Source organism: Mus musculus, chromosome 4 (genome assembly GCF_000001635.26).
Source record: "Mus musculus strain C57BL/6J chromosome 4, GRCm38.p6 C57BL/6J".
Classification (NCBI taxonomy): Eukaryota; Metazoa; Chordata; class Mammalia; order Rodentia; family Muridae; genus Mus; species Mus musculus.
This window is the reverse complement of record NC_000070.6, coordinates 5,604,684-5,893,041: the sequence shown is the minus strand read 5'-3', so window position 1 is coordinate 5,893,041 and position 288,358 is coordinate 5,604,684. Positions and strand designations below refer to the sequence as shown.

The following is a 288,358-nucleotide window of genomic DNA, read 5'->3' as shown; positions in this document are numbered from 1 at the left end:
CTATAGGAAGAACAACAATATCAACCAACCAGACCCTCCAGAGTTCCCAGGGTCTAAAGCACCAACCAAAGAGTACATATGGAGGGACCCACAGCTCCACCCTCAGAGAATGACATTGTCTGGCATCAGTAAGAGAGGTCCTTGGTGAAGGGCCTGTGAAAGCTCAATTTCCCAGTTTAAGGGAATGCCAGAGCAGTGAATTGGGAGTGGTTGGATGAGAGGGGGAGTACCCACATAGAAGCATGGGGGGGAGGCATGGGATAATCGGTCGTTCCAGAGGGGAACCTGGGAAAGGGGATAACATTTGAAATGTAAATACATAAAATATCCAATAAAAAATAAATACAAAAAGAAAGGTTATGGGCATGAGACATATTTTTGATAAAAGAAGATTAAAGAAAAGAAAAATGCTTTTAGATGAACAAGGACTTTGTATAGTAAGATAAAGATCATTACAAACGGAAATAAATAAAAATAATGTTATATTAAATTATATTGTAGGAAGATTGCAAAACTTGACATTTAATAAGCATATGCAGATACAAATAAGATGATTGTAATATAGAGGTTACTAACTTTTTAAAATTAGTTTTTATTGATTACCTGGGAATCTTACACCATGCATGATTATGATCCTGCTCACCAATCTTCTCTTGTCTGATCCTCCTCCACAGTGATGTCCCCTGGGGGGAAAATGAAGAAAAGGGAAAAGGGAAAAATGAAAAACAAACAAACAAACAAACAAACAACTCCCCCCACACACAAAGAATTAAGTCCATTTCGTGTTGTCCAAATACTGGAGCATGGTTAAATTCATAGCGGCTTGATTCTCATGGGAGGATGAGTCTTTTTCTGCCTGTGACCAATTCAGAAGCCACCAACCAAGGCGAGCTGTGGCTGGAGAGGGGTGGAGCCAGCGCTTAGGTGCTCAGGGACATTAACATGGCCTTAGACAGCAACCCAGAGCATCAACACATCTGCATTGTCTTTGGCTGAACAGGACTGCAGACATCAACATGGCCCTGTCTGTATCAGGACCACCAACCTACTCATGATTCTCAGCATCTTCACAGGCCACAGGCCTCACCATGGCTCTCTCCATCTCCAGCTCTGCCTCTCTCCATAGCACACTCACCAGTCCATTTTTTTTTTCTAGCTTTCCCACCTCTCAATCGTTTGTTCATAGTAGTGGTTCTTGGGTGTCTTCCACTGTCTTCCTGAAGGAATATTCCCTATATTTAAACATCGACTTCGCCTAAGTATCGGTGTCTTTTACATTGTCACATTTTCCTTAGCATTTGCATTGCTTGTGCTCCTTTTCTTGACATTTCAGTGGATGTAAAGCAGCATCTTGTTTTGTCTTAGGTGAGCATCTTTTAAGTGTACTTTTTAGTCATTTGTAAATTGTTGCAAGAAGTGTTAACATTCTTATTGCATTTAAAAGTTCTATTTTTTATTATTGAGTTAGTTAGTGCTTAAATGCACTATATACAAATCTCTAGTTGGACATACAAGTTGCAAGCACTTACTCCCTTTCTATGAATTTCTTCACACATTCAACTGAAGCACCAATTTTGAAGGTTTTAATAAAGTGAAAATCATCTGAATTTCTTCCCAGTACTTTTGGGTCATACCTAGGAAACGATTGCCAATACAGAAGTCTCAACGACTCATACCTATTCTTTTCTAATGATTTGTACTTTTACCTTATATATTTAGATATTTGATAAATTTTAAATTAATTTTCTATTGGTATAAAGCTTCAGCTACAACCACATGGATATGAGTAACTAGCAAAATTTCTCACGTTAAATTCTGGAAACTCTCCTCTTGGGGATAAATATTTCATGTTCACATGAATTTAATTCTAGATTGCAAATGATAGTCCATTGATCTTTGTCTGGTAGTACTGTATCACATCCATGACTATAACTTTGTAGGTTTCAATGTATAAAGAGTAAGCATTCTAATTTCTTTCCTGTCTGGATTATTTCTGCTTTTCTTTGACTACTGTTGCTTTCATGTGGCTTTTGAGAGAAACTCCAGAATTTTTGTCTTAAGGAAAGAGAAAGCATCCTTCTCAGATTTATGTAGGGATGTACTAGTTTTCTCAACCGGTCATATGAACAATACTTATTTTTCTGATCCTTTGATAACAATCCATTTCTATTTAAGACTTTTTGAGTAGGGGAATCAGTAGCAAAAAGCAATAAGGTGAGTGTGACTATAATACTTTAAATAGCATGTATAAAAATGTGATAATAAAAGCCAGGCAGTGTTAGCACACACCTTTAATCCCAGCACTAAGTAGGCAGAGGCAGGAGGATCTCTGTGAGTTCAAGGCCAACATGGGCTACAGAGTAAGTTCCAGTACAGCCAAGGCTACACAGAGAAACCTTGTCTTGAAAAAAAAGGTAGTAAAACTCATTATCTTGTGAAATTAATATATGATAAGTAAAAGATTTTTAAAACATGTTAAATTTCTTTGAATAACATTTTCTGATTTTAATGAAAAATCTACTTTTTCTTAAATTAATTCCTATTTTATTCTTTGGATGCTATTATAAATACACAAATGAAACTGTTCTGTATTTTCATATATGTAATTATATGTATATGTACATACAGACATATACATATATACATATGCATATGTATGTATAATTTAAATATGTAATATATGCACATATTTGTATATGTATGTATATATGTTTATACACACACACACACATGCGTGTGTGTGTGTGTATCTTGAAGGTGTGTTGAAATCTTATTAGTTCTAAGAGATTTGGAACATGTGAAGATTTTCTAAATACAGTCAAGTTTTCTTTTGCTTCTTCCTTCATAACCTGATACCCCCTTCTCCCTTTTTTTCCCCCTGAATTCCCCAGCTAGAAAGTCTAGTACACCCAGAAAAGACATAAAGATTAGGGGAATCTTGCCTTATTTCTGATCTTGGAAAGCTTTCAGCCTTTCCTGGGTGAGTCTGGTGTTAGCTGTGCTGTTTATAGGGGTCCTTACCATGCTGATGAATTTGTGTATGTGTGTGTGTGTGTATGTGTGTGTGTGTGTGTGTGTGTGTGTGTGTGCATGCATGTTGGGGTATGTGTGTGTGTGTATGTATGCATGTATGTATGTTGTAGTTCTTATTGGGGTGTGTGTGTGTGTGTGTGTGTGTGTGTGTGTCACCTTTAAGGCTAAACATTCTGGAGTTTCTAATTCTGTGCACCTTGACTAGTTGTGAGTCACTGTGTCTACTGCAATTAGAAGCATCTCAGATGAGAGATGAGAGATGCATTGATCTATGGGTATAAGGATAAATCATTAGCAACTGGTTTATGCTGTGTCCTTTTAGTAGCAAAACAGGAGTGGGTTCTCCCCTAGAGCCCATGACCTGTCTAGCCAGAGACTCTTAGCTTAATAATGGTGCCAGATATGGGTTTCATCCTATGAAGTGGTACTTAGAGCCAATCAGAAAGCAGATTATTACTCCCATGATGTTTATACTTCATTACACTAGTGGTTATGTCTAGTCATTATTGTAGCTTCAAGGGATCATAGCTGTATATGATCAATAATCCTCTCTTTCAAGATATTTTGTTCATAGAAGGCTCTGTGTTTTGTTTTATGTATTTTTCACTATCTATTGATATAATAGTGGGGTTTTTATCTATTTTTTTCTTTTATTCTGATGAGATGAAATATTATAACAAATGACTCAACCTTACATTCCAGGAGTATATCTTAGTTTTGTTGTGTCATCATTCAAAGATATAATATTAGTTTGTTCTATTTTGTTCAAGATTCCTGTAGTCATTGGAATGAAATTGACTATCATTTTCCTCCATTTATGTTGTCTGTGCTGTTGTTATCAGAATTATGTTGGCTCCGTGGAATGAAATGGGGGAATGTAGCTGCCAGTGGCCATGAAGAACTTGGTTCCTGAAAAGAAAGCTGGGGATGTATGGGAAGAACTGTCAAGAGAGGAATGAGACCAAGACAAAGTTTCTGATCAAGGCCTGATGTTTAATTCTTAAGACTAAGTATAAGGGGGGAACCCACCTCCTTTGCCAGGATCTCATCACTTTGCCCAGATCTCATCAAGAAGACAAGCTCAGCTGCTCAGCAGGTAGTGGCTTCTTATAGGAAGCTGCCGATGTGGCAGGACAATACACTTCCTCTAGGTCAGAAGACTCCACCCTAGGCTGAAGGTCTGAAGTTCTGTCAATCATGTATTAATCTTTCCAGAGCTTTTCTTGGAGATTCCTAAGGATTTTGGAGCCAGTGATTTCCAGCCTCACTGACGACTGCCCTATATTGGTATTGGCTGTTTCCTTGAGTCCTCAGCAAGTCAGCTTCTACTTCACTCTACGTTTCACTTCTTGTTTGTACAGTCTTAAGGTAGACTCAAGCTGAGCTCTCAGAAGCTGTTCTCTTCTGGTCACCTACAGGACTTCAAGAAGTCCAGTGTTACAGATTTCCAAATTCTTGTGTAGAAACTTTTCTCATGCCAAAATGTTCTTTAATATCCAATTGCCTATTACAGTTTTCAGAATGCGTCTATCAGGAAAAGGTGGTTTGTGCTGAGGGAGCTCTGTGTCATGTCAAATACCTGCACTTTCTATGGAAAATTCCAAGGAATTCCTGTGAAAATGTGGCTGTTCAATGGGTTAGAGCTCACGAACCCCAGCGGATCCTGCTATTACAGCTTTGTCTCCAGGCACGGTGAGCCTGCTGGCTTTCCCCAGGATCTCTGGCTGTTGTTACTGTTGTAAGATTGCTTCAGGCTCATCAGGAAGAAGTGTTGACACTGAACTTTTGGAACCACAGAGAAACTACTTGCTAAAATTTACTGGAATACATGTTCTCCAGGTTGCTATAAAATTTGGCTAACTTTCAGAGTTCAAAAAAAAAAAAGTCCAGAAAAGGTCGTTTCTGGCTAATTTTTCAAGTTTTCATTATTTTCACAGTGCAAGGAATTGGAGGTGAGAGTCGTCTTTAACTGGCCATTTCCACTCTTTGCCCAAACTGTTTCAATTCTGATTGAAATAATAGTGGATATGACCTTTCCCTGTTAGTGTACCAGGAAAAACTCCATCCTCAACTTTCTATGCTTCCCTTTATGTCATTGCAGGAGCCTTTTACATCTCACAACTCTGTTTCGAAGTGATCGTTCCACCCACTCCTTATTTTCTCTGTTAGGAAAAACAGGAGCACAGGGACATTGCCCAGGACAGCAATGTGTCTCCTAACACCCTTGCAGCTCCAGTTCCAGCTTTGCATCTGTTCTCTTTAGCCTCTGGTCTTCAGGGCTCTGGCCTGGCTGGAATTCTCCAAGCCTAGACAGAAAGTCTTTGCAGACTGTGTGTCTCTACAGTCCCACTGGTCCTTGCAGGGTGTAAGCTTGATTTCATATCTCCTGTTCCTTGTTTATCTTGGTTGCTACTCAATAAAGGCAAAGGCTTTCAAACTGAAACCCATAGAGCTTTGGATAGAGTATAGAGAGACAGGATTCTGGGAAAGGCTGCAGGGGTGAAGCTCCACAGTGCAGTCACTGATCAGATCTGTTCTGTTGATATCTACTTTATTAAATCTCCCAGTAAGACTTTTAAATAAAGTGCTTTTAAATAAAAGAAGTTTGACAATTACCTTTACAAAAAAAACCAATAGTAATTAAAAACCTCCATTGTTACCAATGACAGGGCAGATAGAATAAAAGGAGCCATAAAACCCGAGGACATAGATGACAGCCCACCAGTAGACTATCACTTCTTCATGTAGTCAGTTTAAAGCTTCAGGATTCTCTAGCAATCCCAAAACACAAACCTTTCATATGGTTAAGGAAACTAAAACACAGATAAGTATTTGCCTGAGGTCAGATAATAGTATGGCTTGGGTCTGATGAAGTGTTAGTAAGCAATGGAGGTATTTGCCTTTGAGAATAGCATAGTTCTCTGCCATGGGAGAGCTTAATAGAGAAAAGTAGTCCATTTTCAGTTGAACATAACCACATAATAGAATAGGTCTTAAGGGAAGTAAATTTAGGTTTCATGATTCTGCCTAAGATAAAGGATGCTGTGCTGGATAGTTTGGTGTCTATTTGACACAAGTCAATGTCATCTGAGAAGAGAGAACCTCAGATGAGAAAATGCCTTCATAGGATCAGGCTGTAGACAAGCATGTAGGACATTTTCTTAATTAGTGATTGATAGGGGAGGGCCCAGCCCATTGTAGGTGATGTAATCTCTGGGCTAGAAATCCTGGGCTCTATTAAAACATAGGCTGAGAAAAACTGGGGAACAATCCAGTAAGAGGCACCCCTCCATGGTATCTGCATCAGCTCCTGTCTCCAGGTTTCTGCTCTGACTTTCTTCAGTGATGAATGGTGATATGGAAGTATAAGCTAAATGAATCTTTTCCTCCCCAAAGTACTTTTGGTAATGGCATTTCATCACAGTGATAGAAAACCAAGACAAGGCAACATCTGCAGATGGCCTAGAAGATGCAATACGTGATGTGCAAGAAATTGGGACAGTGCATATGTGTGTGTCCTCTCTCTCTTTTTATGAAGCTACTGACGTTGATTCAGGATGCCTTACCTCATGGAGTTTATCTGTTTTACTCTTTAAAGGCTCAAATTCTGAACCACATTGGGTGATATTAAGCTTCCATCTCGATATTCACAACAGAGATGCAACATAAGCATAGACAAACTGTGTTTAAACCACAGCACACAAAAACAAATAATATCTTCCCAGCCCCAAGTCTTATGAAAGACATCTCACCACAGGCACACACCAATCTTCTTTATTCCTCCTACTGAATGTTTTCTTGTATTGGGCTGAGAGTTTAAAAGCTGTTACCAAATCTTCGCATGAGTACTTGTTTTGGTCAGTGTGTGTTTGTATCTTAGCTATGATCTTTAAAACTAAGTGCTATTTGGCTTAGCTTAGACTACCAATGAACTCTTCTCCAATCTTCCTAGTCAGCAATTTATCTCTAGTCCAGTAACCTGCAGTCAAAGGTGTGTGGTTACCAAGTATTATCATGGCTGCCTAGCTCTGCCCTTTTTGTGAAAAAAAAATTGTGGTAATTAAGCCAAAGTGTGATGAAAACACATCCGCCCAAACAGTCATTCTTTGGAGCCATCTTTGAGACTAGTTCATAGTTGAATCAGTAGGATCCTGTTTCTCCCTCTTCTTTCTTTCTCCCTCTCTGCCCCCTCCCTCTGTCTGTCTGTCTGAAATACACCCTGGTAGGCCTAAAATTCACTTGCTTGTTTCACTTTAGAAATTGAAATATTTTTTTAATAGACTTGGTTACTAAGAAGACAATTGTAGCTATCCCACTGTTACTCTATGTCAGGTTATGTCTATATGTTTGGTTGTTCTTTTTATAGTAGATGCCATTATTATCATGTTTTTACTGTGGCTAGTTTTCTCATATAAGTCTTGCTTCATAATTATATTATTATATCATTTGTTTTTATTATAATTTCTTACTCAGTCATTATTCTAAGATATGCCAACATTCATGCAAATGTAATAAGCACTGTGGGTACAATAAATTGCTACACTAAAAATATATTATCTGGTTAAGCTAGTTTTTCACATCTTAAAGAATTTTCTTGGACAGGCGAGAGCCACAGAGCTTCTGAGGCGGTGCCATTTTCGGCTCCAGACAACAAGCCACCTTCCTGGCCAGAGGACAGGTGTCTGCCCGGCCCGGGAGGCTTCTGCCTCAGGTTCCGCGGGAGTCACCTTTGTTCCAGGACTCCGCGATGGGCAGTCTGCAGGTGAGAATGTGGACTACAGAGGCTAGCAGCTTCCGGGACAGGCAAGAGCCACAGAGCTCCTGAGGCGGCGCCATTTTTGGCTCCAGACAACCAGCCACCTTCGGGGCCAAAAGACAGGTGTCCGCCTGGCCTGGGAGGTTCTGCCTCAGGTTCCTCGGGAGCCACCTTTGTTCCGGGATTCCGCAGCAGGCAGTCTGCAGGCCAAAGCAACACAGCTTCTGGGAAAGATCCTGCTTTGGGCCTTCATCTTCGGCCAGGAGGAGGTCCAAACGCCAGAAAACTGTGCACCTTCCCTGGAAGAGGAGAGCTTGCCTGCAGAGACTGCTCTGACCACTGAAACTCAGAGGAGAGAGCTAGTCTCCCAGGTCTGCTGATAGAGGGTAACAAAATCACCAGAGGAACAATCTCTAAACAGAGACAACTATAACAACTAACGCCAGAGATTACCAGATAGCGAAAGGTAAAGGTAAGAATCTTACTAACAGAAACCAGGACCACTCACCATCATCAGAACCCAGCACTCCCACTTCGCCCAGTCCAGGGCACCCCAACACACCTGAAAAGCTAGACCTGGATTTAAAAGCATATCTCATGATGATGGTAGAGGACATCAAGAAGGACTTAAATAAATCACTTAAAGAAATACAGGAGAACACTGATAAACAGGTAGAAGACATTAAAGAGGAAGCACAAAAATCCCTTAAAGAATTGCAAGAAAACACAACCAAACAGGTGATGGAATTGAATAAAACCATCCAAGACCTAAAAAGGAAAGTAGACACAATAAAGAAAATCCAAAGTAAGTTAACGCTGGAGATAGAAACCCTAGGAAAGAAATCTGGAAACATAGATGTGAGCATCAGCAATAGAATACAAGAGATGGAAGAGAGAATCTCAGGTGCAGAAGATTCCATAGAGAACATCGGCACAACAATCAAAGAAAATGGAAAATGCAAAAAGATCCTAACTCAAAACATCTAGGAAATCCAGGACACAATGAGAAGACCAAACCTACGGAAAATAGGAGTGGATGAGAATGAAGATTTTCAACTCAAAGGACCAGCAAATATCTTCAACAAAACTAGAGAAGAAAACTTCCCAAATCTAAAGAAAGAGATGCCCATGAACATACAAGAAGCCTACAGAACTCCAAATAGACTGGACCAGAAAAGAAACTCCTCCCAACACATAATAATCAGAACAACAAATGCACTAAATAAAGATAGAATACTAAAAGCAGTAAAGGAAAAAGGTCAAGTAACATATAAAGGCAAGCCTATCAGAATTACACCAGATTTTTCACCAGAGACTATGAAAGCCAGAAGAGCCTGAACAGATGTTATACAGACACTAAGAGAACACAAATTCCAGCCCAGGCTACTATACCCAGCCAAACTCTCAATTACCATAGATGGAGAAACCAAAGTATTCCACGACAAAACCAAATTCACACATTATCTCTCCACAAATCCAGCCCTTCAAAGGATAATAACAGAAAAAAAAAACAGTATAAGGACAGAAACCACGCCCTAGAAAAAGCAAGAAGATAATCCTTCAACAAACCTAAAAGAAGACAGCCACAAGAACAGAATGCCAACTTTAATGACAAAAATAACAGGAAGCAACAAGTACTTTTCTTTAATATCTCTGAATATCAATGGACTGAACTCCCCAATAAAAAGATATAGACTAACAAACAGGCTACACAAACAAGACCCAACATTTTGCTGCCTACAGGAAACTCATATCAGGGAAAAAGACAGACACTACCTCAGAGTAAAAGGCTGGAAAACCATTTTCCAAGCAAATGGTGTGAAGAAACAAGCTGGAGTAGCCATTCTAATATCTAACAAAATTGACTTCCAACCCAAAGTAATCAAAAAAGACAAGGAGGGGCACTTCATACTCATCAAAGGTAAAATCTTCCAAGAGGAACTCTCAATTCTGAATATCTATGCTCCAAATACAAGGGCAGCCACATTCATTAAAGAAACTTTAGTAAAGCTCAAAGCACACATTGCACCTCACACAATAATAGTGGAAGACTTCAACACACCACTTTCACCAATGGACAGATCATGGAAACAGAAACTAAACAGGGACACAGTGAAACTAACAGAAGTGATGAAACAAATGGACTTAACAGATAACTACAGAACATTTTATCCTAAAACAAAAGGATATACCTTCTTCTCAGCACCTCATGGTACCTTCTCCAAAATTGACCACATAATTGGTCACAAAACAAGCCTCAACATATACAAAAATATTGAAATACTCCCATGCATCCTATCAGATCACCATGGACTAAGGCTGATCTTCAATAACAAAATAAATAATAGCAAGTCGACATTCACGTGGAAACTGAACAACACTCTTCTCAATGATACCTCGGTCAAGGAAGGAATAAAGAAAGAAATTAAGGACTTTTTGGAGTTTAATGAAAATGAAGCCACAACATACCCAAACTTATGGGACACAATGAAAGCATTTCTAAGAGAAAAACTCATAGCTCTGAGTGCCTCCAAAAAGAAACTAGAGAGAGCACACATTAGCAGCCTGACAATACACCTAAAAGCTCTAGAACAAAAGGAAGCAGATTCACCCAAGAGGAGTAGAAGGCAGCAAATAATCAAACTCAGGGGTGAAATCAACCAAGTGGAAACAAGAAGAGCTATTCAAAGAATCAACCAAAGGAGGAGCTGGTTCTTGGAGAAAATCAACAAGATAGATAAACCCTTGGCCAGACTCACTAGAGGACACAGGGAAAGCATCCTGATTGACAAAATCAGAGATAAAAGGGAAAACGTGACAGTGGATCCTGAGGCAATCCATGACACCATCAGATCCTTCTACAGGGGGCTGTGCTCAGCAAGGCTGGAAAGCCTGGATGGGGTGGGCGGCTTTCTAGACAGATACCAGGTACCAAAGTTAAATCAAGATCAGGTTAATGATCTAAACAGTCCTATGCCCCCTAAGGAAGTAGAGGCAGTCATTAGTAGTCTCCCAACCGGAGAAAGCTCAGGACCAGATGGGTTTAGTGAGGAGTTCTATCAGACCTTCAAAGAAGATCTAATCCCAGTTCTTCACAAACTTTTCCACAAAATAGAAACAGAAGGTACTCTACCCAACTCATTCTATGAAGCCACAATTACTCTGATACCTAAACCACAAAAAGACCCAACAAAGATAGAGAACTTCAGAACAATTTCCCTTATGAATATTGATGCAAAAATCCTCAATAAGGTTCTTGCTGACCGAATCCAAGAACACATCAAAACAATCATCCATCCTGACCAAGTGGGTTTCATCCCAGGGATGCAGGGATGGTTCAATATATGGACATCCATCAACGTAATCCAGTATATAAATGAGCTCAAAGACAAAAACCACATGATCATCTCGTTGGATGCAGAGCGGGCATTTGACAAAATCCAACACCCATTCATGATAGAAGTCTTGGAGGGATCGGGAGTTCAAGGCCCATACCTAAACATGATGGAAGCAGTCTATAGCAGGCCAGTAGCCAACATCAAAGTAAATGGTGAGAAGCTGGAAGCAATCCCACTGAAATCGCTAACTGGACAAGGCGGTCCACTCTCTCCTTACCTATTCAACATTGTACTTGAGGTCCTAGCCAGAGCAATTGGACAACAAGAGGAGATCAAGGGAATACAGGTTGGAAAGGAAGAAGTCAAAATATCACTTTTTGCAGATGATATGATAGTGTATATAGGTGACCCTGGAGGTTCCGCCGGGGAGCTCCTAAGCTTGATAAACAGCTTCAATCAAGTGGCTGGATGTAAAATTAACTCAAAAAAGTCAATAGCCTTTCTGTACACAAAGGATGAACAGTCTGAGAAAGAGATTGAGGAAACAACACCCTTCTCAATAGTCACAAATAATATAGAATAACTTGGCGTGACTCTAACAAAGGAAGTGAAAGATCTGTATGATAAGAACTTCAAGTCTCTGAAGAAAGAAATTAAAGAAGATCTCAGAAGATGGAAAGATCTCCCATGCTCATGGATTGGCAGGATCAACATTGTAAAAATGGCTATCTTGCCAAAAGCAATCTACAGATTCAATGTAATCCCCATCAAAATTCCAACTCAATTCTTCAACGAATTAGAAAGAGTAATCTGCAAATTCACCTGGATTAACAAAAAAACTAGGATAGCAAAAACTCTTCTCAAGGATAAAAGAACCTCTGGTGGAATCACCATACCTGACCTAAAGCTGTACTACAGAGCAATTGTGATCAAAACTGCATGGTACTGGTATAGTGACAGACAAGTAGACCAATGGAACAGAATTGAAGACCCAGAGATGAACCCACACACCTATGGTCACTTGATCTTTGACAAGGGAGCTAAAACCATCCAGTGGAAAAAAGACAGCATTTTCAACAAATGGTGCTGGCACAACTGGCGGTTCTCATGGAGAAGAATGAGAATTGATCCATTTCTATCTCCTTGTACTAAGGTCAAATCTAAGTGGATTGAGGAACTCCACATAAAACCAGAGACACTGAAACTTCTAGAGGAGAAAGTAGGGAAAAGCCTCGAAGATATGGGTACAGGGGGAAAATTCCTGAGTAGAACAGCAATGGCTTGTGCTGTAAAATCGAGAATCGATAAATGGGACCTCATAAAATTGCAAAGCTTCTGCAAGGCAAAAGACACGGTCAATAAGACAAAAAGGCCACCAACAAATTGGGAAAGGATCTTTACCTATCCCAAATCAGATAGGGGACTAATATCCAATATATATAAAGAACTCAAGAAGGTGGGCTCCAGAAAATCGAATAACCCCATTAAAAAATGGGGCTTAGAGCTGAACAAAGAATTCTCACCTGAGGAATACAGAATGGCAGAGAAGCATCTGAAAAAATGTTCAACATCCTTAATCATCAGGGAAATGCAAATCAAAACAACCCTGAGATTCTACCTCACACCAGTCAGAATGGCTAAGATTAAAAATTCAGGTGACAGCAGATGCTGGCGAGGATGTGGAGAAAGAGGAACACTGTGGAGAGCCGTGCCACAAGCAATCGCGTGCGTGCCGTGAGCAATTGCCATTATAAGATGGCGCTGGCTTCCACTGCGCCTAACTAGTAAACAAGCCTTATGCACAAGTGCAAGAGTGAACTCATGCCTAGTCACTGCCCATCTCACGGAGTAGTAATGGGGTGATGGGCGAGCAATGAATCAGGAGCTGTCATGCCACATCAGGTGCTGAAAAGTCATGCTGTGGGCTATATAAGCAGCGCCATTTTCCCGGTTCGGGGTCTTCCCTCCTGCTAAGTAAGCAATAAAATCTTTGCCGCAGAAGATTCTGGTTGTCCTGAGTGTGTTCTTGCCGGTGGGGACAAAAGCTTGGGCAATAAGTGGCGCCGAGAAACCTGGGAACTACCATCACACTGGTGCAAGAGAGATTCCTCGTTCGTGAGGTGGAACCAGAACTGCAGGACACGTTACAGCTTTATGAGGTATTTCTGGACTTGAACTTTCTCCAGTGTTAGAAGCCTTTTTGTTCCTTTTCACATGTCAACAAGTGATTAAGGCAGGGCAGAGAATTCTGGACGAAATTCAAGACAGTCTATCAGAGGTAAAGCGGGGAGAGAGAGTAGGAACAAACAGGAAACATGGTGCACCAATTAAGCATACAGGCCTTTCCACGGGTCTTGAACTCGAGGAAAAGTTAATGTCAGGGAAGAATACCTGGGGATAGATTGGAAGGAAGGAGAAGGAAAAAGAAAAGAAAAAAGATCAATCAGCAGAGGTTTCTAGGAGAAGGAACTTATACCTGCCACTAGATGAGTTTAAGAGGCTAGCTCTTAGTAGCTCAGAATTGGATGAAGGACTTAGCTCCTCTGAAGAAACGGACTTGGAGGAGGAAGCAGTTCATTATAAGGGAGAAAGGTACCAGCAAGATAAAAAGCGAGCTACTCAGTCCAGAAAAAGGCAAAAAGCGGCTGGCACTGTTGGCTTCAGGGTCCTAGTGCACCTCCGCCCTATGTGCAGAGGTTCCATTCAGAATCGTATGTGCAGAGGTACCATTCAGAGCCTTATGTGCAGAGGTATCATTCAGATTCATTCATTCCAAAAGAGGAACAGAGGAAAATACAACAGGCATTTCCAGTTTTAGAAGGAGCTGAGGGAGGGCATGTTCACGCTCCAGTAGAGTATATACAGATTAAGGAGCTCGCAGAAGCAGTTCGCAATTATGGAGTCAGCGCTAATTTCACTATAGCAAAAGTCGAAAAGCTTGCGAATCACGCTATGACTCCTGGTGATTGGCAGACTGTAGTAAAAGCTTCAGCCCCCAGTATGGGAATGTATCTTGAATGGAAAGCCTTGTGGCAGGACTCCTGCCAGACGCAGGCAAGGGCCAATGCCACCATGGAAGGGGACCAAAGAACGTGGATGTTTGAATTACTTACAGGTCAGGGACAGCATGCTGCTAACCAAACAGATTATCATTGAAGAGCATACGCTCAGATCTCAGCTGCCGCTGTTAAGGCATGGAAGGCACTCTCTAAGAAGGGAGAGGCAAGTGGGCATTTGACCAAGATTACTCAAGGTGCACAGGAGTCCTTCTCAGACTTTGTGGCCAGAATGACGGAGGCAGCAGGGAGGATATTTGGAGACCCAGAAGCAGCTATGCCTTTAATTGAACAATTGGTTTATGAACAAGCTACGGAGGAATGCAGATCAACAATTACACCTAGAAAGAGTAAGGGGTTACAGGACTGGTTAAAGGTTTGCCATGAGCTTGGAGGGATGCTTACTAATGCTGGATTGGCAGCAACCATTCTGCAGGGGAGGAGGCGCTCGGATTCAACTGAGCTCAAACTTTGCTTTAATTGTGGCAAACCAGGACATTTAAAAAAGGACTGCAGAGCCCCTATAAAAAGGACAGCACCAGGATTGTGTACTAAATGTGGATAAGGATATCATTGGGCTAAGGACTGTCGTTCAATTAGAGATATATGAGACAGGCTCTTGCAGCCTACAAGGTCTTATTGTCCACCCTGGAGTTGTAGATCAGGATTATAAAGGGGAACTTCAGGTTCTCTGTTCTTGTCCTCAAGGTGTCTTTTCTATTTCACAAGGAGATAGAATAGCTCAACTAATAATTTTGCCAAGCGCACATGGCTGTTTTCCTTCCTCTGGTATTCCTTGAGCTGCCAGAGGGATTGGTTCTACTGGAAATGATTCTGCTTACTTAATAATACCTTTAGATTCCAGGCCATCCTTGGAGTTATTAATAGAAGGGAAAATATTTAAGGGAATTTTCGATACAGGAGCAGACAAAAGTATTATTTCTTCTCACTGGTGGCCAAAAACCTGGCCCGTAACTCAGTCATCACACTTTTTACAAGGGCTAGGCTATCAGTCCTGCTCCACTATTAGCTCCTGTTCTTTGAGCTGGCAAATGGATGTCATGCATATTTCCTCCTTTGGGAAAAATCAATATTTACATGTTTGCTAATCTGTCTAGGCAGATTTCTTTGTATCTTGCAGGAAATTGGTCTAAAAGATTCAATGAGACCCTTGAGGTCCTGAGAGCGGCTGTTCTCAGTATCAACTCGACACGAGTGGACCTGTCATTGACAGAGGGTCTCTCCTCCTGGATTTCAGATTTCCAGAGATGGGCAACTTTCCTCATGCACAGACCAACCTAAGACACAGGACCCGGTGGCGATAGGGTTACCCTATGACAAGAAAGGCTGTGACATTGGAGGAATGACCTAAGACAGGAGCCACAGCAGATGGACATGACTGCAGAGGCCTAGGCCAGCCTCAAATTTTAATAAAATAATTTTAATAAAATAAAAAGGGGGAGATGTGGAGAGCCATGCCACGAGCAATTGTGTGCATGCTGTGAGAAATCACCATTATAAGATGGTGCTGGCTTCCACTGTGCCTAACTAGTAAACAAGCCTTATGCGCAAGTGCAAGAGTGAACTAATGCCTAGTCACTGCCCATCTCGCGGCGTAGTAATGGGGTGATGGGCGAGCAATGAATCAGGAGCTGTCACGCCACATCAGGTGCTGAAACATCACGCTTTGGGCTATATAAGCAGTGACATTTTCCCGGTTCGGGGTCTTCCGTCCTGATAAGTAAGCAATAAAAGCTTTGCCACAGAAGATTCCGGTTGTCCTGAGTGTGTTCTTGCCGGCGGGGACAAAAGCTCGGGATAGAACACTCCTCCATTGTTGGTGGGAATGCAAGCTTGTACAACCACTCTGGAAATCAGTCTGGTGGTTCCTCAGATAATTGGACATAGTACTACCGGAGGATCCCGCAATACCTCTCCTGGGCATATATCCAGAAGAGGTCCCAACCGGTAAGAAGGACACATGCTCCACTATGTTCATAGCAGCCTTATTTAAAATAGCCAGAAGATGGAAAGAACTCAGATGCCCCTCAACAGAGGAATGGATACAGAAAATGTGGTACATTTACACAATGGAGTACTACTCAGCTATTAAAAAGAATTAATTTATGAAATTCCTAGGCAAATGGATGGACCTGGAGGGCATCATCCTGAGTGAGGTAACCCACTCAAAAAGGAACTCGCACAATATGTACTCATTGATAAGTGGATATTAGCCCAGAAACTTAGGATACACAAGATATAAGATACAATTTGCTAAAAGCATAAAACTCAAGAAGAATGAAGACCAAAGTGTGGACACTTTGCCCCTTCCTAGAAATGGGAACAAAACACCCATGGAAGGAGTTACAGAGACAAAATATGGAGCTGTGACGAAAGGATGGACCATCTAGTGATTGCCATATCCAGGGATCCATCCCATAATCAGCTTCCAAACACTGACACCATTGCATACATTAGCAAGATTTTGCTGAAAGGACCCAGATATAGCTGTCTCTTGTGAGACTATGCCGGGGCCTAGCAAAACACAGAAGTGGATGCTCACAGTCAGCTATTGGATGGGTCACACGGCCCCCAATGGAGGAGCTAGAGAAAGTACCCAAGGAGCTAAAGGGAACTGCAACCCTATAGGTGGAACAACATTATGAACTAACCAGTACCCCGGAGCTCTTGTCTCTAGCTGCAAATGTATCAAAAGTTGGCCTAGTCAGCCATCACTGGAAAGAGAGGCCCTTTGGACTTGCAAACTTTATATGCCCCAGTACAGGGAACGCCAGGGCCAAAAAGAGGGAGTGGGTGGGTAGGAGATTGGGGGGGGGGTATGGGGGACTTTTGGGATAGCATTGGAAATGTAAACGAGGAAAATACCTAATTAAAAAAAAAGAATTTTCTTTTATGGGGGAAATTATTAGGTGACTTTTGTGAAATGTATTGTTTCCATATAGGTATTAACGAGGAGTGTTAATAAAATTAAACTCAAAGCCACAATCATTCTGTCCCAAAGATAGCATCATTTGTCATTATTAACCTTTGTTTGAGATCTCCTTAGATAAAGAATAATTGAGCATTATTTCTATGGACAATGTCAGTTTTATTAGTTGCATGGAAGTTTCTGGATTCCCAGCCCATAAGAAAAGCAAAGTAGGCCCAAAGGTAAAAGACTTTTTCCTTTTTCATGTTACCTTGCTTTTCCGTTTTTCTGATAGGTGGATATTAGCCCAGAAACTTAGGATACACAAGATATAAGATACAATTTGCTAAACACACGAAACTCTAGAAGACTTGCCAGGGACCAAACCCAGAGTCAAAACAAGAAAATCCTCTCCCTGAGCTGCCCCTCTTTGCCTGTGTTTTGTTGCTGTTACTGCATCTTTCCATCAGTCTCTCTTGCTTCCTGGTTGGCCTCCTCACCATCTTTACTGCTGCGCCTGGATTCATCTTCTCCCAACTCTTAGCTCGAGAGGGCTTCTCTTCAGGTAATCCTCATGTGGTCTGCCACCTTACAAGTGTAACAGTCATTTGGTTTTTAGGTGTAACAGACACTTAGAAGCCACCTTTGCAAAGAGAACATTAAGTCCTCACTTGGGTCCATAAACTGGCTAAAGGCACGCAGGTATCTGTCTGCATTGCTCATTTCCTCTGTCTTCACGGCTGAAGCAAGAAAGATAAGTCATTCTCTTTAACTTGCATTCACTTTGGATGTCAAGATAAGCAATGTGTTCATTTTATATCCAGCTACTTTGCTGAAAGTGTTAATCAGCTGTAGTAGTTTCCTGGTAGAGTTTTTGTGGTCACATATGTATACTACCGTATTATATGCAAATAGCAGTACATTTACTTCATCCTTTCCAATTTGTATCCCCTTGATTGCTTTTAGCTGACTTATTACTCTAGCTAAAACTTTAAGTACTATACTGAATAGATATGGGAACAGTACGGAATATGGAATGTTGCAGGAAATATTAAAAATGAACTAGCACATTCCTGCGCTTGTGCCAGCAACTCTCTGCCCTGCTAGCCTAGCCAGTTATGCACTGGCAGGCAATGGCCAGCCTGTTTTATCTAGTGGAGACTCTGACTCAGAACTCCAAAATCACTCCACCTAACTCACTAGGTTCCTTCACTGGCAGATCGATACCACGCCAGCACCATGTTTCAAAGCCCCCATGGCCTTTGTGGTGCACATCAAGCAAACCCACACTTTGCCACTATACCTTTCTCTCTGGAACCCAGTAAAGTAGCTGTGAGAAGAAAACTACCACACAAACTTACCTCAGAAACAGTGGTAACTCAGTCTCTGGACTCAACAAATAAAATCAAATCCTGTAAGCCTTATTAAATCTGGTTCCTCCATTGGCAAATCTTGGTGGATCCGCCATGATTTCGAGGAACTCTAGCAGCTACATCTTGCCCTTACACTATCCCAGTTCCCTGTTCCAAAAGGCCCTAGCTCTCTCCTCTTTTTCTTCCTCCATCCAACCCCCAAGTCCCACCTACTTGCCCAGTGATTGGTTCCTTTATTCATTAGGTGATTGGTTCACAAGTAGTCACCTTAGTATGTGACTCACTCTTTGTCTGAAGCCCCTTCCAGGAAAGCAGGATTAGAATCAAAATATAAATAGCACCAGGTCCATCCACAACAATGGAGAGTGTCTTCTCCCTGATTTTAGTAGAGTTCCCTTTAGTTTCTCCCCATTTAACTTGATGTTGGCATAATGCCTTTATTTGTGTTTGGGTATGTTCCTTATATTGCTGATCTCTCCAAGACTTTTATTATAAAGGGGTGTTGGATTTTAGCAAAGGCTTTTTCACTTTGTTTACTAGGTGAATTATTGTCTTAGTCAGGGTTTCTATTCCTGGACAAAACATCATGATCAAGAAGCACGTTGGGGAGGAAAGGGTTTATTCAGCTTACATTTCAACATTGCTGTTCATCACTGAAGGAAGTCAGGACTGGAACTCAAGCAGGTCAGGAAGCAGGAGATGATGCAGAGGTCATGAAGGGATGTTTTTACTTGCTTGCTTCCCCTGGCTTGCTCAGCCTGTTCTCTTATAGGTCCAAGACTACCAACCCAGAGATGGTCCCACCCACAAGGGCATGCCCCCCCACCCTCATCACTAATTGAGAAAATGCCTTACAGCTGGATCTCCTGGAGGCATTTCCCCAACTGAAGCTCCTTTCTCTGTGATAACTCCAGTTGTGTCAAGTTTACACAAAACTAGCCAGTACAATTATGTTGATGTATTTTCCTACTTTGAACCATCCCTGTCTCTCTGGGATAAAGTCTACTTGATCAGGATTGATGATGCTTTTGTTCTGTTCTTGGATTCAGTTTGTGAGTATTTTATTGAGTATATTTCCATTAATGTTCATAAGGGAGACTGATCTAAAGTTATCTTTCTTGGTTGAGTCTTTGTGTAGTTTAGGTATCAGAGTGACTACAGCCTCATAAAATGAATTTTGCAGAGTAATTTTTCTGTTTCTATTTTGTGGAATAATTTGAGGAGTATTAGTATTACCTCTTCTTTGAAAGGCTGGTAGAATTCTGCTCTGGACTTTTAATGATTGCTTCTAGTTCTTTGAGGGGTTATATGTCTATTTAGATTATTTTTAACCTGATCTTGATTTAACTGTGGCAAGTAGAATCTGTCATAAAAATTGTCCATTTCATTTAGATTTTCCAATTTTTTGGTGTACAGAATTTTGAAGTATGATTTAGTCTTTGGATTTTGTCAGTGTCTATTGTTATGTCCCCTTTTTTATTATTGATTTTGTTAATTTGGATATTCTCTCTCTTCCTTTTAGTTAGTTTGGCTAAGGGTTTGTCTGTCTAGTTTATTTTCTCAAAAAAAAAAAAAAACCCCAACTCTTTGTTTCATTGATTTTTTTTATTGGTCTCTTTGTTTCTATTTTATTTATTTCATCCCCAAGTTTTCAGGCAAATGGATGAACTAGAAAAGATCATCCCGAATGAGGTCACACAGAACCAGAAAGACAAGTGAGGGATTCCACCCCGACACTATTAGTGATATTTTGCTACACTTGAAGACATGAGCCTAATATAACTGTCATCAAAGAGACTTCACCCAGAAACTGATGGAAACTGATGCAGAGACTCACAGCAAAACATTAAGTGGCTTTTGGGGAAATCCTGTGGGAGAGGGGGGAGAAGGATTGAAGGGGCCAAAGGGGTCAAGTATACCACAAGAAAGCCTACAGAATCAACTAACCTGGGCCCAGAGGGGTTTATGGAAACTGAACTGCCAACCAGAAAGCATGCATAGGATGGAACTAGGCCCTCTACACATATGTAACAATTATGGAACTACATCCTCACATGTGACTCCTAGAGCAGCAGCAGGGACCGTCTCTGACTATATTATCTACCTTTGCATCTCTTTTCCCTAACGGAACTGCCTTGTCTAACCTCAATAAAGGAAGATGTACCGGGTCATACTGCCACTTGATACGGCCAAGGCTGGCTGATATCCATAGGAGATCTCCCTTTTTCTGAGGAGAACGGGAGGAGGGGTGGATTGGAAAGAGGGGAGGTGAGAGGGAGGGACTAGGAGTAGAGAAGAGAGAGGAAGCTATGATTGGGATGTAAAGTAAATAAATAACACGCGCGCACACACACACACACACACACACACACACACACACACACACGACTGGAAAAAGGATAAGCAATGTGGGTAAGGACACCCTTCCTGCTCCTCCTAGCTTAGGGTACTTATCCTTGAGGGAGAGCCCATATCCTGCAGCAGAAGTGATTATCTTGTAGAAATCTAATAGACTTCTGTCAGCTGATGAAAGCTATTTTCATTTAAAGTTATTAGTATACAAATCTCTTCTGGTCAGTGCCAGAACCGGGTCTCCTTGGGTGCAGAGTTGGTGGACACCCCCCAAGGTCCCCTAGAGGACTCTCCATGTGATCTTTGGACCATGGGTGACTAAAACACAACTTCTGTTCCAATCCAATCTTGCTCGGGACCCGAGACAGCATTAGGGAGCAGAAAAGCCAGCCTGACCGGGGTCACAGATCCCTTCCAGTTGGGGGCCAGCATCAGGTAACCTTGGACGCAAAGTCGGCAGACAACCCCAAGGTCTCTAGAGGACAGCTTCTGGCTCCTATCAGGCTCCAGACATCCTGGCACCTTCCCTGCCAGAGAAAAGGTGTCCACCCCGCCCAGGAGGGCATTGCTGGAGCACCTGGGAGAGCCATCTTGGTTCCCTGATCCCTCTGAGACTAGTGTGCACAGGTGAGAGTGTGTACTACAGAAGCTAACAACTTCTGGAACAGGCAGAAGCCACAGAGCTTCTGGGACAGGCCCTGTTTCAGGCCTTCATCATCTTCCAGGAGGTAGGTCTGAATGACAGATATCTGTGCACCTTCCCTGTAAGAGGAGAGCTTGCCTGCAGAGAGTGCTCTGACCACTGAAACTCAAAGGAGAGATATAGTCTTCAAGGTCTGCTGATAGAGGCTGACAGAATCACGAGAAGAATAAGCTCTAACCAGAGATAACTATAACAACTAACTCCAGAGATTACCAGATGGCAAAAGGCAAACACAAGAATCTTATTAACAAAAACCAAGACCACTCACCATCATCAGAACGCAGCACTCCCACCTCGCCCAGTCCTGGGCACCCCAACACACCTGAAAAGCTAGACCCAAATTAAAAGCATATCTCATGATGATGGTAGAGGACATCAAGAAGGACTTTAATAACTCACTTGAAGAAATACAGGAGACCACTGCTAAAGAGTTACAAGTCCTTAAAGAAAAACAGGAAAACACATCCAAACAGGTGATGGAAATGAACAAAACCATACTAGACCTAAAAAGGGAAGTAGACATAATAAAGAAAACCCAAAGTGAGGCAACGCTGGAGAAAGAAACCGTAGGAAAGAAATATGGAACCATAGATGCAAGCATCAGCAACAGAATGCAAGAGATGGAAGAGAGAATCTCAGGTGAAGATTCCATAGAGAATATCTGCACAACAATCAAAGAAAATGCAAAATGCAAAAAGATCCTAACTCAAAACATCCAGGAAATCCAGGACACAATGAGAAGACCAAACCTACAGATAATGGGAGTAGATGAGAATGAAGATTTTCAACGTAAAGGGCCTGCAAATATCTTCAACAAAATTTTAGAAGAAAACTTCCCAAACTTAAAGAAAGAGATGCCCATGAACATACAAGAAGCCTACAGACTTCCAAATAGACTAGAACAGAAAAGAAATTACTCCCGACACATAATAATCAGAACAACAAGTGCACTAAATAAAGATAGAATATTAAAAGCAGTAAAGGAAAAGGGTCAAGTAACATATAAAGGCAGGCCTATCAGAATTACTCCAGATTTCTCACCAGAGATTATGAAAGCCAGAAGAGCCTGGACAGATGTTATACAGACACTAAGAGAACACAAATGCCAGTCCAGGCTACTATACCCAGCCAAACTTTCAATTACCATACTTGGAGAAACCAAAGTATTCTATGAGAAAAACAAATTCACACCTTATCGTTCCATAAATCCTGCCCTTCAAAGAATAATGACAGAAAAAAACAAAACAAAACAAAACAAACAAACAAACAAACACAAAACAATACAGGGATGGAAACCATGTCCTAGAAAAAGCAAGAAAGTAATCCTTCAACAAACCAAAAAGAAGACAGCCACAAGAACAGAATGCCAACTCTAACAACAAAAATAAAAGGAAGGAACATTTACTTTTCCTTAATATCTGATAATATCAATGGACTCAATTCCCCAATAAAAAGACATAGACTAACAGACTGGCTACACACACAGGACCCAACATTTTGCTGCTTACAGGAAACCCATCCCAGGAAAAAAGACAGACACTACCTCAGAAGGAAAGGCTGGAAAACAATTTTCCAAGCAAATGGTCTGAAGAAACAAGCAGGAGTAGCCATTCAAATATCTAATAAAATGGACTTCCAACCCAAAGTTATCAAAAAAGACAAGGAGGGACACTTCATACTCATCAAAGGTAAAATCTTCCAAGAGGAACTCTCAATTCTGAATATCTATGCTACAAATGCAAGGGCAGCCACATTCATTAAAGAAACTTTAGTAAAGTTCAAAGCATACATTGCCCCTCACACAATAATAGTGGGAGACTTCAACACACCACTTTCATCAATGGACAGATCATGGAAGCAGAAACTAAACAGGGACACAGTAAAAATAATAGAAGTTATGAAACAAATGAATTTAACAGATATCTAAAGAACATTTTATCCTAAAAAAAAAGGATATACCTTCTCAGCAGCTCATGGTACCTTTTCCAAAATTGACCATATAATTGGTCACAAAACAAGCCTCAAGAATTACAAAAATATTGAAATTGTCCCATGCAGCCTATCTGATCACCATGGACCAAGGCTGACCTTCAATAACAACATAAATAATAGAAAGCTAACAGTTATGTGGAAACTGAACAACATTCTTCTCAATGATACCTTGGTCAAGGAAAGAAGAAAGAAAGAAATTAAAGACTTTTTAGAGTTTAATAAAAATGAAGCCACAACATACCCAAACTTATGGGACACAATGAAAGCATTTCTAAGAGGGAATCTCAGAGCTCTGAATGCCTCCAAAAAGAAACTAGATAGAGCACACACTAGCAGCTTGACTACACATCCTAAAGCTCTAGAACAAAAGGAAGCAAATTCACCCAAGAGGAGTAGATGACAGGAAATATTCAAACTCAGGGGCAAAATCAACCAAGTGGCAACAAGAAGAACTATTCAAAGAATCAACCAAAGGAGGAGCTGGTTCTTTGAGAAAATCAACAAGATAGATAAACCCTTAGCTGGACTCACTAGAAGGCACAGTGTCAGCACCCTAATTAACAAAATCAGAAATGAAAAGGAAGACATAACAACAGATCCTGAAGAAATCCAAAATACCATCAGATCCTTCTAAAAAATGCTATACTCAACAAAACTGGAAAACCTGGATGAAATGGACAAATTTCTAGACAGATACCAGGTAACAAAGTTAAATCAGGATCAGGTTAATGATCTAAACAGTCCTATATCCCCTAAAGAAATAGAAGCAGTCATTAATAGTCTCCCTACCAAAAAAAAAAAAAAAAATCCCAGGACCAGATGAGTTTAGTGCAGAGTTCTATCAGACCTTCAAAGAAGATTTAATTCCAGTTCTTCACAAACTATTCCACAAAATAGAAGCAGAAGGTACTCTACCCAATTCATTCTGTGAAGCCACAATTACTCTGATACCTAAACCAGATTCAGACCAATTTCCCTTATGAATATCAATGCAAAAAAAAACTCAATAAAATTCTCGCTAACTGAATCCAAGAACACATCAAAACAATCATCCTTCCTGACCAAGTAGGTTTCATTCCAGGGATGCACGGATGGTTAAATACACGAAAATCCATCAACGTAATCCATTATGTAAAAAACCCAAAGACAAAAACCACATGATCACCTTGTTAGATGCTGAGAAAGCATTTGACAATATCCAACACCCATTCATGATAAAAGTCTTGGAAAGATCAGGAATTCAAGGCCCATACCTAACCATGATAAAAGCAATCTATAGCAAACCAGTAGCCTACTTCAAAGTAAATAGTGAGAATCTGGAAGCAATCCCACTAAAATCAGGAACTAGACAAGGCTGCCCACTTTCTCCCTACCTATTCAACATTGTACTTGAAGTCCTAGCCAGAGCAATTCGACAACAAAAGGAGATCAAGGGGATACAAATTGGAAAGGAAGAAGTCAAAATATCACTATTTCTAACAGAGAACTCCTAAACCTGATAAACAGCTACAATGAAGTAGCTGGATATAAAATTAACTCAAACAAGTCAATGGCCTTTCTGTACACAAAGGATAAACAGGATGAGAAAGAAATTAGGGAAACAACACCCTTCTTAATAGTCACAAATAATATAAAATACCTTGGCATGACTCTAACTAAGGACGTGAAAGATCTGTATGATAAGAACTTCAAGTCTCTGAAGAAAGAAATTCAAGAAGATCTCAGAAGATGGAAAGATCTCCCATGCTCATGGATTGGCAGGATCAATATAGTAAAAATGGTTATCATGTCAAAAGCTTTCTACAAATTCAATGCAATCCCCATCAAAATTCCAACTCAATTCTTCAACGAATTAAAAAGAGCAATCTGCAAATTCATCTGGAATAACAAAAAAATCTAGGATAGCAAAAATTCTTCTCAAGGATAAAAGAACCTCTGGTGAAATCACCATGCCTTACCTAAAGCTTTACTACAAAGCAATTGTGATAAAAACCGCATGGTACTGGTATAGCAACAGACAAGTAGACCAATGGAATAGAATTGAAGACCCAGAAATGAAAGAACAGACCTATGGTCACTTAATCTTTGACAAGGGAGCTAAAACCATCCAGTGGAAAAAAGACAGCATTTTCAACAAATGGTGATGGCACAACTGACAGTTATTATGTCGAAGAATGTGAATTAATCCATTCCTTTATCCTTTTACTAAGGTCAAATCTATGTGGATCAAGGAACTCCACATAAAACCAGAGACACTGAAACTTATAGAGGAGAATGTGGGAAAAAGCCCCGAAGATATGGGCACAGGGGAAAAATTCCTGAATAAAACAGCAATGGCTTGTGCTGTAAGATTGAGAATCGACAAATGGGACCTCATAAAATTACAAAGCTTCTGTAAAGCAAAAGACACCGTCAATAAGACAAAAAGGCCACCAGCAGATAGGGAAAGCATCTTTACCTATCCTAAATCAGGTAGGCGACTAATATCCAATATATATAAAGAACTCAAGAAGGTGGACTCCAGAAAATCAAATAACCCCATTAAAAAATGGGGCTCAGAGCTAGACAAAGAATTCTCACCTGAGGAATACTGAATGGTTGAGAAGCACCTGAAAAAATGTCCAGCATCTTTAATCTTCAGAGAAATGCAAATCAAAACATCCTTTGAGATTCCACCTCACACCAGTCAGAATGTCCAAGATCAAAAATTCAGGTGACAGCAGATGCTTGCAAGGATGTGGGGAAAGAGGAACACTCTTCCATTGTTGGTAGAATTGCAAGCTTGTTCAACCACTCTGGAAATCATTCTGGCAGTTCCTCAGAAAATTGGACATAGTATTACTGTAGGGTCCAGCAATACCTCTCCTGGGCATATATCCAGAAGATGTTCCAACTGGTAAGAAGGACACATGCTCCACTACGTTCATAGCAACCTTATTTATAATAACCAGAAGATGAAAAGAACCCAGATAACTCTCAACAGAGGAATGGATACAGAAAATGTGGTACTTTTACGCAATGGAGTACTACTCAGCTATTAAAAACAAGGAATTGTATTACATTCCAAATGGATGGACCTGGAGGGCATCATCCTGAATAAGGTAACCCAATCACAAAAGAACTCACATGATATGTACTCACTGATAATTGAATATTAGCCCAGAAACTTAGAACACCCAAGACATAAGATATGATTTGTAAAACACATGAAACTCAAGAAGAACGAATACCAAAGTGTGAACACTTTGCCCCGTCTTAGAATTGGGAACAAAACACCCATGGAAGGAGTTACATAGACACAGTTTGGAACTGAGACAAAAGGATGGACCATCTAGTGACTGCCATACTCGGGGATCCATCCCATAATCAGCCTCCAAATGCTGACACCATTGCATACACTAGCAAGATTTTGCTGAAAGGACCCTGACATAGCTCTCCCTTGTGAGGCTATTCTTGTGCCTAGCAAACACAGAAATGGATGCTCACAGTCAGCTATTGGATGGAACACAGGGCCCCCAATGGGGGAACTAGAGAAAGTACCCAAGGAGCTAAAGAGGTCTGCAACCCTATAGGTGGAATAACAATATGAACTAACCAGTAACCCCCGGAGTTCGTTTCTCTAGCTGCATATGTATCAGAATATTGCCTAGTTGGCCATCAGTGGAAAGAGAGGCCCATTGGTCTTGCAAACTTTATATGCCTAAGTATAGGGGAATGCCAGGGCTAAGAAGTGTGTATGGCGGGGGGAGTAGAGTGGGGGGGGCGATGGGGGACTTTTGGGATAGCATTGGAAATGTAAATGAAGAAAATACCTAATAAAAAACCAAGACCAAAACAAAAAAGTTATTAATATAATAGCAACTTATCAAGATAGATGCAGGACTGGGGCTAAGACAAGCATAGCAGAAATCTCATCTTAGCCAAGAGGCTCCCAAAACAGGGAAGTTATTGCCATTGATTTTGGTTGGCCACCAGACCTAGATGGTGAAGACATGCCACATTTTTGCTTAAGTACACAGATAAAAAAAGCTGGACAAAAGTTGAACGTATCCATCCCACTCGGTAGCAGTCATAGTGCTTGAATGAATAATGCAGGCTACTAGAACAAAAAAAGCATCAATCATATTACCAACTGCAGATTCTAAGTACATATTACTGACTTTTTGGCAAAATGGTCTTAATTGTTGGAGGTCAAAAATCTTTTGATTGGATTTGAGATCAGTATATCTATTACATAAACCTGGGAATAAACCCTAGCCCTAGATATGTCACAGGCCCTAAAGCAAAATGTATTAATAATATTAAGCTAAATAGGTATGTAACCAACTGCCCACTAAATATTTGTATTTATACCCATAGACTCGCACTGCTATCCTCCTTGGCTGGAGAAGCTTCTTTTTGTAGGCTAGCAGTTAATACAGACTTTTAACTGGTCAACATGCCTATAATTTCTGACTTTTGAGTATTTATCTCTACATGGATGTATTAGTCAGTGTTCTCTAGAGTAACAGTACTTATTGAATTAATCTCTCTCTCTCTGTCTCTATCTCTCTCTCCCCCTCTCCTTCCATCTCCCCCCTTCCCATCCTCCACTCCCCCTCTCTCTTCACATACACATCATATCATGTACCCAACATTGGTTGACTATGAATGGTCATAGAATACAGGAATTGTTCAGTCCATGAGGCTGGATATCTCAGCTGGTCTTTGGCATACAGTGGAGTCCTGAAGAAATAGTCTTTAATGCCAGAGAAAGTATAGACTTGCTAATGAATGTGAGAATAGGCAGTCGAAGAGAGCAACTTCCTTCTTTCACATCCTATATACAATATACGTTCCCAGAAGATGATGTGGTTCAAATTAGAGGTAGATCTTCTTACCTCAAAGATCCAGATTAGAAGTGGGCCTGCACACTTCAAATGATCCAATTTAAAAAAAATCCCTCACAGGTGTACCTATGCATTTTGGAGTTTTAGTAGTAATTTAGATGTAGTCAAGTTGACAAGCAAGAAAAGCCATCACAAGTGTTGTTATATTTCAGACTAATAAGTCATCTTTTAATTGGCAGTTGGCCTCATAGTTCTGATACACAAATGATATTTCTGCTCCTATACTTACTGTGTTAGAGATATCTAGCATAAACCTAACAGGAAATGAACTACAGTCCTGTTGTTACCCAACAGGAATGAAAATGTGTTTATAATTTCCCCATCAGGAATCAAATTTTTCTTGCCATTTAGGTTGGCAGGATGATGACAGACCTTTTTTCTATCTATTAAGGTATTGTCAAAATAATGGAAATGAAGAGTTAAATAAACAAGAACACAATTTCAAGTCAATCAAAATAGAGAGCAAACTCATCCCTATTGTTAGTTGCATGAAACTCAAGTTAATTACTAAAAGTATTTAATTTATTTTCTTCATTGTGAAATCAGAGTAAAAATTCTGGGCTATAATTTTAATATATCATTTTATTTTAAGAGAGTTACATTCTCATTACTTCCCATTTACTCACTTTTAGCTTGAAATTTACGCATGAAAAAGAAGTGATATAATGCTTCTATTATCTAAAAATGTGAGCTTAAATCTATTTAGGCAAAAATGAATTCCTTCAATTTAGTTTTCAGACTCAGAAACTTCTTACTCTCATTTGCATAGATAGCTCATTTGCATAGGTAACTTCGTATTAATTATGCTCAGAGACACATTGTGTTGCTTTTTCTGTTGAAAAATGTATTCTAGATGACTAATGACCCATATCCACTTTTCCCTGTAGGAACATAAACTGGACTTAATAGCAGAAGGGGGCTATCTAATAACAACATCCTCTTCAGTGGGAGACCTTCCTAAGTGTATCCATATGTGCTATGTTTGAGACTCTTATGGGAAGCATTTATCAAAGCCGCCACCCCATAAGAGGATTGCAATATGAAGATTCAACAAGAAATTCATACCCTTGACTGTGCCAAGGAAATCATGGATTCTTTAGCTGAAAACTGTGCTCTCTGAAGAGGTGCCAATATTGTCATTGGGTTCTTTCTCTAGACCTCCATCATCTTCCTAAATCTATGGTCTCCATCAAGAGAGTTCAGAAGAGACAAAGGGGGTAGCAGTAAACTTGGAGTTTAGCAGAATGTAGCACACTCTCAAGGGATGAAGACAAACAATGGCCAAAGGAACCATTGTTTCAATCTACATTTGAGGCAGATATTATACTAACTCTGTGGAAAGTTTTTCTAAAGAAAGCTTTCTTCTCCAGGTGTTGACACATCTGTTTCAAGTAACTCTCACAGAAAAGGGCAATGGTATTTCCTTGTTTTATTTGTTTGCTTTTTTTTTTCTTTTTATCAGAAAGTCTCCTCCAGAAAGTAAATTTTTAGGATTTAGAGATCCTAGAACCAAGTTTACTCAGTTATCCAGAGGGTTTCAGGATTTTACATCTACTCTCAGGGCAGAGATATGACTCAGGTTGACTTCTCTAACCCAGTAGACGAGTCCTGAAGTTTCAGGCCTTGGTTTTATAAGTTGCTGACTATGAGGAAGTGATTCAGCCCTAAAGGCCTCTAATTCCATTATTACCTAACTAGTTAATTAACAATATGGCTTGTCACATGGAATTGAAATTAATAAATGTAGGGGGTAAAAGACCTTGGCTGGTTAGTTGCTTGCATTACACCTTGCACTTTCATTCAGTGAACACAGAAAGCATTGGTTGACAAATCCCATGCTAGGTTCTATAGGTACTATCAATGTGTGAATGATGAAAGATAGTGCCAGCCACATGGATTGATATAGATCTATCAGTACTATCTATCTATCTATCTATCTATCTATCTATCTATCTATCTATCTATCTATCTATCCATCCTCCTATTTTTCATTTTGGACCCTGAGAAAAGGGACCAAGATGCATATTTTACACATCAAAGCAGAACTGGCAACCAAGTTCTCCCAGCATCCCTCAGTCTATACCTGATATACCCTGCCACCAATCCTGAACTTTCCTGTCCAGAGGCTGAGCTACCATTCTCCAGAGATTCTTCCTTATATAATCCAGATCTCCTCCTCTTCCTCCCCCTCCTCCTCCTCTTCTTTCTCCTCCTCTTCCTCCTCCTCCTCCCTCTCTTCCTGCTCCTTTTCTCCTCCTCTTCCTCCTCCTCCTCTTCCTCCTCCTTCTCTTCCTTCTTCCTCTCCTCCTCCTTCTCCCTCTCTTCCTCCTTCCCCCCTCCTCCTCCTTCTCCCACTCCTCCTCCTTCTCCTCCTTCTTCCTGCTTCTCCACCTCATTCTGTCCCTTCTCATTCTTTTCCTGGGTTGTGCATGTGCCCTTTCTCTTTCTCTCCCCACCTCATCCCTCCCCCTTCCCCCATGGAAACTTCTCTGGCCTCTTTCTTTGGGGCCAGTATACTTGCTGGAGAGCAGCTTCCCCCCACCATTTGTCTTTAATAAAACTCTAATCTGGCTTGAATTAGTTCATTTCAATGGTAGTAGAGAAATAAGCTATCACTATCTATCTATCATCTGCCTATATTTCATTTATTATCTATCACTATCATCTTCATGTCTAGGCACCATTTATCTATTAAAATATTAGATATTCATAAATTCTATTAATGGTCAAGATGACTTTGGAGAACATACTATCTAGAAAATATTTTCTCCACCCACAGTGTATATGCTTTCATTATATAACTACTTATTGGTCAGATGAATATTGTGGGTTAAAGCACAGTAAAACACTTTAGCTTTCACTAAAGTCCTACTTTTGAAAAAGAAAGAAAAGATTTTCATCCAATTTGTTCTGCTCCACAGTGTTCTTACAGTTTACCTTTGCTTCCTCAAACTTAACCCCTGAGTGGGCTTAAGAGAGGTCTACATGTTTTCATCCATGGAACCATTGTGTCACTGGTGAGGTGTATCAAGGACTTGCATTAACTAATACATCAAGGAAAGCACAATGAAACAGGGGAAGGAATCAAACAAAACCATCTAGGATCTAAAACTGGAAATAGAAACAAAAAAGAAATGACAAAGGGAGACAGCTCTGGAGATAGAAAACCTAAAAAGGAGATCAGGAGTCATAGACACAAGTATTACCAACATAATACAAGAGATAGAAGAGAGAATCCCAGGTACAGAAGATAACATAGAAAACATTGACACAGCAGTCAAAGAAAATGCAAAATGCAAAAAGCTCTTAAACCAAAACATCCAGGAAATCCAGGACACAATGAGAAGACCAAACCTAAGGATAATAGTGTATTAGTCACTGTTCTCTAGAGTCACAGAACTTATAGGTAGTCTCTATATAGGAAGGGGATTTGTGGATGACTTACAGTCTGTAGTCCAACTCCCCAACAATGGTCAGCAGCAGTTGTGAATGGAAGTCCAAGGATCTAGCAGTAGCTCATTCCCACAAGGCAAGAAGGCAAAGAAGAGGAAGTTAATATTCCTTCTTCCAACGTCCTTTTGTAGGTCTCCAGCAGAAGGTATGACCAGATTAAAGGTGCGTGCCACCATGCCTGAATCTGGGATAAATAGGTATAGAAGAAAGCAAAGATTCCCAACTTAAAGGGACAGTAAATATATTCAACAAAATTATAAAAGAAAATGTACCTAACTGTAGGGAACAAAATAAAGGAGGGCCCTGGGGAAAAGTGGGGAGGAAAGGGGGCCTAATGTCCGGCCAGAGTTCCTGTACTCTGGGCGGTGGATGCAGGCAGAGCTCCCGGAAGCTTTTCCACTCAGGCCAGAGAGAGAGGGAGAAAGGAGAAGGCTAGAGAGAAAGAGGGAGAGAGGAGAGGAAAGAAGAAGACAAAGAGAAAGGGAAGAGGAATGAGAAGTGAGAGAAGTAAGAGGTAAGAGGTAAGAGGACAAAGGATTGAGAGTAAGAGATCAAGGTGGAGGCCTAACAGCCCCTTTTATGGTCTTTACTGTTGCTAGGTAAGTGCGGAGAAGTTTAGCCTGAAGGTCAGAAGCTTGGGCCATTGCTTATGTGATTACTGACCATGCTTCTCTTGTGGGGAGCTGTGGGAGGTGGCACCTTAGGCAGGGGCCAGAGTTCCAGGAGCATGAGGGAACGCCTACTGTATCATGTAGGTGAATTATGACCATCGAGGTTCAGACCTCAGCTCGACTGGATACCAGCCTGTAATTCTCCACACCTAACCTAAAGAAAGTGATACCCATAAACAGACAAAAAAGCCTACAGAACTCCGAATAGATTGGACAAGAAAATAAATACTTCCACATAATAGTCAAAACACCAAATGCACAAAAATGAAAGAATACTAAACACAGTAAGGGAAAAAGATCAAAAAGCATATAAGGCAGACCTATCATAATTACACCAGACTTCTCAACAGAGACTATGAAATCTAGAAGATCCTGGACAGATGTCAAACAGACCTTAAAAAAACAATAATGGCAGCCCAGGCTACTATACCCAGCAAAACACTCAATTACCATAGATGGAGAAACCAAGATCGTCCGTGAAAAAAAGAAATTTATACAATATCTTTCCACAAATCTGTCCCTACAGATGATAATAGATAGAAAACACCAACAAAAGGAAGGAAAGTACATCATAGAAAAAGCAAGAAAGTAATTATTTTTAACAAACCCAAATAGTCACACAAACAAAAAATAATGTTAAAAATAACAGGATGCAACAACCACTATTCCTTAATATCTCTTAACATCAATGGACTCAATTACCCAATATAAATACTTATACTAACAAAATGGATATATAAAGAGGATTCTGCATTTTGCTGCACACAGGAAATACACCTTAGTGTCAAAGACAAATACTACCTCAGAGTAAAGGGCTGGAAAACAATTATCCAAGCAAATGGTTCCAAGAAAAAAGGTGGAGTAGCCATTCTAATAACTAATAAAATTGACTTTCAACCAAAAGTTATTTTAAAAGATAAGTAAGGAGACTTCAGACTCAAAGGAAAAATCTACCAAGATGAACTCTCAATTCTAAATACCTATGCTCCAAATACAAGAGCACCCACATTCATAAACAAAACTTTTCTAAAGCTCAAAGCACACATTGCACCACACACAATAATAGTGGGAGACTTCAATACCCTCCTTTCTTCAGTGGTTAGGGAAACAGAAACTAAACAGAGATACAGTGAAACTAACAGAAATTATAGACCAAATGGTTTTAACAGATAACTATAGAACATTTCATCCTAAAACAAAAGAATATACATTCTTCATTGCACCTCATGGTACCTTCTCCAAAATTGAACAGATAATTGGTCACAAAACAGGCCTCAACAGATACAAGAAGACTGAAATAATTCCATGCATCCTATCGAATCGCCATGAACTAAGGCTAGTCTTCAATAACAACAAAAACAACAGAAACCCACCTACACATGGAAGCTGAACGAAGCCCTACTCAATGCTAACATGTTCAAAAAAAGAAAGAAAGAAAAAAATTAAAGACTTTTTAGATCTTAATGTAAATGAAGGTACAACATACCCAAACCTATGGGACACAATGAAAAGAGTGCTAAGAAAACACATAGGTCTGAGTGCCTCCAAAAAGAAACTGGAGAAAGCATACACTAGCAGCTTAACAGCACACCTGAAAGTTTTGGGGAAAAAAAAAAAAAGCAAATACAGCCAAAAGAAGTAGACAGAAGAAAATAATCAAACTTAGGGCTGAAATCAACCAAGTAGAAACAAAAAGAATTACACAAAGAATCAACAAAACCAGGAGTTGGTTCTCTGAAAAAAAAAAAAAGAACAATATGAATAAACACTTAACAAGAATAACCAGAGGGGAAAGAGACAGTATTCAAATTAGGAAAATCAGAAATGAAAAGGGAGATATAACAACAGAATCTGAGGAAGTTCAAAAATTCACCAGATCCTCCTAAAAAAGTCTATACTCAACAAAACTGGAAAATCTGGGTAAAAATGGACAATTTTCTAGACAGATACCAGGTACCAAAGTTAAATCAGGATCAAATAAACCATCTAAACTGTCCCATAACACCTAAAGAAATGGAGCAGTCATTAAAAGCCTGCCAACAGAAAAAGGCCCAGGACCAGATGGATTTAGTGCAGAATTCTATCAGACCTTCAAAGAAGACCTAATGCCAGTAATCTCCTACCTATTCCACAAAATAGACAGAGAAGAAACACTACCTAATTCATTCTATAAAGCCACAGTTATGCTGATACCAAAACCACACAAAGACCCAACAGAGAAAGAGAACTTTAGACCAATTTCCCTTATGAATATTGATGCAAAAATACTCAATAAAATAAAAACTCAATCCAAGAACACATCAAAACAATCATTCACCATGATCAAGTAGGTTTCATCCGAGGGATGCAGGGATGGTTCAATATGTGGAAATCCATCAACATAATCCACAATATTAACAAACTCAAAGAAAAAAAAAGCACATGATCATTTCATTAGATGCTGAAAAAAGCATTTGACAAAATTCAACATCCCTTCATGGAAAAAGTCTAAGAAAAACCAGGAATTCAAGGCCCATACCTAAACATAGTAGAAGCAATATACCAAGAACCAGTAGCCAACATCAAACTAAATGGAGAGGAACTTAAAGCAATCCCACTAAATTCAGGGACTAGAAAAGGCTGCCCTCTCTCCCAATCTATTAAATATAGTACCTGAAGCTCTAGATACAGCAATTAGACAACATGAGGAAATCAAAGGGATACAAATTGGAAAGGAAGAATTCAAAATATCACCATTTGCAGATGATATGATAGTATACTTAAGTGACCCCAAAAATTCTATGAGAGAACTCCTACAGCTGATAAACAACCTCAGCAAGATGGCTGATAAAGCATTAACTCAAACAAATCAGAAGCCTTCCTTTACTAAAAGAATAAATGGGCTGGGAAAGAAATTAGGGAAACAACACACTTCACAATAGTCACAAACAATATAAAATATCTTGGTGTGACTCTAACCAAGCAAGTGAAAGATCTGTATGACAAGCACTTTAAGCCTGTGAAGAAAGAAATTGAAGAATACCTCAGAAGATGGAAAGGTCTCTCATGTTCATGTATTGGCAGGATTAATATAGTAAAAATGACCATATTGCCATAAGCAATCTACAGATTCAGTGTAATCCCCATCAAATTCCCAACTCAATTCTTCATAGAGTTATAAAGAACAATTCTCAAATTCATTTGGAATAAGATACAAAACAAAACAAAACGAGATAGCGAAAACTATTCTCAACAATAAAAGAACTTGTGGGGGAATCACCATTCCTGACCTCAAGCTGTACTACAAAGCAATAGTGATTTAAAACAAACAAACAAACAAACAAAACAAACAAACAAACAAACAAAACCCTGGTATTGGTACAGAGACAAGTAGGTAGATCAATGGACTAGAATTGAAGACCCAGAAATGAATGCACACACATATGGTCACGTGATCTTTCACAAGTACCTTATAGCTAAATTTAATGCCATCTTAACTCATATCACTTTTACAACTAGATTATAAATGCCACCCAATTGGCAATTCATTTTTTTTCTTTTGCCCTTCTGCATATTGATGCATGAACTAATTTTGAAGACATTGGTTAAAAAAGAAAGTATCCATTACTGCATGGATAAGTCTTATGAACCTTTTATGGCTGGTAAAAGAAAGGCAATATTGATACGGTCTGTTTCAGCTCTTGCTAGATTATCAGCACTGATAAAGGCATCTCAGTGAAACCTTCATGAACAAGAAAAGCCTACAAACAATGGGGCTCTGTAAAGTTAACATCCAGACCAGCATAGTAGCAATTCCTTGAGATTGAAGCAATGCCACCAGTACTGGCTTTTCTCTCCTGGGAGGAATGTTACCTGGGCCACAGTTATTCAAATTTGGCCCACATCCATTCATTTAAAGAAAAGAAAATAATAAGAAGTGCATTTAATTCTGGCACATGTACATATCATGGAAAAACTACTCTGGTGGGAAACAGGTAGATTTGGATTTTAGAAGCAAGCTTGATCTGCAAGCTTTCTTTTCTTTTCTCTTTTCTTTTTTCTTTTCTTTTCTCTTTTCTTCTGTCTTTTCTTTTCTTTCCTTCTTTTCTTTCTTTCATTTGTTCATTCATTCATTCATTCTTTCTTTCTTTCTTTTTTTTTTTATTTTTATTTTGGTTTTGGTTTCGTTTGTTTTTACCAGTAAAGGACCTACCAAAGTAACAAAGAAGTCAGCATAAGTGTAAAAATGTAACATGGATTATTCAATGGCACAATAAATCTGTGGTATGTAGCTAATTTTGGAAAATACCAGTTCTTAGAAAATTGAAAGGTTATTGCCTAGAATCTGGGAATAAAGAATAAATGTCATACCCATTAACATATTAACATAATAGTATTCACACTACAACTGTTTTTCAAACCTGAATATATAATTGCCAAAGAACATTTTTTTTCTCAGAGAAATACTGACTTTAAGATGCTCTCAGCACTGGGAATATGAATGATAGGTAAAGCACAAAGAAAGCCCTAGGCTCATTCCATTGTCCCAAGGGGGAAGGTAGAGGATTGAAAACAAATGCTTTCCACCTTCTAAGTGAGATTCAAGTGTTGTCACTTGGGCCTTCCTTATAAAATAGTCATAGAAGGCAGATGGAGGGAGGGAGCTGAGTGAGAGGGGAAATGGGGGGTTCAGAACGAGGTGTGGGGAAAGACAGGAGAGATGGTCAGATAGCCATGAGAATGAGTGAAAATGTGCAGCTGACAGATGTAAGGGATGTGATGCGGCATCTTTAGGACCTGCCAGAGACCTGGGATAGTAGAGGCTTCCAAGAATCAATGGGTGTGATCTTAGCTGAGACTCTAAGCATGGGGGATATGGAAACTGAAGAGGCCACCTCTTACAGACAGGGAAGAATCCCAGGGGATCAATAGGGACACCAACCCACTCTGAAAACTTTTGATTCCTCTCTGTTCCTTCATGTTCCAGAGACAGCCACATCTTTTCATGCAGTACCAGCTTCATCCTGTAGATAGTGAAGGTTAGTGTGAACAAATTTGGCCTTATTGGGTGCCTGGTTACCAGGGCTGCCTACTGCTCTGCACTTGGCAAAGTAAAGATTGTTGCCATCAATGACCCCATCCTTGACCTCAATTACTTGGTCTACATGTTCCAGTCTGACTCCACCCATAGCAAATTCAATGGCACAATCTAGGCAACGGGAATGCTTGTCACCAACAGGAAGCCCATCACCATCTTTCAGGAGTGGGATCCTGCTAAACATGAAATGGGGTGATGCTAGTGCTGAGTATGTGGTGGAGTCTGCAGGATCTTCACTACCATAAAGAAGGCTGGGGCCCACTTGAAGGGTGGGGCCAAACAGGTCATCATCTCTGTCCCTTCTTCCAATGCCCCCCAATGTTTGTGATGGGTGTGAACCACGAGAAATATGACAACTCACTCAAGATTGTTGGCAATGTATCCTGCACCAACAACTGCTTAGCCCCCTGTCCAAGGTCATCTATGAAGGGCTCATAATCACAGTCCATGCTATCACTGCCATTCAAAAAATTGTGGATGGTCCCTTTGGATAGCGGTGTTATAATGGCCATGGGGCTGCCCAAAACACCATCCCTGAATCCACTGATGCTGCCAAGTCTGTGGACAAGGTCATCCCAGAGCTAAACAGGAATCTCACTGACATGGCCTTCCATGTTCCTATTGTGGATCTAACATGCCACCTGGAAAAACCTGCAAAGTATGATGACATCAAGAAGGTGATGATGCAGGCATCTAAGGACCCACTAAGGGCATCCTGGACTAGACTAAGTACCACATTGTCTCCTGTGACTTCAACAGCAACTCCCACTCTTCCACCGTTGATGCTGGGCCTGGCATCACTCTCAATGACAACTTTGTGAAACTCATGTTCTGGTATGACAATGAATATGGCTACAGAAACAGGGTGGTGGATCTCATGGTCTACATGGCCTCCACGGAGTAAAAAACCCTGGACCACCCACCCCAGCAAGGACACTGAGGGCAAAAGAGAGGCCCTTGGCTACTGAGGAGATCCTGTCCCAACTCAGCCCCCAATACTGAGCATCTCCCTCACAATTTCCATCCCAGAACCCCATAATAGCAGGAGAGGTCTACGGAACCCCCCTATTCTCTTGACTACTATCAATAAAAGTTTGCTGCACTCTCCCTCCCCTCAAAAAAAATCTCAACAACTTTCAACCCAAAATGTATCCTGCCTATAAGAAATGCAGGCACAGGGATGGAGCAGAGACTGGGCAAATGGCCAAGCAATAGCCAACCCAACTAGATACCCATCCTATGGGCAAGCACCAATCCCTGACACTTTTAATGATACTTTGTTATTCTTACAGACAAGAGCTTAGCAAAGTTGTCCTCTGAAAGGCACCATCCAGCATCTGACTCAGACAGATGCAGAGACCCACAGCCAAACATTGGTTGGAGCTTGGGTACTCTTATGGAAGAGTTGGGGGAAGGATTGAGTGCCCTGAAGGGATAGGGACTCCATAGGAAGACCAACAAAATCAACTAACGTGGACCCTTGGAGCCTCTCAGAGACTGAACCACCAACCAAAGAGCAGGTACTAGCTGGACCTAGCTACCACCACCACCACCACACCCTACGAATATATGTAGCAGATGTGCAATTCTATCCTCCTATGGATCCTGAACAACTAGAGCGGTTGCCTGCCTGTGGAATCCATTCCCCTAACTGGGCTGCCTTTTCTGGTCTCAGTGGGAGAAGAAGCACCTAGCCCTGTAGAGACTGAATGTGCTAGGGTTGGGGGACCCCCAGACGGACTCCCCACTCTCTCAGAGGAGAAGGGGAGGTGGGATGGGGGATGGATTGTAGGAGGGGAACAGGAAGGGGGACAGTGATCTGGATGTAAAGTGAATAAAAATAATAACAACAAAAACCAAACCAAAAGAACAAATGTTTTCAGTTAAAGTGGATGGCTAGGCACTTCCTTGCTTTTTTACAGTGGATACTGCATGGAGCCTTCACTCTCAAGACTCATTTTTAACAAGGAGCACTGTAAAAAAATTATCAGTCTGTCTACTGCCACTATTATAAAATATGAAAATAAAGAGTGCTATAGTTCAAATGTGGAAAATTCCTAACAGGCTTGTGATTTTAAACTACCCATCTGGTGATAATGTTTTAGAAAGCCTTATAATCTTTGTCACTGTGGGATAGCTAGCAACAGTGACTTGTTGAGACCTGGTCTTGCTGAGGATCATGAACTTCTGAGACTGGCTGAGTTCTTTGTGTCCTTCTGTGCTACAACCATTTGCAAGCTCCGAGGGCTACAAAATATCCTCCTCAGGACCATTACAAGACTTTCCTGCCATGATAGATTGCCAGCTGTGAGCTGTGAGTCAAAGCAAGTCCTTCCTCCTTCAGATTTCTTCCTTCAGGTATGTGCTTTGACAAAAGTTATCAACAGGAGGAGATAGAATTAATTAAATAAGAAAAGCCACCATTTAGGGTTGGAGGAGTCATGCTGTCATCAGCTCCAATGTTACCCACAGCCTTAGTGAAATAGTTATCATGGCCATGTCAAACTCAGCCTGCTGTGACAGACTGCAGAAAACAGCAACATGGAGGCAAGGGAAAGCAAAGAAGCTGTCTAGTATAGGTCATATACACTACATAAACTACAATAGTACTGTTAGGAAGTATTGAGTTTAAGCATTTATGCCTTTTTATATATTTTCACAATGCTATTTTGATGTTGTATAATTATATGTCTTTTATAATTTTGAATAATGTCTTTTTTTTAATCACTTAAAATTTCTGAAAATTGCCGGGCGGTGGTGGCGCACACCTTTAATCCCAGCACTTGGGAGGCAGAGGCAGGTGGATTTCTGAGTTCGAGGCCAGTCTGGTCTACAAAGTGAGTTCTAGGACAGCCGGGCTACACAGAGAAACCCTGTCTCAAAACAAAACAAAACAAAACAAAACAAAACAAACAAACAAACAAACAAAATTCTGAAAATTGATTAGCAAATAACAGTTGATGTTAGTGATTTTGTGTGGTTCAATTATAGCATGTAATGGTAAAGACCTTCCAAACTAATTCACATATTCCCAAAGGAAATATTTCATTTCTAAAGCATGGGAATTTGAAAGGCCTTTAGTTAGCATGCATTGTTGTGAATGCATCCTGCTTTCTAGACATACTTACAGTGCAACCCATTCAGCACTTCCTTTGTGGTTCTTAACATATCTTCTAACATACATCTTTAACAAATGAGAGACATTGAAGAAACAAAAAGTTCCTGGGAACACACATGTTCTTTTTCTTTTTCATTACTTTTTTCATTAGTTTACAAAGAACTTCATTTGCATGTTTTATATGCACCATAGTTTTTTATCATAGTAATCCCCTAATGCCCTTTCTTGTCACCTATCCCCTCCTGTTGATCCCCTTTCCTACCCAATGTGTTCCTTTTGCTTTCATGCCTCATGTGTGTGTTTAATATTTGTGTATATTTACTATGTAAATTCTGCCTATTAGAGAAAATGTATTATCATTGAGAGTTTGCCTTATTTCAGCTAATGTGATAACCTTTAGTTCCAGTGTTCTTGTAAATACATAATTCTATTTCTTTGTTATTGCTATATGACACTTCATTTCAAATATTTCATTATTGATTTTTATTCTTAATCTTTTTTTACAGTCCAGTCATTATCCCCCTCCCAGTCCACTCTCTGAATGTTCCTTATCCGATTCTTCCTCTTCCATCTCCAAGAGGATGTCCCCACTCTCCCACCCTCATCCCACCAGACCTTCCCACTCCTTGGGGCCTCATCTCTAGAGGGTTAGGTGCATTTTCTCTCACTGGCATTTGACCAGGCAGTCCTCTGCTGTATATGTGTTGGGAGCCTCATATCAGCTAATGTATGTTGTCTGGTTGGTGGCTCAGTGTCTGAGAGTTCTCAGGGAGTCAGGTGCGTTGAGAGTGCTGGTCTTCCTATGGGGTCATGCTCCTCCTCAGCTTGTCCAGCCTTTCCCTAATTCAACCACAGGGGTCCCAGTCTTCTGTCTATTGGTTGGGTGTATCTGCATCTGACTCTTTCAGCTGCTTCTTGGACCTCTCAGTGGGAAGCCATGCTAGGCTCCTGTCTGTAAGCACATCATAGCATCAGTAATAGTGTCAGGCCTTGGAGCCTCCCCTTGAAATGGATCTCAATTTCGGCTGGTCACTGAAACTCCTCTATTTTTGTCCCTGCAGTTATTTTAGAAAGGAACGATTCTGGGTCAGAATTTTTAACTGTGGTATGGCAACCCCATCCCTCCACTTGATGCCCTGTCTTTCTACTAGAGATGGACTCTACAAGTTTCCCCTCCCCACTGTTGGGCATTTTATCTAAGGTCCCTCCCTTTGAGTCCTGAGAGTCTTGTACTTGCAAGATCTCTGGTACATTCTAGAGGGTCCCACCACTTCTTACCTCCCAAGGTGGCCTGTTTCCATTCTTTCTGCCCTCAGGGCTTCACTCCTCTTCCCTCTCTCCAATATCTGATCATGTTCCTCTTTTCCCCTCCATGTCCCCTTTCTCACCTAGGTTCTTCCACCCCATGATTGCTTTCTTCTCCCTTTCAAGTGGGATTAATGCATCCTCACTTGGGCCATTTGTCTTGTTAACCTTCTTGATTGTATCCTGGGTACTCTGTACTTTTTTGGCTAATATCCACTTATTTTTTTTTATTATTAGTGAATACATAATTTGCTTGCCTTTTGGGTCTGAGTTACCTCACTCAGATGATATTTTCTAGTTCCATCCATTTGCATGAAAAACTCATGATGCCCTCATTCATAATAGCTAAGTAGTATTCCATTGTGTAAATGAACTACATTTTCTGTATCCATTCTTCCTTTGTGGGACATCTAGGTTGTTTTCCAGTTTCTGACTATCACAAATAAGGCTGCTATCAATGTAGTAGAACATGTGCCCCCATGGAATGATGAGGCATCTTTTGAGTACATGTCCAAGAGTGGTATAGCTTGGGACCTCATGAAATGGAAAAGCTTCTGTAAGGTAAAGAATATAGCCACTAGGACAAATCGGCAACCTGCAGATTGGGGGGGGGGGGGGTCTTCACTAATCTGACATCAAAAATATATAAAGAACTAAAGAAGCTAACCTCCAAAAAACTAAAAAACCAATAAAAAATGTGATATAAAACTAAACAGAGAATTCACAACAGGGAATCTCGAATGGCTGAGAAACACTTAAAGAAATGTTCAATGTCCTTGAGTAATAAAATTTGGCTCTAAGTAGCCTCTGTGCAAACCTACTATAACCTAACCCAAGGCTGTATCCCTGTAAGTAACTGAGCCTCTGCCAAGCACATGCCAAAGGCTACCAAATTATGCTCAATAAAACAAATACCAAACTGTATCAAGGAGATAAACGTCATATGTCATTCCCTGTCTTTCTTTTTTTTTTTTCTTTTCCATTTTTTATTAGGTATTTAGCTCATTTACATTTCCAATGCTATACCAAAAATCCCCCATAGCCACCCACCCCCACTCCCCTACCCACCCACTCCCCTTTTTTGGCCCTGGCGTTCCCCTGTACTGGGGCATATAAAGTTTGCGTGTCCAATGGGCCTCTCTTTACAGTGATGGCCGACTAGGCCATCTTTTGATACATATGCAGCTAGAGTCAAGAGCTCCGGGGTACTGGTTAGTTCATAATGTTGTTCCACCTATAGGGTTGCAGATCCCTTTAGCTCCTTGGGTACTTTCTCTAGCTCCTCCATTGGGAGCCCTGTGATCCATCCATTAGCTGACTGTGAGCATCCACTTCTGTGTTTGCTAGGCCCCGGCATAGTCTCACAAGAGACAGCTACATCTGGGTCATTCCCTGTCTTTCTAGTAATTGAAAGACATAGATCATTCTATTTTAAGTGGGGGTATATGCTAAACCATCTTTGGTCTGAAATGCTGGTGAGTCCTAATACTTCCTACCCTGGTAAGGTTAGTTAAATTTGAGTAGGTTCAGTGTCTTCTTTAATATTTAGGATCCACAGCATCATGTCTACTGTCTCTATTCCTGGACCCTCAGACCATCAGATCTCTTGGAAACGCTCAGTACATAGCTGTAAAAGTAAAGAAGCTTTCTTTATGCCCGCCCTAGCTCTGAAATAATGATGTGGAGCCCTGTCATGTTTGTTAATAAGCTTCTTGCACTGTAGCTGAGCTACTCTAACCCAGTTTCCCAGCCACAGGGTATTTATTACCTGGCATCTTACCTTGCGCTAGCAGCTCCTGTTCCATCCGTCCTCTCCTGAAAACACTCTCATCATAACCCTATGGTGAATCCCCATGACCAATTGAAATGGAAGTTTCTAGTCATGTCATGTGATGCAGACTCACATGGTATTTGGCAGAGGCAAGACCCACGGGAGGACACATGATTTTTAGAGGGAGTATAAATCGGACTCAACTGACCCTGACAGTGTGCTTGCATGGTTAGCCTCACTCACAATGCTTTGTCTTTGCTGATCTTCACATCACTGAGAGAACTTTTCATGGCTGAGAACTTTTCATGGCCTCCTGGCTGTTCCTGATTGCTCCTTGCTGATTTGGCGAAGGCCTGGTTGTTCCTGCTGGATCATACCACTGCTACTTACTCATGTTTGGTATTCTGACACTACTGAACTGGGCTGCTGCTATCCTGACAATGGAGATTGGAATTCCCCCAAAGAACTACTTCTAAACAGGACCACATCCCCTTGTCCTGTTTGCCTGTCTTTTCTCCTGTACCTTTGGACAGTAGGCTAGAAGGGGGCTAAGTCTAAGGATTTGAGAACTCTTATTAAAAATTGGTTTTAAGAAGTTTAAGCCTATATATAGCCAATTGCCTCCTCTCTCTCTTTCTCTCTCTGTCTCCGTCTCTGTCTCTCTCTCTTTCTCTCTCTGTCTCTGTCTCTCTCTCTTTCTCTCTCTCTTCCCCCCTCTATCTGTCCCTTCTTTCCTCTCTCCATCCCTCCCTTCCTGCCTTGCTCTATCATATCTACAGGAGACCCTTTAACTAGAATCCGGAGTCTCACCTTATTCTCTCCTACTTAGATGTTGGCTGATCAGTTCTTTATTACAATCAGAGGTGACAGAAAATGATTTTTACACAATGTTGAGACAGGAGATGCTTGACAATGCCAGTTCCCAGGCTGCAACCAGATCTCTGGGCACAGTAATCAGCGCCTGAACACACAGTGCACAAAACCACCCTCCAGTATCTAATCTCCCTGCAGTGTGGTCCTGTGCTCTGCTCTTCTGCCTTCATGTACCTGTCCTGATAGTACCTGGACACAGAGCCCCTTCTTTTTCTTCACCTTCTTACCTCACCTTCCAAGAGTGCCTCAGTAAACAAATGAAAAGGAGTTACTATAGTATGATGGTACAAAAGCTTCACAATACTAAAAACTGATAGAAATCACTGTTCACTCCTAAGGGTTGTTTAAAAGTATATTTTTTATTGTTTCTAAAAAACCTTACATTTCCGGGGGTAGAGCACTTATGCAAATAATATACCTCATGTTTCTAAAATAAAGCTAGATTAAACATATGACACACCAAAGGTAGCTTATGTTACCTCAGGATAACCCACTTTGCAGTAGTGTTTAATCTTGGGGAAATTGATATGACACCTGCTATTATCTTCCTGTTCTAGATAAGAACCATCTCTTGAGCCAGGCAAATGCCCCACCCCTATCCAGAATCACACTAAGTTGTTCCTGGACTTAACTCTGTACCTCAGGCAAGCCTTGAATTTTCCATCCTCCTGCCTCTGCCTCCTGAGGAGCTGAAATTATAGGCTGTACCAACTGACTTTGTTAGGAGACAATTCTTATTACCAATAATTTTCTTTTGTAATTTTCTTTCAATAAATAGGAATTTTAATAATTTTTGTAGTAAGTATATACCTGAACTTTGAAGGGGTCAACTGTAGTTCAGGATTTGGAAAATCAAATATTTAAATGAGCCTTGAGCTTGGACTAACACATGGACTTCTCCCACTTTTTTTAGACTAATCCCTCACATCATAGAGAAACAGCTGTGCAAATGAAAATGTCAAATTATATACTCATAACAGCCACTAACCCAAAGACTCTAGTCACAAATCCACCCCTTTCCTTCTGTTGCTGAATGCAAATCAGCTGCCTCTGAATCTCACAAGTGCCTCAAGTCAGAACGCTTCCAATTATAAACAAAAACCTTCATGTCAGAAAAATTCTCTGCAAGGTCTAAACTATACCAGAAGAAAATAAGATGGTATACATACATACATGCATACATACATACATACATGCATACATACATACATGCATGCATACATACATACAGATGTGTATATGTATATAGATGAGCTATGAAGGATGAGCTTGTCACCTTATAAAGGGTATCTTGAGGAACCTATAACTTCTTTAGAATAAAAACACAAATTATGTCTGTACCAATATACATGTATGTGGTTTATGTTAATAGTTTATGTTTTTATGGAGTGTGTGTGTGTGTGTGTGTGTGTGTGTGTGTGTGTGTGTTACATGCTCTTGGGAGGTCAGAGGAGAACATCATGTATCCTAATAAAGATACTGTGCTTTTTACCTTGCTTTTTTGAGATAGGATCTCTTATTGACTATGAAGCTGACTCATCTATGCTGTCTTGTGAGCTCCTGAGACGCAACTGTCTCTGTCTCTAAATGCTGGGATTACAATTTCATGTGATCATGTCCAGCTTTTATGTAAATGCTAAGGGATTTGAATTTGTGCCTTCTCACTTTCACAGCAAGAACTTTTACACACTGAACGATTTTTCCTACCTCTGGGAGGATGACTTTTGAAACAGTATTTGGTCAGATAGAAATCAGCTTGTTATACCTGATACAGGTATTTGTTTATCCTCTCTCAAGAAATAAGGTGGAGAGTGGTTGAGAAAGACACCCAATATCAACTTAAGTCCTCTACATGCACAGGAACACATGTACAAATATGTCTGCATATATACATATACATGCATATACTTCAATACACATAAATACATGTGTATACACCACACTCATACACAAAGTCAAAATACATACAGAATTTTAAATAAATACATAATAGTCTATCATATTGTTTATAGCATCTCTTAAACTATTATACAATTCTTGACACTTAGGTTAATTGATTGGTTGGTTGTCCTCTGTTTATATAAAAGTGATAATGGATGAACACGGAAAGCAATGTGACATGTGCACAATGTAGATTTTTTATTATGCCACAACGAATAAAATTATGTAACTTAAAGAGAAGTGGATGGAACTAGAGGTCATCATATTATAAAAAATAAGCCAGTTTTATAAACAAATGTATTATATTTCCTTTGTATGTGGGATTTATGAGGGATATAAAGTACTTTAAAAAGTGAAGGGAAGTGGGGAGAGGAGAAGTAGAGAGCATTGTGGATATAGAAAGAGACTTGGTAGTCATGTCAAGGAAGTGTAGAAAATATGATCATCCTATGCTGCAGTTCATGTATGAGGAAAAGTTATTATAACAAAGCTTCTTACTAAGAAGTTCATTGATAACAATAAAAAGTGATGGTAAGCTTTTTTTAAAATCTTTTTATTAGATATTGTCTTCATTTACATTTCAAATGCTATCCCAAAAGTCCCCTATACCCTCTCCCTGCCTGCTCCTCTACCCACTCACTCCCACTTCTTGGCCATGACATTCCCCTGTACTGGAGCATATAAAGTTTGCTAGACCAAGGAGCCGCTCTTTCCATTGATGGCCAACTAGGCCATCTTCTGCTACATATGCAGCTAGAGACATAAGCTCTGGGGGTACTGATTACTTCATATTGTTGTTCCACCTATATGGTTGCAGACCGCTTCAGCTCCTTGGGTACTTTCTCTAGCTCCTCCATTGGAGGCCCTATGTTCCATCCTATAGATGACTGTAAGCATCCACTTCTGTATTTGCCAGGCACTGGCAAAGCCTCACAGGAGACAGCCATATCAGGGTCCTTTCAGCAAAATCTTGCTGGCATATACAATAGTGTCTGTGTTTGGTGGCTAATTATGGGTTGGACCCCTGGGTCGGAAGTCTCTGGATGGTCCACCCTTTCATCTAAGCTCCAAACTTTGTCTCTGAAACTCCTTCCATGTATATTTTATTCCCTATTCTAGGGAGGAATGAAGTATGCATGAGTTGGTCTTCCTTCTTGATTTTCTTGTGTTTTGGAAATTGTATCTTGAGTATTCTAGGTTTCTGGGTTAATTTCCACTTATCAGTGAGTGCATATCAGGTGACTTATTTTGTGATTGGGTTACCTCACTCAGGATGATATCGTCCTGATACATCCAATTGCCCAAGATTTCATAAATTCATTCTTTTTAATAGCTAAGTAGTACTCCATTGTGTAAATGTACCACATTTTCTGTATCCATTCCTCTGTTGAGGGACATCTGGGTTCTTTCCAGCTTCTGGCTACTACAAATAGGGCTGCTATGAACATAGTGGAGCATGTGTCCTTATTACCAGTTGGAACATCATCTGGGTATATGCCCAGGAGAGGTATTGCTGGATTTGCCAGTAGTATTATGTCCAGTTTTCTGAGGAACCACCAGACTGATTTCCAGAGTGGTTGTACAAGCTTGCAACCCCACCAGCAATGGAGGAGTGTTCCTCTTTCTCCACATCCTCACCAGCATCTGCTGTCACCTGAAAATTTGATCTTAGCCATTCTGACTGGTGTGAGGTGGAATCTCAGGGTTGTTTTGATTTGCATTTCCCTGATGATTAAGGATGTTGAACATTTTTTTCAGTGCTTCTCAGCCCTTTGGTATTCCTCAGTTGAGAATTCTTTGTTTAGCTTTGTACCCCATTTTTAATGGGATTATTTGAATTTCTGGAGTTCAGCTTCTTGGGCTCTTTGTATATATTGGATATTAGTCCCCTATCAGATTTAGGATCGGTAAAGATCCTTTCCCAATCTGTTGGTGGCCTTTTTGTCTTATTGACAGTGTCTTTTGCCCTACAGAAGTTTTGCACTTTTATGAAGTTCCATATGTCAATTCTTGATCTTATAGCACAAGCCATTGCTGTTCTGTTTAGGAATTTTTCCCCTGTGCCAATATTTTCTAGGCTTTTCCCTATTTTCTCCTCTATTAATTTCAGTGTCTCTGGTTTTATGTGGAGTTCTTTGATCCACTAAGACTTGAGCTTTGTAAAAGGAGATAAGAATGGATCAATTCACATTCTTCTACATGATAACCACCAGTTGTGCCAGCACCATTTTTTGAAAATGCTGTCTTTTTTCCACTGGATGGTTTTAGCACCCTTGTCAAAGATCAAGTGACCATAGGTGTGTGGGTTCATTTCTGGCTCCTCAATTCTATTCCATTGGTCTACTTGTCTGTCATTTTACCAGTACCATGCAGTTTTTATCACAACTGCTCTGTAGTGCAGCTTAATGTCAGGCATGGTGATTCCACCAGAGGTTCTTTTATTGTTGAGAATAGTTTTTGCTCTCCTAGGTTTTGTATTATTCCAGATGAATTTGCAAATTGCCCTTTCTAACTCAGTAAAGAATTGAGTTGGAATTTTGATGGGGATTGCATTGAATCTGTAGATTGCTTTTGGCAAGATAGCCACTTTTACTATATTGATCTTGCCAATCCATGAGCATGGGAGATCATTCCATCTTCTGAGATCTTCTTCAATTTCTTTCTTCAGAGACTTGAAGTTCTTATCATACAAATCTTTCACTTCCTTAGTTAGAGTCACACCAAGGTATTTTATATCATTTGTGGCTATTGTGAAAGGTGCTGCTTCCCTAATTTCTTTCTCAGCCCATTTATCCTTTGTATAGAGAAAGGCCATTGACTTGTTTGAGTTAATTTTATATCCAGCTACTGCACTGAAGCTGTTTATCAGGTTTAGGAGTTCTCTGGTGAAATTTTTGGGGTCACTTAAATATATATAATCATATCATCTGCAAATAGTGATATTTTGACTTCTTCCTTTCTAATTTGTATCCCCTTGATCTCCTTTTGTTGTCGAGTTGCTCTGGCTAGAGCTTCAAAGACTATATTAAAAAGGTAGGGACAAAGTGGGCTGGCTTGTCTAGTCCCTGATTTTAGTGGGACTGCTTGGAGTTTCCCTCCATTTATTTTGATGTTGGCTACTAGTTTGCTGTATATCGCTCTTATTATGATTAGGTATGGGCCTTGAATTCCTGATATTTCCAACACTTTTATTATGAAGGTGTGTTGAATTTTGTCAAATGCTTTCACAGCATCTAGTGAAATGATCATGTGGCTTTTGTCTTTGAGTTTGTTCATATAGTGGATTACGTTGATGGATTTCCATATATTGAACCATTCCTGCATTCCTGGGATGAAGCCTACTTGGTCATGAGGGGTGCTTGTTTTGATGTGTTCTTGGATTCGATTTGCGAGGATTTTATTGAGTATTTTTGCATCAATATTCATAAGGAAAATTGGTCTGAAGTTCTCTTTCTTTGTTGGATCTTTCTGTGGTTTAGTATCAGAGTAATTGTGGCTTCATAGAATGAGCTGGGTAGTGTACCTTTTGTTTCTATTTTGTGGAATAGTTTGAAAAGAGTTGTAATTAGGTCTTCTTTGAAGGTCTGATAGAACTCTGCCCTAAACCCATCTGGTCCTGGGCTTTTTTTTTGTTGGGAGACTATTGATGACTACTTCAATTTCTTTAGACTGTTTAGATCGTTAATCTGATCCTGATTTAACTTTGGTACCCAGTATCTGTCTAGGAAGTTGTCCATTTTATCCAGGTTTTCTAGTTTTGTTGAGTATAGCCTTTTGTGGTAGGATCTGATGATGTTTTGGATTTCCTCAGGTAATTCTTTGAATAGTTCTTTTTGTTTCCACTTGATTGATTTCAGCCCTGAGTTTGATTATTTCCTGCTGTCTACTCCTTTTGGGTGAATTTGCTTCCTTTAGTTCTAGAGCTTCTAGGTGTGCTGTCAGGCTGCTAGTGTATCGTTTCTGTAGTTTCTTTTTGGAGGCACTCAGGGCTATGAGTTTTCCTCTTAGGACTGCCTTCACTGTGTCCCATAAGTTTGGGTATGTTGTGGCTTCATTTTCATTAAACTCTAAAACGTCTTTAATTTCTTTCTTTATTTAAGGAATCATTGAGCAGGGTGCTGTTCAGTTTCCACATGAATGTTGGCTTTCAATTATTTATGTTGTTATTGAAAATCAGCCTTAGTCCATGGTGATCAGATAGGATGCATCGGATAATTTCAATATTTTTGTATCTATTGAGGCCTGTTTTGTGACCAATTATATGGTCAGTTTTGGAGGTTGCACCATGTGGCACTGAGAAGAAGGTATATCCTTTTGTTTTAAGACAAAATGTTCTGTAGATATCTATTAAATCCATTTGTTTCATAACTTCTGTTAGTGTCCATGTGTCTTTGTTTAGTTTCTGTTTCCAGGATCTGTCCATTGGTGAGAGTGGAATGTTGTAGTCTCCCACTATTATTGTGTGAGGTGCAATGTGTACTTTGAGCTTTACTAAAGTTTCTTTAATGAATATGGTTGTTTTTGTATTTGGAGCATAAATATTCAGAATTGAGAGTTCATCTTGGTAGATTTTACCTTTGATGAGTATAAAGTGCCCCTCCTTGTCTTTTTTGATAACTTTGGGTTGGAAGTCAATTATATTCGATATTAGTATGGCTACTCCAGTTTGTTTCTTTGGACCATTTGCTTGGAAAAATGTTTTCCAGCCTTTTACTCTGAGGTAGTGTCTGTCTTTATCCCTGAGGTGGGTTTCCTGTAAGCAGCAAAATGTTGAGTCCTCTTTGTGTAGCCAGTCTGGTAGTCTATGTCTTTTTATTGGGGAATTGAACCCATTGACGTTAAGAGAAATCACAGAAAAGTAATTATTGCTTCCTGTCATTTTTGTTGTTATAGTTGGGAATCTGTTTTTGTGGCTGTCTTCTTTTAGTTTTGTTAAAGGATTATTTTCTTGCTTTTTCTAGGGTGTAGTTTCCATCTTTGTGTTGGTGTTTTCCCTTTATTATCCTTTGAAGGGCTGGATTCGTGGAAAGATATTGTGTGAATTTGGTTTTATCATGGAATACTTTGGTTTCTCTATCTATGGTAATTGAAAGTTTTGCTGGGTATAGTAGCCTGGGCTGGTATTTGTCTTCTCTTCGTGTCTGTATAACATCTGTCCAGAATCTTCTGGCTTTCATAATCTCTGGTGAGAAGTCTGGAGTAATTCTAATAGGCCTGCCTTTATCTGTTACTAGAACTTTTTCCCTACTGCTTTTAATATTCTATCTTTATTTAGTGCATTTGTTGTTCTGATTATTATGTGTTAGGGGATGTTTCTTTTCTGGTCCAGTCTATTTGGAGTTCTATAGGCTTCTTGTATGTTCATGGGCATCTCTTGCTTTAGGTATGGGAAATTTTCTTCTATAATTTTGTTGAAAATGTTTGCTGGCCCTTTAAGTTGAAAATCTTCATTCTCATCTACTCCTATTATCTGCAGGTTTGGTCTTCTCATTGTGTCCTGGATTTCCTGGATGTTTTGAGTTAGGATCTTTTTGCCTTTTGCATTTTCTTTGATTGTCATGCCCATGTTCTCTATGGAATCTTCTGCACCTGAGATTCTCTCTTCCATCTCTTGTATTCTGTTGCTGATGCTCACATCTATGGTTCCTGATTTCTTTCCTAGGGTTTCTATCTCCATAGTTGTCTCCCTTTGGGTTTTCTTCATTGTTTCTACTTCCATTTTTAGATCTTGGATGGTTTTGTTTCATTCCATTACCTGTTTGGTTGTGTTTTCCTGTAATTCTTTAAGGGGTTTTTGTGTTTTTTCTATGTGTTTAGCAGTGTTTTCCTGTAGTTCTTTGAGGACTTCTACCTGTACAGCAGTGTTCTCCTGTAATTCCTTGAGAAATTTTTGTGCTTCCTCTTTAAAGGCTTCTACCTGTTTAGCAATGTTTTTCCTGTATTTTTTTAAGTGAGCTATTAATGCCCTTCTTAAAATTTTCTACCGCCATCATGACATATGGTTTTAAATCCGTGTCTTGCTTTTTGGGTATGTTGGAGTATCCAGGACTCATTGTGGTGGGCATACTGGGTTCTGATAATGCCCAGTGTTCTTGGTTTCTGTTAGTAAGAGTCTTATGTTTTCCTTTTGCCATCTGGAAATCTCTGGTGTTAATGTTCAAGCTGTCTCTGGCTGGAGTGTGATCCTCCTATGATTCTGTTAGCCTTTGTCAGCACTCCTGGGAATCCAACTCTCACCTGTGTTCCAGTGGTCAGAGCACTCTCTGCAGGCAAGCTCTCCTCTTGCAGGGCAGGTGTCCAGCAGTCTGGTGCTCTGATCTACCTCCTAAGTCCTGGGGTCAGAGCCCTCCTCGTAGGCCGACTCTCCTCTGCCAAGGAAGGTGCCCAGGGATCTGGGTCTCAGCTCTGCCTCCTGGCTGAGGATGAAAGCCCAATGGGATCCTGACCAAGAAGCTCATTTGCTTCTATAGCCCACATGCTCTCTGGTGATCAGGAGGTCCTGGGTGTGCTAGGGGTCCTACAGCATGGAGAGTCCTCTGGTGCCCTAGACGCCCTCAGCTGGGTTCACGCAGATGATGCTGGGCTGGCCCCGACCTGAATTGATTTTAGCCTCAGGTCAGGCAGGGTTCCTTTGTCCCTTTTCCTGCTGGTACAAGACTGTCCTCGATTCTTTGGAGCTGATGTTGAGTTCTACTCACCTATGATCCCGAGGTCCTGTGGTATGGAGAGCACTCTGGAGCCCTTAGCAGCCTCTGCTGGGCTTAGAAGGAAGATGGTGGTAAGCTTTTTATTCATGCTCCAACTGCCATCTCAGTTTCCTTTATACTTTACATTTCTACACACAATTTTTTTTAACTAATATACACATATGTTTAAAGTTTGGATTTTGCCTTTGTTAGGATTTCTAGTGCTGTTATAAAACACCAAGACCCAAAGCATCTCTGGAAAGGAAAGGGTTAATTTCAGTTTACAAATCTCAGGTCTGACTGCTTCAGTGAGGAAAATCAGAGCCACAATTCAAGCCAGAACCCTGGAGGCAGAGACTAAACCAGAGCCATGAAGACATGCTCCTTATTGGGTTGCTACTTGTGGCTCGCTCAGACTACTTTCTTATACCACCGCCTGGTGTTATGGGATCTAGTTTTGTCTTGTTGGGCTGTCCTCTTTTGGAGGCCTGCTGAAACAAAATACCCATGGAAGGAGTTACAAAGACAAAGCTTGGAGCTAAGATGAAAGGATGGACCATCCAGAGACTGCCCCACCCAGGAATCCATCCCATAATCAGCCTCCAAACGCTGACACCATTGCATACACTAGCAAGATTTTGCTGAAAGGACCCAGATATAGCTGTCTCTCATGAGGCTATGCCAGTGCCTGGCAAACACAGAAGTGGATGTTCACATTCAGCTATTGGATGGATCACAGGGCCCCCAATGGAGGAGCTAGAGAAATTACCCAAGGAGCTGAAGAGGTCTGCAACCCCATAGGTGGAACAACATTATGAACTAACCAGTACCCCCGGAGCTCGTGTCTCTAGCTGCATATGTATCAGAAGATGACCTAGTCGGCCATCACTGGAAAGAGAGGCCCATTGGTCTTGCAAACTTTATATGCCCCAGTACAGGGGAACACCAGCGCGAAGAAGTGGGAGTGGGTGGGTAGGGGAGCAGGGCTGGGGGAGGGTATGGGGGACTTTCAGGATAGCATTGGAAATGTAAATAAAGAAATGAGAGACAGCTATATCTCTATCTATTTTAACTAATATACACATATGTTTAAAGTTTGGATTTTGTATTTGTTAGGATTTCTAGTGCTGTGATAAAACACCAAGAAGTGAAAATAGCTTGACTCTCTAGCTCGAGGTGAGGAGTATTGGTTAGGGACAACATGAGGTTAATAACAGTAATGTCTACCATAACAAGCCAAAGAAATATGGAGTTATATGTCAATGGTCTTCATGAATTTTCCTGGATTTAGAAGAACCCAAGAGACAGATTCTAGGTGTGTCTGTGAGGGCATCCCCAGAGAGATCAACTAAGGAGGACTAGCCACTCTGAGTGTGGGTGGTACTGACCCAAGAATTAATGTTCTAGGCTATATTCCACCTCACACCAGTCAGAATGGCTAAGATCAAAAATTCAGGTGACAGCAGATGCTGGAGAGGATGTGGAGAAAGAGGAACACCCCTCCATTGTTGGTGGGAATGCAAGCTTGTACAACCACTCTGGAAATCAGTCTGGCAGTTCCTCAGAAAATTGGACATAGTACTACCGGAGGATCCCGTAATACCTCTCCTGGGCATATATCCAGACGATGTCCCAACTGGTAAGAAGGACACATGCTCCACTATGTTCATGGCAGCCTTATTTATAATAGCCAGAAGCTGGAAAGAACCCAGATGCCCCTCAACAGAGGAATGGATACAGAAAATGTGGTACATTTACACAATGGAGTACTACTCAGCTATTAAAAAGAATTAATTTATGAAATTCCTAGGCAAATGGATGGACCTGGAGGGCATCATCCTGAGACTCCAAAAGGTCAGAAAATATGTTTCCTCAAGGGAAAAAAAGGCAGGACTGTGAGGCTTCCAGTTTTGTAATTATAACTTAATCTTTGCTGTTCAAAGATTTTATAGCTAAAAATAATTCTCTCTCTCCCTCTCTCTCTCTCTGTCTCTTTCTCTCTTTTCTCTCTCTCTCTCTCTCTCTCTCTCTCTCTCTCTCTCTCTCTCTCTCTCTCTCTCTCTCTCTCTCTGTGTGTGTGTTTGTTTTTTTGTTTTTCGAGACAGGGTTTCTCTGTATAGCCCTGGCTGTCCTGGAACTCACTCTGTAGACCAGGCTGGCCTCAAACTCAGAAATCTGCCTGCCTCTGCCTCCCGAGTGCTAGGATTAAAGGCGTGCACCACCATGCCCGACTCAAAAAATAATTCTTATCTACTACATATATAGCTTCCATCCATCCTGCAAAATAAACTGTGATAATCTTTTATTCTACCTCATTTTTCTTATTAAACAAAAAAGTTTGCTCTTGCCAATGGAAATACTGATGACATATCAGAAAAGCAAGCCTATAAAATTCTATGGCACATTCTAAAGGAATGATTTTTAAATGGAATCCCTCTAAAAAAACTTTTGTAGATTTGATTCTATTTCCTAGACATGGATATACCAATGATAAGATGTACTGCTAACATTTTATGTGTTCGTGAACTACTGCTATGTGTTGTTCTTGGAATTGTTTCAGTTACTCTGTGCCATAATCCATTAAGGAAAACAAATTTTCATCCATGACATATCTAAAAGTTATCAATTTTTGAATGCTCCTGAGAGATGCTGTTGTGTGGCAACATCAACAATTAGTTGCTGGGCACTGAAGATGTCAATGTAAAAATGCTTGAAGATTATCTTCACTGCTTTGAATGTCTAAGTGCACACCTTTCTTTCACATCCCTTGTTAAATCTCATCCTAACTTCTGAGTATAATGGAATTTTAATCAAAATTATCATAGGGAATTTTTGGAAACATGCAAAGAATTCTCAAATCTATCTATAATGATTCTTGTGTAATAATGGATGATATTTATGTAAAGAAAAGGTAGGAGTCTACTTGATCAGATACTAAAACAAGAAATTATAGTTACCAATCACTATCTATTGAATATTTACTATGGCCAACTGGATGTTCCCATAGTAATGTTGACTGCTATGTGTTCTATTGAAGCACCATATACTGGTTGTCCATCTAGTTACTTGAGATATAATTGTTGAATCCTTTGGGGAAGGAAAAACAATTTGTCCCTAGTGTCTAGCTCTGTATATGCTATTGATTATTATGTCCTGATCTTCTAGCACCATTATACTGAATGTGTCCCTTAGCATGATATTACTTTTGACAGAGTTATCATTCTCCATCAATAGGTATAGAATAATGGTTGATTGCTTTCTGAATTACTGATCCTACCATATGCTCCATAGATTGCTATTGATAAGGCTACGGTGGGTCTTGGCCTATCTGGTTTATGTGTTCTAATTCAAAACCTGACATGTTCCTATTTGCTGTGACATGTCCCTAAGTGGGTGATAGATGATATTGTAACTCTACCTATATAATTTCATGTAAGGCTTAAACTAAAAAACAACTGTACTAGATACATTCTTATTGCACAACTGTATACCCAAGAAGTAGCAACTGAAATAAGGGCTCCATTTTGCTTACAGATGAAATAGCTACAGTCCATCTTGGTGGTGAAAGCACAGCAGCAGGAGTGTGTGGTGACTTGTCACACTGAGTTGACAAAAGAGAGAATAATGAGTGGAGCCAGCTAAGAAACCTCAAGGCTTACCCCAATGACTCACTTCTTGCAGGCTGTCATACTTCAAGTCCCTGAGCTCATCTGGGATCAAGTGTTCAAATATACAAGTCCAGACAATTTACCTTAAATCAACAGAGAAAAAATGCTTTTGCAGATTTATGATGTTAACTTATAGTACTAGGTATTCTCTCCCTACCCCATATAGTGCTATTCTCCCTTTAAGTGGAATCACAATGGCCTGGAAACCAATAGATATGAGACCATATAATTTCTATTTACTTGATGATCTTGTTGAAAGGTTCTGTAGTTAGAGATATGATATCTCAAGGTACATAAGTAAGTTATGTATTGCAATCAGAAAGAGTGCACTCCAATGCTTAAAGGCTTAACATCATAATTTTATTCATTGTGTATCATTTCATTAGGCTAAAAAAATAAGTAGACACAAATGGTTTGGTGAGTTTTCTTGTGATATTGTAGCCAGATGATAGCTGGGAATGGGTCAATCCAAGCTGGTATTCAGTCTGCAGAGGTCAGAGCAGTTGGAAGCTGTAACCTCTTCATATGGTCTTCCCAGCATGGCAGACTCATATACCTGCTCTTCTGATATCTGCTCTGCTGACCTGAGAACTAGCAGAATTGTGTGGGACACTATTTCTTTGACACCAAATGGAGGGAGAGAGACAAAGAGATGGTGAGAAAAAAATCCAGCAGGAGAGGACAGCCAGGAGGAACAAGATGGGCAGGAGACATCACACCTGTCAAGACAATTAGAGATTTTTCCAGGCTCAAGGGAAAAAAGGAAAGCCCTTGGCTCTAGACAGGAGATTTTTAATGGCACACTAAAGGTAAGCCCACAAAAGGGAATATAGATTAGTAAACTCTACAGGATATAGAATAGTTCCTTCAATTCCACTGACTTCAACACTGAGACACATGACCCGCTCATGCCATGTGGCATCTGCAATTCCATGGGGCTCTGTGCTTAGAAGGGTTGTACAGGTCTCAAATGTTCTGTTGTTGCCATCTTGAAATTATTTCTACATCTTTTCAGCAGATACTACATTGCTCTCAAACAGTGGAGCTATATTACTGAGACTGTCTTGTTATTTCAAATTTTTCCTTTTGGCCAAAAACATTTTTTAAAATTCTTTTAGAGAAGGCTAGATGGTTTACTGGGCTAATCAATTCTATAATCAAATTCCCAATAAAGAAGAAACACAGAACATTGTCTTCTAATGATCTGTGTATTCTCTGCAAAGGGCCAGGATGATAGGTAAAAATCACTCCTTACTTAGCCTGGTGATTTAAGTTGGATCCATAAAATCCACATACAAAGCCTGACGTGGCAGCAGGCATATGTTAACTTCATACATACAAGACTGGTGACAGAGACAAGAGAGTCATCCAGACACTCACAGACTAGCTAGCCTGGAGTACATTGGGCAACAACAGTAAAAAGGAGACTCTGTCTCAGCTAGATGCAAGGTGAGATCTGACCCCCAAATTTGTTCTCTGACTTCTATATAAACACTAACATACTGAATAAACCTAATAGTCTAGTCTGTAGAGAAGTACTGTCAAGGCAACGTAGAAATTAGAAACAAAGGTTTCCCCATCCCATGAAAAGCTGGGTGAAGGCAAAGGGCTAGGTGGAGAACATTTTTCCTTTTTCCATATATGTATGTTATGTGTGGGTTTATGGGTCTCTCTCTCTCTCTCTCTCTCTCTCTTTCCTGGCCCCTCTCTCCTTCTCTCTCTTTCTCCTCCTTCTTCCTCTCCCCCTCCCTCTCTCTCACACAGATATCTATCTGTCTGTCTATCTATCTATCTATCTATCTATCTATCTATCTATCTATCTATCATCTATCTATTCATCTATCATCTATCTATCTATCTATCTATCATCTATCTATCTATCTATCTATCTATCTATCTATCTATCTATAGAAAGAGGTGGTTATGGGATAAGCTGTGGTAGAAATTAGTAGTTTAGACTAGATATCATCTATGAGGAATTATAGTTGAGAAATTTATCATCTGGACATACCAACTTAGCTTTGATTATAGAAGCTGGAAATACCGGATAGTTGCTTGCTGAAAAGGAATGTTCACAAGTCACAGGCCTGTCATGTATGGAATTGAAGTTAGTGTTGCAAACTAAACCCAGTTTGCTGACAAGTCATGTGACTGTTAAAATATCTCTGAAGACTTCAATGCTGTGGTACCATTTTGGGTAGTATATTTGGCCCAAGGACCGCAATCCCAAATCTGCCACTCCTTGGATAAGTTTGTGTGCTACTTAGTGTTCCATGAGCAAATTTCATTCCTGATAACTTCAACCAGAGTTCAAGTCTTACACAATAAAATCAGAATTGACATACATATGAAGGCAAATAAAAATAGTTATTAACATTGGGAAATTATTCTAAAATTTTTATGCAATCTCATTTTTAGGAGTAGGGAAAGGACATTTCTTCTTTAAAAACACACAAAAAATTGGCTCTGCTTGGGAAGCCATTGCTGCTCTTGTGGAGGTAAATGTGGTTGTTTGTTTGTTTGGGTATGGTTTTGTTTTTAATTTGACATGGTGCTATGAAATGAAGATGGCAAAAGAAGCAGCATTGCTAGCTCTAAAAATCAGACTTGTGCTGAGACCAAGTGACTTTGAGTGCCTGCCCTAATTGGGATGTCTTTATTAATCACCACTGTCTATTAAGGCACAGGTAAGGATATAGAAGAGGAAGCAGAAAAAAAATGGAGACGCATGCTGTGAAATGCTGTCTTCTGCATATGGCACAGCTAATGTTCTCATGAGCCCACTGTAGCTGTTGCTATCCACACATGACCTACACAAGATGAAGCAACCCAAAATTTGGTCAAAGATGGGGAAGGGGCTTCCCAGACCCCACCCCTTACTGAGGAGATATTGGCAGTTGATAGTTGCTGTGAGAGGGAGAATCATTCTTTTATGAGGGTGTGACTTTTAGTAGGAATTCTGAGTTCTAGTGCATAGCTGACTCCCATACACATATGGTCAGCACTATTTGATTTACTGACTACTCACATGCAAAAAAGAAGATGTTAGGTTGGGAGAAGTGAGTTGGAGGGGAAAATAGAGGTTGATATAATCTTAGTTCATTGTAAAGATAAATGTAAATAGATGCAAATATGAAATTCTTAAGAATAAATGAACTGTTTTTAAATTTTGACTTTGATTACAAAGTCATTGGGGGTGATGATGCCAGTTTCTGAGACAGAGAAGCTAGAGTGGAGATAGAAGAAGAGAGAGATATGTTAGGAAGTTAATACAAGAGATAATAGCATGGAATTTGAAAACCTGCTTGCTGTGTATGGATGAGATAAAATGAAAACATAGCATGGAAAGCTCCAGAAAGACTTTGGAACACTTAGTCATCACCAGAGTTCTGACAAGAACCACTGTGTTGGGAAGTGCAAGACACAAGAGAAGGCAGGGGCAGAGAACTCAACCATTCATCAGTCTGGTTATAAATAAAGAAGGGTAGAACACAGCTGGATGCAGGGCAGGGACTCATCAAAGAAGAGGCTTTCTCTTTAATGGTGCTTTAAACATTAAGGATTTGCATCCCACATGGGCAGGTAGAAGACAATACTGGGAACTGCTACCAGAAGGAACCAAACCCTTGGGTATGCAACTTGTTAGTCACACCAGGTAATACAGTTCCTACTTTATAACAGGAGTAAGGAGAGGTAGTCCTAGCCTACCTGATGCTCGACAAAAGACATACTTATTCCACCCACTGAGAAGCCATGATGAGAGGCCTGCTCTTGCCACATAGGACTGTTTGACAGAAGTCACCCAGAGGCCCACCTGCTACTTGATCCACTCAATGTGAGAGTCACTAGGATGTGCAAGTATGTGTTGGACAGATGAGAGAGAAAGAGAAGCACAACAATTTGAGCACTATAAAGTGATGTGGAACTAGAGAGCCTAGGGTAGTGCGGAACAGCCCAGCCACTTAAGTCCATGGTCCTGCCTGTCCTCCCCAAAGAAATTAATACATAAAAATTATTTTTAAAATTTCACCATGGAAACTGTAGTATATCACAGTATGTCACCCAATACTGCTGCTGAGAGCCATGGCTGAGTCTATGGCCACGAAGTAGCAGAGTTCTGTGTTGATGTCCATGGCTCATGTTACCAGCAAAGGCTATATCTGTGTCCCTGGCCTGAGCTGACAGCTGGGATCATGTTGATATCCAAGGAAGGGCTATGCAGAGTTTGACCTTACCCCTCACTGGCTGTGGCACTGGAAAGAGCTGGCCCTGCACCATGCCTGGGCAGTTCAGTAGAACTGGCCCTGGTGGTGGTGGTGGTGGTGGTGGTGGTGGTGGTGGTGGTGGTGGTAGTGGTAGTGGTGAGCTGACCCTGCCCTTCATCTGCTGTGAGGGGCATGCATGTTACAGAGATGCCCTCCCTACTCTGACCACTGACCACTTTCAGGAGGCAGGAGAGCTGGCCCCAGAAGTTATGAGAGTGGAAGAGCTGGCCCCGTTTCTTGCCAGCAAAGGCATTATCAAAGCTAGCTGGAGCAGTGCTGGAGAGCTCACCATGGTGGTGTAGGTGCTGGAGAGCTGGCAGGCTGATTAACTCAGCTTTCACACAGGCACAGATGCAGGGCTTTGAGTTTGCTCACCCCAACATCTACCCCATCTATGAAGTGCTGGTGCACGTGAAGGGGAGGGTGGGTCCTGCAGATCCAAAACTATAGGATCTCCATGATATAGGGCAACAACAGATTATATGAGAAGAGTCCTGGTGAGGCTCCTGTATTTGATAGTGTAGCAGAAGTCAGAGGCCTTGAGCCAGACCAATGACTCATTGCAATGAACATTTGTCAGTGAAGATGAGCAGACAAAAGAGTATATTGGGTGACATACTGTGATATACTACAGCTTCCATGGTGAGTTTTTTAAAAATTATTTTTATGTATTAATTTCTTTTGGGGAAAAGGTTGCAAGGGCAGAGGGTAGAAACGAAGGGCTGGGAAGGTGAGTAAGATTGGGTTGCATGATGTGAAATTCACAAAGAATCAATAAAACTTAATGAAAAAGATCCACAGCAGATAATACAATAGCCACCAATATCTGTATCAAAGTGGGGAGTTGTGGGAAGAAATTAATAATTCAAAAGTCAAAAGGGAAGAAGACATAGAATATCATTCATTACATGTGGTAGAGTATATTAAATTTTATACATGTCCAGAGATTTTGGAAGCACTAGGTAAACTTTAAGTGCACAATAAGATAGGGACAGTTTTAGTAGCACAGAGCAAAATAAAAATTCTTTATTAGTTAAATATATAATCATAGTAGAAGGTTTTCAAATTCTTTTACCATAAAGAAAATTTTTATTTGCTTAATAAGGTGCTAGCATGTTTTATTTTCAAACTTTTTTTCTTGATTTGTAATTTCATTAGTTAATCAGGGAACAGAATTTAAGCATCTCATCAAGGTAGAGAAAATGATGCACTTTAATTTAAAACATTACTGAGTTTGGCATCCAGGATAAACCAAATGGCCTGGGATTTAGACTCTTTGATAAGTTCTGTGTTTTCATACCATTAGCCATCTGCTTATGTGGCAGACATTGAAAATCCAGGAATATGTGTACATCTAATATTCATGGAAACCAAATAGAAGTTATTCTTTAGAAAAATTTATCAATACCTCCGGAGAAGTGGCAATACCTTTTGTTCTTAGGTTATTGTCTGTTGTGGGTCCATCCTATGCTCTTTACTTTGTTCTATATGCAACTGGTGCACACTGACTGCTTTTGACTGATGGGTTCACATATCACCTGCTTTCTTTCTATAGGGAGCCGCTTAGAGCAAGGGGGCACATTTACAGGTAAACATAATTTTCATTTCTGAACTGGCTGCCTTTGTTATTTTTTGCTTTAGATCTTTCTGAGTGTGGCAGGTTCAGAGGTCCAATCATGACAGGCACGAACATTCTGTGGTGTTTATCTTAGATCTGTAATAATCCGCACAGAATCTTTGTGAGAATGGTTTTCTTGGAAGTTGGCAGGTACCTCTGGTTCCTTTTTCATTAGAGGTTCTGGATGACTTCTGTCTCGTACCATTTTACCCGTTTTGCTTTGGACTCTGACAGCGATGGGGAGATGGTAGTGCTAAGCAAACCTGTAGATTTTTTAAGAGACAAGAACGACATTTGCATGCTGATTTGTAATGGCTATCTGAGGAGAAAGGATAGCTCTTTTAGATATGAGTCACTGACTTACTCATGTTTTGTTAATTTTAGTATTAATAACTTTAGTCCTTAAAATTATAAAGTATTTTTCTATTTCAGATACATTGCTTTGTACTCGTCTGGGTTTGTTGTTGTTGTTGTTGTTGTTTTGTTTTGTTTTGTTTTTTGTTTGTTAAGCATGCATCTGGGTGGTGTCAATTGCTTAACTGGTCTTGGGAATGAGATTAAAAATTGGGTGGGCTTCTATTTCTGGGAAACTGGCATGCTTAGCCAACTCAAGAAGAGCTGTCTTTGCAGATTCCTCCTGCCATCCTCTAAGTGAGATACCATCTGTCTCCACAGAACTACAGTAATTGTTCAACACGTGTTTCAATGGGGTCTTGTGAGTCCAGCACTGCAGCAGAATCAGAAATGACAACTATGACACTTGGCAAGGCACACACCTTCACTTCTTAGTCACATTCCAGTGTTTGGTCCAGTGTTGATAAGGGTAAGCTTGGCTAAGCTTGTTTTAGGTTTGTTCCATTTAGATGTCAACTTCCTTGGGCTCCCAGTGTTCTTGTTATGGTGCTAACACATGCACACTCAGCAAGCTGCATCACACAACGTACTCAAGGTCTGAGCTGGAAAAGCATCTCTGCTGCTCTCATCTTCGTGGACAAACAGGTCTCATGAGCCAGGTTGGCCATCAGTAGCATGGTTATTCACTCTTTCCTTGGAGTCCTATTGAGTGAGAGACATCTGCAAATCTGTCATCTGTTCCTTCACAAACACCTACTATGTGCTAACATTTTGTAGGCTGCTGAGGAGTCAGTGCTTCCCAACAAATGCAGTGTCCATGCTTTTTTTTTCCTACTAAGCAACGATGCACACTGTGTCTCCGTAAATGCGATGTAGGCGATAATTAAAACCAAGGTCCAACCTGCTTTTGAAAGTGAGGGAACATAATTCAGTGTATTCTCTCTCCTGTAATATATTGCAATGGTCTCCATGGGCTGCTTGGCCATCTGTCTGAACAGTGGATTCCCTCAGCAGCAGGCACGTGACCTGCACCCAAAATGTTTTTAGGATAAATACTGAAACCCAGGTCCCTCTCCCATCCATCACAGTGTTGCTATTAAACTAGTGGTGGGACATGGATCCTTTTGTTTTGTTTTGTTTCTTCTTTTTCTTGCTTTCATTCTTGCTTAGAGGTTTCATTTACAATCTGTTTCAGACTTGTGTTTTTATATTTCTACTCTATCCGATTAAGCAAACAAGCTGATAACAAACTTGAATATCAATGTTCTTTTTAAAAGAAAATCCCAAACATTCGTTCTGTTTTACCAAATAAAGACTCAGGGACCAGATGCTGCGGTAAAAGCCTGTTAGCTCAGAGAGGCAGAGAAAGCATCCAGCTGACCTACTCCACTGACATCTCAGAAGGCAAAAACAAACAAACAAACAAACAAATAAACAAACAGCAGTTCTCTTCTCTGAAGTGTCTTAAAAACCCTTCCAACTGAATGTCCCTCCTTTCTACTTCCTGGGTTCTTTTGCCATGCTCACTTCCTGTCAACTTTTTACTTGTTCTGCCCTTTGATCTATGTTTGACTTTATTCAATGGTGTTTACAATAAACATAAGGATCAAGGTATGCACTAGAGCTGAGTCACACCACACCTAGTAACAGGTTTTCCCAGTACACAATCCCATAATGTGATCAAATATCCTTCAACACCCTAGGGCTGAGCCACACCACAACTAGAAACAGGTTTTATTCCCCCCCCCCCCCCAGTATATAATCGTGGGGTTCAGAGTGTGATCAGATATCCTGTAATATATCAACTCTGAATAAAAATTCCTGGATATTTATTTACTGACACTTAATGGTTTTGTTTTTGGGGGGTGGCAGTGTCTAATAATATTTTAGTTATACAAACAAGCACAGGCCAGTCTTAGAACCCCAGTCAACCCCTGTTCTCTGTTCTCATATTTTTATGAACCAGTAGCAGTAAGTTTGTAGACAGGCTGCTATTCACATATCTTAAGTACCCTGAACAATACTGCTGTGACTTTGCATGACAAATTCCAGCATCCAAGCAGATACCATATCTGAGAGCTCCCAGATGTTTCCAGCAAAGGGGAAAGTGTCATTTATTTTGGGAACCGTATTCTCTTAAACCATTTGTCTTCAGTTTCTTTCAATAACCTGGAGACTCCTGTGAGAACACAGGAGAGATGCGCAGGAGTAGAGACATCAATCTCAGGTTGTACCAACTGCCCCCTCTCCCCCCAAAAAAAAGAAAGAAAAAGAAAAGAAAGAAAGAACAAAATCTCAGATGTGCAGTCCATGGACTTCTGGGAAGTTCTAACACCTTTCACATAGGGGTCATCACCACCAATAATAGAACATTCTATGATAAAGATGCTTTGGATACCATCCAGAGTGTCCAGACAAAAACTATAGCTAGAGCATCAAATATTTCTAGCTTCCGTATATCTCATGCAGTGTTGGCTCTTTCCAGCTGTCATGTCAGCACTGGCTCTTTTTAACTACCTTTAGGGCCTGTGTCAGGTGCAGAGCCTTAGAGCATTATGTTTAGACTGGTCAATCTCACTGTGTCCTAAATTCATATTCAAACATGAAACTGAAAACCTCTGCTGCCTCTTATGAAGATTACCCCCAAACTTCTACAGCTAATACCCTTCAAATAAAGAGCATTTGAAAGAAAAAACAATCCGTAAGCAATAGAGCTTTTTTATACAAAATTAAAATTAAAATTTACTATGATTTTTATATGTATCAGTGTTTGCCTACATATATGTTTGCATGCTACATGCATGCTTGGCACTCATGAAGGACAGAATAGGGTATAAAATCAGCTGAAAGTGTAAGATACCATGTGGGTAGTAGGACCCAAACTCAGGAATGTTGCAAGAACAGTAAGTGCTCATAACTGCTTCTCTATCCCCCACACCCCAAAGGATGGGGATTTTAGATGAAAAAAATTGATAGTACTCAAGAAATTCTAAGTGGTTCAAGATAGAATTCAAAGTTACTTAACTCATTGACCTTTTTCATACTGTTGTTCTCTGTAGTCAACTGTATACAAAGGTTGGAGTGACTAGGGACTCATAGTAAGAAGGTATATATTTCCAACCTTGGGCTTGCTCATAGGGACTCTATTCCATCCCCACATGTGCATCTATCTCTCCTTTATCCTCCCTGATCCAGGTCCCACATGAAGCCTTATTGATATCATAGAGCATAATGACTTCCAAATAACTGGTGTCTTAGATGTCATCAGAGGGAAGATATCTAGAAAACCTTTCCTTTTTAGGTTCTTGAAAGTAGCACTTTGCTGTTTCGTATACACCAAGTGACTTAGGTTTCCAACCCCTAGAGGCTTTTTATGTAATAAAAGACTAAATGGTAAACTTTGAGGTGTGTGTGTGTGTGTGTGTGTGTGTGTGTGTGTGTGTGTGTGTGTTAGGGCACCGCAAGTTTTAACTTACTTTCTGTTAAAATAAAAGAGATTGTTGAATGGACTATGATTCCACATCTATTTACTCTTGTCTCAGACTTGAGATATTCTAGTCATTTCACCAAAATCTCAGATTCTGATGAAAATTGCTCCTCTTAATACTTACATAGAAAATTGTATCTTTTTTTTTTTTCCATTTTTTATTAGGTATTTAACTCATTTACATTTCCAATGCTATACCAAAAGTCCCCCATATCCACCCACCCCCACTCCCCTGCCCACCCACTCCCCCTTTTTGGCCCTGGTATTCCCCTGTACTGGGGCATATAAAGTTTGCAAGTCCAATGGGCCTCTCTTTCCAGTGATGGCCGACTAGGCCATCTTTTGATACATATGCAGCTAGAGTCAAGAGCTCCGGGGTACTGGTTAGCTCATAATGTTGTTCCACCTATAGGGTTGCAGATCCCTTTAGCTCCTTGGCTACTTTCTCTAGCTCCTCCATTGGGAGCCCTATGATCCATCCATTAGCTGACTGTGAGCATCCACTTCTGTGTTTGCTAGGCCCCGGCATAGTCTCACAAGAGACAGCTACATCTGCGTCCTTTCAATAAAATCTTGCTAGTGTATGCAATGGTGTCAGCGTTTGGATGCTGATTATGGGGTGGATCCCTGGCTATGGCAGTCTCTACATGGTCCATCCTTTCATCTCAGCTCCAAACTCCGTCTCTGTAACTCCTTCCATGGGTGTTTTGTTCCCAAATCTAAGGAGGGGCATAGTGTCCACACTTCAGTCTTCATTCTCCTTGAGTTTCATGTGTTTAGCAAATTATATCTTATATCTTGGGTATCCTAGGTTTGGGGCTAATATCCACTTATCAGTGAATACATATTGTGTGAGTTTCTTTGTGAATGTGTTACCTCACTCAGGATGATGCCCTCCAGGTCCATCCATTTGGCTAGGAATTTCATAAATTCATTCTTTTTAATAGCTGAGTAGTACTCCATTGTGTAGATGTACCACATTTTCTGTATCCATTCCTCTGTTGAGGGGCATCTAGGTTCTTTCCAGCTTCTGGCTATTATAAATAAGGCTGCTATGAACATAGTGGAGCATGTGTCCTTCTTACCTGTTGGGGCATCTTCTGGATATATGCCCAGGAGAGGTATTGCTGGATCCTCCGGTAGTACTATGTCCAGTTTTCTGAGGAACCGCCAGACTGATTTCCAGAGTGGTTGTACAAGCCTGCACTCCCACCAACAATGGAGGAGTGTTCCTCTTTCTCCACATCCTCGCCAGCATCTGCTGTCACCTGAATTTTTGATCTTAGCCATTCTGACTGGTGTGAGGTGGAATCTCAGGGTTGTTTTGATTTGCATTTCCCTGATGATTAAGGATGTTGAACATTTTTTCAAGTGCTTCTCTGCCATTCGGTATTCCTCAGGTGAGAATTCTTTGTTCAGTTCTGAGCCCCATTTTTTAATGGGGTTATTTGATTTTCTGAAGTCCACCTTCTTGAGTTCTTTATATATGTTGGATATTAGTCCCCTATCTGATTTAGGATAGGTAAAGATCCTTTCCCAATCTGTTGGTGGTCTTTTTGTCTTATTGACGGTGTCTTTTGCCTTGCAGAAACTTTGGAGTTTCATTAGGTCCCATTTGTCGATTCTCGATCTTACAGCACAAGCCATTGCTGTTCTGTTCAGGAATTTTTCCCCTGTGCCCATATCTTCAAGGCTTTTCCCCACTTTCTCCTCTATAAGTTTCAGTGTCTCTGGTTTTATGTGAAGTTCCTTGATCCACTTAGATTTGACCTTAGTACAAGGAGATAAGTATGGATCGATTCGCATTCTTCTACATGATAACAACCAGTTGTGCCAGCACCAATTGTTGAAAATGCTGTCTTTCTTCCACTGGATGGTTTTAGCTCCCTTGTCGAAGATCAAGTGACCATAGGTGTGTGGGTTCATTTCTGGATCTTCAATTCTATTCCATTGGTCTACTTGTCTGTCTCTATACCAGTACCATGCAGTTTTTATCACAATTGCTCTGTAGTAAAGCTTTAGGTCTGGCATGGTGATTCCGCCAGAAGTTCTTTTATCCTTGAGAAGACTTTTTGCTATCCTAGGTTTTTTGTTATTCCAGACAAATTTGCAAATTGCTCCTTCCAATTCGTTGAAGAATTGAGTTGGAATTTTGATGGGGATTGCATTGAATCTGTAGATTGCTTTTGGCAAGATAGCCATTTTTACAATGTTGATCCTGCCAATCCATGAGCATGGGAGATCTTTCCATCTTCTGAGATCTTCTTTAATTTCTTTCTTCAGAGATTTGAAGTTTTTATCATACAGATCTTTCACCTCCTTAGAGTCACGCCAAGATATTTTATATTATTTGTGACTATTGAGAAGGGTGTTGTTTCCCTAATTTCTTTCTCAGCCTGTTTATTCTTTGTATAGAGAAAGGCCATTGACTTGTTTGAGTTTATTTTATATCCAGCTACTTCACCAAAGCTGTTTATCAGGTTTAGGAGTTCTCTGGTAGAATTTTTAGGGTCACTTATATATACTATCATATCATCTGCAAAAAGTGATATTTTGACTTCCTCTTTTCCAATTTGTATCCCCTTGATCTTCTTTTGTTGTCAAATTGCTCTGGCTAATACTTCAAGTACTATGTTGAAAAGGTAGGGAGAAAGTGGGCAGCCTTGTCTAGTCCCTGATTTTAGTGGGATTGCTTCCAGCTTCTCTCCATTTACTTTGATGTTGGCTACTGGTTTGCTGTAGATTGCTTTTATCATGTTTAGGTATGGGCCTTGAATTCCTGATCTTTCCAAAACTTTTATCATGAATGGGTGTTGGATCTTGTCAAATGCTTTTTCTGCATCTAACGAGATGATCATGTGGTTTTTGTCTTTGAGTTTGTTTATATAATGGATTACATTGATGGATTTTCGTATATTAAACCATCCCTGCATCCCTGGAATAAAACCTACTTGGTCAGGATGGATGATTGCTTTAATGTGTTCTTGGATTCGGTTAGCGAGAATTTTATTGAGGATTTTTGCATCGATATTCATAAGAGAAATTGGTCTGAAGTTCTCTATCTTTGTTGGATCTTTCTGTGGTTTAGGTATCAGAGTAATAGTGGCTTCATAAAATGAGTTGGGTAGAGTACCTTCTACTTCTATTTTGTGAAATAGTTTGTGCAGAATTGGAATTAGATCTTCTTTGAAGGTCTGATAGAACTCTGCACTAAACCCATCTGGTCCTGGGCTTTTTTTGGTTGGGAGACTATTAATAACTGCTTCTATTTCTTTAGGTGATATGGGACTGTTTAGATGGTCAACTTGATCCTGATTCAACTTTGGTACCTGGTATCTGTCCAGAAATTTGTCCATTTCGTCCAGGTTTTCCAGTTTTGTTGAGTATAGCCTTTTGTAGAAGGATCTGATGGTGTTTTGGATTTCTTCAGGATCTGTTGTTATGTCTCCCTTTTCATTTCTGATTTTGTTAATTAGGATTTTGTCCCTGTGCCCTTTAGTGAGTCTAGCTAAGGGTTTATCTATCTTGTTGATTTTCTCAAAGAACCAACTCCTCGTTTGGTTAATTCTTTGAATAGTTCTTCTTGTTTCCACTTGGTTGATTTCACCCCTGAGTTTGATTATTTCCTGCCGTCTACTCCTCTTGGGTGAATTTGCTTCCTTTTTTTCTAGGGCTTTTAGATGTGTTGTCAAGCTGCTAGTATGTGCTGTCTCCCGTTTCTTCTTGGAGGCACTCAGAGCTATGAGTTTCCCTCTTAGAAATGCTTTCATTGTGTCCCATAGGTTTGGGTACGTTGTGGCTTCATTTTCATTAAACTCTAAAAAGTCTTTAATTTCTTTCTTTATTCCTTCCTTGACCAAGGTATCATTGAGAAGAGTGTTATTCAGTTTCCACGTGAATGTTGGCTTTCCATTATTTATGTTGTTATTGAAGATCAGTCTTAGGCCATGGTGGTCTGATAGGATACATGGGACAATTTCAATATTTTTGTATCTATTGAGGCCTGTTTTGTGACCAATTATATGGTCAATTTTGGAGAAGGTACCGTGAGGTGCTGAGAAGAAGGTATATCCTTTTGTTTTAGGATAAAATGTTCTGTAGATATCTGTCAGGTCCATTTGTTTCATAACTTCTGTTAGTTTCACTGTGTCCCTGTTTAGTTTCTGTTTCCACGATCTGTCCTTTGAAGAAAGTGGTGTGTTGAAGTCTCCCACTATTATTGTGTGAGGTGCAATGTATGCTTTGAGCTTTACTAAAGTGTCTCTAATGAATGTGGCTGCCCTTGCATTTGGTGCGTAGATATTCAGAATTGAGAGTTCCTCTTGGAGGATTTTACCTTTGATGAGTATGAAGTGTCCCTCCTTGTCTTTTTTGATAACTTTGGGTTGGAAGTCGATTTTATCCGACATTAAAATGGCTACTCCAGCTTGTTTCTTCAGTCCATTTGCTTGGAAAATTGTTTTCCAGCCTTTCACTCTGAGGTAGTGTCTGTCTTTTTCCCTGAGATGGGTTTCCTGTAAGCAGCAGAATGTTGGGTCCTGTTTGTGTAGCCAGTCTGTTAGTCTATGTCTTTTTATTGGGGAATTGAGTCCATTGATATTAAGAGATATTAAGGAAAAGTAATTGTTGCTCCCTTTTATTTTTGTTGTTAGAGTTGGCATTCTGTTCTTGTGGCTGTCTTCTTTTTGGTTTGTTGAATGATTACTTTCTTGGTTGTTCTAGGGCGTGATTTCCGTCCTTGTATTGCTTCTTTTCTGTTATTATCCTTTGAAGGGCTGGATTCGTGGAAAGATATTGTGTGAACTTGGTTTTGTCGTGGAATACTTTGGTTTCTCCATCTATGGTAATTGAGAGTTTGGCCGGGTATAGTAGCCTGGGCTGGCATTTGTGTTCTCTTAGTGTCTGTATAACATCTGTCCAGGCTCTTCTGGCTTTCATAGTCTCTGGTGAAAAGTCTGGTGTAATTCTGATAGGCCTTCCTTTATATGTTACTTGACCTTTCTCCCTTACTGCTTTTAATATTCTATCTTTATTTAGTGCATTTGTTGTTCTGATTATTATGTGTCGGGAGGAATTTCTTTTCTGGTCCAGTCTATTTGGAGTTCTGTATGCTTCTTGTATGATCATGGGCATCTCTTTTTTTATGTTTGGGAAGTTTTCTTCTATTATTTTGTTGAAGATATTAGCTGGCCCTTTAAGTTGAAAATCTTCATTCTCATCAATTCCTATTATCCGTAGGTTTGGTCTTCTCATTGTGTCCTGGATTACCTGGATGTTTTGAGTTAGGATCCTTTTGCATTTTGTATTTTCTTTGACTGTTGTGTCGATGTTCTCTATGGAATCTTCTGCACCTGAGATTCTCTCTTCCATTTCTTGTATTCTGTTGCTGATGCTCGCATCTATGGTTCCAGATCTCTTTCCTAGGGTTTCTATCTCCAGCGTTGCCTCGCTTTGGGTTTTCTTTATTGTGTCTACTTCCCCTTTTAGTTCTAGTATGGTTTTGTTCATTTCCATCACCTGTTTGGCTGTGTTTTCCTGCTTTTCTTTAAGAGCCTGTAACTCTTTAGCAGTGCTCTCCTGTAAATCTTTAAGTGACTTATGAAAGTCCTTCTTGATGTCCTCTATCATCATCATGAGAAATGTTTTTAAATCTGGGTCTAGATTTTCGGTTGTGTTGGGGTGCCCAGGACTAGGTGGGGTGGGAGTGCTGCGTTCTCATGATGGTGAGTGGTCTTGATTTCTGTTAGTAGGATTCTTACGTTTGCCTTTCGCCATCTGGTAATCTCTGAAGCTAGCTGTTTTAGTTGTCACTGTTAAGAGCTTGTTCTTCAGGTGACTCTGTTAGCCTCTATGAGCAGACCTGGAGGGTAGCACTCTCCTTAGTTTCAGTGGGCAGAGTATTCTCTGCAGGCAAGCTCTCTTCTTGCAAGGCAGGTACCCAGATATCTGGTGTTCGAACCAGACTCCTGGCAGAAGTTGTGTTCCACTCACTAGAGGTCTTAGGATCACGTGTGGAATCCTGTGTGGGCCCTTGCGGGTGTCAGGCGACTCAGCTGGCAAGGTAGCCGGGGCTCGAGTGGAGTGGAAGGGGTTTGTGCCCCAGATCAAGCCCGGGTAGCCTGCTTCCCTATGTACCGCAGTCTCAAGTTCCACGCGATTGGATTGGGGTAGGCGCTGTGTTCTACTCACCAGAGGTCTTAGGGTCCCGTGGGGAGTCCCGTGTGGGCCCTTGCGGGTGTTGGGCAAGACTCTGCTGGCAAGGTAGCCCGGGGCTCGAGTCTCGAGTCGAGCGGAAGGGACTTGTGCCCCAGATCAGGCCCGGGTAGCCTGCTTCCCTATGTACCGCAGTCTCAAGTTCCGCGCGATTGGATTGGGGCAGGCACTGTGATCCACTCACCAGAGGTCTTAGGGTCCCGTGGGGAGTCCCGTGTGGACCCTTGCGGGTGTTGGGCAAGACTCTGCTGGCAAGGTAGCCCGGGGCTCGAGTCTCGAGTCGAGCGGAAGGGACTTGTGCCCCAGATCAGGCCCGGGTAGCCTGCTTCCCTATGTACCGCAGTCTCGAGTTCCGCGCGATTGGATTGGGGCAGGCACTGTGGTCCACTCACCAGAGGTCTTAGGGTCCCGTGGGGAGTCCCGTGTGGGCCCTTGCGGGTGTTGGGCAAGACTCTGCTGGCAAGGTAGCCCGGGGCTCGAGTCTCGAGTCGAGCGGAAGGGACTTGTGCCCCAGATCAGGCCCGGGTAGCCTGCTTCCCTATGTACCGCAGTCTCAAGTTCCGCGCGATTGGATTGGGGCAGGCACTGTGATCCACTCACCAGAGGTCTTAGGGTCCCGTGGGGAGTCCCGTGTGGGCCCTTGCGGGTGTTGGGCAAGACTCTGCTGGCAAGGTAGCCCGGGGCTCGAGTCTTGAGTCGAGCGGAAGGCAGAAAATTGTATCTTGTATTATAGATGAATGGCAGCCAGGTATATGGCATGAATCTCCAGATAGAAAATCTGCCTTCTAGAACTACCGGGAAGTTAAGAGAGATGGATCCAACTTCAATCAGGTAACATTCCGGTGACATGGCTGTTATCATCCCTGCTAGGTGTTCATTTGTGTTCACATCTCCTGCTGGTAGTAGAAAGAGGAACATAACTTGAGTCTCCTGGGTATCCTGCACTAAACCTCCCAGCCTTTGGTGGAGCTATTCTGTCCTCCTTGTGTATATAAGGTCCTGTGAGGGGCAGCAAAATGTAGAGGGCAACTCATCCTGGAGCCACGAGTTCTGGATATAGGTCAGGCTCTGTCTGGTCCTTTCTGGTTTTCTGCTTTGGCTAGGTCATCTTTAACTTTACAAGGCCCTCACTTGGAAAAGAGTCCCTCCTGTATCACAAGTTTCTTTTGTCATAGGGCTTATGATGAGAGCCAAGCAAAGGTCTCTTTGTCTCTTGCACCTCCCATTCTTGATTCACAAAGTCCCTGTGTAGGCAAGTTCTTTCATTCTTGGGGCTTCTTGGAATATTTTTAATGTTAGTTTGCCCCAATACTACTGGTGTTAAGTGGGTTCCCTAAGTTACCATACTGCCCTCAGGTTTATTTAGTATGAAGTTAACGTTTCCTTGGATAATCAGCTAGCTAAGTGTGTGTGAATGAGAGGAGACTGTCTGAGCCTCTGGAACTCTCCGTTTCCTCATCAATGAACTGGAGCATCCTGTCTAAATCTATTTCTGTTGTGTGGATGGCAATATGCTGATTTTGTAACTCTAAGATTTCTTTATACTCAGTTGTATGAATTGGACCCTAATGATATAACAGTGAATAAGACAGAGGCTTTATGTCTGAGCTTTTCATTTGATTCCATTAATCAACAGGGCTGTTTTTACACCAACACCATGCTATTTTTATTACTATAACTCGGTAGTACATCTTAAAATCTGGAATGGTGATATCTCTAGTGGTGCTTTTATTACTCAGGATTGTTTTAGCTATCCTGACATTTTGTGTTTCCATATGAAATGAAGATTGCTTTTCCAATTTCTTTGAAGAAATGGGTGTTAAAAATTTGGTGGGGATTACATTCAATCATTAATTTGCTTTTGTAGGATGGACGTTTACAGATTATTAATCCTATTGATCCATGAGCATGGGAAATCTTTCTATCTTCTGTCATCTTCTTCAACTTCTTTGTTGAATGTCTTAAAGGTTTTAATCATACAAGTCTTTCCCTTGGTTGGCTAGAAACACCTTGAGGGTGTTTCTTTTTGTTTGTTTGTTTGTTTTGATAATATTGTGAAAGGCACTATTCCCCTAAGGATTTTTGTTTTTTGTTTTTTGTTTTTTTGAGACAGGGTTTTTCTGGCTGTCCTGGAACTCATTCTGTAGACCAGGCTGGCCTCAAACTCAGAAATCTGCCTGCCTCTGCCTCCCTAGTGCTGGGATTAAAGGCGTGTGCCACCACTGCCCGGCTTTTTTTTTTTTCTTTATCCTTTTCTCTTTCTTTCTCTCTTTCTTTCTTTCTTTCTTTCTTTCTTTCTTTCTTTCTTTCTTTCTTTCTTTCTTTCTTTCTTTCTTTCTTTCTCCTTAGGCACTTAGTGCTATGAACTTGCCTTATCGAACTGTATTTGTTGTGTCCCATGTTGTGCTGACGCATTTTATGTTAACTTGACACAAGTTAATTTTCTGAACCTAAATAGAGAAAAATCCCTCCATAAGATCCAACTGTAGATCATTTTCTTAATTAGTAACTAATAGATGAGAGCTCAGTCCATTATGGGTGATTCCATCCTTGGGATGGTGATCCTGGGTTTTATAAGAAAGCAGACTTAGCAAGTCATGATGAGCAAGCTGCATGAACTCCTGCCTCCAGGTTCTGTTTCAGTTCCTTTCCTGACTTTCCCCAGTCATAGACCATTACCTGGAAATATAATTTACAATAACCTCTTTCCTCCTCATGGGGTTTCATCACAGCAATAGTAACTCTAACTGACACATTGGTTTGGATAGGTTGCATTCATTTTTATTCAATTTTAAAAGGGTTTTAATTTATGTCTTGATTTCTGTGTTGACCTATTTTTCATTCAGTAGTAAGTTGTTTGGTTTCCATAAATTTGTATACTTTCTGTTGTTTCACTGCAGCTTTAATTCAATTCAGGATGGCTATTTCAATATTTCTTAACAGACAGTGATCATAAGAAAACCTGATAAAGCTTGGTGGTAGTAGCATACACATTAAGCCTGTAATCCCAGCACTCGGGAGACATAGGGAGGCAGAAAGTTTAGCCAGCCTGGTCTAAAACAGAGAGAATTCCAGGGCAGCCAGGGTTACACAGAGAAACTCTGTCTTGAAATGCCAAAAGCAGCTTTTAAAATGCATAAAAGGCAGAAAACCATGACAATGAAAGCACATGTTTCTTCTTACTGCTAGCACTTTTTCTTTTCCTGGGTGTTTTATAAAATAAGACCTTTCAAACTTGTAGTTTGCAGTTCTTTATCACCTGGTATAGTTCAGATAGAGGGTTAGATACCCCAGGTAAGTTAGCTACATTCTAGTAATGCTCTTATAGACAGCAAACACACAAGGCAGTAGCAGAGAAATACCAAACATGAATAGTACTTTACATATTCTTAAAGACTATGACTTTACATATTCTTAAAGACTTTACATATTTAAAAGACCATGCCTTTTAAAATTACTAAAATTGCATGTTTTTACCAAAAGAACATATGTTTTTCAGCAAACTTGCTGAAACTCAGGCATTCAATGAAGCTTACCACAGAGTAGCTTTGTGGGAGATAGCACAGCAGTTCCCTCCAAATGTGTTGCTTTTTAAAATAGTTGGGAGCTCTGCTTTCAGAAGGGTGCTGGAATGGATAACCAGCTGAGAACAATCAGTCTATCACCTGCTTTATAATTGTATCTCACTCTAAAATAAAACTACAATTCAATCATTCACATTACTCTCCCTCTATCGGATCTAATTTGTAGTCTGGATTTCAAAGCAGATACAGTTTCTAAATAGGAAGCTGCTCCTCCGAGGCTAACATGTATCTCCTTGCAGAGCAGAGCACAATAAGGTTCAAGTTAGCCAAGTTCAGTTCTTATATAAAGGACATCTGACCCAGAGACTGGGGCTCAGCTGGTCACTATACTGCTGGAATTTTATCTCTCAGTAAAAAAATGGGGTGGTGGTGGTGGGGAGGGAGATCGAGTGTTGAGCATCCCAGAGAAACACAACCCTATACACCAGGTAACTGCATGTAGTATTTAATGAAGTTCAAAAACTAGTGAGGTTGTGAACCAAGAGATTATGCAGGTCTGAGTAGACACAGCTGCTGCTTTGAGTCTTACCTGAGTTTCAGAAGTAGCATAAAGTGAGCTGAAGTCAGGGCAGTTCTGTATCCTGAGAACTAGGCATCATCTCTAGCTATGAGTAGCCTCTTTTGCATCTCAATGATTTGTCAATTTCGTTTTGCATGGAACTTGGCATATTGCACCATTTAATTAATTAATATATTTATTATGTTGATTGGTTATCATGTCTGAGGCATGCTTGCTGGATCTTACAACCATACAAGAGAAGAAGACAGAGTCCTGTCTATGAGTGTAAACGGAAATAGGAAGGGCAACTGCTCCACCCTCATGCATGATAAAAAATATGGAGAAATCCTATTTTTGATCTCCTCTTCTTTTTTTCAGCATTCTATAAAGACTGAACATTACTTACATACTAAAACCAAATAAATCTATGACCTAAAGTGCCCATAACTATCCCGAGCTTTTGTTCCCACTGGAAAGAACACGCTCAGGACAACCGGAATCTTCTGCAGCAAAAGCTTTATTGCTTACTTCTTCAGGAGCAAGAGAAAAAATGGCAAAACCCTGTCCCTTTTAAGGAGAATTATCCTCCGCCTAGGATGTGTCACTCCCTGATTGGCTGCAGCCCATCGGCCGAGTTGTCGTCACGGGGAAGGCAGAGCACATGGAGTGGAGAACTACCCTGGCACATGCGCAGATTATTTGTTTACTACTTAGAACACAGGATGTCAGCGCCATCTTGTAATGGCGAATGTGAGGGCGGCTCCCCACACATAACTTATACTGCACAGTTTTCCCCTTGTGGAGGGACACTCTTGAGTGGGCTGAGTAGTGGATTTTGACTGAGGAGTTATTAACAGTTCTATTAATATTTTTTCTTGGACCCTGCTGAGGATACAAGTAAAATTTCCATTTGAACACAATTTTCAAAGGGAACATAGGTCTGAGGAAACTGTCACCAATCTACAGATCTACAGAGTCTAAACTATGTAGTCTACATACTGTCTAAGCTAATGCTCACTCTCTCAACAGCACTACATCTGGGACTTTAGGCAGGACTTCACTATAAGCACCAAGAGGCCAGCTAAAAAGGACCTGTGAAAACAGGGAAGGGTATGTTTTTAATCTCTTGCAGAACTAAAAACTGGACAGATGACAATAACTGTACTTGGGTCCTGTGTCCCCTGATCAGTTTCACTTCACTGGAATGCCTCAGCAGGCTCCCAATCACCTCCTTTTCCAGAGTGCAGTCTTCCTCCTACTCAAAGAGAGGACTGGAGATTTCTGTGTGGTCCAGAATACATCATCTTCTCTAACTGGCTTTCTCTGAGTCACAGGCACTCCATCACCCAGTGGTCTGCTGGCTGGGAGTTGGATGGACGGAGAGGAAGTGGTAAGAAACTTGGAAATTTAATAGTAGTATCTCCCTAAAGAAGAGGAGAGGTGGACACTTGCCAAGGAAAACCATCAGTGTCCCTAGACAAGGCTTCTCAGGACAAAGAGGCATATCGAAAATTATTGTGGTTGTAAATAAGCAGCATGTGATTCCTTCATGGGAAACACGGGATAAGAAAAGGACAGCAGCACAGGGGCCTTCTTCTGATCTCCTTTACATGACAGCCCATGGGTGTAGAGCCTGGTGTCTTCTGCAACTGTCTATGTATGATACATTGGGCACCCTTTAATGTAAGTACATTCAGGATAATCAGATCTAAGTAACATCAGCCTTGCTTGACAAATTATTTAGGCTTTCATTTTGAGCACAAGGAATCATCATCAGAGAGTAATATGCTCTGAGTACATGTGAGTCAAAACAGAAAAATCTAAACCCAAACCATAAGCCAGGATGCTTCTTGGGAGCACTCACTCTCCTGGGAGGACTTCCTTTCCTGGGAAGACTCCCTATGCTTTCAGTTTTGTGAGCACAAAACTTGGCTTGTCCAGTCCCCATCACCTATCTCTAGCTTTCACACTCTTTAGTCAGTTGACCTTACCTATCTATAGCTTTCACACTCTTTAGTCAGTTGACCTTAGAATAAAGTCTTTCCCCTTCTTTAAGGCAGCAGTATTGTGTGTGTGTGTGTGGGTGTGTGTGTGTGTGTGTGTGTGCATGTGTGTCCTATGTACTATTACTTTGTGTCACTGAGAATATACTTTCATTGAACATACAAACTGTGGCTATTTTAAAAGATAAGCTGCATTTCAGTGTCACTGTCACTGCTTCCTCCAGATGACAGAACCAAAGCTGACAAAATACCTTGGCCCACATTTCTCTCAGGGAACTAAGCAAAGACAGCAGTGAGAGTTGAGTATAGTAATGTAATGGGGTAGGTTACCATTCCCTTGTGGAAGAAGGAAAATCATCAAAACTAGCAGCCACCTTTCCCTCAGAGGTAGGAGGCTGACCTCACTGGGGGGAGGGGGGTGAGATTTTTTATAGATGGTGTGCATGCATGTGAGTGAGTGTGTGTGTGTGTGTGTGTGTGTGTGTGTGTGCGCGCGCATGTGTTCATGTGTGTATACATATATGAGGCATCCAGGGATTGACACTAGGTATCTTCTGTTGTGCGCTCTTATTTTGAAACAGGGTTTCTCTGAACCCGGGGCTCAGCAATTTGGCTACATTATCTGTCCAGAAAGCCTTCCTTCACCTGATTCTGATCCACACATCCTTTTGTCTCCCCTATGCTGAGATTATAGGCATATGCCACAATGTCCTCCATGGTTAAGTGCTCCATCCAAATTCATGTTCTCATATTTGCACAGCAAGCACTTTACTAACTAAGCTAGGTTCCTAGTCCCTGGTACAGATTGTGAGTCCTTACCTATGCCTTATGTGATACAGGTGCTTTTGAGTCACCAATGCCACTGTGAGCAACACCAATGCACACACTGGTTGGCAAAGCTAGAATTGGATGGAAGCATCCCTTTGGTCTGTTCTGTATCTGAGCGTGAATGGATGCTTATGTTTCATGTGGTGGCTCTCTTAGATAGAGATAGAAATCTTTCAACAACTTACATAGATCATGGTTTTGAGACAGACAAGAGTAGGAGCTGCCCAGTGAACTAGTATGCCCCCCTTAAAAAAGGTATGACTGGTACAAACTTTCCCTCCTATGGGTAATTTGTATTCAAACACATTCTAGTAAGAAAGATTCCCACCAACTCAACTTACTGTCTTGTATGTATGATTTTCTTAGTTCAGGTCTTATTGCTGTGAAGAGACACCATGACCATAGCAACTCTCAGAAAAGAAAACATTTAATCGGGGCTGGCTTACAGTTTCAGAGGTTCAGTCCATTATCGTTATGGTAAAAAACATGATGGTGTGCAGGCAGACATGGTTCGAGAGAAGGAGTCGAGAGCTCTACATCTAAAACCGCTTGCAGCAGAAGGATTCTGTGTTCCACACTGGGTGTAGCTTGAGCATATGAGACCTCAAAGCCCACCCCAACAGTGATACACTTCCTCCAACTAGGCCACACCTCCTAACAGTGCCACTCTATGGGCTGAGAATATGGGGGCCAAACATATTCAAATCACCACAATATTGGAATGTATGTAGATACATTCCACAATATTGGAATGTATGTAGATAATGTGAAATGTACAGCTTGGCCTAGACATGTTCAAATTGCCCAAGACTACACTTCAGCCAATATGTCAATCAAGGGTAAAGATGCAGCCCAATCTCTGCTCTGATAATTGGCTTCTCTGTCTGTGTAGACTCATAACAACCAGGGATCTTTGCCTACACATTTTCTTAATCCACTTCCAATTCTGTCTTCTATGCTTTTGACCTCACTTTCAATGAGTCTTTACTTTGACTATTGCTTTTCTATGCTGCATTAAAGTCTTTGTTCATGACAAAGAGCTCAGTTACTGAATTACATAAGACCTCTGAGCCCCCTCCAGTAACTGTTTTATGGAGAGACCAGACCACTGGTTTTTCTGGCCTATAATTGGCTGGTATATAGGGAATAGACCCTTGAATCCTTCTGCAGGAGCCATCTGCTGTCTGGTTTGGATTCCATCTTGTGTATTATCCACAGGATTATCCATTTTGTCTATAAGGTCTCTGATGATAATTACATCAGAGTTCTTAAAAATGCCAGGCAAGAAGGATGAAAAGTTTAAAGGAAAAAAAAAAAAAGAACATAGCAGATTACTGTATCCTCTATTCATATAAATTCCTAAATGCTACAGCAAATTCTCTTATAACTACAAAAGTATGAGCACACACACACACACACACACACACACACACACACAAACATGTTAAGCACACACATTTGTATATAAACCTTCCATACCCATAACCCCTCAGCCCTTTGGGTCCCAATACTTGATATTTTCCAAAGTGTTTACATTTCAGTGGGTTCCAGAACACCAGAACACTTGAGTGATGCTGAATCTCTGAGGTATCCTGGGCTGTTTCTGTGGAGTTATTCATATAAATGACTGCAGACATGCTCACAGATTTCACAGGATTTGCCCAGTGTCCACTCCTGGCCTGTTTAACAAAATATTGTTTGTTGTGGGCTCAGTACTTATGTTCCTTCAGCATTCATATGTTGAAGCCTAATGCCAGCATGGTGGGAAAAGAGAGTTGGAGTGGGGTCTTTGGAAAGCATTAAGGAAGAGTTTGATGAGGTCACCAAAGTGGGGCTCATGCGATGTGATTTTGGAGGGAGAAAAGAGAAGTGGGAAATTATGTAATTATATTATAATCTCAAAGAATAAAAAAGAGACTTATCTAAAAAAAAAAAAAAACAAGAAGCAATGTAAGAGATATCAGGAAGAAGCAGGAGACAATCACCTTCAAGCAAGGAAGTGACCTTATAGATCCCACCTTGGGAGCACCCTGGTCTTTCTGTCTTGGAATTTTTGGAAAGAATATAGTTTAAGCCATCAGGTCTGGTATTTCACTAAATCAGCCGATGCGAACCAAAACACTGCCTTTCTTCTGTTTCAAGTTGAGTACCATAAAAACTACTCTCTACTACTGTGTTCTAAATGACTATCAACAGACACAAAATCATTAGTATTGGTTATCTACTGGGCATAAACCAAAACAAAATCCATGGAAAATGGTAACAAATAGTACTACACCAAGTTTGGTTTCAGTAATACAGGGTCAAAACAGTATACGATGATCTCCAGTGCACATGGGGAGTTGGTTGTAGGATCACATGCAGATGATAAAATTCATACACACACGCATAATACACTTATGTATCCTCTCATATATTTTAAGTTCCTTCTACAATATAGAATAAATGATATGGGAAGGTTATTTCATTACTGTTTAGGGAACAATGGCAAGATGAAGAGTCTGGCTATGTTCAATATAAACACATGAAAATATTTCCAATCCAAGCTTCATTGTGTCTGCAGATGGGGACTCCTTGAATACGGAGGACCATGCAGTTCTCAGGGCTGTTTTCCTGCTCTCCCTGCTCCCACTGCTTACATTTTCTAACATTCTCATTCCTGTAGGAAGGAAGCCTAAGAAGCACAGTGGAAACCATAATTGCTTTGACTGTTAATTGACTACAGGCTTCTGAAAGATGTGGAAACTACACGTCCCAGGGAGGTCGTCTAAGACTTTAATTAACCACACATGTGCACGTGCTCCTACACTCCACTGCAACCAAAACAGTTTTAAGACTACAGTTAATTTTTGTAAAGTGGTAATCAAACTGGTGAAAGTTCTTGTGCATAGCAGAGGAGGAGAGGTGCCCCAGATGAACCATGGTCCTAATGTTGGGGTGAGTGGGTTCCATTGACTTGCCAGTGGATATTTAGATGAATCTATATTAAAACAACATTTTTTAAACAACAAAACAATGAAGGACATGTCACCAGGCTGTAAATAATTTATTTTGTAATATTCTCTACCAGGAATGATTACCACCTGCAAACACAAGAGGAATTAACTACCTGTAGGCTGTAGGAATGGCATAGCTGGGGAAGAGGTAGTTTGATTTATCTCAGTGGACTTTAACTGGAACTGGAAAAGAGGAAAGGACACAGGTGATTAGTTCCCCCTGGGCTTCTGTTCTCTTGCTGCTCTCCTGCCTTCTGATGCTTCACAAAGCCCAGGACACTGGCAGGAAGCAGTCAGTAATCATCTACTGCATTGAATAAGGGTTCCTGAGGCCTATCTTTTCTTATAGCTGCTGCCCCTGCCAGAATGACCATCCAACCTTCTGAGCAACTGCAAGCCCCTCAGGAAAGAGTCTTGCAAGGAGGAGGGGAGAAGGGAAATCCCTCATAGATGTTTAACTCTTTTGAAAAGACTAAAGGTGTAACCTTCACAGAAATGACAGCCAGGGGAAAAAACAATAGCTCCATCTCATAGACAACAAAACGGAATCCCAGGGAATTTTGAGAAATAGTTGAGGGTTCCTAGGTGCACTAGGCAATTGGTAGTTGAAAGCTCCAGTCTCCAAGTGAGCTCTTATATTCGAGCAGAGAGGTGTGAGTAGTGGACTCTATCTGTGTTTAGTGACCACTGTCTGTGAGCAGGGACCACTGTTTGTGAGTAGTGATCACTGTCTGCGAGCAGTGACCACTATCTTTGAGTAGTGGCATCTGGCTGTGAGCTGCTGTCTCTGGCTTCTCTGGTGAGACTGGATCATGTCTCAGATATTATCTAGCCGTTGGTTGGCTTCCAGCAAGGTTTAGAACTTCTCTGGCTCTGAGAGACTCCATCTTGGACTTCTTTACTGAGCTTCAGTTCTTGGTGTGTTCTCTAGGAAGGACAGTTTGTGGATATTCTCTCCATCTTGTCACTGATCCTCTCAGCTCTGAGCTTAGACAGGCTTTTCCAGAGACAACCTAGGACACACCTGTAACTAAGAACATGTCAGCAGTTGTATGTGTGTATATGTAGTGTGGGCTGCATGCTATATGTATACTCTATTACATTTGAAGATATAAAAATTGTGTCCATTTGAACTATCCCTTATTTTCATTATCTTTAGTTTCCATTAACTATGTACTAATATTTAAACAAACATAAGATAAACAGTGACAATTGCAGTCACTAACAGCAGGAAGAGCTGAATGGTTAGGACAAGTGACAATTCCCTTTAACTCTCTTCTCTTTTTTGATACTTCAGTGAGGTAGGCTTGATTATGATGGTCCTAGAACTTTGCTAGTGACAGGGAATAACAATGGGTTGGCCCCATTTCTTTTTGCTCCCCAGTCTCTCAACTTCTGTGGTTCAAAGAGAGCTAGATTACCAAGGTTCCTCAAAGGAGGTTCTGACAGAAGGAGGCAGAGACTCTTATACACTAAATTCCCCAAGGAAATCCTAGAGAACAGACCTGTATGCATTTCACTCAGGTTTTGGCCTTAAGGACATTTGATTGCAGGACATTGATTTGCCTTACACATAGATGTTTATTCTTAAGCATCTTGTGATTATGGCCAGCTCAGCCCTCCTCATCCTACTGCCCTCCCTGTGGCTTGTTGAAAGTGACCAGAGCCTAAATGGCTTTCAGTTATTTTGACAGGGACACTTGTCTTCAGTTTGCCTTGCTCAGGGATGCACTGACAAATCCAATTCCCATCTTTACTGTTTTATCTTGTTTTCCCAAGGAGCTATTGTCATCAGATAGCCAGTACACCTGAATTTCATAGTCTATTTCATCTACTCTATGTCTTTATTGAAAACCAAATTTCCCACAAAAAAAGCCACATCCAGGTTAACAATTCTGCAAGATTGATTGGCCATTTCTGGTTTTTGAAACAAGTATAGTGTAATTCGACCTGAAACACACTTGTCTGGAGCAATTCCTGAAAGAATTCAACATGTGTACGCATATGAACACCCAGTCATTAAGTGCAGAAAAGACAAAAACCCATGTCTGCTATTAAACTGGCTTTACAGGCATCAGGTGGTAATGTTAAATGTGGAGACCAGTTGAGAATGTGAAACACTATCCAGATCTCAATTCACAGATTCTTCACACCCAAGAATTCTCAACAGATGGAAGCAGCCCATAAAACAAGAGAAGGGGTCTTCAGGGGAGCCAGCCGGCGCTACAGCAGATGCCTGAGCACTGAGCTGCCCTGAGAAATCTGAAACACTGGGCAAGACACATTGGGCCTTTGTCCACAGCTAGCAAAACAGGGCCTTCCCATCCCCAACCCCCACTACCTCCAGCCTCTCCCAGCCACAGGCAGGAGCCATACACTTCCCAATCATGTGCATTTGTCAGCTCAGTAGGGGAAAATAAAAGCTTTCATTGAAATAGCTACAGGCCTAGGGCGTTACCAAGGCATGTATTTCCGCACTTCCCACCAAATTAAAATGCTCAGTAACTCCAATGATGGCCTAGAACTTGCCCTGAGAGTGCAAGGGCCAGGACATCGTCCAGCCTGGCTTAGATATACTCACGCAAGGAGCTCACCTTGCTGCTGTAATCCCTCCATTATGTACAAGAAGAAAGCACTAGAAACATTTATGTGAGCTTACCAATCCTTGAAAATTGGTGACTCATTTATCCTTGAGAAGGCAAAGAATGCACTTAAGGAGGGTGTAGTGAGGTCTTCTCCTGCTTCTTGCAGGAGACCTTCCAGATATTATCAATTGAAAGCCACCAGTGCAGTAGTTTCCCACCATGGGAACAATTGCATTCAAAAGTGGCTTGCTCTTTCCTCCTCAGCCCTGATAGCAGAATTCTAGAGAACAGAGGGTGAGCCTGTGGGTAGGTCAGTGTGCACAGTGGAAGCATGCATGAGTGGCTTCTGAGTCAGGCGTGTTGCTGCTAATCTGCTGGGAGATCCTCAATGGTTAACATCTAGTAGCTCACTTGGAAGCCATTCCACAGACCCATTCTTCTCCAAGACTAGGAATCATAGAGAGATCCCAGATCTTCTCCTTCCAGTCCATGCCAGGTGGTCTGCTAGGCATGGGTCATACCATAGTGACAGTGCATATCTTCAGGGAGGGAACCTTTGGGAAACTGAGGCAGAGCCATGCTGTGGCAGCAGCTGTGGGTAGAGAGTAAAGACAATGGGGTATATTATAGGCAGGGGATGCCTGGAGTTTTGCAGATATAGAAATCTGACTTGAGAAATCACTTCTGAAGACCACTAGCCATCTATAAAGTATTTACAGAAGCAACAGTTAAAATGTAGGTAGTAACTTCAAAATTTTCTCAAATTTCTTAGAATGCTTTATCTGTATGAAGTTTTATGACATCCAGGGTTAAATAATAAACAGTTATCTAATCCTAATAGGAAAATTTTGAATCAAAGTAGCCAATGTGTAGTTTTTGAGGCAAGACACATTGGACAGGAATACAGGTACTCCAGCTTCCCTGTGAATTACATCACAAATCCACTGGAAGTTGAAGTCATGCTGAAAGTGTGTATCATATGCCAACCTACCAATAATCCTATCTTAGCAATCCAGTGAACTGTAGAGATCAACTTCCAATGACCAGATTCTTGTCAGGGCAGGGAAGCAGCCTGTCACCTGCCTTAGGAAAGATCAAACTTCAAAGGATTTCTACCAGATATTTAGGTTCTTACTGTTTCATTTCGGCATCACGGAACACCTGGAGCAGGCTTGCTCACAAATTGCTGCTCTTTCTCCACATGGAATACTAAGATTTGGCAGCAAATTCCTCCTTGGTGAGGTCAGAATACCAGCTTCTTCCATTCTAGTGCCACCAACCAGCCTGCAGGCTCTATATAGTCACATGAGTGTCTTACCGTATTTCTCTGTAGCTTTTTCTTTGCTGTGCAACAAGCTGGAGGACCACTGATCACTCCTGTCAGTCCCAGAAGCTTCAGTCCTGATGCAAATAAACATGAATTTTTGTAACCTACTATTATAAGGAAGAATCACCAGTCAGTACATACAATATTTTTCGTGTCTGAGAAAATTCTGCAATGCAACTTCGTGGTGAGGATCAAACCCAGCTTCTACCAGACTAGATTCCAAGATTCGTTTTCAAACACACAAAGGAGTCTTAGGATGTCTTATTAACCTTGGTTTGTTTCCTTCTTCCTAATTATTGAATGGGTGTCTTTGAGAAAAAGCATAATTCTCAGATACTCTGTTGGCAAGGTGGATTCTTATTTAATCCTAAAATTCTTGAGAGTCAAAGAATGTGACTGAGGGCTAATCCTAGAGCAGCATTCAAGACACTAATACTTGTTTAAGACTGAGATGAATGGAGTGTTCAGCTAGTGAAAGGCTCATTTTCATCCCCAAAGCACTGTGACTTGGTGTATGTCTGGCTGCATCCCATCTGTCAGCTTCTGTCAATCAGAAAGGCTAATGAGTCTTTCTGAAGGTCCCTTCTATTCAAGAAGAATCCTTTGATAGACCCCATTTCCTTTTCCAACTAACACTGGATGGCAGCTAGTGCATAAAGTGCCATTCAGTGCAGTGTCTGGGCCTCATCTGTCCCCTATTCACCAATAAAGTATAAGAAAATAATTTTTCATATTCTTTAAATGTATCTTAATGCTTCAAAATTCAAACTGTCAAGAAATACAGGCATTACATGACCCTGCCCTTTTTATAGGTGAGGAAATGAAGATCACCTGTTAAACAGGGTGTGTGTGTGGGGGTGTCTCAGATTGTGGAGGGATGAGATGCAAATGCTGAGCCATCTCCTCTGGCAGTCCTTTCTGCCAGGTTTCAGAGAAAGCAAGAGGGTGAATCCTCTTGAAATCACCTTGGAGAGAGGTCTGTATGAAGCTTTAAGGTGGGTGTCCTTACAGTGTAGTGTGTGCCCAGGCAAGAATGACACACCTTACAGCCATTTCCTGAGCTAATAATTGAATGAGTTAGGTTTGACATTTTCTAAAGGGTAGTGAGCTCAGTCCTCTTTTCTGAGCTAAGATGGCCAGTTCAGCTTTAACTTACAGACATCCTTGATCTCTTTGTTTCCTAAAGCATCCGCACAGCATGCACCCCCACAAGGCTTTGAGAACAGAGAGATGCTGACTCCTCAAACAGTCCTCATGTGTTTCCTGACTGTAGATTTGTGGCTATTTGTCTCTGCTCTTTAGCCTTCCAAACAGCCTTGATCCAAAAAAGGCAGGATGTCACTTAAAAATCGGCAAGGAAGAATGATCTTCCAATGGCCTTGTCTCTCTGAATTCAGTGTTTGCTACTCAGGTTGGAACAGTTGAAGTCTTTTTTTCTAGATTTATGGGATCCCATTTAGGTGAACGGGGAATTGCTGGAAGTTGAAACGCCTTTAACACATTTACACACCTTGGCAGCAGATTTAATGGTCAAATGAGCTGAAGGTCCCTTCTGTTCTGTGCATAAACTCTCGCTCTGGTTTTGAATAAAGCTCATAGACAATTGGAGCAGGGATTGTGGTGTTGAGTTCAAGTTTATCCAGCACCTGCTTCCCATGGGGTCTTCATCTCCTTCATCCCCTTCATCTCCAAGGGGCTGATGTTTTTCATCTCTAATATATGGGTAGAAAGTGCCACTTGGGTCTCCTTGGGACAGAGTTTATATTTTAGGCTGGGGCTTAAACATGAAGCAAGGTGAATGTGATTAAAAATCAGAATTGCTCTGAAGTTTGAAGACAACTTGATGCTCTGAGTTCCTATTTTGGGGCATTTAAGATTTCAAGATTTTTGCATTATGATCATTGATTAGTAAAGTCTATGCAAATATCCTCAAATCTAAAAATCTGAAAAATTCTAAATACTCTGATCCCAAGCATGTTTTTTGATAAGGGATCCTCAGAGTAAAGACAAACACCACCATGCCTTGCCAACTGTTGCTGCCAAAATTTCACATCACTACCAGTAAACACTTATTATCTATCATATACTCTGGACTGCTGTGTTATACACTGTGAAACCTAGGACTGTCATCCTAGGAGATTTTTTCCCTCTCTCACAAGGTATATAATTATCAGGAAGCTATACTTTAATAAGGGCACAATGTAGGCTTACACAGGCTGGATTTGTAGCCATGACAATAACCACAAGCTAGTAAGATTGCCCAGGGACTAAAAAAAAAAAAAAGTTGGATTGTTGTCTTGAAAGAGTATCCTTGAAACTAAGGGGAGAGTGAATAGTCTTCAGAAAACAACACACTCCTGAGTCACAGCAGCCCATGGTTTAAAATTATGGCTGCTTGTTCTTTGACTTTCATCCATTATCATGGGGCCTTCTTGCAGGGGGTACAGCCCCGTGGTAGAGCTTTTGTTTAGCATGTGCAAGGTTATGTGTTCAGTTTTTAGTTCTATTCCAAGTACCAGCAAATTAAAATCAACCAACTGAATAAGTAAATAAATAAACTCCAATCCAAAGCCATATTCATAAAGCACACCTTGCTCTTGCCTGTGTGGGCTGTATTTGCGGTTCACTTCCTCTAATGCTCTGATTGTGATAGAGATGTAGGACACAGGACAGTCCTGCCTTCTTCACTCAGTCCTTAGTTATTCCTAAAGCATAAGGCAGATGGCTACTCTCTGTTGTTATCTTGACTGCATATGAAATTAACTAAAATATAAATGATTGGGTTCACCACCACAAGGAATTTTATTTTATTTTATTTTTTTATTTTTATTTATTTTTTTTGTAAATCATTTGTAGTGAGAAGACCTACTTTTAATCTTGATCTTTGAATTGGGATCTTTAATCTGGGACACATCTTCTCCTGGCAGCCTATGCAAAGGTAATGGAAGAAGGAAGTTTGCTCTCTGTTCTTGATAGCAAGTCCCTTCTTTTATTGGCCTTAGAGCCTGTTTTGGGATCCTGATGTATAATGAAGGACAGATGAGACATCTTGACTCTCAGACTGAACAACTACTGGATTTTTGGGCTTCTTCTTGGTAGACAACCATTGGTGGACTAGCTGAAACATAGCCCTATAGCCTATATGCCATTGTAATTAATCCCAATTGTGTGTGTGTGTGTATTAGTATTTTTGTATATATTCATTCTATAAGTTCTGTTCTTCTGAAGAACCCTGATGAACTGATGAATACTGGAGAGAATTTTCCTGTGAGGAATTGAGGTTACTTGCCATGAAAGCTATATTAGAGAGTGACTTTCTAGCCTGTGCATCCTGATGCACTGCCATCCGTCATCTTGTGAACATCGTCATGAAACAACCTGTCAGGAACCACATGGCTAAGCCAGTCCAGGGTTTTGGTGCACAGACAAGATAACCAGAACTTACTGTTTTAAGTGGCTGAGTTCTGGGGCAATTTATTATACCATGTATTATAAAATTAGTAGGAAAAGATCTTGATGGTAACTTGTCTTTTGTAGAATCCTGGAGGCCTAGATGTGTCTGAAGTCTGAGAGGTAGATGTCGAACATTCTCTCTGTGTTAAGAAGGTAGGATTTATCTTCTCAACAGTCCACTCCATTTAACCATCTAACCATCAAGAAGGTGTCTGCTAGACAGAGGCATGTCAGAGGGCTGAGTGGGGCTGGCTGAGGGGAGGCTCCCATTTAGAAATTTTAGAAACAATACTTCAGATGATACGGTCAAAGCTAAGCTAGACAGCAGCACTGTAATGGATATGGAAGATCTGCTTTAAGATTTGGTGGTTTTTCAGAAAAAAATTGAGTTTGTTTCTAGGACCCTTGAATGAAGTCACCTTATATTCACGAGTGTATGCCTACATGAAACTCTCAGGAGCTGGAAGAAGGTATACTTTGTTGAGTACTTCACATTTAGAAAATGAGCCCCTATTAAGCAACTGAGATAATCTTTTATAGAAACATTTCTAGAAACAAGCTCTCATCTCTCACAGGAACAGAAAGCCTCACATTGTCCAGTATATAAATGAGGCTAGGAGAGTGGACTGACTCTTAAGGATACTAGCTATATAGTGGAGGTTGCAAGCACAATCTACAACCAAGCTAGCCCAAGCCATGGTATACACTTGGCCAGGAAATGTTCATCTCCCCAAAGATGGCTTTCTTAGGAAAATAACATTTTTTAGTATTTTAATTGCTCCCAAAATTGCTAAGTATGCCAAGGCATCTATGTCTTAAAAAGTCACATTTCTATATATGCGGCAAGTAAACAAACCTTTTGTTGGTTGCTTAGAAAATTTCTTATTCTATTAATTTGAATATGTATCACTACCATCCACAGGAGAGTTCTAAAAAAAATGTTTCTTCTGGAAAGCAAGGTTCTAGTTGCAGGGGACACCAAGCGAAGCAGAATGAATTGAAAACCAGTAGGAAGAGTCAAAGATTCAAATTTGCCTTTCAGAAGATAAAATATATATCAGTAAAATAGGTTGACAATCATCAATGTTTTTGAAAATCCCATTTTTATAATGCTTTCTTTTATTTGCATATTAAGTATAACCTTAGAAGAAACTTTTTTCAAATTTCTTGATTCAATACTCATTGACTCCTCAATGTTCAAGTAATAAGGCAGGACACAGTCCCTAAGGAACAGTACTTCTCTTACAAAGTAGCTGTGAAAGTCTAAGTCCTTTTGTGGTAGAGGCTGTTGACCATGGTGGTCCAGGGTTTGCCACCTTGAAAGATGAGTAAGTGGGTAAAGACATGACCTCACAGAGTGGTACTGACATTGAGCCTGAACAAATGAAAACAGGACTAACCATTTCAAAGTTATGCTCCCCACAGTAAGAATTCCAACATTTCAACTAAAGAGTATTCTGAAAATTTCAAGAAAGTCCCGATGTTTAAGGAAAAGCAAAAATAAAATAAAAATAAATTAACTAAGTGAAAAGGTGGCATATTTTAGGGACCTTGCAGTAACTATTTTAGCAAACATGTACTGAAGTAACTACAACTAAGAATAGTGCTGCTCATAATTGTTGAGCTGAGGTGAGATCAATGTAATGGAACAATGTTTCTTGATGCCTATAAAAATGTGCTTCTGACCCACAGTCCACAGTGAAATTCTTATGAAGAAAATAAAGGACAAAGAAATCAGCACAGGTAAAGCCTACACCAGAGCTATTTATTAGCATAACTTTCTTCTTAGATTCCAGAACAACTAAAGTATGTACAAAGTCTTACAGCATTCACTCTGTTTAAAGGCTCCTAGTAGCTGATGAGGAACAGGATGGCTCTGCTGCAAACCTGTGGGCTATGAAGCAGTGCAGCAGCAGACCACCACTGGGGTCCTCTGCTTCCACTGCCAACATTCTAGCAGCTGGCTCATAGCGCCTGGAATCACCTGAGGAGGGAGGGCAGGTTATTGTGGGACCGGGCAACAAGAGACAACAGGGTGGAAAGCTACAGTGTTTCTACAGTTTTCTAGAGCTGTAACAAATACCCTCAGCCTGAGAGAGGAGTATAAACAAAGAAACAGCATCACACTGCTGCAATGTGAAGCTGGGGGCACGGGGACGAGGTGGAATGGAGACTATACTGACATGAATGGTATCCTCACTTCCCTTCACGTCTTCAGAGAGTGCAAACCTGCAGAAATCCAACCCATCTGCCCCAAACAGAACAACTACCATGGGAGCAAGGGAGGAAAACAACAGGAGTTAATAGTTCTTGGCCAAAAGCACAAAACAAAATAACGTTTTAAAAATAGCATTCCATATCAGCTTTAACCAGCTGTAGAGTGGTACTTCCTGTTGGGTTACTACTAGAGATTTCTGAATTATCCCACTTTGAACAGCATCACCAGTCTCTCCACCCTCCTCCCAATCAATATTTAACCTTCTACATTTGCTTATCCCAGATTTTATCTGATTGTCTTTCCTGGGGTCATTACTACAGAAATACCAACTTGTACAGTGAATTGGAGTGAGGGCTACACTGTTGCCCCACAGGGCTCCACCAAGTGGTAAGAGAATACCAAGCCCGAAGCAAAGGAGCAAGGCCCCCCACTTGATTTCACATAAAGAAACTCTAGCCTGGCCCTATCTGTCAGTCATTCTGTGTCTGGTGACAAGTCCCATATATTTTCCCAGTGTTATGGTCTCCCATGTAGGCAAAGTGGCTTTTTGTTTCAAAAAGATTCTGCTCTCAACTTAGAAGCCAGTTGATAAAATTTTTAATTAAGACACAATAGCGCAGGGTATAAAAACACAAAACCACATAAATATCGAAGAAATCGAAACCTTTTTTTTTTTTTTTCCTGTAAACAGTTTTGCTTAAGAGCAAAGCCCTAATCAGACTCTGGCCGGAAACTTTTGGCAGATGTTCAGCAAGGTTCTGCAGAGGTGTGACCAAGGAAGCCAGGCCAGTCGCCATGTTGACAGGCATGCAACTTGAGAACATTGCACAACAAGCAACACAAAGGGTGGAGAAGCTCACAACACTTCAAGGAGACCTCACAACCTTCACAACTGTGTATGCACAGACAGACCCACCCCCCCTCCTTTTCACCACTGTGCCTCTTACACGTGGGACACCTTCTGTGACTCTCTAGCTTGTTTGATGCTATATAGCCACTTGATGATTCTAGCATTTCTTTCAATGGCAGAAATGCCATATGGCACCCGGTCATTGGCACTGTCATCATTTCTAAGGTCACTGTTACTGTCCTGAGACTGTTCACAGTCTGAGCTGATCATGCTTGCGCTGCGGAAGTTGAGAGATATGATGTCAGAATTAGCCCTTGCAAAGTTCTCCATGCCAAGGTTTTCCAGCTCTTCCGGGTCAAGTCCGCAGTAGTTGAAGAACCTCTCCACATCTGCATCTACTCGGAAATACCTGTCACTCAAGTCTGACTTGGACCGCTGAAGGGAAGGTCTCCGGCTGACCCCACAGGCTGGTTCCACCTGGTCAGCCTCGGGGGACTTCATGGCAGCCACCTTGGGCTTGGGAGGCAGGGGAGGGGCTGAACTGCTGCAGGGGATGGCTTTAAGGGGCTTCACACTGGTCACTTTGCGGATGTCTGAGGAGCTGTGTGAGACGTGCAGGAAGGTCTCCGCGGACTGCTCCAGCAGCCTCCTGCTCACGTGGGAGCTGCTCTCCTGCGGGCTGCCATGGCCAGGTGTAGGGTACACCTTCAGCGACTCTGCGAAGGAATGCCGGTGCAGGTCAGTGGTGTCCCTGTGAGGCGGCCAGTTTCGGGAGCTATGCTTGTGGCCGGAGCCAGAACTGGACCCCTCTGAGCTGTTGATGATGTTCTTGAGGATCTCAAGCTTGAGGGTCTCACGTTGCACACCGCTCTCGGTCTTGGCATGGTTGCCGAACACCTTGAGAGTGGGGCTGCCCAGTGCACGCTTGGTTCCTGGGCACACAGGGGGCTTGGCCAACACGGCCGGCTTCACTGGCTCCTGCTTGGCATTGATCACCTCCTGGCTCTTGACGTATTTGGCCTTGTCAGCCTCCAGCCGCTCTACCGCACTGAGTCTCTTGGGGTTGGGCTCAGCCTGCCTGCGGAAGTAGTCGGGTCCTTTGTTCAGGATGCGCAGGGGCACCGCCGACGTGAAGGTGCCCGCGGGGCTGACAGGCTTCACCATGCTACCTGTCTGTAGAGTCTCCGTGGGCATGGTGGGCGGTCTTTCCCCGGCAGCCGTGGTGGATGCTCTTCTGGGTGCCTCTGGCCGGCCTGAACAGACACATGTACACGAAGCACAAAGGGCAGATGAAGGATCCTGGAAGCAGTGTCAGCCGCGGCTGCGCCTCATCTCACAGCTCATTAACCGCCACTGTGGCTTCGGTGCACTTTTCTCCCCTTCCAGGCCGTTCCTACACAAAAAGGCCACAAGCCACAAGTTCCTTTTAATAGGCTTGGCTGCCTCCTTTCTTCTCCCTGAAGGCTGTGGGAGTCTCCTTCAGGTCTTTGTGCTCAACTGCAGGCAGAGCTGAAACACAAAACAACCAACCGCGGGTTAGGAGGGGCGGGTGACATCACAGCTCTAGCAACAGAGGAACCCCGCAGTGCTCCCACCTCGGTGGCACCCCAGCCTGCCAAGAGACCCCCTAAGGTCAGTGAGGCTTGCAACTGGCAATTCCCTGTTAACTTGGCACCGAGGGCAACTGGGACCTCTCATGGAGCCTGCGCCGCCTCGGCAGCAGCCAGATGTGGGCGTTTGCCAGAAAGAAAGCAGCAGAGGCTTCCCACGGAACTCTTCCAGCTGCCTCCCCATTGGTGAGAACCGCCTCCTAAACACGCCTGGCTGGCATCACATAGAGTGAGACCCAGGAAATACTCGTGAATTGAGAACTGAGGGTTCAGCCAAGCCCTGTTCCGTTCTGCAGCTCATTAAATGCTAGGGACTTCCTAAGACCTCCATCTGTTTTTGCAGCAACGTGGGTGATGTGCGCTGTTGTGTCCCTTTTGCAGTGCTGTAAAACTTGTTACCACTTCTGACCAATCTGTCAGTGAAACCTAAACCAATCATTTCTTTAATAATAATCAATTCTTTAACAATTCAAAAACTGGAAAGGTGATGAGAAATAGGGGTGGCAAGAAACAAACCAAACCACAAAAGCTTGTAAGAAATACAACCAGTTTCAGTTTTCTGACTTTTAGCAAGAAGTATTGTTTCAAAGCATTGTTCTAGAAACCAAGAATGCATGTGAAGTTTTTCTCATTAAAATTTACATTTAGTTAAAAATAACTATTATAGAAATACTCAGAGGGGAAGCATATGAGTGGATAAGTTAATTATAAAATGCTATATAATTTCTTATTCTTGACAAGTGTGAAACTTCGTCTTTCCTTTTGCTAGTAGGAGAGCCTACTTACCAACCATTAGCATTCCAAAGCAGCCAGACAATGACCTCACCAGTGTTCTCTTATAACAAGGAATATTAAGAGAGTGATACATCTAGCTAGCATGCTGAGTTACAAAGGTGAACAACATCTAAGGTGATATTACTGTAAGTTTTTCCTGTCATGTGAGATACTGAACACAGGGAGGAAATAACCGGCATCTCTCCTGATAATTTTCTCAAATGCTTCGCCTCTAAATACAATCTATCCTGCTTTATTGGAGCCAATTTTCGTAATCTGCAAAGGGATTTGTTTTAATAAAAATGTGTCCTATGCAATATTTGAGAAACCCCAAGGTGATGAATACATAGTGATTTCCTTTAATTGTGCGATTCTAGTTTGATGCCTCAATTTGGTGAAAAAAAAAAAAAATCAAACAGAAAACAACACCCTGCCACCACCCACAAAAATTAAGTGAGATTCTTTCTTTGAATGTAATTTGAAGAAAACTGCTGGAAGAAGCCCTAATTCTTTGAGCCTGTATGTTGGTTAATCTGCTATTTAGGTTAGGGTCCATCTCACTGGGCAGGGAACAGGGGTGTCTTGAGGAAAGCAGCATCCTGGGCTCTACTGAGCAGACAGCATAGCAACCAGCAAGCCTGGGCGGGGAGGCAAGCCCAGCGATCACAGGTATGGTATGGAAGAGAGAGATGCACACAGTCAGCCTATCTGAGGAAGGTGTCACTGTGGCCTTAGAAATACTTTCTCTGTGACCTCCTCCTTTTTAACTTTTACCCCTTTGCCTTAGAAGCCAGAGTACCCCCTCCCCCTGCAGCTCCCTCTAGAAGCAGGGTATAGAACCCACAACCTTCCCTTAGGTAGATCGTATGTTTTAATGTGCTCTCTGTGCATCAAAAAACCAGGTGGTTCACCTTCGGCCTTTGAGCTTTTAATCCAAAGGCTCTAATCTAATGTAAACCTAAAATCAACTATTTTCCTGGATTTTTTTGTTTGTTTTTGTTTTGGGTGTGTGAGAAACAAGAAAGAGTCTTTTATATAGTACTTTACCCATGGTTAACTATACAACTGTCAAAATGCCTCTATGTCAGGGAAAATGCTGGAAGGTTAGAAAAGAGTGAAGAGTGGGCCTTAGATCTATGCCTAAAGAGAGTAGCCCTCCAAGGTACCCACAGATGGATCAGAAGGCAGCAGCTGAGCGACCTTTCATGGGCATGAATTAGATAAAAGTCCTATAATCCATTCCTGCTCAGAAACATTGTGGCTCAAGGACCCAAGGCAGGTGGTCATTTTAAATTTCAAAATGGGCTGTAGAATATTGGTGACTGACTTAACTTCCCATGCTTTCTGCTTGGACTGTTCTTAGGGGAACTTTCTCCTGAGTAAGGGGTGTGGTGGTGATCAGACAGCATCACTGGTACGACATCCTGACATCCTCGCTGGCCTATGCTCCTCTCTGCTCTCCTCTCTTCCACTTTCACTCTATTATGATCAAAGGCACAGCACATTATCACCACGGCCCAGCTAGCCTGCATGCCCAACCACCTGTGAAGGCAGGCTTTGGTCACCTCTGAAACTCTAAAACCCATCAGTACTCTGAATTCACAAGACTGGGAAATACCAATGCATCTTCTAGGAGCCTTTTCTAGAAAAATGTCTGTTCTTCTTTTCCTATTACTTTCTTCACTCCTGAGACTGGCATCCTTGGGAAGGCTCCTTAGGCTTCTTAGAAACTGCTAGAAATTGGCCATCATGGAATTGTAAAGCCAACATGGAAGAATGTTAAAAACAGTGACACTTTGTAACCACCTCCTATTTTTTCTTTCCATTTCAAGGTCTTCCCTTCCTTCTGGGCCATTCTCATTTCTGTAATAATTTTTAAATAGTAATGAGAGAATACCCAAATAATCAAAAGGCATTGTGGGAAGACTCCAAGGAAAGGGAAAAGCTACTGACATGTTTGGTAGTCAAGGATATTAACAGTCATACTTGATGCCTGCTATGTCCAGTAGCTGGACGTAATGTGGTGGTGTAGGTTGCTCTCACTTAATCCACGGCATCTGCTCCACTATTTCACATGGGGAGCTGTTGTCAGGGCACAGCTGTACAAGCCAGGAGAGATAATCTGAACTGTACGGTATAGATGATCCAGGAGGTGCCCCGGAGCTGTTATCTCAATGTCACAGACAAAGTAACCATGCAGTCCTCCAGGGAATGCTGTAGAGCACAAGACCCTGACATCTGGCACAGGCTCTCTAGTGTGGCTGGGATTAATCACAGCAGTGAGGCCAACTGCTGGGCTCGGACTGGGGAGCTGAGCTTTTTTTAGGGAAAGGAAAAATTGATCTCGCTCTCATAATGTTCCATAAATAAAAGCAACTATAAAGTCTTGCTTTGTTTTTCTTTCCCTTTGGTGGTGGGGACAGAATCCCAGGCTTGCTCATGCAGTAGCACAGCCTTTATCACTGGCCATACCCCAAGCAGGGCTTACTCTCAGACTCAGGGCGCATGGCTGAGGAGGCAGAACCTGACGGACAACCTGACAAAGGGAGAGACTTCCCCTCAGATCATGCTGGCTCCATTCTATACCTGAAGGATAAAAAGACCAGGATAAAGAACGATGGTTGAGTTATACAGCAAAATAGCTGGGTATATCAGGGCAGATGTAAGCTCCAAAGCTATTGTGGGTGTAAGTGCCATGATGTTTGATGGAGTTCTGGGCTGGATGGAGGCTTCCTGGTCACTGGCGCTGTACTAGTCTCAAGAATAATACATGAGAATGCCAAGTGGGATTCAGGAGATTTCCATGAAGGCCCACATTCTCCATTTCTTGTTAGATCCTAAGAGATGCTATTGTATTAGAGTAGCGAGGAGGGAGGAGAGGAGGCCCAAGTCTGGCTTCATGTGTAAACTACAGAACTCACATTACAACATCACAGGAATGGCTAAAGCCACCTCAGATTTTTAAAACAAGTGTTTTGCATCCTTCTAATTTCTTCTTTATCAGCCACTCATGGGGTTATTTAGGTAAAGCCCTGTCAAAATGATATGATATATTAGGGAACATTTAGAACCTTGAGGGGTTAGGGCCAGAAAATATCCTCTATGCACATAGTTCATCTGAAAATGTCCTCTAGTCAGTACTCCTGTAGCTAGGCAAGGCATGCCTAGCTCTGCTCCTGGGCAGCTGGGCTGCTGAGGGGAGAGTGCCCGACTTGAACAAGAAGCCCCAGTTCAGGGCTGCCCAGGAACACGTCTCTCTGTTGCTTAGGAGCAAATCCAGAATTCTGCATAACAGTCTGTCTCATGAAACTCTGTAAGCCAAGCCTGCTCGATTGAGTCGTTTCTTCTCCTTTACTCCATGCTTTTGGTAAATAAAAGAGGAGCACCCTCCAAACTGTAAGTAGGAAAGAAAGCCACTAGAGTCAGAGCACAGTCTGTGGGAACTGAACACACCCACAGAGGTTTCCAAGTGTGAAAGTGGGTCACTCTCCTGGGCACTGCGGCGGTGTAAGTCCGGGAGCAATGCTTCAAAGAGCATGCCTGGCTAATTCCACTCAAAGTCTGCGGAACAGCTCAGTCTTGATTTGCTTATGCATAGAAGCAAACATGTTGGTCTGGTGAGCTGGAAATGCCCTGCTCATTCAAGGGAGTACACAGCAGGCAAGTGCAGCTGCCGGGCCTCTGAACCAGGATTGCAGATCTAATTCTTTGGGTCTCTCCACCTCTGCGCACACATGATCCAGTGTGTGTGTTACTGAACTCTGCCATGTGGCCTCTGGTCTAGTGCCCCTGCTTTTACTTTACAGGTTGGCTCTGGCAAGGTTTGTCTCTTTCTTTCTTTCTTTCTTTCTTTCTTTCTTTCTTTCTTTCTTTCTTTCTTTCTTTCTTTCTTTCTTTCTTTCAACTTATGACTTTAAGCATAAAATTGCAACATGATTAGGAGCAATCCCAATATCTACATCCTAGAATTTTCTTTTCTGAAAACACAGTCATATCATTTTCATGCGCCCTTCTGAATCCTTTTCCAATGCAAGGAATGCACTCAAAGTGTGAGCACTCACTAAAGTATGCACTGTGTGCAGCCTAGTGATTTTTATCTAATGACTGGGCAGTTATGAGTAAGCTGTCAGGCAGAAAAGCCACAGACAATGCAGGGAAATTCAGGCCCATCTGCTGAAGAGTAGTTAAGTAATGTGGTGGGAATGTCGTCAGCCTAGCAACAACAGTCAACTAACTTGAAAGACACTGATGGCCAATGAGCATGACAGGGGACAAAGGGACAAGACTGCTAGTAGGAGAGACAGAAGGACATTGGATTTTATAGACAGCAATGAGAGGCCAGGAAGAGAAGTGAAGCTATAATAACATGGTCACAGTTTTACCTTTAAAACAAAAATTCCCTGCCAATTTGGGGCCAGGTTAAAGACTTGTTGTTAGGTTTCAAACCCAGGACAGGCTGAGGTGCATCTCTTGGTCCCATACTGCATCCTCCAGCAGAAGGGACTGGGCTGCTCTTCCCCCACAGTCTCTTCTCTATATAATCCAGATGTTTTTGGCTATTCACCCCTTTCGTACCTTTGGTCTCCTGGCTGCTGCACCTTCTACCCCTCTCTCCCCTCTTTCTTCACCTCTCCCTCTTCCCACATGGCTCAAGGTCATGTCCACTCTGAACTCTCGATGTCTCTGCCTGTGCTATGCTCTCCCACATATGTGTAATAAGCTTTTCTCCTCTGCCATACCTAGGAGCAGCCATGTCCATTTCCTTTCCTTTTCTTTGTCTATTAACTTACTAAACACAACTACAGAAGAAACAGCTGGAAAATGAAGTTGAAAACGCAGATGACTAATATCCACTTCAACTTTCAACAAGTTCTCTAAACTAAAACTGGAATGTTTTCCATGCTCAGCCTTCCACTGAAGCAGATTTTAATGTGCCTGTCTCCTGTCCCTGTCACAGGTCTTTTTCCCTTAATAGTCTCTTGTCCCACCCAGTTGGTTCTATCAAGGCTGAGTACAAAATTGTTCCAGTCTGTTTTCCTGTTACCATCTCCCAAAGAATACAGTGTAACTATTTACACAACATTTTCCTCTATCTGTCTGTATTACTTTTCTATTACTGTGACAAAATACTTGACAGAAACAATTTAGAAAGGGGAAAAGTTTTATCTTGGCTCTCAGTTTTTGAAGGTTTTAGTTCATTATATTGGGGGAGGCATGGTAGAGCAGCCTACCCAATCAGTGATGGGAGAAGCATATTATAGAGGCTGTTCACATGGCAACAGACCAGGAAGCAGAAAAGATGCTAGCACCAGGGCATGGGTATGACCCTCAAAGGCCTATCCATAGTGATCCACTTCAGTTAGTCAGGCCCAACCTCTTAAATGTCCTACAATTTACCCAAACAGCACTACTAGCTGAGGAACATATGTCAAAAAACCCAGTCCTGTGTGGGGCATGTGAGATTCCAAAGGTAACAGTGGCATTATGGATAATCTAGGGATTACTTCAGTATGTATAACCTGTGGTGGCAGGCTGCATGTACCTCAGGGTCACTGTTGATAGAGCTCAACACAAAATCATAAATTTGCTTAAAACATATTGAATTGTTCGAGATACTTGTGTAACTTGACTGTGCAGTTCTTGTGTAGTGAGTGAGCTTTGCAGGCAATAATGTAGTACCACACATCAAAAGGCTAGATATGGCTGGCAGGAGGATGAGTGTAAATTTTAGGCAAGTAATTCTTCCATCTTAGATAAAGTACTTGAGCATCCATAGATTCTGGGTTGTGAGGGATTTCCCAAACCATCTCCCTATGGAAACCTAGAGAGAGGCGAGGGGATGGAAGAGGAGGGCAGGGGAGGGGAGGGGAAGGAAGGGGAGAGAAATTGGGGAGATTTGGGGGAGCTTATTTGGATTTTTATCTGGGTTTTTCATAGGATTTATAAGAGTACACAGAGACTTTGTTACAGTTAGATTTAGGATGAGAAGATGACAATGTTCAAAGGTGTTTATGATGCACACTACAAGGAACCTCAAGGCAGATAGGACAGGCTGTGGATTCCAGGCTGACTTCTGAGAAACACACACACTGCATGCACTTTAACCGTCTTCCCCTGTACAGCAGTCTTGCCAGACACTATTATGGCAGCTTGGGAACCATTATGCTTGTTTACACATTTGCTTTCCTCCCCCAGGCTTCCAACCAACTCCTTCCTCTGTATATTTCACAGTTGGAAGTAATGAGGTCATCACAGACAATCACATTGAAAGTGTACTAAGGAATCAAGCTTCCTGGGTGGGGGGATTTAAAAGAGACAGTGTTATTCCTGGTGAAAAGTATTTACTCGTCTCAAGGAATAAGATTAGCCATGTTTTCACGTTTGCCCTTTTCTTTCCTTTCCTAGTACAAATGTACTTTTATACCATGGCAATAACTTTTAAGGAATGCAAATATAAGATGGGTGTGGTGGCACATGTTGTAATTCCAGCACTTGAGAGGTGAAGGAAGGGGGATTAAGCTTATCCTGAGCTCCACAGCTAGGACAAGGTTGGCCTTTGATGCATGAATACCTGGGGACTCTGGGGGTGGGGGCAAGAAAGAGAAAAGAAAGAACAAAAGAAACAAATGTGAAGGTGAAGATCAGAAGGAAAAGCAAAAATGGGACTGAAAGGTACCTGTGCACCAGAAAAGACTGAATGTGCCACTGTAACAGGATGAAAGGTATGGATGCACCAGGAGAGACCGAATGTGTTCACTGTAACAGGATGAAAGGTATGGATGCACCAGAAGAGACTGAATGTGACACTGTAACAGGATGAAAGGTATGGATGCACCAGAAGAGACCGAATGTGCCACTGTAACAGGATGAAAGGTATGGATGCACCAGAAGAGACTGAATGTGACACTGTAAACTGGACAGAAGGGAAATGTTTCCAACCATGAGGAAAAATCAAGTCAAAACTTGAACCTCTTCAGGACCAGCATCCTTTCCATTAGTGATGATGTGTTTCTTCCCTTCTCTCTACAGTAAAATCCCTTGCCATCTAGAGTTTGGCAGATGAATTTCAATTACCCCCATCCCCTCTCTCTAAGTGTTGCCATTAGCAATCTGCTTCAGGCTATAAATAAAAATCACCTTCTTTTAACACCATTGAAACCTTTGATAACAGCCATTTTATTTTATTTTATTTTATTTTTTCACGATGATGACTGTCTTAGTTTACTGTTGTGAACAGACACCATGAACAAGGCAACTCTTATAAGGACAACATTTAATTGGGGCTGGTTTACAGGTTCAGAGATTCAGCCCATCATCATCAAGGTAGGAGAATGGAGGCATCCAGGCAGGCAAGGTGTAGGAGGAGCTGAGAGATCTACATTTTCATCTGAAGGCTGCTATCAGAATACTAGCTTCCAGGTAGCTAGGAATGAGTGTCTTAGTCCATGCCCACAGTGACACAGGTACTTCAACAAGGCCACACCTCCTAATAGTGCCACTCCCTGGGGGAAGCATATACAAACCACTACAATTTCGATACGTGTTATTTTTAGTTGATTATAGTCAACTTTTCAACCACAGTAATTCTCTAGGGAGATAGCTCAGTCAGTAAGCATAAGGACATGCAGTTGTTCGATCTAGAGAACATTGGTAAAAACAAAACAGCCAGGATTCTGGAGCCATCATTATCCTCAGCACTCGAGTGGGGAAAGAGTCTCTAGAGCTTCTTGATCAGCTAGCCCAGAGAAGTCAATGATTAGCCTCTATAAACACGCACGTGAAAACTTGCACACACATGTACATACAGCATGTGGATGTCTACAGATGTACTATGCCCTCCCCCCTCCCCTCAATTCTCTGGCCTTAGATTTCTATTTTGTTTTAGTTACATATTTTAACTTTTCATAACATAGGCAAATCATTTTCTCATGCTTTAGTTTTATGTAATTCCTCATATCTGGCTGGTTTTGACACATGCATTTTTTTTTTTTTTTACAACCAGAATATGGGAAGCTAATGTTGGGGCTAGTATGTAGATGCCAGGGAGGGTAGTGCTCACCTGTCAATATTTGAATAAATATGGGTCAGAGAATGGGATATCTACTCTGGTGGATCATGCATGGTCAGCTGATGGCCACAAAGATATACCATCAAACCTACCCGATGGTTCTGCTCAGTTTGGGAAAATTATTTAGATGTGGAGTTTATATACAGGGAACACGCCTTGTCTGAAAGCCTGAAATGCCCCTTACTTTTCCTAAGTGGTGACATGATGCTACATGTGGGAAACACACACCTGAAATGTGATTAGCTATGGTTAACAAGCAGGGGCATTCAAAGTACTGCACAACATTCCCTTCAGGCTGTGCGTATAAAGCATACACAAAACATAAGTGAATCTCTTGTTTTGAGTAGATCTTATCCCCAAGATATCTCATTACACACAGTCAAATATTTATTCCCTCACCCTGTCCCCACCAAACAGCAGGAATCTTACAGGTTTCTGGTACCAAACTGCTGAAATAATGGACTACCTTATTGCTGCTGCTTCTGTGGTGTTCCGAACTGAGCTATTCCGGAGGGAGTTTGCTACCCACAGTGTTCTCCCATGACATCAGGCAAGGAAAGAAAGCAGGATTCGTGGATCGAAGGTGGGGCTGAGGAGAATGCCTCAGGAGAACAGTAAGAGGAGAGCTGTGCTCAGAGCTTGGGTGTGCAACAGAAGGGCCACACAGGGAGCCTGACACAGCTCCTTTGGGGCTCAGAAGCCTGGGAATTAACTTGCAACTAGAATGTGGGCAGTCAAAGTGCTAGACTCTAAAACCAACACAACAAAGAGCAAGAGGAAGTAGCTGCCCTTGCACAAGTACAAAGATGAAATCCAGTCCAATGCAGGCAGGAGGAAAAAAGCAGGATGGAGCTCAGGGGAAAGGTTGCTGTGGACTAGGGGAGAGATGCAACTGTCTATCAGAAGCCTGCAGGGAGACTGCCTGAAACCCCAAATGAAGAAGCAAGGAAGCAGTGAGCACCCGTTAGTCAGGGTGAAGACCCAGCTGCTGCTTCCATTTGGCAAGCCAGAACCCTCTGAAATGTGGCATGAGCAGGAACAGCAGATGCCAGCAGCAAGAGCCCTGAGAGCCCATGTTGTCTTCCCTTATAAACACATTTTCTTTGGTGCACATCACATGTCTCCACAGGGCTTGCTCTGGATGTCAGAGGTGACACCTAATGACGAATGGCAAAGAGATTCAAGGAGGGAAGAGGGAGAAGAATTTTACCCAAGTCTCCCTTTTCCCAGAGGCTCTTAGCAATTCAAGATAGAGCTGGGAGAAGCAGCAGCTCACTGTACCTAGCCATGAGAGCGGAGCTCTCTTTGTGATGGGAAGGTAAGACCTTTCTGCCTGAAACTGAGATGAGGACTCTAAATTATTTAGGGACTGCAAAGGCATGTGTCACATCTGAGATACTAGTCAGGGGGACAAAGGAGAATTCAAGGAACTTGGGAAAAAGAATACATCTTTCATTTTACCTTCAGGGATCGAGGCCAGGAAACACCATGAGCCGCCCACCCCACCCCGACTCCCCTTTGCCTTGATGTTTGCATCTGGCTTCTGAGAACCACCTATGGTTGCAGTGCTTGGATCTTGTACTCACAGACATGAGGTACTCACTAGTCGGCCTGGCCTGACTACTTGCTGCTGTGGGAATGTGAGCACCCGTCAGTCCCTGAGCTTCTCAAGGCAATACTACTTAGCATGATGTGGCCAGCTCACAGGCTGCTGCTCCAATTCTATTACGTGATAGCTCAAGTGCTCAGTGTGACCAGACCCCACACTCATTCAGCCAATGCAGGCTTTGCATTAACTGCTGAGCCTTCTGTTCAGAACTTGGCACTGATAATCACCATCATTCTGTTTCAAGATAATAATAATAATAATAATAATAATAATAATCTTTAAAAAATTATTCCATCAACTCTCACATGGTAGAATTAGAACTATTTGTAGTAGTTCTGTGAAACTGGATTGCCTGCAGTTTCTGCCTAACCGGTCACCTGGATGCCCTCATTTTTTTTTTTTTTTTTTTAACTTGAGGTTCAAAGAAAATACGTGTTTTCAAATTTCAAAGCAAACAGTTATGTGAGCAAACTGGGCCAAAGCAACAAATGGAGCCATTATTAAAGATAAAATCCAGTCCAATACAGGCAGGAGGAAAAAAGCAGGATGGAGCTCAGAGCATGCTGGGTTCTACTGCTCTGTCCTTCGCCAAGGTCCTTTACAGAACATGCACACATGTGTCACTTTCACATGAAGTGAATCACCGTTAAGAGTGTCCACCTTTAAATGAACAAGCAAATGAAACAAAACAGAATCACAAACAAAGTCACATTTCTGGCTCATTGTTCTTCCTTAGTATAAGCAAGGAATACATGGTTATGAGGCCAGCAGCCTTTATTCAGGGGATCTGCCCTTTATCTGGGAGAATAGAAATAGATGCTATGTGTAGCTGGTGCCTAAGGTCCTGTGGAAATGCAATAACAAAAATCCTTAACTAAAGTGTAAAGTTATCAGAGTTCCTAATGAATAGTAACGCAAAGCCTGCATTAGCACAGCCATCCTGAATCAAACACAGAATGGGGCCACTGTCAAATGGTTTTGTTCTCTTCCCTTAGCTCTGCCTTTACCTCTACCATTGTGTGAGTCTGTGCAGAATAAAAGTCCAGGGCCTCTGCCCTCTGTGACAGATCAGTCCAGTCCCTTAGTTAGAAAGTGAGCTGCCTGCCCCATTACCTGAGCCAAGAATAGTTGTCTGCAGCAGCAATTTGGTGAATACTTGCCCCAGGAACTGGAGAGGAAGGGCAGGGCTCCTAAGGCCATCTGCAGAGGTGGCCAGGTCCCCTTTCAGGAAAAGTGTGGTTTCATGGCACACAAAGACCCCAGAGCAAGGCTCAGGACTGCTTGGATCTGGCAAGTTTTGTCCAGTTCTCTCTCCAACATTTATCTTATTTTTCTACATTTTGCATATCATTTTGCGTTTTCCTTTCACATTATTTGTGTACCTCACAGTAGCTTTGTACCCCAAGGCTCATAACATAAAAAATGATTACTGCTATAACACAGATAAGCAAAATACTTCTGCAAGAAATTTCTAATTCCTACTGTACAGCCTTTGGGTAAAAAAATAAAAGTTACTCTGAAATAAATATTACAATTTGTATTGTAAGAATCTGGGAAACATTTAAACTTGAAGGAGGAAAAATAAGGCAGCATTTTCTTTAGGAAGAAGGACCCAGTTCTTCATGAATACATCAGGCATTTGCTGTATAATGCTGTATAATGCTCTTTAAAAGTTGTCTACTAAAAATGTCTGCTTCTCCCAACACAGGGTTTTACCGTCCATCCCCTTAGCAGTGATCCCCTCATCACACAATGGGACTGCATCCTGATAAAGCCATTGGAAACTGAAAACACCACAAGGGGGAAAGGCATCAATCCACATTCCACACTGAGCCTTCTTGCTTAGCTATTCTCTGAAGCTGCGTGCCAGCTGCTTCCCACTGGGACCCAGAGAAGCACTGTGAGCTCTGGCTTGCTTCTTGTCACCCAGAACCATAGGAAAGGACTGTATGCCACTCTGCTAGTCCTTGGGAGATCAACACTCCATGTTCAGAGAGCATTGTGTGTGTATCTCTTTTGTATCATCATATAGTCAAAAAAAGTAAGTTAAGCCACTGGATAAGGAGGTTGGGTTTCTAAAGCAGGTACTACCAACTTTAAATGTCTGAAGTCACAATGGAAGTGCTCTGTGCCCCAGCGGAAGGGGCTTGATCTAGATGTAGGAACAGGGATATTCTATTCTATCTGACAATGTTGCACTGCTACTATGCCCCTTAAATATATGTAGGTCTCCTAAAGTCCTCACCTTACTATACAGTAGGTGCTCATTAATATGCTCATGGAGATGAAATAAAATGATAAATGTTGGGTGGAATAAATATCAACTGGCCCCTTTTATATTGTAAGGGTCCAATGAAGATATCAGATAGAAAACTTGGAACACAGGAATATTTATCAATTTTGGATGAGGCTTGAGACACATCCTTCGGGTTGAATATCATAGTTCATTAGCACACAAGTACAGAGAAACCATGCACAATTTAGCACACATTAGCATTGCACTGTGGTTAAGACAGAGACAAAGAACAAATGTGGTGGAAGATGTAAAGCTGAACCATTGGGTTCCTATGAATCAATAATAACTATTTTGCCAATGAACACTAAAAGCATTCTTCATATTCTTCCAGCTGTTGACTTGAGACCTCTGGAAACAAAGAGTTAAAAACTTTCTTTCTTCAGCTGGGCAGTGGTGGTGTATGCCTTTAATCCCAGGAAGCAGAAACAGGCAAATCTTTGAGGTTGAGGCCAGCCTGTTCTACAGAGCAAGTTTCAGGACAGCCAGGGCTACACAGAGAAACCCTGTCTAGGAAAAGTCTCTTTTTTCATTCCTAAGGACTTTTGCCTCAACTGTGGGATAAAAATATATCCAAATGAGACATATAAGATGACAGATACCTAGTTTTTCAGAGCACATTATTTTCATATTTTAGTGCCTAACATATCTTACATGAACATAAAATAGTCTTTGGCTCAGAATTGTGCACATATACACACTGAGAGACAGGGTCGGGGTAGGGAACGAACGAATGAGCACATTCTCTATAATTTCCACTCAAAATATTTTTGGGCCCGAGAGGCAAGGTAGGCAAGGAATGATTAGCAGATTTCTTTCAGCCTGCCCAGGCCCTTCCAGCTCTGCCTCTGAGAACCTTAGAATGCAAGCACCCAGATGGCCTCTCTATCAGGCAGGGTTTTGAGAGATTTGGAGAGGATTCTTGTAGGGTATTGGAGTGAGGTCTACGCCTACAGGCTCTCTTCCCTCTAAGGCCTCACCTCTTGCCCATTCTGCTCCTCCCTCCTCCTTCTGCTCCTCTCCAATACCCTGCCCTCTTGGAACTTGTTAAACTGACAAGTAACCAAACCTTTGGGAATCCTTTCTAAGCTGTTCTCCTTCCTGTCCTCTGTCCCAGGCAGTTTCTTCCGTCCCTAACTCTTCTCCCAACTTATCCAGCACAATGCCCAGTGCTGCTGGAAGCAGAGCCTGGAACCCATGCAGAAATGATTCCCTGGTGTGCTCAATTCAGAATGTCTCTCCCTCAAGACAGAAAGATTAAAATCTACAAGGTTTCTACTGTGCCAGTCCAGATAGTTTTGATGCTTCCCTCCCCCAACTCTGTTGCAGAGCAAGGAGGAAAATAGTTTTGATGCTTCCCTCCCCCAACTCTGTTGCAGAGCAAGGAGGAAAAACACACCCCTGGGGGTGGAGGGGTTGGAGGGGGTGGGGCAGAGGGGGTGAAATGGAGGGGGTGGTGGGGTGGAGAGGTGGAAGGGATGGAGGGGGAGGAGAGGGTGTGGTGGAGGGGTAGAGAGGGTGGAGGAGGTGGGATGGAAGGGGGGGTGGAGAGGTGGAAGGGATGGAGGGGGAGGAGAGGGTGTGGTGAAGGAGTAGAGGGGGTAGAGGGGTAGAGAGGGTGGAGTTCATTTAAGAGGCTCCCCAAGTATCCTCATTACCTAGACTCTTAGAGCTCAAATTAAAAGTAATCTAATAAAAAATTTTAAAATAGAAAACTACAGACATCTCTGGGAAGACCCTTTACTGGGCCTGAAAACTTCACCTAGAAAACTAGGAAACAGACCAGTTCACACTATTCTGACATAGCAGCTCCTTCCAAGACACTACCAAACTGTCTCACAACTTTTAAAGCTTCCGATTCCTAGTTACCAAAGTAACTCCCCTCCCCCTGCACTTTAGAGATTGGCTTTGTATATTAAGATGTGTTTTGTTGTTGTTGTTGTTATTTTAACGACAAAAAAAAATAACTTGGCATACAGGTCAAGAGGTCAGAGCGAATGTTCAACATCCTCTCACTCTCTCATGAGTACTTCCACTATGGCCTCAAGTCTGAGATAGCCATTATCGGCTATGCAGTGGTCCTCTGTCACCTGCCAGCCAGCACACCAGGTAGGACAGCCAGGTAGGACACAAGCCCTTTACTACATCCTGGGTGCCACCTGAAAGAGGACATAGAGGCCCAGAAGACTAGCTAGTTATGTCTTCTGCTCACTGAAGGTCTGGCTAGATTCAAACCTGCCTCCTGTGCTGCTCTGGGCAACCACTGGTGCTGACATCAGCAGTAAGCAAGGGAGGGAGGACAGAATGCGGGCAGCAGCCTTTTATTAGTTCTAGCAGACAGCAAGAGGAAGCCCCAACTAGCACTCCTGCCACAGGGTAAAGTAGGGAGAGAAACAAGAAGATAGGGAGGTGTCCTGAAAACTTGGTGGCCAGAGCCATTCATAAAATGTAAAAATAAGCCCAAAGCATCCAGTATGAGATAGAGACGACACAAGCTCTTTGTTTGATGAGATTCTCCAAGGGGCTCTCAAAATGTCACAGCACCCTCCTTCATGAAAAATAAACATTCTAGTGTTTTGCTAAGGAAATTAAAATATCTTCTGAGCAAAGGAAACAATAATAGAGTCCTGACCCGACCAGATAAAAGTCAGATTAGGAAAGCCTCATCTTGGGCTGCTCTGTGAGAAGGATCAAGGATCGTACAGACCATGGCACCCACTCACCAGGAGAAAGAGCCTCTCACAAGCTCTCTCCTCAGTGAGGCATGCTTAATCAGGACACAAAACAGAGGAATGGAAGGAAAGAAGACACCCGTAGTGGGTCTGTTGATCTAGAAAATGTTTACTGATCCTCTGCTATGTGGCAGGTAGAGAAAAATATGAATGACCTATGAATCTGACATGTGTGGCACACATAAAGATAGTATGTGGTGTGACATGAATAGATGCTGAATAGAAAAAGAGAGCAGAGATTTAGCATGGGAGAAAGTGCTGTCAACACCCACAGAAGAGATAAAGGTATGGGACTGAGGAACCCTCAGAAGAAGAGAAGGGAATAGGTTTGTTTCTTGGGTTTTGAGATGCAGCGACTGCTAGAGGTGGGTGGGCAGAGCTGGGAGAAGTATTCACTTCAAGATGGCAGAGGTGTGGTATTTATATGCTGATGGGAAATATACAGTACAAAGAAAAGCACACCTCTATATTGAAAGAAAAGGAATAAAAAATTAACTGCAGGGCTGGAGAGATGGCTCAATGGTTAAGAGCACTGACTGCTCTTTCAGAGGTCCTGAGTTCAATTCCCAGCAACCACATGGTGGCTAATAACCGTCTGTAATGGGATTCGATGTGCTCTTCTGGTATGTCTGAAGACAGCCACAGTGTACTCACATACATTAAATAAATACATACATACATAAATAAAATAAAATAAATATTAAAAAAACTGCTGAAAAATTAACTGCAAACTGAACATGGAGGGACAGCGGGTCACAGGTGTCAGAGATGGAATAAGATGCTTTCTAACTGTTGTGTGACATTAGGGAGATGGCTCTGAAAGAATTCACAGTGTAGGTTTGTGCCAACCCTCAGAGCACCAAGGTGGCACAGGGAAGGAGTGCGTTCAAAGGCTACAGGCTGGACGGAAAGCTGGAGGAAGCTTCCTAGACGCAGATAAGTTAGCAGTTACTTTAGGGCAGGCTGTGAACTACTACAGAGGCAAAAGCTAGTAGACACTGGCAACGTTAGTTCTCCATCTGCTGGAAATCTCCTGCCCAAAGCAAATGGTTTGAATGAACATTGTGCCTACAGAACAGAGAAAGGAAGTGCTGCTTCTGCAGACTTGAAGTTTACCAAGGGGGAATTGGAAACCCCAAGCAAAAAGAGCTGAAAGCACATAGACATTCAGCTGTGTGGCCCTGATCAAGTGGGACTACATGCCAGGCACCGTGCCAGGTGCTAGAGGTGCTCACACGAAAGGGACAGATGCAATCACTTGTGCCCATGGCATCCTCACACATTTTAGGTCAGGGTTCCTAGCTGGATTCTCACATACTTGTGCTCTGTGCACATAGGGAGAAGTGGTTGGGATGGCAGTGTGCATGAGGGGAAGCGCTGTTTGACCTGGGATTCACCACTGACTCCTAGGTGACCCCGAGTCATCTTCAGTCTATACCCTAGGCTCCTTACTGCCAATGGCTTCTGTTGTGGGAGGTACAGCGGCCCTTGTACTCAGATAAGCACTGGGGAAACCAGGAAGGTTAAACACATAGGTTGTCCCTCAAAGGGAGGAATATATACACTATTTTCTGCCTAGAATGCTGGGAGTACACATGGTTAATAGTCTGGTGACCTTTGTGCTATCTGTGTGGCTGAGACCAGATCCTGCCCCAGGTCCTTATCACGAGCCAGTCAATGTATAAAATCCATAGTTATGGGAGATGTCACATGTACTTTACAAAGACTTTTGATGTAGTCACACCTTGAGCTTTAGTGTTAGTATGCACACTAGATTGAGTTAATTGTCACGGGGAAAATTTTCACCAAATTGTGCTGTGCTTAAATATGCCAAAACTGAGCTATGTGGGGTCAGACTCCCAAAGTTGAATCAACATCAGCTACTGAGTAACATTGAGGCAAATTAGGTCCTTCCCTCTACAGATCATTATTCTGCTGGCTGTGGAGGTTGTAAAGATCCCCAAATGTTGTTAATGAAGTATGGAAAAGGCTATCAGGTAAAGTCTGTGTCCAGAACAATTAAAATAGTCCAGATCTAGAATGAATTTCTCTGCAATGAGAAGAACTTTTTAACCCAGACAAAGGGTTGGATAGAAGAGGCTGGCTTACTGCCGGTCCTGTAATGGGTAGGAGAAGAACGTTAAGTTCCTTTCAGTTTTGTTCTAGGGCTCTGGAAATTCTCGTTGCCGAGGCTGAATTTACTATTTTCACTGAGAAAAGAAAAACGTAAGACAGAAGTTTGAAGATAAAGTATACTAAGTGAGAAGCATGAAAAGCCTAATTGTAGTGTAATGAACTAAGACTGTGGCAAGAAAATGTATGTGAGTGATTAGGCCTATGAAGAAACAGGTACTAAAGCAAAGGGTATAAGGGAAGTGGGCTGGATGAAAGTGATGACGATAAACAAGTAGGGACCTGGCTTGCCTTCTGCAGATGTTTTAAAAGTTGCACATCTGTACTGGGCTGATATTTTACATCCTATATGAACCCAGATTCCAGGCATAGAAGCAGAATGTTTTTATGTATGCATGCATATGATGTTCCTGGTGGTGAAGATTCTGAAACTACTGGATGGGAGTTTATGACTGACCAAGGAGACCCTCAGGGACGAATCCCTTCGGGATGCTCTCCTGGCGTTAGGAAACAGATGGCTGTAGCCCGGAAGTCTACCACAGATGTCAACAACAATAAAAGCTGATGTTCTCATAATTAACAGTGTTAAAATGATGTGTTATATTTACCTGTAACAAGTCAGCTTACATTGGAGCTCATACTATCCACAACACATCAGAAAACATTTAGCCAACAACTGCAGGCCAGAAACCAAGCCATTAAATCTTCCAGTTAGACCTAGTGTACTAAGACAGGAAGTCCTAGTCTCAGAACTGAGGTGTGCCACATCCTCACCCCCAGGGAATGATTTGGGTTGCATAATTTCCCTCAATTAATTTGGAAGATCCAACTCTTCTGTGGAATTCTTTTCTTTTACTGACTACTAGAAGCAAGGTATTAGATTTTTGCCTTTTGTGTAAAATCTTTGAAGGCAAATGGTGGCTTTTATACACTTATCTGTTTGACTTGCTAAAGCATTCTGTATTATTCTGAGTGTATGTCAAAAAACCAAGGAGGCTGAGTCTTCCTACATTTACAAGTATGTCTGGAAAAACATTTTAGAAAATGAACCCTATGCATCTATAGAGTCGATTACTCCTTTTATGAAGCCATAATCAGCCACCAATTTGACTTCAAGAAGACAGTGAAAAGAACAATATGTAAGAAAGTTACTCTCTGTTTCAGAAAGTTTCTCAGTCAGTGCATTTTTAGTCCATGGACAAAGGATAGATAGCTTCTCCTTTTCCATGCCAGCTTTATCAAGCAATATGATACCCAGCACAAAGTGACCTACTTCACAGCTAAGAAAGTGATGTGTCATTCCAAAGTCTGTTTCTCCATGCACAAGGAAAAACCAAACACTTCTACAGGCATTCCTCTCTGGGAAGGGTTCCTTTAAGCAAAATTCTAAAAAATAAAAGGAGGTGTGTGCATGGTTTTCTCCCCTGAAAAGCATCTGCCAAATATTTCCTTATGGCAGGACCATTTGATATCCTTGGTTTAGCTCTCTTGCCAGACTATGGATGTGCCGAACAGTGCCAGGTGGAGCAGTAGGGAATGAAGGGATATAAAGATTGCAATGGTTCTTCATAGAGTAGTTTCCTCTGGGAGAGTAACTCACATGAAAGAAAGCATGGCCCCAACAGCTCTACTCCTGTGGAAGAGTCATGGTACAATGAACTGCAGCAGATGTTGGCCTTCACTGACCATGTCTGGACTGATATTCTCTAGTGATCACTGAAGGTCATAGAACAATTAGCCACAGCAGATGTTGGCCTTCACTGACCTTGTCTGGACTGATATTCTCTAGTGACCATGGAAGGTCACAGAACAATGAACCACAGAAGACAGTGGCCTTCACTGACCACATCTGAATCCTGTTTCTTATCTGTTCTCTGTGACCTTGAACCAAGAAATCCTCTTGATATTCACCAGCTATCACTTGAGAACAGGAGCACTGTCCTCTAAGGCGGCTGGAATCACTCAGCACATAACCTGACACACAGACACTGTTCGAGGAAATTTTACAGCAGAGAAGTTATTTTTATTGGAAAGAAATTCCAAGTACCCTGTGAGAAAAAAATACTCTCTTGATCAACACATTGGTTGCAAAACCATGTAAACTTAAGGATTTCTTCTAAGATAAGACACACAGAAATGAAATCCATTATTTACAAATAAATCTATCTAGGAGCTTGGGAGGTCCTACATTAAATTTGTTACCTGTTTGAAGAAAATGCTCATGTTTGCTACAGTGAATTTCAGTCCCTAATAGGATTTTTCCCCCTCTCTCAGTGTTTTCTTCTTCTCAGCATGTCTTACAGCTTTCATTACCTTGGCATTTAGGGAGTTAATTTTTTAAAGTATTATAAAAGTGCAATCGTAATTTTAATGCCCATCTTCTTATTCCTGCTGAAACTACTTCTAAGCTGTAGACTCGTATTTGAAGTTTTATAAATTCCTCAAAGTTCTCTATGTACACAATCTCACCAGACAGACAACACAGAATAAGCTATTATAAGAAAATTAGGCTAATGATATGGAACAAGCCTAGATTCCCATCATCAGATGAATAGATAAAGAAAATGTGGGGTACATACTAGAGTTTAAGTTAGCCATTCAGAAAACCTTAGTTCCCATGCTTTTGTGGCCAGCAATTTACTGAATGAGACAAGTACCCAAGAATATATCTTTATAACCATATCTTTCTGTCTGTCTGTCTTCCTACCTATTTACCTATACTTACAGTAGGAAGGGCACTATTCTAGGCAGGAAAGGAATCAGCAAAGGAGGGTGACAAGGGCAGGTAACGGGAGGTCAACACAAAGTGCAGTGATGTAGGAACATATCCTAATGAAGCTAATTTGTGTGCTATTTAAATACAATTAAAACATAATAAAAGTAGGCTGAATGAATGAGAAGACAGATGAGGAGCAAGCAAACCTTCCCATCACTTATTTGCAAACGTACAAAATATCATCTAAAACTTATATGGAAAAGAGAAGAAGCCAAAAGAGCTAAAAGGATTCTGGCAAGGAGAGAAGGTTGGTGGTACTTTACCTCCTGCACATCAGAGACATCCAGCGACAGTGCACACTGCATGGTACACTGGAAGGACAGACACACAGATGGCAGGAACAGAAGGAAGAACACAGAAACAGCTCCACATTGGCACGGCCACCTCACCTGCAGCTAATGTGCAAAGCGAATTCCTGGGAGGGGCAGACTCCTGCACAAACAGTGCTGGAGTACCTGAGTTCCATGGGTCAAACCATGAAAGACCTCAGCACCTCACGCCACATCCAAATTAACTCAGAAGAGCCAATTTCACATGTAGTCAATCGGAAACAGAAATGTTTTCTGAGACAAAAAGAAAAAAAGGGAGAGTATTTATAGGACCAACATTAAATGAGACATCCTCAGAGAGGACACACAAAGTGTCAGCCAGGGAACAAAGAAGAAATGGATAAATTTGCCCAAATCAGGAAGGTGGGGCTGTGTTTACTAAATGACTCCAAAGCTCTAAAAAGAAACTTTGTGGTTGTTGTTGTCATTGGGGAAATCCTTTCTGTTACTGTGGGTCAGGATTTGGTATGGTAAGGAATGCATTCTGTAACTAGCACTGAAGGCAAGGGTACTACCAAGGAACTGCTCATTTGCCTCAGAGAGCCCAGGGGACGGATATGACTGGGCTGTGGAACGAAGGATCTGAAGCTTTACTGTTCATTTGTACACATACAGTGTAGTATGGAATTCGTGGTGTTCTTTCATACATACATACATACATACATGTACAGTGTAGTATGGAATTCATGGTGTTCTTTCATACATACATACATGTACAGTGTAGTATGGAATTCGTGATGTTCTTTCATACATACATACATGCATACATGTACAGTGTAGTATGGAATTCATGGTGTTCTTTCATACATACATACATGTACAGTGTAGTATGGAATTCATGATGTTCTTTCATACATACATACATACATGTACAGTGTAGTATGGAATTCGTGGTGTTCTTTCATACATACATACATACATACATGTACAGTGTAGGAATTCGTGGTGTTCTTTCATACATACATACATACATACATACATGTACAGTGTAGTATGGAATTCGTGGTGTTCTTACATACATACATACATACATACATACATGTACAGTGTAGTATGGAATTCGTGGTGTTCTTTCAATGTTCCTAACCATTTCTGATTGTTAGAAATCTTACTTTCATGTACAGGGTCCTGTGTTACCACAGCTGTTCCCAGTTGCAGCTAGGTCTTGTTGCAGACAGCAATGCTTTAAGAATATGTTGATTAAGAGGTTAAACAAATCAAAAAAGGAGAATATTCCTAAAATGGATATTTGTCTCTGAAACATAGAAGAACAGACCACTCTCCTGATGAAGCTTCCCTGTGTTTTTCTAATCCATGTAGAGTAAGAGTCATTGACAGCATACCTAACGTTTCTTAACTTTCTTTATGTCACCTTATTTATGTATGTGCTTGTTTGCTTGTTTATACATTTATTCCTTTGGCTTTTTGGGATAAGGCCTCACTGTATATCCTAGGCTTGCCATACAACTAGCTCTGCAGCCCATACTAGTTTCAAACACGCAATTCGCATGCCTCTGTACCTGATGGGACAATACTTACCAGCCTCTGCAGTTTTATTAAATTATTATTTTATTAGAAATAGGTATAAAAAACCCCCCAAAACCCTGAAAGTTCATGCTGCGTGTAGATGTGAAGGTCTGTCCTAATAACTACGACAGACATTTTTTCTTTTAAAACTAACAAAAGAATTCTATTATTTCTCCTGCCTCCCATCTAAGTGCTCCATGTGGATTTTGAATACATATTATAGTTCATCTCTCATCATTGATATCCCTAGAATGTTAGCTTTAAGGACTATACACAGAGATAGTAAAAAATGCTCACTGGAAAATATATGTACACTGTAGAGGAGAGTCATAGTCTCTATGTTACTGGCCTATTATGTCTGTTTGCCTTTGAGACTAAAGTATGTCCGGTAAAGAGTGGAGACTAAGAGTAGAACCCACAACTCATCATAACCACAGCCTATGAGAGTCTCACAAGCACAGAGTAGCCAGGTTCTCGAGATGTCCATTTGGGACAGCACAGCTTCCTGGTGGGTGGCTAAGTCCTCTAAGGAATGGGGGCAGGGGGTTCTGCTAACATAGACAATGTATAACTGGAAGAACTGGGACCATTCAATAACTGAATGCACAATAAGTCAAACCTGTCTTCCCCTTTGTCTCTGCCACTACATTGACAAAAATAACCACTTTCCCCAAAATAAAAATGGAAAAGGATGAAAAGGAAGTGGTATGAAGCACAGTCAGGTACAGAAGTAGAAAGAAAGGCTTCCTTCACACATCCCAGCCTCCTCTTTTCTAGAATAAGAAACACCTTTTTCCTTATAAATAGAACAAAACTGAACCCCATGTGTCACAAATACTCCTAATTAACTTTGTGCTTTCATTTTGTCTTCTGAAGTGCTTGTGCAGGGTGAGAACTGTATTTCAGAACCTACAATCACAACTGCTATGAGCTTAAGTCTGGCACAACTGACAGATTTGTTCTCAATTCCTATTTATAAAGCAGAAACTGTGATAAATCAAATGACTCTTGATTAATTTTAGCATATAAAGCAGCTAGCAGACCATGTCTGTTTGTGACAGAATTCAGCATTTTTTGCACAATGGGCTGGCTCTGAAGGGTTACACAGAATACAGTTAAGGAATTTGTCTGCCATTACTTGTATGACATACAAAACAGTATTTTCCTAAAGATCCAAATGTTACTTTTGGTTCAAAATGACAGCATAGCTTGTTTAGTTTATGATTAAACTTTTCTAACCCCTTAAATAATAAAAATGGCAGACAGAGCAAGGCAGACACACAGTGGCCCTTTAGGTGCTTGTTTAGTTGCTATGACAAAACACCCGAGAAAAGTGGTGAGGAAAAGAAGAGAGGGTTTCTTTTCACTCACAGTTTGCAACAGGTCTAACAGCAGGTGTGTGGGGCTGCTGGTCATACCGCAACTGCACCAGGAAACAGGGATGAAGGCTGGTGTTCCCCTACTCTTTCCATTCCTCAATCCCCCAGCCATGGAATGGTGCTGCCAACATTAGTGTGCATCAGGTAACCCAACTTAGAAATCACAGGAAGGCAGAGGCTGGTCTTCCAGATGATTCTAGATTAGTGTGACAATCAATATTACCATAACTGGAGGACGTGCCATAACTAACTGAACAGAAATGCAGGTGGGGTGTCTGCATGAAGTCACAGTAAAAAGTGAGAGCATTTGCTTGGCACCATGTTCCAAAAGGACAGGTCCTGGAAGCAAGAAAGGAACAAAGAGGGTTGGATACAAAGCAGAGAACATGGAGTCTGTGAAGCTCCAAATACAACTGGGGGTTGGGGGGAGACACAATCCTACCACAGCTGTAATGGAATTCTCCCTGACAGTTCCCAGAAATTTTGAGTGAAGAACGAGGATGAAGGCAGTCTGTCAAGGCCATCCAGACAGCTGTGGGGCCTTATTTGTTCCTTGCTGAGTATGCCTAAGGTCAAGAAGTGGGACACAACAGGAAGGAATATTTGCTTCTTAGAGAAAACTGTCCCATCCTGGGAAGATATTGTTTTAGAGGGACACCTGCTGAAGTTAGGTATCACTTAGATCCATGCATATGGCCATCTGTAACTCCCACCTTCATACAGCAAGATTTCTGATTGATTTGATCCCCAGGAAATTTCTTACAGTGTTAAAGGATTGCCGATCTGAGGCTCTGACATGAAAGCCAGAACCCGATAATCACACAGAAGAAAAGGGGCCTATGGAAGGTCAGATATTTAAAAGACATTTGAAGACAACTTCAAAAGACCGAGAAAACTGTCCAGAGAAATCCATGGAGCTACTGAAGCCCTAAAATAAAAGTAAATGATTTTAAAAACATAAAACAGCAAAATATTGAGTTCAGAAATGAAATCTACCCTTCAAATAATTCAAAATAAAGCTTGAAGAATAAACAGAGTGTTTCCTGGAGAAACATGGCTGAAGTCAGCCAACACAGAGGAGATGGTGACAAGGAATAGGGCCCCTAGCTGGTCCAATATTCAAGGAAGAAAACCACCACTAGGGATGAAACAACATTGATCAGAAGCAAGCATTTCAGAACTACTACCGGAAACTCAGGAAGGCCCGGGAATAGAGAGTAAGAATATCAAACAGCCCACAGTGAGGTAGCCACTGTACAACTTGAGAATGTCAGGGGGCAAAATCTCAATTTCAAAAGAAAAATACTTGCACCCAGGACACACAGTAATTGAGACAGCACTGTTCCATAAAATCAGCACTTAATGTGCCTTCAAAACTGGGAAATATGATTTTTTAAAAATAGAAAACAATGACTAATCTCTAGTTTTATACTCAATCCTTCAAATGTAAGGACAGATAGAGAATCTTGCTGACAGGAAGAGAGTCAAGGAGACTGACCTCTAGATACTTTTACCTAGAAAGTGTATGTGGGTGCACATCAGTACAATTACATAAAGAAAGAGACTTGGCATCCAAGCAAGAGGGAATCTCACCCAGAAGAGTGACTTCAGGTAGGTCCAGCCATAGCTCACGAAGCTGGAGCACAGCAGCTGCTAAGAGATGAGCCACAGCAGAGAGATTCAGATAGCATGAGGGATAAACATGCACAAAGCATTACTCAGAGGCATATGCAGAAAGGTCAGGACAGGTGACCGTGAGAGCGGTGTGTACGTGACTCCAGTGTAAGTCAGAAAACAAGGCAAAGGACAGGGGAGAAGCATACACTCTGAACAGGCAAGGCCTGGACAGACGAACTATGCAGCACACTCCCAGGATACACAGCTCTGCCCTACCGATAAAACCTTAAAAGCAAACTCCTTACAAAGTCTCTATGATTTGTAAACACTCCTTTCTAGCATATTCACTCAGCAACTCAAGTATAAAGCCAACCCAACATGAGTCAAATCTTGGATATAGGTTTTGCATATAACTTGCATATAAGATTAATTTACAAACGATCTACAATACAGACTAATATTTACAAACATATGTAAGTAAAGTATTTTCAGATGGCTACTTTAGAGTCTGGGAAGTGAATGTTCATGAACTCTCAATTACATTTCCCTACTTTGATGATCTCTCCCAGGCGTCTGGGCCCACATCAAAGGCGTTCTTATGCTACTAAATCAATGAGGCAATTTCAGATGCAGCCCTGGGTTTACTTACTGACAAAGGAGCGCATTGAACCTCCCTGGCTTCCCTCATCCTGGTCTCATTCAATCTCCTCCTGTCACTTTCCCACTGCAAGACTGGCTTTTCTTTATTAATGTGTCACCAATTGGGTCATCTAAATGTTCAGTCTGTGACCTGTTCTAGAAGCCAAGAAAGCTACACTGACATATCAAGATACCCCACAGCTCAGCTCAAACATCGAAATCACCAAATACATAGAACTGCTTGAGAAAAGCAGCACATTTCTGCTCTGTCCCCAACCTTCTGCACCTCCATGCCACATGGGATTCTTCAGCACTAACCAGGAATACCTCTCTCCAGGTGGTGTCCGCCAGGGAGGGCTGGGCCCCGCAGACTCTGACTATGGCTATCCCTCTGGGCTTCTCAATAACTGTTCTCTAGGTTTTCGATGAAACTTAGCTACAGTCAGTCCTTTCTTCTCACCTTGGGAATTTCAAGGATCCCAGAGGCTTGTACTTAAAATGAACATAGCTTTAAGATATAGCACTTGGGCAATAAATCACTGTCTTGATGATGTGAGTTGAAAGTCCAACCATGGAACTCTCCACAACCTATCCTTGCCTGCAGTGAATGGGCACTGAGTAACTTCTGAGATGGAATACTGAAATTTATATGTGCATGATCCAATTAAAAAAATAAATTACAGAGAAAGCTGTTATTTGTTGAAATATCAAAGACAAACCCGAAGTATCTTTTTCAGCCAGTGGGCTTATTCTCTTAATCTCCCACTGCACATCTTTACTATGCAGTCTACAGGACAGTTCACCAAGGAAAGAGGGATTATGAAGGCGAAGAATGATGACTCATCAAGAGATCTCCCAAAGCAAAGAAGGCATTACACAGGACAAAGTACTTAGGTGCAAATGCAGTCTGGCTATTTTCTTTAAGTGTGCTCTGGCCACGTGCTCTTCTTCACCCCCCCCCCCCCCCCATACGCACACACTTTCCTGGAGCCCTTGCCTCCTATGGAAGCTGGCTTGTTTCCATGGAGTCACGGATTTACATCTATGATATGGGTCTTACTCATTTACTCACTTGTTTGTAGTCAAGCTGCAGGCTTGACTGTAAGTATGAGCTTATGAGCTTGATGTTGGTAAGACCTGCCCTGGCTCTGCTATATAGTGGCTGCATGACTATGAAAAATGAAACCATATAAGCATAGGTCCTGACTTGATGGTAAAGGAATGGACATTATATTTTGTCTTGCCAGATTTCTGGGGACATAAACTGAAATGAGTATTAAAAACAAACAAACAAACAAACAAACAAAACATGGGACATAGTGCCAGGCAAAGGACAGGAGCAACTACATCTGTGTAGCCCAGACTCTTTCCACAGGCCAGCCTGAGAATATCTGATGGAGTGGTGGGAAGAACTGTTACCACCAATGTGTTTGTCATATACCATAGAGATTCCAACAAGACTATAAAAATTCAAAGAGAAGAGAGACTATTTTTAAAGCAATTTCTAAAAAAAAACTCCTGGTAATGAGAAACAAGTTACTTTTGAGCTAGATCTTGTCACAACAGGGAATTTACTCACCACCATGACAGAGTCATATCCGCTTTCTGGTAGAGTCTAAATGTTTGTATCCCCGCAAGCCATCTGTTGACTCTCCAGCACAGCAGTACATGGTCTGAAGAGGTGGGTGCTTTCGGTGAGTGAACACATCATGAGTCCCCACTGTCATAGCAAGGCTTACTGCACTTACAAAATAGGCTGAAGAGACTGTGCTTGCCCCTTGCTGTGGTAGGACAAAGCTACGAAGAGGCATCATGAAATGCCACATCTGCTTGTCCCTCCCCATCTTGGACTTCTCAGCCTCCAGAGCATCTATAAATACTTAAATAAACTTATCAGCTTAAAAATTAGTTACTTATAAAAGAAGTATGCTGGTATATGCCTATAACAGCACTCAGGAGGGAGAGCCAGCAGAATCAGAAGCTTGAGGATAGCCTTGGTTACTGGCAAGACAAGAGGCCAGCCTGGGCTACAGGAGATGATGTCTCAAACAAAACAAAGCAAAGCAAAACAAATTAATTATTCAGTCTAAACTTTTTTTTTAATAGCAACAGAAATGGCCTGATGTTCCAATCTTAAATGAAGAGCAATCAGGTTGAGAATGAAGAACAGGACTGTTCATGTGCTCCACTCATACCTCCTCTTGGCTCTGTTAACCTTGAGCCAGCAGTTGGCTGGAACACAAGTTACAGTGTATTAGTTTTTTTGGTTTCCAAAGGCACAGAAATATCATGAATGATGGTAATTTCTAATGTTTAAAGGGATATATAAGAAGAATGTCTGTAGGCAATGCTGAAATGAGAATCTAAAAGCAGACTGCTAGAAGCACTATATGGTTGAGTAGTCTTATATATTTATCATCATGATTATTTGTTTTAGGGTAGCAAAGGGGAATCATTTTCCACAGGCAATACTAAGCTAACATCTAAAGTTATATCCATAAAAGAAAGGTGGTTCAAATACTTTCTATGGTTCAAAAGAGGATTTTTAGAGTTTGTAACCCACAAATGACTTGGGACATGTTAACTGATGTTGCTACAAATTCTGGCTTCTTTTGAATGGAAAATTATAGGAAAACAGGAAAACATTCTCTTCAGTGAAGTCTTTCCAGAAACCTCTTTGCCACAAACCACATGGCTGTGTGCTGGAAGCCTGAGTTAGGTAAGAAGAGAATGGAAAAAAGGACAGACACACAGACACAGGTACAGAGAAGCTGGAATCAGTGTGTCACAGTCAGCAGATGCACAGTCAGCAGCCTGGAAGCTCAACCTTTACTTTACACTTCTGAATCAAGGAGGTGGGCTTATCAAAAGAACTGAGCCAAAAGGAAGAGTTATTGTATGCTGCTGGACAAGGAGGCAGGTTTACTAATCCCTGTAGGGGCTCTCTACAAAGGGGCAATCTGAAGCTGTAAATACCTAGGAGGCAGAAGCTGTGGTAGATACTCTCTGTACAGTCAACATCTGCACATGAACCAGGGAGAGGCTTTGCCATTTCCCTGATCCTGACCTGGCTTTGTTATTCCCATGAGGCCCTGGAATTCTTGACATCGCCATGCTCATATTAACAACTCATACTTACTCAGGACTCCATCGCACACCCCTTTTCCCCTGAAGTACAGCACAAAGGTACGGACACGCTTCTACAAGGAGCATCAGTGCAGACATGAGCATGGAACATGGAAGACGTTTCTTACCACTAATCCAATACCTGCCAGACCATGAACTGATCTCTTCTTTCCTAGCAAATAGATGAGCAGGTTCCTGATGGAAGAATGCTTGAAATCTGAGTGCCCTGGAATTCAGCTGGTTCCTCGTGGGGGTCAGGATGTCTGGAAACTAGAGCTTTTCTGTCTGTCTATCTCTCCTTTCCTCTCCACCTACCCCCACCCTGTCTCTCTCAGGAAAAACAGGTTTTCTACAGGAGCTACTGCAATGAGGCAAAAGGGAATTCAGAACAGAACTGGATTCCATTCCAAATAAGTCATGGTTCAGGAGGGAAGACTGACAGCAAGGGAGCATAGCTGGGGCCAGTGAGTCAATGTTACTGAGTGGAAATATCTGGTATCCGGGGACTCTGGCTTGATGGACCTTCTACGGCTTTTATTGAAAGCAGGCCCCAGGGGGTAAGAAGAAAAACCAAATTTGATAATGGTCATATACAGTGGGCTACTTCTCTAAACTGAAGTAGCAAAGATTTTTGCTACCACAGTGTGATCCAGGATTAAGACAAGGAAGACAGGCCATGACTTTCTGGCTTTTGAGGCTTGTAGGAAGCTGACCACCCTGAGCACTATGGCGAAGGGTACTTCCAGGACAGAATGTGTGCGTGGACCACATGTACAAATCCACAGCATGGAGCCATGCTCACAGCAGAGTGGGAAAGCAACACAATGAACTAAATCCTTTGGGATTATGGACATTGTGTTATCAGTAAAACATTAATGACAAATGGTAAATACTTTCAAAACTAAAAGCTAATGGCAGGTGTACCCCAGAGTCTATCCACAGGCAAAGCTCATAAAAAAGCATTACATAACTATTTATAAGGACAAATATCTTTTGGTATCAATGTTTAAAAGGTTATACATCTAAGTTTTAAATACATAAAGTACATTTAATCTTTCAGTTTTTGAAATGAAGTTATCAGAGAACCTAAATCTATTAAGCTTAATGCGGACTAATTAAGAAAAACCTGCAAAAACTGCCTTCTAGTTATAAATACAGATTATGTTTACTAATATACATATTCATGAGGCACTTATTATACAACCATTACAGACATAGCACTTGGTACAGGGTGCTTCTTGTGAATCAGAACTACCACAAGGACAATGACATAGTAACTCCTACTATGAAGTCTCTGAGGCAGGAAGGCTGCATTTTATACATCAAGACACCGAGAAGCCAAGATATTAGGATGCTCAATAGTTCATCCAAGAAAATGCTTGCTCTGCCTCTGCTATATTTCTAACATGGCAGGCTGGCTCCAAGAGTGATGCTGCTCATGGTCAGACAAGAAGAACCTGAGCTCTGAGAGGTGGTCCTTCCTCCTCTGATTGGCCTGCCTTACTCTTGTTCCCTGCATATACACAGCAACAGATCTGGCCACTCCTCAGTTTTCCTTTTTCTCACTATTCTCTGATGTGTTTTTTTTTTAATTAGATATTTTCTTCATTTAAATTTCAAATGCTATCCCAAAGGTCCCCTATACCCTCCCCCTCACCCTGCTCCCCTACCAACTCACTCCCACTTCTTGGCCCTGGCTTTCCCCTGTACTGGGGCATATAAAGTTTGCTAGACCAAGGGGCCTCTCTTCCCAGTAATGGCCAACTAGGCCATCTTCTGCTACATATGCAACTAGAGACACGAGCTCTGGGGGTACTGGTTAGTTCATATTGTTGTTCTACCTATAGTGTTGCAGACCCCTTCAGCTCTTGGGTACTTTCTCTAGCTCCTCCATTGGGGGCCCTGTGTTCCATCCAATAGATGACTGTGAACATCCACTTCTGTATTTGCCAGGCACTGGCAAAGCCTCACAGGAGACAGCTATATCAGGGTCCTTTCAGCAAAATCTTGCTGGCGTATGCAGTAGTGTTTGCATTTGGTGGCTGATTATGTGATGGACCCCCGGGTGGGGCAGTCTCTGGATGGTCCATCCTTTTGTTTTAGCTCCAAACTTTGTCTCTACAAATCCTTCCATGGATAGTTTATTCCCTATTCTAGAAAAGAATGAAGTATCCACGTGTCTTCCTTCTTGGTTTTCTTGTGTTTTGGAAGTTGTATTTTGGGTATTCTAGGTTTCTGGGCTAATATCCACTTACCATTGAGTGCATATCAAGTGACTTCAAGTTCTCGGGGTTAGAGACTATTAGGTTCCCGGATTAGGGACTATTGAGGTTCTCGGAGTGAGACAATTAAAGTTATGCAAAAATTAAAAGAAAAGCAATTGTTTGTAGCTCCTGAAAAGGTGCAGAAGGGCAAGGTCATCCATTATTTGGAAAGCAAAATAACAGAAAGATATATAATTCCACAGAAGATTCAAATTAGAACTGATCATCTAAGGACTTTCAATGATTTTCAAAAGTTGCTAGGAGACATTCAATGGGTTAGGCCTTATCTGGGTCTAACAAATAAGCAATTGCAACCTCTTTATGACACCTTGCCAGGGGCGACAGCCCTGGATTCAGAGAGAGTTCTTACAGAAGAAGGAAGGGAAGCCTTAACGTTAGTAGAGAAGGCTATTCAAATTGCTGCTTTAAAGAGGAGAGAGGTTGATCTTCCTATATCATTATGTATTTTGCCATCAGAAAATCAACCTACTGGAGCCCTTTGGCAACGGGCTCCTTTATTATGGATCCATCCTAAACTTTCCCCCACCAAAGTGTTATCCTATTATCCTGCCTCCGTTGCCCAATTGGCATTGCTGGGTTTACAGCAATGCGTGCAGCATTTTGGCACCCCTCCTGATGAAATTATTGTACCATGATAGTAGACAAGTTGAAGTGTTGTCTGCCACTGTAGATGACTGGGCAGTTTTAAGATGCAGTTTTTTAGGCAAGATAGATAATCATTTTCCCAAAGATCCTATTTTACAGTTGTGTAAAGCTCACCCGGTAATTTTTCCTGTGAGTACCTCTCGAGTACCATTGAAAGGGGCTCCTCTAATTTTAACAGATGGATCAAAGTCAGGATGCGGAGCCTATTTAGTTCAAGGCTCTGCGCTATAGTTTTACAATTCCCCCCTGCCTCACTGCAAGTTATAGAATTACAGATTGTGATTAAGGTTTTTGAACAACATTCAGGGGCCTTTAATTTAATATCAGATAGTCAATATGTGGTTAATGCTCTTGCTATCTTGGAGGTGGTTGGTAGGGTGAATCTTGGGTCCAGCATTGGGGATTTATTAAGTAAATTACTAAATTTGCTATTGCATAGATCCTCCCCCTTCTTTGTTCAGCATATCCGACCGAGCTCATACTGGGTTACCAGGTCCATTGGCTGAGGGTAATGACATAGTGGATAAGGCAGAACAAGTTGCTGTATTTCTGGCATGTCCTGCCCTTGACCCTGCTTATGATTTTCATTCTAAATTTCATGTAAATTCTAAAACATTAGCCTCTCGCTTTGGGATCACCGAGCAGAGGCCAGGGAGATTGTCAAGGCCTGTCAGGCCTGCGCTCCTTTATTACCTCAACCCTCCTTTGGAGTTAACCCATGAGGGTTACTCCCCCTACACGTTTGGCAGATGGATGTAACTCATTTTGCCAAATTTGGAAAATTACAGTTTGTTCATGTTTCAATTGATACTTCCTCTGGAGTCATTTTTGCTTCTTTGCATACTGGAGAAAAGGCCTGTCATGTCATAGCTCATTGCTTTGAAGCATGGGGTGCTTGGGGTCAACCCAAAGAATTAAAAACTGATAATGGTCCTGCTTACTTCCAATACTTTTGTTAGCTTTTGTAAGATGATGGGCGTTCACCTTGTACATGGTATTCCCTATAACCCTCAGGGGCAGGGAATAATTGAACGTGCTCATTGTACCTTAAAAAAATGCTTAATAAAACAAAAAGGGGGAGTTGTTCTAGGGGCGACTCCCCGGGAACGCCTTTCTATAGCCTTATTTACTCTTAATTTTTTAAAGAAAGATAAATTTGATTGTACTGCTCAGAGAGATTCAGTAATCCTGATGCATCTCAGAAGGGAACTGTTATGTGGAAGGACATGTTGGATGGCCAATGGCATGGGCCAGATCCAATGTTGGTGTGGGCGAGAGGGTCTGTTTGTGTGTTTCCCCAGGACCGCCGCCAGCCGTTGTGGGTACCTGAACGACTGACTTGAGTGCTGAAGGATGACCAGAGGTGTGATGATGATTCTCCTGGGATTACTGATGATGGTGACAGGGTGCAGGAATGAGGAGCTACGATGGGGCATCATGTCGGTGTTTTTCCAAAGCCGCTACCCTTGACCTATTCCGCTCAAGTGTTTCCTCGTTTCTTTACCTCCAATACATCTTTACAGCTACCCTTTTTACCTGATGATGAAGGAGTGGCACTGGTGACTGAACCTCTCCAGCTTGCCCTGCGAGGGGTATTATGCTTTCAGCTTATTGTAAATATTTCTCAAGATAGTACGTGTGTGCAATTGTATAATCAGACTGCTGCGTGGTTTGATAGACCTTTTAATAGTTCAACCCGAGCTAATGCTACTTGGATCAGAGGAACTTGGCCTGTGAGCATACCCAAGGGCAATGCTAGCATTCCATTCCAACCTCGCTGGGCCCCATTTTGTAGAGGCATACGAGACTCTTTGCTTCCGTGGAGTGGATGTCAATTCTGAAAGGCCGCTTGGGCAGTGAAAATCTGAAAGGCCGCTTGGGCAGTGAAAAAGTATTTTACCTTTTCTCCATTCATCAGTACCACACATAATCAAATGTTTGCAAGTTATAATTGGACATATCAAAGCCCAGCACAGCGAGGGGCTAATAATCCTTTTAATGTATGGTTGTTATGTGGGGTAAATGGAAGCTGTATTGATTTGTCACCTCTGAGTATACTGATGGGAGGGGCCTGGGAATTGCTAGTTTTTATTGGATTGGCTCTGATTTGTTTGAAAATTCTGTGAGTGTTTTGGCTTCGAGAAAAAATATGTCTTTTGTGCCTACACCTGTGTCTGTTTGGCCCCCTTTTGTGGTTTTAGATATAATGGTAGTTATGATAATGAGTTTATTAATCGTAGTAGTGATAATTGCTTTTATAGTATGTATTGGAATGCATCTGTATTTTCCTTGGCTGTGGTAACCCGTATGACTAGTTTTGTACCCTAGCCAGTGTAAGCTCCATCTGTGATGACACTGTTTAGACCTAAAGGAAATTTTGAGATTACCACTGCCATAGTCACAGCAATATCGCACCTCAAGGAATGGGCTGGCATAGGAGGGCTGGCAATCATCTGTGTTGCCACAGGAGTAATGGCCCTGTGGTGCATTTGCCATATGCAAAAAAGGCATACTCATGTGCAGGCACTGTTGATTCAGGCTTTTGCAGCCCTAGAGCTGGGAAAATCTCCTCAAGTGTGGTTTGGCATGCTAGAGAAGTAGTCAATTATGGGTAAGACTTCCTGGAGGTGTTACCCACCTAAGACAGGGATCAGACCACTGCTGTCTGTCCTCCCGATGACGGGTAAGGAGCATTATCGCAGGGGGCAACCTAAGACAGGCATTCTCTCTGCCAAAATAATAAATAAGGGGGAGATGTGAGGAGCAGGTGCGGCCGCCACCCCAAAATGGTGCCCTGGACGGCTGCCAGGTCTTATGACCTGCACCTAACTTCCTCATTATCTCAGACATAGCCACATCCCAGCCACCTGCACTGCGCAGATGCCATGCCTGAGGTGTCATCACTTGCTGTGAACCTATGGACTGCTGTTACGTGACTGGGGCGATTGGGAGGAGTCAGTAGGGTATTTAAGGTGTGCCCCGGGATTGTTCGGGGATTCCTGTTCCTGCATTGCAATGCTAAGTGTTCCTGAATAAACCTGCTTGAAGAAGGACAATGTGGTGTTGCGTCTTTCCTGCTGGTCGGGGTAGATGCGACACAAGAAGTGGGAGTGAGTAGGTAGGGGAGCAGGGCAGAGGAGGGTATAGGGGGACTTTTGGGATAGCATTTGAAATGTAAATGAGGAAAATATCTAGCCCCGGGCTACTTGCCAGCAGAGTCTTGCCCAACACCCGCAAGGGCCCACACGGGACTCCCCACGGGATCCTAAGACCTCTGGTGAGTGGAACACAGTGCCTGCCCCAATCCAATCGCGCAGAACCTGAGACTGCAGTACATAGGGAAGCAGGCTACCCGGGCCTGATCTGGGGCACAAGTCCCTTCCGCTCGACTCCAGCCCCGGGCTACCTTGCCAGCAGAGTCTTGCCCAACACCCGCAAGGGCCCACACGGGACCTCCCACGGGATCCTAAGACCTCTGGTGAGTGGAACACAGCGCCTGCCCCAATCCAATCGTGCGGAACCTGAGTCTGCGGTACATAGGGAAGCAGGCTACCCGGGCCTGATCTGGGGCACAAGTCCCTTCAGCTCCACTCGAGCCCCGGGCTACCTTGCCAGCAGAGTCTTGCCCAACACCTGCAAAGGCCCACACGGGACTCCCCACGGGATCCTAAGACCTCTGGTGAGTGGAACATAGCGCCTGCCCCAATCCAATCGCGCAGAACCTGAGACTGCTGTACATAGGGAAGCAGGCTACCCGGGCTTGATCTGGGGCACAAACCCCTTCTGCTCCACTCGAGCCCCGGGCTACCTTGCCAGCGGAGTCGCCTGACACCCGCAAGGGCCCACACAGGATTCCACAGGAGATCCTAAGACCTCTAGTGAGTGGAACACAACTTCTGCCAGGAGTCTGGTTCGAACACCAGATATCTGGGTACCTGCCCTGCAAGAAGAGAGCTTGCCTGCAGAGAATACTCTGCCCACTGAAACTAAGGAGAGTGCTACCCTCCAGGTCTGCTTATAGAGGCTAACAGAGTCACCTGAAGAACAAGCTCTTAACAGTGACAACTAAAACAGCTAGCTTCAGAGATTACCAGATGGCGAAAGGCAAACGTAAGAATCCTACTAACAAAAATCAAGACCACTCACCATCATCAGAACGCAGCACTCCCACCCCACCTAGTCCTGGGCACCCCAACACAACCGAAAATCTAGACCCAGATTTAAAAACATTTCTCATGAGGATGATAGAGGACATCAAGAAGGACTTTCATAAGTCACTTAAAGAATTACAGGAGAGCACTGCTAAAGAGTTACAGGCCCTTAAAGAAAAGCAGGAAAACACAGCCAAACAGGTAGAAATCATTAAAGAAAAACAGGAAAACACATCCAAACAGGTAATGGAAATGAAGAAAACCATACTAGAACTAAAAGGGGAAGTAGACACAATAAAGAAAACCCAAAGCGAGGCAACGCTGGAGATAGAAACCCTAGGAAAGAGATCTGGAACCATAGATGCGAGCATCAGCAACAGAATACAAGAAATGGAAGAGAGAATCTCAGGTGCAGAAGATTCCATAGAGAACATCGACACAACAGTCAAAGAAAATACAAAATGCAAAAGGATCCTAACTCAAAACATCCAAGTAATCCAGGACACAATGAGAAGACCAAACCTACGGATAATAGGAATTGATGAGAATGAAGATTTTCAACTTAAAGGGCCAGCTAATATCTTCAACAAAATAATAGAAGAAAACTTCCCAAACATAAAAAAAGAGATGCCCATGATCATACAAGAATCCTACAGAACTCCAAATAGACTGGACCAGAAAAGAAATTCCTCCCAACACATAATAATCAGAACAACAAATGCACTAAATAAAGATAGAATATTAAAAGCAGTAAGGGAGAAAGGTCAAGTAACATATAAAGGAAGGCCTATCAGAATTACACCAGACTTTTCACCAGAGACTATGAAAGCCAGAAGAGCCTGGACAGATGTTATACAGACACTAAGAGAACACAAATGCCAGCCCAGGCTACTATACCCGGCCAAACTCTCAATTACCATAGATGGAGAAACCAAAGTATTCCACGAAAAAAACAAATTCACACAATATCTTTCCACAAATCCAGCCCTTCAAAGGATAGTAACAGAAAAGAAGCAATACATGGACAGAAATCACGCCCTAGAACAACCAAGAAAGTAATCATTCAACAAACCAAAAAGAAGACATCCACAAGAACAGAATGCCAACTCTAACAACAAAAATAAAAGGAAGCAACAATTACTTTTCCTTAATATCTCTTAATATCAATGGACTCAATTCCCCAATAAAAAGACATAGACTAACAGACTGGCTACACAAACAGGACCCAACATTCTGCTGCTTACAGGAAACCCATCTCAGGGAAAAAGACAGACACTACCTCAGAGTGAAAGGCTGGAAAACAATTTTCCAAGCAAATGGACTGAAGAAACAAGCTGGAGTAGCCATTTTAATATCGGATAAAATCGACTTCCAACCCAAAGTTATCAAAAAAGACAAGGAGGGACACTTCATACTCATCAAAGGTAAAATCCTCCAAGAGGAACTCTCAATTCTGAATATCTACGCACCAAATGCAAGGGCAGCCACATTCATTAGAGACACTTTAGTAAAGCTCAAAGCATACATTGCACCTCACACAATAATAGTGGGAGACTTCAACACACCACTTTCTTCAAAGGACAGATCGTGGAAACAGAAACTAAACAGGGACACAGTGAAACTAACAGAAGTTATGAAACAAATGGACCTGACAGATATCTACAGAACATTTTATCCTAAAACAAAAGGATATACCTTCTTCTCAGCACCTCACGGGACCTTCTCCAAAATTGACCATATAATTGGTCACAAAACAGGCCTCAATAGATACAAAAATATTGAAATTGTCCCATGTATCCTATCAGACCACCATGGCCTAAGACTGATCTTCAATAACAACATAAATAATGGAAAGCCAACATTCACGTGGAAACTGAACAAGACTCTTCTCAATGATACCTTGGTCAAGGAAGGAATAAAGAAAGAAATTAAAGACTTTTTAGAGTTTAATGAAAATGAAGCCACAACGTACCCCAACCTATGGGACACAATGAAAGCATTTCTAAGAGGGACACTCATAGCTCTGAGTGCCTCCAAGAAGAAACGGGAGACAGCACATACTAGCAGCTTGACAACACATCTAAAAGCCCTAGAAAAAAAGGAAGGAAATTCACCCAAGAGGAATAGACGGCAGGAAATAATCAAACTCAGGGGTGAAATCAACCAAGTGGAAACAAGAAGAACTATTCAAAGAATTAACCAAACGAGGAGTTGGTTCTTTGAGAAAATCAACAAGATAGATAAACCCTTAGCTACACTCACTAAAGGGCACAGGGACAAAATCCTAATTAACAAAATCAGAAATGAAAAGGGAGACATAACAACAGATCCTGAAGAAATCCAAAACACCATCAGATCCTTCTACAAAAGGCTATACTCAACAAAACTGGAAAACCTGGACGAAATGGACAAATTTCTGGACAGATACCAGGTACCAAAGTTGAATCAGGATCAAGTTGACCATCGAAACAGTCCCATATCACCTAAAGAAATAGAAGCAGTTATTAATAGTCTCCCAACCAAAAAAAGCCCAGGACCAGATGGGTTTAGTGCAGAGTTCTATCAGACCTTCAAAGAAGATCTAATTCCAGTTCTCCACAAATATTTCACAAAATAGAAGTAGAAGGTACTCTACCCAACTCATTTTATGAAGCCACTATTACTCTGATACCTAAACCACAGAAAGACCCAACAAAGATAGAGAACTTCAGACCAATTTCTCTTGTGAATATCGATGCAAAAATCCTCAATAAAATTCTCGCTAACCGAATCCAAGAACACATTAAAGCAATCATCCATCCTGACCAAGTAGGTTTTATTCCAGGGATGCAGGGATGGTTTAATATACGAAAATCCATCAATGTAATCCATTATATAAACAAACTCAAAGACAAAAACCACATGATCATCTCGTTAGATGCAGAAAAAACATTTGATAAGATCCAACACCCATTTATGATAAAAGTGTTGGAAAGATCAGGAATTCAAGGCCCATACCTAAACATGATAAAAGCAATCTACAGCAAACCAGTAGCCAACATCAAAGTAAATGGAGAGAAGCTGGAAGCAATCCCACTAAAATCAGGGACTAGACAAGGCTGCCCACTTTCTCCCTACCTTTTCAAAATAGTACTTGAAGTATTAGCCAGAGCAATTCGACAACAAAAGGAGATCAAGGGGATACAAATTGGAAAAGAGGAAGTCAAAATATCACTTTTTGCAGATGATATGATAGTATATATATAAGTGACCCTAAAAATTCTACCAGAGAACTCCTAAACCTGAAAAACAGCTTCGGTGAAGTAGCTGGATATAAAATAAACTCAAACAAGTCAATGGCCTTTCTCTATACAAAGAATAAACAGGCTGAGAAAGAAATTAGGGAAACAACATCCTTCTCAATAGTCACAAATAATATAAAATATCTTGGCGTGACTCTAACTAAGGAAGTGAAAGATCTGTATGATAAAAACTTCAAATCTCTGAAGAAAGAAATTAAGGAAGATCTCAGAAGATGGAAAGATCCCCCATGCTCATGGATTGGCAGGATCAACATTGTAAAAATGGCTATCTTGCCAAAAGCAATCTACAGATTCAATGCAATCCCCATCAAAATTCCAACTCAATTCTTCAACGAATTGGAAGGAGCAATTTGCAAATTTGTCTGGAATAACGAAAAACCTAGGATAGCAAAAAGTCTTCTCAAGGATAAAAGAACTTCTGGCGGAATCACCATGCCAGACCTAAAGCTTTACTACAGAGCAATTGTGATAAAAACTGCATGGTACTGGTATAGAGATAGACAAATAGACCAATGGAATAGAATTGAAGACCCAGAAATGAACCCACACACCTATGGTCACTTGATCTTCGACAAGGGAGCTAAAACCATCCAGTGGAAGAAAGACAGCATTTTCAACAATTGGTGCTGGCACAATTGTTTGTTATCGTGTAGAAGAATGCGAATCGATCCATACTTATCTCCTTGTACTAAGGTCAAATCTAAGTGGATCAAGGAACTTCACATAAAACCAGAGACACTGAAACTTATAGAGGATAAAGTGGGGAAAAGCCTTGAAGATATGGGCACAGGGGAAAAATTCCTGAACAGAACAGCAATGGCTTGTGCTGTAAGATCGAGAATTGACAAATGGGACCTAATGAAACTCCAAAGTTTCTGCAAGGCAAAAGACACCGTCAATAAGACAAAAAGACCACCAACAGATTGGGAAAGGATCTTTACCTATCCTAAATTAGATAGGGGACTAATATCCAACATATATAAAGAACTCAAGAAGGTGGACTTCAGAAAATCGAATAACCCCATTAAAAATTGGGGCTCAGAACTGAACAAAGAATTTTCACCTGAGGAATACCGAATGGCAGAGAAACACCTGAAAAAATGTTCAACATCCTTAATCATCAGGGAAATGCAAATCAAAACAACCCTGAGATTCCACCTCACACCAGTCAGAATGGCTAAGATCAAAAATTCAGGTGACAGCAGATGCTGGCGTGGATGTGGAAAAAGAGGAACACTCCTCCATTGTTGGTGGGAGTGCAGGCTTGTACAACCACTCTGGAAATCAGTCTGGCGGCTCCTCAGAAAATTGGACATAGTACTACCGGAGGATCCAGCAATACCTCTCCTGGGCATATATCCAGAAGATGCCCCAACTGGTAAGAAGGACACATGCTCCACTATGTTCATAGCAGCCTTATTTATAATAGCCAGAAGCTGGAAAGAACCTAGATGCCCCTCAACAGAGGAATGGATACAGAAAATGTGGTACATCTACACAATGGAGTACTACTCAGCTATTAAAAAAAATGAATTTATGAAATTCCTAGCCAAATGGATGGACCTGGAGGGCATCATCCTGAGTGAGGTAACACATTCACAAAGAAACTCACACAATATGTACTCACTGATAAGTGGATATTAGCCCCAATCCTAGGATACCCAAGATATAAGATATAATTTGCTAAACACATGAAACTCAAGAAGAATGAAGACTGAAGTGTGGACACTATGCCCCTCCTTAGATTTGGGAACAAAACACCCATGGAAGGAGTTACAGAGACAAAGTTTGGAGCTGAGATGAAAGGTTGGACCATGTAGAGACTGCCATATCCAGGGATCCACCCCATAATCAGCATCCAAACGCTGACACCATTGCATACACTAGCAAGATTTTATTGAAAGGACCCAGATGTAGCTGTCTCTTGTGAGACTATGCCGGGGCCTAGCAAACACAGAAGTGGATGCTCACAATCAGCTAATGGATGGATCATAGGGCTCCCAATGGAGGAGCTAGAGAAAGTAGCCAAGGAGCTAAAGGGATCTGCAACCCTATAGGTGGAACAACATTATGAACTAACCAGTACCCCGGTGCTCTTGACTCTAGTTCCATATATATCAAAAGATGGCCTAGTCGGCCATCACTGGAAAGAGAGGCCCATTGGACTTGCAAACTTTATATGCCCCAGTACAGGGGAACACCAGGGCCAAAAAGGGGGAGTGGGTGGGCAGGGGAGTGGGGGTGGGTGGATATGGGGGACTTTTGGTATAGCATTGGAAATGTAAATGAGCTAAATACCTAATAAAAATGGAAAAAAATATCTAATTAAAAAAGAGAGAGAGAGAAAAAAAGAAAAAATGTTTAACATCCTTAAACATCAGGAAAATGCAAATCAAAACAACCCTGAGATTCCACCTCAGACCAGTTGGAATGGCTAGGATCAAAAATTCAGGTGACAGTAGATGCTGGCGAGGATGTGGAGAAAGAGGAACACTCCTCCATTGCTGGTGGGACTGCAAGCTGGTACAACCACTCTGGGAATCAGTCTGACGGTTCCTCAGAAAACTGGACATAGTACTACCTGTTGATCCAGCAATACTTCTGATGTGTTCTTAAAGACTGACTTTCACATCATCTCACTGGGAACTGCATTTGAATCAAGCTCTCTTTGCTCTGTATTGGCTCTCCAGAAAGTACCATATTTAATGTTACTAGCTTTCCTGCACAGTTTGCCTTCTACTTTATCAGGCTTAGAGAAACCATTTCACTTAAAATTTCTAATTGGCTTACCTGTTATTGATTCCCCACCCCCTCAAACAAGTCACTTAAAGGACTCTGAGCACAACTGCACTAACGTGCTATAAAATGAAACAGGCAAAGAGACTCTTAGCTTTTAGCCGTCCCAGGAGGGTTTGAGAGCTGTACTTTCTGGTCTTTTCAGCCATGTTTTTTAAGACTGACGGGCACAGGAGCTTGCATCCGGGCAGCAGATGCCCAGTGCCATGAGTGTCCCAGTATGAGAAGCTTGGGACTGTTTTAGGGTAACAGCCATTCCTAATGCTCTATACTTTATCCTGTCTTTCTGCCTCTGGGTTTGAGAATGATAAACCTGAAGAGATACTCTGGATAAGAGATACTCTGGATAAAAACAAAGTAATTTAATTGCATTGATAATCTGTGGTTTACTATCATGACAACTAAATTTCAGTGTCTGGGAGGAAGAAAGATAAAGCAGGGGAATACTGCTTGCTGGCTTGCTGCCCACAGCTTACTCAGCCCATTCTCTTACCTCACACTTGATCACATGCCCAGGACTAGCTCTGCCTATATCAATCATTCTGATGGAACCACTCCTCAGTTGAAATCCTGTCTTCTCAGGTGGCCTCTAGTTTGTGTTGACAAACAACAAAAGATACATCCCCACCACCATAAATGGGGACAAGTGGTCATTTTCTGGAGATATGAAAGTTAGCAGATTTTCATGTTTAGTGTCCCTTTCTTTGTACGGCTTGGTTGGTTTCTTTTCTCTATACCCCCAGAATATAACACAGTATATGGTGCAGAGTTTATAAGTATCTGTTAAATAAAAATGAACTGACCAAATTTAAAACCCTGCCAAATGGCTGAGCTAGAATTCCAACCTGGGCCTTTCTGACTGTGAAGACACAGTTCATGAACACTGTTGTTTTCTTCATTTTATGCTGTTTTTGTCTGGAATCAAGTTTTCTCTGTTGAACGGCATATTGGTAAAATAAATCTCTCAAGGTACGCTGCGAGACTAGTGATATGTGTGAGCATGGAAAACGAGGAGGGGAGGGGAGCAGCCTACAAGAAGATCCCAGGATTCCGTCTGTAGCTCCAGTCACTGCAGACATAGCTGTGTCCTCATGAACAGCATTTATTGTTTACAAAAGCAGTGTATGAGTAGTAGTCTTTACTAGGCAAAATGCACACAAACAACAGTCTTTTCTCTAGTCCTAAGGAAAATGGAAAATGGGCCAGGAAGGCCATCTGTGAGGAACCAGACAGGGCTGGGAACCCCAGTGGGCTATGAAATATTTACAGCACAATGTCACGTTGAGTCACATATTTTGATCCATGTAGATTGGTCAACAATATATATGGTGTCTGTTACAAATTAAAACAAAACTGTCTTAGTTAGGATTCCATTATGCTATGAAATAGCATGGCCAAGGCAACCTGGGGAGGGGACAGTTTACTTCACCTTGTGGGTCTCAGGCCACACTCCATCACTTCGGCAGTTATGCCTGTTCTCTGTGACTCGGGTGCTCATGTCTAACAAGATAGAAAACAGTACCCATGTCCCACAATTGCAAACTGAATGAGCACATGTCTAGAACATCCCTCAGTTTTATGGCTAGCTCTCCCTATGGAACATCATACATGAAACCACTGCTTTGTTTTGCTCTTCCAACCCTCGTCAGCAAATACAGGAGTGTCTTGTTAGACTGAAGTCCAGAAAGATTAAGTAGAAAAAAGATATAAGAATACACAACTCATAATCTTTAGATAATTTGGTATGCTATATTGTCATAATTATCCTACTCCACACATTGTTGTTAAACTCTTACCATGCCTGATTTATAAATTAGATTTATCATAGCTATTTATTTATAGGTAAAAGCCTAGATTATGGGTTTGGATACCTGTGACTTCTGAGATCTGTTGAGTCACATTGGTGGGAGGAAACTGTTCTATACCTAAATTATACAACTTGTTTTGATAAATAAGAAGAAAAATGCCTGTTTTGGCTTTGAGACAGTGGGAGAAGCCCCCCCCCCCACCCCATCATATAGGATGGTATTAGAAGGCACAGTGTTTCTGAAGTCAGTGTAAGGCTTGCTGTGGTGCTGGAGACCATAATGGTGGTGTGAACACTGTTCAGAATGCTAGTTACATTGTATATAAGCAACAGTATATTTAAGGAGATTCTGATTTTCATGTAAATATGCAAATTGTTCTTGTATCTCTACCATTATAAATAGTTATCCAGCACAAATCAATTTGATGCTTAAGTAACATCTAGTATAGATTCTAGGAACAAGTCTCTTGGAATAATAAAATCCTTCCTTATAGAGAGACTCTATCAGGACATCTGTGTCTGGTCCACACCGTAGTCATATGCTAGACAAGCATAGGCTCTTTGTACAAATACTAGCCTTTTAGTCATTAGTACACTTTTCTCTTCTGAAGTGACAGGCTATGCTCATTAAAGACCCAGAGGTCATACTGGAGCAGACTTACTATTAGTGGCCAGATGACACTAATGGCTGGGCACCAAGAGATACTCTCAAGCACTGAATCTCCAAATAAAGTGGCATGAACTATAGAAGGGCACGGGCTTCTTAAATGGGGGGTGACACACTGAGTGACTTGTGCTCCCTGTCTGCTTTCTAACATTGCAGACAAGATGTGAGCCTAAAACTATTACCGCTAGGAAACCTCATAAAATGACATTCAGGATTAATAGCTGGGATGTGTTCTTTATTAACCAATCTTCCCTAGGAATAGATTCGCTTCTTTATTGTTGTGGTCTGAATGTGACCTCCTAACACTTCCAGGCTCAAACTTAGTCATTGGTGCAACCACATTAGCAGGCATGGACTGCAGAAGGCCAGCAGCCCAGGAAGGCAGAGCCCTGTGGATCTCCCTGGAAGAAAATGAGGAGTTCTCTCTGTCTACTGTGAGGACCTAGCAAAACTGCCCATCTATGAACCAGAAAGTAGGACCTCAAAGGATACAATCTACTGCCAGCATTACTTTAGTTCCAGACTTCTGAGAAGTAAATTTCTGCTATTGGAGCCATGCAGATTATGGTCTTAATCATAGCAGCCTAGACAGACTGACACTGAATTTAAAAGAAACCTTTGAGCACACCTTGGGATCCCGAAGATGAATGCTTCACCTGAGGCTGCATCAGGAAGCACACTGCTAGAATGTGCTCCCAGGTTTATAAGAATAATTGATCACAGGGACTAGCCCAGGGTTGCATGCCAACAAGACACAACTTACTAGGAGAGTCCGGGGTCAGTCCAGCTGACCTTTAGCACTAACCTGCCCATGAGAAAGTCACCACCTCCCAGAAGGTGGTTTCAGTTTATGGATAGTGCTATTAATATATCCTCAAGGGTCATACTTTGGTAACTTGGACTTTGGAAGTCTCTCTTTTTACAAGGTGATGTTTTTTTTTTCAAATGAAAATGAATTAGTAGTTTATCCCAGAAATTACGAAACTGTTGATATGTCAATATTAATTTTAAACTTTCTCATTGTAAGCGAGACTGTACTTAAGAACTGTGTAAAGAAGATTAAGTTTTATCATCAATGACTTGTGCTTGAAGTGTAACCAAGTCCAACTGTAAATACTCAAGGGCAAACTTTATTAACTTGTATCTATCTGATACAAGTAAGGCGTGGCACTTGTCTAATACAAGGTCACCTACAAATTAGATGCTAAACGAATGGGTTAGAACCTAGCACACCTCTCTCCATCCCTACTTGTCAGCCACTAAGGGAGATTAAAACAAGCTTTAACTAACTAATCACTTTTATTTACAGGATGAAACAATTTGTTTAAATCAGTATTTGATAGTATAATTGAAAAGCAATTATGCATGTGTAAATATAGATCCAATTAACTATACATAAAACACCTGAAAAAGAAAAAAAGCAAAACTTCACACTGGTGAGTATGTACAGACCTTTTCTCACCATTTTCTCCATAAATAAAATAACAGAGTTCAACAACTTACACAAGCATCCCAATTCTATGTGAAAACTCTGTGTGTGTGTTTGTGCATGCACTCCTCAGGAGGGCGAGCAGATACATGTGAACAGTTGAGAACACCACACAAAGGACTTGAACACCTTTAGATTTTGGCATCTGAGGAATCCTGGAATTAATTCTCAGTGGAATTGGTTGCACATCTCTGCTTACTGATCATTTGTACCTGTTGCACAAGCATTTTAATGTCTATGGTTTAGATTCCTAGTGTTCTACATAAATAAATCTGGATGCTAGTAATGGTCATTACTTTCATGTCCAAAGGTTCTCAACACCTGTTCAATAATGTCTGCTTACCCACTTCAAAGTTACTGCTTCTACTCTGTGTTAAAGAGTCAGATAACTAAAATTTTAAAATTCACATTAAAGATAAGCAAATAATAATGTATTGAATGAGGCCTAGTATCTTAGGAAAGAAGAGTACAGCTCCCTGCTGCCACAGGGAGGGAGCTGGTTCTGACTTCCGGCCTGGCACATGAGGGCTCAGGCTGGCTCAGCATTAATACATGCACTTAGAAGACTGATTTCTGTTTGCAGGGTGGGATGCTCAGCATGGCAAATAAATACAAAACACAAAATTAAGTTTATAAAGACTAACAACTCCACATTACTCAAAAATCAGTATCTTCCTAACAAGAATTTAAGAATTATTATAATCTGGTAAAATGTGTCTGAACAATCAATTTATGAAATTATAAATAATGCTGTACTGAGAACAATAACATTCTAAACAGAGCATGACGTGCTCCCTGCTGAGCTACTGTGCTTTAGATTCCGTTCTCCCTGAACATCCCTCAAATGCAGTCTTGCTTTCTTTTCTGTATCTCTTCTTGACATATTGGGCATAATCTAACATGGATGCTTTAATAAGTTAAATGGTTTGTATATAATCACCTGAATTATTTACTTTTCTGTTGTTGTGAAAAAAACCCATGAGCAAACATCAGAAAAAAAAACAGTTTATTTTGGCTTATGGTTGCAATGGTAGGAAGGCTTAGCAGCAAGCAGCAAGCATGGCGACAGGAGGCTGGGAGCTCCCAGGGCAGCTACAGGCTCAAAGCACAAACAGTGATGGACATGGAGGGAGACTGTGTATACTCCAAGCCTATTCTAGGGACATGCTTTCTCCAATAGATCTGTACATCTGAAATCTCTCCAAAGATAGCTAACAACTGGGGACCAAGTGTTTGTACATCTGAGTCTATTGGGTCCTTTGTTGCTTTATTTTTGTTTTTTGAAATAACATCTCTCTGTGTAGCATTGGCTGTCATGGAACTCACTCTGTAGACCAGTCTGGCCTCAAACTCACAAAGATCTACCTACTTCTGCCTCCTGAGTACTGGGATTGAACGTATGCACCACTATTGCCTGGCAGAACTGGGTCATTCATCATCATCATCAGTCTGTGAAAATTTTCTCAAAAACATGAGAAAAAAGTACTTTTTCAGTCTAATTTTCTTATCCATTAACCTGCATTTGAAGGGGGAAAAGGGAAGCATAATATTTGCCCAAAAATGAAGCTGAAATCATGTTTTAAATTTTCCAGAATAAGAAACAAACCTTCTCCAGATTTCCAAATCTCAAGGAGGAAATTGTTTTTAGTATTGTATCCCACTGTGTAAATGTAGTTAGCAAAGTGCTCTGTATTTCAAAACTATTAATAATAAATTTCATATATTCTAGCCACGCACCTACTTTATATTTTTAATCATGGTGCTGACACTTATATCTTCTGTGTGACTTATATTAGCCATTGGTTTTCTTAAGATATAAAATTTTAAGAATCCTAAGCAGTGTCTTTTTCTCTATCATTAAAAATGGCTAAGGATGTCATAAAGTTTCTGTATAAAGGTTTCTTCCTTTTTTCCTAATCGTAGAACTTAATAGTCTTTTGTCTTAGAACATGTCCAACTAATAAATACACATCACTCCCTCTTACTCCCACCAAGACACTAGCGATGACAGAGAACCATGTTCTTTGGAGGGCTTCCTAAATAATTAATTCCGATCAATCCATATTTTTAAAGATACCAAAAAACAGAACAAATTTCTACTCATTTTGAATCATGAATTATTTCTTTCATAGAAGCTTCGGGTCTTCATGGAGCCTCACGTATCCACACTCGAAAGAATTGTTTCCCTGGCAGCACAGGAAGAGAAGCATAGTCACAGAAATGGGGTGTGGTGTCTACAGCTTCCTTGATCACATCCCTGGACTTCTGAATGAATACCTTGAATAACCTCAGCACGCATGTTTTGCAGGCTCTGCTTACAATAATGAGCTGGCCGCATAAAAGGCACATTAATGGCATGAAGACTGCAAGGTGTTATTTCGTCTGAGGGGGAGAAACCAGGGCAGGCTGCCGCCACTGGCAATACTACAACTTTCCTGTGTCTATGGTGGAAATGCCTGCTGGCCTGTCAAGTGTACTGGGCATCTTGCCACTGTCCAGGATTCCTAACCTTCTTTCTGGACAGCCTTTCTACAACTGTGGAAGTGGAGCTCAGGTGCGGAGACAGTGTAAGCCAACCAGCATCCGCAAACTGCCCTCCTATGGAGCCCTCTTCATTCTGCCTAGCCCGAGACAGCATAGCCTCTGGGCAGGATTAACACTGTAGAAAATGAAACCCCTTTTCTGGGCTGTTGTTAGGAATAGCCAGTGTGTCTTTCTTTAAGACTAATAAGTGAATTAAGCCCTGGGGCCTTCAATAGTTCTATTTTCATAGACTCTTGCCATGGCCAAATTTATTTAGGAGAAAATTATTCTTTAAATATTATGGTAAATTTGTCAAATTGGATTATAGTCTTTCTTGGTGGCTGGACTATAAAGAACTTGGTACCTGACCTAAGCTTCTACTAATTTATTTGATCAGCTGACAAAAATTTATTTATAGAGCAGGGACTTCTGGGCCAAGCTTCAGACTTTGTTTGGTGTGATGTAACATACATATGATAGAGAGGTTAAGGTCTAGTAGAAAAAAATTAAAGTGAAAGAGGTTGCCTCGAGATGATACTTGTACATATAAACAAAAGAAGACTGCTCTACTAACCCTCCTGCTCACTGTTAGCAGAGTGCTCTACTAACCCTGCTGCTCACTGTTAGCAGAGTGCTCTACTAACCCTGCTGCTCACTGTTAGCAGAGTGCTCTACTAACCCTGCTGCTCACTGTTAGCAGAGTGCTCTACTAACCCTGCTGCTCACTGTTAGCAGAGTGCTCTACTAACCCTGCTGCTCACTGTTAGCAGAGTGCTCTACTAACCCTGCTGCTCACTGTTAGCAGAGTGCTCTACTAACCCTGCTGCTCACTGTTAGCAGAGTGCTCTACTAAACCTGCTGCTCACTGTTAGCAGAGTGCTCTACTGAATCTGCTGCTCACTGTTAGCAGAGTGCTCTACTGAATCTGCTGCTCACTGTTAGCAGAGTGCTCTACTAAACCTGCTGCTCACTGTTGGCAGAGTGCTCTACTAAACCTGCTGCTCACTGTTAGCAGAGTGCTCTACTAAACCTGCTGCTCACTGTTAGCAGAGTGCTCTACTAAACCTGCTGCTCACTGTTAGCAGAGTGCTCTACTAAACCTGCTGCTCACTGTTAGCAGAGTGCTCTACTAAACTTGCTGCTCACTGTTAGCTAGATTCCCCAGAAACAGAACTAGCCCCCAGGAGTCCCTACTAGGATCTGAAAAGGTTCAATGTGTTGACATCATGCTGTTGTGTGCCCATGCACAGTGGACATCCCCTCCTGCAGAACAACCCACTTGCAGAAAAAGTAATGAGGTTCTTGGAATGAGTAGAAAAGAATTTCTTACATTAGCTGCAGTTTAGTAAATGCTGAAGTGGGAGGTGAGACAAGTATGCAGGATACGTGGAAACCTTAGAGCAACTTAAGCAAGACAAGGGAGGCTGAGGAAGTAAGTAATCACTGATGAGGGAGAACAGTGGGACCAAAACACTCCACGCCCTGGGCTGGATATCTGGGGATAAGGGCAGCAGCAATTCCAGGACAGCTGATATCTCCAATGTTCCAGAACGTACCATGTGAGATTCAAGGTTAGGCTAGGCTGCATGTTTGTCTGAGTCAAGCTTGAGGTTAGACCTGTCTGAAAGCAACATTAGCTTTCTGTCCACCTGTCAATATCCCACAGGACTGGCATATCAGCACCTGCAGCTCCCAGTTCTCCACTTTTCCTAGTCTCCAAAGGGCTCTTGGCTATGGAGAATGCCCAGTGGAATCGGAGAAGTACAAGAGGATCGGTCACCCGTTCATCACATCTGTATCACTTGGGGTATATAAAGGTGACTCAATAGTCACCATGTCTGTGACCCTCACTGTGTGTGTGGGATCATCTTCTCATCTTCATGACTATCTTCCCTGTTAGGGAACATCTTAAGTCTATCCCTCCTGCCCCCCCCCCCATGTGTTGCAGAGGGTCATCTAGTCTCCACATCTCCTTCTCTCAGAGTTGGAGAATACCTTCTAGTCCTCTTGTCTTCTATCTTTCCTCCTGAGATGACTTATAACTTAATCATTCCTTATAGGCATCGTCACTCCAGACTCAGACAATGTTTTGGAATACCTTTGAAAGTCTTATTTGGATGGGGAGAAGGTAAAGTTGGTGAATATAAAATATATCACATGAAGCTAACTGTAAGTTTATATTTACAAGAGGGCTGATCCCCAAAAGGCCAAAAGCCACTGTTTCTTGTCTGTTGCAGAAGTCACTTTAGTAAAGCACTGAAAAGTTAGTATGGAAAGATCCCACTCCCAGATGGACGCTGAAATGCATCCCTTAATGTGATTTCACCAACCTGTGACAGCACAGACATTCCTCAGATAACAGGGCATACTGCATGTAAGCAAGCATCCTGTAGCCTAGGGCCTTCTGAAGCACAGCAGAATGAGGCATTCAGGGGTACTGGGAACTGTCTCACAAGCTGTAATCAAGGGCATACAAATGAATAAACTAAAAACACCGGGATCTCTTTATACTATTCATTATGGTAACATCTTCCAAGATCAATCAATTTTGAGGTTTTATAGTTATATATTATAAGGTTGAATGATACAAGCTTTAATTATTTTAGATTTTTAAAAATAAAAATTGTATGCATATTAAAAAGACATCATGAACTTTGTATCTTGATGACTTATCCTAGCAAAGGAGACTGGATTCACAGCCCCCACAAGACGAGAACTGCCATTAGAATTTGATCTGCCTATGGCCATCTGCCTGTGGACTGTGTTAGTAAAGCCCTTCCTTTGACATACACAGAGCAAAATAAACTTCAGACCATAAAACGTTTCACTGAAAAGTACCACAGCAACACAAGTCTTTGAACATCCAGGCTTTAGGTTTCTGACCCTTTAGCATGACAAATACAAGAAGGTCCAGTGCTCGGTAAATAGAAAGCAGCAGTGACTATACTTCCCTGCCTGAATCTGTGAGGTCAGCATTCATGGCTCCAAAGTGAGGAGCATGGATTACAGAAAGAGGTAAAACTGCTAGGACTAAACCTATCTAGGGGTTTTTCAGGTTACTCTTCCCCAGATAGCAGAGTTTAATAAGTATTCACATTGCATTATGTGTCAAAAGTCATGTAAAGATGATTTAAAACCAATGGGAAAGTCTGTATTAGGATATATGCAAACACTTATGTATTTTACCTAAGTGACTCCCTGAGGGTTTGGTAGCTAAGAGGATCCCTGAAATAATCACCTACATTATCAACAGGCAGTGGATTGCCTTTAAAAAGATACCAGTGTATTTGGAAATGCTTACAAACACAAAGGGTTAAGGGTGAATTAGTGCTTTAGCAATCTAAAACAAAATGGCAAGGGCAGCAGCTATCTTTCATGACAGTTTTTGCTTTGCAAAGTTCTAAGCATAAAAATAACCATATAAATGAAAGCTGTGCAATTTGTACTTAATGGCAAAATTATGACTGTTCTGTGACTCTTAAATATGTCCTATCATTATAATGAACACATAATGAAGATAACTTAAAACACTATAATTGACAAGCACACTGAGAATTTTCGTGTCTGTGTGTGTGTGTTTGTGTTTCTTATTAAAACAGGTTGGAATACAGCCTACCTTCTTTATCTTATCACAGTGCACACAATGTAGTAAACACCTCTTCTATACTTGGTATTCTGTCCTTTCGGTCAGAGTCAGCTCCCACTTAGCCCTTTATAGTTACGGTAACTTCCAAGTCTGTCTCTGAGGACTTCTTTGGTGGCATGCTCAGTGACGGCACTGGTCTTTGTCTATTTGTTCTGGTACAGCTGATCCTTTGCATCTTGTGCTGGCTAGTTTATGTCAATTTGACACATGCTAGAGTTATCTGAAAGGTAGGAAGGTTAGTTGAGGAACTGCCCCCATAAGATCTCACTGTAAGGCATGTTCTTAATTAGTGATCAATGGGGATGGCCCAGCCCATTGCGGCTGGTGTCTTCTCTGGGCTAGTGGTCCTGTATTCTATAAAAAAGCAGTCTGAGAAAGCCATGAGGAGCAAGTCAGTAAGCAGCACCCCTCTATGGTCTCTGCATCAGCTCCTGTCTCTGTATCATGTTGCTGTTGCATTTGAATTCCTTTCCTTACTCTCTTCGATGAAAACAGTGAAGTGAAAGTGTAATCTAAATAAACCCTTTCCTCTCCGACTTGCTTGGTTAATGGTCTTTCTTTGCAGCAAAAGAAAATCTTACTGAGACATGTCACAACATTCCTTACTCATAAGCTACTAATTTGGCCTTCACTAAGCTACTCTTGTTCGGCAATAGTCTCTAGGAACACGATCTAGGACACTGGCAAGCACCTATAAATGTGGTTCAAGTTTCACCCCGAGAAGCACCACTTTTTCCTTATTATTCTGTATCGCTTTCCCACATTGACCTACTCTTGGCAGTCTTCTCTTGTTAACTGTCTGTTTCTGTCCAAATTCTCATGAGTCAACACTGAGCGACAAGGAGGCCACACATCCACAGCACTCCTGTCTGTGTGCACTGTCCTGCAGATGACCACAGTCACAGCACTGGTGGGACTCCAAGGTCAGGAAAGGACTGCCATCACCACGCACTGCTGAGAACACACGGGGATTTGTGGAAGGAAGAGCTGACTCCGAGGTTTATATTTTGTATACATACAGTTATTATTAGCTAAATTTGAACTATGGTGTTGCGAAACTGGTTTTTATTGAAACTAGAGCACAATTAACTGGAAGTCACACAGACTAGAATCATGCAAGCAAAAAATAATGATTAGGAGCAATCTAAATCCACTAGACACATTGTTCGAACCCAACAAGCTGGAACAGAGAATTGTTAACTTATTTATGCTGATAACAAAACCACCAGCTCCCCAAGCTTTGCAAACATTTGAAATTAAAAAGAATATCCAAATACAAGAAAAATAATAATAAGAATCTGAAAATGAATCCATACTTTCACATTCGATAAAATCAGGTAGAAAACAGCAGACACCGGGTACTTCATATACACCATCTCCCTTGAGTCACACAACCCCGGAGAAACTGAGGAAGACTACAGTGAAGTAGCTTGCCTGATAGGCCAGAATGTCATTAGGCAACTGAGCTGTGACACAATGCAGGTGCAGGATTTTGCCCCAATCTTTGGTAACAGGCAACTCAAAGCACTTTTAGGAAAACGCAAGTCTTGTAAACTGTCACATTATCCATATTAAGATTTGGTTTTTCAAAGCAACTAGTCCACTTGTTTCCCAACAAGTCTTGGGCTGTATGCCTGATAGGCACATTTGAGAGGAAGCTCACAAGCTCACTTATTATAAATTAGGCTATGGGGAAGACACCTGCTTGCCTGAAACCTCTTCAACACATCCAATAGTGTGATGTGCTAGATGCAAAGTCACCGATTAAAATGTAAGCTGTACATTCAGAAGACAGGCACCATGTTTTTACCTTTAATGAAATGGTTTTCCATTTTTAAGAAATCGCTGAGACATTCTACCTGAGAATCTCTTTGGAACATTACCTTTTGGAATATTCAGAGTGGTTATATGTGCATAGAAACAAACACAATTTCAAACATTTAAATAATACTGTGAAAGAAAACGGAGTATAATAAATTCTTGACAGCACCTATCCTATTAAAAAAAAGACTTGACAAATTACAGGAGTAATTGTTTAAAATGATTAAAATAATGTCCTATAGCACAGAAAGCTAGAATGAAGTTTACTTTTTAACACATATAATACATTTATATTACTTGAAAATATGTACAACTGCTGTCTTTCAATGGATAGTTTTCTCTTAGGTGCTCTCAACCAACTCCTAACATCGTTATCATATATAGATTAAGGTAACCTCAGCCCTCATCAGAGACTCGGCTGTTTGTGGTTGATGATGATCAACACAGAGCCTCTCAATTTGTCAAGGAGTGGAGGGAGAATAATCAACTAGGTAATGGTCAGTGCTAAGTGGGACACGCACTGCACCCCACTCCAAGGAGATGTGGAAAGAGGGTACTGGGGCAACCACAAGAAAACAGTGTCTTCTGGCCACACCAAGGTGGGTACACATATGAACTTGTAGACATTGTGACACTATGTAAGACCTGTTCAAGCCCAAGGCAGTCCAAATCCCAGCATGGCAACTGTGAGCTACTAGAAGAGAGTCACTTTTCTATAGGAATAGAGCCCCTGATTAGTCAACTGTGTTCCAGTGGAAGGCCACACATCCAAGAATGTCTGGGCAGAACAAATTGACTTTGATGGCATTAAGCAGACATAAAGTTGGGTGGGAAAGGAAATTAGTGTAGATTTGGAGAGGATGAATATGATCAAAACAGGTTGCATGAAAATATAGAAGGAAGATGAGGAGGAAGAGGAAGAAGAAGAGGAGAAAGAGGAGGAAGTGGAAGAGGAGGAGGAGGAGGAGGAGAAGGAGGAGGGAAGTAGCAGCAGCAGCACCACCACCACCCACAACCCTGAACATTAGGTTGTAAAAGTTTTGTTACTAATTTTGGAGAAAGCAGGTAGATCTACCCTTCTACCATAACTCTACACTACATGCCAAGAAATATTACCAATCATGTTTTTGTTTTTTTGTTTTTTTTGCCAGGTACATCCTGAAAGATGAATGTCATAGGAACATCAAAGACTGCAATATGAGTAGTCTGAGAAAAGATGTCTCCTACTAGCCTTTCAATTATTTACCTAGCAAATGCATACTGAGGAAGCCCAGGTCACAGCAGACAAAGCAAGTCAACAGACACTTTGGCCTCTATTAAAACTGAGTTCTCCTTGAGGAAGGAAATAACGCTGTGGTCTAGAGAATGACTACAATTCACATTAACATTGGAGACTTTTAAGTTTCAAATGCTGCTCGTGGACCTTGGAAACAACAGAAATAGTCAGCTACTGCTGTAGCTCTGCATATGGCTCTCCCTATGTTCTGGGATTCTCTCTGAGACAGTGGCTCCTGCCTCTTGGCACCTAGTGTAGACTCACAGCTTACAGGAAGCAGGCACCAACAGGTACAAATAGTGCTTAGAGGCAATAGGTCCTGTTCCATTTAGAATTATGACTGTCTTGTTGGCTGGAAACATCTGCCCACCACAATCAAGTTACAATGTAGTAGTAAAGGACTACTGAGAAATACATTTTAACAATGTGTCTGCCTACTAATGTAGTATATGAGAACACTAACCATGCCCAGCAGGGACAGAGATCAGAGGAGTCACCACGAAGTAAGGAAGAGTGGAGCAGACATGGAAAGGTAGCTTGCTTTCCCAAGTTTTAATGATATGCTTCATGCTGCTATTTACTCAGAACTTAAACTTTCAGCATTTAAAAATTTTGGATGGTCTCAGTATCATCTTAAAAATTATATTTAAATGTTTAAGTGCACCACAATTCATTATCATCAACCATTGAAAACTTCTGCTCAACTCCTGAGATTTCTCTCACCCTCTCGTTAAGGAATGAACAAGCAAAGAAGCACTACTACAAAACCTATTGTCAATGAGGAAAGTGAAGTCATGTATGCATTCCCAGCACTGACACAGGCAGGATAAATATCATCTCTCTCCAGAAGCATGTTAGGATTTAAAGTTATATATATATATAAAAGCAGCAACAGAAGAGTTGAAAAAAACAACGCTACATTCTTCCAGATGTTCTCCCCAAGCCGAAAGCAGGATGTGGAAATGCTAGCCTCAGTCAGGCACAGTAATGGGGGAGCCCTCCTGGCAATAGTAAGCCTGCCTTAGTATTACTTACATCACATTTAATAGCACCCTGATATTTGCAATTTTATATAAATACTTAAAAAAAATAAAACCAGAGTCTGATTCTAGATGAGTTTTTATTTCCTAAAACTAGTATAAAGTTTAAATTTCAGGAACCAGGTTTATAAACTAGTAAAGCTGTCTCCATGGCAACTGGCTGCTTTGCAGTGGAGAGATCGGTTCACATTTATCTTGTATTCCAGGGACCAGACACTAGGAAAAGAGATGCCTAAATTTTTGTTTTTCAGGGTAAGTAGCATAATAATTTGGGTTTTGATTTTTATAAGACTGTCAGGTGGAGAAGTCGACATTAATATTTAAAAGTTACCTAATCTTAAATGTTTCCCTATTCTTTGATCTACCAAAGACCAGCAAGGGATCAGAAATATTTTCTTTGGGGTAAGCTGGTGCTCAGTATACTTCACGTCATGCTATGACTTATAGCCACCTTGATTGCAAATTTCTATTGTGACGTCTTGGGAGCAGCTGGTAAACCAAAGATGGGACACATGTAACCTCATGTGCGCTGCAATGAGTGGGCAGTATCCCCTAGGAACCTCCTGAATGCTGAGGGATAAGGGATTCATGGTCAATGGCTACTAGTGACTCACACATCCCTCCACTCCCATAAGGCAGAGGCTTTCCTCAGCTGGAAGAAAAGGAGGCAACCATGTGTACCCTGAAGTGAGGATGACACTACCTTCACGGACATACTTCAGAGAAACTCTCCTGTGCTTCAACAGATGTGACAACAGATGTCACTCTTTGGAGGAACACTGACACGTAGTATGATGACATAGGGACATGGTGGGCAGATGGCCACCCTCAGAGGGAAGGGGAAGCTATGCCCTCAAAGCTCACCTATCCTGAGAAGAAGGCAGCCTCACAGGGAAACCTGGCTTCCAGTTTTCTCATCTGTTAAGAGGGGACATGCTGGAGATTAAGAACATCTTGGAAATGTTTTAAGAAGGGAAATATTAGATGTCATAATTATTGCTGCTGCTGTTTATAATTGCTGTTGTTACTAACATTAAGATTAGGTAGTATCCCTTCTCAGGCTTTGTGTGGTGTGAGAGGGTGTGCATGAACACACAGGCATGCACACATATGAAGGGTGGGGCTAGTAGGGGCCAGGAGAGTTGACTCATGCCCATCTTTACAGGTATTGATATGAAATCACTGATGTAGCTCAAAGGAATGTTCTGACGAGCATAAATACCTTAAGCTTTATTTAGAAAAAAACTAGCAACTTGCAGGTGTGCTACCCAAAGGTGTTGATGCATGAGAAGGACAGAAACACATTCCACATGTATAAAAGGCAAACTTTCCTAAGCAGCATCATAATGGCAAATATTAGGTTTTTGTCTGTCTGCCTGTTTCACTCTCTGGAGGATCAATCCAAGCCCCTCATGCATTGCTGGCCCAACTCTAGTAAGCACTGCTTCTAGAAACACTTTCTTCTAAAACGTACCGTATGGTCTAGAGTAAATAAAGAACTATTTAAGCTACTGTAATGACTAACTCAGATGCTATACTATTTCTTAAAGCCTACATATAAGCTATGTATAATCTTTAGTTTTCTCTCAGTGAGTGTCTTTTATATTGTCATGAGCTTTATTTTTGTTTAAGGACTATTTTTTCACAGCAAATTGAATCCTAAAGCAAAACCATAACCTATTGGGAAAGAGTGAAAAAGAACGAAAAGCCCTTTGGATACTTAGTAGAAGGTAATGCCTGTCAGTGCAGATCCCATTACACGTTTCCAAGGGAAGGGAGCCCACCCAGGCCCCTGTAAATACATTTAGCCATTAAGTCTAAGTTAATGTGACATGAAGACAGTGTATATACAAAAGCACAATGAAAGATAGCAGCCATTGGATAAAAGCACCATCCATCTCCATTTAGATCTCCATTCAATGTAAATAGCAAGGTTAAGAAAGAACCTCATCTTCCTCAGTACAGTAGAAGTAACAGCCTCGACACAGATGACCTTCAAGTGACTAAATGCTTTATGATCCTTTTATACTAACATCCCCTGGTTCCAGAGGACAATTCAAGGGGTGCCTGTGATGGGCAGGATTAAGATCCCACAGTAGATGTGAGATAAAACCACTCAGCTATGAAGGTTTTTATATCAGCTCCTCTGTCCTTTGTTGGGCCATTTGATTGTCCTCCTAAAACTTCAGAGCCATACTGAGAATTTTTACCGCTGCTTACAGAATATTCATGGCACTCGTTTCTCATTCTGTCAGAGAAAATATTTATGTACAGAAGAATATAAAACTGCTGCAACAACAAAAATGTCATAGATTTACAAGGGACCTTAGTTACGAGGCAGCCAACGAGCAGTGTTCACCTTGACAGCCCTCTAATCCAAAGGCCAAGGTTAAAGGGAAAAAAATAACTACCCTTTATAGGTTTTGGATAAAATCCCACTTCATCTTCACGCTGACACTCTTCCTCTATGGCATGCTACCACCAAGTATGAAGGCATCATTCTGAGATGATGCTCAGTTTCCTTCCTAGGTCCACATACATTCCAGGGCACACCATCAATCAGCAATCATAAACCTTTCTAAAGTTTGAGAAATGAGGTAACACCACTTGGTTTATTACATTCAGCATCTATACTCATAGTATTCTGTAACAAGAAACATAAACGATCCCTGTACTCAAACCTCTTCCAGAAAGGAAGGGAACACAGATAATGTTTTATAGTAAGAAAATGGAAATCACCGTTCAGAATTTCACTATGAAAGACAGAGAGTCCTGTCTAGAAAGATCATTCTATTGCAGGAGTTATACAATGGATATGTGACTTTTAACACCATTTGGAACTGGGAATTTATCAAGTCAGTCAAATAATGTTGATGGCTGAGGAATACTGGGGAGAAAGACTTTTATCTAGACTCCCTGGGTGTATACATATACACATTAAAGTGAGATTTAAAAACAAAGCTAAATTATGGTCATTCCTTAAGCTTAATTATGACATAGATATAATCTGAACATATTAGAACAGGGGTACATTTTGACATAATCTATGCATTGATTAAAATATGTAAAAATTTCTTTAGTTCTCTTTATTTGGCATCCCTTTAAGGCAAAGACTAATTCTCAGGACTAAGTACTAGGTGTTAGGGAATGTTATGTCTGTAAAAGACTCTTGACCTGGCCAATAGCAATATTTTGGAAAGCTGCAAATTAATTCTATGAGCCAAATCACATTCCAGTAATAACAACTGGCTCATGCCTGTATTGGTTTCACTGATATTACCTCTGTGCTGGCTCCTAACAAGCTTAGAATGTAATAACTTGGTGCTGAGTGAACTTTAAAGTGGTTTTGTTTCAGCTGTAGTTTTCTCTCGAGCAGCAGTTCTCAACCTGTGGCTCACAACCCTTTGGGAGTTGCATATCAGATATCCTGAATATCAGGTATTTATATTCTTATTCCTTCCTTCCTTCCTTCCTTCCTCCCTCCCTCCCTCCCTCCCTCCCTCCCTCCCTCCCTCCCTCTCTCCTTTCTTTTTCTGTCTTCTTTCTTTTCTTGGATATTTTATTTATTTACATTTCAAATGTTATCCCCTTTCCCAATTTCCCGTGCAGAAATCCTCTATCCCATCCCCCATCCTCCTGCTTCTATGATGGGTGTGCCCCACCCACTCACTCATGCCTGCCTCCCAGCCCTCTCATTCCCCTACACTGGGGTATTGAGCCTCCACAGGACCAAGGGGTCTTCTCCCATTGATGCCCGAAAAGGCCATCCTCTGCTACATATATAGCAAGAGCCATGGGTTCCTCCACTTGTACTCCTTGATTGGTAGTTTAGTCCCTGGGAGCTCTGGTTGGTTGACATTATTGTTTTTTCCCTTCTGCTCCTTCAGTCCTTTCTCTAACTCTTCCATTGGGGACACTGTGCTCAGTCCAATGGTTGGCTGTAAGCATCCACCTCTGTATATGTCAGGCTTTGGCAGAGCCTCTCAGGAGACAACTATATCAGGCTCCTGTCAGCATATACTTCTTGGCATCTATAATAGTGCCTGTGTTTGGTGACTGTATAAGGGATGGTGGGGCAGTCTTGCAATTATGAGGTAGCAAAGAAGTAATTTTATGATGGGGGTCACCACAGCATAAGGAACTGCATGAAAGAGTCGCAAACATTAGGAAAGTTGAGAACCACTGCAGTAGTTCACCTAGCTGACATGGAAAAGCAGTTTGTAACAAAGACTGACACAGAGCAATTTGGGCTGGAGGAACCCTACATTTTTACTTTGAATCCTAAGTCTGGCACTCTGGGTCTAAGACTCAGCAGTGGCATGTCATTCACCTGATGAGCAAGGGCAGCTCTGCTCCCAGGCATCTAGATGTGGAGCTGTGGTGAACAAGGAAGTACATGGCCTTGTGGCTTAGCTTTTCTACTTACCACGCAACTCCCTCGTCTAAAAAGCCAAGATGCCAATTGTCTATACCTAACCACTCAAGTCTACTGAATGGAAGTGCATTATAAACTGTATCAGCCTATGACAAAAAGCACTTCACAGCAGTGTCTGCTCTATTGGCAGTCTCAAACCAGAAGAAATCCTAGATGAAGTCAGGTAATCTGAACTCCAGAAAGCTAGGTAGCCCTGCCATGGAAATGGAGGACATGAGTATGATCTCTCTGAGAAGAATATGTAACAAACATGTCTAGTAAATGGGGAGCCATGCCTTGGTCCACAGAATCAAGAGGTTTAGTAAATGGACAAGTTCCACACCGCTTTAAAGCAGTAATGGCACGGTACACCATGGCGGCCTGTGGTGGAGAGGCTGTTTATCTCTCGGTGACTGGGAAGAATAAGAGGAGAGGAAGGCATTGGGATCCACCGCAAGGGCACAGCCTAATGGCCCATCTCCTTCACACTAGGATGCCCTTCCTCCAGGACTGTCAGAGCTTGAGGAAGGCAGCAGAGAAACAGCACCCTCTCTTTCTCAATCAGGCTTACTAACCTCATAAACACGTAAGTCCTCTTTACTGAGCCAGATCAGTCGATCCAGAGTTAAAGCCACCTTGTTACTCTTAACCTGTCTATCATCTACCAGAATGCTGCAGAACAAAATCTACAACAATATCAGACAAATCATGATCAGTATCTTGTGTGTACTCACATGCTAACAAATGCTGAAGACTAGGCATGTACACTCTCTCAAGAGCCTCTGAGCACACAGAATGCCACCTTGAGCAGGCACAAATGTAGGTCTAAAAAGCCTTCCCTGTGAAGTATGAGATGGAACTTTCCTCACAAGGTGGGCCGGACCCAGGCATAGGTTCTACTTGCAAGTCTCTTGGCTATCAGGAATCTCTGATTTCTAGACGACATAATATTATCATCCCCCCAGTGACATTTCCTATATTATGTTTGTTAAGATACCAGTCTAATATGGACATTTAAAATACATGGTGTTCGTTTTGCTATAGAGAGACACCATGACCATGGCAACTCTTATAAAGGAAAGCACTTAATTGGGGCTGGCTTAGATCATTATTATTAATCGTGGCAGGAAGCATGGACGCACAGAATCAATCATGGTACTGCAGAGGTAGCTGAGAGTTCTCCATCTGGATCAATAGGCAGAGAGTGACACTGGGCCTGGCTTGAGCTTCTGAAACCTCAAAGATCCCCCTTTCCAGTGACACACTTCCTCCAAGACCATATCTACCTCAACAAGGCCTAGCTCCTATATAAACCTATATGTATGTATGTATGTATGTATGTATGTATGTATAAATAAACCTATGGGGTCCATTTTCACTGAATAAAGATTCAAGAAGGGCTTCTGAACTGCAAATGCCAACAGATTCAATCCTCTTCAGCGGGCTGATGCACTCGTAGGACACTGGGGTGATGGAGGACCTTTAGCCAAATCCACAGACTGAGAAGAGTGTCCTGCTTGCTTGCTTGCTTGCTTGTATGTGCTTTTATTTTTGAGCTGATATTTGTGGTTTTAATGGAAAAGTTGCAATGATTTTATCATATAGTTTGAAATGAAGCATAAAATTGCTAAAAATCAGTACTAATTTCAGCACCGCTTGTATACACACAGTACTGTAGCCTAGAGTGCTAACTGCACATCCCAGAGGCCCGTTTATGAAGGCTGACTCTAGAGTGGCACTCCTGTGAAGTGCTTGGGACCTTTGGTAGGCTGACTTTATTTAGGTCACAGGGTTCTAACCTTGGAGATTAAATGATCCTTATCATTTTGACTTGAGATGTGACGGATTCTGTAATTCATACTCTTACATGAGCAGAATAGATATAGGTACTATGTCTTTGGTCTTCTAAAACCGTAATGTAAATAGACTTCTCTCTACTTTATAAGTAGCCTGTCACAGGTGTTTTATGTTAAGTTGGAAAGACATTTATTGTATGAATTACAGATTTGTTAGATGGTTAAATACTCTTGGATTCTGATAACTCACAGGGACATGTGCATGTGCACACATACATATAAACACACACACACACACACACACACACACTCACGAGTGGGGAAGAGGAAGCAGGAATCAAGAAGCCACCCCTAACTGTAGTGAGCCAGGTAATGCAGAGAAGAGCAGTGGTGACTTCAGACAAGACAAGACTGGAGATACTAGATAAGTGATGGTTATGTAATATAAATGTATTAAGACACAGGTAACTATTAAATGAGTTATGACTAGGGGAGTAAGACAATAAAAATTTCCAATTGATAACTGGAAAGCAGGAAACTGGGATGGGCTAAGTCAGTAACAGAATTTTCTGGGAAGGAAAGATGGTGAGAGCACAGGCTGCCTCAGAGAAGGGTCTATAGCACCTGATGTATGAAGGAGCAACATATTAAGATCAGACACTCAATGAGGCTTGCTCTCTGAAGGTTTGCTCACTGCCTGTCATAGGGAACGTTGTTTGTCTGAGAACTTAGCATTGGATGTGTCATACAGAATTAGGTCCATTGTCTTCGTTCCTTTTAGTGCTGTTTTGATAAAATACTCTGATGAAACAATTTAAAGCAAAAGGATTTCTTCTGCCTATCCTGTTGGGGGAATCAAAGCAACAGGAGCTGGCATCTTGTTATATAGTGTCTACAATCAGGGACAGACAGCTATGAGGCATGATAGCTGACCTTGTCCACTTTATACCATCCACTGTCCCTCACCCAGGGAATGACCTCACAGTTAAGGTGGGTCTTTCCTCATAAATTATCCTAATGAAGAAAATCCCTACAGTCATGGCCAGATGCCCACCTGCCAAGTGATTCTAGATTCTGTCAAGCTGACAATTAACACACGACATTTCAAGACAGGGAAACTTGGAGAATATGTTAGCTAAAGGACAGGCATAGAAACAGTGGTGTCTCCTTCACTGACAAAGAAGACCTTCCCAAAGACAAGGGGATACAACCTGAAGCACTGTCAGGCTTTCTGTCACACTTTTAAGAACAGAAATGATTTCTTGAACTAATGCAACAAAACTGAGTTTTTAATACAATTTCATCTCACACTATGGCAGATATAGAGCAGAGTGGGGAGTATATATACTCTAGTACTTGCCAACCATGTGGTCTTTTGCACATGTGTCTCCATGCACATCTCACTACAAGAAACACTCTATCACTCCATATGGAGAAATGGCAGTAAACACTTCAGACGTTTAGAAAAAAATAAGCAGCTTTGTATTGCTTAGGACGACTGCAGCCACTATGCCTGCTCTCTTCTCTAATGTGCATCCTCTTATAGTCTCATGTACCAGTTCTTAACTTTAGTCTCTTTATTTCCCTTCTTAAACATATGGAATCATTCTAATACCAAACTAGACATCCGTATTTCTCTTTTTTTATCATTCTATCTCAATTTCCTGTTTGATTTCCATTGTCTAAATTCCCACAGCCAAGTTCTCTGTTGTATTTATTACTCTTTTGCTGAAGAAAAGTCAACTGGTGTCAAGGTTAAACAGGTTTGACATTAGAGCCCTGGTTCAATCACAAGATTGCCCTTTGGCCTGACGTTATTCTCTTTGATCCCTACTACAGTGTGAATTGGACTTTTGATGTTCCGCACAGGCCTGTGTCAGAGGCTTGTTTTCCAGGGTATGCTACTCAGTTAGGTCATCAGAGGAACATATTTTCTATATACTAAAGGGGCTATAGGAAGCTACCCTTTTCTTCATCTTTTTTTCGTTAGTGATAAAGTGACCATATTACTGTGTCACACTTAACAATAGAATGGCACTCTCAATTAAAAATAATGAATTTGTCGATCACATACCTCCAAACTGTGTGCCAAAGTACACCTTTTCTCTTTACATATCAATTACCCCAGGTATCTTTCTATGCTGTTGAAAAGCTCATGAACATAGCCCCATTTCCTTTCATCTACCCACTAAGATTCTAATGCTTTCATTTCAGGGAATGAGCGAAGAACAGATGTGGTAAGAGCCACCTCCAGCACAGTGTTCATTTCCATATTATGAGCTCAAGTGCAGCCTGGCCTTCATTTCTGTAGATTCAATCCAGTGACTACACTGACCATGATACTATCATGGTCCATCTCTGTGGATAATTAACAACTGTTTATACAAGAAAATAGAATTAGTCTTTTACTTGATTAAAAGGGCGTTTGAAATGTGTCAGAGATCTTAATTGGTGACAGCATTATAATCAATAATTCTTAAACCTCACAAGAAATATGTACTAAATTCTCAAAAATTGGCCTTACATTTTCTGTCCTGAGCTGGAGAATTCTTTTTAGAGAATGAACTATCTATTTCTTCTTACGGAAACCTTTTTAGAATAAACATCTAAAACCTTAACTGCTTTTGCAAAAGAATGCCCTATCTGTCCCTTCTTGTTATAAAGCTCTGGCGGGCACAAGAGTCTCATCACAGAAGCTGACTTGCCCTGGTTCCTGAGGCGACCTTGCTCAAGGTCAGCTGAGAGGGCCCAGGGGGCACCCCACCTGACTGTGCTGGGGAACCTGAGCTCTGAGTCATTCTCTTGGCAAAGAGCTGTTCTGGGAAGAGAAAAGCCAGAGGTGCTGCTGTGAAAGGAGGCTGAGTCACCATAGGGAACACAGGGATCTTTATGGAGGAAACATTGAATCCAAAGGAGAGAGGAAGTTTGAGAAAAACTCACATGGTGTTTGAGTCAGGATCAGTTAACACCAAAAAGTGTGCAAGGGCTGAATTTACTCTCAGTGATTTCTCAAGCATCTAGTAGGCACAGTATGAAAAAATTACAATCTACCCACAGAAGTTTTGAAGACATTAACTTTTCAAAGAGAAACTAACTTTATTAGTTACTTAAGTTTGATTAAGATAGCAACTAAGTAAAAGCAAAGGGAACTATAAGTTTGTTTTCTGAAGCTGCATTCTCTAGAGGGCCTCTCATCTCAGTAAGTCGTACCCTCATCTCTTTTACAATGGCACAGGCCACATGTTCAGGGATTCTCTTGTTCTAGGATAATTAAACTAAACAGGCATTCGGGGAAAAGAGCACAGTAGGTTCATTTTGTTTTAATCATTTCATGCCTTCATTTCCCTTTTTAGTTTCTTTGAACAGGGAGCCATTTCAAGCACCTAGTGTCGACTCAAAAACAACATCATTCTAAGTACACTGTTGAGAGCACTGAAAAATGCTGGTGATGGAAATACATATGTAACTATAGGGATGATAACCTAGATAATGCACTAGCTTATATAGGAACTGAGGTTAAGGACCATCAGGGTATTAACCTATACAGTGCACAAGCTTAGATGGGAACAAAGGTTACGGGCCGGACCATCGAGATGCAAAAAGAAATTGGCAGATAAAAGCACATGGGCAAGAGTAAAACAAAAACACATACTTCTTACATTTCTTGCAGCACTTTAAAGAATGTTTCTATGTCATTTAGGAGAAAACTGCAAAAGATTACAAAAACAAATCTAAGTATTTTTACTCACTAACCTGACCCTATCAGAATTAACCAGGGCAAGGCTAAGAATTGGTATGGATAACCAGCTAATATGTAGATAAACCACACTGTTCAATCTTTCTAACCATCCAAACATAGGATCTGGATCAGTAGCTCTGATAAAGTGCCACATAATTACTTAGGCCCAGGAAGATACCCGACTGCCATCCCTGGATACCAAGAAGAGAACCTCCTGTCTTGTGTTAATACTGTACCAAATACTTTCCTCACCTTCCTATGTCTAGACATCTTACCAATATCTCTATTGACTCCTGTTATTCCCATTTGGCATTTGGGATAAGATGGTAGACAGACAAAAGTGAATAGAGCAATCCATCTGCTTGGTCCGAGAACGGGAGAGCTGAGGTCTCTTCCTGTTCCACAGATCTCCCTGGGTATTTTTTCGTCTCTAGGGATGCAAGCACAATTGTTCCTAGCAGGTACCTGTTGATCATATACATCATGTAGGCACATATGTGAACAGGAGTGCAAGGATCATGGCAGGTGTTGAAACGTCATGGTTTGTGCCAAACCTTTCAGGCTTATCACCGTGTCTCAGGAGACCCCCTCAGTAATGGATTTACTAGGATGGCTACACACCTTAGAACACTGGATCTCCAATGCCGTGGTGACTGCCCCCCCCCAAATAAAATTATATTCATTGCTACTTCATAACTGTAATTTTGCTACTGTTATGAATCATAGTGTAAATATCTAGCTCTTCTAACGGTCTTAGGTGATCCCTGTCCTGTGAAAGGATTGTTTGACAACTCATGGGCTAATAAGCACTGCTGTTCTAGAACAGTGCAGAGTGGAGAATACAGGACCAGTTGGAAGCATTCCCTGCTAAATCCACCTGTGCTGAGGCACAGTTCTAGAACTCTAGCTCTACCAGGGTTAGAGAAAGAAGACAGTGAGTTTCGCTCAGCCAACCGAAGCCCTAGCTTCCACGTGAGAACCTACAGCTAAAATAATGGTGAATAAACTTCAGGGTGCAGTGTTGAGGGATGCCAGGGTCTTTCCCTAAAATCAGTCCCATGCTGTAGATTGCAGAATTCTACCTTGCTTAGGCCAATTCTTTGGCAGCAGAGTTAGACTGGGAGGTTCCTGAAGAAGTGATAACATCAGCCAAGCTTATCTTAAAGAATGCAATAGAAGTAGTCATAAAATGCATGGTGGACTATGTAAGTGATGCCATATCACATGTGCATGCTGGGAAGGGGCTGGAAGAAAGCTGTCCATCAAAGTGAAGGCCAGGTTCACCTGCTATGTGGTCAGAGGTTGTGGCCCTGATACTATGGAAGACCTTTCCCACTCCTTGTCTCACAGAACGTGTGACTCAACTAGAGAGAGATAGGGTTTTTCTATCCCGTCCCAACATTTTTGGTTGATAACATTGAGCTCTCTGTCCTTCTAGAAAGGGATCCATCTGCTTCCTATCCAGCCACTGTTTATCCCCTTCCTCAGTCTGCTCTTCCCTAAATGGGTTTGACGAGGAGAGGAGAAACAGAAAGATTTCTGTGTTGTCTCTGTTTGTGGAAGAGACCAGGAAGAAGACCTAGGAATGGATGGCTATGTATTCAAGCACCTTGAGGCCAGGTCTGCAGGTCTGGCTGATCTGAAACATCTATGTGGTCCTCTCTGTCTCAGTCCCTAGAGTGGAATTCAGCCCCTGTTCTCATCACTCCAATTCTCATGATGGCCATCAGCTCACCACATCAGCTCCCAGGACCCACATCCTCATCTCCTCCCCAATCTCAGAGTGTTTACTTCTCATTCAGGGGCAAAGAGGCTAATTTCTTAAGTTGTCTTCAAACTCGGGCACATAAGCAGAGCCTTCTGAATACCTGGGAGGTTAACGGTAAACATTCCTGTCCATAGCAAATGGCAATTATTAGCACATATACAGACAAGAAATGAGAAACCTTGGTGAGAGCATCTTGGTCATGGCTGGGCTTACTTATTTATTTAGTGTCTGAGAGCAAAATATTTAAGATCACAGGCTCTTTGTCTTAATAACAATGACACAGGTTTTAGACGCAATCAATATCTTCTGCTTAGAATGGATGAAAGCAAAGCCATATACTTACCTAAAAGGCAATGAGTATTTTATGGAATGCAGACAGAAGCCAAGGAAAACCTTCCTTGCTTAAAGCACTCTCTGAAGCAGGAGGTGTCTGAAACAAACAGGAAGAGAAGGTTGCTAGTGTTTTCTTATTTAGCAAAAATAGGGAGACCATTAAATGTATTCAGCAACAGAAAATGGTAATTCCATTAAAATTAGCTAATATATTTAAATACTAGGTAGCAGACACACAAGTAACACTAATGCATTCATTTTTGTGTATTTTATTTATAAGGTACTTCTACATTTCAACCCCTGCTTTACTTTGTTTTTAGAAAAGAATTTCACCCCAAGAACAAGTCTACAGAAAGACCAATGTGAAGTGCGATGAGCGAAGTCACATAAGCACAGTGTCAGCACTGGCTGCTGTAAGCACCCACAGAGCAGGAGACCCAGGCCCACCCAAGGGAAGACCTAGTAAGCATCAATCGGCAAGCTGGAGCAAAGATCCTGGTAGCCACCTGATGTTCCTGCTACAAGTAGCTCTTCCTTCCTTCCTTCATTTATTCATTCATTCAGCAAGTACTGACTGAGCATTTTCTGTGAGCCAACTACTGTTCAAGGCTCTAAGGGTTTAAGACAAAAATCTGTGATTTGTTGGAATTTACAATCCAGAGAAGAGTAATTGGGGAAGAAAAACAAAATAAAAAACAGATACCATCACTGTCCCGCTGACATGTGGGCACTGAGAAAAGCATAATGGGGTTATGGCTGAGAACCCTAGGGAAGCACAGTCCAGGCAGAGAGAAAAGCCAAGCTCCTAAGGCCAACTGGCCTGGCTGTGCAAGGAACCCAAAGGCCAAAGAGGGGGGGTGTGTGACTCAGCTCAGGGGTGACCAGGGCAAGTATGTGGCACACATAGGACGCCACACAAGGCAGAAGCTTGGAGAATGTTTACTTAGAAGGCAGGCTGGAAAGAAGCAATCAGATGTGCCAGGCCTAAGAAAAGCGTGGCTTCCCCAGGCCATCATGCCTGAGTGCTGCTGGCTACCCAGGCTAGCATTAAAGAGGAGCAGTCTTGCAGACTCAGCCAGTGGGGTGCTGTGACAGTTACAAATAGAGGCTACTCACTTCAAGGTTTGAAAAGGAAAGTACCCAAGCTGGTTAGGGAAAGCACTGTAAGAGGGGCTAGCAGGTTCCTTGGCTAAAGAATGAACACAATACCAACTTTTCATTTAGTGACCTTTACATACAGTAAGATATGGCAAAAATTCTTAGCCCTTGAAGTTATACTCCCTTCCCAATTCATCAAGACTTAAAAGACATCTAAATTTAAAGCATATGAAGCTTGCAGAACTACTTTCTAAACGTGCTGGAAAGGCAGATGCCGTGGTCATGGCAAGGTGCAGCAGAGAGCTATAGTCAAAGGCCAGGTTTTACAAGCAGATCTTTACTGAGTATCTCGAAAATAAAGGACAAATCATTTAATAATCAACTGGCACCCAAGACCAGAAAGAGAGTTTTATGGCAATGCAAACAAATCCAAAATTAATCATAATTAATCATTGAATTACTTAAAATATAACAGTCATCAAAGTGTTTTGTGATTCTTTCTAGGTGAATTTCAAATAAGTGGGTACATTATTAAGTCCACTGTGATACAGATTAACAATAAAAATATTTCCAGGCAGCAGCCTTACATGCATTCTGAGAAAAATCAACAGAGGAAGAGAGTAAATGATAGTTTATAGTTCTTAGGTGTCGAAAATAGAACATGACGATACTTCCAGCCTGAGTAGCAGATGTGTTGTATCAAGGAGAAAACTAGTAAGCTGTGGTCCAGGCTGCATCTTCAAGCCCATCTTCCACCTCCTTGCAACAAACTGGTTCCTCACTGGGATCACCTAACCAAGGCAGAGGTCTGCTTCTGCTCCCACTACTAGTTATTTAATGTCTGTCTTTCCAGGGAAGCACTTCTTAAAGGAAGGGTCAAGTCTTTCACTCACCCCCCCCCCGACCCCAAATTAAACCAAACTAACCAACCAAAAAAAAAAAAAAAAAAAGTAAACAGAGCCTAGCTTATGGTAAACATCTCTTATTGCAGAATAAAATAATGAAAGAAGAATAAATCTATTTAAATTTTTTTCAGATCCAGGCAATTTCAAAAGAGTCAACCCTGAAATAGTCATCAACTGCTAATGCCATCTTCCCGTTCTTTGGGGATCAGAGAATCACAGGTACCCAAGTGTCCAGTCACCAACAGTGCCACCCCAGAATTCCTGTGCCCAGCAGCTACACTTCTATGACAATTATTTTTTCAAACCCTGCGCAGTCCTGCGATTTAGTGCCATATCATACTCTATATGAAATGGATTGCTACATTTAAACTGGTTCTTGCGTCTGTAATTGTAAGCTTCCAGAAGAAAGAGACAGAAAATAATAAATTCTGAAAATGGTTATTTTTGGTTTGGATATACTGGGAACTGAACCCAGGACTTCTTGCATAATAGCCAAAAGTTCTACCAAATGAACTGTACCCCAGCCCCCTGAAAATGCTTTAGTTCTTAAAGTATCATATTTTATGTTCACACTAATACACTTATTTTTGATTGGTCAAAGCTATTACTTTTCTTCCAATGAGCTACAAAATTAGGAGGAGAATGAATAAAATTTTCAAGTGTCAGAAAACAATCCCTTTTTATTTTCTCATCTCAAGGATAGACTCTCCTTAATGTAGAGAGAACAAAATAACTAAGTGTAAGTCTGAAGATAAAAGTGTATGTCTTCATGTTGCTTTGCAAAAACACCAACTTCTTTTAGTTCTGCTATGAACATAGCCTTGTAGTAGATGTTACCTGGCATCATGGGCCATCAGCAGACCATGCACAGTATACACATTTATACTTAAGGTTTTAAGAAATTCCTTAAGGCATGGTGATTCTTGAAGAGCCAGCCTCAGCCCCAGGGCACAGACATCACTACTTTCTAGCTTTTCCATTAACACACAACACTTGGGTGCAGCTCACAGGAGGTGCCCCGTGCAGTCTGATAGGGGAAAGTGAATCCACAGTAAATAATGAAAAGACAACAGCTATCTATTTTTAAGGTGATTCCCTTAGAGAGGCAGGGAGTATTCCAGCAGACCAAGAAGGAAGGAAGGAAGGAAGGGCTGAGGATACAGCTCAGTGGCAGACACTTGTCCACCATGACTTGGGCCCTATGTTAGATCCCAATCCTATAACTAAATAATTATTACGTATAATTATGATATAATTGAGGATAGTATATATATATATATATATATACATATATATATATATATATGTATATATATATATATATAAAGTTATTATATAACTACGTCAATGTATCCCTCCCCAGATGAGTGTCTGAGCCTAAGTTTTAAAAGGCAGAATGGTTCTGTCTATGTCTGCAATAGGAAGAATGTCAGGCCAAGAATGATGGTTATACAGAAGAGATGCCTGGACTTTTGTAGAAAAAACAAACAAACAAACAAACAAACAAGCCATCATGACTGATTACAAATTTTAAACTGTCAAAAAATATCCATTTTTATTTTCAGTTTTCAAGCATAGATTCTCCCTAATGTATTAAGAACAAAAAGTTAAGTGATAAAAGTGTATGTTGTGTTACTTTGCAAAAACTTGATCTCCTTTTATTAGTAGATGCTAGCTGGTGCTGTGGCCCATCAGAGGTCCATCAGGGAGTGTATTAGGGTAGGCACTGTACACAGTGAGGGTGGATGAGGTTTGTACGCAGCAGGTGTCATATGAAGAATGGCTGTGTCTTCATTTCACCCCCATGGTGTCTCACAGCTGAACACATCTTCCCACTGTCTCGAGGCTATCAAAGCCACTATGCCAAACTCCATTACGGGCCATGAAACTTCCACAATGCTTCGACTTTCCTCTTGAAATTGCTACGTGAGTTAATGCTGACTGGATAATTTATTCCTTCCCAGGAAGATTTGGGAGTGAGGGCATGTGGTATGGTGAGGTACAGTTAGTAACCTGAAGGGTTTCTCTGCCCAAACTGTGTACTGGACCACTTTAAGCAGGATACAGACCGAGACAAGAGAAGTTATTTTCACAGAATATATAAACTGCAATCTTGGCTTTTCAGGACCAGGAAACACTTTCTGACAGTTTTTAGAGTCTGCATGACTCTCTCTGCTGATAGCAGACGCATGGTGGCAGCTGGCCAGCCCTGTGACTGGTGACTCAGGACACAAGTTTCTGTGGAGTCTGCAGGCTGACACAGAAAGACATCGGTTTTCAAGTTTAAGGACTAGGAGAGAGGCAGGGGCTCTGAACCCAAAACAAGGTTCTTTCCGGTGATTCTTTGAACCTTGGTCTTGCTAATAACTATTTTTTCTTTCATAATAGAGTACCTTTATTGCAGAACTTAAGGCTTTTTTTTTTTAATCTCCCTGTCTGGAAAATGAACCAGGCAATTCTTAATAGAATAAAAACTGTTGAACATGGTAAGAACACATCTCCCTACTGTGACATTCCAACTGCAAGAGCAGCATCTTTTGAACAAAGCCTGGAGGCAAATACTTCCTCAGGCGTGGTTGATAAATACCTACATGTGGCTATTTCCCAAAATGAGATCTGCTAACACTCACTGTACTAAAGAAGCTTCATTGAGACTACGAGAGGTGAGACAAAGAAACCCATCCAAAATGAAGGCTGCACACATCTGTGAAGAAACAATAGTACATTACTTCTCCAGCTAAAAACCAGAGAGCAACTCACAAGCCTTCTGCCTTCCTCTAATTAAAGTATGATCTACTAAATTCTCCTTGTTTTCGAATTATCTGGGAGTCAGGACTCAAAGTGAAGTCAACAGCCCTGACATACACCAACAAAGACACCTAAATAGAAGCAACACCGGCTTTCCCAAACCGAAAAGAACCAATGAGAATCACTCCCAGGCACATGCACCCTTGCATTCAGGTGAAAACAAGGCTCCTCCATGAACAGACAAGCAATCTCTCCCTGCGAGAATGTGTATTAGTATGGAGCACTAATACACAGTGCACAGACAGCGTCAACAAAGCAAGATCAAATTAGACAGATGACACTATCAGCACGCTTCATTTCATGCATGGCTGTGTTGCTCAGAAGAGAGAAAGACTCGAGTAATTACCGTGAACTGAGACTCCTTCACTGACCTCCGCCTGCAGCTAGCTGCAGGTCCTTATTCCACCGAGCCTTTGCAACAAAGAACACCTGCTCTGCTGAGTAGGACTCCTTCTTTAATGTAACCAACCATGCACCTTGCCTATGTTCTGCAAGAACACAGCACAGTGCCTCTGTATCTACGTCTCTAATGCAGCATAAGGATTACTGTGGAAACCTATCAAGCGTGTGAGCAGCAACGCCAGCCAATGAGGATAAGGCACATGCGGAGTCCAGCACATGCTCTCTGAGGCACAGGCTGTCACCAGCACTGAGCAGGCTGCTAATCTAATTATAGCTAGTTTGCTAGCACAAGAGTTACTGGAGCAAGGCACCGGAGCAAATTAAATTTTAATAAATTAAACCCCACAGACACAATCATCTTGATTTTCTGTCATTTTAAGGATTAATGTATTACCTCCTAACCCGTAAGTGAATTTTAAAGTGTGTTCTTATTTCCCTCTCATCTAGTGAAACAAAGAATACTTAGATCAATGAGTGTGCTACCTGCTAACTTATACTGAGACCCCAGCACTGAAGAACTATCATCAATTTGGAGGCTCAGACATACTAGTGAGGGAGCTAGAAAATCCAAGCCTAGCTTTATTTACCATGATTAGTAATTTGCCATTAATTTTCAAAAGTGCTGATCAATTAATTTCTTTTCAATATAGTTTAAAATGCCATGCAGATTTCCATCCACAGTGGAAAAAGGCTAACCAAGGTGTCAAAAATCCTGAGTATAATGATAAATAATTCACAGATCAAAGTGAAAAAGTGATCGCAAGTCATTCTAAAAGGTGAATTTGCCTGTTATACAGTTTTCTGAGAAATGTTGTCCTTGGAGCCAGGTACTGTGCGAGGCAGCTTGGTATAGACTGAAAAGCATATGCTGTCATTAGTAGTGTGCTCCCTGGCCTTATGATCTAGAGCTTTCATTCCCAAGTTGTATGGCCCATAACAAGTATCTAGTCTCTGCCTCTCAGACATAACAGAAGGAGTCAACACAAAAGGTTATTACCAGTGAGCTCTAAGCAGTGAGCACATGAGGTCAAAATTAAGCAATCATTTTTTATGGAATAATTTGACCTACCTATCTACCTACCTACCTTCCTTCCTTCCTTCCTTCCTTCCTTCCTTCCTTCCTTCCTTCCTCCCTCCCTCCCTCCCTCCCTCCCTCCCTCCCTCCCTCCTTTCCTCCCTTCCTTAACTGTATCAAGGGAAGTAATAAATAATTAAATAATTAAATGATAAATGGTGATGGTGCTGACAGCAAGCCTGACCAACCACAGTTCTTTCACAAGTACTCACTGAAGTTTGGAGTCATTTCCCTACCTCTGTGTATGGAACATTCTTGGTTGTCTACCAATGCAGTGATCTCTATGAAATTATAAACATAAGTGAATCTCACTAATGACATACAGAGTAGACTATAAAACACACATTTCAGAAGTACTTGGGTTTTGTAACGAGAAATTCAACTTCAGAGCTACAATTTAGAAAGAAGAGAAAGAGCAAGCTCACCTAGTAAAGGCAACGTTAGCTGTGAGATGAACCGACCTGTGCTTCTCTCAGCATTAGTCTCCTTCCTCCAGACAGATTCTATAGGGTGAAAAGCTGAGCAAGTCTGCTCATTTTTAATTCCTGGACAACAGGCTGCTCTCCAAAGCCAAGTTCCACCTCAAGGATGCAGTGTAAATCTCTTACTGTCACACATTCCATTCTTTTGATATTTATCTAAAACTTGTCACAAAGAGCTGCTGTATTCCACAGGCACTGCAATTTGCTCAGATATTCCTAAGAATCATCAAGAGAAATGGAAAACAAGTACTGACCAAGAACACGTGACTCTTTTGGAAAAAGAAACCAGCGTGAGGAATGGCTTGACTCATGTATCCCCATGGCTAATGATTCATGAGTGATGCTCAGGCAGGAATGCTGACATCCACAGCAACCTGGAACTACAGGATGGAGAGAAGCTTGCCAGGGAAAGTGGCTGCTGGCGTATTGCAGTGACGGGCGGAGCCCATCACAGTTCTCATAAGGCAGAAATCTAGAAGGAGCTCCCTTGGTCCCTTGGACTGAAGCACAGCTCCCTGCAGGCTGTGGGATGCAGACTAGTAACACTTCTAAGCATTTATCTAGGAAGCATCTAACAGTTTCCACCTTCCTCTTCCTTTAACAGGCGGCTAGCTCAAAATAGGCACTAAAAAGCTGTTTGATTAATTTGTTTCTTGCTTATTTTGTTGAAGACATTAAACAGATACTTTCCAAGAGAAGGAAGCAACTGTCCTTTCTTGGATCTTAACCTCCAACAGATTCCAATATTTGTTTGAACCAGAATAACAATCCATCAGTAGTCTTTCATAAGGCCACTCTGTGAGGGGAAACAAGGTAACGCATTATCTGTACCTCTATGTGTACACAAGTGCTGCACGTCGCACATGCACACACAGGTAAGAAACATTTCTTTTTGAGTTTCAGTCAACTCATCCTTGATTTTGAAAACAAAAAAGCATTTTTTTTCACTAGGTATAAAGGCAGGCTGAGCTGGGGAACAATGCAGGACGAAGTGTTCTGACTCTACCAGAGCTTCCACACTGACAGGGAAACAAATGGCCACTGTGTCATTATTAATGAACAAATGAGCACTAAGGACTCAGTGAACCGCAGTGCAGCACAGGATTCTGAAGGCACCTATGTGGGTGAAGAGGCTGCTCAGTATTGGGGACCATTCTCTGCTGCCTCTGTGATGACAACTTCAGAAGTTGTGAAGGTCGTGAGAGGCTACAGAGGCTGGAAAGTGCAACAGGAAGGGAAACAAAACCAGGCCAAAGTGGGAAAAGAGTGACAGAAGCCCTGAGGAAATCTAGATGATAGCTGGACTTATTCCTGTAGACCTTTCTTGTATCAGTCTCCCATGATCCCGGCCTATTCTCGTTGCTGTTGTTTTGTTGTTGTTATTTTGCTTTCATCAACTTGACACAAGCTAGAGTTAATTGAAAACAGGAAACCACAGAGGAAACAAACAAACAAACAAAACAATGCATCCTTGAGATCAGCCTGTAGGATCCAAGCCTAGGGGCACTTTCTTAATCAGTGATTGATGTGGGAGGGACCAGCCTACTGTAGATGTGGCCACCCCTGGGCAGGTGGTCTTGGGGTGTATGATAAAGCAGGCTGAGGAAGCCATGAGAGAAAGCCAGTAAGCAATTTCCCCAGCTCCTGCTTCTGGTTCTACCTTGGCTTTTCTAAATGGACTGTAGCCCAAGATAAGCAAGGTAAATCAACTCTTTCCTCCTCAAGTTGCTTCTGGACATAGTGTTTTAGCATAGCAATAGGGAGCCTGACTAAGGCCATCCTCCACCATGCACAAGCCATCCTGCACCCCACTCAGGCTTAGGGCAGGAGATAGCACAGTCTCTACTGTTGCCCTCATGAGGACACAAGGATTTCCAGGTACACCCAGTTTCTCCAGTTTCCTCCAATTCTGTTTTGGTTTTATAAACTTGGAGAATGAGGACTATGAGAATTTCCAGACAATCATGTTAGTTTTCTACCCTTGGAAAAATTCTAGGGCTTGCACTCTAAAAAACAATGTGGTTAAAAGCCAGGGTTTTGTTGCAGTATATTTGATCACACTGTGAACTAAGAGATTGTGTTGTTTACTGGAAAACCATTTCTAGTTGTGATGTGGCTCAGTCTTAGCACACACCTTTAATTCCTCTGGCTGGATTCACAATATATACCTTTAATCCCAAGGTAAAGTTACTTTGTAGAAGGAAGCACCCATGTTTGAAACTAATGTCTAATTGAGCGGCAAAGAAAGAAAGTAATGAATCAGAGAAAAATTTGACAGACTAGGATCTGCCCAGTTTTCACAAGAGAAAGGAAAAGGGAAATTACGAGAGAGAGAGAGAGAGAGAGAGAGAGAGAGAGAGAGAGAGAAGAAAGAAAGAAAGAAAGAAAGAAAGAAAGAAAGGAAGGAAGGAAGGAAGGAAGGAAGGAAGGAAGGAAGGAAGGAAGGAAGGAAGAAAGAAAGAAACAAAGAAGGCAGTTTGACTAGGACAGTTATAGAAAGGCAGGTTGCAGAGAGAGAACGAGCCAGAAATAGATAATGACAGAATGAGCCAGAGAATGAGAAGGAATCAGAAGATCAGAACAGATTGCCAAGTTTGAGGCCAAGAAGAGCAACTCAAGAGAAGCCAGATTGAGTCAGTCAGCTTGTTTGAATCAGAGTTCAGAAAGAGCTCGTAAGGTGAGCTTATTCGCAGTACGCCACAGAGGCTGAGAACATTCTAGGCCTAGATAAGATTGTATGAAGGCTATAAGCTTCCAGGTCTAGACCTAGGTTAACAGACTGAGACAGTGAGCCTTAGAGATGACAATTAAATCAGGAGAGTAAAAGATACTTTTACAGGGTTTGACATTAATGTTGGTTTGGAAGGTTCTTGTTATCCTCAGCTAGAGGCTTCCCCAAATGCTTCCAGATGAATATTTTTTTCCACTTTTATTGAAGAAAGGAGATAACAGGCTCAGGGTAGTTATGGATAGAGCTCAGACTTTGGATCCTATTTGTTTCCATATAGTCCCTGTCTAATATATTTATTCTTTAGAAGGAAGAGAAGGGTCTCTTTGAATATGCTGGGCTAGTGCTCCACCTAGAGCTATATACCTAGTCATCATGTTTGTTCCTACACAGCAATAATAAATCCCCATTGGCACAATCTTCAGATATGATTAGACAATCTACCACAGATTCCTAACGATTATACATAATAACCTAGCAACAATGAAGCAATATAATTATAAAAAATTAGTATTTACAGTGTCATCACTGGACACTCACTATCCCTCTATCCTTAAGTCACGGAATGCTTTGGATGTTCACAGCATCTTCACAGGTCCTTGTCTGTCATCACTAACCTCTGTGTGCCATAAAGGATCTTACTGGGCTCCTGCTACAGTGATAATGAAACATTACAGTGGAATTTAAATATTAAAAAAAAAAGGAACAAGTGTCTGAGCATTGTGATGCACACTTGTAATCGTATAGCACTTGGTGGCAGAGGCAGGGGAATTTCACATTTAAGGACATCCTGCACAACACAAAGTTCAAGGCCATTCTCAGACACAGAGAACAAAAAACTCTTAACAAAAAAGCATGCACACATTTTAGCTGGGCTTGCCATGGAAGACCCACATGCCTCAGTTGCTTGAAGACTCCTCTAATTTTAGCCCTGTGCAGTATCAGCACCACTGTCTTTTTAATGCATCTCTGCATGTCTTGCTCACCATTGAGGCACATGAGTCATGAGTTGTGCACACTGCTACTTTAAGACGATAGTTCATGGAAACTTTATGGGCCTGCATACTTACATATTCACATAGGGAGGCTGACCATTTAGATCTTAATCAAAGTACATCTATAATTACAGAACATCATTTGCTATTCATGTGAGAACTTCCCTAGAACTTGAAGGGAATAGGAATCTAAACAATTACTATCTGAAAGGGTCATTTCAAGAATTTGGAAATCAAATGCTAAGTGCTCTAGCAATATTGTATTGCTAGAGTAGTATCATTGCATAGTTTCCTAACAGTGTTTTCTAGTTAATAACTTTGGTAGATTAACTTCTAACGGATAACAAAACTAATTCAAAATGACAAATAACACAATATTGTTAGAAAAAAAAAAGATCTGAATGGAAGTATACAAATGTCTCAGCCCCAGGCCCTCAGCAGAACACAAGAATTTGATGTGTCTTGAAGTTTCGAAGTTCACAAAAGCACACACACACACAAGCAAGCACACACATTTTTCAGGGCAATTGAGAAAAAAATCCTGAAAGGTTTATATTTTTACCCTCAGCTATTCCATGTTTGAAAACTCTGCCTGAAGAAATACTGGACATGTGTTTACCCCACAAAAGGGGTAGCTTTCACAGTATCTTTTGAAATGCCATAGCCATAAAACTCCTGAAATGCTTAATAGTCAGCAACAGTCAATTGACTAAATAAATGATAGAATGTTAACAAAACTAAAGAGAAAGAAAAGAAACAAAGCATGTTCTCCAGAGGTGTCACCAGTCCCGGGTGTGAGAAGCCAGGAAGTCAGGCTGTGCACCAGGACCGAGACTGAACGCAGACACTTTGACAAGTGCATACACACGCATACTGCCTTCTTAGCACACTCATCCTGCTTCCCCCTCCTTACCCCACTTCACCTGGCCTTGCCCCAAACAAGCCCACCTCCCTCTTTCATGTTATTTTGGTTTTTGTCTGGTTTCAGTTTTGTTTACTTTATGACCCACTGAGCTAAACCACAGCCCTGCCATGGGTATGCATGTGCGCCTAGCCCCTGGAGCCTGTGCAACCCATCAGTGGCACACCACTGAGGGTGGTGACTCCCTCTCCCACAGCTCTCAGGCTGCTAACAACTCCCTTTCAGGGAGCAGGGACCCACACCTACCTCATCCACCCAGGACTGAACGATGGAGGACCCAGGCTTGCATAGGCTCTGTGCTGTAAACACATTTGCTGTGAGTGCATTGGGGCAGTGGCCAGGCATCCATGCCATCCTCCCCAGCAGCCAGCTTACATCCTTTCTACCCTCTCTTCCACTAGGATGGCATGGCCACATCATTTTACAGCTACATGTAGCTCTATGACTTTATGTATACATAAAGGTCTTACAAAAATGCTGGGTGTGTAATTTTCATGTCTAGATAGTAGAGATAATGGATGTATCTGAACTGTTTCATTTTATACATTATTATACTACATTAAGCATAAATATTTTATAAAATGGAATCCTCCAATTTAGAATCAAGAAAGTAACAAAATTCTAGAAGGCATCATTAGGCATGACCGAGCCCAGGCATCGGAGCATGAGCTCTAGCACTGCACTAGACTGTCAGTGCCTAGGTGACCAGTTGTGATTAGTAGCAACCGTGCAGCTCCAGGGGGCTGATTCTTGCTGCCTCGTGCCTTGCTGGACTGATCTGGCTCACCACCAGTCTATGCAGTACAGTCTGGCTCCACTAAACAGTTTGTAAAGATGACCTCAGGAACAGGATTTTGATGGGCTCACCATTCCCAACTGTCACTCAAGCAAGTGCGCTGGGAAGAAAGTGCTCCGCTTGGAGCTGTGTGCAAATTTGTTGGTTACCAGAGGCACTAGGGAAAGGGACTGCTGGCGCTAATGCAGTCCTCAGTGCTATGTAAGCCTCAGCTATCTCATCCCTTAGATCTCAAGACACCTCTCTCCTTTTACCCAAAGAGATCCTTATACACTTGGATCACGTAGCCTGAGTTGAGAGTCTCAGAAGAATCTGACAAGTCTAAGGGATGGGGAAAATGGAAAGGAATTGATTTGCGTAAAAAGTTAGAAACATCAGCATGACTCCAGATGGACTGGAACTTGGGTGTCTTTCTGAGGCTTTATGGTTTGTTACTACTATCCTAGGAATTGAAGTAAGACGGGGGAAAGAAAGCCAACGGCAGTCATCCCTGTGCCAGCTTATACTGACTACAATTTTACTTCCACAGTTTTGGAAACCCTGTGAATCATAGCTCAGTGACATTTGAAGATAATAGTTCTCTATGTCTCAAATATCATAAAGATATTTCCATTTATGTGTGTTTTATGGTTAATTTCACTGTTTTTCAGGACATTTTTTTTTTAAGTTCTACAAAGGAAAATAATGAGAAAATGGGATTTCCTTAACAGAAATTTGCCTTCAAGCACATTGAGCTGTATCCCGTCTGCAAGGCTATCTGCATCCAGGTTGCTATTGCTGTGATGAAACACCACAGCCAAACACAACTTGGGAGGGAAGGGTTTATTTTGCTCACAGTTCCATATAACAGCTCATCATCAAAAGCAGTTACAGCACGGCCCACTCAAGTCAGGAACCTGAGGCAGGAGCTGATGCAGAGGCCATGGAGGCAGGAGCTGATGCAGAGGCCATGGAGGCAGGAGCTGATGCAGAGGCCATGGAGGCAGGAGCTGATGCAGAGGCCATGGAGGCAGGAGCTGATGCAGAGGCCATGGAGGGTGCTGCTTACGGGCTTTCTCAGTCTGCTTTCTTATAACACCCAGGGCCATGAGCCTAGGGAGGGCACCACCCACAATGACCTGGGACCATTCCCCCAATCACAAATTAGGAAAATGTCTGACAGGCTTGCCTACAGCCCATCTTATGTAGGCAGTTTCTCAACTGCAGCTCCCTCCTCTCTGATGACTCTAGCTTGTGTCAGGTTGACATAAAACTAGCCAGTACAAAGGCTAAATATGTAATTATCTATAAAGCCCAAAACTGTTTTTTTTTTCAATATAAAATAACCACCTGCAGTTTCGTTTCAGAATGCTATGCTTTTCATGACCTGTATCTGGGTGCGCCATGTGTCCCCTGCTTATACATAATAATACAGGTACATGTCCTGTTCAAAGTTCCTTTCTAGCAAGGAAACAGTTTTCCTGGTCACATAATCCTGTTAAGAGCATTGGCAATAACTATCGTACCCTTTTCATTTCAGGAGTGTTAGTCTTCTACAGCATTCATCACTCAGTAATTTGAACAAGAAAAGTATTGTGTCCTTCAAGAATGATGTAGTTACATAAAAAATAATACTCTCTTGAAAGAAGGAACCAGAGAATAGTTTCTAAATAAAGATATAAATCTGTGTCACGTATTTAAGGATCTTTCTTAGGTGAACAATATACACACTATGGACACAATAAAAGCAGTTCCTTTAGACATTGTTGGGATAGCCTGTGTGTCTCTGGTGAAAATCTTCCTCTGAGCTGTGGGTTGTGGCTGCATACATACGGAGGGCACCATTCTAAACAAAGAGGACCCAGCAGAATAAGCATAAGAGAGAGACAAGTTTATTCCTGTATTACTTTTATCATGTGTGTGTTACTAGCCCTGGAAGTGAATTGCAGGATACTTTATCATTTCTTAGGCTTCTCTTTTATTTTATATTCAAAGTCTGATTGGAAGGGAACTCAAATTTGATTATATACCTCTCAAATGTCTGTTCAGGGTCTCTGTCAGCCAGTGCCCTGTTTAGAGAGCTACCTTAATTCCACTGCAGGCAGATTCCCTCGGAGGGAAACTTTCCATTTCTCTTACACATACAAGAATATGACAGATAGATCTTGGTCCGGGACCCGCCGAACTTAGGAAATTAGTCTGAACAGGTGAGAGGGTGCGCCAGAGAACCTGACAGCCTCTGGAACAGGCAGAAGCACAGAGGGGCTGAGGCAGCACCCTGTGTGGGCCGGGGACAGCCGGCCACCTTCCGGACCGGAGGACAGGTGCCCGCCCGGCTGGGGAGGCGACCTAAGCCACAGCAGCAGCGGTCGCCATCTTGGTCCGGGACCCGCCGAACTTAGGAAATTAGTCTGAACAGGTGAGAGGGTGCGCCAGAGAACCTGACAGCTTCTGGAACAGGCGAAAGCACAGAGGCGCTGAGGCAGCACCCTGTGTGGGCCGGGGACAGCCGGCCACCTTCCGGACCGGAGGACAGGTGCCCACCCGGCTGGGGAGGCGGCCTAAGCCACAGCAGCAGCGGTCGCCATCTTGGTCCGGGACCCGCCGAACTTAGGAAATTAGTCTGAACAGGTGAGAGGGTGCGCCAGAGAACCTGACAGCCTCTGGAACAGGCAGAAGCACAGAGGGGCTGAGGCAGCACCCTGTGTGGGCCGGGGACAGCCAGCCACCGTCCGGACCGGAGGACAGGTGCCCGCCCGGCTGGGGAGGCGGCCTAAGCCACAGCAGCAGCGGTCGCCATCTTGGTCCCGGGACTCCAAGGAACTTAGGAATTTAGTCTGCTTAGGTGAGAGTCTGTACCACCTGGGAACTGCCAAAGCAACACACTGTCTGAGAAAGGTCCTGTTTTGGGCCTTCTTCTTCGGCCAGGAGGAGGTCCAAATACAAGATATCTGCGCACCTTCCCTGTAAGAGAGCTTGCCAGCAGAGAGTGCTCTGAGCACTGAAACTCAGAGGAGAGAATCTGTCTCCCAGGTCTGCTGATAGACGGTAACAGAATCACCAGAAGAACAATCTCTAAACAGAGTCAACTATAACTACTAACTCCAGAGATTACCAGATGGCGAAAGGTAAACGGAGGAATCTTACTAACAGGAACCAAGACCACTCACCATCACCAGAACCCAGCACACCCACTTCGCCCAGTCCAGGGAACCCCAACACACCTGAGAACCTAGACCTAGATTTAAAAGCATATCTCATGATGATGGTAGAGGACATCAAGAAGGACTTTAATAAATCACTTAAAGAAATACAGGAGAACACTGCTAAAGAGTTACAAGTCCTTAAAGAAAAACAGGAAAACACAATCAAACAGGTAGAAGTCCTTACAGAAAAAGAGGAAAAAACATACAAACAGGTGATGGAAATGAACAAAACCATACTAGACCTAAAAAGGGAAGTAGACACAATAAAGAAAACTCAAAGCGAGGCAACACTAGAGATAGAAACCCTAGGAAAGAAATCTGGAACCATAGATTTGAGCATCAGCAACAGAATACAAGAGATGGAAGAGAGAATCTCAGGTGCAGAAGATTCCATAGAGAACATCGGCACAACAATCAAAGAAAATGGAAAATGCAAAAAGATCCTAACTCAAAATATCCAGGAAATCCAGGACACAATAAGAAGACCAAACCTACGGATAATAGGAGTGGATGAGAATGAAGATTTTCAACTCAAAGGTCCAGCAAACATCTTCAACAAAATTATTGAAGAAAACTTCCCAAATCTAAAGAATGAGATGCATATGAACATACAAGAAGCCTACAGAACTCCAAATAGACTGGACCAGAAAAGAAATTCCTCCCGACACATAATAATCAGAACATCAAATGCACTAAATAAAGATAGAATACTAAAAGCAGTAAGGGAAAAAGGTCAAGTAACATATAAAGGCAAGCCTATCAGAATTACACCAGATTTTTCACCAGAGACTATGAAAGCCAGAAGAGCCTGGACAGATGTTATACAGACACTAAGAGAACACAAACTGCAGCCCAGGCTACTATACCCAGCCAAACTCTCAATTATCATAGAGGGAGAAACCAAAGTATTCCACGACAAAACCAAATTCACGCATTATCTCTCCACGAATCCAGCCCTTCAAAGGATAATAACAGAAAAAAACCAATACAAGAACGGGAACAACGCCCTAGAAAAAACAAGAAGGTAAGCCCTCAACAAACCTAAAAGAAGACAGCCACAAGAACAGAATGCCACCTTTAACAACTAAAATAACAGGAAGCAACAATTACTTTTCCTTAATATCTCTTAACATCAATGGTCTCAACTCGCCAATAAAAAGACATAGACTAACAAACTGGCTACACAAACAAGACCCAACATTTTGCTGCTTACAGGAAACTCATCTCAGAGAAAAAGATAGACACTACCTCAGAATGAAAGGCTGGAAAACAATTTTCCAAGCAAATGGTATGAAGAAACAAGCAGGAGTAGCCATCCTAATATCTGATAAGATTGACTTCCAACCCAAAGTCATCAAAAAAGACAAGGAGGGACACTTCATTCTCATCAAAGGTAAAATCCTCCAAGAGGAACTCTCAATTCTGAATATCTATGCTCCAAATACAAGAGCAGCCACATTCACTAAAGAAACTTTAGTAAAGCTCAAAGCACACGTTGCGCCTCACACAATAATAGTGGGAGACTTCAACACACCACTTTCACCAATGGACAGATCATGGAAACAGAAACTAAACAGGGACACACTGAAACTAACAGAAGTGATGAAACAAATGGATCTGACAGATATCTACAGAACATTTTATCCTAAAACAAAAGGATATACCTTCTTCTCAGCACCTCATGGTACCTTCTCCAAAATTGACCACATAATAGGTCACAAATCAGGCCTCAACAGATTCAAAAATATTGAAATTGTCCCATGTATCCTATCAGATCACCATGCACTAAGGCTGATCTTCAATAACAAAATAAATAACAGAAAGCCAACATTCACATGGAAACTGAACAACACTCTTCTCAATGATACCTTGGTCAAGGAAGGAATAAAGAAAGAAATTAAAGACTTTTTAGAGTTTAATGAAAATGAAGCCACAACGTACCCAAACCTTTGGGACACAATGAAAGCATTTCTAAGAGGGAAACTCATAGCTATGAGTGCCTTCAAGAAAAAACGGGAGAGAGCACATACTAGCAGCTTGACAACACATCTAAAAGCTCTAGAAAAAAAGGAAGCAAATTCACCCAAGAGGAGTAGACGGCAGGAAATAATCAAACTCAGGGGTGAAATCAACCAAGTGGAAACAAGAAGAACTATTCAAAGAATTAACCAAACGAGGAGTTGGTTCTTTGAGAAAATCAACAAGATAGATAAACCCTTAGCTAGACTCACTAAAGGGCACAGGGACAAAATCCTAATTAACAAAATCAGAAATGAAAAGGGAGACATAACAACAGATCCTGAAGAAATCCAAAACACAATCAGATCCTTCTACAAAAGGCTATACTCAACAAAACTGGAAAACCTGGACGAAATGGACAAATTTCTGGACAGATACCAGGTACCAAAGTTGAATCAGGATCAAGTTGACCTTCTAAACAGTCCCATATCCCCTAAAGAAATAGAAGCAGTTATTAATAGTCTCCCAGCCAAAAAAAGCCCAGGACCAGACGGGTTTAGTGCAGAGTTCTATCAGACCTTCAAAGAAGATCTAACTCCAGTTCTGCACAAACTTTTTCACAAGATAGAAGTAGAAGGTATTCTACCCAACTCATTTTATGAAGCCACTATTACTCTGATACCTAAACCACAGAAAGATCCAACAAAGATAGATAACTTCAGACCAATTTCTCTTATGAACATCGATGCAAAAATTCTTAATAAAATTCTCGCTAACCGAATCCAAGAACACATTAAAGCAATCATCCATCCTGACCAAGTAGGTTTTATTCCAGGGATGCAGGGATGGTTTAATATACGAAAATCCATCAATGTAATCCATTATATAAACAAACTCAAAGACAAAAACCACATGATCATCTCGTTAGATGCAGAAAAAGCATTTGACAAGATCCAACACCCATTCATGATAAAAGTTCTGGAAAGATCAGGAATTCAAGGCCAATACCTAAACATGATAAAAGCAATCTACAGCAAACCAGTAGCCAACATCAAAGTAAATGGAGAGAAGCTGGAAGCAATCCCACTAAAATCAGGGACTAGACAAGGCTGCCCACTTTCTCCCTACCTTTTCAACATAGTACTTGAAGTATTAGCCAGAGCAATTCGACAACAAAAGGAGATCAAGGGGATACAAATTGGAAAAGAGGAAGTTAAAATATCACTTTTTGCAGATGATATGATAGTATATATAAGTGACCCTAAAAATTCCAACAGAGAACTCCTAAACCTGATAAACAGCTTCGGTGAAGTAGCTGGATATAAAATTAACTCAAACAAGTCAATGGCCTTTCTCTACACAAAGAATAAACAGGCTGAGAAAGAAATTAGGGAAACAACACCCTTCTCAATAGCCACAAATAATATAAAATATCTCGGCGTGACTCTAACGAAGGAAGTGAAAGATCTGTATGATAAAAACTTCAAGTCCCTGAAGAAAGAAATTAAAGAAGATCTCAGAAGATGGAAAGATCTCCCATGCTCATGGATTGGCAGGACCAACATTGTAAAAATGGCTATCTTGCCAAAAGCAATCTACAGATTCAATGCAATCCCCATTAAAATTCCAACTCAATTCTTCAACGAATTAGAAGGAGCAATTTGCAAATTCATCTGGAATAACAAAAAACCGAGGATAGCAAAAACTCTTCTCAAGGATAAAAGAACCTCTGGTGGAATCACCATGCCTGACCTAAAGCTTTACTACAGAGCAATTGTGATAAAAACTGCATGGTACTGGTATAGAGACAGACAAGTGGACCAATGGAATAGAATTGAAGACCCAGAAATGAACCCACACACCTATGGTCACTTGATCTTCGACAAGGGAGCCAAAACCATCCAGTGGAAGAAAGACAACATTTTCAACAATTGGTGCTGGCACAACTGGTTGTTATCATGTAGAAGAATGCGAATCGATCCATACTTATCTCCTTGTACTAAGGTCAAATCTAAGTGGATCAAGGAACTTCACATAAAACCAGAGACACTGAAACTTATAGAGGAGAAAGTGGGGAAAAGCCTTGAAGATATGGGCACAGGGGAAAAATTCCTGAACAGAACAGCAATGGCTTGTGCTGTAAGATCGAGAATTGACAAATGGGACCTAATGAAACTCCAAAGTTTCTGCAAGGCAAAAGACACTGTCTATAAGACAAAAAGACCACCAACAGACTGGGAAAGGATCTTTACCTATCCTAAATCAGATAGGGGACTAATATCCAACATATATAAAGAACTCAAGAAGGTGGACCTCAGAAAATCAAATAACCCCCTTAAAAAATGGGGCTCAGAACTGAACAAAGAATTCTCACCTGAGGAATACCGAATGGCAGAGAAGCACCTGAAAAAATGTTCAACATCCTTAATCATCAGGGAAATGCAAATCAAAACAACCCTGAGATTCCACCTCACACCAGTGAGAATGGCTAAGATCAAAAATTCAGGTGACAGCAGATGCTGGCGAGGATGTGGAGAAAGAGGAACACTCCTCCATTGTTGGTGGGATTGCAGGCTTGTACAACCACTCTGGAAATCAGTCTGGCGGTTCCTCAGAAAATTGGACATAGTACTACCGGAGGATCCAGCAATACCTCTCCTGGGCATATATCCAGAAGAAGCCCCAACTGGTAAGAAGGACACATGCTCCACTATGTTCATAGCAGCCTTATTTATAATAGCCAGAAACTGGAAAGAACCCAGATGCCCCTCAACAGAGGAATGGATACAGAAAATGTGGTACATCTACACAATGGAGTACTACTCAGCTATTAAAAAGAATGAATTTATGAAATTCCTAGCCAAATGGATGGACCTGGAGAGCATCATCCTGAGTGAGGTAACACAATCACAAAGGAACTCACACAATATGTACTCACTGATAAGTGGATACTAGCCCAAAACCTAGGATACCCACGATATAAGATACAATTTCCTAAACACATGAAACTCAAGAAAAATGAAGACTGAAGTGTGGACACTATGCCCCTCCTTAGAAGTGGGAACAAAACACCCATGGAAGGAGTTACAGAAACAAAGTATGGAGCTGAGATGAAAGGATGGACCATGTAGAGACTGCCATATCCAGGGATCCACCCCATAATCAGCTTCCAAATGCTGACACCATTGCATACACTAGCAAGATTTTACTGAAAGGACCCAGATGTAGCTGTCTCTTGTGAGACTATGCCGGGGCCTAGCAAACACAGAAGTGGATGCTCACAGTCAGCTAATGGATGGATCACAGGGCTCCCAATGGAGGAGCTAGAGAAAGTACCCAAGGAGCTAAAGGGATCTTCAACCCTATAGGTGGAACAACATTATGAACTAACCAGTACCCCTGAGCTCTTGACTCTAGCTGCATATGTATCAAAAGATGGCCTAGTCGGCCATCACTGGAAAGAGAGGCCCATTGGACACGCAGACTTTGTGTGCCCCGGTACAGGGGAACGCCAGGGCCAAAGGGGGGGAGTGGGTGGGTAGGGGAGTGGGGGTGGGTGGGTAAGGGGGACTTTTGGTATAGCATTGGAAATGTAAATGAGCTAAATACCTAATAAAAAAAAATGAAAAAAAAAAAAAAAAAAAAAAAAAAAAGAATATGACAGATAGGTTTTTATCCGAAAAATATGGCTTAAGCCCACAAAAGTGGCTCTGTACTAATCACATAGAAGCTTCAAATTAATGTCCAAGAATCATTCTTTAACAAGCAAGAGCAGAGAAGTGACCTAGGGTCCCCAGGGCAGAGTCCAGAACTATCTGTGATGTACCCTTATGATATTCCACATGCCATAGACAAGAGATGTTTTGTGGCTTTGACCATCTTCCCCATGATGAATAAGGAGGAACTTCAAATTTATTTCTATTTTACCAACAGAAGCCATGTGATGCAAGTCCTGTACATAAAAGGTACCTTGTGTCCCCTATACTGAGGGCATTAGGCTAAGGATTAACTTTGTGCTAGCTTTTAGTTTCTGTAACAAATATTGGAAATAAATCAACTTAGTAGATGAAGATGAATTTAGTGTACAGGTTTGGGCTTTCAGTTCATGAGTAGTTCTATGGATTGGGTCTTATGATGTGCATGACACAGTGACAGGGTACAGAGTACTGGAGGTCTATTCTCCTTGGAGAAGAGGAAGAGATGAGATCCTAGTCTTTTTTTTTCCCCAGCATGCAACGAGAGGATTACGATCCCCCACTGCACCTCTTTCAGGATTTGTTACTGTCTAGTAGCATTAAGGTAAGAACTAAATCTCAACAGAAGTATCTTATGGGAGCAATGCAGTTCTAAACAGGAATATGAGTTCATCTCATTGTATCTGCGGTGGTCTGACCATCAGTCAATTCTGACTGCACCAAGCAAGGTAAGATTCTTCATTGCCTTGCTCCTCCAGCAGAGTGGCATGGCCTGACTCCTGAGAATGAATGTTCCAGCTCTTCTGCTGGGATGCCTGACACCACAGAGCCAGGGCCTCCCATGGGCCTCCTTTCTCGGACAGGAGCTACAGAGAAACAGGGAGGGAAGATCCTTTGATTTGCTTGTCATTTTCTTAAAATGCCCTCATTTTCAGTAGCTGTTACACATAATGTCTCCTTGTTCTTCTTGCAAAATCATCTATGCTCTCCCAAAATATGCTGTACACTCTGTACCTTTTGGGAAAATGTATTTTACAGGAAAAAAAAATCTCCATTGGTAACCTAGAAAAAGTAACTGTTGACAATACTGGTTGGTTTCAGCACTGCTAAATTAGCTAGAATTTTGGTAAATGTATCTACTATATCTTCCTCTTTGATTTCCTAGTGTGGGCGATTCCTTAGTCTATGTTCACTCATGCCTTTGCACACGAATCCTTTCTGTGTGACTATCTAACCCACATCACAGTGAGATGAAATGCACTGCACCGAATTTTTCATATCTGAACAAACTGAAGTCATCCAACTGTAGAATGTATACTCTACCTGCTAAACTCAGTGTCAGAATCATGCATTAATGATGGGTGCCTTGTGGCAGTGTGAGCCACTAGGAGCAGCTCAGATGGGTGGTATAAATATTCACAGAGATAAGAAAGGATCTTCCTACCGGAGGAGAACAACTGAACTGCCCCCATGCAGTCATCTCAACACTGTAATTTTAAGAAGGAAAGACAAGTGTCTGGAAGTGAAACAGCACATGTACAATTGATTCTGACAGATACATTCAGAAAATTCAAAAGCATTTCAATACACAGTAAGGAAACAATTGGATACCCATTTAAAGAAACAGTAAACTGAGACCCCTGCTTCACCAGAAACAGCCACTTGAGATAGACCCGACCTGGGAATTACTCAACACACATGAAAACACAAAGACTCATTCAGCAACATTTACAGTAGCGTTCTTCAAAATGCTTAAGAGAAAACCATCAGACAGTATTAATAGGAGCAGAGATACACAAATGGTGGAAAGTGCACACAGTGGGAAACTACTTTCAACAGGGTATGACTAGGTATCAGATATGAAAGATGATGCTCAAAGACGTTATACTGAATGAAAGGAACTATCCCAGAGATTACTTGCTGTACGGTTTCATTTATTGCATTTAAAACTAGATCCAACTGACTTATGCTGTCAGAAAAGAGAAATCACTGTTTCTTGTCCAACTGTAAAGGAGTAAAAGAGAAAAATTTGCTGAGATGTTGCAAATGTCTATTCTGTAGCAGTTTCCTCCAAGAGTAAACCATTCATCTGGGGGGGGGGGGAGCTCCTTAAGACAGAATACTTACACCAAGGTAAAACAAAAAGCAGGTGAAATAATGCAACCTGAGAGGGAGCTCATTAAGCTCAGAAGTAAACACCAGCTTCAGGAAGTTCCTGAAACAGACCAGAGAAACAAGGCTTCTCTCTACACAAGCTTGTACTGTTATACAAGGACAACTGAAGGATACTCTCAGATCTCTGAGCTACTGCAAAGAAGCAGAGGCCAGTCAAGGTGGCTGGAAGAGGCTAAAACCAACTGTGTCTACCTGGAAAGGACACTCTCCAACCTGTTAAGTTGACTGCAGGTTGTACAATGTGCTCCAGATTTCCATTTTTTTGTGAGCTGTCACCCATACTAGGATGGCTTTGGTAGCTTAGCTGTCTTTGAATCATTTCTGTTCCTTTTAAGTAACCTCTCACCCATATTCCTGTAACTAACCCTACTATAAGTCACTAGCTCACCAAGTTGAACTTGGTGGTACCGCTACTCATGTCTGTCATCAGTTCCCTATTTGGAGTAAGCAGATATTTTCCTGTAGGCATAGTGTCAAGGAACAACATCCTATGTCTCTATGAGGGTGAATGTATTTGTCAGAATTTACAAACTGCGCACCTATAGTAAATGCACTGAAGCAAACTGGTACGTAGTAAGTTTTAAGACTTCCCCCCTACACATACACACCTGCCAAAAAAATTCTCCAAAATAAAACACTGACCTCATTTCTTCTTAACCTAAAATCAGAGTCATACTACTTCAAAGTTTCAAGAAAGAAGAACCTGGAGCTGGGCTCCGGTAGGTGAGGAAATTGTTGTTTTTACTTTTTTAAAAAATTAATTTATTTTTTACACTCCATAATCTATTCTCCACACACACACACCATCTACTGTTCGACCATTCCACATTCCATACCTCTTCCTCATACCCCCTGTCTCCACATGGATGCTCCCACCCCCCACCCCACCTGACCTCTAAATCCCCTGGGGCCTCCATTCTCTTGAGGGTTAGGTGCATCATCTCTGACTGAACACAGACCCCTTAATCACCATGGAAATGCAAATCAAAACGACCATGAGATTCTACCTCACATCAGTCAGAGTGGCTAAAATCAAAACCTCAGGTGACAACACATGTTGGAGAGGATGTGGAGAAAGAGGAACACTCCTCCATTGCTGGTGGGATTGCAAACTGGTACAGCCACCCTGGAAATCAATCTGGCAGTTCCTCAGAAAATTGGAAATATATCTACCTGAAGACCCAGCTAAACCACTCTTGGGAATATACCCCAAAATGCCCCACCATGCCACAGGGGCACGTGTTCCACTATATTCATAGCAGCCTTATTTGTAATAGCCAGAAGCTGGAAACAACCTAGATGTCCCATGACAGCAGAATGGATACAGAAAATGTGGTTCATTTACACAATGGAATACTACTCAGCTATTAAGAACAAGGACATCCTGAATTTTGCAGGCAAATGGATGGAACTAGAAAATATCATCTTGAGTGAGATAACTCAGACCCAAAAGGGCATGCATGGTATGTACTCACTAATAAGTAGATATTAGCCACAAAAAAGAAGAAGAAGGAGGAGGAGGAGGAGGAGGAGGAGAAGGAGGAGAAGGAGGAGAAGGAGAAGAAGGAGAAGAAGCAGCAGCAGCAGCAGCAGCAGCAGCAGCACAGAATATCTAAAATACATTCCACAGAACTCAAAAAGGTCAACAAGCTGAAGTGCTCAAGTGAGGATGCCTCAGTCCCACTTGGGAGAGAGAAGAAAGTTGTTTGCAGTATCAGAAACAAAAGTATTCTCTCAGAGAGTTCTAAAGCATGCCAGTGAGAAAACACCATTGCTTGGGTACAGTGACTCCACTGACGCTACGCAGGGCAAGCAAGAGTATGACAGGGTGCTCATCACTGAGTGAAGGAGAAGAAAGCAGTGCCAGCCCCTGGTCAGTTTTTGCTTCATGCTGTCCCGGGCACTCTTATACATGCTCGGCCCACACCGGACAGCATCAGTCATTTGTTCCAGCAGCCACCGAGAAACATAACTGCTGTAGCCACATGGCCATGGAGAACACTGGTGGAGAGATCACTAACCTCATACAGTCCACACAGGAATGAACAAAGGAAGAAAATCAAAATAGAAAAGTAGAAAAGATGCTATTCTAGTTTGCTGTTTGATTGCTGTGGTTAGCTTATGATAAAGGGAAGGAAGATGCTCATCTGGCTTGTATTGTGACTAACAGTTTACCACTAGAGAATATCAGGTGCTCAAGCAGGAAATAAGTGGAACCCAGGGAGGAATGCTGCTCACGGGCTAGCTCACTGGTGCATGGCTAGCCCACTGACTCATACAACTGGGGCCAACTAGCCTAAAGCATGATGCTGTCTACTGTGGGCTAAAATCAAAACAGTCTTTGACAGATGGGAGATTCTCTCTTCCCAGGTGACTCCAGGTTATAACAAGCTGACATTAAGAACTAATCAGGACAAATGTTTTAAGCCCAAAGGACTGGTTTACCACAGTCTAAATATCTCAATATCCAAGAAGTAGCCTTGCAAATAACTTTGTACTCAGCACTCAATTATGCCCATATACAGACACCTGTGTGTGTGTGTGTATGTGTGTGTGTGTGTGTGTGTTTGTGTGTGTGTGTGTGTATGTGTGCACCTGTAACTGCATGAGTGTCAGCATGCATGTGCATGAAAATGTCCACCAACTCTCTGGGGCCTCTTATCAATGATCCCCATCCATTTCTTTACTTATGTCAATAGCTTATATTTCAGGTTGTAACAGAAAAGAGAGATGCCTGAAGGAATCCACGAGTTTACCATCCCAAGCCCTAAAAATTAGAGAAGAAACCCTGTAGGCTACCCACAGACTGCATAGCAGGAGCTCCAGCTAAGTGTGGTTACGGTAGTGAATTTGTTTTTAATATGGGTGTACATAAATCAAGCAGTAATTAGGTTTTGCTGCACTGAACAAGATCTGTCTGTCAACCTCCCCCACCAGCCACAGACAAGTAGCCCATTGCCATTCAGAGCACAAGTGTCTTTGTATTGAGTCTTGTTTTCAACCTTAGTCCTAAAGTGCAGGACTAGAGAGAGGTGCAGTAAGTCACAGAGCTCAAAAATCCATACTGTGTGGCAATAAGACCAGAGATGGGATGAACAAGGCTGGGGGAGGGGATCTGAAATGGGCACCATGGAACATGACTTAACAACAAAGGGTCACATCAGTTTAACGAATACAGTAGTCTGAAAATGAACCAGCTTATAAGCAAAGCAATGTTGCAATCTTCACAGACGCAGACATAAGACATGGACACACAACACACAGACAGAGGACGCAGAGTGAAGTAAAAAACTATAAGATTTTAGTCAAAGCAAATCCAACCTTAGGACATAAACATATCACCTTGGACACTTCATACAGGAGGCTGAACCCCATCAGCACATGCATGAACTACATTCTCAGAAGAATTTTAGTTCTAAATGTTACCAAGTTCTGTGAAGGGAAAGCTAACTTTATAAACTTTTTGACACAATACTCCTTAAACCTAGGGCCATGTACATAACTAGGCAAGCACTCTACCCCTAAATTATTTTTCCAACCCTCTTCTTACTTTTTATTTGAGTCAAGGTCACATTAAGTTGCCTTTGAACTCATTCTGTTGCCCAAGAAGGCCTTCCCTTGCAATTCTCCTGTGCACACTTCCCAGGAGGTAAAATTGCAGACCTTCACTATCAAACAAAATATCCATGTACCCTTAATCTGATCTGATGGGTTTTGTTTTGGTTTGGTTTTTGGTTTCTCTAACTTATTAAAAATTTTAAAACTGCAGAAATTGAAATAGTAATAGAAATCCAAATACCAATGAAGTATTATTTCAAACTGCTGATCATCTTCTATTAAGAACTCATCCTGGGAATTTTCAAAGCCCAAACATGAATTATAACGAAATTATTTTATGAAAGTTTTAGATTTTAAAAAGTTGTATGTGATGGCCTGAGGATTGGAACACGTTTCATCAACAACCACGCAGCACATGCATGCTGACACTCATGCAGTTACAGGTGCACACACACACACACACACACACACACACACACACACAGAGGTGTCTGTATATGGGCATTTCCGGTCATTATAATATGAAACCAGCCGCATTTAAAGCCTAAATGACCACATATGCAAGTTAATAAAATTTTCCCTGTATAACAGAAGAGTGGATTTGTCCCAAAGACCATAGGTTGGCAACCAGTAATGTAGATGAGACTAAAACATTATATAGATTTCAGCCTCCAGTACATATTGGAAACTGAACCTTCAGAGAAAAAAAAAAAAAAACAGAAATAAGCATTTGTCTGTCTCCAAATGTACATTATATATTAGATGCAGGAATTCCAGGCTGTTGCTAATTTCTCATCATGCAACAGGAGATTTATAGTGTGTATCTTTCCCACACAAAGCCTGTGAGCAGGTGCTAATGTGGCTCACAGCTGGAGACACTGCATACGCTGTATGAGGTTCAAGGATTCAGGAGTGTCACTTGTAAGAGCATGGCTGATCTGCCTGGAATCAACATTCAACAGGCCCAGTACACACTGAAAACAAAGAGAGAGTCAGATCTCTTACTTATGAGAACAATTTACTAAACCTCAGGAGGGAACTGAAAATATCATGCTGTGAAAAACACATAAAGTAATAAGGAGACCAGAGAAAAAATGGGGCCCATCCTTCCCAAATGGCACACAGGGCTGTAGACTATACTCACAAGCAAAAGAAACGAGTAGTTAAAACCCAGGCTTTACACAAGAAACAGCACCCGCCATACACACAACCAGCACACTGACAGGCTCACCTGCGCAAAGCAAGGGCCCCTGAGAATGTCACCTACCACTCTCTTTAGGATATCACACCATACACTGCAGCACACATCTGTCCCAGTCTTGTTTTACCATCCTTATTAGGAATCCCAAACTACATGTTTTTCTTCCATAGTCTCACTTTCATCTCACTAACACGAACTGCTCAGGAGGACAGAACCTTGTCTCTTTCTTCCTGTTGCAGACCTGGCTTTCAGGGCAATGCTCTGGCAGAGCCAGCTCTCAATAAATACTGTTGGAATTAATGTGTGTCATACGCGAGGCATCTTTTCCACACAGCATTGGGACCTACCATTTCTCTCTGCAGGATGGGGGCATGGCTGCATCCACTTTCTAGTGCTGTGGAACTTTTGCTTAGTATAAAAAGATGACATTAAATGTTGGCCTTCCCATGGCAACAGAGCAAGAGTTTTATTTTCACTCCGAGCTCCCCTGTGAACATGGAACATTTTAGCCGACTCTGTGGTGAGAATTTGGAAGCCAGCGTTTACTCTTACATAAAAACAGATGTCTCCACTCTCAGGTTCCCAGGCTCCAGATAATTTTTTATGCTGTATGTTTTAAATTTAAAAAAATATTTAAACAGGACAAAGAGCAGGAAGTAAAATTCAAACTTCTTTGAATATAAATTTGGGGAGAATCACAGAACTCTGATCATGTGTGTGTGTGTTTGCAACAGAGAGGCATGGGTGTCAGAAACAATGCACAGCTTGTCACTATAGTAAACGGTACCAGGGAACCACGGGCCACCTCATTTAAAGCAGTGCCACTTTTCTGGAATAGGTAGGGAACAAAGTAAGGCCAGACACCATAACCTTGTTTAATACACACTAGGCGTCTATGGATGCATACTTCTCTGGCTGACAACTTCTATGAAGTGATTTCAAGATGTACATATGAGTAAAGCAACACCCAGGAACCTACATGGATGCTCCTTAGTGAATTCACCCATGGTTGCCTAACAGCACACCCAGAAATCCCCTCTGACAAGTAAGTCAGCAAGTCTCTAGAAAGCACTGTGTCTCTAACTCAGCTTCTTTTCTTATTAGCTCATTAACAATGATGTCACTCCAATGCATTCTAAATTGCCCTTGTCTGTGATGCAAGCACATTTACGTCTTAATTCTTGACCATGTGCTGCTTCTGGAATCCTGCCATTTGTCCTCACTAGTGTCTACACCAAACCAGTGTTTGTCAGATGTCTGATTACCAACTCAGGCTGGCTCCCTGTAGCCCATCTTGTCAAGTTAACCATTCTCCCTGGGATGGGCCCTGACTGTTGATAACAAAGCCAAGCTAAACCTTTCACTTGGTCCAGTTTAGGTTTGGTGTTGAATATATGGCTGCATGTTTGACTCCAGGCCTCATCTGCCCACTACTAACTTGGGGGGGCAACTGACCAAAATATACAGATGAATGAATGAAATTATAAGCTCAAATCTCCCAGTCCTAATAAGTAACAACGTATTCCTTTTCTCTCCCATAGAAAAACAGTAAGCTTAGGAAGAAAGAATACCCATTAAAAGTAGCCTGTACCATGTTTAAGTGATACGGTTATGATGGTTCAGTGAATGATGATCACACACTCAACAGGGGACCCAATACAATGAGGTCATAGCAATGAGGTAGCACAGTATAATAGTGTGTTTGTGGCACAATGCCAGTCACTTGAAAACAAAAAAACACTGCTGGGCTGGGCACTCTTCTTGATGAGAAATGATTGTTGCTTGCATATGCACTATCCTTGCCAGTACTGGGATTAAACCTAGGGGCTTCCACATGCTAGGCAATTTCTCTAACACAAATTACATTTCAGACCTTTAAAACAATCTTTTGTATCTTTTTTAATTAGAGAGAAGGTCTTGGTAACTTACCCAGGCTGATGGCTAAGCTGCAATCAACCGTCTGGAATATCTAGGATCCAAAGGTATATCATACTTTTTGTCATTATGGTAGACTTCTACAGATATCTTTATTATATACTTAATATATAGCTTCAAAAGAAAAACTGTAAAACAGTCTGTTATGTTATTCTAGAAGTAGCCTCACACATCTGCCGCTGTGTCACTGGACTGCACCACAAGGCCACGTGACTGCCAGCCTCACAATTTCCATCTTGTAAGTATACTGCATGATGCAGGCAGAATTACCCAAGGACAAGCTTCTGAGAACAAGTGAGGCGTGACTATTTGAGCACTGGAGTTAGTCTGGCAATTCCCAAGCATTTTAGCTGAACTTTCTTAGGGAGGCAGAATCCTTAAGTGACCCTAGGATTTCCACTCGCCTGTGTTCACCTGAACAATATCCTCAGACAGTAACTCCAGGATTTACAGTGCAGGCTGGTCTGCAGGAAAGGAGACAAGGCAGCCCGGGCCATATCACAAGCTTTAAAGCAGCTCTGTCTGGTTGTTGACATAGAAGAAAGCGCAGACACCTGATTTGTGCTCCCGAGAAGGCTGCATGACTGACCTGCAAGTAGTTTCAGGTAGAAACGGAAAACAGTCTCCAGCTAGCAGTCAGAAACTGGAGCCACAGCCCTGTCAACAACCTGAGCTTGGTCAGATTCATCCCCAAGGCCTTGCCTGAGAACATGGCTGTGCAACGCTAACACTGTCAAATCTTAGTCAAGGATCTAGCTGGCCTGTGCTGGGCTCTGGTCCTCAGAACTGGGTGCTGTTTGTGGACTTTTGGACTAGAGAGCATTAGAGCACTAATGTGCTTTCCTGTGTTCACAGAGAAATAACAGCATTCTCTATGCACTGGAAACACTGCTAACTGTCCCCACAGACCTGAGCACTCAGCCAAAGGCAGAAAAGCAGATGTCAGCAGCCATCAAGAAGGCATCTACCCTCCCTACAAAACCGTGAGCTCTCAGAAGGCAGAGCCACAGGGCTGTAATGCAGTGATGACTTCTGTCTCCTGACCTATGTTTTCATAGGGACAATTTGAAAAACAATAATGGACAAGCTGTTTCTCTCAAGTGCTCAAACAGGAATCAGGCCTTTTGTGACATTGTATTAATGCTATTATCAATGACAGAAACAAAAGTAATAGAGCTTATTATAAGAAAGTCAGCAGCAGAGAATGTTTTATCCATTACTTTTCGTCAGATAAATATGAACTACTAAATACAAATATTCATAAGAGAAATTACGGTTATTTCAAATGTAGACCCACTTGTTCTGGGTCTACTCCGTGGCAGACATTACACAGCACAGGTAAGTCAACCCTGGCTCTCCAAACACGCACAGTCTGCTAAGGAGCGGTGGGGGGTAGCTGCAGTAATGTAAAGCTCTATCAAGAGCTATGGTTTTAGAAAGGAGTAAAATGATATAGTTTATATGATTTTTAAGGAGGGTTGTAGTTTAAGGCTAACCTACAGTGTGTGATTAAAGAAAAAGACACTGTTGCGAGGGAGCAGATCACATGACTGGGATCTGCTCCTCTAAGCGCCAAAACAATGGGACAATGATAATTCCTTTTCCATAACATAATGAGCATCCTGCGCGGAGCCCCACAGAACCTGTCCTAAAGGACACCTGAGCCTTCTATTTTTATCCTCTTGATAGGAGCAGATGATTTCCTCAAAAAATGTTTCTGCAGATGCTGTTGGATGAGCTTAATTAGACAAAACCACTGCAAAGCCCTGTGGGCTGGACACCAAACTGCCAACCAATGCTGAGTGATGTGTAAGCAGGTAGTGTGCAAAGCAGTTGAAGGAGATCTAGCACACAGATTTCCACAGCACACAGGATCCAGGGAATGAGAATCATAAAGGTTTCATGCTAGCAACTATACTAAGGCGTAGGAAAAATAATAACAGAAGTTAATGTTTAAATTAATTCTTACTTGGACATTATATTTCCCTTTTAATTTTCACTCACTGAGACACCAAAAGGAAGCCAGTGTTTAAAAATCCCCAAATCTCATCATTCATTATGTACATCAACAAGCACACAAAACCCTTTATGTCCTGTAACCAGTTTTTCACAAAAATAACCCAAAATGTATGGAGACAGGATTCCTGTATTACCCTGTGATAAAAAGTATGATTTAGTCTTTAAAAAAAAAAAAGATAGAGAGAGGAGGAGGAAGGTGGGGGAGGAAGCAGGCAGGCAGGCAGACAGAAAGACACACACACACACACACACACACACACACACACACACACACACACACGAAGAGGCAGAGGCAGAGGCAGAGGCAGAGGCAGAGGCAGAGGCAGAGGCAGAGTGTCAGTCAGAGAATGATGAACAGGGAACCTCTGGTCCACAGTTGTGTATTAGTGAGCCCCAGCTTGTTCTCATGGGCTCTAGGAACCTGAACAAGAATTATGCTTGAACAGGAGATGATCACTGGGCCCTTCCAAGGAAACAAAAATGGTATTGCAGATGTAGCTCAAAAAGTGCTCCGATAATGAAATTAATCAACCATCTTAAACCTCATTACCCACATCCTCTCCAAACACTAGGCACACAGCTTCAGGTGTGTTTTCCTATGGGCAGATGAAATAAGCTGAAATTCTGAGGCACACTGTGTCACTGCTTTGAAAAATTGAAGAGTTTAACACAGGAAAGAAACCCACTAGTTTTCTGTACTTCTGCTTAATTGGTGTCAGTCTTTAAATGGCAATTTTAGTACTTCTGGGAAATGTCCGTACTGTCACCAGGATTTTTCTCTACATAACTTGTCTAATCATTTTTTCTTTGCTTTGCAAGTCTGGGACCATTACAGATAGAGACACCAACTCTAGAAACCTGACATATATAGCTAAGACTCCTGACTTCAACATTCATGTCCTTAAAAGTCTATATACTATATGTGAAGGCAAACACTTGCAGCTAACCCTGACAGCCACAGTAGATCATGTCCCCATCACCACTACTCAGGAGAAAGCACAGTGGACAGTAGACTATACACGTATTTAAACCTAGCCACTGATGGTTGCCTGACTTTCAATCAATCTGTCTTTCTGTGAAATTAGTGTGGGGAGGTGGTGCCTGCTGACAGGAACACTGACCTGCTGGGTGTGGGGACCAGCAGTGCAGCTGCCTAGCATGTATAGGACCTGCTTCCATACCCTATAGCACCACAGGAACAAAAGAAGAGAAAGAATGGACTGCTTTTTGTCCTGGGGTGAGATCTGGACAAAGGTCTCCTTCTTTGGATCCCTGATCTAAGTGAGCAAGAAAGCAATTATATGCATATAGAGTATACAGATATGGTAAAGGCTTTCTGGTCATTTCAGTTAAATTGACAGGAGACTGTGCTCTAAAGAGAAATTTCATTATACACTGTACACTACAAAACAACAACAAAACAAAACCAAAACAGCTACAGTATGTGGAACCAGAACTCAGACATTCATTTTTAATGATTAATGCCTGGATATTAAAAATTAAAACAGATTAAAATATTGTATCTTATTGTCCTCAACTATAAAATGAGCACTTCTCAGAATGACCCAAGTTATACAATGAACTAATTTCTGAATGGATTATGATGATTTTTTCACATTTCTGTATTTTATATGAATATTTAGAAAAGAACTGGTTTTGACAATTCTATTAAGCTAGTAATTCATTTAAAAGCAATATTTTACTACATAACCCAGTTGAACTTGCTATCCTCATGCCTCAGCCTCCTAAGTAGGAGGCACCAGGCTAGAACTGTTGTGATAATTTAATTACACAAAATATAGAAATTAAACTATAGCCAATCTGCTCAATGAATAGCTCATTTAATCCCCTTATGTTAAAATAGTCTTAGCTGGAAGAATCATTTTTCTGTAGTATCCAATTGTGTATGTTCCCCTTACGATACATAGGTTGAAATCCAGTGAGCAAGGCAATGGCACTGGGAAAGCCTCTGAGTGTTCTTTCCTGCCCAATCCTGAGGGCAGAGTGTGCCTATGAAGGAGCCCAGCTGCTTCTTCCATGCTGCCATGTGAGACCACAGGAGCTGCTTGCTTGAGGAAGGAGCCCTTGACAGTTCAGAGCCTGCTGATGACATCCAGTTGTTTCCACCTTCCAAAACTGGAAACAATAAACTCCCACTGGTTTTAATTTACTTAGTCTAATGTGCTTTATTATATCAGCCCGAATAGATTAGATATTCATTTTTTTCTTTTAAAAGTATGGGTGGGTATTATTTTTCAGCATGGACATGTGTGCACCACATGGATGTAGAGATTTCAGAGACCAGAAAAGGGCATTAGATCCTTTAGAACCGGACTTACAGATGACTGTCAGCCACTCTGTGTGCTAAGGATTGAACTTAGGTCCTCTGGCAGAGTAGCCAGTGTCCTTAACCACCAAGCAATCTTCCCAGCCTCAAATTAGATATACTTTTTAAAAGTGTGTCAGTCCCCTATTTGGTGCTATAATCTGAATAGTTTCCTTACAAAACTACTCCTTGGTTTACATTACATACGGTATGGTTTTGACACACATCCAGAAAGAAGTACTTGAATTTTAAACAAAATTTGAACTCATGCAATCAATAAATGGACATGACGATAGGATGTAAGTTGGATCTGAGTGGTTTTAGGGCAAAGGGTAAAATGTGTATGTGTCATAGAAAGGCATCACATATAGAACTGTTTGCAGAAACATTTAAGTGTCCTACCTATTAAGCATGTGGAGACTGCTTCCACACTGATGGACAGATTACCTCTTCTACTTTGTGAGCATTTACTGAATTCCCTAAGTAGTCAAGGATGACCTTGAACCCCTGATCCCCTGCCTCCACCTTCAAAGAGCTGAGATTACATGTGTGTGCCATTTATCAGTTAATATTCTGAGAAAAGATACAGTAGCAAAGAAAACTGTGACGATGCTATCAGGGATAGACTCCCAGCACAGCATTCTGATTTCTATTGGCAGATCACATTCTTGAATGTAGGCTCTGCTGCCATGTCACAGACTCCAGACCACACTTCCTAGGTGCGACATTCTTACTGAACAGACCTGCAACACACTATCTTGCCAATTAGTGTCACTCTACTAATTCTTAAAGTAATTAACAGACTACTAAGCTTTGACTTTTAACTAATTAAATCACGTTAAAGAGTTTTAATTTTAGCTAGATAAGTCACTATTGTCAAAAACAAAGTAGAATAAAATCTACATCACCAGTTTACACAGAACATGTTTGTTTACCCGATGAATAGATGGCGGGTTCCATCTCCATCAATGCATAAAGTCTTCTGACAGCTCCAGGATATTAGCCACAACCAGCATTTTGTTACAGTGTCCATGAGTCCCTAGAACAGGAGTCACATAGCTAGAAAGGCCCCTGAAGATAGGAAGTGTGAGCTAGCAGGGTTAGGACAGCTAGGTATAGGTAACTATGTGATATGAAAGGGAACATGGGAAAATCAGAGAGGGTTTTAATTACAGAAATGTAACCTCCCCCAAGCCTGAAGCTGGCAGAGCCAAGGCCTTGACTTTGCTGCCACTAAGGAGATTAACTAGGGTGGAGCCTGTCTTCCTGGATCACTCTATTGTTCAGCCACTGTCACTGTTGCTCTTCAAGATTCTGCTACCTGCTGGGTGGCCGCCCAGCTATTCCTGAGACCACACCCTATCCTGCATGTGGTCACCTGCAACTGGGCTCCAAGGATGAATTGGCAGGAATGGGCCTCCCCCTCCTTTATAAGCACATTTGCCATTAAACATTTGAGCCTTGAACAGAACCTTGTCTTGGCTCCATTTCTCTCTCGTCCGCCTAGTTCCCCTCTCTTTCCAGCCCCAGTTTGCCTCCCAGGTGTAACCCAGTTCATGTTAGCCGCGGCCTGGTTTCCAACAGTTTGGAGTCCAAACGTGGGACCTGAGGAATGGCAGAAAAACGCTGGAGGAACGCTGCTTGGTAATGGAGCTCCACGGAAAGGAAAGAATCAGAGAATTTGTATGGGGCACGGTGAAGCAACAGGTAAAGTGTTGCTGTAAGTGCAGAAGATACGGGCTAAGGTTGGAATCGGTGCTAACCCAACGTTGCATTCACTTAGGTTGGCAGTGATTTATCAGAACTAGGAACGGATCAGGCAGTTGTCCACAGTTTAAAAAACAAAAACAAAAAACAAAAAAACAACTGCTTTAAGCAAGAAGAAAAAGGGTTTAAATTAAATAATCAGGCAGATGTCCGCAGACAGGAGTTGCATCAGGCGGCAGAAACAGGGTTTGTAATAATAAAATAATATAGAGGAAAATGGATTTTGAAACTCTCCCAGAGGCAGAGAGAAATGTCAGGGGACGCCCTGTCTTTTTCTCTCTAGTCCCTACAGCAGAAGTTCTCTGCCCTCTTTGTGTTGTCTAACATCTAGTGTCTGGTGCACCTCGTGTCGATCCATGTGTGTTTTGTCTCGTCTGAATGACTGAATGTTCTGTGTTTCATGTTGGAAAATTAAGATGGCTAAAACTTTATCTGCTAGCTCAGCAAGAGAGTGGCCACATGCTTTAGCCAGGATCAGGCACAGCAGGAGGGCTTCTGCTGGAAAAACAGTTTTTTTTGAGAAAAGGAGTTTGCAACCTCTTAGTTTTAAGACAAATAGGCTGGTAGTTGTTCCTTCCTAAGAAAATTCTCTGCAATCTTGATTATTGCATTTAGCTAGTGACAAGGTCTTATAATTATAGCTAGAAAAGTTGAAATTCTTTGATTGGTCTAAATTTATTAGACTCATGTAGCCTCTTCATTTGGCTTTTTACTGGTCTTAGAGGTGTAATATGCTCTGCGAGTCTTCATCACAAGAGTATTAGCTTATAAGTTATTGGGTATGATCAAAAAGGTGTAACACTGGTTACTAGAAAGTTAGCTTTAAATTGGTAACTCAGGTTTGGAGTCCTTCAAACACGTGGCATAAGGCAGGCCAAAAGGCTGGGCCTCTAAGGATACTTCTAGTTGAGATAATATTTAATGTGATTCTTATCCTAGAAAGTAGAATTAAAGATAAGATTTAAAGCAATGTCTCTTTAATGAAGCATTGAAACTTGCAGTGTCATGCAGTCATAGGTATAAATTGGCAGCCAAATTTCTCAACGTGATAGTGAAGTTTTGATGTTGATCCTAAAGTGATAAATTGTTTTTAAATTGGGTTTTGCTTTCCCAAGGTTGTAGTTATAGTCTAATATTGCAAAAGAAACTTCATAATTCCGAAATCTGTCCTCACGGCAAGAGGAACTAAGCTCAGAGCAGCCTCTACGGGGGTGTAACCCAGTTCATGTTAGCCGCAGCCCGGTTTCCATCAAAAAGGGAAGGAAGGAGAACAATAAGAGATAGGAGGAGAAGGAGGGAAAAATAACAATAAGGATGTCTAAAAAAGTCATGAAGAATTATGTTTTTATTTACCCAAAATTGCATATATTACATATAAGCATCTGTGTGCACATATACATTAATAGTTTAAATGAAATTATCCTACTTGAGCTGATAATGGTCCCACCAAGAATCATTGACTCTAACAAAATCATCAATACCAGGCATAAGAAACCCGTTGAAGATGTTAGTTGGGGGAGTCCAAGAATCCCTCAAAACAATCTAGGCTGTTGCTGTTGACTTACGTTGCCTCTATGACGTTGAAAGTGAGTCTCTATTGAAGCAGACACACATACTTTGGACACAGGACTCAGAAGACTCAAGTTGAACCTTAATTTAAAGCCTTCTTTCTGAGGATGAGCTTCCACAGTCCTGCAGGTATGAAACCTGCCAAGGGAGGAAAGCAATTGTTCTACCCAGCTGCAGCACCTATGAACCACAAGAGTAACCAGAATTGGCCGAGAATCATAAGAGGGCAATGGTGACTCAAATCTTGGTGGTAACAATCAGATCTCTAATTGAATTTAAAAGACTCACTCAACAGGAGGGGATTCATATTTGCTACAAAAAACCCAGCCAAATACCCAAGGCTAATAAGGCCACAAATCTTAGAGGAGAACCCGAAACCACCACTTAATTAACCAGAAATATTTCTTTCTCTCTCTCTCTTTTTTAAGGCAGGGTTTCTCTGTGTAACCCTGGCTGTCCTGGAACTCACTTTGCAGACCAGGCTGGCCTCGAACTCAGAAATCCACCTGCCTCTAACTCCCAAGTGCTGGGATTAAAGGTGTGCGCCACCACCGCCCAGCCAGAAATATTTCTAACTCCATTCTAAATATTTATCCTTGTATCCACAGATGAGTGTAGCTCTCACATTCATCAAAAAACTTCTATTTGCAACAGAGACTAAAAGAGAAAACAAAAACTGGTCAAAATACAGAGATCAGGTGCTCCTCGGATGCCAAGTCCCAATGGACATATCTACTATACAATTCCTGCACCTAATGTTCAGAGATCATGACAGAATTGGGGAGGGGTTGAGGAGAAAGACAATAAGAGCCAGAGAAAATCTGTTGTGAGGTTGTGTCTCCTAGAAATGGCAGGGAAGTGTTAGCTATGATACCTCAACAATAATATAGAGGCCTAAACAAAACTGGAACCAATAGGAGCAATATAAATGCTATTGTGGAAGAGGGAACGCTCACTGGGCAAAGACAACGAACTACAGGCAATTAAGAAATGCTGAGAGCATTATAGTCTTCTCCAAGGATAAGCCCTTAACTAGTTATCCAGTACCCAGTGGATAGTCATGAGATACACACACACACACACACACACTCAACACTAAATGATTCAGCAGGTATTATTTATTATACGAGTGCGTGCACTTGAGATGCAATTAGCGAAAAAACATGAATTGGAGAGAAAGCAAACAAGAGACATTGGATTCGACAGAGTGAGGAAGGTAATAGGAAAAAAATGATGCAATTATAATTTAGTTTAAATTTTGTAATGGCTAAAGGTCTTCAAAAAAAATTAATCAGTGATTATTTCTAAACAGCAGTGAAGGTACCTAATAGAGAAGAAAGTTTTGAGGAGCTTTCCAACAATGGCCAAATCCTTACTAGGCAAGGCTTCATCTGGAAGGCATAGTCCAGAAACCCAAGGACACCAACACCTGTTGGAGCACAAGGACTGCTGAGTGCACAGCTGCTGCTAGCACTTGAGCTGGCTCTTCCTGTGGCTTTCCCTCACAGTGAGAGGCATACTAGAGGACAGACATCTTCAGATTATGTAATCAGCCAGGAACAAGACTCCATTCCTAGCAGGGTGCAACTGTCCCAAGGCTCTTATACCCTGCCTGCTGAGGGCCTGTTTTCTTTCATGTTACTTGAATGGCAGCCAATCACCAGGGTATGGCCTTTCCACCCTGAGAACCATAGCCTTCTCTGAAGTATAATCTGTATTTAGATCCTGGGATCCCAATGGGAAAGAATGTTAGAACAAGCTGCAGAGCAGCAGAGATGCAGGCCAGTCTAAAGTATGAGATGAACAGCTAAGAACCAGAAACTGACATGGCATATTAATCAGCTTCTCTTTATCTATTTTCAACTTATTTTGATGTAGATAAGGTTCTTAGATATTGAAAACCACACATTTAAAAATTGTAAAAAGGAATTAAATGTAGATATGTAGTACTTCCAGCATCAGTCACACTGGCGTATACTGTGCTAGACAATTGCAAACCAGACATGAAATGCTGGCATGTGGGCGGTACATTGTGGGACCTTGTGGGGTGGTGAGCTGTAATAGGCAGCCTGGTCCATGGTCAAGCTCAGGCTTAAAACCCTGGTGACACAGCAGATGACTGTCGCCTACAATGGATGGAAGGTGTTTGCCATGTCCCCAGACACCAGGATCCTGACAGGAGGCCTCAGCTCTCCATAATTCTGTGGCTATCAGTCCCATAGGGCAATGCCCCAAGCCCCTGGCATTCTGTCTGGACTCCACCCCCACAGTTACCTGGCAAGAGCCAGGTATGATCCTCACCACAGTTACCTGGCAATAGCCAGGTAGGCCTGGCCCACTATAAATGGGGCTGCTTGCCCCCTCCTCTCTCTCTTACTCTCTTACTCTTGCCCCTCTCTCTTTCCCTCTTGCTCCCCCTCTTCTCCACATTCCCCTACCCCCTCTCTCCACGTGGCCATGGCTGACCTCTACTTTTCGATTTTCTCCCTCTCTCTGCCTTTCTCTGCCTCTACTACCCTCTTGGCTCCCCTTCCCTAACCTCAGGCCCACCCTGAGAAAGTGGGGTAAGGTTTCACTCATCACAACTCTCTGCCATGACAACAAATGCCTTAAAACCATGGACTGCTTCTTCTCATCAGGATCCACCATGCTAGAGCAATGGAGCAGGTCTTCCTCTAAAGAGCCACATCTAATCTCACACAGGAGGCCTCTCTGCGTTCTCAGCCACAGTCACCACCAAGCCAAGCTGCCCTACTGAGCAAACCAAGGACTCTCCTCCCCACGGGAATCAGCTGGCACTCTCCTCACCCCCTCTTTTCTCTTTGGCCTGGGCTAGAGCCCAGCTGAGGGCCCACACTCCATTCTCAGCTCTTTCAGGGCAACCAGTGGAGAACCCGGCATCCCTGGCCTCTGTGCAGCTCAGGGACCCATTAACCAGACCTGGCAGTTATGCTAAGACCTCAGACTGTGTCTCCCCACTCCTGGAATGGGGAACTGCTGCTTCTCACACCTGATGCCTGCCCTGCAGCAGTGTGGGGTATGCGCAGTCAAACTGCCCACGTCCTGCCTCCATGAGAGGCTCTAGCCCTGTGGTGGACTGGATGCAGGATATCATTTTCACCCACAGTGTATGTGTCACCAGAATGGCTGGTCAACACTTAGTTCTCTTCTCCTAAAAATATTCTTTATTACACTCATTTGTTTGGGGTGTGTGTGTGTGTGTGTGTGTGTGTGTGTGTATCCAAATGTGGATCTCAGAGGAGATCTTGGGGAAAGTTGGTTCTCTCTTTCCACCGTGTGGGGATACTGAGATTTGAACTCAGGTTGGCTGGCTGGGAGGTAAGTGCCTTTACCTATTGAACTAACTGCCAGCCCCAGTTCCCCATGTTTAAGCAGCCTCCTAAGAGGATGCTACTGGGCATAATTAAAACAAACACAGTAAAGGCGTCCAGGGAAACTAAGGGTCTGACTTAAAAAAGCTATCCACACAAGAACCAACCAGGGAAGAAATGGGCCCTGCAGATGCTGCTGCTGTTGCATGCGCTGTCCTCTTTACAACTGCCGCTTCCTGAAAATGCACACACTACCCTTCAAATTAATTTACAACTACAATTTTAGAACTTGTTCATCAGAAACGCAATCAGTGCAATTCACTGGACAGAATACGTGGAAGCAAGAAGGAATAAACAGGAGAGGTTGGTGCAATAGTCCTACCCTGGCTGTGCCTTCCTCTTAGTGGGTAGACAGGAAGTAAGGCAGGAAAGTTGGGAAGGCAGGCCACCGCATATTTCATAAGACAAACCAACTGACTTTAATTCTGAGCACTGCTTCCTAGTAGACAGCAGAACCAAATCCCATAGCTGAAAGTGAGAGAGGAGTGGATACAGGCAAAATGGTTTCTTTGGGCAAAGTCCTTATGTACTAAATGTTTAATACCACAAAATGTGGTTAACCCCAAATTGTTCTCGGCTAACGAGTGTAGCACAAAACAATGTCACAAATTGGTGACATATGGTGGTCCCTAGTATGAGTGGACTTCATCCAGAAGAATGATTTCACTGTCTTAACTAAAGGGCAACAAGACTCTTCACCTACTCTGTCTTTGACTGTGGCGGATCTCAAATTTGCAGAATATAAAAAATCATGACAAATCTGCCTGTGGGATAGGGATATGCGCTCATCAGTTAACATGCTGGTTGAAAGATCACCATTAATTAGTCATACTGAATCACTGATCATCCCTAATCATAAAAATGGAGGAAAATACTGCCTCTAGGGGCACTGCAGGTGTGGCTATTGTGTCACATGTGCACTACTAGGTGGAGATAGAGGCTATGCCTACATTCACTGTTCTGACCTGTGAACATCTGAATGACTAATAGCCTAACATTCCCTAAAAAAGTGAGCCTGAAACAACCACTATTATGGAGAGAGGGTGCCCAGACAGGGAGCTAGTCTGAGATGACCACCAGTCTGGTATCATGCAGGCCCAAATTGGCTCCCAGGGTGGGAAGTAGGCTGAATACTAGCAACCTGTCTGAGATTGCAATCCCTGGACAGATATGAGCTGAGACAGATGGCCCTAATATAGGGCCACTTGAGCAGGCCGAGGTGAGAGATGACCCCAAGACAACCACCAGACTAGTGCCATGGAGCCTGGACAGCCTGAGATGACTACCAGTCTGATGCTGAAAGGCCTTGGGGATCAGACCATGCTCAAGATGAGCCCTGCTCAGAGCCATAATGCTTGAGTGAGACACAGCCATCCTGAGACCACTCCAGACATGACCTAGATGCTCAGAGACCTTGGGCACTGCTAAGAGGAGCAAGTGGTGTAGAGATGAAACAGAAAGATGTAGGCACAATGAAGAGTGCAGAACTGGAGACCCGAAGAAGAGCCTAATGTGTGAGTATCCAGTGATGCCTCCTGGCACCATGGTGGGGTCCTGGTTTGTGTTGCCACTGAGGGCCACATGTACATCTGTGTCTCTGAAGCAGCAGGGCTCTGTTACCACCCAAAGCCAGTCAAATGTACCTGCTGTGGGCTGCCACAAAAGGTCAAGTTGACATCTGAGGAATGTGCAGAGCTGGCTCTACCCCAGCTGGCTTCCAGGAGGAACTAGCCCTGGGGCCGTGAGAGTTGATCACACCCCTAGCCAGCTGCAGTACTCCAGAGAGCAGACCCTCACATTTCAGAAGATGCTGGAGGGCTGGACCAGAGGATAGAGCATGGGCAAGCCATCCCTACCATTCATTTCCTGTGCAATGGGGTGACAAGGGAGAAATGCCCTCATCTCCTCTCCTCTCCCTTCCCCCATTCCAGCTTCTCCCTATAGCAGATGGGAGAACTGGCCCTGACCCTCACCAACTACAACATACAGGAGAGCAGGCCCTGGACCTTGACTGGGCATCAGGGTAGAGCTGGCCCTGGTTGCCAGGAGAGGCAGGCTAGTGAACCTGTCCCAAGTGCATGAGAGCAAGAGAGCTGGCAGGCTGACCAGCTCAAACATTGCTCAACCTTTGATCCAGGGTTTTGAATTGGCTCACCAAATGTCTACCCTATTGATGAATGCTAGAGTGCATTGAAGAGGTTAGTCCTACAGATCCAAAACTACAGGATCTCCATTACACAGAGCAACAACAGGAAATCAGAGAGGTGACCCAGTGTGGTTCCAATACTCATAGAGTAGCAGAAGCCGGAAGCCTCAATCCAGACCAAGGAGTCACTGTAATGATCATTTGCATCCAAAAAAGTGTGGACAAAGGGAATACTATGGGACACACTGTGACACAGTACATCATGAGACTTTATTCTGTTTGGGGAGAGGTTACAGGGTAGGTGGCGATGGTCCAGAGGGACTGGCACGATGGGTCAGACTGGGCCATTAGGTGAGCTCTTTCCTCAAAATGAAATAAATTTCCCATTCCTAAATGTTTACTTCAAGGGGTAAACACAGCATTTGTCACTATAGTTTATTTCAATAATATAGAATCATTTGTCATCAAGGTTTCTGAAGCAAGAATAGCAAAGAAAGGGGAAATATCCTAAAGTAGACACTTTCAGCCTCATTAGAAACAGAGTGTATACACACACACACACACACACACACACACACAGAGAGAGAGAGAGAGAGAGAGAGAGAGACAGAGACAGAGACAGAGACAGAGACAGAGACAGAGACCAAGCAACCTTGGGGGGAGCCGCCCTGCACACAGGCCACTGACACAGGTTTCTCCGTGATGACCACACTTCAAACATCATTAAATGAACTACTTACAGAAGAGCAAAGTGCTCTTGCCATCTGCTTGCTAGATGAGCAGGAGTCCCAGGCTGCAGGTGAACTTGCTCTTGGCAGAGAATTATTCATGCCCACAATAATAAGTTTTAAGAAAAGAAGAAAGAGGAGGAGGCTTACTAAGCAGATGTGCTTGGGTGTAGTATGCTGTGGAAGATAAAATCTTTGAAGATGTGACCTTCAAAGGAGGTTAACTCACTCTAGGGACTTAAAATCATCAAAGATCATATCAGAAACAGCAACCAGAGGGGCCTGGGGCCCAATACAGTCTCTCTCACAGAAGTAATTTCTTGAATGACTTATTTGGTAGAACTATCAAAAAGCACTGGATAAAATTTTAAGGCCATGTAAATACAGTAGAATTCGCAACAGTAAGATTGTGTGTGTGTGTGTGTGTGTGTGTGTGTGTGTGTGTGTGTGTGATAAAAATTCAACAGTAAGGAATAGAAAACAACCAGAGACACAGGCTTTGGTGACCCTGAGCATAGACCTGAAGAATATTCAGGCCTGCCTCGGCACTGCCTCTGTCAGCCAACAGCCACTCTAAGACAAGTCATGCCATGTTCACATGGGGACCTACTCCATGGACACCACATTCTGGCTGTCAGACAGCGCTGCATTGTCAGCAGGACCCCAAACACAGCCAGCTCTGGAAGAGAGATGATCAGGAGAAGGCAGGGCCAGAGAGGTGCAGTGGCATGAGCTTGTACGTGCATGAGTGTGTACCAGTCATGAGCCCAGGTCAGGTGAACCCCAGCCTGAACGTAAGCACACTGGACCATCAGTGAGAAGGACTCAGAAGGAGCAACAAGGGGGTCACCTTTCTTTATCTCACCCAGGTAACTTTTCTCAGAAATAACATGCAAACCGTCATGGGCCCATTCAATGCAAAGTTACAGCACAGGATGACAACTCTGGCTGATTAGCTACGGGATCCTTTAAGCTGAAGGCCAAGTTGCTGTGGGTGCTGGGAACATCCCTGCTAAGTAGAGCCTCACGATGCTGCTCAGGAATCCCCAAGAGCTAAGCATGAAGCTCCTCAATCTTTGCTAGGCATGGGGGCAGGAGACGGTACTTTTGATGGGTGACTTGATGCACCTGTTCGTTTCATAACTGTTTAAATGAGGTATCTATGCAAGGAATAAACCTAGAAAAAAGCATCCCCACCACGTTCCTTTGACTGTGCTGGAGGCAGGCAGCAGTAAAACAAGTCCACTTGTCTCAATCAGTGTTAAATATGGTCCTCTCTGCTTTATACATGTCAAGACTTCAGAGGCATAAAACAACACAGTTCTGAGCAGAAAGCAGTCAGTGGCAATAATCCCAGGACTAACGGTCAAGAATGATGGCGACTGTCACCAGATCCACAGTGAGTATCAGCCAAGATTTAATGTTTTAGCAAAATGAGTCTGTGGTATATTATGCATCATCAAACAGCTCTCAGTGAGGGAAGGCCAATGTGTCTCTCAATGGATACAATTACCTTCCTACAATACACATAAATTGGATGAGCTACTGAGGAAGAGACTCTAGAACTCATTTTGATCTAATGTACCCTGAATTTCAACCCAATCAACCCCTACAGGAGCTGTACTGTAGTGATGCCTATCTGTCTCGTGACGGACTCTAAAGAAACTAGAGCAGTCTGAGATCAGAGGTATTCTGCGATGGGCAGAGAACAGAGGGAAAATGAAGACGCCAGCGTTGATGGCAACAGTGAGAAGAAATGGCAGTTTTCCAATGCTAATGATCTGAGGAAACAAGTCAAGACACTGCTAAGAACAATTGCTCAATGAAAAGAGACTCTGCTAGGCACATAAGCAGGTTGCAAGTAACATTCTACTTGAAAACAAAAGTTCATCATTTATGACTGGCATGTACCCTATAAACCAAAGATTTATGTCATAATAGAAGCAAGAAGGAAGACAGAAGTGTATATACATTTGAGTGCATACTCCTGGAAAAAGCTAAAGGTACTGTTTTGATTTTTTAAAGGGACTCCTATATAAGCAGAAGAATCGGAGCACCTTCTGTAGATGGCTAATCAACCTCCATTACAGACTATGTTGTGAAGAATGTAACACAGCATGGCTTCACTACACTGACATGTAAAAGGCCGATCACTATATAAATACCTCAATAAGTCAGGAAAATAAAGCACACCTTCAGGTAACTGTATTCTACTATACATAATAAATGCAAACTATAGTGCCCCAGCCATGGCTTCACTTTCCACACCTTCAGTGCCAAGTGATCAACCACTGCAATCAATCAATCAATATATGGAAAATTTAAGTGGGATGATCTCAGATATTGTGGCTGCATGGTAGTTCACTGCTTATGTTCAAGCAATCTGTTATTTTACTTAACAATGCCCCCCAAGTAAGAGCACGCACAGCAACACTGTTGTAGCTTTTTTTACCTATTAGTTACTGTCATTACTCTCTTGCTATAACTATTTTATACGTTAAACCTTTACCAGAGGAATATATGCATAAGGCAAAACTAAATTCAGGGCTCTTTACCATCTACCATCTCAGTCAAAACTGCAGTTATTAAAATATAACCTCCTATGGCTTAAGGGATTCATGATAATAAGATGCCAATCCCAAAATTCATTTTAGAATGATATAAGATTGGATTCTAGAAATTAAACATAATTAGTATACTCGGAGAAAAATATTTAAATCCTTATCATTGGTCAAGTTTAAAGAATTTCATGTTACTGTATGTATTCGGTAACTACATGTTACTTCATGTGTTCATACTTAGTTTGCTTTGATGATACATTTCAGACTGATAAAGGCAAATACGATCAATATGAGAGGTGAAATCAGACGTCCCTGTGGCCTTCCTTCACTGTGATAAAACGCCCCATAAAAACAACTGAGAAGATAAAGATTTGGTTTAGCTCAGTGTTAAAGGTTTCTATCCTTGCTCAGCAGGCCAACTGCTCCAAGTCAGGCCTGTGGCAGGTCAAAATAACACAGTGGTACAACAGGAGAGAGAAAATCAGACTACCTTGTAACAACCAGCAAAGAAAAGACTAAGAAAAGGCATGTTCATCAAAAGCACTGACCCCAGTGACCCGCTTCCTACAACTAGGCTCTAAGAGCTTTTTTTCTCCTTCTTTTAGGATTTTTCTTTCAAAATTCCTGATAATGTGTGTTTTCTTTTTAGTGTGTGCTACATATGTGTAGGAACCTGCAAAGGCCAGAAGCAGATGTCAGATTCTGGAACTGGAACTACAGGTAGTTGTGAGACACCTGATGTGGGTGCTAGGAATCAAACTTGGGTCTCCTGGGAAAGCTGTGTGTGCGCATAACCATCAACCCATCTGTCTACCCAAATAGGTTCTATTATCTGATAACCCACTAAGTGTGGACAGAGGATGGATCTACCAGTGACAAATCATCTGAAGAAGCCAGCAGCTCATGATCTAGTCTTCCCTGAACAGCACCATCAGCCAGGGATTTGGCCTTTGACACCTGAGCCTTTGGGGATATTTCATATGAAAACCATACTGTCTGGACAATGTACATTTAGGTGTGGTGGGGACTGTCTTCAGTACCCACAGAACAGCACCTAACATCTTGGTTTTCAGAAACTTTTACTTTGTTCTTCCTCAACTTTTGAGAGGAACCTGTGTTCTTCTAACTTGTTTACTTATAGGACAAACCATAACCTATCTCATACAACCACGTATTGTGTCACCATTCTATGAGCAATGGGATCTGGGAGAATGGAGGCACTAAACTGGCAGACTAAAGCCTCAGGTAATAGCCAACTTTATTCAGAGCCCCAGACAATGTATACTCTGAGGGCTAAGAAAGGTCACTTGAGTGAAATTCTCATGGGCTCAAGCTATATTCAATCACAAACACAAGCCGCATAGGCCAAAACCATTTTTCCATAGAAACATATAAAGAATAATTGAAACCTTTCATTTGACAACAGCAGCAAGCACGGAGTAATCTGCAGTAAACTCACTCCTATCCATTACACCTGGCAGAGCACAAGAAAGCATGCCGAGAACAATTCCGCTTGGAAGAGACTGAGGTCCCAAGACTCCTGCCTTGTTTCCTTGGAGTGCTCTGAAGAGCACTCAGGATTCTCTTCATATGACTCGCTCTATTCCTGGCCTATGTTTGAACAATATTGAAGTAAAAAGTGCAAATAAACTTCAAAAGTCATCATGAAAGGAGACCAGTGTCCAGTACTGAGAGGACACTTTGCAAGTCCAGGGCTAGATTTCTAGCACAGGATCTAATGCCATCCTTAAGGTTAGAAAGTCTTCATTTCGAACAGAACATACATACAACTTAGGCCAAAGCATGGTCCTTCCTTGTAAAATGCAGGGAGATTTGTAAAAATTCAGCCATAATACCGCTATCTGCCAGACGTGAGTAGAGGCAGAACAAGTTCTTACAAAATTAGCTGAGAAAAGATGAAGCAAAGGGCACCAATAAAACGGCCTCAGAGAGCAGGGGCTGAGAAGCACCACCAGGGATCTCCACAGGGCCTAGGACCTGCCCCCAGCACAGGCTAGGCAGGTCTGCCAGAGAAGAGGCCACAGAGCAGCAATGGCAGAAAAGGGCTATCAATGCTCAAAGTTGCTACTGTTGGGTAGGACTCTCATCCAGCTCCCTTTTCAAGAGGTCCAGACCACAGGCAAGGAACCTTGGTACATCAGAGTTCTTACAGTAAGGTTCAGAGGGATGAAGCAGGCAGGCAGGAAAGGAAGGGTGGAAGAGAAGCAGCGGGAAGACTGCAGGAGGAAAGCAAGTCTGATGCCAGACATGCGCCCCTCAGGCATCATGAGAACTGTATTGAAATGCACACGTCCTCCCAGTTCCTTACAATTCTGCTTCACAGGGAGACGGAGAGCAAATCTGAAAGTCATCATGCCCTCTGGATCTTAGCAAACGGCTTCTCATTTGCTCAGTCCCCTTGAAGTAGTTTCAGTTCAGTTCTCATCTGCCCTGTGCGTGTCCAATGCTGGCATAGAGACAACGGAGGACGGGCACTGACAGCATGGTTCACACACAGCCCCTTGCTAATTTATAAGATTTACAGTGGATTATATAATTATACTTTCTTTTCTTTAAAAGCTCTGCCTCTGCTGTGTGTGTGTGTGTGTGTGTGTGTGTGTGTGTGTGTGTGTGTGGCTGGAGATAGAATCCAGTAACTTGTGCATGCTGAGAACAAATTCTACTCCTGACCTGCACCCTAGCTCTATACAGTATTTGACTGCTAGACAATGTCATTCATTTTAGCTGCACACAAAGCAAATCCTATGAAATGACTGCTTAGGAAATTCTCTAAGGTGACAGATTTAACTGTGTTTTCAGTTCAAAGGACACAGAAAAGAAAGCGAAAATTTAAGTAAGCTGCATTTAAGTTATGTATAGTGTATGTGTGTTGTTCAATTTCAGGTTGGTTTGCTCCTTAAAGTTTTAGAAAAGTACATAGAATGAATGTGATGATATTTCAAAGCCTTTTATCTTTAAGAATAAGAAGAAACTCCATCTAATAAGATAGAACAAATACTGTTGTACATTTAATTGCTTTTAAACTTATAAAAACTCAAGACTATACTGCTCTTTGTATTTAGATAGTAACGGAAAGAACAGAAAGATTTAGAAATATAGAGCTATTCACTCCAATTGCCACTCAGAGGCATAGCTTTTATGAATGAAATGTTATGATCAAGGAGGAGGCAATTATTTATTGAACAAACAATGAGGTTACTGAACTAGGAGCTTTCGGGATTCCCTCCTACTGTTGCGCTCTCGTCAGCATTCTGAATGAAAGCATTTGTCCTGTTACAAACATACCATGATAACACTATTGACTTATATCATGGTCATTGAGGGCTTCCTCACACGACAAGGTGTGCACTTTGTGCCTGGAACAGCATATTTTATATATGCCAACTCATTCGGTACTTGCAGAACTGTGGGGAAAAATGTAACTATCTGCATCCTGCAATCAGTAGAGCATAAACTGTGTACACATACAGGCTGTATCTAAATGGGAAATGCATTCATGTTATACAAAGACCTTGTATATACGGAGGGAAGGTGATTTTATCTAGCACTTTGGTGCACCTGTATTTTTACTGTGAAATAGGACAGGAATAGAAAAAAATTGCTCCTCTTGGACCTGCCATGCCAGGTCTCAGGTCTAGGGAAATGTCTGCATAGTAACTCTCTGGGGAGTAGTATGGTTGCTGCTGTGCTAACCCCGTGAGTAATTCTATTCTAACATTCCTGAGTGGGAAGAATAAATACAAACATAAAGTAGGTTCAGATAACTTAGGAAAGGCTGCTGTAAGCAAATGGCCACGTCAGTACACAGACGAGAGCATTCCTTTCAGGGACAGCCGGGGTGAGGAAGGAAGAAGGTACTTGAGTAGCTGCTGGCCTTGGTCAGACCAGCACCAGAAGCCTCTGAACTGAGGTGGGGATGACATTCTCAGATGGGTTCTCCTCCAGCCCCTTCCATGCAACCAGACGGCTGTAGGGAGGGTTAAGGTATGTGTGTCCCAAACACTGGGCCCTGAAAGGACTCCACACGTGTGTGCTGAATAAATACAGAAAATAAAGGAAGCAAATAGAAGGGCAGGAGGGAAGGAGGGGAAAAAAGAAAGAGAAAATAAATGAAACTAAAAAAATAAGGATACCAAGACTCCATTCAGCACATAAAAGAATGTCTTTACTTACGGGTGGATTTATATGTGAGTTTAATAATACATTTTAAAATACGGTTACCTTTAATTTCACTTCTAGGCCATAGAGTCCTGGAAGCTTTTGATTCAAGACTCAGAAAAGATAGGACTGACGTTCTCAGTGTCCAGCTCGGGATTTCTGAAAAGAGATGGACATAGACTAAACATCCTGCTGACCAATGAGAGGGATGTCAAAGAGCACTGAGATGAAACCAGTTTTCATTGAATAACAGAAGGCACTGCATTCCCTAAGACTCTGAGGGGATATATGGGTTGGAGGCCCTGCTCAAACTGAGCTGCTATAGCAGGCTTTAAATTGGTTTGAGGAAACAACAAAATCAGAAAATGGGTGCTCAAGCAGCCCCAAGGGACCCGAGAATCACCCTGGGATTCCCAGGCCTCCAACGCAGCATCCCTTGGAGAACGCTGGGATTAGGCTTTAGCTCCTGGGACTGGGTGAGCAGGAAGGAGCTGCTAAGACACCAGAGCAGAGCTCCTCAAAGGAAAGGGAGCTTGTACTTTGAGAACTCAGTTCTTGTAAAGGGAGAAAGGAGTGTATTTGTTACAGCTGTCCCTGTGCCCCAAACGCCACACTGACCTGGCCTCAGACGAGTGTTCCTGTACAGCTGTAGGCAGCTGTGGGTTAGGCCATTCTCAGGAAAGAAAGAAAGGGAAGAAAAAAAAAAAAAAAAAGCTTTGATTGGACATGTGGCTGGCCCTAACCAACATGCTGCATTTTTAAAAACTGGTGAGAAACTGAGGCTCCCTAAGGGAAGTGGTTTCCCACATCTACTCCATGTGAGACTGCTTTCACTGTGTTTGGGGATGGCTGGATGAATCATGAAAGCAATGTTTATCCAGACATCTGGCAGCTCACAAGAAGACTCGGTGCTGGAAATTTTAACTCTCTCTTCCTCCCACATCTGCCTTTGTCAGATGCCACAGTAGCAAAGGACTGCATCTTTCAAAGTGAGAGGCAGCATGAAGCAGAGAAATTCTGGCTGCACAGACATCTTCTCTACTGAGAGGCACTTTCCATGCATGGATAGAAAAATAATTAGTATCTGAGGAATTACTTGAAATCGTAACGTATAATGGTTAAGGAACACACCACTGGGGTCTCTGCCAGACTCCCAGCTACCATGTGTATCTTTCTGGACGGAGGCATGGTGAATACTGCACATAAAGTTTATATTAGTAAGCCTGTGCATTGTGACCTAGATTTATATGGCTTCAAAAAGTGCAGAGAAAGCCTGAAAATGTCTACTTTAATAACAACTAAGAATAATCCATCCCCCTCCATCCAACTATCACCTGCAAACCTTTCCGCACTGTCTGCTTCAGTTTGATTACGCAGTGATGCGGAGCAAAAGCGCAGAGTAGATCTCAGCACTAAATTGAACAGAAATGATGACTGAACTTGTGTGCCTCCCTTTGCTTCCTTGATATGTGAAATGTAATGACACTGTTTTACATGGGATTCCAGGGATTTAAGTCAATAAAATCATATACTTTTAGAATTATATTAGAGCACTTTAAATATGCGTGAAGTCTGAGTTCAGTTTAATTTGTTGTGATCTAAAGTAAAATAAATGGTTTTGCACTATGCAATTTTGCAACCAGTGGGGTTTTGTTTGTTTGGGGGATTTTTTTGGGCTCAATTTCTTTTTCATATTTATTATTATTATTGCCTACTTTCATGCTTTTGAAGAGAAAAAATAAACAGCTAAATTCCATCATAATTTAGTGATATTAGAGTCCCACAGTTTTGGCTGAGATGAGGAATAACATAAGTAAAGAAATCCAGTTTATCTTCAGAGTAGCCACGTGAAATCAAAACCATCCCAGTAAAATAACCAACATCATATATCCCTGAGCCTTAGAGACCCTATGGTTATGTGCACAGCTAAGACATTTTTACTGAGGAGATGAAAGCCCAGAGTAGTTATGTGCCCATTTCAAAGCCACACAGCACACCTCTGGTACCAGTCTTCCTACACGCCAATTTAGTACTCTATTACATCACAGTTGATCTCTAATTTCCACAAAGCTCTGAAAAGCTTAATATTGTGTCTATTTTAGTGTCAAGTAAAAATGTGCTATGAATATTTAAGGCATCTTGATATCATTAGGCAACTTAGTCACTATAGTATAAGCTACATTTTTGTTCTACTGTTTATATTAGCTGATGTGCTGAAGCCCCATGGGAAACTAAAGTAAAATGTGGGATATTCTAGACTCCGGTAATCCAAAACTACAATTTCTCTCTTGTTCATAGGCAGAACATAATGATAGGGTTTGCTAAAGCACAATTTCGAGTGATTTTATAGCCATCCATCAAGTAAACTCAAAGTGTACAAAAGCTACGTGTAAAGCAAGAATCTGAGAACTACTCAGTATCAGACCCACCATGAAGAATTTGCATTCTCTAAATCTCCAGAACTGCTCGGTTCACTTAGACCAGCACTGTGATCAGCAGTTACCTGCTGACACCTACTATCTGTGTCAGTTGGTACTGGGTGCATGAGATCCAAAAAGCCTGAGGCAGTGATCTGAAGGCCCCAAAGAGCTGAGTCTGGATGCAGGATAGGTGTCACCTAGCAAATCCACTGGTGGTTTCTAGAAAGAGCATGAACTGACACACACAGGTAAGTAAGGGGTGTGTGCAAGGATGAATGGGAAATTCAACTACCCAGGGCAGCAGGGGACAGAGCACTCCATACATGCTACAGAGAGCAAATAGGCCAGGGAAAAAAGGGCCTCCATTAGGAGGGATTTATTTCTTGAATCTTGAATCTGTGAGACAAATAAGTATAGCCAGCCCACTGTAGTCATCAATTTTTATCTTTGGATTTAGCCAACAGTTCTTAGAAAATATCAGGAGACATTTTCATCTTAACTGAACTTATAGAGTATTTCCTGTTACTGATCCTGAACAAAGTAATGTAACAACTATTCACACAGCATCTAACTATCCCAATATTCGAAATCAGCCAGGGGTGATTAAAAAGTATATGGAAGATGCCTATAGGTTCTATGAAAACACAATGTCTGTTTATAAGAGGGACTTGAGCATCCACAGACTTCAGCAAATGAGAAGTTTCTAGAAACCAATCACCTCAACAGACGAATAGACAACGATGGCTTCCTTATATTTTTTCATACAAACTCATGATTGTTATATAATCTCATTGTCAAATAACCATACTAAGGAAAAAGTAATAGGGTCTAGATTTCACACTTTGTTAACAAAGAAACATATTACGTAAACATACAAAGAGATTGTCAGCATATTTTTTAAAAGTACAAGAAATCCTTAATGACATTGCTACTAGAATTGTTAAATAAAAATCTGAAAATGCAATTATTAAAAATCTAAATGTTACAAACTCTCTGAAAAAATAATTTATCAGTTTTTTCTGAATCAGAGAACACATTTATTTGTCTTAGTAATTCTCCTTCTATGTATCAGGAACTAAAAAACATGTAGTTTCCACAAAAGACTGACACTGGAATGTTCACAGCAACCTTATTCATCAGGGTCCCAAACCCAAAATAACCCAGATGTTCATCAGCTGGCAAATAGATAAACAAAATGTTATGTGGAAAACACCATTCAGGAAAAAAAAAAAAAAGATTGATGCAAATAACAATATAAAGGAATGGAGGACCACTGCATCCTAGAAAAGATGCTGGATATGAAGTACTAAACATCTGGTTGCACTTACTGAAAACTCTTGAGAAAGTAAAACTTCATCAATAGACATCAGATCAAGGATTGCCATGAAAGAAGGAGAGGAACTAACTACAAAACAGAATGAGAGACATGTCAGATGATAGAAACTCAGCCCATGAATGGAATAATGGTTACCTGTACATATCTATGCTACTCCTGAACTGTATACTATAAGACAGTAAGTTTGACTGTATATACGTTAATTACATATACATTGTACCTCACAGATATGATTTTTAAAAGTAGCCTGAGGCTCTCTCCACCTCATCTCCTCTTCTCTCTCTGCACATGAGCCCTTTCTCTCTTTCTCTCTTTCCTCTATTCCCCTCACCATGAGGACTTCTCTGGCCCCAGTCCTTGAGGTCAGTGAACTCGCCTACTCAAGAGCAGCTTCCCAATAAATGTGCCTTTTTATCTCCATCATTTACTCTAGCAGCCCCTAACTTCACCTGTAAGACATGAAAACCCATTGTGGAATGGTTCTCCAGATCTTCAAATACCTAAGGGTCAGAACAGCTAGCAGTGGCTACATGCCTGGAGACCATCAAAATTAAAGACATGCTCACAGGGAAATGCCTCCATTCTTCTACTATTTCTATAGCCTTGCTAATAGATTTCTTAGGTCAGCCTAATAATATTTAGTTCATAACCAATCTCTTCATTACAAGAGGATAGATATATTTTTACAATTTGATAGTTCATGAATGGTAGAATATGGAAGACAAGACATGCCAAAAATGTGTGGGGAAACCAACTGTGAAAATCTGAATGGATGTGAGAAGACTGTGAATCAACTTGAAAACTCTTCTTAAAATACTTTGACTAAAATTTCCCAAAGGACTTCCATATGTTGGTGTGGGGGACAAAATGGCGTCCCACGTCCACTCAGGGTAGGGCCGCTGGGTCCGTCGGGCTTTGAGAAGCCACGGGACCCCACTCCAGGGATGGGGAGGAGCAGTCTGGGGTCCCTGTGGGCCTGCCAGAATTGGGCTCCGACTCTCAGGCACCACAGATACCACTAAGTACCACGGAAGAGCTGGTTCTGGGGTCCCTGGGCCACATAGAGGTCAGAGACATAAGGTGTCTTGGACACGTCAGATGCTGCTGAATGTTGCAGAAGAGCTGAGAACAGAGTGGGGACCCTCAGGTGGACTGGGCCCAGGGGCTGAAGGGAAAAGGGGCGGGAGGAGAGCGATCTGACTGGTTACTGCGGGATGAGGCTTTGGCAGGGTTGCTTGGGTTGGTTGGCAGCTGTGGCTGGAGGGAGACCTATTCCATCGCTCCAGCACGGTGGGTCCCGGGTCTCAATAGACGAGGCAGTCCATGGTTTAAAGGTATTTATTGTAGAAAGGCAGAGAGAGGGAGAGAGTGGGAAAGTAGAGGTCAGCTATGGCCCTGTGGAGTGAGTGGGGGAGGGGAGCAGGAGGGCAAGAGTAAGAACAAGAGAGTGAGAGAGAGGAGGGGGCAAACAGCTCCTTTTATAGTGGGCTGTGCCATCCTGGCTATTGTCAGGTAACTGTGGGGGTGGAGTCCAGAAAGAATACCAGAAGCTTGGGACATTGCCTGTGTGACTGATGGTCACACACCTCTCTGCAGGGGGTGGGGAACAGTGGGAGGCTGTAGCTGTGACAGGTAACAGGGACCCAGGAGGCATGACTGATGCAGGCAGAAATCAATGCCCACTAGGTCACTGAGGTTCAAGGCCTGTGCTAGACCAGGGACCAGGCTGCCTGTGCACAGCTCACCACCCCACATTGGTGACTAGATAGAAAAAGACATTAAGATTAGGCAAGAAAGTCCTTGCTCATACCAAGTCAACAATACCTATGGTATGTTTGGCCCAGGGAGTGATTTTATTGGAGTAGGTGTGGCCTTGTTGGAGAAAGTATGCCACTGTGGGGGTGAGCTTTGAGACTCTCATCATATGTGCCTCGAAGGCAGGCTTCTCCTAAAGCTCTTTAGATGTGGGGCTTTGCATGAGAAGGCCACTCACAGGCTCATATATTTGAACGTTTGCTGAAATTGTTAAGGGGAAGGACTAGGAAGTGTGGCTTTCTTGAAGGAGGTGTATCACTGGGAAGGGGTCGGCTTTGAGGCTTCAAAAACCCACACCAGGCCTAGTCTCCTTCACTCTTTGCTTCCAACTTCCAGATAAGATGTAATCTCCAAATTACTGCTCTAGTACCTGCTCCTGCCATGATGGTCATGGGCTCACCTTCTGAAACTATAAGTGCCTCCGCCCAATTAAATCCATTCTCAAAGTTCCTTTAATTGTGTACCTTCACAGGAATAGAAATGCAGCTGAGACAAAAGGAGACCTAGAATATTTAAATCAACTACCAAATTTCAATAGCATAAAAATGGAGCAGTGGAGGGACAGCCAGCATTCTGAGTAGCAGAAGTTAGAGAGAAGTAATATGGCTCATGGCAAGCACATTCTAGTAACTGAACAACATAATATTTGAATAGGCTCCCTTGTAAAGCTTGTAGGCCTGGAAGCAGCAATGAAGTAGTAATAATACTCTAACCTAATATTTAATAGGTATACTTCCTAGGGCATATCACTGCCTCACAATATGTTTCCCAAAACTCAAGCTTCAACCTGATCAGCAGAGCTATTCCCAAGTAGCTCTGCTCACCCCTCCATGCTGTGCTCATGCCTTCCCTCTGTTCGGGACTTCCCTTCTGTAGCCGATCTCCTTACACCAGTTCACAGCTACACAAACTTAGCCTGATAGAGGATAAGGGCTTTAATGGATCAGCCCCATCAGAGGCTGTTGCTCATGTGCTTGGGCCCCAGCACTCAGAACTGCGAGCAGACGCTCCCAGCCAACCATCCTTTGTATTTTATCTTGGGTACATCCTGTCTGCTGTCTGAATGCCTCGATATCCTGGCACATCTGGAGACCTCAGATCACCCTGCTTTTGAGTGCATTCCCTTGGCCTATCTAAGCTTGATTTCTTATTCCCCCTGCCATGCCCTGGTGCCTTGCTAGGTCCCAGGTAGATACTCGGGTAAGATCATCTACTGTTGGAACTCCCACTAGGCCATAAAACTTTCCTGGTTATCTCAGTCCCTAGGACTGAACCCAGCAGTGAGACTTCATATGTTTGTGAAGGAGTCAGGGTTCCAAAGTCAGAAGAGTCATTTGTGTCCCTGACCTGAGCTGTCTCATCTATTCCGTGCTGAACCACCGGGTTATGTGGCCGCTTAAGTAAGCCCACGCAAATATTATTTTGAAGTTATTAAAGGTGGAGGGTTAGCAACTATCAAAACAAATAAACAAACAAAGAAGCAAAACAAAAACAAAGCACAATGCCTCCTTTAACTGGGACATGGAGGGAAAGCCAAAATGATGAGCAAAGGACAATTCTAGACATTCTGGTCACCTGTATTTGAATCCTGCCTCTGGAGCATGGTATGACTTAAGTCATTTCCATTCTAAAAGCCCATCTCCATGTCTGTAACACAAGGAAAATAGAAAGGTTCATATTAAGGATTAAATGTCCATGAGTTAGCACAGGGCTCTGTCCACTCTGCCCTGACTAGCTGTGCAGCAGTGGCCATGATAGGCAGAATCAGAACACATTATGGCCACTACTGTAACTGAAGGTCTGAGAGTCTCCTTGGGGAAATGGCTTGTTCATCAACAATGCAAACCGCTCTCATGTTAGATGAAGACATTGTGACAAACTGTAAAACTTCAGGGCACACAGGAGGCATGCCACAATAGGGGGGATTGTTGTTTGTTTTCCTAACTCTCCCCCTCTCCTTTGCTTATGGATCATTGATTTCTGAACAACCTGGACGTTTTCTATCTTGTCCCAAACAGGACTATACAATTAATGACAACAGTATGAAACTCAAACTAAAATAACCAGCACCTCCTCACAGGAATATCACTCATGAGAACAGGTACGGCTGTTTCCAGGAAATTAATTTATTTGCACTGTGCTGAAAGAGAGTCCCATAAATATATGGTACACAGAAACTTTCATTAAATAAACTCAAATTAATTTCACCCAGCCCATCATTTTTATTCATGGATTCTCTACAAACAGCCTTAGCAAACCACACAGTGGAAGAAAGGTTATGTCCATGTTCAAATGTCTAGAGAACAACTTGGTGGAAAAATCTCTGAAACTTGCTGCATGCCAGCATTACACACCTTTTGAGGATGAGTATGTACCCAATACCCAGCTGTAAATTAACAAAAGCAGCATTCACTTGTAAAGATGCACATTTACAAGAAGAGCACTGTATCTCAAACTCACTCTCCCATACTCCTATAACCGGTATAGAGTCACACATCTTATCACACATAAACACAAGATCTTAAACCTAGCACACTCTTAGCTGTATATTATTCAATTAATAATGATGCTCTTTCCTCATGGTTATAAGTCAGAAGCAAGAAAATTCCCAACCAAATGGCCAGAGGTGGCTAGGTGGGTCTCTTATTTATTCTAGATACAAGAATACAAACAAGAGCAGCTGAAACAGTAGCAATCAGATGGGAAGAGGGCAGTGAGGCCTCCTGACTTTAAATGTTGCCAGCTGTGAAACTCTGATATTTCCTAAATCCACTAAGAGGTATCTCGGTTACGGTCAGGCCAGTCATTCCATAGTGACTATTCTTAGATGTCCAGTAGAAATGTGATTTGTGGTTGTTAAATTCTTATATGTAAAATCTGTTATTAACTTATGGACAATATTTCTTTAAAAAACAACCACAGGAGTAGTGAACCCCCAAACACCTAAGGCAGAAAGAGTTGGTCTTACCTTGAGGGTGACCTCTAAAGTATTGTTTTTAAATGACTAGTTATTAAATTACTCATTGTGTTGTTTGAAAAATAAAAATTAGAAAATATTGTTTAAGTCACCCTCAGATATAATGCCAAAAAATGGTGTCAACAAGTTTCTGAGTCCTATTATTATACACTGGCAATTTTCCCTCCTTTCTAGCTTCTCCAAAAACCACTGAGGGAACTTCACGTAAATGAAGTCTTTTTTCCTTAAAAAGTCCAGGCTAAGCTCATGTAGTCGAGTCAGTGAGCTTCATTCTAGAGAACCAGTCTCAAAAGATAATAAACACAGCAAGTGTATACACCTACATGTATGTGAACATGCGAGTGTACTCACAAGAGTGAGTGCGCGCGCGTGCACACACACACACACACACACACACACACACACACACACACTTAGATCTGGAGATGCATAGTAGCAGAGTACTGGCCCTGTGTATTATCCCAGTACTATGAAAAAAAAAGTCTTTACAATATAGTCAATGTTGGGTTCAGGACACAAAGTCTTAGCCCACTGAAAGACAACAGGCTCCGATGCCTGTCATTGACAAGGACACGGCTTTCCCACATACCTGTGTTCCTTGACAGATAATCACTAACAACCCTCCAACTTGGCTCCCTCATCCTTGAGAGATATATAATTGGAGTCCTCCTCAAGTGCTTTTCTGAGCAGGTGGCACTTATTACAAAACAAAAAAAGAAAAATCTCTACTCTTGGCTTTTCCAAAGAAGATCCATTCATCTCCTTCAGAAACTAATATAAAACGACGTCAATATCAACACTCGTATTTGCTACTAGTCTACAAAATGAGGTAGAGCATTAGTAAAATGTAATGCAATGTATTGGGCACAACTTTTCTTTAAGGCTTCAGCAGGTTTTATGGAGACATGTTTTTATATTTTACATTGTTAAAAATTGGATAAAATATGCCTTATGAAATTTTTCATCTTAACCACTTTTATCATCCCATGGGGTGATGAAATACACGTACCGTGCTGTGTGTCATTTCCAGAATCCTTCTCTAGAATTATTTTCTTCTTGAAAATCTAAATGTTCTATGTTCTGCTCATTAAGCAATTCTGCATTCTTTTCTTCCCAGTCTGGGCCTTCTCCGTTTTCCTTCTTGGCTGCGTAAACTTGATACTTGGTACAAATAGGACGACATAATACTGTCACTTTGTAGCTGGCTTCTTTGAAGTTGCATAATTCCCCCATGGTTCAGCTATGCTGTCCCATGTTTCACAGGACATTTCTTCTTGTACCAGAACACTCAGCCTTCATGACCAAAACAGAGGGCCACGTGCTTCTCAGCAGTGAACCCTTTGAATGGACAGCCAAAGTGCAGACTATTGTGTGACCCAAAACAAGAGGCTTCTTGAATTGTCAGGATATAGAGACAGCCCCTGCCCCCAGCCTCAAAATGCTATTCACTGGCAATGTGAGCATCTCCCAACAAGGATAGGCAGAGGAGTGTGTTAGCTCAGTCACATGGCATGTCTATAAAATAAAATAGGAGGATTCACTCTGGGTTCAACTCTCTATACATATTGTTTGCTTCGGTCTACGCTCAGGGTTCTGAGAAAGTCAATATTTGGGAAAATGACTAGGCAGCAAAATTGAGACTATTCAAATTAATGCCTTCAGAATATACACTTCAAACCCATGTCCCTATCATATTACTGGCAACTTTGCTACCTTAATAATGAAACACAGTAAGAATCTCATAATCAAATAACTGGGGCCAGAAGTGCTTCAGATTTCAGACTTTCTCACAGATAAGGGGTTTTCTTAAGGAAGGAATCCAAGTTTAAACACAGAATTCACTCTGTCTTACTTTCCCTACAAGATGTTTCCCAAGTTAACCTGTATCCTCTCATGTCCATCAAGCTGCACTCTCAAGTCAACATGGGACTTAGGAAAACTACTACTCAGTAGCCAATACATAACTGGTTCAAAAAAAGCATAGTATTTACAGCTTAGTGGTCAAAGTGCTCACTTGCCGTCACACAACCCCCAAACGGAATTTCACTTCTTCTCGGAGTTTTTCTCGGAATCAAATACATACATGCATACATACATACATATTAATGACAGAATATTGAAAATAGTAAATAATAATCACATTTCAGTTCCTAGTGGCAGCAATACTATACATCAGTTCTACATGAGGATTTTCAGCTTTTCATGCTTCCTGACACCCCTGTCTACCACAGTAAAACCACTTTCTCTTTTGCCCTCATTGACACTACAGAATTCAACTGACCAGGATTCCAGGTGCCATACTGTTTAAGACCTTGGGCCCTGGATATTATTTGTCCTGTCTGCTCACCTAGCTGATAAGCAACTGGCTTAAACAAGTAGCTGACTTGTGCTCTCATTTGATCTTCATGACAGCCCTAACTCATCCTAAACACATGCTTCCCCAGTACACATGAGCTGGGTCGACCCATCATCTTCCTTGCCCTGAGAGATACCAGAGGCACTAGCACAAAGCATCCCCTAGGAGAGTCTTGCTGAATAGTCAGAGTCAGGCAGTTTAACCAATCTGGGATATAATGAAAGACACACACCCAGGTTCATCCTGGGTCAAAAATTTGACCTGCAATCCCGACAGATGAAGCAGTGCCAGGAAAAGGGGAGAGGGTGAGCTTAACCCTTCCCACTGACATGTAGAGCACGCCAGCTGCTCCAGTTCCACCTTGACTGAATCCTGGTAGAAAGCCTGGAGCTGAACCCAGAGCAGAGCTCTGCAGCCCCTGCTGATATGCAAAGGGGGACTGAGGCCATCGCTATCACTAAGCTTTGAGAACATTCATTGTGCAACAAGGGACAATAAAAATTTTACTTTAACTTCTAGCTTTCTTTCCTCCCAGTAAAATCTTTTATCTGAAAGTATCTATTTCACAGATTACAAAACCAACCAAACTTCATCAAAATGGCATTAGGAAAGTTCTCCTTCCCTCCAGCCACACGCACCCAGGAGAAATCAGCCTTCTCAAATGCCAGCACTCACTGAAAGGCACTTACTTGGTTTGTTGTGTGAGACAGTCAGATTAAATGGGTCAACTACATAATTAAACCATAAAAATAGAATGGATTTAATAATGTAATAATAAATAGTTCAATATTGGGGGAGTTAAATTCATTTCCAAATAAAACTAATCTTAATTGTAGTATACACATTCATTAGATTTCTACTTGAAATCCTCATGATTTTGCAAAAGATTTGATTTGGTTCACTGAGAACGTTTTGGCATTAAAAACTGAGACAAAGTTCAGAGACTGTTACATATTTCCACATATTTAATTAACTTAATAGCATCTAAATCAATTTTTATTGGAATAAGAAAAAGTATTTCAAGCATTTAAATTTAACAGATCTATCTTAAAGTAAAAACCAGCTAAGCTTTCTGAAAATAAAAATAGCACCCTGCCAACTATTAAAATCCTAAGAAAAGGACTAGATTTTCATTGGATAATTTTGGCTACATTTAAAAGTACTTTATTAAAGTAGCAAACACTGTACAATATATTTTCTTTTAAAATGAAACTGAAGATAAGTGGTTTACTTCTGGGTCTCTACCATGCTTATCAAATGGCATCCCCCAAAGCAAGCCCTGACTGACACAGGATTCTAACTGAGAATAAAGGCATGTCCAAAGAAAGTATGTAAGAATGATTCTATTAAAGACAAAGGATCATCTATACCCATGGTGGTGATTCAGGCTGTCATCTCAGCACTGAGGAAGCAGAGGCAAGAGGATCTCAACTTAGAGGTCAGCTTGTGCTAAACAGAAAATTTCAGTCAAGCCTGGACTACTGAGCAAGGCTCTGTCTCAAAAAAAAAAAAAAATACCATATGCATGCATACATATATACACAAATGCATGCATGTATGAATGCATGATACTAAAGAATAGGAAGGCTGCATTGGAGATTCCCTTTGAGAAGGCTCCAGTCCTGGCAGGGGCTCTTCCTATCCCACACATCCTCTGCAAGGTTTTCATCAGGCCAACCACATCCAGACCCCTCCCTTCCCACCTGACAATCCCAACTGAATGCACCTGTTGTCCCAGTTTCAACACTGGCACCTCAAAGTCAAAATTTCATCGGGCTGTTTAGAATCACCAGCAAAGATATGGGAAACCCCAAGAGTCAAAAACTGGGACAGATGGGCAAGTCTGTGTTTGAGTTAAGCTCCGGGTGACACTGAACTTCAATGCAAAGCACTTGTCTGCTCAAGGCTTCCGAGTAACCTGTATACTAGAGAAGATCCCCTGAAATCCCACAACCCTAGTCTAGAAAGGAGGTCACTACACAAAAGCCTGGGGTTTTAAGAACTGACACCTCAGACCACAGGGAAGGTCACCTTGAACACCCTTTGCACAGAGAACTGGTAATCTGGCCTGCCACGTTAGCTCTGATAGTGTCAGTTTTGTTTGAGCCTCTTCCAAAATGGAGAACAGAAGATAAAACCGTGACACTTCCCAAGTGCACCAGGACCTTAATGCACAGTAGGTTAATCCTCACTCACAGGAGGCCCGTGGTCTAGTCCCAGTCACACGACAGGAAGAGGTGTCCCAGAACTGAAGGTAGCAGCGTCACCCCTCCGGTGCTGTGCTTCTAAGTGTTTATCAGTTTTCAGTGGTGTTAAAGAGAGAAGTGACCTTATTTCACAACAATGAGCCCCTGAAAGGGCTCTGAATAGACTCCTCCATTAACTCTACCATGGAATAGGCACAGAGCCTCCAAGGCCTGATGAAATCATCCCACAGAGAGAAGAAGAAAAGATGTGTGAGAAACAAAGCAGTCTCTGTAGGGAACGGACAAAGCCAAGAGGTACCAAGATGCTACAGTGTCTGTCTAGGAATGCAGGGCAGAAAGATGACTGTCTACTACACCGGGGGCTCAAACTTCAACCAACCCAGTCCCCTTTGCACACTGGCTCAGTCTGGACTGAGACTCCTCCAACCTCATATTAGGCTGTAATCTGCCTTCCTACCACTCTCCTTCCTGGATTCTGGTTCAATAATTTAGAGGACTTAGGTTTCACTCATTCTATCACCTAGAAAGGCCTTTCTGATATAGCTTATTATTATTGATGCAACCTAGGAAGTGCCAGGCTGGAGCAGTTCCCAAGGAGGGAGAGATAGTACCCAATATGTACCATAACCTGGCATGGGAGCCTAAGGACAGTTCGTTCTCTCTCTCTCTCTCTCTCTCTCATTCTCTCACACACACCATTCTGCTACTGCAGTACTTTTGGCACATCCTGATATGATATTCTTTTACCTACACAGGGCAAAGACAATATAACAGCAAGAATGTTAGCAGAAGAAATCCCTTCTGTAAGTACAGCCTCATACCTAAAGACAGAACACTAATTCCAAACATAGCCTGTAGGAAGGCATGTCCTATAACATCTCCAGTGTGGAGGCCTTCAAAATACAGAGTGGCCTAAACCAAATTAAAGGAGGGCACAGTCCAGGTAGACCAAAAGTCAGGGCCTCTGAGAGCCACTCTATTACAGCAAGCTCCACTGCATGAGCCATCAGACACAAGAACAGGTAAGATACTACCCAGCACATGTATCCACAGACCACTGTCATGTCCCAACAACTTGAAACCTGTCGTATCTCTGTACAATGCCTGTCATCTAAGCAGCACAACAGCTGGAGACCCATGATTGGGATTCATGGGTCCTAACTTCCGTAGGAATCTCTCAGATGCTTCTAGGTTTTTGTTTGTTTGTTTGTTTGTTTGTTTTTCAGATTTGGAATATTTGTACAACTTGACTAAGAGCATCTCAGGGACCAGGGTGCTTCAAAATCTCAAACTGTTTGAAAGAACAGATTTCTAAAATGTTCAGATTTTAGAAAATGTGTATTTGCAGAGGGTGGAGGGCATTGAATGTATGACAATAACCCTGAGAAAGTCCAGAGAATTGGAGAAATGCAAATGCATATCTATGGGGCCCTTCCGACCTAACCTGGTAACCTGATGGAACAAGAGAGACATGAAACCAGCTTGGCGTGGTCTGTGCTTAGGGAGACCATTCCGCCGGCAGTTACTACTACTCTGCCTTCTGCTCATCCAGGGCCATCTGCTGAGCAGAGCGCTGCCAAGAACACGGAGTCAAGGAATTGCAGAATCTTGCATGGCAGGACTCAGGAGAAACAGCAGGCCACAGAGGTGAAGCACATGCTGTCTTGGGTTTTCCTTTAGCAATAAGGAGTACAAGAGAAACAAGGGATGGACAGTATTATGGCTTTAGGCTAAGAAATAGAGAAAAATTATGATTACAGCAAATAATTTGTATAAAAAGTGATAGGTACTTGTCTTAGTCAGGGTTTCTATGCCTGCACAAACATCATGACCAAGAAGAAAGCTGGGGAGGAAAGGGTTTATTCAGCTTACACTTTCACACTGCTGTTCCTCACCAAATGATGTCAGAACTGGAACTCAAAAAGGTCAGAAAGCAGGAGCTGATGCAGAGGCCATGGAGGGATGTTACTTACTGGCTTGCTTCCTCAGGCTGGCTCAGCTTGCTTTCTTATAGAATCTAGGACTCCCAGCCCTGGGATGGCACCAGCCACAGAGGGCCCTTCCCCCTTGATCACTAATTGAGAAAATGCCTTACAGTTGGATCTCATGGAGTCATTTCCTCAACTGAAGCTCCTTTCTCTGTGATAACTCCAGCCTGTGTCAAGTTGACACAAAACTAGCTAGTACAGTACTCTTTTGCCTTTTTTCAAATTGTTTCATATCTTCAAACCTGGGTGTATTTTCACACTTAACAGACACTTCAGTTCAGAAAAGCAACATTTTCCATGCCTGGCGAGCAGGGGGCCAGTGACCTCCCATAGCATGCAGTACAAATGTGAGCTGAAGGTGCTTCCGGGAAAGATGAAGGCATTCACCTCCACAGCACCTCATCTTCCACCCTCCGTAATCTCTCGGGATGTACTTCCTCTATCCCAATGGCAAGCTCCTTCCGCATATTAGTCATTCAGACCATCTTCCCTGCTCCACAACTGCTCCAGGACACTGTTCCTCATTCCCAACTGCAGACTCCTTCAGCTCAGGAGCAAGTGCTCGCCCTGACCTGTGATAAGTCCCACCCACACAACAGCAGAGAGTTAAGTCTGAAACAGCCAGCCAGCCGACTCAGCTGGATCCACCATGACTGACATTCTCTGTTTATTGCCCAGCTAAAACGTATTTTATGCCTCTGCGTTCAGGCTACTCAAGCATCATGAAGACACGATTGCTTCCTTTGTTCTTTTTATCAGAACACTGAAGGTCAAAGAAAATTAGAGCAGAGACATTATAACGGGAGGCTTATAGAATGATCAAGGAGCATAAACCAGAAAGGAAGCAAAAACGAGCCTCAGACGAAGGAAAGCCAAGTGTGGAGGCAGAGGTTGTCAGAAAGAGGGCTGCAGATGCAGGGCCCAAGCCAGGGAAGAGCAGTCAAGTACTTGCTACTTTGTTTGAAGCACAGTCCAGGGCTTTGAGCAGCCAGAAGTGCAACTGGATGGTATCTCAGCTGACTCGGATGTGAGTACAGCAGAGGCAGGAAGACAAGAAAGGGAAAGATGTCCAAGGTGGAAAGAAGGATGGGATACCCCAAGAATGCAGAAAAGACCTGGGAAGGGCAGAAATGGGGATGGGGGAGCTGAGGGATCCAAAGGGGTCTCAGTTTCCAGTGAGTGCCCATTCATGAGGAAAACCATCTGAGGAGCCTGCCCTGCCCTGCCCTCCAGGCTGCAGTCTGGAGGCCTTGGCTCAGGGTACATTCCTGGTGGGAGGCTGTCTCCGTCCTGGGAAAGAATGCATCCTGTTCTAGAAAAATAGTCCTAGTTTTTTTGTTGCTTGATAAGCACTATCATCAAAAGCAACTTGGGGAATGAAAGGGTTTGTTTGGCTACAACTGGTTGCAGCAGGTTACAATTCATCCTCCAGGGAAGGCCAAACAGGAACTAAAGGAATGGCCGCCTTTCCATGGCTTGCTTACCCAGGTTTCAAATACAGCCCAGTACCACCTGCCTGAGGGTGGCATCACCCACAGTGGGATGTGCCCTTCCACGTTACTTTGTAGTCAAGACAATGTCCCACAGACACCCTCTCAGGCCAATGTAGTGTAGGCAATTCCTCAACTGAGATCCCCTCTTCCCCAAGCTTGTTCTGAGGTTATTTCAAGTCCACAACGGGAGCCAGCACTGTGGGCTTCCCAGGTCTCTACAGAGATGCGGCTAATCTACTGAACACTCTCTGAGCCCCAAGTGCTATTGCCATGTGTGCTGCTTCAGCTTCCAGGAACTCGGCTCCTGTCTGCAGAGTAAGGTCTCTGCTGAGAATTCTCTGTGCTACACATCAAACTGCAAGGGGAGCCATGCACTGTGACACAATGTTCAATATGAATTTCTTTTTCTTCAAAGAGGCGATCATTAAGCCACTGAGGCTGCTACTATAGTAGATAGTATTTTATAAAAATACCCTAAACAGAGTGGCTTATGAACAGAAATTTATTTCTCACAGTCTGAGGATGAGAAGTCAAAGGTTAAGGTGTCTACGGATGTGTTATTGGGTAAAGGTCCATTTCCTGGGTCATATATGAGATACCACTATATCCTTGAGAGCAGGATGACGCAGAAGCTCTCCCCGACTCTTCTGAAGACATTAATATCATCTGTGGACTTCTCCTCCCTCCTGACTTTATTACATCCTACTTCTCCCCAATACTAGCACTTTGGGGACTGCAAAATAACAGTGCCAGGAACATATATGTAGTTGGAAAAGCCTGCCTCATTTTCCATTTATTATGATTTTTAGGTAGACTTAAAAAAGAAAAAAAATCAATCATAAAAAAAGCAAATACTTTTAACTGAGTAAAACCAAAACAAATAAATAAGTACATAAATAAATAAATAACTACTAAAAGCACCCGTTTCCTTTGTGGAACTACCCATATTAGATTTAAAAATGGTACAAGCCATCAGAACAAACCTATTTGATGTTGAAATCAGATAGCATATATTTACAAGTTTCAAAACATTTCCCTCTCTTTTAAATCTCAAAAACAAATGAGAATGAAAACTAAAACTCAAGTCTAATTGGGTGAAACTGCTTTTATGCCTTAAATTTGAACAGAAGCAATGCTAAGCATTAGCCATGAAGTGGAGAGATGCTGGTCTATAAGGAGCTGACACCAATGTGTGCGCATGATCATCACCACCCACCCCTTGTATAACAAGCTGAAGGGTACCAAAATTCCTCTGCCAAACAATCTCTACTAGAACAAACAAAAACAAAAACCAAACCCAAAACACCAGATCAGACACACAGAACTAGAGCAGCTGTGTAAGATACAGCCATCATCTGAGAGCAGCTGTATAAGATATAGCCATCATCTGAGAGCAGATCTGTACAATGCAGCCACCAACTGAGGGCAGTTGTGTAGAATGCAGCCTCATCTGAGAGCAGCTGTGTAAGATACAGCCATCATCTGAGAGCAGATCTGTACAATGCAGCTACCAACTGAGGGCAGTTGTGTAGAATGCAGCCACTAACTGAGGGCAGCTGTGTAAGATACAGCCATCATCTGAGAGCAGCTGTGTAAGATATACCCATCAGCTGACAGCAGCTCTGTAAAATGCAGCCACCACCTGAGGACAGCTGTTTAAGATGCAGCCTCAACTAAGGGCAGCTGTGTAAGATGCAGCCTCAACTGAGGGCATCTGTGTAAGATACAGCCATCAGCTGAGTTCAAGATAGATGTGCTGGTAGGAGGGAGGTGCTGGAAGACACTCCAGAATGTCCTAAGTAGGACCCAGACTTAGGAGGACCTAATCAGCCCATTTCAACACATTGGTAAAACCATTATTTTCCCTGAGTGATTTACAAACATTCACTTAATTAGTTAGGCACACTGATCATGCCACAGGTACATAATAGCTAAGGCTGCAAGCCAATCTGAATGACCTATAGGGTATCAAGGTACTTTGGCTTGACATTCTTAGCAGCTGTGCCTATGTTTTAAGAGGAGCTTATCATGGAATTGGTGGAGAAGGTAAAGTGGGTGAGCAGTCTGTAACCACAGAGAACAAAAAGGTGCAGGAAGCCTGAATTCATTCATAGTCTTCCCAGTTCCCTGTCTGCCTGGCTGCTAGAGCTCAGTATCTAAGAATCAGAATGTTTCATGGGGAGAAATGGCTCCAGAAAACCCTAGGGGAAAACAGCAGTTGGAGATTATCAAGGAAAACTGCCTAGTCCTGTGCTAGCAAATGCTGAAAGTAGAAAAACCTGCAGGAGAAATCAGATAAGCAAGAAAGAAGTCACGAGTTGGACCACACATCACGCTTATGTGAGAGGGCAGAGCTGCTTTCACCTGGAAGAGAATGCAGCTTGTGGAGGATGGTGTCTCTCTCTCTCTCTCTCTCTCTCTCTCTCTCTCTCTCTCTCTCTCTCTCTCTCTCTCTCTCTCTCTCTCTCTCTCTCTCTCTCTCTCTCTCATCTCCCTCCCTCCCCTGCCCAACCCCCGATTTGTGTGACTCTCATCACTTCTAAGGAAAAGTTAATAATTTTCTTTAATTCAAGCAATTCCAATAGACCACAAATCTTTTCTGAAACTACTTAAGAATATTTCATCCTCTGCTCCCAGAGTCCTCTGGAGCACACCATGCTGCCCTAAGCAGCCTGCAATCCGCTCTAGAACTCCATTCTCCTTCCACCTTCATCAGACCTGAAGAGTCTGAACTATACAGGTTAGCTTCCCTTCCCCCATTGTTCCCTGCTTGCTGAGTCCTCTGGAAGACCCAAGCTGCCCTGAGCAGCCTGCCATCCCCAGAGGATCTCCATTCTCCTGCCATCTCTCTGCCAAACCATCATTGGACTTGAGGGTCCTGAACTATACAGACTAAAAATACCCATCAGAGGCCTGCCACAGGACCATCAAGATTAACACACACACACACACACACACACACACACACACACACACACACACCCACCCAATACCTACTACAACAAGAACATCCAGGCACCAAAGTCACCAAGATGCCCTAAGGTCCTCAAAAGAAAACAACCAAAAAATTCAGGGCAAATATGACACCATCAGAGAACAGCTACCCTATAACAGCAGCTCTGGAGATCCTAATAACTGAAGCACAAGAAAATGACCTTAAATCCAATCTTATAAAGATCACAGAGGTTTTTAAAGAGAAAACCAATAAATCCATTAAAGATATACAAGAAAATACAATTAAACATGTGAAGGAAACAAATAAAACTGTGCAAGACCTGAAAACAGGAAGAAAAGCAATAAAGAAAGCATAAAACAATAAGGGAATCCTGGAGATGGAAAGCATAGGGAAGAGAACAGGAACAACAGATACAAGCATCACCAACAGAATACAGGAGATGGAGGATAGAATCTCAGGTGAATTTGATACAATAGAAGAAATTGATATATCAGTCAAAGAAAGTGTTTAATCTAAAAAATTCCTGACACAACATCTAGGAAATCTCCAGTAAGTGAAAAGTCTAATATAAAGATAAAAGAAATTGAAAAAATAGAGTACCAGCTCCAAGGCCCAGAAATATTTTCAAAAAAAAAATCGTAAAAGAAAACTTTCCCAACCTAAAGAAAGAGACACATATAGACATACAAGAAAATTACAGAGCACCAATTAGAATGGTTCAGGAAAATCCTCCTGCCACATAATAATCAAAACACAAAATCTACGGAAGAAAGAAGGAATATTAAAAGCAGCAAGAGAAAAATGACAGGTAACATATAAAGGCAGGCCTATCAGAATTATACCCAACTTCTCAACAGAGACTCTTAAAGCTAGAAGGGCCTGGACAGGTATCTTGCTGCCTCTAAATAACCCCACAGATGCCATCCTAGACTACTATATCCAGCAAAACTCTCAATCACCTCAGATGGAGAAAACAGGATATTTCAAGACAAATCCAAATCCAAACAATATCTATCCACAAATCCAGCCCTACAGAAAATACTAGAGGAAAACTCCAACCCAAGGAGGATTACTACATCCATGAAAACACAGAAAATAATTCCAAGGGAAGCAAACGCAAGCACACTAACACACTAACATCAAAGTAACAGGAATTAAAAAACACTGGTCATTAATATCTCTCAACATCACTGGACTCAATTCCCCAACAAAAAGACACTGGCTAACAGAATAGATGTGAAAACAGGACCCATCACTCTGTTGCATACATAAAACATAATACAAACAATAAATACAGCCATCACCTCAGAGTACAGGGCTGGAAAAACGTTTTCCAAGCAAATGGACCGAAGAAGCAAGCCAGAGTAGTCATTCTAATATCTAATAAAATACACTTTCACCCAAAATTAATCAAGAGAGACAGGGAAAAACACTTCATATTCATTAAAGGAAAAATCTACCAAGATAATATCTCAATTCTGAATATCTATGCCCTAAATACAAGGGCACCCACATTTATAAAAGAAACACTGCTAAGGCTTAAATTGCATATCACCACACAATAATAGTGGGAGACTTCAACACCCTATTCTCTCACCAACAGACAGGTCATCTAGACAAACACTAAACAGGCAAATAACGAACCAACATTATGAATCAAATGACCTAACAGACATCTAATAGAATATTTTACCCAAATACAAAAGAATATACCTTCTTCTTAGCACCTCATGGATCCTCTTCCAAAATTGACTCAGTCACAAAACAAGTCTCAACAGATATAAGAAACTTACAATAATGCCTTCTATCTTATCAGGCCACCAGGGATTAAAGCTGCACTTCAACAACAGAAACACTGGAAAGCCTACACACTCATAAAAATTGAACAACTCTCTACTCACTGATCTCTGGGTCAGGAAATAAATAAAGAAAAAAGATAAAGAATTTCTAGAAGTCAATGAAAATGAAGGCACTGCATACCCACAGTTTTGGGACACAGTGAAAGCAGTGCTAAGAGTAAAGTTCATAGCACTACGTGCCTTCACAAAGAAATTAGAAATTTCTCATGCTAGCAAATTAAAAGCATACCTGAAACTGGATTTGGGTGGGTAAAGAAGCAAGCATACCAAAGAGGAGTAGAAGGCAGGAAATTAATCAAAATCAGGCTGAAATCAATCAGTTAGAAACAAAGAAAACAATACAAAGAATCAACTAAATCAAGAGCTGGTTCTTCAAGAAGATGGACAAACCCTTAGCCAAACTACACAAAAGACAGAGAGACAGTATCCAAATGAACAAAATCAGAAAAGAAAATGAAAACATAACAACAGGCTCTGAGGAAATTCAAAGAATTAAAGCCTATACTCAACAAAAAGGGAAAATATGGATGAAATGGACAATTTTCTAGAGAGATACCAGGTACCAAAGTTAAATCAAGATCAGACGAATGATTTAAACAGCCCTATAATCCCTAAAGGAATAGCAGCAGTTATAAAAAGTCTCACAACCGGATAAAGCCCAGGGTGAGAAGGTTTTAGTCCTGAATTCTACCAGACTTTCAACAAAGACCTAAATCCAATACTCCTCAAACTATTCCACAAAATAGAAACAGAAGGAACATTGCCAAATTCATTCGATGAAACCTCAGTCACCCTGATATTTAAACCACACAGAGACTCAACAAAGAAAGAGGACTTCAGATAGATTTGACTTATAAACACCAAAAACATCCAGCATGATCAAGAAGGCTTCATCCAAGGGATGAAGGGATGATTTAATATACAGAAATCCATCAACAATCCACCAATAAACAAACTGAAAGAAAAAAAATCACACAATCCTCTCATAAGATGCAGGAAAAGCCTTGGACAAAATCCAACATGTTAAATCCTTTATGTTAAAAGTATTAGAGAGATCAGGGATAGAAGGCACATTCCTAAACATAATGAAAGCAATATAGAGCAAGCCAATAGCTAACATCAAACTAAATGGAAAAAAAAACTTAAGTGATTACACCAAAACCAGGGCTAAGACAAGACTGTCCACTCTCTCCCTATCTATTCAATATAGTACTCAAAGATTTAGCCAGCGCAACATGACAACTAAAGGAGAGCAAGGGGATACAAATTGGAAAAGAAAAAGTCAAAGTATCACTATTTGGAGATGTTATAATAGTATACATAAGTGGCCCAAAAATTCTACCAGGAAACTCCTACAGCTGATAAACAGGTTCAGCAAAGTGGTTGTACACAAAATTAACTCAAAGAAATCAGTAGCCCTCCTTTATACAAATGATAAAAGAGCTGAGAAAGAAATTAGGGAAAACACCCTTTGCAATAGACACAAATAATACAAAATATGTTGTTGTAACTCAAACCAAGTAAGTGAATTATCTCTAAGAAAAGAACTTCAAGTTCTTGATGAAAAAATTGAAGATATGAGAAGATAGAAAGATTCTCCATACTCATAGATAGGTAGGCTTAACACAGTGAAAATGCCCATCTTACCAAGAGAAACCTACAGATTCAGTGCAATGCCCACCAAATTTCCAACACAATTCTTCACAGACATGGAAAGAACAAATCTCAATTTCATAAGGAAAAGCAAAAACCCAGGACTGAGAAAACAGTTCTTAGCAATAAAAGACTCTCTGGGCAATCACCACCCCTGTTTCAAGCCATACTACAAAGCACTACTGTTAAAAACTGCATGGTATTGGTACAGAGACAGATTGTTTCAATGAAATAGAATTGAAGACCCAGAAATAAACCCACACACTTATGTACACTTGATCTTTGACAAAGAAGCCAAAAATATACAATAGAAAAAAGAAAGCATCTTCAACAAATGGTGCTTGTATAATTGGATGTCTGGGTATAGAAGAATGAAATAGAACCATATTTATCACCCTAAACAAAACTCAAGTCCATGTGGATCATGAATCTCAACAAAAAACACAATGCATTGGTAGAGGAGACAATTCCTAATGGCTCAGGGTCTTAGACCAACAATAGATAAATGGGACTTCATGAAACTGCAAAGCTTCTGTAAGGCAAAGGACACTGTCAATAGGACAATCGATAGCCTACAATTGGGAAAGGATCATCAATATCTCTACATCTGACAACGTGGTAATATTCAAAATTTACAAAGAACTCAAGAAGTTAGACACTCACAAACCAAATAACCCAATTTAAAAATGGGGTACATAACTAAACAGAGAACTGTCAACAAAGCAATCTCAAATGGCCAAGAAGCTCTTAAAGAAATGTTCAAAAATGTAATCATAGGGGAACTGCAAATCAACACATCCTTGGGGTTCCATCTTACACCCATCAGACTGGCTAAGATCAAAATCTAAAGAGATAGCTTGACATGCTGCTGAGAGAGTCAAGCAAGGGAAACACTTCATTGCTGATGGGAGTGCAAACTTGCACAACCACTTTGGAAATCAATTTGGTGGTTTCTCAGAAAACTGGGAATAGTTCTAATTCAAAATGCAGCTATACCACTCCTGGGCATATACCCAAAAGTTGCACCAACATTCCACAAAGACACTTTCTCAGCTATGTTCATAGCAGTTTTATTCATAATAGCCAGAATCTGGAAGCAACCTAGATGTCCCTCAACTGAAGAACAGATAAAGAAAATGTGGTACATCTACATGATGGAACACTATTCAGCTATGAAAATCAAACACATTATGAATTATGCTGACAAATGGATGCATATTGTGCATATCTCCCTGAGTGAGGTAATCTAGTTCCCAAAGGACATATATAGTTGTACACAGTTATAAGTAGATATTAGCCATAACACACAGGATTCCCATGCAGTATTCCACAGACCTAAAGAATTTAAACACAAAAGAAAGCACAAGTGAGGATGCTTGAATCTCATTTAGAAGGGAAAATAAAATAGTCATAAGAGGGATATAGAAGGAGGGAAATGGGTAGGAGAGAGGATGGGGAGGGAAACTGGAGGGGTGTTCAGGATCAGCAGTGGGAAGAGACAGGAGAAATGGCCAGATGGCCATGAGAATGAATGGAAATTTGCAACTGATGAAAGTGGGAGTTTGGGGCATCTCCAGGACATGACAGAGATGTGGGATAAGGGAGGCACACAAGAATCAATGGGGTGACCTTAGCTGTGACTCACAGCATTGGGGTATTGATCCTGAAGAGAATACGGGCAGCCCAGCAGGAACCCCAGTGGAGCAACAGATACACCAACCCACCCACAAAACATTCAGCCCAAAATTTATCCTAGCTACAAGAAATGCAAGCATGGAGGATAGAGCAAAGACTGAGGGAATGGCCCACAAATAACTGGCCCAACTTGAGACCTATCCCATGGACAAGCACAACCACTTTGGAAATCAATTTGGTGGTTTCTCAGAAAACTGGGAATAGTTCTAATTCAAAATGCAGCTATATTCAAAATCCCTGGCACTATAATAATACTCTGTTATGCTTGCAGGCAGGGGTCTAACATGGCTGTTCTGTGAGAGGCTCCACCAAGCAGCTGACTCAAGCAGATGAGGACACCCACAGTGAAGCAGTGAATGCAACCTGGGGACTCCAATGATAGAATAAAGGGAAGGATTTCAGGCCTGAAGGGGATAGGAACTCCATAGGAAAAACAGGGGAGTCAACTAACCTAGACTCTTGGGGCTTTCAAGAGACTGAGCCACCAACCAAAGAACATACATGGGCTGGACCTAGGCTTCCCCACACATAGTAGCAAATGTGCAGCTTCATGTGGGTCCTTAATAACTGGAGTGGGGGCTATCTGAAAAGCTGTTGTAGAATATGCTCTTCTAGCGGAGGCTGCCTTGTCTGGCCTCAAAGGGCAAGGATGTGCCTAGCCCTTCAGTGACTTGATGTGCTAGGCTGTGGGAGGGGGGATACCCAAGGAATGCCCCACCCTCTCATAAGGGAAAGGGGATGTGGGAAGGATTGTGGGAGGGTGTTACCAGGAAGGGGGCAGTGAGTGGGATGTAAAGTGAATAAGTAAAATATATAAACTAACAAATAAAAGAATAGTTCAAGTTCCTGTAAAATATATATTTATATACAGATGATAATAGACTCTTCCACTATGAGCTATAAGTATAAATGTATAACCAAGAACTACTATAAAATCTTCAATAAATCAAAGAAGAAAGAACTAAGTTTCTACACAGTCACCCTATCCCTTCAAACTCAATAGCCACTCTAGGCAAACATAGCAAGTTAGGCTGCATCCTATAGACCTAGGAGCCAGGGATGCAACATGCTGGAGTCAACTGCCATCGGAGAACATCTACATCCAGTCATCTAGGAAGCAGTGGTCATTTCTCTCACTCACTCAGATTCACCCAATAAGAACAAAGTTTGATTAGGAAGAAAAACACAGCATTCCAACTAATGGTCATGGGAAAGAACACAGAACAATAAGAAATTTAAAGGATTTTTAAATTCACAAATCACAGCCAAATCTACAATGAGCCTCCCAGTTCAACACTTTACTGTGAAAATACACAAATCAGGCTATCACCCTTTGTCACCAGTCCCCACTTACTGAGCCCAATTTCCAAATGTCTATTATTCATTGTTTTCACAGTGCTACGAATGGGCAGCACCCAGGGCCTCTGCACATTAAGCAAGTGTTTGCGACTCAGACAGTTTTCAACAACAGTGGGAATGGTGGTCCTTGCTAAGCCAAGGAAAGAAAGGTGACTAATGTAGCTGTATGTGTGGCGACTAAAGGTGCATGCGCATCCATGATTATGGGGTGTTGGCACAGAACTGTGCAACCAGCAAGAAAGAAAGCACTGAGAAAGACTAAAAGCTTAGACTGCCCAAGGGTTGTTATTTCTGACAGGATAGTTTTCCTTTGAAAACTGCAGATAGCATTTAAAACAAAACACCAGCAGGTCACAGTAATGAGGTACAGTACCCAAAGTGACTGAAAACAACTAAGCTGGAACTGGGAGAGGAATCCCAGCCCAGAGCAGCAGCTGCCAGGGTCTTTGACAACTGGAGTAATTCAGTAAGCACTGGCCACTTTCACACAGGTGACACTCGCCTGCTACCGTTACTCGCATTGCTTCTGAAATTTGTGATTATTTTTTTATTTATGGGTGTATGTATATTTTTGTGTGGATATATGTCATATGTGTACATGCCTGTAAAGGTCAGAAAAGCAAGTCAGACCCCATAGATATGGAATTACAGTCTACCTGACATGAATGAGAACCCAGGTCTGGTTCTCTGGATTGCTACTTCTTCAGCCCAACTCCTGTGATTTTATTATATAATAATTGTTAGCATTTTGTCTAGGCTCAGCCCCACGGTTACCAAGCAACAGCCAGGTGTGCCTGGCTCACTATAAAAGGGGCTGCATGCCCCCCTCCTCTCTCTCGTGCTCTCTTCTTGTTCTTGCTCTGTCCTCTCCCGCCTCCACCCTCTCTCTCCAGGTGCTCATCGGTAGCCGCTACTTCTCTTATCTTCTCTCTCTCTCTCTCTCTCTCTCTCTCTCTCTCTCTCTCTCTCTCTCTCTCTCTCTCCTTTTTGCTGTCTCTCCTACCCTGTCAACTTCCCTCCCTATGCCCTGAATAAACTCTATTCCATACGATACTGTTGTGTGGCTGGTCCCTCAGAGGGAACGGATACCTCAAGCATGGGCCCACAGAGGCACCCCCTTCCCTCACACCTGACTATACCTCTACCAAACAGATTCCTTCTCTCCCTTATCTTTTAATAAAACATAACAATAATCAAGTACCTGTATGAAGTATCTCAGGCCTTAGGTGACCTGTGTGGTGAGTGACATTCAGATCAAAGACCAAACATGCTTTATCTCCTACAAGCCACTGCAAATCTACTGGCCCACAAAGAAACCCATGTTTCTAGGCACAACTTCTTCCTCCCTCCAACTTCTCTGCCCCCATATAATCTTGCAAAGACTGCAGAAAACAGGTATGCATTGCTCCACTGAAAAGCCAGTGACTGCATAGTGTATGCTGTGATGAAGGGAAAGACTACCTGAGATCAGGTCTTTTGGCTATGTCACCACAATCCCAGAGGACACGGGCCTCCTTGCCTGCAGCAGGGCACTGCAGCTGGCACCATGCTCAATGCACAAACAAAATCCATGTGAAGCATTCATTAGGGATGAGGGCGATGGAGGAAATCAACAGTAGCTGGGAAAGGGGCTACCACTCTAGGTTCAGCAATCATGGCACACCAGATACAGTAACTTTTGTCCCAAGACCCAAAGGGTAAATCGTAATACAGGGAAGGAATGAGGCACGAAATCCAAAGGAGAGAAAGACAAGAGTTCTGCACTTTGTAATCTTCTCACCTAACTTCCACAGTGGTCTTGAAGTAGGGTGTATAGCCTTTCCCATTTTAAAGACAAGACACTGAGGTCATGCAGCCTCGAGCACTAAATGGACTTCAGTGAGCCAGTTCACCCTCACACAGGCTGGATTGGGAGACATATCCCTCTTCTCAAGGATCCTATTTAGCTATTAACCCGCTACAAGTACACTTTTGACCTGGAATTCCCAAGGCCTCAGCCTATGTAGTGATACTACAGAGAAGTGTGGATCTCCCTCCCATATGCACGCAGAGTGTCTGAATCTCCCTGAAACACAGCGAATCTGGGCTTCTGAGAGTCCTGGTTTCTGTGATACCAACAACCTAGACTGTGTGTGTATATGTGAGTGCAATGCACTGTAGGATACCAACAACCTAGACTGTGTGTGTATATTTGAGTGCAATGCACTGTGGGATACCAACAACCTAGATTGTGTGTGTATATGTGAATGTAATGCACTCTAGGATACCAACAATCTAGACTATGTGTGCACATGAATGCAATGCACTCTGGGATACCAACAATCTAGACTGTGTGTACAGGACTGCAATGCACTCTGGGATATTAACAATCTAGACTGAGTGTGTACATGAGTGCAATGCACTCTGGGATACCAACAATCTAGACTGTGTGTGCACATGAGTGCAATGCACTCTGGGATACCAACAACCTAGACTGAGTGTGTACATGAATGTAATGTACATCTTCTCACGTTTGTGAAGCTCACTAAAGAGAGTCTTCACAACTGGTGCAGTTTTCTGCTGCAGTTTCTGAGTTGGCAGGTGATTCTACCAGGTGTAAAAATCTTTCTCCCCAAGCTCCCAAACCCAGGGCTTAACTCACTTTTGTCAGGGACAAGCAGTAAGATACAAGTTAACAAGTCCTCCATCATTGATCCCCACTGCACTGATCCAAAAGCACACCTATTGTCCTGTCTCATGACCTGGAATCAGGATCCGCATCACAGCTGGTATTGTGTCACAGTCCAAGTGACACTGTAGTTCTGTCCCAGTGGCATGGAGAATGATGATCCATCCCAAAGTCAGAGGTGTATTACAAGAGGATGAAAAATTCAGAATCCTACAGATACCAGGCCCCTCGCCCTTCTCTGCTTCCTTCAAGACTACCAAACACTGCTCCTCCCCACTCCAATACCTTGATCATGGCTTCCTGTTTCCACTTTTCTCAAAGGATCCACTATCTGTCCCCTTCCCACAACTGAGTCTCCAAATCTGCAAATTAAAGCTAAATCCTCATACACAGAATGGAACACACACACACACACACACACACACACACAGAGTGATCTGCAAGACCAACAACTGACCTGGTTTTGTCTCTACTGTTTGTCTTTGCCAAAGGGCATTTGCATCAAAGGATGCCTCCTTTTGTTTTGTTTTATCTTGTTTTGTTTTGTTTTAACTAACTTTCAGCCCTTACTAAAGGTCTCTCTCACTGAGACTCCAAACCACACTTCCACACAGGTGGGAAGTCTTCCCCATTCTCAATTGCACTTGAAATTCCTTTAAGTTAGGTTTTTGCATATTCATTTAATTTGGCAATTCTCAACCTGTGGGTTACAAAGCCTTTGGGGGGGCGGGTGTCACATGTCATATATTTACATTAGTTTGCATAACTATCAAAATTACAGTTATGAAGTAGGAATAAAACTGACTTTATGGCTGGGGGTTCCCACGACCTGAGGAACTGTAGTAACAGTCGGAGTTAGGAAGGTTGAGAACCACTGACGTGACTAACTCTCTACTTCTCCATGCTTCACTCTAAAGAGCTTAGTTTTGATTATCCGCCTGACCAGGTCTGGAATCACCTAGGCAACGAGCCTTCAATCACACCAATAAGGGCTTATTTAGGTGAGGTTAGCCTCTGAACATGACTGTGAAGGATGCTCTTGATATTAAGTTAGATGAGGCAGGAAGACTTACCTCAGATGTCTAGTTTGTATCCTAGGCTTCCCTTCTGAACTGCACAAACACAGAAGGCTAACTGGGTAGAAGCAACCATCTCCTGTTGCCTCCTGACTAATGTTGCAACGCCTCACCCTCCTGCTTCTGTGATGCCCATGGAACTATACACCAAAATAAACCTTTCTCCTTTAATGTGCTTTTGTCAGATACTGAATCACAAGGCTTACAGTTAAAGGAAGAGCAATTAATATATGCCATGAATAGGCGAAGACCGCATCTTTTCCTGGCTAGTAACTGTAAGCCATGAACAGACAGGGACCACATCTTTTTCTGGCTAGTGTTTATTTTTTTTTTTTAAATCTGGCACATAATGAATCCTCTGCTAATAATTTTTAATATATTAACCTTAATAGGACAAATTATTAACTATATCCTTTTGTGTAATTACTCCTTTTTTTTTCTAACAAAGTTCCAGTTTGGGGGACCAAAGCACTGCTGGTAGTAATGGTCATTTTGAAGTATTATCCATGATTCTTCCTTAAGAAGACATCTTAAAAGGTGAAAATAATTTCTAATGTCAGTAGGAAGGAAAAAAACCCTGCTTTTCATTACAACACAAAGACCCAAAATCCCATGTGCTTAAGATTGTGTTTGTAAAGGTCTTCTCAGGAGCTGGACAATTGAAACCACATTGACCTTGGCCTGGAGCACAAACCACACCCTGGGATTCTTACAATTCTTCCAGGAACCTGTCTGCTAAATGGCAGTTCCTCTAGAACTAGGGGGCTCTCCTTTGGATGTGCATCCAAATCATTTGCAATTTTAAAGTCAGTGCAGGAAAAAAAAAAAAAAGTCCAATGCACGCACTCATGTACACACACACACACACACACACACTTTCTTTTTTACTGTTAACGCTAGAAAAAAAGCAATTTGTTTGGCTACTAAGCTTTAAAAGTGTGCGAGTAAGTGTGTGTGTGTGTGTGTGTGTGTGTGTGTTTGTGCTCTCACGAGCGCGCGTGCGCGCACACACACACATGCGCACATGTTCTTGAGAGCACTCTAGGGGCAGAGGGAAGGGAGGGGCGGTTAAGGTTCATAAACACCAGGTCCTTATGTAGTCTCTCCTATTGTGACAACTTTATCACATGAAAAAGATTAAAATTCTACCCAGTCCCCCATCATACACATGGAGAAACCAAAGGTGTCAAAATAAGGAATGCGTGGTGCATGTTTATTAATATCACTTTGCAAAATAATCATTAAGAAACCCACCCAAGCTGTCTACAAATAAGATAAGAAAGGACTGTGGAGTAGAAAGGTTGATTCTCATCTTATTGCTGCCATCACTGCTGTGGACAAGGAGAAGAGACACTCCGCAGCCATCACGCAGTACTTTCATGGTCATCAACAGGTTTGAGAATTCTCATTGCCCAGAATCACAGTTCCATCAGGTTTTGGGGACAGCAGTGTGCCTGAGTCACCGGCTCTTTTCAGGGTTTCTCAAGCCCTACTTGTTTGCCTTCCTACTCGTATTTGTAGGGGAGTCAACTGAGAAACACAGCCCATCTTTGTTTTTGAAAGATTAAGTTGAGGCTCTGCCTCAACTGTGGAACAAAACACACACACACACACACACACACATGCGCGCTCACAGTCCTGCCTCCCACATGAAAGGGATCACAGTAAGCAAGCTCATCGGTGGACAGAGAGTATGTCACAAGGCCAAGTGTAGAGCTGGGCTGTCAGGAGCAAAAACCCCAAACAGACCCAACATGATTCACAGCCTCAAGGTCTAAACCGTCTCTATCAGCCTTTTATCTAATTCAAAGACATTCAGCTGCCATCCTTCTCAACACTCGAAACAAGTAATCTTTGCCACACATTAAAAGACTATTCAGGAAAAGGAAAAAAAAACTCGATTTCTCCTACTTTTGGACTGATGATCAAGCACTACCCAGAAAATCCAAATCCGATCACTGAGTGATGAGATTTTTCTGATACCAAACCCCTGAAGAAGCGATCAGTCAGCTCCAGCAGCTACGAGGCTGCAAAGCTTTTCCTCTCTGGGCAGTAGAAAAGCCAGCCTCTGGTACTTACATCTTGCTATTTATTAGCTATGCCTCAGTCAAGTCACTAAATTCACCCACAGAAAGCAGATAACAAAACTATTGTTTGTTAGAGGAGTAAGAGGAAGCCTAGAGATATGCTGCTCACAGGACTGGCCTTCACAGGTAAGCGACTGGGAGCCAGAAAACCTTTAACTGAGTGGACTAATTTACTTCCTAGCCGGGGTACGCAGCCAGCATAGAATAAATTCAGCATCTTCACCTTGAATATCAATTCTCATTGTAACCTGCCAGGAGCCAGAAAAATGATAAGAGGTGACCAAAAAAAGCAGAGGGGAGCAGGGCCTTCCCAAATAAATTCAAGAGGGGAGTAGGTCCCACGCCCTTTGTTGCTCTGAACTGCAAGTCCATGCTAGAAAAAGAAAAAGTCCACGTTAGCTGCAGAGGCTCTTGGCTTAGCCTAGGTTAGTCCAAAGTCCACCTAACTCTAATGAAGAACAATAAAAGTGAGAAGTGCAGCTAATAATTTTTATAAGCATTATACACTTAGCATCTAGAACATTATTGGACTCTAAAAAAAAGATTCTCCAGGTAAATGCTTGCCAAACGTTAAAAATGCAAAGAGAAAACTTAAGAAACCATGTCATTCTTAACACTTGTGCAGGCTGCTGTCTGTCCCTCCGGTTGTTTTCACACCTGGCCAGCACTAGTGCAGATTAATGCTGGATGTTCCTTAAGCATACCTATGCCCTGGCTGAGCTGCCAGAGTTCCCCACAGCACCACCTACTGTTGATGGGCTATACCTACAGCAGCTCACCTCATACAAAGCCTGTCTGTAGCTAAACACTTAAGGAAAAAGATTTCCACTTAAAATCCAATAGTCGGGACAGAGGGTAAACTGATAGCTGAGTGACTAAAATATAAAATATCTAAGCTGCAAGTGTCATCTTTTTGTTACTGAAAAGGGCGAGTAGGTAATTTTATTTGTTTTCTCAACCATTTAGTCTAGAGGTATCGAACCCAAGGCTTTAAAGCTAGAGTTATGATGTGCTATGAGGGGGTGATCACACAGCAAATGCATTCATCTTTCATTAATGGCAAGCATAGACGGTGAGTTTTCCAACTAGAAACTGAGAGTAGTATTCTAAACCTAAGGAGGAGGGCGATTTGAAGATGAGGTTCACAGCAGAGATTTTCCTTCTGGTTAAGCCCTTCATGGACAACCAAGTCTTATTACAAAACTCGCCAGGCCATGATTGAATTCAGACTCATAGACCAGACAAATACCAAATTCCCCATTCCCAGCCATTGAGGATACACAGAGCCAGCAGCTTGTCAGTCTCCCGCAAACAACCCAACCTCAATTCTGATCTAAAATTAAATCACTGACTCAAAATAGATCATGCTTTGAAAGATCTGGGATAAAAACAAACAAAGGACCCACCCCACCCCCACCCCCCCAAACAGCAAAAACATAGGTTGAAAATAAAAACAAAAATAAAAAATCTAACATTTCTCTAGAACCATCTTCCATGCCCTATGGTAAGGCCTTTGCAGATTTTCAGGTTCAAAAGGTAATGCTGTCCCTGTGTTCAATTCGTGATTTTTAAGTGACTAATGAAGAGATGTCACAGATTATATGTAATGGGGTAAATCAATGGCACGTTACCATCAACATGCCTGCCCTTATCTTAAAATAACTGCTTAATAAATGCTTCATTTGAATGACCAGGTCTCAATACCACAAAGTGAATACAAATACAACAGTAATAATAATGATGATAATAATAACAACAATAATAAACGATGCTAATAATAACATCAACAGCACAGGTGCTTTCGCATGACTTAGATGGTGGAAGCTAAATAACTCTTTCACACCAAGAGAGGAAATGAAAATGGAAGTCATATTATTCATACAGAAAAAAATGCTGATTCTGCTATCATATTCCTCTCTGCAAAAATAGACTCGGCAGTCCTCACAAGCCAGCCATGCACTGTTGTCACAGATGTGCGCCAGATTTGCACAGGACATAACTTGGCTGTGGGGGGAAACCTGAATCTTAGGCAAGAAAGAATGCCTGTTCTTTCTTGGAAGAGAATGTGGTGACTGTCAATAAATCTGAATAGCAACTTTAAAGGGTCAAAAAAGCTGGGAGTCCGGTGGTTTTATTCCCACTTTGGGAAGTAATAAGGCAAAGTTATCCCCTCTTCCTTCTTTGCTGGCCACCACGGAAAGACTTGTCACCATCAGGCTCCTTGCTATAACAAAAGGAGGGCAGCACAGACACCAGCTTCTCACAGCCTAGCATTGTCGCCAAGTTCTGAGCACCGCTAAGTGACAGGGGCACGAGTGAGCCAGGACCAATTTTATTCTATTTCCAACCCTCATGCTTTCAAAGAAAACAGACAACCGAGCTGTGGGAGGACTGGAGGGAGGAGGCGGTGGGGGCAAACAAACTTTCAGAGCCCCGGGATCTGCATTCCCGCAGGAACTGACAGCACAGTGACGCGCCCACGGGATGACCTGGGTGGGGATGCAGCACGGAGTGGGGCTGGGGGCCGCCGCGTCCTCGCCCACCTTCTCCCCAGCAGTCAGCGCTCCTTCCGAGCCTGGGCCTCATCCCCGGCCCGGGGCGTGCAGCCGAGCGCAGGGCGGACAGCGGGCCAGGCTCCTCGGTGCCCAGGCCCGGCCGGAGCGGGACCCTGAGAGGTACTCCCCACCCGCCAGCGCCCCCGTTTACCTTGGCCGCACTCCGGCCCCTGCAAGGCGGCCAGGCCAGGCACCAGGCTCGGGAGACCGCGAGGAGGAGCTTGGGCCCGGCGATGCACTGCAGGCCGGGATGAAGTGGCCGCCGGGTCCTCGCCGCCGGCTCGGAATGGACCGGGTTAGCCGAACCGGCCCGGATCGGGCGGCAACGGAGGGCTGAGCTGACCGGGGCCGCGTTTGCTCCTCCGCACCGAAGGGGCGGGCTCAGGCAGGCTCCGCAGGAGAGCGAGGGAGGGAACTTGGAGCCAGTTGCTGCGGCCCAGAGCGCGTGTCTCTGCGCAGCCGGCACGCCCCCAGAGCGCCCCGCCCCCAGCCTACCTTCCCGCCCCACCCCCTCCGCACCCGCACTCTTCCTCCTTCTCCTCCACCCCGCCCACCTGCGCCTTGGCCCCACCCCCATCAGCCCCACGCCCACCCTGTGCCCTACTCCCCCACTGCTCCTAAGCCTTGATGCTCTGGGATGTGACTCTTCCACCCCAGGACAGTGCACATCAGGCTGTGCTGGTTCCTAGAACATGTGGGCAGATGTGATGAGCTTTTCTGATAGCCCCTTCTTGAAGATCTTGCCAAGTCTCCTACCTCACATGTGGTTAGTAATAGGGTTTTCTCCGTGGGCAGGAAGCATTTTAGAAAGACTAAGTATGTTCTAAATGAGTTTTGCTAGTGGGAAGTCTAAAAATTAAAATGCACGTATATCAAAATAACCGAATTTAAAGGAGATTAGGGGAATCACAATATATATTCCTTGCCCCTCCCCCCCAAAAAAAATCTATCAAGCAAAATTTCTCTATTTTTAACCCTTAGTACTATGAAATGTAATGGCATTTGTATGAGTTTTGCGGAAAGGCCATCTATACATATTTAAATTATGCAACTTTTGATTCCCTGTAGTTCAGAAATTATCAACTAAAAATCAGATAGCTACAACAAATCTCTGGCTATTTGCAAGAGTATTGTGTTAGCATGTGATGTAATGCTGGGCTTTGAGTGAAGGTTGGCATGCAAACAGGGTCCTTGTCAGCCTCTATGCCTACTCCAAAATCCCTGTCGGTGGACTGAAGCTATTTGTCATCATTATTATAGCAAACGCAGCCAGTTTCCAGCCCAAACAGACCCCACCTCTGCACTTGCTTGTTCCATTCCTTCTTTTAAGCCTTGCCACTTCCCCACTGTGTGTGACTGAGATGCAAACTTCCATTTGAGTGTCCCGGACAGCCAAGTAAAGAATATCTTTACTCTGGAAATAGAGATGGGAGGAAGGAGGTCATGACCTACGCAGGAAGTATCAAGGTTCTTTCTCCTAAATATGTCCTGTAAGCCTGCAGCAGCAGAGTGTGCCCCACCAGAGAACAAAGGCAAGCCAGAAGGAAACCTTCACTAGCAGGGGAGCCAGGAAAACTCATGTCTCAACTAACGAATCTGCAAAGTGAACTGCACAGCATCAGCAAAGTGAACTGCACAGCATCAGCATGGGGCTTCAGAGGACATGTCCCGCTGAACTGCCTTCTTGCTCTTTCAGTTTTCCAATGGGCTCCGGTTCAAAATGTTGACTTATAAAATCATAAAAGATTACCCTGGGCTTTGGAAATCAGAAACACAACCAGTAGCTTCTAGCTTTTGTGTTGATCAAACCACGTAATTTCTTGATAATGAAGTACAGGTCAAGAAGTCACTTAAGGCCTTTATTTCAGGGCAAAGGCAAGTGTATCTCTGTGAATTTGAGGCCGGCCTGGTCTATGGAGTGAGTTCCAGAACAAGCAGGGCTACACAGAGAAACCCTGTCTCAAAACAAAACAAAACAACAACAACAAAACCCTGGGTTTTAATGGTATTAAAGGATCTCATTGAGGGTGTTACTTTTCAATATAAAATCATATTATACTCCAAACCCAATAAGAGATGTGTTCACAGAACAAGAGTAAAACAATAGTGTCTAAACCAGAATCTCCTAGTACATTTTCTGTCTTAGCTGTTAGTACAATAAGTGTACTTTTACAACTCCCCATTGTCTGCTAATCTAGGATCAGTCTTTTCAAGACAAAATCTGAAGGGCTACCGTAGTCTTCTGGAAATTCACCACACTAATGTTTTTTGGTTTTTGTTTTAGTTTTTTTTTTTTTAATTAGAATTTTCCTGTGCTTAGAGTATTGTTCCAAAGAAATGGGCCATTGGCCTGTGCATGGAATTCATTTGTCTCACAAAGATTTTTGTCTCAGAAAGTATATAACAATGTTTGATTGGTTCTGAAACAAGCATCTGTAGATAGAGTTTTTCAGTATTAGCCACAGTCTCTGATTGCTTGACTTATTTCGTTGGGAGAACGATATGATATCTACAAGAGAGGAGACAGAGAGCTCAGCGGTGCTATTGACGCAGGGAAGAACCTAGTCTTTCTGTCACTGGTGACATTTCAGGAATATACAAACCTGTGAACTGAAGAGCAATCTACTGTAAAGAGATGTGCTGCCAACTGGAGAGACAAGGAAGAAATCATGGCTCAGCAGCTTGGAAGCAATGGGAAGGAAAAGATCCTTGGTATCCAGGCGCAGACTCCAGCAGCATCTGGACAAATGTTGATGATACTCCAGGGAGAATCTCACCAAAGGGGAAGAGTTCCCCAGCACCCTCAGCCAGGGTTTCAGTACAGTCTATTTCTTTGTTCTCTTTTAGTTAGGTCAGGGTCACACAGGTCCACTTGTCCAGAACTCCCCCAAAAAAATCACAGCATAATAGAGTGCTTTCTGGCAGGGTGCAGAGTTATCCGGAGAGCTCCCCATAGCATGGCGTCTCCAGAATGGGGAGCAGGAGACAAGCATGAGGACTTTTTGTTTTTGTTGTTAACTCCTCCCAAGAGTTTCTGATGGTTGTTAAAGGTTAACTTGTGCTCTTCATTCTACGGGGAAATCCTTGAGAGATCCTCATCCAAACGTCTATGGGTTTGAGTTGTATATAAAGTTAAAGTAATTGGTTGAACAAACTCCATTTGTCTTTTCCCTTCAACAATCAATCTGAAGGTATAGAAAAAGCAGGGAGGACTGTGCTTCAGGGGCGGGGGGATGGGTTAGAAACAGTAGGCAGCAAGAGAAAGGGCAGCGCTGGTGAGAGAGAGAGAAAGGCCTTGTCAGTTGTTGCACTGTGGTCAGTTTTCCATCAGTAACAGCCTGGGTTTATCTATTGCCGCTGGTCTCATAGTTTACCTTGCGCTCCTGCACAAGCTCAGGGTGCTGATGGGTGCTCATAGACAACAACCAGGACCTACCTCGCTAAACTCCAGTAGCTTCCGAGATACTTAGTCTCTTAGGGCAGTTGCATGCTTCATTTTTAGTTAACACGGGCCACTAACCATAAATATTATGATGAACATTCCATGAAGATATTGAGGACAAGGAAAAATAAGAGACATACCCAAGGTTAGAGTTAGCAATTACAAGATTTATCAGCTGATCCTTCTGACCTGTAGTCCATATATCTTCTACTCTAAATCAAACATGCTCGCAGGTCCCACAAATCATCTGTCCAGTGGGCCAGGCTAACCACAAGAGGCCACTGGAATGTAAATGAATTGAAGTTTCAACACTTCTAAATCCCTTGCATTTAATTCTGATTCACTGAATAAAACTTTTTAATTTTAAACGTCAATGACTTAAATTTTTCTTCGCCACAGTAGATTCTTTTTTCAAGTATTCACTAACAACATGTGGCTGATGGCTGCCCTGCTGGCTGGCCCAAATTAAGACAAAAGCATTTTCATTCCCTTTCATACAGTTGTCTGTGTCGTCAGGTAAGGCAAAGTTTTCTATGATTCAATTATCTGAGTATGTTTTTCCAGTCCATGTATGCTAACTGTTGTGTCCTAAAGGAATAATCTGTTTCCGCACCTACTTTCATCCGCAAGGCATGCTAGACTAAGAATCAAAGGAAGACAGACAGGCTGGGAAGTCACTCTTCAGGGACACATATGGCATACCATGAGGCCTCTGCTTCCAGACCTCCCCACTGGCACCTTCTTGCAAATACCTGCCTGGCACTGAAAAAAATTATGTTCCTTGTAAATCTTTTGCCCCCAATTCTGCTTCCATGCATTCATATGCTTTCCCTATGGATGGTCCTTTTCTAAATCCATGCCTCAGAACACAGCTGGTGTCATGGGGGACTTGATCCCTGATCTTCACTGTTACCCAGGCCATTGTTAGGTCATCAAGTTTAATGTACATTAAATAGCATAGTATTTGCATATAACCTGTGAATAGTCTCCTGTAAATGTGAGCTCTTATCTGGCCTGTTTGTAATACCTAGTGCTCAGAGAATAATTGCTGTATTCTATGGCTTAAGTACTGTTCTCTGAGTCATTTGTAGCCCTTTGTAAATGGCTGTTATGCTACATTGCTGAAGGAATGGTAGAAAGGAGAAAGGTTTGTATATGTGTCACACAGACACAATAATTTCTGAATATTTGTGATTCATGGTTGGTTTAATCCCTTGGATATGGGGGCACTGACTTTCGGCTTCAGAAATTTAACATTCAGTTTCCACCTTCTGTACCTCCCTTCAGAGCATTGTATTTCTCTAGCTTTCTCCTAGAAGAGTTTACTCAAAGAGCAGCACTGAGCTGTTTGTAACTAATCTAATATACACCTAGAAATGGAAGCTTGCATTTTGACACTTTTATAGAAACTTGACATTACCTGACATTGCTTCATAATGTATGTACATAAAATGGTTGATAAACTACAATGGATTTAAAATTGGAAACAGCTGTGCCTGCTAGTTCCCGAATGCAGTCCCAGCTCCCTGAGAAGCTAGAGCACTTAGTTGAAATAAGTATATGAGCAAGTGCAAGTTCAAGGTCAGCCTGGCTAGTATAGGGAAACTGTGTCTCAAAATAAAAATAGAAAGAAATTTTGAGATGTACCTCAGTAGTAAAATGATTGCTTAGTATGAAGGGGGGGGTCATTAGAGCTTAGTTCTAGAACCCCCTTTGATGGTTTGAACAAGAATGGCTCCTATAGGTGTATATCTGAATGCTTGATAACTAGTTGGTGGAATGTTTAGGAAAGATTAGAAGGTGTGACTTTGTTGAAAAAGCTCTATCTTTGGTGTGGACTTTGAGGTTTCAAAAGCCCTCCTCAGGCCCAGTCTTTCTGTCTCTCGGTTTTTTTCTCTTTCTCTCTCTGTCTCTATCTCTCTGTCTCTCTCTCTCTCTGTCTCTGTTTCTCTGTCTCTCTGTCTCTCTCTGCCTCTCTCCCCTGTCTCTTATTTGTAGATCAATCAGATGTAAGTAAGCTCTCAGTTACTGCTCCAGTGCCCTGTCTGCCTGCTCGTGTTATGCTCCCTGCTATGATGCTTGTAGACTTACCTCTGAAGCTGTAAGCAAGCCCTCAATTAAATACTTTATTTTATAAATTGCCTTAGTCATGGTGTCTCTTCACAGCAATAGATAAATATCTAAGACATTACTATTACTACAAAATGAAAAAAGAAAAAGGAAGGAAGGAATAAATAACTTAAAAGCACACACAGATAGATGATAGATAGATAGATAGATGATAGATAGATGATAGATAGATGATAGATAGATAGATAGATAGATAGATAGATAGATAGATAGATAGATATAGTATACTCTGTCAGGTCATCTCTTTCTGGCCCCAGTACTCACCTCTACCTCCTTTCAGTGACTGATGTATTCATCACCCTTACTCCATCAGGTAAGCTCTAGTAAAACACAAGAAACTTAATGCAGAAAACTAAGTTTAAAAATAAAAGAAAGGCAGAAGTAGCAGTAAAGGAAAATCAGCCTGAGTCTGGTATTTGGCAAGGGCAGGATGCTCTTTCCCTGGGAGCACGCACACTGCAGGTAACACCATCACTGTCCTGGACATGAAACAGGTTAATAGCAAAGAATCAGAATGTGTGCCCCTGAGAAAAAGCATGCTTCCCAAAGTCCAAGGCCATGAGGATACACAGGTACTTCCTCCTGCTGAGCTCACTTGAACTCTAGCACTAGTTGACATTAGATGAGTTCTCATTATCACTGGGTCTGAGACTCACACCAACTTCCAGATTTTAAAATAGTTTGAAAGGATTATTTTTTCAGAATTTGCTGATATCAGAAACAGAACATTGGTTTAACAGATGCCCTTCGATATCATCAGAAATAATATGAACCATGATACCATACATGGAGTGTTTATGAACTTCTCACAGTAAAGCAAACTTAGAACATTAAGTTACGTGGTTAATAGCAATAGAATCAATCTTCGCTGTACTTTTCTTCGAGTAGGAGATTGGTGTGGAATGGATAACTGAAGCTCCAATGGCATTCAAACCTCTTCCTAATCAAATTCCAAGAGAGTGCTTCTGTAGTGGACAGAAGAGGATGGACCCATTTAAAGTGGTCTTTCCCTTGTTCTTGTTGTAGAGAAGAGATGCTAATGAGTGAAGCAGATCTCAGGAAGAAAAGAGGGACAAGAGGGTCACAAGAACTGTGAGGAACAGATGGTACCAACATTGCTAACCAATTTCTTCTCTTAAAAATACATTTAACTAATTAGAAGACTCAGGGCTTGCTGTGCCCTTTGTTCTAAACAGTTTTTATTGTACATGTGATGGCTTCTAAATGTTTGGTGAGGATATATTCCAAGTCTCCTATAGACATTTTACTTTTCAGCCATCTAGTACTAATATAAAAGATGAGCAATGGCGTGCATGGTATTTGTTGAAATCACCTGCAAATTGCCAGGGAATTAACAAAATATTAGAGTGCTCCAGGCACAGACATGAACTTGCCTGTCTTCATCTACTGTTCCTCACTCCGCCGCCAAATCTCTCATTTTTACATCTGCATTTTATTATTCACACCTTACCTGCCTTAAGTGCAATATGTAATCATAAAGCAGGCTAGTACTTTCTGTCTTATGTCTCATTTGATGATTCTTCTAGTATCAAAACTGGTTTAAATTATTCTTTTGAACATTATTTCAGTGACACTGACTTAATTTTCCACTAGTCAGGAAACCAAAGCTTTGAAGCAGATAAGACATTAGATCTTCAACATTTGAAATTTCCCATGTAAGTGGTTATAGAAAACCAATCAGACAGAAGAACAAACAGGGTGAGAAGTCAGAGAAGATGGAGGATGGGGAAGGAGAGTCTGCATGCATCAGCTTACCCTCCACCCATCCCCAAATTCTCCATTTAAACTGTACTAAAGAATACTCAGGAAAGGCTGAAGATAACACACCGTGGGAGAGCACTTGCCTAGCATGTATGAAATTGTGAGGTCAATTGTAAGAGATAGAAAAATAGAAGACTAGTCATAGTGTTATTGAGATATTTTGGGAGAAAATAGCTCATGTTGGCAATTCAATGTTTTGGACAAAAGAATAGGTACACAAAACCATTGTACACTGGAGAAATAACAATAACATCACTGATACACACATCCTCCTCAAATAACCTCCACTTCTATGTAGTTGAGTCAGGAGTTTTAGGCTAAGAAGTAAGAAAATAGTTTAAAAATTAGTCCAGTTTTTTCATAAGTATAAATCATAATCTCAAATTATGAATTGGCTGGATTCTCAGACTCCAAGCATGTGTTATAATTATGCTATCCTTAAAAGATGTTCCTAGGTCATGTTGGATTTCATAACTTGCTTATTATAGCTTAAACTGCATTATGCACTAATAAGTGACCCAATGCAACCAAATGCTTTAATAATAAATATGGTCACGGTGGCTCCATATTAGCCTTACCAGACTGTAAGCTGCATGAAGGCTGGAGGTGCCAGTGAGCCCTCTTTTGAAATCTCCATAGTATCAAGCAATGTCAGGGCATCTGACAAAGGTTCCTGAGACATTCCATGAGATCATACACGACTGATAATAGCATAATTACCATGTCACTCTGTATGCACAGGAACTGCTACAGAGTCTTAATTTTGCAGCATCTGCTATACAGCCTACTTATGAGCAAGGGCATGCCAACATCCTGAAAGGTCTATAAGCCAAATGCTGCTACTGTTGGCCACAAGTCATATGCCCCTCCAAGGACATACAGCAGAATCACAAGAGAAGGGAGGTTTGCATTACAGGAAGAGATGATTGTTGCTTGGTTGGGGAAAGATTTGTGAAGCTGCATATTTAAGGATCTGAATGTTTTTGTGAATCTATAATAAATGAAGTATTGCATTTCTCTAAATTCAAATACTATATTTACAAAGCTAAAACTATAATGAAGCTTCTTAAACCAAACACAGTATGAACCACTAGCAGGTTTTGGTAAGGAACCACAGGAAATAAACTTCTTGGGCCAAGATATCCATTAGACGTACTTGGCAATAACTCCTCTTCTTACTCCCCCTTGCTTTCTGTCTTAGTCAGGGTTTCTATTCCTGCACAAACATCATGACCAAGAAGCAAGTTGGGGAGGAAAGGGTTTATTCGGCTTACACTTCCATGCTGCTGTTCATCACCAAAGGAAGTCAGGACTGGAACTCAAGCAGGTCAGGGAGCAGGAGCTGATGCAGAGGCCATGGAGGGATGTTCTTTACTGGCTCGCCTCCACTGACTTGCTCAGCCTGCTCTCTTATAGAACCTAAGACTACCAGCCCAGAGATGGTCCCACCCACAAGGGGCCTTTCCCCCTTGATCTCTAATTGAGAAAATGCCTTACAGTTGGATCTCATGGAGGCATTTCCTCAACTGAAGCTCCTTTCTCTGTGATAACTCCAGCTGTGTCAAGTTGACACAAAACTAGCCAGTACACTTTCCTTTAGAGAAGGGAGTATTTCTAGTATTCCCTTAGACTGTCATGGTAGTAATACAAAAGGAGATGCAGTGTGGAGACAGCAAAGAGTAGAGGTATAAGCAGGATCCTGAAAGACTTTTTCCTGCATTACCTAAACTGCTCTGGACACACATTATGTTGTTGGCTAAATAAAGCAGACTATACTCTGCCATACCCCTTTCCATCCACCTATTAACACACATTTCCATCACTCTGTAAACTGTCTATGATACTGCACATTCCATCTAGACCTCCACATTTTCCATGAATCTATCTTCACTGTCACTTAACAATACTGCACATTCCATGTATATACCTCCACATTTTCTACACATCTATCTTCACTGTACTGCCTACAGTACTGCACGTTCCATGTATAGACCTCCACATTTTCCACGAGTCTATCTTCACTGTCACTTATTGTTGACATTTTGGTCAGCCACAGCTTCTGCACTATGCACTGCCTAAGAAGCTTCTGTGACAACGCCTGGGCGCAGCACCAATCTATGGGTATAAGACTACCTAGGAGATAGTTTGAAAACATAACCATTTTGTAAAACAATGGGAGAAAGTCCAGGTATATTTAGGGTATCAGTAGTGATGGTTTAGACATGAACAGACAACTACTCTATGCCACATTCTAAAATGTTTTTAAGTGTTTTGGGGGGACTACTAACAGTTGGGTACATGTATCTCGGATACGTTGCCTGCTCTTGGGACTCTTTTCCACCTCTTGGGTTGCCTTGCTTGGCCTCGATGCGAGGGCGTTTGCTCTGTCTCATTGTATCTTGTCATCTCTTGGAAGTCTACTGTTTTCTAAAGAGGAGATGGAGGGAAAGTGGATTTGGGGAGAAGTGAGGTGAGTGGAGGAGCTGGGAGGAGTGCAGGGAGGGAACTGTTTATTTAGGATGTATTGTATGAGGGACGAACTTATTTTCAATAAAAATTAATTTTGCCTGATGATATGAAAATAACTTAACTATTTCTAAAAGATATTGTTTCATATGTGAGAAATAACACAAAATACCTTACAAATATGAAAACTCATCCTGTCATTAATTTGATATAAAATAATTAATTTAACTTTTTAAAATGATGGTCTTAGTTTGAAACTGAAATGACCTTACTAATTTCTTTAGATGAAGTCTCATATAAAACAATGTAAAATTTTAACAATCATGATTCATTTGTAGGTAATTTAGCCTTTAAAATGGCACTTAATATTTAGGCCCTGGCCATAAACTTGTTACTTTGACATACCACTCTATCTTATTCACATATTTATATTTTCATGTTATATTTAAAGTTTTAATGTCATATTTTGATTTTTGCTTTCTAAAACCTAAGTGGTCGATGAGAAATGTTGTCATTTTGACATCATGGGATATAACAGATTGGCAGGATATCCATAAGAATTTAAAGCCTCCTCATTGACAGGTGACTACAGACGTTTAAAGGTTACAATATTCTTCTCTGTAATTCTGTTTCTGCAATGCTGACCTATATACCACACTTACCTGCACTGTCCAAGTTCATAGACCACATTGTAGTGGGTTCTGTCTAATGCTGCATGTATCATGTTAATTTGGGTCCCCAAAATTGCACAAGAATCCTCACAACCGCACAAAAGACTCTGAGGGACCCTGCCACCCTTTGGGTTTGATTGGTAAATAAAGTTGCTGACAGCCAATGGCTGGACAGGGCAGACAGAGGCGGGACTTTGAGGATTCCCTGGCAAGGAACTGAGGAAGGAGAGAGGAAGAAGGAGATCCAGCATGCCTGGGAATGTGAGGAGATGCTGTGCCTGAGAAGGGGCATAGCCAGCCGCAATGTAGGAGCCTGGGAATAGAAACCCCAAGAAGGCTTCCCAACTGGGTCCAGGGCAGCAAAGACAGAATATAGAATTTAGTAAATTCTAAGTCAGGAATATCAGAGGGAGGTAGATTGGCCATGTGGAGGTTGAGAAATGGCCTGGCCATTGAACTGCTTTGGGCTTATCAAAATATAAAGGCTGTGTGTGCGTGTCTTTTATTGAAGAAGCCAGAACATCAGGGCTGGCAGTGAGGAATTTGCTGCCCAGATCAACTTGAGTATTTAATTGGATACTACTATACTGCCCTGCAAACAGCACGCCCTGGGACTGAATACAGAGTGTCTGTGGTGCCAGACATTGTATTTTATAAATGTTTTGAAACTGTCAGAAACTAAATAACTTTATGATTTTTGGTAACTATTATAAAAATATTTCATACTGTAGAATGTAATATATTAGTGATAAAATTTAAATGTTCTGGATAATGTAATTCTAATAGTAATTGAGAATTATGTTATTTAGAAGAGAAATGCTATAAATTCATTGCTGCAAGCAAATCTGGTATAGTAACAACTCACAATTCTTCTTTTTTGTCTTTTCTGATGAACAGATCTGACTTTTTTTCTTTTCTTCCATAAACAAATCACTTTACTCTTGAACAGACAGTGTCCCCAGAAGCCTGTAGACTAAAGGAAAGTCTCAGTCGCAGGTATATGACAACTCCCTGTGAGGTGTTGAACAGGGGGGCCTAGAAGACACCAAAACAATGTAAGCTGTTACTTTTGCTCTCGGTTGCTCCTGAGAACCTAATGGTGAAGAAGGTATTGGTGAAAACACCAAATCCTTTGGTTATAGAACACAGATAAATCAAGCAAGAGCTGAGTTGGAAACCTCTTCCTTAATCGCTGACTTCGTACTGACAGGAGACACTACACAAACCGCCAGGGCGGAGAAGTCAAACAAGACATACCTTCTAATGTGATAGTGGCCTGACCCTGGAGGGAAACCAACTGTTTTATGGTGGAGTTTGAGCCCACTGGACAAGAAGGAACTCAAGCCTGGATCTATAAGCCATAGCGCCTGGGGACTATTATTTGACAAAACATCACATTGTCCAACTGTCTTTTAAACATCCATATACCCATATATTGGTGCTGTGCTCAAGCTTTATCCCAGGAGCCTCTTGGGGAGTGGTTAGTGCAGAGGCCTGTAACTGGCCAAAATGTCAGGTGATGGTGGTAGTAGATGACTTCACCCTAAACAAGACATTTACATCTCTCCTCCAAGGTTCTGGAAGTCTAAGAGGCCGACACACTGTAAGGACTAGAAGATGTGAGAGTAACAGCAAAAGCATGTCTTCTGGACATTACATAGCCAACGAACTCATGAGCTCTCAACAGCTATGGTTACCTGCACAAGAGTGTGCTGCCCCTCAACATTGCATCATTGATGGGGGAGGGCCCGGAAGTGCTTGAGGGAATGATTGGCAGTTAACTGTTGTTAGGGGAGTTGGTGTCATTTTCTTCTCAGTGGTGTAGGCACTGATGGCTTTCCCTTGCTCTAGTAAATAACCCTTACCCATGCCTAGAAATAAACTCAGTGGGCCACACACAAAGGAAATCATGAATCCAAAGGGGGCTTGTTGAAAAGAAGGTTTTCAGAAGGAGGGAAATGGGTATAGAAGAGGGAAATGGGTGGGGTGAATATGACTAAAGTTCATTATATAAATTGTGAATCTATCGTACAAAATTAAAACAGAAATTTAACAAAAGTAAAAGCACTTTCTATTTATGGGTTTACGCGATTGGAACTATTTTGGTTGTGATCAGCAGAAGGTGATTATGCTTTTTAATAGTAAGCATATTAATTATTCTGACACCTCCATATATGGTGTGTTCATTGTAAAATATTGTTGAAGAGAATAGCCATTGTGTTATATGAGACTATGACTACACAATATACAATGACAGGCTTACTATGTTTTTCCACATGTTGAGATTAACCACATAACAGACAAGTAGTAGACTAATTTCAGCCACAAAAATGCCTGCATATTTCCAGCTTCCATTCCTTCAGACTTCTGTGGATTTCTCTCCTCTTCAGGGATAAGGAAAGCTTTAAGAGTCTTAACAGAGAGCTTAAATGTATTTTGGATTAGAGAAATCCCAAATAGTCTGAGACCATTTGGATGGTCACAATAGCAGCAAGTACCTTGGATGTTTCATTAAATGATGAACAAGTGCGGCCAGTTATGTACATGCAGGTGACTGATGGAAGATTCAAGAATGTGATACATTTATTTTCTGGAGAGAAAGCTTGTACCACTGTGGAGAAATCGAATTTACCCATACAGAAAAAAAGATGAGACATTATATTCACATACTCAATAATCTTTAAAAATTAATTATAGGTAATAGTTTTGAAATAGCAAGTCAGAACTAGGAGGAAGACAGAAGAAAATGCATAATCAATAGGCTTATCACGAAAGAGTAAATGCATCATTCATTAATTCACTTTTCACACTCCTGCATTTATTGCAGAGCGTCTTAACCTAGGCTCTACTAAAAGCTCTAGGCAAACAGTAGCAAGGATCTTATGCTCACAAAACTTCCTGTTCTCATGGTGGGATAAAAAAAGCCCAGAACTCAGAAAGGAGAGGCAGGCAGATCTATGTGGGTTCATGGCCAGCCTGCTCTACACAGTGAGTTCCAGAATAGCCAGAGCTAAAAACAAAAACAAAGCAACAAGTAAACCCTTCTCAAATAATATATAAATGTAATTTTAAATGATTGCAAGTTTTTTTTTAATAAGATGGTGCTATAGAAAACACGTGAATAGTCAGGACGTGTTCACTAGTGAGACACAATTTGAACTGGGGAACCAGGAAGTAGAAGGAACCACCCACATAAAGCTGAGAACCAAGTACATTCCAGGTAGAGAGACTAGCTATCATAGGGGCCTTTGACAGGGCTGACTGGATGTGGTGAGGAAAAGGTCAATATGTTTGGAACTTAGAGAAGGGTAGCTTCACGTGAGAGCAGAGAAAAGAAAGAATACAGTAGATAATTCGCATTTTACTCTATATGTGATGAGAAACCTCTCAAATTCTGCATCCTGCTTTAAGTTCATGTACAGCAGTCTTCCTGGTGCCACAAACAGTTGGGTTAGGATTGGATGACAATGGAGGCTGGGAAGCCACTTTAGAAGATTCATACACAATGGTGCAGGGAAACAGATGAAGACAGCTTGCATGGAATTGTCAGTAACAAAAACGAACATTTATTGAATTTTGGTTGTAGTTAGTTTTTAATCCTTCCTCCCCCTCCCTCTCCCTCCTCCCACTCCATGTGTGTGTGTGTGTGTGTGTGTGTGTGTGTGTGTGCGGTAACTGGAGATGTGTGTACCAATGCATATACATATGTAAGCCATCAATTGATATCAAGAGTCTTCTTCTATGCTTCTCCACCCTGTCTTTTAAGGTGGGGTCTTTCACCAACATGGGAACTTACCAATTGCCTAGACTGACTAATCATCCTGCCCCTGGAATCTATGAGTCTTGAACTCCTAGAGCTGAGATCACAGGGCTATGCCTCCATGCTTAGCTTTTTATGTGGGTGCTGGGAATCTGAGCTTAGATCTTCATGCTTGCACAGCAAGCTGCAGCCCCAGGCTATACATTTACAGTAGAGCTGATCAAACTTGAAATCAAACTGTATATTAGCTATGAAGGAATGTACAGCAAGGGGAAACAGATGGTAAATAAACTGGCAATAGAAATTTCAAAATAAGTGCAAGATGAGAAAAAGTACTGGTAAGAAAGTCCTCTGTAGTGTGGCCTTTATGGTGAAGGATGTCCAGTGGAATCTCATAGATAAAGTGTTTGCACCGCTAGGGTAAATGATCCGACGCCTCTGTACAAACTCCTTTATGAAGAGAACACCTTTGCAAAGTATTTCCTCAGGGATGTTCAGCCTCATACAGATGACCAAAAGCTGAGTCAACATGATATTGAAATGCATATGCAGAGTAAATATTTATTTCTAAGGCTCACAAAGGGCCTTTCTGTTTCTGTTTTGTTGGTGCTTATGACTAGGGAATGGTAGCAAATTTAAAGTACATGGAAATGGGTCCCAGGAGTGCCGCGGAAGGAGAAAATGTTTCCAGTTCACGAAGGTTTGCTGTTGGAGCAAACAAAGAACTGATAGGTTCTTCTAATTCCATAAAGGTTTAGGCATAAAGTGATGTCAATTAGAAATCAAACATTCTATTTTGTCCAAAGAGGAAGAACATGGTAGATTTGAGAAGTAAAATACTTCAGTATTCCTTTGGGTCTTGCAGCCCTCCAAGACTGTCAGAAAAGCAATTAGTTCTGGGTAATTAAGAGCATTTATCAAATGCAAAGGCCCACAGGATTCCCCAGTGCTAAAGCAGGCTTGTCTGTCCACCGAGTGAATGCAAAGCTCTCCCAATTGCCAGATGTGATTGAGTATAGGCCAAAGTACACCAGGAATGCTAGTCACTCCATTTAAGGTCTAACAAGGACTTTAATCTAGTTAACACAGAGAGAAGAATGGTATTGCACAGATGTGACAAAGAGGCTGGGGATGTAGCTGAGTTGTCTATCATAAGCGAGCTGATCCACACCCTGGCACTGCATAAACTTGGGGCGGCGGTGCATGCCTGCTTTATATATACATACATGAAGGACAAAGGAAGATTGCAAAACGTTTGCAACCTTAATACACAGAGTAAGAATACAGATATGTACACACACTTTGTCAGTGTGGGTAAAACCTGAGCAAAGCCATTTTCCATGAGCTAGCAATTCCAATTCTTTGCTATATACTCTAAATAAGTATGCCCACAGTGAATCAAGGTATATGCACAGACTCTTCCCATGAGTCAAATGCTAGTAACAAGTTAACAATAGAATGACAAAAGCCATTGTGAATACTAAAGAGAGTAAAAATAAATTAGTTTCAAAAATGAACCTTGTAAACCTGTAATTAAAGAAAGCCAGACGCAAAAGAATGTAAACTATAGGATCCCATTTGTATAACATGTGATGACAAGAAAAATTTAGTTATGACTTAAAATGTCAGGATGTGAATTACTTTTGGAGAATACAGTGGGCCTAAGAGGTGCTAGCAATTTAATGGGTTTTGTTTTCTTTTTCATTTTTGATTTTTGATGAGTAGTGACTCAATCATCATTTTTAACCATTTAGCTAGCTCACATTTAAGATCTGTACATTAAGTGGGACCCAGACTAAATAAATAATACAATAATGTAAGTCTGTAAGTTACGTGTAAATTAGACAGATGTAAGAATCATATATATACATATATATATATGTATATATATATATATGTTATGATTCCACCTATAATATACAAAGAAGAGAGTTAAATAATTTCAAAATTTCTAATTGTGAACATTATCCTCTATTACATATCAAGAAATACAAAATTATATATAATTAGTTCCAAAACAAAATAAATAAATACTAAAGAAATTTCAACAAATTTTGAAACTAATCCAAATGTGCAGGGTGATATTTAACAGGTAAAAACACACAGTTATTTTGGAGAAAGGATAAAGTAGCCATAAGTAGACAAAGTACCTCCAAATCAAGTAAGGAATGTGAGCTGGGAGGCTGAAGTGGGTAACGCAGGAACTCTCAGTGACTTCATTAACCTTTCTCTGAAGCAGCTAAAAATATGCTGAAAACAGAGTAAAAAAAGAAGCCTGTCAATCAACTTTCTTCAAAAGTAAGGCAACCCTGAGAGAAAATTTTTCAGGAAGTATTTGAAAATCAGTTGACTTGAATTAGAATTGTAGTTGCTAGTCTGGAGCGATTTGATTAAATGAGCTGTATAAAGCTAAGAAAAATAGAAGTTAGAACACAACAATTTCCCCTTTCCACTCTGCCAACCCAAACAGTAATGCACGGCCTGCACATAAAGAGAGCATACAATGGCCTGACTATTTGTTCTCTTTCTGGCTTGGAGAAAGAGCGTAGAGACTGCCATTCCTTGAAAAGAAGGAAGCGTTATATGTGGAGGGCACAGTGCACACTCTGTCCAGATGTGTTGGTGAATGCCATCAAAGGGGTATTACCAGGGCGTACACAGAGGCAAACTTAAATCCATGAAATGAAAGTCTGGACTTTGATAAATGCAAGGAGAGCAGCGAACTAATGGTATGAAAATACGTAGACCGATAAGATGATAGGGCTTTAGAAGACGGCTTGATCAAGAAAGCTATGTACACAGCCATCATGGTGGGTTCTAAGGCCCCAGTGACTCAATGGAGCCAGGCTAGTGACTAGGTTTTCCTGGAAAGAGAAAAATTAAAGTAACTGCTATAAGCTCATTCCTTCCTACACCCAGTCCTATAGTTCTAATGGTGATTGACAATTTAGTTCTGTTTCCTTTGAATTCTAAATTTGTGATTAAATGTATTTCTCTTACCCTGGATTAAAACCTAGAGAAATCAGTGATTGGAACTATTTTACTAAATTTAGAGAGGCATGAGCACAAAGCTGTGGCTCAGATTCCCTCAGAGCAGGAATCTATTTGCCCAGAAGTCTTAATTTCCAAAGGAGTAGAATTTTCTACTGTGTATACAACAATGAATTCCTTAACTGGACACTCAAACTGTCACATGGCCACTCTGGGATCTTATCCATCGAATCAGTGGCAAAGAAGGATATTTACTGCATTGCCAATTTCCCCTCACTACAATCCTGCAGTCAGCCCTATACAATAAAGTTATGATTCTCTCTGGGACATAGATAGGATGGAAGGCAAACTAAGATTCTTGATCTGCGTTATAACTCGAATGGAGCTGAGGGAGAAACTGCCTCTTTCTGTAATTATCGCCCTAGTGTGGGAATCCAGAACTACCTGAAGGTTTCTTTGAACAGTGTGAAGGATCTGTTCCTACAGAGGACAGAGCTGACATGCAGAAAGGAGAGGTTGAAGGAAAGAATACACAGAAGAAGTAGGGGAAAGGAGAAAAGCAGAAAAGGCTCAGAATAAATGAAGGAGGTTGGGAGACAGAGAGAAGGGTGGTAGGCAAGGTCCTTGGGCTTATTTGCCCCCAAGGTTAACATTTGGATTGGCCTTTTGCATATAGATGAGCTGACCCAACATCATTCCTTGTGTTGCAAATCTTCCCTTGTTATGAGGGAACCTGGCAATTCAGACTTTAAAGTAGGATTGGTACTCTTTTCCATGGGATATGTAATTCTAAAACATTTGTAGCAGCAGTCTATTAGTGTTTTGGAAATGAGTTAAGTTTCACACACATACATACACATGAGAGAGAGAGAATAGACCTACTATATCTATAAAGTTGATCCTTCTTCCAAGACACAGGGTAGACAGATGATGCCTGTTCACCCCTTTCTCAAGTAGCTGGGTGAGCTACCCTATGAGATATCCTCTGAGTTAAGAAGGGAGTTTTCTCCTTGAGTTTTCTTCTTTTTTGTCATGACAGATACTCAGTAAGAAGGCTCATGAGACTCAATGCCCGACTAAATGTTAGCGTGGTGATGGTGGCAAGGTCTGGGAGGAGTTGGAGGGGAAGCCATGATCAGAATATATTCTTTAAAAATATTTTTAAAATAATAAGCAAAAAAAAGTTAAATTAAAAAAGTACTGGAAGAGGTGACTTGCTACTAGATTATTTGTAGTTGAGATCTTTTTGTTGTTGTTGTTCCAGAGTCATAATTTGGCCCTGTCTACAGCAGCATATCCTTATCTGGATGTAGAATCGAGAACATTATTTAGTATTTATATTTCATTTCTGAGCCTTTTGTGTTGTCTTCTCTAAATGGAGGCATGAACTCATCGGCAAAGGAACTCACAGAACACAGAACCTGCATCTAGAACTCAGCTGAACATAGCAGTCCATGGAGAAGGTCAGGTTTCACCTGTCATCTTACAGCACAGAGGTAGCTCAGCTGTACTCTTTCTTTCTTTCTCTTTTAAAGCTTTATTTATTTTATTTATATGAGTACACTGTAGCTATCTTCAGAGGGTATAAGATCCCATTACAGATGGTTGTGAGCCACCATGTGGTTGCTGGGAATTGAACTCAGGACCTCTGGAAGAGCAGTCAGTGCTCTTAACCACTGAGCCATCTCTCCAGCTATATTCTTAACAGTCAGGAAAAAGGAAACCAGATAAAATTTATAGTCAAAATAGTTCTTATAAGTATTCAAATAGCTCTTTTATTATTCTTTTATAAGAAAGATCCACTTTTAAAAGTAAACATTTAGTTTGTTGCCCTGTCACTGGATGCTCATTTGGTGTTTGCAACATTATGAATCTCCGGTACTTATGCTCAGAGAACCTGTCCTTGAAGAATAGATTTCTAAACAAAAAATATTTTTCCTTGTTAAATTCAGATAAGAAAAGGCCATACAGCAAACCTTTACTCTTTGTTATGTCATTATTTCCATAGCCTTTGCAGTCGTTTGAATATGCTAGGTTCAGGGAGTGGTAGTTTTAGCAGGTGTGGCCTTGTTGGAGGAAGTGTGTGTCTGTTGGAGTGGGCTTTGAGACACTCCTCCTAGCTGCCTGGAAGACAGTCTTCTCCAGTTTGTCTTTAGAACAAGATGCAGATCTCTCAGCTCCTCCAGGACCATGCCTGCCTAGACTCTGCCATGCTTCCTTCCTGAATGATAACGGACTGAACCTCTGAACCTGTAAGCCAGGCCCAATTGAATGTTGTCCTTTGTAAGAGTTGCCTTCCTTCACAGCAATGGATACCCTAAATAAGACAGCCTTCAAGTAGATGAGAATATTATATAAATTTAATAATCTATGTAAGTCACTTTTATCTTAAACACATGTGCATAAATATATTAAGTAGTAATTAGATGTAGGCAAGCAAGATGGACAGTTTCCTCACAAAACCTAAAATAATTATCGGTAAATTTGTTAGGAAATTTTGAATACACATCTTAATTGATTACAATATTTCTTCACCATTTACTATGTAGCTTAAAATTCTACCGTATCTTGCTGATGTTCACAAAACTATTGTTAATATGATTTATTTATAAATAAAAATGATAAAGCCACCTTGCTAATCCTTGTGACTCAGTCATAAATCTTAATTGTTCTGTAATAACACACATTTCCAATAATGCTGACGACATTTCCCACTCTATTTAATTCTCTGGAGTTTTAGATACTTCATGTTCTTGAGATTATATACATGCTTCCAAACTAACTAGGTACTCATTATACTATGAAAGCAATGGCTCATTAAAAAACGTGTGTGTGTGTGTGTGTGTGTGTGTGTGTGTGTGCATGTTGTGCTGCTGGCTCTTGTAATGTTTTCAAAGATTAAAAACATGGAGAGTCTTTAGTATTTATTTGCTTATTTATTTAATCAAAGCCAAGCTCTATGGGGAAAGGAGTCCTGGATAGATAAGGATCATGAGAAAATTCTACCAGTTGAGTTGGGGAGCTAAGTCAGCTGTGGCATCTTAATGGTACTCTCTCCGTTTTGTCTTTACTGTTTTTATATGTTTTGAAACATTTGAACAGATCTATTATGAACCCCTTGAATATATTTGCTAAAATTTAAAAATATAACATTCTCTGAAGTAAGAATAAACAGTTGATTCATACAAGAATATTAACACACAGGAAATAGACCAAAGAATCATTTCAAAGAAGTTATGTATGCACATACAAAACTACACAGGGTTTAAAGACATGGTTCTATCTGACGTCATTTTTAAAAAGTTTTATTTAATTGCTGAAATTTTACATGTACATGTAAGACCATGTGCATATATAGTGTCCAGAAAGGCCCTGCAGAACCAAGTCACAGTGCATTATGGGTGCCAGGAATTTAACCCTGGTCTTCCACAAGAAAGCAGCAAGTACTCTTGCTTAAGCACTGAGCCATCTTTCCTGTTAGTTTATATCTCTGAATGGAATCTCCAAAGTTGTTCTTATGTAGAACAGATTTTAGCGTTACAGCACTATTTCCTTTGATAATAGAGATGAACCAAAGGTTAGAATGAGAACGTCTTTGGACATAATTATTTCCACCAGAGAACGCGTGTCTGTTAAGCAGTAGAGAGTATAAGACAAACAGGTAAGGAAAGTGTGACCCAAGCAATCATGGTCCAGGAGGGCTGTAGGAAGCCCCTGGCTCTCGTTCTAGGTGAGGTAAGACAGCTGGGGGTTGGGGGGCAGGAGTTTGATACTTACTACAGCCTCACGTGCATGCCAACAGAGTCTCGGTCAGTAAACAATTACCTGCCTGCTCTGTCTCACTTAGACAGGGTTACAAAACAAAAACATCATAGGCTGAGTATTACCAATGCCAGATAGTTATTTCTTATGGTGAATAAGGTTGTGAGACTAAGGCCAAAGAGTGAGCCAGATCAATTTCTGCTGAGGAGCATCCTCCTGGCTGTCAGCTACTCATTGGAGGTATCTTTGTATGAAGGAGGAACAGAAGGAGGAAGAGGAAGGAAAAGATCTATGCTACATATATGTATGCCCTTGTATATATGTGTGCATGTATGTATGTATGTATGTATGTATGTATGTATGTATGTATGTTAGTTTCAATTGGTTACATTTTTGGGAGCAGAAACATGCTGTTTACAGTTCTTCCTCCTGTGGACTTTAGAAGCCAATACTATTTAAAAAAAATGCTCTGCCATTGGTATGAAAGCACTTAACATTATGAATTTATTTAATATGAAGAGTTTTATCAGTAACTATACTAATATGTCCTTATGGTTCTGGTATATCAAATTAAAAGACTCACTCTTAAAATTTCCTGATAGGGTTATTGACTTTAGAAGTCAAGCAAAGCAAACATTAAACTTTGGTTCAGTGCTTTCGACTTCCCTGGCACTCTATGCATATTCACTGAGATAAAAATTGCAGTTTCTGGCTGCTCACAAGTTCCCTTTATGAGAAACTGGAGCACATGTGAATTCTCACTGAATCTGTCACCCTAAGTTGGACTCCAATAGAAGTGAGTTATTGGCCTTCTTGCTGGGAATGAGAACACAGGAAAGTAGATATTAGACACAGAATAAGGGTTAGGGAGGAACAAAGGATTTTAAAATGGGAAGGATGAAAAGCGAGAGAGAGTCACTCCGGATGGAGGTCAAGGCAGTCACCTCTCCCTGAAGGCTCGCTCTGATCTCTTCTGTTTATGTTACCTTCACTCTCAATTCTGGCTTGTGATTTTTAATACTCGGGTTGTCACAGGATTTTACTTGCTCTTGGTGATAGTGTAATACATGTTTATGACTTTCATGGTTCAGTTGGCATTTTAATATGCTTGTCACTTCAAATGCTGATCATGATCAGTGTGTCAGGGGTATTAAAATTTCTCTCTTCTACCTGCTTTGACATATATGATTATTGCTGTAGTCACCTTGCTAGGCTACAGAACATTAGAATTTAATCCTCTGAATCAGTTATGGTTTTGTTTCTGTGTTACTCAATCCCAAGTGTTTTCACCTTTTCCTTCCCATCCTACTACGTTCTACCTCAGTAAAATCAATTCACTTTAATTTCAACATTTGAGACAACACTTTGGTGTTGATGTGTGTGTCTGGTTTATTTCACTTAACACAGCACTATCCCATTCAGTCTATTTCACCTCACATGACACGGTTCCATTCTTTTTATGACTGACTGATATTTTGCTATGTACAGATGCCATATTTTATTCTAGGAATGTTTGAACGTTTAGTGTCTCCTGGAAGACCCTATGTTGAGTGTTTGATCTTTAAGAGGTGTTGTTGGTGGTTGTGAGGGCAGAGACACAGCTCTTGCCACCCATTGCAGCAGCCTGGGCAACTCTCCTGACCGTTGGGAACTTCTTTTTCAGTAAAGCTGGATCCTTGACTTCACCACAAGAAAGAATTTCAGGACAGCTGGTAGAAAGTTGGAATTTATCAAAAGACAGTATACACAGACTTAAGCATGGGTTTAGAAGTGAGAGGCTCAATGAGAGAGTAAAACTCAACTGAGAGCCTGTGGGGGCTTCTCCCAAGAGAGTCACACTTCTCTTCAGGCTTGTCATATATAAGATTTGGGTTGGTTTAAATGCACATTATTATCTAAAAAGTATTGCTAAGGTACACTTGGGTTACAACTGATACAGGAAAACTAGGTTATAGGATGGTAGGACCTTAGTGTGTTCCCACTGGAAATACATAGTAGCAGTCATGTTTGTAGGATTCCCTACACATATGCGGTGGAGGATTAAAGTTCTAGACAAATGCAGGACTTCAGCCAGGGTGGCTGACATTTTAACATTCTTATTTGAAAGTATTTTTTATTAGATATTTGGGCTGGTAAGATGACTTTGAGGGTAATGGCACCTATTACGAAGCCTGATGGTGCAAGTTCAAACACCGAAACTCACACAGCAGAAACAAGAAACAACTCCTGAAAATTATCCCCGACTTCTATACATGTCATTACACGCGCGCACACACACACACACACACACACATGCACACGCATACACACACACACACATGCACACGCATACACACACACATACACACACACACACACGCACACACACATACACACACACACACACACACACACACACGCACACACACATACACACACACACACACAAACACACACACAATAGTGTTTCAGTAACTCTCACAACAGATGTTAACTGTGCTGAAAAGACCCCTTCTCCCTTTACATCCTCAGGGTTCCCTGTCTTTCTATCCTGCTTTGGTTTTGTTTTGAGGAAGTTGGGGAAAGTTTAGGAAGTGGATCTTAACGAAAGGAAATCAGGTCACTGGAAGCATGGTCTTGACAGTTGTATCCTGTCCCTTGCCCCTTACAATGAGTTTTCTTTTTCCTGCCTCCCATGTGGTGAACAGCTCCCTTCTGCCATTCGCTCATGTTGCCATGATGTTCTGATTCATTAGAGGCTGTAGTCAACAAAGCCAAAACTTAAATCTTTTCTTTCATATCAGGTATTTAGTCATAGTGGAAAGGAGACTCATTAATGGGGCTACAGTATGTTTTCTGCTCTTTTGTACATGGCCATCTCACAATCCAGCAAACAGAACGATGGAGAGATTGATGGGAGGTATACAGGTTTTAAGCCATTTTTGTTGGTATCTTAACACACTCTTTTGAAAAAAATTCTATGTAAAATATTGAGGCTGGCAAGATAGTGCAAAGTAAAGGCGGAAAGATGTTCATAGCTGCAATAGAAAGAGTTGGGAGTGTTGTAGGATCTTCACCAGAGTCCCACCTTTGCACTCTCCTGCTCACCTCCCTCCCTGCTGCAATGATCACGGGAGAAACTCATTCAGTAAGTGGAAGATTAACTGAAGGGATACCTCATGAGTCAGCATCTATAATGAGGTGGGATGTTGTGGTAGTGCAGCTGTTCTAGGGTATCATCAATGCCCTACCTGAGGTGGATAAACATTGTTTTACATCTTCCCAGGGGAGTGAGCCCCATAATACACATGACTAAACTGAGCACTGGCTGTGACCTTTGATAATACATCTGCAATAAAAATAACTGTGCAGGTATCTCGCTGGCTGACTGATTTCTTTTCTTTTGGATACACACTTAGTCATAGAACTCAATGGTGATGCCCTGCTTCTATTTTTAGCTTATTGAGCATGTTCCATGCTGTTTTGCTGAATTGCTGTATGAATTTACATTTTTGTACCAATACACAAGTGTTCTCCCTCCTCTGTCCCCTTGTCAGCCTTTGTTGCTTTCTGTCTTTTGGATGATAACCATTCTATATGGGTTAGAGCTATCTAATGGTAGCACACCTTGAACTTGATTTTCCTTTGATTATTAGTGACAATGAAGACTTTTTCATGTTGTTTGCACATTTTCATATTTTGGGAAATGGCTTACTTTTGATGCTGGAAATTGATCATACGTATGATTGCATTCATCCTAAGCCCAACGTTACCCTCATCCATCTAAACTCACCTCATCGGCATGTTTTAGTTGGTGTGGAGTCCTTTTGATTCCCTGCCAGCTTTATACAGGGATGCCACATGGACTGCTGCACGCTGATTCTTCTCCTCATTGCTTGCTGCCTTTTGCCTTTATTGTGATGCAGTCCCTTCTGAGGAATTGTGCTTTGCTTGCTGCCTTTTGAGGTCTTGCTAAAGACATTTATTCATGCCAGTGTCCAAAAGTATTCCCCATATGCTGCATTCTGTCTGCCAGAGTTTACCTTTCAGTCTATTTGGAGTTGATTTCATCTTTGCTAAGAGGTGAACATAAAAAGCTTGCAATATAATATACTACACAACTTGTCAATGGAAATGCACAATTGAGCTGCTTTTATTATAATTACAGTTTTGGAGATTCCTGGAGTTGTGATGGCATCTGCTTGGCCCTGGGGAAAGCCTTGGGGCAGATGGTATCACAGTGTGAGAGAGTGTAAAGAAAGGATCACATGGTGTGAGAGGGAGCTTAGGGCATCCAGTAAGCTGCTAGGCGGCTTCTATTCTTCCAAGACCTTGAGTGCAAGGATGAGTGTTCCTTCTTCTTAAAGGCCAAATCTCCCTATCTCCAAATCTCTTAAAGGTTCCAATAGCTTTTATACCAACACAGGAGAGTCATACTCAGAAAGTGGCTTCCAAAGGTATTACCTGGAGTCCCAGAATAATAGGTAAACACAGACAATGAGTGTACAGGGAGAACAATCATTTGGGGAAAATGAGAAAATAAGCCCTGGGATCAGAGAAGATCTAAGGGAGAAGCACTGCCATGTCTTCCTGCTCAGCGGGCTTTTTTAGTTCTTATAATAGGAATGAAAAGGAACTGAGGGCATATTTGAACTTGTCATTTTGTAGTGGCTGATACACTGTCATTGGCCAATCCACTAAGAATCTACACTTCCTAAGCATGCTTCTCTGCCCAACCAGAGAGTTATTCATCCACGTAGGGAGGGGTCACCTGAGTTGTTTAACTAACTCATGGTGCACCAAGGGCTCTCTATGTCTGCCTAAGTGGAGCCTAGGTATTGTTTCAGCTTCTTTTGAAGGTTGGAACTGCCCCTAGATATAGTCTAGATATTCTCTGCTTCCCTGGCAACCAAGCATGTGAGCTTTCCTCCACATGCTCCAGCTGACATGTGCTGGGTTTCTCTTGCATATCTGCTCCACTATGGTAGACCGAACTGTCTGAGCCCCTGAGGTAAAATAAATCCTTCGGCCTTTAAGACAGCTCTCTCAGATATTTTATGACTATAATGAGAAAGAAAGCTAATGCTCAGACATTGTGAGTTTCTCTGTATTCTGTAAAGTCCTCCCTCCCCACCAACCCCATTGATATCCCAGTACCTGACTGCTCCCATTTTTACTGCAGCTCACCCTTCATAAGCCTAATACTCTCACCTCTGTTTGAAAACCTTGGCATCTCCCAGGGACTCCAAAGTAATTCCAGATTCTTTTGCTCTTTATCACCTGGCCTCATCGGTACTTTTTATCTCATTCCTTCCCTCTTTCCTTGCCATGATTCTAAAACTTCCTGATGATATGTTCCAAACCATTAGATATATAATTTTTCTTGAACCAAGACTATTGCTTTCTATCTTTGCTGCCTAGGGAACGATTCCACATCCAAACATTTCACAGCCAAGCATGACATCAGCTGGTGAAATCCAAACTGCCCCAGAGCTGTGGACAGAGCCCATTTCTGTATGGGCACTGTAGTGCAATGATTTCTCTATGCCGGTTTTAATGGCTGAGGGAAAGTTCTTCAAGACCAAAGACCATCCTGTCCAACTCACTGTCTTGTGCCTCTTGGCTTAGAGTTGGACTCAGGTAGGGTAGTGCTGAGTGAATGACAGCCAGTGTCCTTTCCCAGGATATCCTTATTTGAGTAGCTGATGGCACATTTATTAGCTACTAGCCAGATTGCCACTTTAGGACTGGGCTGCTTTGCAGTTTTCAAATTTATGATTACTTCTATTTCTCATTTCTTCAGTATCTAAAAATAGTCCTTCCAGCAATCCAGAAGTAAGACATCCAGTCTTATTCATAGACTGTGACAGTGTAGATATTACTGGGAATAATGAATGAGCCTTTCTTTAGAATTCAATTCCCATAAGGCTGGGTATTCTTTTAACCAGTGAGATAGAGTGGAGGGCAGAGGGGACTAAATATAAGGTGGAAATAAGATTTCTCAAAGGTTTTGAAAGAATGGAGATGAAGGGAGAGAACAGTCACACTACGAATGTAACATTATATTTTGAAGCATAATTATATTAAAAAATCTGTTCTTCAGTAAATGCTTTTAATATACCAACCAGATGGTATTTTTTCCTTCTTTCATGAGATTTAACCATTGCATGTATGCTAGATTTATGAGGAGTTATTTGAATTTTAATCATTGAGATATTAAACAGAAGCTAGTAACTGACATAGATCCTGTAACCTGTGCACAGGAGGTTGTCCCCTGCACTCACCCAGTCTTTTCTACCTCATGGGCTTTTTTATGGCTGTTGTTTGCTTACCATGATTTAATATCATTCTTGCCCTCTCCATGGATGGAAAGTGACAAGCCCTCGAAGGCCAACTGCCCCTGGTAACTGACTGTGCTTCTAGTGTACGGAAAAGGTTGGAACAATCAAGAGATTGTGTCAATTTAAGTGAAACACTTTGAGAGAAATTGTCAAGAACTCTGCAGAGACAACCAAGTTGGGCAACCTGCATGGCCCAAGTTCACATAAACTATGAAGAGTTAAGTATCATTAGATAGTTTCCTTGTCATTGCTACAATAAAATTCCATGACCAAAAGCCACCTGGAGAGGAAAGGGTTTAATTAATCTTATAGGAACTGAAGTCGTAGCCATGGGGAATACTACTTACTGGCTTGCTTCCACAACTTGCTCAGCCTGCTTTGTCTTCAACCCAAGACCACTTGCCCAGTGGTGACATTACCCACTGTCAGCAGGGCCCTCCCACATCAATCATCAGTCAACAAAATGACCCCACAGACTTGCCTACAAGCCAATTTGATGGAGGCATTTTCTGAATTGTGGTTCTCTCTTTCCAGATGATGCTAGCTTGTGCCAAGCTGACAAGAAACCAACTATTATAGGGGAAAGCAGCAGAAGCCAATGCCTCGACATTGGTTAGACTGCTGTGAGGCTGTGGCAATGTAGTTCATACAGTGACATACACCATTATTCTATTCTTCATGGTAGATCAGTTCATTTTAACCTATTTTAACTCTCTCTGTCTGTCTCTGTCTGTCTGTCTGTCTGTCTCTCTCTCTTTTACTGTTGCAAAATCAATATGGTAAAGCTTCTCCAAATCAATGTCCTTTGACACATCTTCTCACTGTAAATACTGGGAAACATATCAGGCACCTATTCCTGTTTTGTTCCAATGTGTATAGTAGCCCATTGGCAAGTATCACAATTTTGCCATGTTGATGCTTGATCATATTAGAATGAGCATTTTTTTTGTGTCTTCCAGCAGCACCTTCATGCATGTGCTAGTGCAGGGTTATGTCAGCCAGAGGGACCACCACTTTCTGATATACAGATGCACACATGTAGAGTATTGCTGTCCATTTGAGGGAAGGTATTTGCATTGATTTGAGGGTTATGTCAATGTGTCTCCAAAGCTTCATGTTCTGGAAGCTTGTGTAGTGGTATGAAAGCTGTTGGCATCTTTAAGGGGAGTAAATCTTTCTTACAATTCATCCTTGGGAACAGGAGTCTGGCAGCTCACTAGATGTACCAGTCCCTCTTACCATGTGGTCTTTTCTTCACATACTCTCTCACTCTGTGATACCATCTGCCCCCAAGGTTTTTCCTAGAGCCAAGCAGATTCCAGCATAGCCTTAGCTTTCTTCCAAATTGTGAGCTAAACAAACCTCTTTTCTTTACATTTTATCTAGCATCAGGTATGTTGTTAGAGCAACAGAAAATGGTCTGAGGCACTTCTAAGGTAAAACCTAGTGGGACCATGACAGTAGCTCAGATTTAGCTCCTGGTCACTTTGTGTAATATGCTAAATAACAGTGTTGTTGTAGTTTTTATTGGGTAGAGGGGTTGCTTATAAGATCTATTCATACACCACACACACAGTGACTACACCCAAAGAAAGCATTCTCTCAAGGCCTAACTTGGATGGAGAACAAATACATTTACAGGAGTTACTGGAGTTTAGGTGAGAGGTTACTTACAGAAGAATGGATGCCTCAGAAGCACATGTATCACCATAAAGCCCAGCCCAACATGGGTGAAAAGTCACAAATGTTCTCTGCACAATCTATAGGCAGCTCCAGTGGTGGGGGAGTCTGTCCCAGGTAAATGACCTTAAGATGAACGTTGGGAATCTGCAGTTACAGGATCTTCCAGAGGCTTGTGTTTACTTCCTGAATCTTACAAGACCTCTTAGGCTGGAATGTTCAATTTGGAGGAGACTGCTACATGACAAATGACCAAAACATTGTGCTCATTCATTTTTTTGTCAACTTGACCCAGACTAGAGTCAGGTGGGAGGAGGGAAGGTCAGCTGAGGAACTGCCTCCATCATCACAAATCCATGGGGAATTTTCTTGCCTAATGATTGACATGGGAGTCTCAACCCAGTGTGGCCAGTGCTACCCCTGGGCAATTGACTTTAAATTGTGTAACAAAGCAAGCTGAGGGAACCACAGCAAGCAAACCAGGAAGCAGCATTCTCCCATAGCCTCAGCTTCAGCTCCTACCTCCAGGTTCTTGGCCTAGCTTCTCTCAAAGACTGACTGTGACCTGTTCTTTAAAATATACCATTTTCTCCCAAGTTGCTTCTGGTTATGGTCTTTCTTATAGCAACAGAAAAAATAACTAAGACAAATATCCAATCCCATTCTCTAGAATTTGTAAATGAACTCTTAGATCTCTTCCCAAAAGTGACCAAGTTACAGATGCTGAGGAATTCATCCTTGTTTATTGTGGTAGTCTCCAAGTCCATAGAAAGAAAGAAGCTTGATTCTAGATCATAGTTCTAGGGATACAAGTTGAGTATCCTCATATTTGATGGCCTCTTGTAATAGTAGAGTGTGAGGTATGCAGAGTAACACATGATAAAAGAAAAGGGAGTCTAGGTTTATGTGTCTCTGACCATAAAGCCAGCAAGCTTCACTCATGGGTGCTTGGCTCCAGTGACTTTAATTCCAATCAGTTGCCAAAGGCCACCTTCTAACAGCATCGGTGGACTGTAGTTCATTTTTTAAACACCATTGTGGGACTAAATTGTGTATGAGTTAGAAAAACACAGCAGATTGAAGTCACAGCACAGTTTCTCCAAGCAAGGTGTTAGTTAATCTCACATATATCGTAAGTACTGGAATAGGCAGTGCTCTAATTGGCCCTGTCTGCTCTGATTGGAGGGATTGTGAGTAGCTCCCTCAGAGAGGATCCCATGACTCCCAGACTGCTGGGGTTGTGTTATGCTGAATATCCTGCCCCGTTCAAGTACATATCTCATTTTGTCACTGATAAGGCCTTCAACAAAAAAATGTTCAAGGTCTATGACTGTAAGAACAAAGCCTTTGACTCTAAGTCATTGCTACTGATATGACGGAATAGAACAAAACTTCTTAGTGTGATAGCCTTATAGCCAGAACAGCTTGTACAGATTTGTTCAGCATATCTATGTATCCACACTTATACAACTGCAATAGCTTTGTCAGCATATTAGGCAACTGCTGTGTATGTTAATACAGAATGGATATCACACAACAGCACACAGAACCTTGGTATTTAATCAGGTTTTGAACAGGGAAATTAGAGCTAACCTACTGTACATGTGCATGCTCCCATCTATTTTGACCCTACACTTTAGCATAGCAGTACTAGATCTTCTCAATGGCATTGCTGAAAATGACTTGCAGCTGTGTCTGAACTTGGACTATGATGATACTCCCAAAGAGCTATGTGGCAATCATTTATGCTTCATTGCAATAATTCTGAAATGCAGAGTTTCTAAAGGATTCTCCTCAAGCCAAACTGATGCCATAGCCCAAGGAACCAAAGAAACTTCAGAATTACAGTGAGCTATACACAATTACCTAGTGTTTCTTTATCACAAGAAAAGAGGTGATTTTAGGGGTCACTATTCTAATCAAAGCTTGGGGGCCACATTTGGTGATTGTCTTCTTTTAAAAATATGGTTTTAAAATTCTTCAAATTTTTAATTAAAAAATTAATGTGTACAGATATTTGTCTGTATGCATGCCTGTGCATCACATATGTATTTAGAGCCCGAGGAAGACAGGAAAAGGGAGCCCTGGAACTGAATTGTGAGCAGCCATGAGGATGATGGGATTTGCACCCATGGCAACCAGGGCTCTGGAAAGCTGATCCATCTTTCTGGCCTGTGAATGCTTTCTCGGTGGCAGATAGGTGATACAAAATGTCATATGCTAGTAAATGGAAGGAGGGACTGAAGAAACATCAGTCCTTAAGAGTTCTTGCTGCTCTTTCTGAGAACCCAGTGCCCATTACTCATATCTGGCAACTCACAACTGCCTGTAGCTCCAGAGCCAAAAAGTCTGAGACCATGTTTCCAGGGTCACCTGTACTCGCATAGCATGCACAGTCACATGCATACACATATGAGGAAAACTGAGGGGCAGGCAAGGTGGTCTTGGGCAGGAAAGTCACCAATTGGTGGCATAGTGCTAAATGATCATCCCTAAAAACACAAATACAAGAGCTCTATTCAGGAAAAAATATATTTAAGAACATATATGTATATGGATATACATATATTCATGTATTGAAGGACTGTGTGTCAGGATTTAGAGGGAAGAAAGGCAAGAAGAAACATTGTAATTACATATGGTATCACAACTCAAAAAGAAGAAAACAAATTGTGTGCCTTTGTTAGTCCATTGGGTGTGTGGTCCTTTAGGGTCTCTCTCTGCTTCATTTTAAAACCACTGGGATTCAACTTAATCAATCACAATCAGCTCCCTCAAGCCTTGTCTGTAAATACTAGAGTTAGACAAAGTTTCTGTCTTCCTTCTCCTCCTTCTTCTTGTTCTCCTCTTTCCTCCTCTCCATTCTCCTCTCCTTCCTCTTCCTTCCCTCCCCCTCCCTTCCCCCCATTCTCCTCCTCTTAGTCCCTTTTCAATTCCAGAAGCCTTGGGGATATTCACACCATGACACTTGAAGTAGCTCCCTATCATTTCATGCTCACATGTGCAAATCGTTCCAGCAATATCCTGCCTATAACACAAAATTTAGGATACATCCCTCCATTTCCAGGCAAAATTGTCAGTAAATAAGTATAATTCTCTTTTTAAATTAAAAATGATATCTGATGCTAGGTGTGGTGACATATAATTCTGATCTTGACATTCTGGCAGTTGAGACTGGAGGAGCCCTATGAGTTCAAAGTCTATACAATGATAGTAACTTATTTTTAAAACTACATCATCTTAAATTTGTTATAATAATTTAATATTAATGCTACAAGCTAGAGTTTTATTTACCATATCAAATAATCTGTTTAGGGGAGTATGATGGTGTTACCAGATTTGGTACCATAGTTGGAATAACCAAAGAATGGGCTGCAGTCCATCTTTTTTCTACTATTCTGAACCAATTTATGTGACATAAAGACAGTCTGTGTTGTGAAATTTTCAATAAAGGAAATCTGCCAGAAAAAAAAACTACATCATCTTTATTTTTTTTAACATTTAGAGGAAATTTAAACATCTATTTATTGTGTGTATTTTTCTCTGATTGTGCATGTGTGTGTGTGTGTGTGTGTGTGTGTGTGTGTGTGTGTGTGTGTTTGTCATAATGCCTGTGTGGAGGTCAGAGGAAAGCTTGTGAGGGTTAGTTTTCTCTTGCCACCATATTCTAAGGGTGAAAATCAGAACTCCCGGCTTGGAGACCAGAGTCCTTACCTGTTGAGATATCTCACACTTATTACGTCATCTTTAAATGAATCAACATCAGGGTTTGTGTGAAGTAACTGGATGAGAAGCTTAAACTGTGGTTTATCATAGTGATACTTCTGAGGTCAGACAGTCACAGGGACACTCCTCAGATCACATAGTGATGGGGACACTCCTCAGGTCCCATAGTGATAGGGCACTCCTCAGGTTACATAGTCATGGGGACACTCCTCAGGTCACATAGTGATGGGGACACTCCTGAGGTCACATAGTCATGGGGACTTTCCTGAGCATGCATAGTCATGGGGGATATTCCTCATGGGACAATCCTCCTGACTCAGTCATTTACTTTACATTGGTTTGGAATGGCAGAAAGATGTAGAAAAATAAACTTAATCCCATTCCAACTCCCCTCCCCCGTGTATAGAAATATTAATTTCAAAACTATGTCAAACCAATCATACAAATGAAATTATACATTTCCAAATACATATCTCAATTTTATCTAAGAGTGTCCTATGTTAATGATGTTTCTTAGACCACTAAAATATTTTCATAAGAGGATTATTTTTCAACGTATAATTAGTACATCAATATTTCTAGGAAAAAAATCCTATCAAATGCTTTTTCTGTTATTTGAGTGTACCTTAAGAACTCTTAGCTGATTCTTGTCTCTCCAACGATTGCACTGAAGACAGGAAAGGAGCATTTGTCTACCATTTTTCATGAGTAGCACTTGGTAGCACAACTAAGGAACTCATAAATCAATGACCTATTTTATCCAATTAAGAAACATAAATATTTCCATAAAGTACAATTTCAGACAAGAAAAAAAAACTTGTCATCTTAATTCACCAAAAAGTTGTGAATATAATTCAAATGAAACTTTAAAGCTGTTGTGGTTTAAATAGATTTGGCCTCCATAGAGTAATGTGGATGAATGCTTGGCTACATAGGGAGTGGCACTATTAGGAATTATGGCCTTGTTGGAAGAAGTGTGTTATGGTGGAGGCAAGCTTTGGGCATATGCTCTGCCCAATGAAGAAGACAGTCTTCTGGCTGCCTTCAGATCAAGATATAGAACTCTCCATTCCTCCAGCACCAAGTTAGCCTGTACAATGCCATTCTTCCCACTATGATGAGAACGGACTGAACTTCTGGTATTGTAAGACAGTCACAATTAAATGTTTGCCTTAATAAGAGTTGCCTTGGTCATGGTGTCTCTTCACATCAATAAAACCCTATCTAAGACAAGAGGCTTGAGGTCACAGAGTGACAGATCTGACTTGAAACCTACCCAGGTTTGAATGTAGAATGTACCTGGGTTTTTGTTTGAGAAGGCTATTGTGACTAGATGAAATCTTGAGGGTGTGTGACAGTTCTAACTGCCTCCTACTGCCCCGAGTCTTAAACTATGTCAAGTTGAGGTTGTGTTTGACAGGGATGTGCTTGTGCATACTCGGATACTTCCACCCATGTTTACCCAGTACAAAAGTGTAGGAAGCCGCCCTCACATTTGCCATTACAAGATGGCGCTGACAGCTGTGTTCTAAGTGGTAAACATAGTCTGCACACGTGCAGGGGCAGTTTTCCCGCCATGTGTTCTGCCTTTCTCGTGATGACAACTCGGCCGATGGGCTGCAGCCAATCAGGGAGTAATACGTCCTAGGCGGAGGATAATTCTCCTTAAAAGGGACGGGGTTTTGCCATTCTTTTTCTCTCTCTCTTTTTCTTGCTTTTTCTCTCTTCTCTTGCTTTCTTGTTCTTGTTCTTTCTCTTGCTCTGGCTCTTGCACTCTAGCGCTCTTGCACTCTTGCTCCTGAAGATGTAAGCAATAAAGCTTTTGCCGCAGAAGATTCTGGTTTGCTGGGTCTTTCCTGGCCGGTCGCGTGAACGCGGGTAAGAGTTGGTGCCGAAACCCGGGACGGGACGAGAAGACCCGGGACGAGAAGACCTGGGACGAGAAAACCTGGGACGGTTACCATCACCGGCGCAAGGAAGATCCCTCATTCCGGAACCAGAACTGCGGGTCACGGTCATAAATGTTCCCGTAAAACAGACTGTTGAGAAGGATCCAGCCTGGATTCAGAACTCCTCAGCTGGGGAACGGTGGTAATGAAGTGTTCCCGTAAAACAGACTGTTGAGAAGGATTCAACTGCGTGAATTCAGAACTCTTCAGCTGGGGAACAGGGTACCCGTAAGTATAGCTTTACAAGGTAAGTCTGGTCTTGAACTTTCTAACGAAATTCAAGACAGTCTATCAGAAGTAAAGTGGGAAATAGCTTTACAAGGTATGTTTGGCCTTGAACTTTCTCTAGTGTTAGGAGCCTTTTTGTTTCTTTTCACATGTTATCAAGTGGTTAAGGCAGGGCTGAAAATTCTGGACGAAATTCAGGGCAATCTATCAGAAGTAAAGCAGGGAGAGAGAGTAGGAGCAAAGAGGAAATATGGCTCACAAAATAAGTATACAGGCCTTTCCACGGGTCTTGAACCCGAGGAAAAGTTTAGGTCAGGTAAGAATACCTGGGGAGAGATTAGAAGGAAGGAGAAGGAAAAAGAAAAGAAAAAAGATCAATCAGCGGAGGTCTCTAGGAGAAGGAGCCTATACTCATCACTAGGTGAGCTCAAGGAGCCAGTTCTTAATAGTTCTGAATCAGATGAAAAGGCTATTAGGGCCTGGAAGGCGCTCTCCCGAGCAGGTGAAGCCACTGGACAACTAACAAAGATCGTCCAGGGACCTCAGGAGTCCTTCTCAGATTTTGTGGCCAGAATGACAGAGGCAGCAGAGCGTATTTTTGGAGATTCAGAGCAAGCCGCACCTCTGGTAGAACACAGGAGTGCCGAGCGGCCATAGCCCCAAGAAAGAACAAAGGTTTACAAGACTGGCTCAAGGTTTGTCAGGAGCTTGGGGGAACTCTCATTATGCGTTACTTCCATTCAGTATGAGAATTTTACTAGGGCAGCTAATTTGTCAAAAAGTCTTTCTCAGTATATGTTACAGAATTGGACGGCTGAATTTGAACAGACCCTTCGGGAATTGAGACTTGCCATCATTCAGGTCAACTCCATGCGCTTGGACCTGTCCCTGATCAAAGGATTACCCAATTGGATCTCCTCAGCATTTTCCTTCTTTAAAGAGTGGGTGGGATTGATATTATTTGGAGATACACTTTGCTGTGGATTAGTGTTGCTTCTTTGGTTGGTCTGTAAGCTTAAGGCCCAAACTAGGAGAGACAAGGTGGTTATTGCCCAGGCACTTGCAGCTCTAGAACATGGTGCTTCCCCTGATATATCTATGCTTAAGCAATAGGTCGCTGGCCACTCAGCTCTTGCACCCCACGAGGCTAGTCTCATTGCACGGGATAGAGTGAGTGTGCTTCAGCAGCCTGAGAGAGTTGCACGGCTAAGCACTGCAGTAGAAGGGCTCTGCGGCACATATGAGCCTATTCTAGGGAGACATGTCATCTTTCAAGAAGGTTGAGTGTCCAAGTGTCCTTCTCCCCAGGTAAAACGACACGGGACCAGACCAGGACCCCTCTGGGTGATGAGCCTGGAAGGAGGTTATGTGTACGGCTCCTTTACCTGCACACTGGGGATTTGACCTCTATCTCCACTCTCATTAATATGGGTGGCCTATTGCTCTTATTAAAAGAAAAGGGGGATATGTAGGAAGCCGCCCTCACATTTGCCATTACAAGATGGCGCTGACAGCTGTGTTCTAAGTGGTAAACATAGTCTGCACACGTGCAGGGGCAGTTTTCCCGCCATGTGTTCTGCCTTTCTCGTGATGACAACTCGGCCGATGGGCTGCAGCCAATCAGGGAGTAATACGTCCTAGGCGGAGGATAATTCTCCTTAAAAGGGACGGGGTTTTGCCATTCTTTTTCTCTCTCTCTTTTTCTTGCTTTTTCTCTCTTCTCTTGCTTTCTTGTTCTTGTTCTTTCTCTTGCTCTGGCTCTTGCACTCTAGCGCTCTTGCACTCTTGCTCCTGAAGATGTAAGCAATAAAGCTTTTGCCGGAGAAGATTCTGGTTTGCTGCGTCTTTCCTGGCCGGTCGCGTGAACGCGGGTAAGACAAAAGAAGTTTCATAGATGGAACCGGCTTTATTTGGTGAAGAGACTGAGTTTGTGTCTGCCACGCTGGACTGAAAGTAAGCTCCTGTGTGTTACAGGAGAAGGTTCAGCAGCACTGTCTCCAGCGATGGGGGTCAGTCAGGGGATGAGTGGGAATAATTCCCTTCCAGTTCCTATGGCAGATGAGCAAGGAAGAGAAAGCACGGGGTTCAGGGTCCTTTCTCGCTGGCCTGGTTGGGAGCAAGGGGCTCAGTGGCCTTCTGTATTAGCCTGGCTGTGAAAAGCACAGTGAGGCCGTTCACTAATAGGAAAACAATGTGAACCTTGAGGAAAAAGTAACGGAACTATTCAGAAGCTAAACGACTTTGACTTCTGATGAGTTGGTAAAGAAGACACCAATGGAAATGAAAAAGGAACTGAGAAGAGAGGGAAGTGGTGGCAACCATGACAATGTTCTTGAAAACCTAGGTTTGACTTTAAATGAGCATTTTACTTCAAGGAATAAAACACGAGAGAGGAACGAATCAGAGAATCTCAGTGGGGAATGATTTGAAGTATGTTCCATATATATGTACCCTGTCAAACAACCAATATTTCCAACACCTCTGACTTTCCAAAGAACCCTTAAATTTCCACTTCAGGAGGCAGAGAATAGGGAGAAAGGGATCTGTGGCTACTACTTTCTCCAACTATGGCACATCTTCTGAAGGTTTCCACAACCTCCCAAAACAGTGCTACCAGTTGGGAACCACTAGGTCTTCAAACCTGTGCCCGAGGAAGGCTTTTCAATACTAATAACCTTCGTAACCCAAAAATTGACTCTGTGAGTCCCTGTAACTAATGGCAACATCTTTGACATGTTGCAAGAGAAAAAAAAAGTGGTCCAGATAAAGCTCTACTGTCAAGGGTCTTTTAAGACAGGATACTTTGCTATCTATTTTCTGAGATAAAAAGTGTGATAAGTAGGGTTCTCGATTTTATGAGGCCCAGGTCTTTGACAAAGCTAATGAGAGCTGTAAATCCCTCCCAAAACCAATTAGCAAGCAATTTAAAACTTACAGTATGTTATTACTAACCATTCCTACAGGCAAGGCTGGATGGCTCTGCAGTTTTGTGAGAAAGGAGATAGTACATACTTAATGGTTTGGCAATACACGAGGGGAAGGCTTGTGTGGAAGCATGGCTTTGACCCTTACTTGGCAAGAAATAGGTTGATGTGTAACATACAAAATCTTTTCTAGGAAGACTTGGTGTAGAGATCACCAAGTTTCCACTCGTTCCTTGTGTTGTTTCTGGCTTTGCTGAGGCCTACTCAGGACTTGGAAGAGAGGGTAGAGCAATACTCAGCTATCAACTTCTCTTGCCTACTTTTGATAGACATTGCCAATCCACACAGAGGCCTTGATAACCTTGCCCACTAATGTTCTGGGAAGGCACCAGGAAGCTGGATTCATCACGCAGTGTCGGACTTATGCCTGCCTGCCTTTTACACAATTACAGTAGAAGCTCAAGGTGGGTTAGCATGTGAATCTACCTGGGTGGCAGTTTGTGTATCATCCAATCATTCTCTCCCTAGGTTGTAGTACAGTCTAGCTGGAAACTTTGGAAAAAGAGCTTGCGTCTATTAGCTCATTCAGTTAGGAATAGGCTGCCTATCATAAGAGATCATACCTAAAGACTGTCTTTCAGGGGCAGGATGTGTGAAGGCAGAAAGATGGGCTGGCACTACCCTAGACTTGGTCCTAAGCTAATCTGGATAGATTCTGAGGCTCAGTATTAACTGGGTGTTACAGTTTTCATCTGCACTGTCCCTCATAACCTAATGATCTGAGTACTTAGTGCCTACCTTGCAGTACTACTTTGAAGGCCATGGAGACTTTGGGAGGTAGGGCATGGCTGTCAGGAGTTAAGTTACCAGGAGAGGACCTTTGAAGATTATACTCAAACCAATTCTAGCTACAGGCTCTCATTTCTAGCTGTGAGAAGCCTCCTCCACACTCTGTCACAACCATGGGCTCCTTCATACTGTTCCCACTGTGATGAGTCCTTCTGTCTCTGCCAAGGTATTTGTCAGGTATTTTATCACATCAATGGCAAAAGTAACTACTACATAAACTCATATATCTAAAGACATGGTACTCTTTCCGGTTATGTCAGATTCTACTTAAAATTTAAATTAAATTTATTTTTAACTGACATGAAGATAAAAAGTATTCATATAAATGGGCAAAGTGGTGTTTCAAAATTACACTTAATAATGTAATGGCTTAAATGTTGCTAAACTCACCTCGCCAAACCTATGCCATTTTATAGTGAATATTTCAAGAACACATTTTCCAGGTATACTGTGAAATGTACAGCTTGTTACTGTCACCTATAGTCATGCTCACATACGATAGATTCCAGAACTTCTACTCCTATCTAATGCCGAACACCCATTGCTCAACTGCCTGTGATCACCTCCTCCTTCTACTCTTCCTATCCTCTATCACGATTTTACTCCAAACTTCTATGTGGCCTACATATTCTAAATGCACTTGTGATCATGTGGCATTTGTCTTTCTGTGCCTGCTTACTTTACTTACCAAAATGAACTTTGTTTCTATCTACTTTGTTGTAGACAATATAATTTTGAATTTTATGGCTTAATAGTACTCCACTATATTTTTTTCACTGTCTTTTTACCCATTCATCTGTTCACATACACTTAGGATGATTCTTTTTCGCTATTTTGACCAGTGCTCAATGACATGAGAATAGTATTATCTTTTCAACATATTGATTTCCCCCTCTCTTTCTCGTTCCTTCTCTCTCTTTCTCACATGCACACCACACACACACACACACACACACACACACACACACACACACACTCAAGAGCATGCATGAGAGAGAGGGGGAGGGAGAGAGGGAGAGGTAGGAGTGGAGTATAGTAGGATACTACTGGATGTATGATAGATAGTTCTAGCTTTAATTTTTATGGAAACATCACGTAGTTTCCCACAACAACTATATAATTGTCCCTTACTCTTTATCTCACTTGTTCCTCTATCTTATTTCTTAATCACTGTGAGTGATTTCTTAATCATTGCCAC

The 288,358-nt window shown here is 41.7% G+C and overlaps 1 protein-coding gene, 1 long non-coding RNA gene, 1 other non-coding gene and 1 pseudogene across 13 annotated transcripts, besides 1 other annotated feature; 2 read left to right on the top strand and 2 right to left on the bottom strand.

Moving 5' to 3' along the window:
* Nucleotides 37,544-38,725, top strand: Gm11796 (predicted gene 11796; annotated as a pseudogene).
* Fam110b (family with sequence similarity 110, member B) lies at nucleotides 91,941-249,033 on the bottom strand. Of its 11 annotated transcripts, XM_006537896.4 has the most exons (4): nucleotides 248,632-249,033; nucleotides 214,044-214,139; nucleotides 163,385-163,471; nucleotides 91,941-94,773 (listed from the first exon to the last, which is right to left on the bottom strand). In XM_006537896.4, the coding sequence occupies exon 4, from the start codon at nucleotides 94,456-94,458 to the stop codon at nucleotides 93,358-93,360; it is 1,101 nt and encodes a 366-aa protein (XP_006537959.1). In that variant the 5' UTR covers nucleotides 94,459-94,773; nucleotides 163,385-163,471; nucleotides 214,044-214,139; nucleotides 248,632-249,033; the 3' UTR covers nucleotides 91,941-93,357. The 11 variants fall into 11 exon arrangements, with proteins under 11 accessions (XP_006537959.1, NP_775602.1, XP_030109378.1 ...); NM_173426.3 differs by lacking the exon at nucleotides 214,044-214,139 and having other exon boundaries at nucleotides 248,632-248,952; XM_030253518.1 differs by lacking the exons at nucleotides 214,044-214,139; nucleotides 248,632-249,033 and adding an exon at nucleotides 168,557-168,736.
* Nucleotides 92,706-96,215: an enhancer, noted in NCBI's record as "VISTA enhancer mm718". NCBI's record gives its function as "enhancer in: other[3/11]" and the evidence as "EXISTENCE:transgenic organism evidence [ECO:0001131][PMID:17130149]".
* Gm24337 lies at nucleotides 205,240-205,365 on the top strand. Its single transcript, XR_003955507.1, has one exon. It is a non-coding gene; the product is annotated as a small nucleolar RNA SNORA17 (small nucleolar RNA).
* Nucleotides 249,034-250,757: 1,724 nt separating the features above from the next.
* Nucleotides 250,758-260,714, bottom strand: 4930423M02Rik (RIKEN cDNA 4930423M02 gene). The gene is made up of 5 exons (NR_038183.1): nucleotides 260,669-260,714; nucleotides 259,837-260,006; nucleotides 254,317-254,404; nucleotides 251,084-251,752; nucleotides 250,758-250,989 (listed from the first exon to the last, which is right to left on the bottom strand). It is a non-coding gene; the product is annotated as an RIKEN cDNA 4930423M02 gene (long non-coding RNA).
* Nucleotides 260,715-288,358: the final 27,644 nt, after the last annotated feature.

Excerpts from the sequence above, each read along its gene's own strand:
- Fam110b (XM_006537896.4), bottom strand. The coding sequence starts at position 94,458 with ATGCCCACGGAGACTCTACAGACAGGTAGCATGGTGAAGCCTGTCAGC.